The sequence below is a fragment of the Heptranchias perlo genome, chromosome 20 (genome assembly GCF_035084215.1).
Source record: "Heptranchias perlo isolate sHepPer1 chromosome 20, sHepPer1.hap1, whole genome shotgun sequence".
Lineage (NCBI taxonomy): Eukaryota > Metazoa > Chordata > Chondrichthyes > Hexanchiformes > Hexanchidae > Heptranchias > Heptranchias perlo.
In genome coordinates, this window is record NC_090344.1 from 43,672,135 (window position 1) to 43,900,228 (window position 228,094).

At 43.7% G+C, this 228,094-nt stretch overlaps 5 protein-coding genes and 1 long non-coding RNA gene across 13 annotated transcripts; 2 read left to right on the top strand and 4 right to left on the bottom strand.

The window, feature by feature from the left end:
* Positions 1–4,675: 4,675 nt before the first annotated feature.
* On the bottom strand, positions 4,676–50,245 carry fahd2a (fumarylacetoacetate hydrolase domain containing 2A). 6 transcript variants are annotated; one of them, XR_010966491.1, is made up of 10 exons: positions 50,177–50,245; positions 29,938–30,237; positions 22,899–23,115; positions 21,680–21,739; positions 19,810–19,972; positions 15,355–15,463; positions 10,116–10,203; positions 6,043–6,138; positions 5,025–5,144; positions 4,676–4,790 (listed from the first exon to the last, which is right to left on the bottom strand). XR_010966491.1 is itself a non-coding variant. In XM_068001124.1 (9 exons), the coding sequence occupies exons 1-8, from the start codon at positions 50,191–50,193 to the stop codon at positions 6,076–6,078; spliced, it is 1,017 nt and encodes a 338-aa protein (XP_067857225.1). In that variant the 5' UTR covers positions 50,194–50,245; the 3' UTR covers positions 4,676–5,144; positions 6,043–6,075. The 6 variants fall into 6 exon arrangements, 5 of the variants coding, with proteins under 5 accessions (XP_067857225.1, XP_067857227.1, XP_067857230.1 ...); XM_068001124.1 differs by having other exon boundaries at positions 4,676–5,144; XM_068001126.1 differs by having other exon boundaries at positions 4,676–5,144; positions 29,938–30,180; positions 50,177–50,244.
* On the top strand, positions 48,881–86,109 carry zgc:152830 (uncharacterized protein LOC767682 homolog). Of its 3 annotated transcripts, none has more exons than XM_068001121.1 (17): positions 48,881–48,982; positions 61,595–61,636; positions 64,930–65,026; positions 65,759–65,824; positions 66,582–66,664; positions 67,128–67,236; positions 67,797–67,921; positions 68,437–68,536; positions 69,333–69,408; positions 71,377–71,462; positions 72,478–72,582; positions 73,446–73,521; positions 73,979–74,097; positions 75,821–75,913; positions 76,810–76,867; positions 78,091–78,272; positions 78,883–86,109. In XM_068001121.1, the coding sequence occupies exons 1-17, from the start codon at positions 48,906–48,908 to the stop codon at positions 79,015–79,017; spliced, it is 1,629 nt and encodes a 542-aa protein (XP_067857222.1). In that variant the 5' UTR covers positions 48,881–48,905; the 3' UTR covers positions 79,018–86,109. The 3 variants fall into 3 exon arrangements, with proteins under 3 accessions (XP_067857222.1, XP_067857224.1, XP_067857223.1); XM_068001123.1 differs by lacking the exon at positions 48,881–48,982 and adding an exon at positions 50,339–50,404; XM_068001122.1 differs by lacking the exon at positions 48,881–48,982 and adding an exon at positions 60,910–60,945.
* Positions 86,110–107,816: 21,707 nt separating this feature from the next.
* Positions 107,817–198,024, top strand: LOC137335774 (uncharacterized). The gene is made up of 4 exons (XR_010966492.1): positions 107,817–107,874; positions 142,390–142,493; positions 174,810–174,862; positions 197,252–198,024. It is a non-coding gene; the product is annotated as an uncharacterized lncRNA (long non-coding RNA).
* adra2b (adrenoceptor alpha 2B) lies at positions 187,577–189,362 on the bottom strand. Its single transcript, XM_068001130.1, has one exon. It carries the CDS (start codon positions 188,971–188,973, stop codon positions 187,687–187,689), a length of 1,287 nt encoding a protein of 428 aa, XP_067857231.1. The 5' UTR covers positions 188,974–189,362; the 3' UTR covers positions 187,577–187,686.
* Positions 197,201–209,024, bottom strand: LOC137335773 (lysoplasmalogenase TMEM86A-like). Its single transcript, XM_068001131.1, has 3 exons — positions 208,833–209,024; positions 204,643–204,904; positions 197,201–197,857 (listed from the first exon to the last, which is right to left on the bottom strand). The coding sequence occupies exons 1-3, from the start codon at positions 208,890–208,892 to the stop codon at positions 197,433–197,435; spliced, it is 747 nt and encodes a 248-aa protein (XP_067857232.1). The 5' UTR covers positions 208,893–209,024; the 3' UTR covers positions 197,201–197,432.
* A 6,666-nt stretch (positions 209,025–215,690) lies between these two features.
* Positions 215,691–227,873, bottom strand: LOC137336136 (lysoplasmalogenase TMEM86A-like). The gene is made up of 3 exons (XM_068001621.1): positions 227,340–227,873; positions 219,403–219,667; positions 215,691–218,343 (listed from the first exon to the last, which is right to left on the bottom strand). The coding sequence occupies exons 1-3, from the start codon at positions 227,358–227,360 to the stop codon at positions 217,931–217,933; spliced, it is 699 nt and encodes a 232-aa protein (XP_067857722.1). The 5' UTR covers positions 227,361–227,873; the 3' UTR covers positions 215,691–217,930.
* Between the last annotated feature and the right edge of the window lie 221 nt (positions 227,874–228,094).

Here is a 228,094-nt window from a genome sequence, read left to right on the forward strand (position 1 = left end):
TAATTCCGGGCTTTCACCTCCACGACTGTTGCTGGATATCGTTCCATGTGTTGTGTGAAGAGCTTCTTGATATCAGTCCTAAATTTGTCTTTTACTAATTTCAACATTTGGCCCCTTGTCCTACTCTGCAAATTAATCTTTTAAATTTACCTTTTCCATACCATTCATTCAATCTTGTACACCTCAAAAAGATCACCTCTCAAGATATCTTATTTAAAGGTTGAAAAGCCTAAATCTCTCCAGTCTTTTCTCATAACTCAGACCTTTGACACCAGGGGTCAGTCTTGTGACTCACTGCATTGCCTCCAGTGTTTGAATGTGTCTCAGTGATCAGAACTGGACATAATACTCAAGGTGTGGTCTGATTTGAATACTGTACACGTTGATCACGAGCCGACTGTTTTGATTATGCTGCAGTTCAATGTTCTATTGACTTTGTTCATTGCTGCTCGACATTAGTTGGATATGCTGAGCGTTGTCTACGAGGACTCGTGGGTCTATTTAAATTCCATTCACAGGTGTGTATGTGTTGCCTTTTGTTCTTTTCGATGTGTAGCACTTTACTCTTGCCTGCAATAAATTTTATCTCCATTTGTTTTGTCTATTTACGTATTTTGTCCAGCTCATTCTATAATTGAGCTGCCTCGTCTGATTCCACTGCCTCCGAGTTTGGTATCATCTGTAAATTTGGCCAATTTGCATTGGATTTTTGAATTCAAATAATCAGTAAACACCAGTTTCTGGGGCACATCACCCATTACTCCCCCCCCCCCCCCCCCCTGCCCCCAACCTTGCTGTAACTCCTCCTAACAAGTGCATGCAATTTGTATCCTTAAGCCAATTTCTAAAACCCAAGATTTACCCTGAATTCCCACAGTTTTGAGCTTAATTAATAGCCCTTTGTGTGGAACTTTTGACAAATGCTTTCTGGAAGTCTTGGCATGACATGTTGTAAGGCTTTCAAGAGTCCACTTGGGCTGCCACTTCCTCAAAGAAGTCAAGGAGTTAGAGACATTTGTGAAGAAAAGCAAGTTCCAGAGGCCCCTCAGGTTTTTTCATACTGTAGCTGACATCTCGACATAGGGTGGCTGATAAAAGGATGAGCTCTCACATAAGTCGCAGAGATGAGATTTGATAAAACCCCAATTGAAGGTTCAACAACTAGCAGAAGTGCTTAATATTTCTCAAACTTCCTACCCAGTTTTTAACCCAGCACAAGAAATGGGAAGATGTGACTGCTCTAATCTATTTCCAGCCAATGCCCATCTTACATTTTTCAAATGCTGCCGCTCAAACTCACAGGTATCGTCACATCTACAGCGTGGTGGGGTTTGTTGTCTTCCCCCCAACACTGCCCCGAGCTGGAGTGCTATTCAACCAAATGAGAAAATTGTTTCCTCGGACTGACTGGTCGAGGGATGTTGTCTCCCTGTTGGCACATACTCATTTTAACCTGGTACTACATAAACTAATGTACTTTGTGTAGCTGTGGTCACGGGTGTACTTAAGGGCTATGCTAGAATGTTGCACTACCTTTGGTGCTGGTCCTGATCTTAGTTTGAATACTGAACACCCTGGTGATAAAAGCACCTTATCTAGCATGAGCTGTGCTTTACCATACCCATGTTCCTAAGTAAAAGGTGTTGAAATTCTATTTAACTTGAAATCACAGTGGTGAGATACTTGGTTCTAAATAAATCTGAGAGCAGATTCCATCAGCTGATATCCAAGGACTGTACTGATACTATTAGTTGTATTGTGAGGCACCATACTGCAGGTTCAACTGTGCCCTGGACATTCTGATGTCCAAAACAGCCTGACTTTATGGACATTGTTCTGTTGGAAATCAGTTCAGGGAAAAACCTGAGATGGTTTCAAGCATTGGGGCTCTAAATTATGAAAAGAGAATCAGAACTAAACATTTTCATTGAGAAGATTAAGAGTGGAGACAACACCGAATGTCCAGGGCACGGTTTAAAATGACTTCAGAGGACATAAATACAAAAGGAGCAGGTCTGAAGTGGGACCAGAATCACTCTATCGGAGAGTGTTTTGTTTCCTCGAAAGATAGTGTTGAAAGACACCCAGCTGAAAAAGGTGATACGGTTAATTTTTTACTCTAGAACATGCATTTCCTCCTATCAGTACCATAGATCATCCTGGCATCTTGAAATGCTTCCCCCTTAAAACTGTCAAATGGAAAAGGTTTGTTCATTTCATAGCATAACTGTGACTGAAACCCATTGGATAGTGATGTTCTTGCTCTCCTGTTGCACTTTAGGCATTTCTTACCATGCTGTGTCTCCAGCTCTCTGATTACCACTGCAACCTCTCAACTGCCTTGGCAGGAAATCCTCATGATGTGGACCAGATTCTCGTTGGGTGCCTGGAATGACTCATTCACCAGTTAACATACCCTTGGGTTCCTGTGATCATAAATTCCTTATGTTCCAAAGTCCTACGCTGCCAGCAGTAGTTTCAGCTCACGGGCTCACCGAAACTCAGGTTCTAGTGGTTGATTGAAGTCTGGTACATGGACAAAGCAGCTTTAAAACCACAATCTTTGTTCCAGCCTAAACTCAATGTCAGCTTATCGCAGTAATTTTTTTCCCATCACCTTGCGTTTTTTCCACTGAATTACTGTAGTGCGGACAGGCAGAGTTCCACATCCTACATCAATCAGTTACATGGGTAAGATGGGTATAGAGGGATATGGGCCAAGTGCAGGCAATTGGGACTAGCTTAGTGGTATAAACTGGGCGACATGGACATGTTGGGCCGAAGGGCCTGTTTCCATGTTGTAACTTCTATGATTCTATGATTCTATAATGCCACCGAGGACTTTATTTTCTTATGGGAACAAAGCCTGAGCTAAACCATCACACCCAGCAAACTAGATTGTAAAATGCATCCCCTCCAGTGGTCAGGAATCACCAAGAAATCTGGAATCTATTTGGGAAGTGGAGTTGAGGTCGAAGATCAGCCATGATTTTATTGAACGGCGGAGCAGGCTCGAGGGGCTGTATCTCCTACTCCTATTTCTTATTTTCTTCTATACCTTATCCTATGTTTAGCAAGCCGTTACCTAGAGCAGTGTACAAACTGTCTCTGAGGATTACTGACCTGGCAGATCAAAAGAAAAGCAGATGTAGTCCCAGAGCACATGTTCCAAGGTCCCATTTATTTTTTGGGGGGGTGAATATTGGTTGAACCGGTTCTTATTATTACCAACTATTTGTTAATCCTGATTTATTGAATGTCTTGAGATTCTAGTATAGATCCAATAGCGGTAAAGTAGGAATAGTTTTAAGTATTTAATATTAAGCTTGACAGACTTGTATCTAAGACATTCCAGATGCTAGGTTCCTTAAATTCTCGATTCCTTAAAATGGATGTTATTTATTTACTAATGGATTGTCCATCACATTATTGGCAGGAAGTCAGAGACAGTTCCAGAGAAAGGAGTGAGTAAAGAGGAAACAAAAGGTAGGAAACTAACTTAAGAGCCTAAAAAAGGGAGAGAAAATTTAACTTTTTTTAAAAAATGAATAAAATAAAAAGTTAAAAGGTAAAACTTTTTTTTTAACAATGTTAATTGGCACTTGGAAAAATACGGGTTAAAAAAACGAAAGCCAGCACGGATTTATTAAAGGCAAATCGTGTTTGACTAACTTGATTGATTTCTTTGAATGGAGAGGGTTGATGCTGTGTATATGGACTTTCAAAAGGTGTAGGATAAAGTACCACATAATAAACTAGTTGGCAAAATTGAAGCCCATGGGATTAAAGGAGCAGTGACTGCGTGGATATGAAATTGGCCGAGGGACAGAAAGCAGAGAGCAGTGGTGAAGGGTTGTTTTGCAGACTGGAGGCAAATATACAGTGGTGTCCCCCAATAGCTACTCTGCAAACCCTGTACCCTACCTTTAGGCTATGTTGGTTTTCACAAGCAAGTGGTTTTGGAACTTATACTTATCTTTCAGCTGGCACAATGTGGTCAGCTCAATGATAAATGGATTGGAGAAACATCCAAACTTTGCACTGGGAGCTGGTGTAGAGGTAAATTCCTAGTCTCATAATCTTTTGGTCTGGGGTTCAAATCCCAGGGTAGTTTTAATTTTAGTTTGTAACAATTTAATTTACATAATAAACAATTGTTTCAATTGGATGATTACTTAAATAATGGTAACAATTAATTATCTATTTGATTTGATGGAGGTCAATGTACTTTTCATCTCAAAAACCCAGAGTCTGGAGGGGCCCCAGTCAAGAGCCACCATCTTGGTTGAGTGAATCTCGATTGTTGGCTGCTTCTTAAGTTGCACTGAGATTCTGTTACCTCATTCACTAACAGCTCAGGGCAATACTGGAACTCTGCTTGAGCAACACTCAGTGATCGCTCTTCAACCTGACTGACTCCAGTGAGCACCATTTTATAATCTCCACCTGCACTTTGAGTGATGGAGACTGTGAAACAGCTCTCCCTCAACTGGGCAAATACATCAGGGATCTAATGGTGCATCAGCTGAAGGGTCACGACCAGAATGTTGGAGACTGCAGTCCAAGACCTTCCAAATCTAATGCTCAATAATTAATGTTTGGAAGAAAGACCTTGTATTTCTGGAGCACCTTTCACCACCTCAAGCTGTCCCAATGAACATCACATCCAACAAAGTATTTTTGAAATGTAATGACTGTTGTTACAAGTTACAATTTATGAAAATAAAGGAAAACATTGTGCAACTGAAATTTGTACACGAACATCTGGCAAAATCTCAAGTCCAACATAGCTGGAAACATATGTTAAGGGGGTCAAACCATCAGGTGCAGGGCACGTGAGACAATACACTTTCAATCAACTGGAATTAGGAACTTACATTTATAAAAGTTCTATGTACGCTTCAGCACATTAATAACAGATTTATTTTAACAAGTCACCATTTACCATTCATCACTAATCTGTAAATCACAAGATTTTGTATGTTCCATTTCTCATTAAAGTGCATGTTTTCGGGTCAGGATACAATCAAACAGTCAGCTGCTTCTCCACACAGCAGCTCCATCTCAGGTAATCCACCTCTACTTCCTCCTACGTTCTGGCCACTCTCCACAGAAAGATGCTCCATCTCACCAGATTAATCAGCCTGCAAGACAAACATGTTTCTCCAGTTTAAATCAGTGTTGCAATTTTTAGTGCAACATGGTTTCTGCTTGTGTGCTTTGAAGAGTTTGTCTCTGAGCAGAGATCTTCACCTCCATTTTTACAGTGGATTTCTGTCCCCTCCTTTAAGGTGCCCCCCATGCCATTTAAAATGTTATGGAAAAAATTAATTAAATCACTAACAATTATTCTTGGATGATGTGATAGGGCTGAATGTACTTTTCAGTTATGAAACCCAGTGCATTGCAGAGCCCCATTCAACAGCCACCATCTTGGTTAATCTAATCCAGTTTGTCAGCTGCTTCTGAAATTGAATTAAAGCAGATGCAATGGCACTTCCATATCATGCGACAGAGCATCCCAGTTTAGCACTCTGAAGCATGTTACGTGCAGTAGAATATTGATTGTTAGTTTGAAGCACCACTGCTGCACTTTGCTGTGTTCAGGCTGTTTCCTAACATTTGTCTGACTTTTTCTGCAACTTTTTCTTGAAACAAGGAACGGCAATGAACATCAACGTGGGATTGTTGTGGCAATTCCTCCTGTGTGCTAACAAAAGGGGCAATAAAGCCAGGCCCAATGTGCAGCAATTTTAAGTAAACCTGGAATGAGAAAAGGCCACTCAGCTCATCAAGGCCATTCCTCTCCCAGTCCGTGCACAATCTATCTCCTTGGTGGGACTCTGCTCCACCCGTTAATCGGAGGGAAAATTCTTCATCAATAATCCCCAAACCTCGAAGGTAATCAGACAAAAATCTAGAATCTTCTTTCATTCACATATCCCCATTATTTAACCCTGCCCCACTGTCATCCAGATATTGCCCCCTACCCCCAGTACTCATGTATTATTCAAACATTTCTCATTAAAAATAATTTGATACCTTCTGTGAACGCAATCTGAAAACAGTGAGGACCTAAGCAACCACGTTCCTTAAGGTTCCGATTTCATCTATTTCACATTCCACAGTGTCTCCACGCTGCAAGAAATTCAAACAAAATTAGCAGCACATTTTATCTGTAGAAGGTAGTGAGACTTTACAGAGCTGGTGAATATTACAAAAGTAAACAAACTGACTTAGATTACGAACAGGGTTTGTAAAGGTGACAGGTTCACTCATTGTCATTATTCTGTGGAATCCAGATCATTTTGAACTTAATGGGTCAGTCACCCCGCTGATCTTTCAGGCAGCAATTCCAGGCTCCACTATCTCTCGACAGATGGCACCATGATCCTTTCAATCAGCAAATGAGGGAGGATTCATTCTGAACCTGCATGTTCGGAGGCATTTCAGATCGGCCACTGCTTGATGAAGCAACTTGCCCTGCCCCAGTACCTGGCTTCTGGAAAGCCTTCCCTGAATAAACTCCAAAATAAACTGAAATCTCACTCTATCAGAGTGCATCTTGCAATTACTCTGGGTTTTCGTAGTTTTTTTTTCAGAAAGGCTGTAACATCATCCTAACATTATATTTATGATATGGGCATGGAACCCTGCCCAACACATTTCCCCTTTGCTCGCCTCTTCAGACCTCTGTGTTCCTGTGAATGAAGATTAAAATGGTAAGTCCTGGTGATACTCATTTCTGCAATAAACCGTTTACTCGTCTCTGCAATAAACCATTTACTCATCTGGCACAACAACTTGGCTGGATTTAGACGCCCCATGTTCCTACCTAGGGGAATTTCTTTTGCTACAGAAGTCAGTATTCTCACTTCCATCCATCTCCTGGAGCTCGAATGTGGGTTGCTGATTTATATATTCTAAGAGTCTCTTGCCCTGTATATGGACAACCAGCCAGCCCTCTCTAAGACTGTGCACCTTATATTCCATGTGGACATGTAGTCTGGGGTCTGCTATTTTTAAACAGAGACTTTGCTGCAGGTGTTCCTCAGGGAAGCATCCTTGACCCAACCATCAGCTGCTTCATCAATGACCCTCTCTCCATCATAAGGTCTGGAGAGGGACTGTTTGCTGATGATTCTACAATGTTCAACTCCATTCACAATTCCTCTGATAATGAATTAAGCCCATGGCAGCCTACATCAGGACTTGGATAACTTCCAGGTTTAGACTGTTAGGAGGCAGGTAATATTCACAACACAAAGTACCAGACAATGACTATCTCCAACAAGCAATGGCCCAAAAAAACTCCCTCTGACCTTCAATGACACCACCATGGCCGAGTCCCCCACTAACTACAAGTGGCGGGGGGCGGGGGATCTCGATCAACCAGGGACTTAACTGGACCAGCCATATCAACAATGTGGCTACAAGAGCAGCTCAGAAGCTGTGATGAGTGACTTACCTCCTGACCCCTCAAAACTTCTCCACCATCTACTAGGCTGATGTCAGCAGTGTGATGGAATACTCACCACTTACCTGGATGGATTCAGCTGCAATAACACATGAGAAGCTCAACAACAGTCAAGTCAGTACAGTCCGCTTGATTGGCGCCCTTGCAACTAGTCTCAAAATCCACCCCCTCCACCACCAGCACACTGTGTAGTCTGTGCTATCTAGAGGATGTACTGCAGCAACTCACCAAGCTTACTTCAACAGCACTTCCAGCTCCGTGAACTGTGCCACCGAGAAGGACAGGAGCATCAAAATCATGGGATCACCATCTTCTCCAAGTTCCCCTCCAAGTCACACACTATCCTGACTTGGACATATACTGCCCATTCCTTCATCATGGCTGGGTCAAAATCCTCATATTCCCTGCCTAACAACTTCATGGGGACACCATCATCACAAGGGCTGCAGCAGTTCAAGGAGAAAGCTTGTCTGGGCAATAAAAATGTGGCTCTGCCAGTGTCGGCCACATTCCAAGAACACATTTTAAAATAAATCTCGGCCAGGGTGGCAAAAGGGCGTTATAATTGCCTTCAGTAGTCCTTGGCAAGAGGGAAATATTAGCCTGGCTGCTCATCACCATCCAGGGACTCCTGCTGGAAAGTCCAGACATGGACATCAGGTGAGGACAGGATCGGATTCTGCTGTGTTGCTCCCTTTTGTCAAATAGACTACTGATGTTCACTGTCACAGCTCACACATGATTAATGGTGATTTGGATGAGACAGCAGAGTGCTGTTGGTGCCTATGGAAAATTACCCACATATTACGGCATACGGAGCGGCACGGTTTTATTGGTGTTGAAATGGATAGCGGCTTGAATTTGCATTTATATTGTGCTTCACTGCATCTCTCAGAAATGTTTCAAAACACCTTACAGACAATGAATGATTTACAAGTAAAGTCACTGTCGTTATTTAGGTGAAGGCAAACATAAGAAATAGGAGCAGGAGTAGGCCAATCGGCCCCTTGAGCCTGCTCCGCCATTCAATAAGATCATGGCTGATCTGATCCTAACCTCAAATCTAAATTCATGTCCAATTTCCTGCCCGCTCCCCGTAACCCCTAATTCCCTTTACTTCTTGGAAACTGTCTATTTCTGTTTTAAATTTATTTAATGATGTAGCTTCCACAGCTTCCTGGGGCAGCAAATTCCACAGACCTACTACCCTCTGTGTGAAGGAGTTTCTCCTCATCTCAGTTTTGAAAGAGCAGCCCCTTATTCTAAGATTATGCCCCCTAGTTCTAGTTTCACCCATCCTTGGGAACATCCTTACCGCATCCACCCGATCAAGCCCCTTCACAATCTTAAATGTTTCAATAAGATCGCCTCTCATTCTTCTGAACTCCAATGAGTTGAGTCCCAATCTACTCAACCTCTCCTCATATGTCCACCTCCTCATCCCCAGGATTAACCGAGTGAACCTTCTTTGTACTGCCTCGAGAGCAAGTATGTCTTTTCTTAAGTGTGGACACCAAAACTGTATGCAGTATTCCAGGTGCGGTCTCACCAATACCTTATATAACTGCAGCAATACCTCCCTGTTTTTATATTCTATCCCCCTAGCAATAAAAGCCAACATTCCGTTGGCCTTCTTGATCACCTGCTGCACCTGCATACTAACTTTTTGATTTTCTTGCACTAGGACTCCAGATCCCTTTGTACTGCAGTACTTTCCAGTTTCTCGCCATTAAGATAATAACTTGCTCTCCGATTTTTCCTGCCAAAGTGCATAACCTCACATTTTCCAATATTGTATTGCATCTGCCAAATCTCCGCCCACTCACCCAGCCTGTTTATATCCCCTTGTAGGTTTTTTATGTCCTCCTCACTCTCTACTTTCCCTCCCATCTTTGTATCATCTGCAAACTTTGATATCTTACACTCGGTCCCCTCCTCCAAATCGTTAATATGGATTGTAAAGAATTGGGGACCCAGCACCGACCCCTGCGGAACACCACTGGCTACTGGTTGCCAGTCCGAGAATGAACCATTTATCCCAACTCTCTGCTTCCTGTTAGATAACCAATCCTTCACCCATGCCAGAATATTACCCCCAATCCAGTGATTCTTTATCTTGAGCAATAATCTTTTATGTGGCACCTTGTCGAATGCCTTCTGGAAGTCTAAATACACTACGTCCACTGGTTCCCCTTTATCCACCCTGTACGTTATGTCCTCAAAGAACTCAAGCAAATTTGTCAGACATGACTTCCCCTTCGTAAAGCCATGCTGACTTTGTCCTATTGAATTATGTTTATCCAAATGTTCCGCTACTGTCTCCTTAATAATAGACTCCAAAATTTTACCCACCACAGATGTTAGGCTAACTGGTCTGTAATTTCCAGCCTTCTGCCGACTACCCTTTTTAAATAAGGGTGTTACATTAGCAGTTTTCCAATTTGCCGGGACCTTTGCTGAGTCCAGAGAATTTTGGAAAATTATTACCAAAGCATCCACAATCCCTACTGCCACTTCCGTCAAGACCCTAGGATGTAAGCCATCAGGTCCAGGGGATTTATCCGCCTTGAGTCCCATTAATTTACTGAGTACCAATTCCTTAGTGAAGAATCCTTCGGCATGAATCAACACCACTTACTTTGAGGAACACAGGCGGTTTCCTGAATACTCCGACTCCAGATGGTGTTCCAGTTAAGAAAACATCTCCTGGATGCAGGGTCGCAAACCTGAATTGGCAACAAGGCACTGTGAAAATGGTGTTCTGGTAACAGAATGAAAATCTGGTGCAAATGGCTTTTTAGCAAGCACTGCTAATAGAGATCAGGTAGACATATGGATCAAATCCCATTCGCCCAAACCCACTCATATTTAGCATTCTTTTTCCCTGTTTTATTGATCAGTTTGTGCTGGGAAGGAGGAATTCCTAAAAGTTAAATTTAAATGTTCGGGATTACCTATTCTCAGCGCTGCTCACTTGCACTTGAAACAACTGAGCAGCATTGAGAGGAGGCAATCCTCAGCAGCTGAATGTAAATTTTAGGCATTCTTCCTTATTCGTTAACTGTTAACTCTCTTTCCCTGGACTTTAATGAAATGAAGTTGGTCTTTTTCACAGGGAAGCATTGCGGATGGTGTACCGACAGTTTGAACAGTTCAACAGCCGTTTGTCAATTAGCAGTTTAAATCCCTAATGTGCTGTTCAAACTGCTCAGCTGCCACCTCTGAATGTAGAAATCAGAACTTGCCCAAATCAATTGTAATAGAAAGAAAGAAGTAACAAAGAGTCGTTCACATCCTCAGGTTGTCCCAAGGCAATTCACGACCAATGAATTACTTTTTGAAGTGTAGTCACTGTTGCTATGTTGGTAAACACAGCAGCCAATTTATGCACAGACATGACTTAAAGGACCAGTTAATCTGTGTTTCGGCAGTGTTCATTGAGGGATAAATGATGCTGGGGATCTTTTACCAAACACCCGAACAGACCTTACTTGAACATCTCATTTTAAAGACAGCATTTCTAACAATGCAGCACTCACTCAGTATGGCACTGAAATATAACCAAATATCCATGAGTCTGAGGTAGATATCTAGAATTAACTGTGGTGTTGATTGTCATCAGAAAATGCTGACAGCACTCAGCTGGTCAGGCAGCGTCTGTGGAGAGAGAAACAGAGTTAACGTTTCAGGTCGATGGCCTTTCATCGGAACGCGAAGAAGTTAGAGATTTAACAGTTTATAAGCAAGTACTGCGCTGGGGGAAAGAACAAAGGGGAAGATTTTTGATAGAGTGGAGGGCAGGAGTGTTTAAATGACAAAAGGGACCAGTAAAGAAACAAAAGATGGGTCCAGCCTGATCAAACACAAGAAGGGAAACAGAAAGTAATGAAGGTGAACAAGGTAAAAGAGACAAACGGAAATCCCGTGGGAGATAAAAGCAGAACTTCTCCAAGGTGGGGCATTCCTGGAAGAGAAGTAGCAGTGAATTAAACACTAAAACAAAAGCAAAATACTTTATTTCTAGCTTCTTCCAGTTCTGACGAAAGGTCATCGATCTGAAACGTCAATTCTTTCTCTCCACAGATGCAGCCCGACGGGCTGAGTGTTTGCCAGCATTTTCTGTTTTTATTTCAGATTTCCAGCATCTGCAGTATTCTGCTTTTGATTGTCATCTTTTGCACCTCCTGGTTTCAGACCAAATGGTGCCCTGTGCACTTTCAATTGGAAATGAATGGGGGAGGACACAGGTTGCTGTAATAACATTAGCATTCCACAAGGTGGCACCATAGTCTGTACACATTGGAACATGGTTGAACTTCAAGATGAATGAAAATTCCGACACAACCAACCTACTGTTTTTGTTGGACTGGGGTTACTGTCAGTTTACTGAACTTCTTTTATATTTCATTTTTTTCAATATATTCTTCAGTCTTTAGATAAAGTGTGAATTGTTTGGTGTCTAATTATCATACACCATGGGACACAACGGCTCAGAACTTCAGAGCGACTTGCACCATTGAAATGGCACATCTGTGATAGGGTGGAGGGCAGGAGTGATTAAATCCACGTTGTAGATTTACGATTGAAGTCTCAGGAAATTATGTCCTCAGTGATTTAAGCCACACCTTAATTTCCTGGGACTTTCTCCCTTGCAAAAACAGTGAACAGTTAACAGCTTCCTTCTCCTTTGACTCCACTCACTTCCTCCAAATAAAAGGTGTCGCTATGGAAACCCGTATGGGTCCGAGCCATGTCTGCCTTTTTGTGGGATACGTGGAACGTTCTTTGTTTCAGTCCTACTGAGGTCCCCTCCCTCGCCTCTTTTTCCAGTACACTGATGTCTGTAGCAATGCCATTTCCTGCTCTCGCCCTGAACTGCAAAATTTCATCAACTTTGCTTCCAACTTTCATCCTTCCCTCGACTTCACATGGTCCATCTCCAACTCTTCCCTTCCCATTCCCACCCTCCTTGCCTTGCACCATCATCCCTTTTGTCATTTAATCACTCCTGCCCTCCTATCACAGACCTTCCCTTTTGTTATTTCCTCCCCCCGACCTTTGCCTGCCTCTGTACTTGCTTAAAAACTGTTAGATCTTTAACTTCTTTCAGTACTGACGAAAGCTCATCGACCTGAAACGTTAACTCTGTTTCTTTCTCCACAGATGCTGCCTGACCTGCTGAGTATTTCCAGCATTTTCTGTTTTAGAACAGTTAATTATCATAGATTCACCCCCACTAAAATCAATGGCGATGGCGAACTTGCTGAATGAACGCTACTTTGATCATCCGTTACTTCTTGGACTGTTACAGAATGGTGCTGGTGAGCTCGGTATGTTTGGTATAATCACAGGAATCTTAGTTTACTGCTTAAATATGTTTTCAATTTGACACTCAAACAAATTTATAATTACTGTAAATTTCACTTTATTACCATGTATATTTCTGATCAGGCAATTTTGTAACTTACATGTTTTACATAAGCTGTTACATGTTTGGCTTCAATTGAATATTTTTAGTAGTTCACCATCAATCACATTTACAGCTGTGCATCTATTAGGCCGAATAATACGATATCTTTATGAAGCAAAATACATCTATTTAACTGTTGTCTGATGACATGTCACAACACCACAGAATAAAAAGAAACAGACAATAAAGTGTTTGACTGCAAAGGAACTGCTGGGAATTTGGGTTAGAACTTGGAACCAAATAGCTCAGCATTACTTGCATGATAAAATTCCCTTCAAACATGTCTCCCTCTAGATCTTGTTTTTGGCCAAGCACACTGTGTTTCACATCATTATCCTACTGTATTCTCTTTTCTCCATCCCTTGGTGTTCACTCTCATTTCTACTTGAGAAGCCTCGCTCTCCAGAATTGAATTTTGGATCCTGTAATTATTGGTTTCGATCAATGTTATATGTCCGTAACTAAACTATAATTATCCTTTCAAACACAGGACTGCATTTAAAAGAGGTGACATCACTTCTGGGTATCGTAATACAGCTGCTTTTGAGATTCTACAAATTCTTTCTTTATATATTTATATCAAAGCAGAGGCCACATTTTTGAAGACTTAATGTAATGGAAATGTGAAAGTTATTTATACTAAATTATTTCTTGTACTGCTCGATACCGTAATCCAAAAACTAGGGCAGTCCTTGGAACCCTGTGAAATTGCCTCTTGGAGTGACACTTTCCTGCATTGCTTCTGAAATTCCTTTCTGATGTCAATCAGGAGTCAAGTACAGCACTGTTTAAAATCCACAGCTCCCAGCCATAGCCTCGTAATAGTGAGAGAGTTGCAGAAGGACACTTATTTTCCTAATAATCTTTCTTCTTATGCCAATATTTATTCCTGTTTATATCTTTTAGTAATTTGCTGCAGGATATAAATAGATAAACAAATACATTAGTTTGGAAATCATGCTAAACTTTTATAAATAACTAGTTATGGCCCCAGCTGGAGTATGGTGTTCAATTCTGGGCACCACATATTAGGAAGGATGTCAAGGCCTTGGAGTGGGTGCAAAGGAAATTTACTAGAATGGTACCAGTGATGAGGGACTTCAGTTATATGGAGAGTAGAGAAGCTGGGATTGTTCTCCTTAGAGCAGAGAAGGTTAAGGGATGATTTAATAGAGGCGTTCAAAATTATTAAAGGATTTGATAGAGTAAATAACAACAACTTGCATAAAGATATAGCATCCTGAACATAGTAAAACATCCCAAGACGCTTCACAGGAACGGTATCGAACAAAATTTGACACCGAGCCATATAGGAGAGGTCGGTTTTGAGGAGTATCTTAAAAGAGGAGAGAGAGGTAGAGAGCTGGAGAGGTTTAGGGAGGGAATTCCAGGGAATTAGGGCCTAGGTAGCTGAAGGCACGGCTGCCAATGGTGGAGCGAAGAAAATCGGGGATGTGCAAGAGGCCAGAATTGGAGGAGTGCAGAGATCACGGAGGGTTGAAGGGCTGGAGGAGGTTACAGAGATAGGGAGGGGCGAGGCCATGGAGGGATTTGAAAACAAGGATGAGAATTTTAAAATTGAGGGTTTGACGGACTGATAGCCAATGTAGATCAGTGAACATTATTGCAACTGCTGACTCCATGTTCCTCCCAGTCTACCTCCCTGAAAAGCTTATTGTTTTCCTTTTCTTTCTCTCAGGACAGGGAAGGAGTCGATGATTCCACTTTCTGAAACTTGTCTGTACATTACCACAAGGGACAGTCAAGTTTCACCAAGCAGGTGGTGCTGGGGTCAGCATTTCTCTTACAGTAAGAAGGAGGAAAAGTGAACCACGATCTTTTCAGGCAGCAGACTGAGAGGAAGAGAAAGCACAGCATCAAATATGTCACCACGTAAGTAGCTGTTTAAAGGTTAACACGATATTTGTGTTTTATTGGCATGATTGAATTTCCCTCGTGTAGCACAGACATGCTCCTATGCAGTTCTGTATAACACTGGAGATGAACAGCCAGTTATAAAATACTGTTGTTGGGTCCATGGTCTACTCCTTCCGTTCCACACTAGTTTACTGCTCACTCCCCATTCCTGCCATTCCCCTACTCGTGTTTCTCCCTCATTAACTCCTGTCCTCTGGAACTCTCTCCCAAAATCTCCATACCACGTCCCCTACCTCTGTCCCTTCAAGAGCCAACTAAAAACTCATCACTCCAACTGAGACTTTGGTCTCTCCTCTAAATTTTATTTTCTGCTTGGTGTCTACCTTGTTCCACTTTGTAAAGTGCTCCGAAATGTTTGCAGTAGAAATGTAAGTTGTTTTAATCATTTGACACTGACACCCAACGACATCAAGTCAATTCCAATACCTTTTATAATAGTAAATAGGGACATTATGAAAATAAGACTCACTGTGACACCCAGGCGACAAGTGCCTCTGTTTTAAAGACCAGCTGATTGGTGTTGCTATCTTGCATCACTTTTTCATTAACCCGGCACCGAATCCTCAGGTTGTGGGGGTCTGTAACACAGGAGTGTTTGGCTGAACTACAAAATTAAATTGGACATGAAAGAACACATCTCTCTTCCAACTATCTGAGAATGAGGAAATGTTGGAGAGAACAACACACAGAACTTCTTGTAACTGCACAAGGATATCTGCAATTAGCCAACTTCTCACAGACCAGGTACAACTTGCCCTGTCATGGCCTCTACCGAAACATGTAATAAAATTAATTCAGCTTCCTGGAAATTTAAGCCTGAATTTTCTGATTCAAGTTTGGTGACAGCTTGCATTCAGTGGAATGATTTAATACATTACCTCAGTGACACAGCAGAACTCTAGACCTATTCTCCTGTTGTGAATTTCTTAACTTTCTTTCCTTTTCCTTTGTTTGTGATTAGCCTTTTTATTTGCTCAGATTTCTATTAATCCAGAATTGATTTTTTAAAAATTCCAATTTATTCAGGGTAAAGCATGACACAAGGATAAGAGGGCATCAGTTACAACTGATGAAGGGTCAATTCAGGACAAATGTCAGATTAACATGTGGGCTGGCCTTCTGGGTGGTGGAGGTGAAAATCTCAGACTCACTCAAGAGACAGTTTGATAGGGACACTGTAAATTATTTCTCGATGGATGAGCTGGAATGGTCAAACGGCCACGTCATCTGCATTTATCTTATGATCACATAATGCACTCCCTCTGCTCAGCTCCATCCAATGGATGAAGCAGGTACGACACCAGCAACTTTTCACAACACAGGATAATGAAAGCTGGAAAGATTTGCTTTCACGTAACATTACAGCCTCGATATTAACCCCACGATAGGCGGGAGAGGGTTAAAAATGAAAAAACGGGGAACGGCGTCCCAAACGCGCTGCGTAGCACCCGCTGCGCTTCACATTGCAATTAAGTATTTTGAAGTCTGGCCACAGTCATGTTTGCCAACACAACAGCAATCATCCCACAAACAGCAATGAGAAGAATGGTACAAATAAAAAGAAAAACAGCAAACAATGGAAATGCACAGTGGGTTAGTCAGCTTCTGTGAAGAGAAAAGACAGGTTCAGACATCTTATCAGAAAAGAGATGAATTATTTGGTGAGAGCGAGAATTGGGTGCAGAGGGGGAAGGAGGTGCTAAGTAATTTAAACCGAGGTACAACAGCAAAAGAGTAATAACAAACTATTATCTACATGCTAATTTTAATTATATAGTTGCTTATAGTTGATTAAGGGATGATTAACTTAAAATAACATTCGAGGTAAGGATAAAAAGAAACCATTAACTTTAAATAAGTAAATAGACCGGATAGATTAATTTACTAAGCTGCAGTAGAAAAAGCTAAATTAACAATTTAGTGGACTCAGTTAGCACGGGAGATAAATAAATAACTGCTATATAAACATTCAATAAGTAATTAAATATAGAATAGAAAATGGCAGCACTGGCAGTGTGTTGGGACTGCAGAATGTGGGAATCTGTGGGCAGCTAGACTGTCCCAGATGACCATAACTGTAGGAAATGTCTCTGCCTTGAGTCACTCCGACTCAGAGTAATTGAGCTGGAGTGTGAGTTAGAGACACTCCAACTCATAAGGGAGCTGGAGGAATATCTGGATAGTTTATTCCAGAACTCAGTCACACCACGCAGAGAGGTACAGGTTCAGGAAGAGGAGTGTGTGACTGACAATCAACATGGCATGGAGAATCTTGGTGAGGAGCAAGGAAAAAGGAACTGCAGAATCTGGTCCTGTCCAACAGGTATGATGTACTTGTACCTGTGATGATAAGGAGAAAGGCTGTGGGAAAACAGCTGCAATGCTGATCAAGGCACCATGAAGCAGGAGGCAGTTCAAGGAGGGGGTTGGAGCAGAACAGAAAGGTTATAGTTATAAGGGATTCGATAATTGGGGGGATAGGTAGCATCCTCTGCAGTCACGATCGAGAGCCCCAAAGGGTGTGTTGCCCACCTGGTGCTAGGGTAAGGGATATCTCAAAGTGGCAAGAAAGGAACGTAGAAAGGGAGGGTGAAGAACCAGTTGTCATGGTCTATGTCGGGATCAACAACATTGGAAAAAACAGGGAGGAGTTCCTGCTAAGGGAGTATCAGGAGCTAGGAGCTAAATTAAAAAGCAGGACTGCAAGAGTGGTAATTGCGGGATTACTACCCGAGCCACGTGCTAATTGGAATAGGGACAGACAGATCAGGAAGGTGAATGCATGGCTGAAAGAGTGGTGTGGGAAGGAGGGGTTCACTGGCACCAGCACTGGGACGGGAATGGTACCTGAACCGGAATGGATGCAAGGTCCGAGCAGAAAGGATAAATAAGGCTGTAGATAAGACTTTAAATGAGTAAGACGGAGGGAGGGATCCGGTAGAAATAACAGTAGCCTGAAGATAAAATAAATAAGAGATAACAGTAATGGTCAGACCAAGGAAAGGAATAAGGGCAACATCAATGGACAGGGATCAGTTAAAGTTATAGAACATAAGTATAAAATAGCTGTTAAAAATAAAAGTGAGAGAACCAATTAATAAAATCAAATGATATTGTCTGTGCAGCAATGTAAACAGCATATGAAACAAAACAGGGGAACTAGAGCCAATAATTTGTCGAGAGGAACCAGATGTAGTAGGGATAACTGAAACATGGCTATATAAAGAACAGGACTGGCAGTTAAACATTGCAGGATATAACGTATTTAGAAAGGATAGGGAAGGAAGAAGGGGTGGTGGGGTAGCTGTGCTAATTAGAGACATCATAATGGCAGTGGAAAAAAGGGACATAAATAACATTAAGATAGCAACAGAATCCATATGGATTGAGTCAAAGGATAAGAAGGGATCGATCATGCTAATAGGAGTATAATACAGACCACCTAATAGTGCAAGGGACGTGGAGAGCGAAATATGCAGGCAGATCTATGAAATGAGTAAAAGACATCATGGGAGATTTCAACTACCCCCAAATTAACAGGCTCGAGGTAGTGAAAGGGGAAACGGGAGTGGAGTTTTTACAGTGTGTACAGGACTCCTTTCTTAACTAGTACGTAAGAAGACGAACAAGAAAGGAATCATTGCTGGATCTCGTAATGGGAAATGAACCAGAGCAGCTAAGAGAAGTAAGCGTCGGGGAGCGTCTAGCAGTCACAGCATAATAAGGTTTAAGATAATGCTTGAGAGAGACATAAGTAAGACAAAGGCCAAAGTAATAGATTGGAAAAAAAGCAAATTATAAGGGGATGAGGATGGAACTAAAAAACTGGAAAAAATATTGTCAAACAAAGAGATAGAACAGCAGTGGGAAACATTTTTTTAAATGATCAATAGAGTTCAGGAGAAATATATTCTGCTAAAAGACAAGGAAAAACGAGCCAATAGATGAATAAAGAGATAAGGATAAAATTGAATCTAAAGATCCAAAAATCCACTGTACATGGACAACAAAGGAGAGGATGACAAAAGGAAATACGAAGAGCTTAAGAAAAAAGTTAAGAAAAACAATTTGGAAGGTAAAGAGGAATTACCAAATGAAATTATCGAAGAATATAAAGAAGAACTAATAAAGTATTCTATAGACATATAAATAACAAAAGGAAGATTAAGATAGGGATTGGGCCACTAAGGGATAAAGATAAACTCACAGGTATTGACAGTGAAATGCCGAAATATTGAATAGTTACTTTGCCTTAGTCTCCCTGATAAAAACTAACAACAACTTGCATTTATATAGCACCTTTAACGTAGTAAAATATCCCAAGGAGCTTCACAGGAGTGTACTCAAACAAAATTTGTTACCAAGCCACATAAAGAGATACTAGGACAGGTGAACAAAAGTTTGGTCAAAGAGATAGGTTTTAAAGAGCGTCTTAAAGGAGGAGAGAGAGGTAGCGAGGCGGAGATGTTTAGGGAGGGAATTCCAGAACTTAGCTGAAGGCATGGCCGCCATTCGTGGGGCGAAGGAAATCGCGGATGCGCAAGAGGCCAGAATTGGAGGAGCGCAGAGATCTCGGAGGGTTGTAGGGTTGGAGGAGGTCATGGATGGATTTGAACACAAGGTGAACATTAGAAGAAGAGATCAAAAAGGATATCAAGACATTTAACATAGAAGAGGGAGATAATTGATAAATTAGCCAAACGTAGAGGGGATAAAATCACAGGTCCGGATGGATTGCATTCACACACACTCAAAGAAACTAGGGAAGAGATATCACAGGAACCAGTATTTATATGTAAAAAAAAATCAATAGAAAAGGGAATACTGCCAGAGGACTGGTGGACAGCTAATGTTATTCCTATATTCAAAAAGGGAGATAGAACAAGTCCAGGATTTGTACAAATCCAGGGTACAAATTCAGTACCTGAGAGAGCATCTCTGGTGACTATGGCTGGTCCCAATGGACAGAATGTGTCAAACGTTTTACCCAGCAGCCACTGCTTGCCATTTCGCTTCATCTGCCAGTCCCGTGCACTGACATCATGCGCGACCGTGAACCCAGCAACAAAGTCCATTGCTTCTTCTTTCTGTGAAGAAGGTACGACATATTTATTGCCAGCTCCACATTCAATTCACATTCCTCATTGTCTGAATCTCCACAGTCACCAACTAGTCACCTAAGACCACACAGCAGAGTTTCAAAATATTGAACTTTGAGGGGACTGGTGATAAATGTTGAGGTATTGAGATTTCTGCTCCCGGCCTGGTCTTTCATGTACTCACCAGCTCCACACTCCCACTCACTGAGGCTACGTGCATTTATTACATAAACTTCTGTTGCGTTCCTAAACCTGGCCTGAGTTCGCCTGGTTCACTGTTAATTATACAGCAGCTGGCTCCCCACAGTACTCTTCAGAGCCAGTCTGCTGTTCTCCTGCTATCCCCTCTCTGACTCAGAGTGAGCATGCAGAATAGTATGCCCAAATTTGGAGTTGAAATAGTCAGTGGTATTCCTTTGGTACTTGATTCATGTTTGAATCTGGCAGGATTTAGGACTAATGAGGGATCAGAACTGAAAACAGATATTATGCTGTTGGATTCACAAATTCACACAGATGAATTCTGCAGGATAGGAGTACATTGCTGGCTGTTCTGTGTGCTGACTAGGAATTGGAGAGAAAGAAGCAGGAGACCAGCAGACCAGTGCTGGAGGCTTCAAAACTCTTCAACTCCTTGGTCTCTCCTTCATACAGCCTTCAGGTTTTTAAAACCCAGACTTGGTGTCGCCTAATCGCGACTCCCTGAGTTAACTCATATTCTCTCCACCCTTGCTGGTGTCCTGCACTGTAGTCTTGTCCATTGACCTTGGTTGCTCAATAATTTAAATGGTTCAGTAACAGGCCGGGAATTGCATTTACCCACTAAGCCATCAAAGAGGCTCCATTATCTCCCATTCTTAGGTCCTGTGCACCCTACAACTCAGCCCTGGCCTACTGCCTCATTCAGTGGGAGTTCCTGGTCACTGTGCATGATGTGTAGCAGCCCCGATAGTGCTCTTGCCTCGTAGTCAGAAGCTCATGGATCTAAGCCCCATTGAGCACATAACCTAGGCTGACACTCCAGTGCAGTATTGAGGAAGTGCTGACTGCCATTAAATGAGACGTTAATCCGAAGCCCCATCTGCCTGTTCAGGGGACATTAAGATCCCATGGCACCATACCCGGATCAGCAGGAAGCTTCTAGTGTCCTGGCTAACATTCCTTTCTCACCCAAAAACAGATAATTTGGTCATTCATCTATTTTACTATTTATGGAATCTTGCTGTATGCAAATTGACTGTCACATTTGCCTGCATAACAACAGTATTGTAATTTAATAATAATTCTTAATTTGGGACTTTTTGGACATTGAGACTTGGAAAGGCATATATTTGCAAGTCTTTCTTTTTCCCCAGACCCCTGTTAGATGTACAAAGCAACTGTCAAGTTGCTGCATTTCAATTAGAAAGTCCTGCTTCTCCAATCGGCTGTATCCTTACCAGCCCTGCATTGGATCTTTACCTCCATCTGTTAACTCTGCAAACGGAGGGCAGCTTAATATGGCGTCAGATTCAATTGTGAACTTTTCCAGATCCCAGTGGCCTCTCCTTACACTAAATGTGGTATCGGAGAAGGCAAGAGTTTGTGATAGAGATTAGTTGGGATACTATTTGTCACAGACATTCTGTAAGCTCTGGCTCCCTGGCCGGTTTATACCTTGGGGCAGATAATGAACACACATCAACATGGGCAGACCTTAATGTGCTTCCCCTTCTTCCCAATGACAAATGCCAGCTCCACCTCCCAGTCCACTTCCTGCAAGAGGGACAAAGACATAATTGAGCAACATTGTTGATGAATACTGTAATATTAGAGACTATCACAGGCTCAGAACCACTGCCATTTAACCAATGTCCGTAGTCAGCTTCACTCAAATGAAGAGAATCATAGAAAGGTTACAGCATGGAAGGAGGCCATTCGGCCCATCGAGTCCGCGCTGGCACTAGGCATGAACAATCCAGCTAGTCCCACTTCCCCGCCCTATCCCCAAAGCCCTGCACATTTTTTCGTTTCAAGTACTTATCCAGTTCCCTTTTGAAGGCCATGATTGAATCTGCCTCCACCACTCCCTCGGGCAGTGCATTCCAGATCTTAACCACTTGCTGTGTAAAAAAGTTTTTCCTTTGGTTCTTTTGCCAGTCACCTTAAATCTATGCCCTCTGATTCTTCACCCTTCCGCCAATGGGAAGAGTTTCTCCCTATCTACTCTGACTACACCCTTAATGATTTTGAATACCTCTATCAAATCTCCTCGCAACCTTCTCTGTTCCAAGAAGAACGATCCCAACTTCTCCAGTCTATCCATGTAACTAAAGTCCCTCATCCCTGGAATCATTCTAGTAAATCTCCTCTGCCCCCTTCACATCCTTCCTAAAGTGTGGTGCCCAGAACTAGACACAACACTCCAGTTGTGGCCGAACCACTGTTTCATAAAAGTTCATCATGACTTCTTTGCTTTTGTACTCTATGCCTCTAGTTATAAAGCCCAGGACCCCGTATGCTTTTTTAACCGCTCTCTCAACCCGAAACTGAAAATCCCGAACCATTTTCTATCCACATGCACTATACTCAAGTATGAAAACAGAACATGCTGCAAATGCACAGCAGGTTGATTAGCAACTGAAAGAGAAAGACAGCTTAACACTTCAGGTGAGTGCTTCACCAGAAATGTGAAGCTATCTTTGTCAGTTGAACACACCTCAGACTCAACGCATTCATGTTCTGTACAAGGTGCAATCTAAGTGGACCAAGTTTAAAGTAAGAATACTTTCCACTCTCTAAACTGTTGATGGGTGATACTTTGACTCCTTCAGTCACCTACCCAATAGGCCCTTGACCCCTTCCTCCTGTGCAACTCCCTCTCGTCATGTCAGATCCACCCTCTCCCCCAACTGTAGAAGAAAAACACACTTACATTGCTTTCCGCTGGGTGAATGATGTCACTGTAGGGCCCCACTATGGAACTACCAAACTTGCTGAATATAACTGGCTCCTTTGGGATTGGCACATTCTGCTCCAGACAGTGATCCACATAGTTCATCCCAATACACACCACTTTGTCTGGGTTAGTTACAGGTGACAGAAGCGTTATCTCAGAATGACGCAGAGCATGCTTTCCACAATCCAGGGCTCTGCAGACACAATGAAAACAAATTCTAGAGGATCACTGTCAAATTATAAGAGTAATAGTTATTCACACTGAACAACAGCAGACTCACAATAATCTTTGTAAATATGTCAACATCTGTTAACACCATACCAATACTTACACAAACAAAAAAATTCTAGACACTATTAACACGATGATAGTATACTCCTCACACACACTATAAACACTCCAGTCTGTTTCACCCATGGGGGGAGGGGGATCACTAACTTCATGCTGAGACCAGGAACGAGATGAAATAAGTTGAAACTCACTGTCAGTCCAATGAGAATGTATGTACCAGGCACAGTTGTAACTGGAATGAGAAGCACTGTCAATGGAAATAGCCAGGTCACTGAAAACTTTCTTTTGTGAATTTTGGTTCTTATCAAGTTGAGAGAGTCAGTGATGGGGCACTGAATACTGGGGCATGCATCAAACACTCCCAGGTCAGTTGCAGCATGGGTTAGATACAGAGTACAGCTTCCTCTACACCAGGGGTGTCAAACTCATTTTATATGGTGGGCCTGATCCGACATCCTGGCACTAAGCAAGGGCCACATTCAGAGTATGTTATTAAAATAGAAATAGATAAAGATAAACCATATTAGGGCATAGACAATAATCCTTAATTAGATAATTTTTTCACTGTAAGTAATAAACTTTTACTGTTTGAGTCCTTAATCAAAAGGTCGCAAGTTGATTTGTTCCAAAGTATAATGGCTTTATTAAGAAGTTATAATAAGTAGCAAAGATGTTAAAATACAAGAGTACAATTAAACATGCTAGTAAGATAAATAGAACCTGACACAAAGTTGATCACTGTCCAAGCCTTCAAAGTGCACTTTAGAAGGTCTTGATTAGTTGAGCAGTCCAGCCTTGCCCCAAGAATATTCTACTCAGTACCGAAAAGCACCCAACTTTAGAGACAATGAGCTCTATATTCTCTCTGCAGCTGGGATCGTTATCAGTCCTCCTCCCTTGGCAGTACCAACTCCCTCATACAGCCAGTCAACTCTCCTCTCTAACTGATAAACAAGGTCATGCAGATAGCACTAGGTGCTCAGAGGCCTTCTCTTTCATAAGATCATAAAAAGCCTGTTTTGGATATACAGCAAGCCCTTTTTATCACAGCTAAACTAACATATATTTTACTTTAACGAGGCATACAATAATGTAGAAAGCTTGTACAGTACTTTTTTTTAACATTCACCCACTCTTTTATTTTACAGATGTAACCCTTTTGAACATTTTAAATACATTTTTTCAGTGTTCTTCCCCTTTCTTCCCCTGTTGGATTTGTACAGGAAAGTTTCATCCTTACTTCTATTTTAATTATCTGTTCTTCCATTTTGAAGACAGCTTGTATCCCTTACATTTATTTCTCTTCAATATAAGTGCACTCCCCCTCTTGCATTTCCAGTCGCAGTCACACCATTTTTTACATCTCTTACATATACTTCAGATTCTGGCAAAATATTATTAAAGCTTCTAGAATTCAGCTAAAGGCAGTGAATTATGTTTGCTACATTTTACCTTTTTTTAAACCTTATTTAAGTGTTGTACCTTATCAAGTGTTGTACCTTCTCTTCCAATTCATCACTTTCGTATTTCTGCTTTTCCAGTTATTGTCTGATTCCCATTTCCTTTGATATCTAGTTTTTTAAGAAAGCTTTAACTTCATCCTGTATTATTAATTAATATTTTTTGGAGGGGGATATCTTAAATTAGCCAACTATTTAAATAATAAATAATTATGAAGCAGCTGGTAGAATTTATTAACTAATTTAATGAATTGCTGACTGGATTTATTAAGTGATTAATATGCCAATTTTGCAATGATGCCCAAATACAGCATTTATTCATTTTAAAATAAATTGCTGAATTTAAGGAATGCTTTTTTGAAAGTACGTGACAATGTCAATGGGCTGTGGGCAGCAGTTAGTCAAGAATGGAATAATTGGCTGGTTTTATTAATTAGCTGTGTTCATACCAATCGATGCATTTATTGCTTTCTGTTCTCAGCATTCTGATCCCCATCCATGAGTTCAACCTACTGCTGCTATTCCAGATTAACTACCACTTGCTTCTCTCCGATAACTGCTGCTTAACACAGTTAGTCGAAGTTCACACTGCCATTAACACAGACACACTAAATTCACACGCCATTTACACATGGTCTAAACTCACACTGCCATTAACACACAAGGGGTTAAATTGGATAACCCACGAAAACCCATGATTAACCCGCACCCATTCAGAGCAATGCAGGCCACGTGTTACATTTGTGTTGCCTGCTGTTTTAAATGATTGCTGCGTGCAGCCAGCGCTATCTGCGTTGTTGAATGGCTGCATGCACCAGCAAGGGGCATCGATATTGCGAGTGGCTCGTGCTTCTTAAAGGCAGTCTGTCCTTCTTAAAGGGGAGGTGCATTGTAGCTGCAAGAAATGGTGGAAGTCGTTTCAAAACTGAATCTGTGCTGTGATAATTGGAGGAGTGGCTGGCCTGGGAGAGAGCGTGCATTAAGGCTCTCTGATGATGCACTGGTGGCCATGATGCAAAAGGTGGAGAGAAGAGGGGCATCTTCCATCTGTGGGGGGGGGGGGCAGTGTTGGGAGGCAGGGGCCCTCCAGATATAAGCTCAGGAGGCAGTGGAAGGAAGGAGCGGAGGAGGTAAATGCCAAGAGCATAGCTCCAAGAACATGAATGCAGTGCAGGAAGAAGTTCAATAATTCAGGACTTCAGTTACGTGGATAGACTGGAGAAGCTGATATTGTTCTCTTTAGAGCAGAGAAGGTTGAGAGGAGATTTGATAGCAGTGTTCAAAATCATGTGAGGTCCACACGGGTAGATAGAGAGAAACTGTTCCCATTGGCGGAAGGGTCAAGAACCAGAGGACACAGATTTAAGGTGACTGACAAAAGAACCAAAGGCGACATGAGGAAAAACTTCTTTACACAGCAAGTGGTGATGATCTGAAATGCACTGCCTGAGGGGGTGGTGATTTGAAGGGAAAAAATTTGCAGGGCGACAGGGAAAGGACGGGGGAGTGGGACGAGCTGGATTGCTTTTGCAGAGAGCATGGTCTCGAAGGGCTGAACAGCCTCCTTCTGTGCGGTAGGTAACCATTCTATGATTCTACGATTTAAAACAAGCGGTCAAGGTGAATGAGTTCAAGCTTCATGTGGCATATCGTACCAACTGCACCACTAGCTTCATCCACTACTCAATGCACTACATGCCCATCACCCACCGACCAACAATCTCTTTCAGTCAGTACTCAACCCATCAAATCATATGCTTTATCTCACCCTCACACACTTAGCACTGTTGCAAGCCTCACACCCACAACTCACAGTTCACACACACTGGTAGCTATTCAGCCACGATAGCCACATCTCCCAAACATCTTGTAGGACACTCGCTGACACACTTCCCTCTTTCTCGCAGGAGAAGGTGGCGCATAACTGAAGGCAGCAAGTGGCAGTGGCTCCATGGAACACAATTCTGCTGTCCTCCCTCAGGATAACAGTGTTTCTGCTCCTACCCCTGCCACCATGTCAGTGCCCTTCTGTTGCCTGTCAGCCAGCCAGCCCACTCCCTATAGAGTATTGAAACTTCATCCAAGAATAGGAAACCTCCAAAAACCCTAGCAGCCAGAAGAAATAGTTCAGCAATGAACCTGTCACTCCTGCATGATCCCTTTAAATACAGCGCGGGGGTGGGGGGGGGGGTTGTTCATGCCCTTTAAGTCATGTTCAGTTGTGCGAGGTTAATACAAACTCACACTACCATTAATACAGATGGTCTAAACTCTCACTGCCATTAATACAGATAGCTGAAACTCACACTACCATTAATACAGATAGTCCAAACTCACACTACCATTAATACAGATAGTCTAAACTCACACTACCATTAATACAGATAGCTGAAAATCACACTACCATTAATACAGATAGTCTAAACTCACACTACCATTAATACAGATAGTCCAAACTCACACTACCATTAATACAGATAGTCTAAACTCACACTACCATTAATACAGATGGTCTAAACTCACACTACCATTAATACAGATAGTCTAAACTCACTACCATTAATACAGATAGTCTAAACTCACACTACCATTAATACAGATAGTTGAAACTCACACTACCATTAATACAGATAGTCTAAACTCACACTACCATTAATACAGATAGTCCAAACTCACACTACCATTAATACAGATGGTCTAAACTCACACTACCATTAATACAGATAGTTGAAAATCACACTACCATTAATACAGATAGTCTAAACTCACTACCATTAATACAGATAGTCTAAACTCACACTACCATTAATACAGATAGTTGAAACTCACACTACCATTAATACAGATGGTCTAAACTCACACTGCCATTAATACAGATGATCTAAATTCACACTGCCATTAATACAAATGATCAAAATTCACACTGCCATTAATACAGATGATCAAAATTCACACTGCCATTAATACAGATGATCTAAATTCATACTGCCATGAATACAGATGGTCGAAACTCACACTGCCATTAATACAGATGGTCGAAACTCACTGCCATCAATACAGAGGATCTAAATTCACACTGCCATCAATACAGAGGATCTAAACTCACACTGCCATTAATACAGATGGTCGAAACTCACACTGCCATTAATACAGAGGATCTAAATTCACACTGCCATCAATACAGATGATCTAAACTCACACTGCCATCAATACAGAAGGCAGCTCACCACTACCTTCTCAAGGGCAATTAGGGATGGGCAATAAATGCCGGCCTCGCCAGCAACGCCCACATCCCATGAACGAATATATAAAAAAAATACAGATGGTCTAAACTTGCTGCCATTAATAGATGATCTAAACTCACACTGCCATTAATACAGATGATCTAAATTCACACTGCCATTAATACAGATGGTCGAAACTCACACTGCCATTAATACAGATGGTCGAAACTCACTGCCATTATTAAAGATGGCCTAAACTTACACTGCCATTAATATAGATGACCTAAATTTACACTGCCATTAATATAGATGACCTAAATTTACACTGCCATTAATATAGATGACCTAAATTTACACTGCCATTAATATAGATGGTTGAAACTCACACTGCCATTAACACAGGCGTTCAAACCTCACAGCCATTAACCGACTAATACTTATTACAATGTAGGAGATGTGCCTCAGGGATCGGTGCTGGGTCCGCTGTTGTTTGTTATTTATATTAATGATTTGGATGAGAATTTAAGAGGCATGGTTAGTAAGTTTGCAGATGACACCAAGATTGGTGGCATTGTGGACAGTGAAGAAGGTTATCTAGGATTGCAACGGGATCTTGATAAATTGGGCCAGTGGGCCGATGAATGGCAGATGGAGTTTAATTTAGATAAATGTGAGGTGATGCATTTTGGTAGATCGAATCGGGCCAGGACCTACTCCGTTAATGGTAGGGCATTGGGGAGAGTTATAGAACAAAGAGATCTAGGAGTACAGGTTCATAGCTCCTTGAAAGTGGAGTCACAGGTGGATAGGGTGGTGAAGAAGGCATTCGGCATGCTTGGTTTCATTGGTCAGAACATTGAATACAGGAGTTGGAATGTTTTGTTGAAGTTGTACAGGACATTAGTAAGGCCACACTTGGAATACTGTGTACAGTTCTGGTCACCCTATTATAGAAAGGATATTATTAAACTAGAAAGAGTGCAGAAAAGATTTACTAGGATGCTACTGGGACTTGATGGTTTGACTTATAGGGAGAGGTTGGATAGACTGAGACTTTTTTCCCTGGAGAGTAGGAGGTTTCGGGGTGATCTTATAGAAGTCTATAAAATAATGAGGGGCATAGATAAGGTAGATAGTCAAAATCTTTTCCCAAAGGTAGGGGAGTCTATAACGAGGAGACATAGATTTAAGGTGAGAGGGGAGAGATACAAAAAGGTCCAGAGGGGCAATTTTTTCACTCAAAGGGTGGTGAGTGTCTGGAACGAGCTGCGAGAGGCAGTAGTAGAGGCGGGTACAATTTTGTCTTTTAAAACGCATTTGGATAGTTACATGGGTAAGATGGGTATAGAGGGATATGGGCCAAGTGCAGGCAATTGGGACTAGCTTAGTGGTATAAACTGGGCGACATGGACATGTTGGGCCGAAGGGCCTGTTTCCATGTTGTAAACTTCTATGACTCTATGAGACATAAGAGGAGCAGGCTGTACAAAGCTTTACAATGGACTGCAATCCCCCACTTGTGATCATAAAATTAACCATCAACATGAGCTTATGAATTTTTCCAATGTAAACATTCCACCTCCGACTAATTTTGTGAATGAGATCACAGTGACATGAGAAAGTATATTGTAGATCGATAGCATTTCAGACTCAGGCCATTTATGTAACTCAAGGGACAATTGTTTCCTGAAAACTGAAGTCAATATTTGTTTTTGTTCTCCTTTTCAACTTTAAATATAATTTGGAAATCAGAACCTTGTTCCCCACCATTTTGTACCAGATACATAAAATGCTTTTGTGACATCTGCAAACACAGGATACTCAGTTCCCGCTGACATCACTACCGAGACTGAACTTACTGCCTGCTGTCACGAAACAGAGATAACAAGTGATGGTTATTTAGCCAATCATACTTCACATCTCAATCAAAAAAGAGGCATTCACTTTTCTGGCTCCCATGCTTTTCATCCGATTACTGAACATAATACGTAGAGAAACAATTTTAACAATTAAACGATAATGGACAAAATGGTCAATTACCTTCTTGCAGTTTCCATAGCAGTCTCTCCCTTTTCCAGAAACTCTTTCATGGTTCTGGGTAGGGAGCTATCAAATAAATTCAGATCAATGACATTCCCTCCATCCTTCTCCTCTATTCCCACTCTCACTCCATTCTGATCGCCATCAGTCAGGAACTGGACGAGCCTCATCCTCCAACCCTTGGACACTGACAGACGCCTCACTTGGAAACAACAGCTGTGCTTCGTCCAAATGCTCCCAGGTCTGGCTCGGACCAAACGTAGAATTGCAGTAGTATTAGCGAGAGCCTGCATGACAATTCTGAATATGGTAATTTAATCAACTTTGTAAGAACTTCTTGACAGAACATAAGAAATAGGAGCAGGAGTAGGCCATATGGCCCCTCGAGCCTGCTCCGCCATTCAATCAGATCATGGCTGATCTTCGACCTCAATTCCACTTACCCGCCCGATCCCCATATCCCTTGATTCCCCGAGAGTCCGAAAATCGATCTATCTCAGCCTTGAATATATTCAATGACTCAGCATCCACAGCCCTCTGAGGTAGAGAACTCCAAAGATTCACAACCCTCTGAGTGAAGAAATTCCTCCTCATCTCAGTTTTAAATGGCCAATCCTTTATCCTGCGCCTATGCCCCCTAGTTCTAGACTCTCCAGCCAGGGGAAACAACCTCTCGGCATCCACCCTGTCAAGCCCCCTCAGAATCTTATATGTTTCAATGAGATCACCTCTCATTCCTCTAAACTCCAGAGAGTATAGGCCCATTCCACTCAAAAATAACTCTTTACTAAAATTTCACAATCATTTTCAAGACACCGATTAAGTTAGAGGTGTGTGAACAGTTCCAGATATCTCATAATAGGAAAGATATTACAGCTATGGATGGGATATAGTAAAGATTCGCTTCCGAATAAGAGGTTTTTATTAATTGGAGTTTACTTTCATTAGAACAGAATCTAATAGGGGTTTTCACGCTGAGCAAGACTGGTTGCAACTTGTCTTCCCATTTCACCCCAAGCTGAGCTTCCAACACCCTGGCCTCGATATTACCAGGGAGGCGGGATGGCAGCGGGGGGCGGGGGGGACTGGGCGCGTGGGTAACCCTCCCAGTGAAATCGGTCCGTTCCCCACGCGATCGCGGGTAAATTGAAGGCACTTAGCATGGCTTCCGGGTTTCCCGTTGTCAACCTGCGCAGCGGGCGGACTGCGCACCCACTTCACAGGCTGTCAGCTGGAGGAGACCTATTTAAAGGGGCAGTCCTCCATTGCTGCTCCTGCAGCAACCAACCAAAAGTACAGCATGGAGCAGACCAGGGGAAAGGCTGCTCCAAGATTTAACGATGCCTCACTCCAGGTCCTACTGCATGGGGTGAGGAGGAGGAGGAGGGAGATTTTGTACCCGGTGGACGGAGGAAGTGGCCTGTCTCTGCCACTAAGAAGGCCTGGCTCGAGGTGGCAGAGGAGGTCACCAGCATCAGCAACGTCTCCCGCACCTGGATCCAGTGCGGGAAGCGCTTCAGTGACCTAATTTGTCAGCCAAAGTGAGTACACTTACTCATTCTCCCACACTCTGTCTTCCACATCACCGCCCCCACCCCACAACTCCTTCTGCACTGCCAATACCAATCTATCACATCACTACTCACACCCACTCAAAGTTCATCCTCAACTTACCTGCACTTAATCACCTCCCCAGTACTCATCCCACCGCTACCACTTAACCCAATCCTCATACAATGTCATGGCTCTGTCTCATACTCACCCTCTGATGCATCTCTCTCACGGTCAGCTTCACCCAAACCAATGCATTCAGCGGTTGGCCACGTCACCATCCCTCACTCACGCCTCTCTACTTTCTCCCCTTACAGGAGAAGAAAGCCCAGAATGCAAGGGAGAGGACGAAGACCGGAGGGGGGCCGCAACATCAGGTCGTCCTCACGGACGCGAAGCAAGAGGCTCTTGAAGTGAGCCGCACCCTCGAGTGCCTATCCGTCGGGGATGCCAAGACTGCCACCTGACAAACGGCTGGTGACAGAACTTTAACATTCAGCACTCACAATAGCAAATGATGTTAACATGCCTTGCCATCTTCAGCACCTCAACATTTGTCATCATGCTTAATATTGCCTTCTGTTCTCTTACAGGACCTTCAGCGACTGCTGTGACGAAGGAGGGCGATTCCTCAGAGGACCTGCCGGCCTCTGAGGGGGCACCGTCACATCTGAGCGAGCCATCCACCAGCGCAGATACACACTCCTCGGTGGGTCTCCATCCTCAGTTAGTTGGGGTCGCACATGGTGAGTCACCAAACACACGTGAGCACAAGCAGACACTGGTGGCAGGGGCAGCTATGGAGAGTCCACATCAGTGGGAGCATTCTTCTCCAGGCTCTGCTCAGCTGGACACAGATGCTGAACCCTGGGGGCCATCCTTTAAAAGGAAAATGATCGAGGGACAGCAGCACATTTGCGAGATGCTGGAACAGGTGCCACGCGCACTCTCCACAATCGTGCAGAGGATGGAGGAGTCTGACTCCTGCATGAGTGGAATGGTGGCACAGGTACAGGAGGGAATCTCTGAGTTACTGTCACAGGGACATGAGGGCATCTCTGAGATAGTGTCGCAGGTCAGCGCGCGAATATCTGCGATGGAGGGAAGGCTAGCCTCCATCGAGCTTCAAGCACGGCTCACCAATGAGTCCATTGAGGCCCTGACAACGGCCCTTCGGACTCGGGGTGAGCAAATTTGTGCCGCCTTAAACAGGCAGGCAGATACACTAGCACTGGCCGTACAAGGCTTCACACATGTCCTCCAAACTGTCGTCCAGCAGGGTGGTAGGAATGATGTGGGCCTGGCCCAGGAGAGGGATGATGGCGAAAGGGGACATGGAAGTGGGGACGCCACTCAAAGTGCTCTCACGTCTCATCCATTGCCCCTTCTCAACCAGTACCCGCAATGCTGCCTCCTCTCCAGGTGGTCGAGTCTGCCCCTGCACAGGTGCAGGTGGAGCAGTCTTTGGAGGGCCCCTCAGGCACTGAAACCCAGAGGGCGTAGGCCCAAAGCATCGAAATCAGTCAGGGCATGAACAAGAGCAACTTGTAACTACCTCTGTGCAGCCACAGGGGAAGCACCACGTCGGAGTAGTCGTAAGCGTACGGCAAAGGTTTTGTGAGCACAAAGGGGATGCACAAGGGTGTTTGACGGTTTGTCATGTTTTGTATTTATATTGATTTTTGTTAGTGGCACATTAAATATTATTATTGTCACCACTACTGCCATGTCTTGGCCATTCTTGACTGGCTTGTGTAATAAGTCCCTTTCATGACATTCACCATGAACACCCACACTTGATGCCACCCATTGGGTCACCCCACAGTGGGCGTATGTGTAGTTGCACGACGATTTTGTGCAGGTGCCTGTGGCGCAGCACTGTGTTGTGGAGCTCCACATGGCGGAGGTGGATGGCGTGCCTTGCTCATCCTCGGATAAAGTGATGAATGCAGCTATGGGTGAGTTTGAGAGGGTCCGCAAAGTAGGTAAATGTGTTTGCACAGCAGAGTTTAAGATATAAATTAATAATTTTGAGTGGAAAGACAAAGGTGTTGCAGCCAAAACTTTGTCTGAAGTGACAGAGTGCCCTGCTGCAATAAATGAGGTATTCCCCCCAACTGTCAAATAATCCTTTGCATCTCCCACTGGCTGCTGGCTAAAACACATCTGCTCCAACAGGGAGTGTTTTCCACAGCACGGGAAACACGCTGAGGATCCTTCAAAATTGCACTCCTGCCAAAATCTCCAGTCAATGAGGTCTGTCAAGTACTTCAACTACCTAAATAACAATGTAAATTATCATCCTGCCGGCTTTAATTGCTGGTGGGAGTCCCGCATGCGGGAGATGCGCGCGAACCCGAATACATCATTGGGGAACCCGGAAGTCAGCGGGTTGGAGCCGGGCTCTGAACCTGCTCCGGGATTCCGCCATTTTAGGAGCCCCCCCGCACCCAATGCACCCGCTCGTCCATCTGAAAATCGCCCCTCATTTCTTATCCATCATAAAGATCGCCTACTTCCACCTCTAACATCACCTGCTTTTAGCCCTACATCAGCCCATCTGCTGCTAAACCCTGATCCATGCCTTTGTGACTTCTAGTCTTGACGATTCCAATGCTTTTTTGGTTGGTCTCCCAACCTCCACAATCTGTAAACTTCAGCTCATCCAAAACTCTGCTGCCCATGTCAAATTCCGCACAAAGTTCCACTCGCCCATAACACCTGTCCTCGCTGACATACGTCGGTTCCTCGTCGCCAACGCGTCAAATTTAAAATTCTCATCCGCGTGTTTAAAATCCTCGATGGTTTCACCCCTCCCTATCTCTGTAACCTTCTCCAGCTTTAGAACTGCACCCAAACTTTCCATTCCTCTGACTTGCATATTCTTCTACCCTTTGCCCCATATTGGCACGCTCTGGAGTTCCCTTCTTAAATCCCTTCACCTCTCCACATCCCTCTCATTCTTGAAGACCATCCTTAAAACCCACCTCTTTGACCGAGCTTTTGGTCATTCCTCCTAATATCCCCATCTGTGGCTTAGTGCCCATGTTTTTCCTTACATCTCCATGAGGCATCTTGGATTTTTCTACCATAAAAGGTGCTATATAAATACATGTTGTTGTTCCAAAGGGTTGTTTTTATTGGTTAGTGAATCGGTTAGAAGGGCGCGTAGACTCTGGACTATCACCAGAAGAACAAAGAGGGTATTTTGGAGAAATTTCTGAATGAACTCCGTGCTGTACATTCATTCACTAAAATAGGGTGGAATGTTTTTTTCTTGAATATTATTTTTAACAAAATTGGACTGGAGTGACAGGGCTGTAGGGGAAACTTAAAAAAGGGCAAATATGAGGGCATGAAGTCAGAACTGGCTAAAGTGAACTGGGAAATTAGGTTAAGGGGGATGAGAGTAGAGATGCAGTGGCAGACATTTAATGAGATATTTCATAACACTCCAGTGAGAAAGAAAGGGGAAGGACATACTATCCGTGGCTCACGAAGGAAGTTAAAGATAGTATCAAATTGAGAGAAAAAGCATACAATTCCGCAAAGATTAGTGGCAGGTCAGAAGATTGGACAGAATATAAAAAACAGCAAAGAATGACAAAAAGAATAATAAGGAGGGAGAAATTAGAGTACAAGAGAAAACTAGCTAGAAATATAAAAGCAGATAGTAAGAGTATTTAAAAAGGAAAAGAGAAAGTAAAGTTAGCGTTGGTCCTGTAGAGAGTGAGTCTGGGGAATTAATAATGGAGAATAAGGAAATGGCGGATGAATTGAACAGATATTTTGCATCCGACTTCACTGTAGAGGATACAAATAATATGCCAGAAATAATTGTGAATCAAGAGGTGAAAGAGAGGGAGGAACTTAAAACATTTACAATCACCAGGGAAAAGGTTCTGAAAAAAATATTGGAAGTAAAAGCTGACAAGTCCCCAGTCCTGACAGACTTCATCATAGGGTCTCAAAAGAAGTAATTGCAGAGAAAGGAGATGCATTGGTATTAATTTTCTAAAATTCCCTAGATTCTGGAAGGGTCCCATCAGATTGGAAAATAGCAAATGTAACTCATCTATTCAAGAAAGGAGGGAGACAGAACGCAGGAAACTACAGGTCAGTTAGCTTAACATCTGTCATAGGGAAAATGCTAGAATCTATTATTAAGGAGGTTATAGCAGGGCACTTTGATAATCTCAATGCAATCAGGCAGAGTCAACATGGCTTTGTGAAAGGGAAATCGTGTTTAACTAATTTATTAGAGTTCTTTGAGGAAGTAACAAGCAACGTGGAGAAAGGGGATCCTGTGGATGTGGTATACTTGGATTTCCAGAAGGCTTCTGACAAGATGTCACATCAAAGGCTACGACAAAATAAGAGCTCATGGTGTAGGGGGTAACATATTAGCATGGATAAAGGATTGGTTAGCTAGCAGGAAACAGAGAGTAGGCATAAATGGGTCATTTTCAGGTTGGCATGATGTAACGATTGGAGTGCCACAGGGATCAGTGCTTGGGCCTCAACTATTTACAATCTATATCAATGACTTGGATGAAGGGACCGAATGTATGGTTGCGAAATTAGCTGATGACACAAAGGTAGGGAGGAAAGTAAGTTGTGAAGAGGACATAAAAAGTCTGCAAAGGGATATCGACAGGTTAAGTGAGTGGGCAAAAATTTGGCAGATGGAGTATAATGTGGGAAAATGTGAACTTGTCCACTTTGGCAGGAGGAATAGAAAAGCAGTATATTATTTAAATGGAGAGAGATTGTAGAACTCTGAGGTACAGAGGGATCTGGGTGTCCTTGGCATGAATCACAAAAAGTTAGTATGCAGGGTTTAGCAAGTGATTAGGAAGGCAAATGGAATGTTTTTTTTATTATTCGTTCATGGGATGTGGGCGTCGCTGGCGAGGCCAACATTTATTGTCCATCCCGAATTGCCCTTGAGAAGGTGATGGTGAGCCGCCTTCTTGAACCACTGCAGTCCGTGTGTTGAAGGTTCTTCCACAGTGCTGTTAGGAAGGGAGTTCCAGGATTTTGACCCAGCGACAATGAAGGAACGGCGATATATTTCCAAGTCGGGATGGTGTGTGACTTGGAGGGGAACGTGCAGGTGGTGTTGTTCCCATGTGCCTGCTGCTTTTGTCCTTCTAGGTGGTAGAGGTTGTGGGTTTGGGAGGTGTTGTCGAAGAAGCCTTGGCGAGTTGCTGCAGTGCATCCTGTGGATGGTACACACTGCAGCCACTGTGTGCTGGTGGTGGAGGGAGTGAATGTTTAGGGTGGTGGATGGAGTGCCAATCAAGCGGGCTGCTTTGTCCTGGATTGTGTCGAGCTTCTTGAGTGTTGTTGGAGCTGCACTCATCCAGGCAAGTGGAGAGCATTCCATCACACTCCTGACTTGTGCCTTGTTGATGGTGGAAAGGCTTTGGGGAATCAGGAGGTGAGTCACTTGCCACAGAATACCCAGCCTCTGACCTGCTCTCATAGCCACAGTATTTATATGGCTGGTCCAGTTAAGCTTCTGGTCAATGGTGACCCCCAGGATGTTGATGGTGGGGGATTCGGCGATGATAATGCCGTTGAATGTCAAGGGGAGGTGGTCAGACTCTCTCTTGTTGGAGATGGTCATTGCCTGGCACTTGTCTGGCGCGAATGTGACTTGTCACTTATCAGCCCAAGCCTGGATGTTATCCAGGTCTTGGTGCATGCGGGCTCGGACTGCTTCATTATTTGAGGGGTTGCGAATGGTACTGAACACTGTGCAATCATCAGCGAACATCCCCATTTCTGACCTTATGATGGAGGGAAGGTCATTGATGTAACAGCTGAAGATGGTTGGGCCTGGGACACTGCCCTGAGGAACTCGTGCAGCAATATCCTGGGGCTGAGATGATTGGCCTCCATCAACCACTACCATCTTCCTTTGTGCTGGGTATGACTCCAGCCACTCAAGAGTTTTCCCCCTGATTCCCATTGATTTTAATTTTGCTCGGGCTCCTTGGTGCCACACTCGGTCAAATGCTGCCTTGATTTTAAGGGCAGTCACTCTCACCTCACCTCTGGAATTCAGCTCTTTTGTCCATGTTTGGACCAAGGCTGTAATGAGGTCTGGAGCCGAGTGGTCCTGGCGGAACCCAAACTGAGCATCGGTGAGCAGGTTATTGGTGAGTAAGTGCCGCTTGATAGCACTGTCGATGACACCTTCCGTCACTTTGCTGATGATTGAGAGTAGACTGATGGGGTGGTAATTGGCCGGATTGGATTTGTCCTGCTTTTTGTGGACAGGACATACCTGGGCAATTTTCCACATTGTCGGGTAGATGCCAGTGTTGTAGCTGTACTGGAACAGCTTGGCTAGAGGCGCAGCTAGTTCTGGAGCACAAGTCTTCAGCACTACAGCCGGGATGTTGTCGGGGCCCATAGCCTTTGCTGTATCCAGTGCACTCAGCCGTTTCTTGATATCACGTGGAGTGAATCAAATTGGCTGAAGACTGGCTTCTGTGATGGTGGGGATATCGGGAGGAGGCAGAGATGGATCATCCACTCGGCACTTCTGGCTGAAGATGTTTGCAAATGCTTCAGCTTTGTCTTTTGCGCTCACATGCTGGACTCCACCATCATTGAGGATGGGGATGTTTGCAGAGCCTCCTCCTCCCGTTAGTTGTTTAATTGTCCACCACCATTCATGACTGGATGTGGCGGACTGCAGAGCTTTGATCTGATCCGTTGGTTGTGGCATCGCTTAGCTCTGTCTATAGCATGTTGCTTCCGCTGTTTAGCATGCATGTAGTCCTGAGTTGCAGCTTCACCAGGTTGGCACCTCATTTTTAGGTACGCCTGGTGCTGCTCTTGGCATGCTCTTCTACACTCCTCATTGAACCAGGGTTGATCCCCTGGCTTGTTGGTAATGGTAGAGTGAGGAATATGCCGGGCCATGAGGTTACAGATGGTGCTGGAATACAGTTCTGCTGCTGCTGATGGCCCACAGCATCTCATGGATGCCCAGTTGGTTGAGCTGCTAGATCTGTTCTGAATCTATCCCATTTAGCACGGTGGAAGTGCCACACAACACGTTGGATGGTGTCCTCAGTGCGAAGACGGGACTTCGTCTCCACGAGGACTGTGCGGTGGTCACTCCTACCAATACTGTGATGGACAGATGCATTTGTGACAGGTAGATTGGTGAGGACGAGGTCAAGTAAGTTTTGCCCTCGTGTTGGTTCGCTCACCACCTGCCGCAGGCCCAGTCTGGCAGCTATGTCCTTCAGGACTCGGCCAGCTCGGTCAGTAGTGGTGTTACCGAGCCACTCTTGGTGATGGACGTTGAAGTGCCCTTGCTACCCTCAGTGCTTCCTCCAAGTGGTGTTCAACATGGAGGAGGACTGATACATCAGCTGAGGGAGGGCGGTAGGTGGTAATCAGCAGGAGGTTTCCTTGCCCATGTTTGATCTGATGCCATGAGATTTCATGGGGTCCAGAGTCAATGTTGAGGACTCCCAGGGCCACTCCCTCCTGACTGTATATCACTGTACCACCACCTCTGGTTGGTCTGTCCTGCTGGTGGGACAGGACATATCCAGGGATGGTGATGGAAGAGTCTGGGACATTGGCTGAAAGGTATGATTCTGTGAGTATGGCTATGTCAGGCTGTTGCTTGACTAATTTGTGGGACAGCTCTCCCAATTTTGGCACGAGTCCCCAGATGTTGGTGAGGAGGATTTTGCAGGGTTGACTGGGCTTGGTTTGCCTTTGTCGTGTCCGATGCCTAGTGGCCTGATGCTGGGTGGTCCGTCTGGCTTTATTCTTGTTGTGACTTTTTTTTAGCGAGATTTCACAACTGAATGGCTTGCTGGGCCATTTCAGAGGGCAATTAAGAATCAACCACATTGCTGTGGGTCTGGAGTCACATATAGGCCAGGCCAGACCAGGCAAGGACGGCAGGTTTCCTTCCCTGAAGGGCATTAGTGAACCAGATGGGTTTTTACAACAATCCGGTAGTTTCATGGCCACCATTACCGATACTAGTGTTTTAATTCCAGATTTTATTTAATTAATTGAATTTAATTAATTGAATTTAAATTCCACAGCTGCCGTGGCGGGATTTGTACTCATGACTCCAGATTGTTAGTCCGGGCCTCTGGATTACTCGTTCAGTAACATAACCACTATGCTACCATACCCCCATTTACTGCCATTTATTGCAAGGGGAATGGAATATAAAAGTAGAGATGTTTTGCTACAGTTGTGCAGGGCATTGGTGAGACCATATCTGGAACACTGTGTGCAATTTTTGTCTCCTTATTTAAGAAAGGACATAATTGCTTTGGAGGCAGTTCTGAGAAGGTTCACTTGACTGATTCCTGGGATGAGGGGGTTATCTTATGAGGAAAGGTTGGACAAGTTGGGCCTGTACACACTGGAGTTTAGAAGAATGAGAGGTGATCTTATTGAAACATATAAGATCCTGAGGGGACGAGAAGGGGTAGATGCCGAGACGATGTTTCCCATTGTGGGAGAGGCTAGAACTCGGGGCCACAGTTTAAGACGGAGATGAGGAGAATTTTTTTCTCTCAGGAGGGTCTTGAGTCTGTGGAACTCCCTACCCCAGAGAGCGGTGGAGGCAGGGTCATTGAATATTTTTAAGGCTGAGTTAGGTAGATTCCTGATTAACAAGGTTATAGTAGGTAGACGGGAAAGTAAGGTTGAGGTCGCAATCAGATCAGCCATGATCTTATCAAATGGCAGAGTAGGCTTGAGGGGCTGAATGGCCCACTCCTGCTCTCAATTCGTATGTTCGTATTAATATTGGAAATGTTAGAAGTGACCTTTTTGATCAGCAAGAATGAAACAAGGTGGCTGCCAACCAAAATAAAAATGTATGAAGTTGTGTTTATTTTTAAAAGCAATATCCAGCCAAACATGTCACATTTTAAAACATATTAAGTCAATGCCACTCCTAACAAGTGACAATTCACAGGTTGGTATTAACAGTAACAATAATCAAACAATATGCATTGAGATAGCAGTCATCATGTCAGAAAGATGTTCTGCACCACTTTATAGATCAATGGACACTGATCAGGAGAGAAAATCTGAGGTGGAATGGAATTAAGGAATGGGGTTAGGGTCTTCAGGGTTTTTAAAAGCAGGAGGGAGCTTCACAAGGCAAAGGCATGGTGGCTGAAAGAGTGGACACCAAAGGCGGAGCAAAGAGGACAGGGAGTGAGGAGTAGACCAGTGTCAGAGGAAAGAAGGGTTCATGCAGAGGCATCGGGCTAAAGAAGATCAGTGAGTTTGAGTGGGGCCAGGCTGTGGAGGCCATTTTAAAAAATTTAAATCAATAGTGGTGACACTGAGTTTGCCCGTGTCACCAAAGACTTAAGATCATTATAACAAGTGCCCGAGGGCACCACTAACACAACAAAATAAACAAAAAGTCCAATTAAAATAACATGCTTAACAACATGCAACAGAAAAAAACTAGAAATTATTAAACAATTAAATGATATTATTATTGGCGTCTAAGACACTCTATACCCTGCGGTGCCCACTGGTCATGGGAGGCCTCAATCGTACCGGTGGATACCGCACTCTGCCTCTCCGAGGCCACCCGGGCACGGACAATTCCGCGGAAGAGAGGCAGGTTATTTTATGAGGATCAGAATCCTCAAATTTGAATTATACGGACACAGGGAACCCTTAGAGCCTGATGAGGACCAGGGTAACGGCAATGTGAGGTTTTGAGCAGATAAGGATTTGGGCAATGTCATTCTGAATAAAGTGGGAATTTAGGAAAGATTTCTTTACACAAAGAATTGTTAGAAGGTAGATTTCTCTACCACAGTGGTGACGGAAGCAGAGACTATGGCCCCGATATTACCAGGGAGGCGAGTTGGCAGCGGGGGGGTGGGGTGGGGGCGGGGACTGGGCGCGTGGATAACCCGCCCAGTGAAATCCGTCTGTTCTCAACGTGATCGCAGGTAAATTGATGCCACTTACCGTGGCTTCCGGGAAACCTGCGCAGCAGACAGACTGCGCACCCACATCACAGGCTGTCAGCTGGAGGAGCCTTATTTAAAGGGGCACTCCTCCAAATGACTGATCCTGCAGCAAACAACGACACAGGACCATGGAGCAGCCCAGGGGAAAGGCTGCCCTAAGGTTTAACGATGTCTCACTCCAGGTCTTACTGGATGGGGTGAGGAGGAGGAGGGGGGAGATTTTCTACCCGGCGGACGGGAGGAAGTGGCTTTCCTCTGCCACCAAGAAGGCGTGGCTCGAGGTGGCAGAGGAGGTCAGCAGCAGCAGCAATGTCTCCCGCACCTGGATCCAGTGCAGGAAGCGCTTCAATGACCGAACTATGTCAGCCAAAGTGAGTACACTTACTCATTCTCCTGCACTCTGCCTTCCACATCACCGCCCCCACCCCACAACTCCTTTTGCACTGCCAACACTACTCTACCACATCACTTCTCACACCCACGTAAATCTGATCCCCAACTTACCTGCACTTACTCACCTCCTCAGTACTCATTCCACCACTACCACTCAACCCAATCCTCATAAAATGTCATGGCTCTGTCTCATACTCACCCTCTGATGCATCTCTTTCATGGTCAGCCTCACCCAAACCAATGCATTCAACGGTTGGCCACGTCACCATCCCTCACTCACGCCTCTCTACTTTCTCCCCTGAAAGAAGAGAACCCAGAATGCACGGGAGAGGGCGAAGACCGGAGGCAGGGGCCACAACATCAGGTCGTCCTCACGGACGCGGAGCAGGAGGCTCTTGAATTGAGCTGCATCCTCTTGTGCCTGTCCGTCGGGGATGCCGAGACTGCCACCCGACAAACGGCTGGTGACAGAACTTTAACATTCAGCACTCACAATAGCACATGCCTTGCCATCTTCAGCACCTCAACATTTGTCACCATGCTTAATATTGCCTTCTGTTCTCTTACAGGGCCTTCAGCGACCGCTGTGACGGCAGAGGGCAATTCCTCTTAGGACCTGCCGGCTTCTGAGGGGGCACCGTCACATCTGAACGAGCCATCCACCAGCGCGGATACACACCTCGGTGGGTTTCTGTCCTCAATTAGTTGGGGTTGCAATGGTGAGTCACCACACACGTGAGCAGGAGCAGACACTGGTGGCAGGGGCAGCTGTGGAGAGTCCACCCCAGTGGGAGCATTCTTCTCCAGGCTTTGCTCAGCTGGACACAGATGCTGAATCCTGGGGACCATCCTTTAAAAGGAGAATGATTGAGGGGCAGCAGCGCATTTGCGAGGTGCTGGAACAGGTGCCACGTGCACTCTCCACAATCGCGCAGAGGTTGGAGAAGTCCAACTCCTGCATGAGTGGAATGGTGGCACAGGTACAGGAGGGGATCTCCGAGATACTGTCACAGGAACGTGAGGGCATCTTTGAGATAGTGTCGCGGGTAAATGCGGGAATGTCAAAGAGGACAATCTAGAGAACTTTGAAAGATTATAGTTAGAGCATCTGCAATGTGCTCACATACTTCCTTTAAAACCCTGGGATGGAAACCATCTGGTCTTGGCCATTCTTGACTGGCTTGTGTAATAAGTCCCTTTCATGAGGTTCACCATGAACACCCACACTTGATGCCACCCATGGGTCACCCTACAGTGGGTGTATATGTTGTTGCACGACTATTTTGTGCAGGTGCCTATGGCGCAGCATTATGTTGTGGAGCTCCACGTGGCGGAGGTGGTCGGCATGCCTGGCAAGGCTGGTGATGCTGCTCGTGCTCGGATGAAGTGATGAATGCAGCCATGGTGCCCCCCATCCTGACAATGTGAGTTTGAGGGGGTCTGCAAAGTTGGTAAATGTGTTTGCACAGCAGAGTTTAGGGTATAAATTAATAATTTTGAGTGGAAAGACAAAGGTGTTGCAGCCAAAACTTTGTCTGAAGTGACAGAGTGCCCTGCTGCAATAAATGAGGTATTCTTCCCAACTGTCAAAAAATCCTTTGCATCTCCCACTGGCTGCTGGCTGAAACACGTCTGCTCCAATAGGGAGTGTTTCCCACAGCACAGGAAACACGCTGAGGATCCTTCAAAATTGCACCGCTGCCAAAATCTCTTGTCGATGAGGTCTGTCAAGTACCTCAAATAGCGATATGAGTATCTAAATTATCATCCCGCTGGCTTTAATTGCTGGCAGCAGTCCTGCATGCGGGAGCTGCGCGTGCACCCGAACACGTCATTGGGGAACCCGGAAGTCAGCGGATTGGAGCCGGGCTCCGAACCCGCTCCGGGATTCCGCCATTTTAGGAGCCCCCCGACCCCCCCCCCCCCCCCGTCCCCTACGCACCCGCTCGGCCATCCAAAAATTGGCCACTATAACATCATTTGAAAGGGATTAGGTAAGTGTTTGAAGAGGAAGAATAGGGAGAATTGTTTGGGGATTGGGATTAAAGTAGACTAATCCGCTGAAGACCGATCCCTGGCACAGGTGCACTGGGATGAATGAACTCCTTCTGTGCTGTACATTCTTTGATCCACTAGGTATGGGATGTAGGGTGGTATGTTTTTTCTTGTTATTTTTAACAAAATTGGATTGGAGTGACAGGGTTGTAAATACTGGAAATGTTAGAAGTGACCTTTATTATCAGGAAGTATGAAACAAGGTGGCTGTCAACCAAAAAATGTATGGAGCTGTGTTTATTTTTAAAAGCAATGCTCAGCCAAACATATCACATTTTAAAACATGATCCAGCAGAGGAGACAGAGGGGCATTCTGGGAGAAGTCGGCTCAGTCACCTCCACTGAACAGTGGGTAGCAGAAGAAGCCCTTCAGTGACTACCAGGAGGAAAAGCATCCAGCAGAGGAGACAGAGGGGTATTCTGGGAGAAGTCGGCTCAGTCACCTCCACTGAACAGTGGGTAGCAGAAGAACTGGTGTCGAGGAGCGGGAAGTGTGTCCAGCTGCAGCTACTGTTTGACCGCTTGACGGCTCTGGAGCTGCGGATGGACTCACTTTGGGGCATCCGCAATGCTGAGGAAGTCGTGGATAGCACGTTCAGTGAGTTGGTCACACCACAGATAAAAATTACTGAGGGAGATTGTGAATGGGTGACCAACAGACAGAGGAAGAGGGGGTCCCCTGCGGTCATCTCCCTCCAAAATAGGTATACCGTTTTGGATACTGTTGGGGGAGATGGCTCACCAGGGGAAGGTGACAGCGGCCAGGTTCATTGCACCGTGGATAGCTCTGCGGCACAGGAGGGCAGGAAAAAGAGTGGCAGAGCTATAGTGATAGGGGACTCGATTGTAAGGGGAATAGACAGGCGTTTCTGCGGACGCAACCGAGACTCCAGGATGGTATGTTGCCTCCCTGGTGCAAGGGTCAGGGATGTCTCGGAGCGGCTGCAGGACATTCTGGAGGGGGAGAGTGAACAGCCAGTTGTCGTGGTGCATATAGGTACCAACGAGATTGGTAAAAACCGGATGAGGTCCTACAAGCTAAATTTAGGGAGTTAGGAGTTAAACTAAAAAGTCGGACCTCAAAGGTAGTAATCTCAGGATTGCTACCAGTGCCACGGGCTTGTCAGAGTAGGAATGACAGGATAGCTAGGATGAATACGTGGCTTGAGAGATGGTGCAAGAGGGAGGGATTCAAATTCCTGGGCCATTGGAACCGGTTCTGGGGGAGGTGGGACCAGTACAAATTGGACGGTCTGCATCTGGGCAGGACTGGAACCAATGTCCTAGGGGGAGTGTTTGCTCGTGCTGTTGGGGAGGGTTTAAACTAATGTGGCAGGGGGATGGGAACCGATGCAGGAAGTCAGTGGGAAGTAAAGTGGTGACAGAAACAAAAGTAAGGGAGAGTGTACAAAACGTGACCGGACAGATGGTTTTAGACAGCAGGGCAAAGACCAAGGGAAGTATGGATTAAACTGCATTTATTTCAATGCAAGAAGTCTGATGGGCAAGGCAGATGAACTCAGGGCTTGGATGGGTACATGGGACTGGGATGTTATAGCTATTACTGAAACATGGCTAAGGGAGGGGCAGGACTGGCAGCTCAATGTTCCAGGGTACAGATGCTATAGGAAAGATAGAGCAGGAGGTAAGAGAGGAGGGGGAGTTGCGTTCTTGATTAGGGAGAACATCACGGCAGTCGTGAGAGGGGATATATCCGAGGGTTCGCCCACTGAGTCTATATGGGTAGAACTGAAAAATAAGAAGGGAGAGATCACTTTGATAGGATTGTACTACAGACCCCCAAATAGTCAATGGGAAATTGAGGAGCAAATATGTAAGGAGATTACAGACAGCTGCAAGAAAAATAGGGTGGTAATAGCAGGGGACTTTAACTTTCCCAACATTGACTGGGACAGCCATAGCATTAGGGGCTTGGATGGAGAGAAATTTGTTGAGTGTATTCAGGAGGAATTTCTCATTCAGTATGTGGATGGCCCGACTAGAGAGGGGGCAAAACTTGACCTCCTCTTGGGAAATAAGGAAGGGCAGGTGACAGAAGTGTTAGTGAGGGATCACTTTGGGACCAGTGATCATAATTCCATTAGTTTTAAGATAGCTATGGAGAATGATAGGTCTGGCCCAAAAGTTAAAATTCTAAATTGGGGAAAGGCCAATTTTGATGGTATTGGACAGGAACTTTCAGAAGTTGATTGGGTGAGTCTGTTGGCAGGCAAAGGGACGTCTGGTAAGTGGGAGGCTTTCAAAAGTGTGTTAACCAAGGTTCAGGGTAAGCACATTCCTTATAAAGTGAAGGGCAAGGCTGGTAGAAGTAGGGAACCTTGGATGACTCGGGAGATTGAGGCCCTAGTCAAAAAGAAGAAGGAGGCATATGACATGCATAGACAGCTGGGATCAAGTGGTTCCCTTGAAGAGTATAGAGATTGCCGGAGTAGAGTTAAGAGAGAAATCAGGAGGGCAAAAAGGGGACATGAGATTGCTTTGGCAGATAAGACAAAGGAGAATCCAAAGAGCTTCTACAAATACATAAAGGGCAAAAGAGTAACTAGGGAGAGAGTAGGGCCTCTTAAGGATCAACAAGGTCATCTATGTGCGGAACCACAAGAGATGGGTGAGATCCTAAATGAATATTGCACATCGGTATTTACGGTTGAGAAAGGCATGGATGTTAGGGAACTTGGGGAAATAAATAGTGATGTCTTGAGGAGTGTACATATTACAGAGAGGGAGGTGCTGGAAGTCTTAACGCGCATCAAGGTAGATAAATCTCCGGGACCTGATGAAATGTATCCCAGGACGTTATGGGAGGTTAGGGAGGAAATTGCGGGTCCCCTAGCAGAGATATTTGAATCATCGACAGCTACAGGTGAGGTGCCTGAAGATTGGAGGGTAGCAAATGTTGTGCCTTTGTTTAAGAAGGGCGGCAGGGAAAAGCCTGGGAACTATAGACCGGTGAGCCTGACATTTGTAGTGGGTAAGTTGTTCGAGGGTATTCTGAGAGACAGGATCGACAGGCATTTGGAGAGGCAGGGACTGATTAGGAACAGTCAGCATGGTTTTGTGAGTGGAAAATCATGTCTCACGAATTTGATTGAGTTTTTTGAAGGGGTAACCAAGAAGATAGATGAGGGCTGTGCAGTAGACGTGGTCTACATGGACTTTAGCAAAGCCTTTGACAAGGTACCGCATGGTAGGTTGTTACATAAGGTTAAATCTCACGGGATCCAAGGTGAGGTAGCCAATTGGATACAAAATTGGCTTGACGACAGAAGACAGAGGGTGGTTGTAGAGGGTTGTTTTTCAAACTGGAGGCCTGTGACCAGCGATGTGCCTCAGGGATCGGTGCTGGGTCCGCTGTTATTTGTTATTTATATTAATGATTTGGATGAGAATTTAGGAGGCATGGTTAGTAAGTTTGCAGATGACACCAAGATTGGTGGCATTGTGGACAGTGAAGAAGGTTATCTAGGATTGCAACGGGATCTTGATAAATTGGGCCAGTGGGCCGATGAATGGCAGATGGAGTTTAATTTAGATAAATGTGAGGTGATGCATTTTGGTAGATCGAATCGGGCCAAGACCTACTCCGTTAATGGTAGGGCGTTGGGGAGAGTTATAGAACAAAGAGATCTAGGAGTACAGGTTCATAGCTCCTTGAAAGTGGAGTCACAGGTGGATAGGGTGGTGAAGAAGGCATTCAGCATGCTTGGTTTCATTGGTCAGAACATTGAATACAGGAGTTGGGATGTCTTGTTGAAGTTGTACAAGACATTAGTAAGGCCACACTTGGAATACTGTGTACAGTTCTGGTCACCCTATTATAGAAAGGATATTATTAAACTAGAAAGAGTGCAGAAAAGATTTACTAGGATGCTACTGGGACTTGATGGTTTGACTTATAGGGAGAGGTTGGATAGACTGAGACTTTTTTCCCTGGCGAGTAGGAGGTTTCGGGGTGATCTTATAGAAGTCTATAAAATAATGAGGGGCATAGATAAGGTAGATAGTCAAAATCTTTTCCCAAAGGTAGGGGAGTCTATAACGAGGGGGCATAGATTTAAGGTGAGAGGGGAGAGATACAAAAGGGTCCAGAGGGGCAATTTTTTCACTCAAAGGGTGGTGAGTGTCTGGAACGAGCTGCCAGAGGCAGTAGTAGAGGCGGGTACAATTTTGTCTTTTAAAAAGCATTTGGACAGTTACATGGGTAAGATGGGTATAGAGGGATATGGGCCAAGTGCAGGCAATTGGGACTAGCTTAGTGGTATAAACTGGGCGACATGGACATGTTGGGCCGAAGGGCCTGTTTCCATGTTGTAAACTTCTATGATTCTATGAGTCATTGCCACTCCTAATAAGTGACAATTCACAGGTTGGTATTAACTCTAACAATAATAAAACAAGGTGCATTTAAATAGCACTCATCATGTCAGAAAGATGCTTTGCAGCACTTTATAGATCAATGGACATTGATCAGGAGAGAAAATCTAAGGTGGAATGGAATTAAGGAGTGGGGTTGAAAAATCTTCAGTTGGCTTTTGAAAGCAGAAGCAAGCTCCTGAAGGCAAAGGAATAGAATCATCGGCAGACACACGGCAGATGCAATTTAATGCAGATTAGTGTGTAGTGACGCACTTTAGGAGGAACAACATGGAGAGGCAGTATCATCTAAATGGTAATATTTTGAGGGGGGGTGCAAGAGCAGAGGGACCTGGGGGTACATATTCACAAATCTTTGAGGATGGCAGGGCAAGTTGATTCGGCGGTTAAGAAAGCATATGGGATACTTGGTTTTGTAAATAGGAGCATTGAATACAAAAACAAGGAAGTTCTGCTCAACCTTGACAAATCACTGATTAGGCCTCAGCTGGAGTATTGTGTACAATTCTGGGCACCACACTTTGGAAGGACGTCAAGGTCTTGGAGAGGGTGCAGAGGAGGTTTACCAGGATGAATCCAGGGACGAGGGACTTCAGTTATGTGGAGAGATTGGAGAAGCTGGGATTGTTCTCCTTCGAGCAGAGAAGGTTAGGGTAAGAACAAATAGAGGTATTCAAAATTATGAGGGGTTTTGATAGAGTAAGTAGGGAGAACCTGTTTCCTCTGGCAAGTGGGTGGGTAATCAGAGGTCATAGATTTAAAATAATTGGCAAAAGAACTAGTGGGGAAATGAGGAGACATTTTTTCAAACAGAGGGTTGTTAAGATCTGGAACACACTACCTGAAAGGCAGTGGGAGCAGATTTGGTAGAAACTTTCAAAAGACAACTGGTCATGTACTTGAAGAGAACTAATTTGCAGGGTTAGGGGGAAAAAGCTGGGGTGTGGGACGAAATTGGACAGCTCTTTCAAAGAGCCAGCACAGGCACAATTGACCTCCTTCTGTATTGTAAGATTCTATGATTCTGTAAATGATATTTTTATTGGTGTCTAACTCTATTCCCTGCGGTGTCCACTGGTCACGGGAGGGCCTCAATCGTACCAGTGGATACTGCATGGTCCCTCTCCAGGGTACGGACACAGGGGTAACGGCAATGTGAGGTTTTGAGCAGATAAGGATTTGGGCAATGTCATTCTGAATGAGTTGCATTTTTTGCAAGTTTGAAGCTGATTAGGAGAGCATTCGCAAAGTTGGAGCCTAGAGATGATAAAATTATGGATTAAGAGTCTCAAAAGCAGGAAGGGCCTGAGGTGTGAAGGTAATGGATGTGAGTAAAAAAACTCAGATCGCTATCAAGCAACACACTAAGGTTTTGCACTAACTGTCTTGGTTTGAGATGGTAGTCAAAGACATTGATTGGGGTTAAGTCCAGAAACACGTCGGATCTGATGGGAGCCAAAAATGGATGCCTTTACATTTGCTTACACTAGACAGAAGGCAATTTTGACTCCTCGCTTTAAAGTAGCCAAAGTTCAACAGCGCACCTTCCCTTGGCACACTGGTCGGAAGGATGACAAGCAACTATTTAGGCTGAGCCTTATATGAAGTGGTTCCTGTTTTATGCAATTGCTGATGTTTTTTTCTGAGGCCTTCTCCAAAGCCCTCTGCCTTGGCGCTTGTTCAATAAGATCAAAAAGTGAACCAGCTTTACATTCTCTGCAATACAAACCCTGTGGAGCGAATTAAACCGTGACTGGCAACGCTGGTAGACGAGAACTAGCTTAGAACCTTAACCTCTTGTCATTTCAATCCCAACACCGAGCAGTTCAAACACAGTTTACCTGCAGTGTGAGAACATCCAGATTTCACCACCAGCTTGTCAGCGCCAACAACACGAAGCCTGTGATTGACAGCAAGGGAATGGAACACCAGCCAATCACCACGGAGCACGGGCGGGCCTGGCGGAAGAGATCATAAATCCAAGCGGTGTGGAGGCGGGCTTTATATAGGCGGGGTTTCAATCGTCTTTTGTAGCGTGAGAGGATGGCGGGCGCGAGCGGTGAGCTGAGGTGAGCGCACGCAGAGCGGAGCCGTGATACTAAAGTGGCCGGTGATAATAATAATGTTGTTGTTGAGTGTGTTTGGGTTGCTGTTCTTTGAGTATCTGTTTCTGTCGTTGTGAAGTATTAATCTGGGGTCGGCTCACACAAAGTGTGTGTGTGAGAGAAAAAAAAAGAGATGGCGAGAATGTTCTGGAGGTGGAGGTTGTTTCGACCTGAGTCATTAAGCGGAATGGTGGTGCTGACTGCGGGCTGACACTATTGGCGGTTGAGTGTCAATAAAAGTTGTTTAAACTTATTGTCGACTCACTATCGATGAAATACAATAGCTCGGGCCATTGTACTCGATAGATAGTTTTACTGACCTCCTTAAGCATAAATGCTACTACCAACTACAAGCAATGCTTAACACACAATACTAACAATTACAAGCAATAACAAGACGCTACTTCTAAATTACAAGCAATAATCGAAACAGATATAGGTTTTTAGCAGTATAAGCTCAATAGCTGTGCCCTGGCTTCCTGTCAGCACTGATGTCGCATTGTCTTGAATTCTGACTAAACTCTGGTCTTCCATTGTTTTTACATATAACAATACATGAGAAATAGGAGAAGGCCATATGGCCCCTTGAGACTGCTTTGCCATTCAATCAGATCATGGCTGATCTTTGACCTCAACTCCACTTTCTTGTCTGATCCCCCATATCCCTTGATCCCCTGAGAGCCTAAAAATCTTTTGATCTCACCCTTGAATATACTCAATGACTCAGCATCCACAGCCCTCTGGGCTAGAGAATTCCAAAGATTCACTACCCTCTGAGTGAAGAAATTCCTCCTCATCTGTCTTAAATGGCTGATGCCTTACCCTGAGACTATGCCCCCTAGTTCTAGATTCTCCAGCCAGGGAAAACAATCTCTTGGCCTCTATCCTGTCAAGCCCCTTCACAATCTTGTATTTTTCAATGAGATCACCTCTTGTTTTTCTAAACTCGAGTGTATAGGCCCATTCCACTCAATTTCTCCTTGTAAGACAATGCTCTCATCCTGGGAATCAATCTAGTGAACCTTTGTTGCACTCCCAATAAGACAAGTCTATCCTTCCTTACATAAAGAGACCAAAACTGTACACAGTACTCCAGGTGTGGCCTCACCAAAGCTCTCTACAATTATAGCAAGACTTCTTTACTCTTGTACTCCAACCCCCTTGCAATGAAGGGCAACATACCATATGCCTTCCTAACTGCTTGCTGTACCTGAATGCTAACTATTTTGTGTATGAGGACACCCAAATCTCTCTGAACACATTTAATAGTTTCTCACTTTTTAAAAAAAAATTCTGTTTTTCTATTCTTCCTACCAAAGTGAATAACTGTGCATTTCCCCACATTATACTCCAGCTTCCACCTTCTTGCCACTCACTTAACCTGTCTATATCCCTTGGCAGACTCTGTGTCCTCCTCACAGCTTACTTTCCCACTGAGCTTTGTATTGTCAGCAAACTTGGATAGGTTACACTCTATCCCTTCATCTGATTCATTAATATAGATTGTAAATAGCTGAGGTCTAAGCACTGATCCTTGTGGCACCTCACTAGGTAAATCCTGCCAACCTAAAAATGATCAGTTTATCTCCACTCTCTACTGTTTTAGGTCTGTTAACCAGTCCTCCATCCATGCTAATATATTACGCCAAACCCCATCAGCCCTTATCTTGTCTAACAACCTTTTTATGTGGCACCAATATATTTGTGTGTGTGTGTGAATGTCTTGCACAGTTTCCACCCCCCCCCCCCCCCCCCCGCTTCGTCCTCTTCAGTGTGCCTGTGAGACACTGTCATTCTTCGTATAAAGATGTTCTTAATTCTTGGACATTTGATGTACTGGGTTTGATATATCATGATCTCACCCACCAGACAAAGGATGCTTCACATCTCAGAGGGCTGTCTTATGGCAGACCTTGAAGCTAATAACATGAAACTTCCCTTGGAAATTGCAAGTCTGCAGTTTTTTAAAAGCTGGACTTGCAGCTTTAAGTTATAAATGCCCCCATGATTCCTTGTTGCCCTGTTAGCCTAGTTTCCCAAAGCATGCTGGATAAAGATACTGGGTTCCTCTCTCTCAGCGGCTCCTAACTTTTCTTCTGTTACCATATAGTGTAGGTGTGTGTACTTGTAAAGAGATATTTGTCACATCAGGCTGTAGTACAATGTTTTGAAGATTAAACTGCTGGAAAGATGCATGAATCTCTGAAAGCAGTTTACCATGTAGTTTGTGGTTTAATATGCTCAACCTGTTGGGAGATTGGGGTGGTCTTCAAGTTGTGGCTCTGTCTTAACACAAACTAACAACAGCATAAGATTCCAAATGTATCCAATGGGTATTTTGTGAAGTCTTTTGAAGGGGAGAAGGAGAAATAATCCAAAGTTCTGATGAAAAATTAATTTGTCGGTTCTCTCCACAGATGCTATGTTTCCCACATTTTTTGTTGTGCTTTTTTGTAATTTTTGCTTTTCTTTATCCAAAGTACCTTGTTGATTCCAAATTATTTAGAATTTTGGAGAGCTTTCATCTGTAAACTGCCAGTTGATAGTTAAATTGTTTCATGGTGTCTTTGTAATCCTCTAGTCTTGAGGGGAGGTGAGTGTGGAAGAGAATCTTTCAAGTCTGACTTTATTTTGCAACCGCAGTAGAGGGGAGTTGAGGCCAAAAATTTGCAGAATTGAAACTAACCTTGCAGGCAGCAACTATTATGGTTTTGTTTTTGTGGCCTTGTCCTTTTGGACTTGTGATGAAATGCAAGATTGCTCCATGTAATACAATTTTTTTACTTTGATATTCCGTGTAATGTAGGGTCAGAACTTAATTGCGGGGGGGAGGAGGGGATTGTAATGCTTATGTATCTTGCTCAGAGGTTATCATTAGTGATTTTGGGGGGGAGAAATGTATAGTTTTAACTTTGGGTAACTGGCCCTTTCCTGTGCCTGTTCCCTACTCCTCTAGTGCCTTCTCGTTGGTCTTGCATGTTGAAAGAGAAAATGTGGACTGAATGGTGAAGTAGTTGGAGGATAGGTTTGTTGGTCTGAAATTGATGATCTACACTGACAACTTCCAACCCCTGCAAAGTGGCAATTAACAGAGTAAACATAATGCTGAGCTATACTTATGAATCCTTTGCCATTCCTTCCCAAGATGTGCTTGGCAAACATAACCATGCCATTCTTGAGATTATTTATGTCAGCAATGTTGCCTTCACCTATTCAATGCATGAAATCCTTTTCATGCTCTGAATAATTGGGATCTATATTACATAGAAACATAGAAAATAGGAGCAAGAGTAGGCCTTTCAGTCCTGCTCTGCCATTCAAAATGATCATGGCTGATCGTTGAACTCAGGACTCTGTCCTGCTTTTTCCCCATATCCCTTGACCATTAAGAAATATATCTATCTATCTCCTTTTTGAATACATCTAATGACTTGGCCTCCACTGCCTTCTGTGGTAGAGAATTCCACAGGTTCACCACCCTCAGTGAAGAAATTTCTCCATCTCCGTTCTAAATGGCATACCTCATATCCTGAGACACTGACCTGGTTCTGGACTCCCCAGCCATCGGGAACATCCTCCCTGCATCTAGTCTGTCTAGTCCTGTTAGAATTTTGACATCACCTCTCATTCTTCTAAACTCTAGTGAATATCGGCCTAGTCGACCCAATCTCTCCTCATACGTCAGTCCTGCCATCCCAGGAGTCAGTCTGGTAAACCTTCGTTGCACTCCCTCCATAGCAAGGACATCCTTCCTCCAGAAAGGAGACCAAAACTGCACACAATACTCCAGATGTGGTCTCACCAAGGCCCTGTATAACTGCAGTAAGACATCCCTGTTCCTGTACTCAAATCCTCTTGCAATGAAGGCCAACATACCATTCGCCTTCCTGACTGCTTGCTGCACCAGAATGCTCTCTTTCAGCGACTGGTGTACAAGGACACCCAGGTTTTGTTGCACCTCCCCTTTTCCCAATCTATCACCATCAGATAATCTGCCTTTCTGTTTTTGCAATCAAAGTGGATAACCTCACATTTATCCATGTTATACTGCATCTGCCATGTTCTTGCCCACTCACCCAACTTGTCTAAATCATATTGGGAGCCTCTTTGCATCCTCCTCACAGCTCACATTCCACCCCAGCTTTGTGTCATCTGCAAACTTGGAAATGTTACATTTAGTTCCCTCATCCAAATCATTGATATATATTGTGAATAGCTAGGGCCCAAGCACTAGTCACTGCCTGCCACCCGGAAAAAGACCCGTTTATTCCTACTCTCTCTTTCCTGTCTGTCAACCAATTCTCAATCCATGCCAGTATATTCCACGCCCCCCCCCCCACCCCCCAAATCCCAAGTGCTTTAATTTTGCACACTAACCTCTTGTGTGGGACCTTATCAAAAGCCTTCTGAAAATCCAAATACACCACATCCATTGGTTCTCCCCTATCTATTCTACTGGTTAACTCCTCAAAAAAACTCCAGTAGATTTGTTCAGCATGATTTCCCTTTCATAAACCCATGCTGACTTTGTCCAATCCCATTGATGCCCTCCATGTTCTGTAATCACATCTTTTATAATAGACTCCAGCATTTTCCCAATGACTGATGTTGGGCGAACTGGTCTGTAATTCCCTGTTTTTTCTCTCCCTTTTTTAAATGGTGGGGTTACGTTTGCTACCCTCCAATCTGTAGGAACTGTTGCAGAGTCTATAGAATTTTGGAAGATGACAACCAATGCATCCACGATTTCCAGGGCCACTTCCTTTAGTACTCTGGGATGTATATTATCAGGCCCTGGGGATTTGTCAGCCTTTAGCCCCATTAATTTCCCTACCACTTTTTTTACTGATACTGGTTTCCTTCAGTTCCTGCCTCTCTAGACCCTTGGTTCTCTAACATTTCCGGGAGGTTATTTGGGTCCTCCTTTGTGAAGACAGAACCGAAGTATGTGTTTAATTGTTCTGCTATTTTTGTTCCCCATTATAATTTTCCCCATTTCTGACTGTAAGGGACCGACATTTGTCTTCACTCATCTTTTTCTTGACCTATTTATGGAAGCTTTTGCAGTCAGTTTTTATGTTCCCTGCTAGTTTACACTCATACTCCTATTTTTCCCCTCTTGATCAATCTTTGTCCTCCTTTGCTGAATTCTGAACTGCTCCCAATCCTCAGGCTTGCTGCTTTTTCTGGCAATTTTATATGTCTCCTCTTTGGATATAATACTATCCCTAATTTCTTTTGTAAGCCATGGTTGAGCCACCTTTCCTGTTTTATTTTTGTAATTCCTGCACACCTTCTTTAAATATTAGCCATTGCCTATCCACCGGCATCCCTTTTAGTAAAGTTCCCCAATCTATCATAGCCAACTCGCATCTCATACTTTCATAATTTCCTTTATTTAGATTCAGGACCCTGGTTTCAGATTCAACTACTTCTCTCTCCATCTTAATGAGGAATTCTATCATGTCGTGGTCGCTGTTCCCTCAGGAAACCCGCACAACAAGATTGTTCATTAATCCTTTCTCATTGCACGATACCCAGTCGAGCATCGCGTGTTCTCTAGTTGGTTCCTCAACGTATTGGTCTAGAAAACCATCACGTACACGCTCCAGGAATTCCTCCCCCACAGTATTATTGCTAATTTGCTTTGACCAATCCATGTGTAGATTAAAGTCATCCATGATTATAGTTTTACCTTTCTTGCATGCATCTCTAATTTCCTGTTTAATGCCCTCCCCTACATCTCCACTGCTGTTTGGGGGCCTATAGACAACCCCCACCAACGTTTTCTGCCCTTGGTGTTTCTTGGCTCCACCCATACAGATTGCACATTGTGATTTTCCGAGCCAATATCCTTCCTCACTACTGCATTGATTTCCTCCTTTACTAACAACGCTGCCCCACCTCCTTTCCCTTTTTGCCTGTCCTTCCTAAATATTGAATACCCCTGGATGTTCTGTTCCCATCCTTGGTCACCCTGCAGCTATGTCTCTGTAATCGCAACTGTATCATAACTGTTCATATCTATCTGCGCTGTTAATTCATCTACCTTATTGCGAATGCTCCGCGCATTAAGGCACAATGCCTTGAGACTTTTTTTAAGATTGCTAGTCATCTTAGTTTTATTTTGCACTATGACCCTATTTGTTTTTCCACCCTAGTTTTCTCTGCCTTCCACTATTGCTTCTTCCCTTTCTGTCTTTTGTTTCTATCCTTGTTTTCTCCCCGCTCAGGTTCCCATCCCCCTGTTATTCTAGTTTAAACCTTCCCCAACAGCACTAGCAAACACGTTTGCGGCCTCAAACGCCTATCTGTTCCCCTTACAATTGAATCCTGTATCAATATAGCCCTGCCACTCTTGTTGCTCCCCTACTGTGCAGCAGAGCCACCCGTGGCGCCACAAACTCTGCTCTTGCTGCTTTCCCCTGATACACTGCTTTGGATACTGTTGGCTTATCACTTTGAGAGGGAGATGGCCCCAGGGGACTCCTGCTCTTCCTGTCTAGTCCTTTTACTCTGCCTGACGGTCACCCATTTCCTTTCTGCCTGCATAATCTTTACCTGTGACCACCTCACTGAACGTGCTATCCACGATAATCTCAGCATCGCAGATGCTCCACAGTGAATCCACCCACAACTCCAGCTCCGAAATGCAGTTAGCCAGTAGCTGCAGCTGGACGCACTTCCTGCACAGATGGTTGCCAGAGACACCTGTAGTATCCATGACTTCCCACATATTGCATCCTGATTTGGTGTCATCAAAATACTCCTCATAGTCAGTCGATTGAAGAATTGATATTTTGTCATGGGGGAGGAAGGATGGGAAAGGCAGACACAACAGGCTTCAAATGAACATTCCTTTCCCGAAGTTCAGTTTTGTTACAACATGTAGATGCTATATATGTAGGTTTGTAGAAGACTTAACTGAATCGAACTAAACAGAATTTATTCTTGTCCTAATTGGCATCTATTCATTACTTCATTGACACTTCTCACAGATCATTATCTCAGCTCAACAACAACAGCTTGCATTTATATAGTGCCGTTAATGTAGTAGAACATCCCATGGCACTTCACAGGCGCGTTATCAGACAAAATTTGACACTGAGCCACATTAGGATAGGTGACCAAAATCTTGAAGAGGTAGGTTTTAAGAAGCGTCTTAAAAGGAGGAGAGAGGTGGAGAGTTTCAGGAGGGAATTCCAGAACTTGGTGCCCAAGTAGCTGAAGGCATGTCCACCAGTGGTGGGGTGATGGAAATTGGGGATGCATGAGATGCCAGAATTAGAGAAATGCAGAGATCAGAGTTGCAGGGCTGTAGAAGATTAGAGGTAGGAAGAATGAGGCCACAAACTCCTGGGAAAATAGATAAATGGGGTAGAGGAGCAGACGGATCTTGGGGTAGAGATACACAAATCACTAAGTAGTGACGCAGTTTAATAAGGCCATAAGGAAAACCAAGCACTGGGGTTCATTTCCAGAGGGATAGAATTGAAAAGCAGAGAAGTTGTTAAACCTGCATAGAAACTTGGTTAGATCACACTTGGAGTACTGTGAGCAGTTCTGGTCGACATATTATAGAAAGGATATTGAGGCATTGGCAAAGGTGCAAAACCTTTTTTACTAGGATGATACCAGAGCTGAGAGGATAGACCTAATTAGGAAAGATTGAAAAGGCTGGGGCTCTCTTTTGAAAAGGGAAGACTGAGGGGTGACATGATAAAGGCCTTGAAGATTATAAAAAGGTTTGATCGGGTAGATGTAGAGATGATGTTTCCACTTGGAGAGACTGGAACTGGGGGCCATAAATATAAGGTAGTCACTAAAATTCAAGAGGGCATTGAATCACAATGTGCAATCTGTATGGGTGGAGCCAAGAAACACCAAGGGCAGAAAATGTTGGTGGGCGTTGTCGATAGGCCCCCAAACAGCAGTGGAGATGTCGGGGAGGGCATTAAACAGGAAATTAGAGATGCATGCAAGAAAGGTAAAACTATAATCATGGATGACTTTATCCAGAGTGGTTAGAATGTAGGGTAGTTGAGGTGCCTAACATAGATGCATTGAAGGGGAAGCTCGATAAGCACATGAGAGAGAAAGGAATAGAAGGATATGCTAATAGGGTTAGATTAAGAGTGGGAGGGAGGAGACTTGTGTGGAGCATAAACACTAGCATGGACCCGTTGGGCCAAATGGCCGGTTTCTGTGCTGTACGTTCTATGTAATTCTTTGGCACTCTGGTCCTCTAGTCTGAACATGAAGATTTGAAGTTAAATATATCTACCATTTTCATTCTTTAAAAGGATAGTGGGAGCGGTGGTCCTGTTGGAGTGCTGGGGGAGATAGTTTGCTGTTGAGTGTGGAGACCTTTCATCAGAATATAGTTCTGGTGGGGGAGGGGACTGCACACTTTGCATTGGCCTGTTTTTGTTTTTCTTTCCTGTGGCACCAATGCATTCATTGTTTTCCTAACCCAATATTCCAGTGTTCATTACCTTGTACTAAGCTCTGTTCTGACCTAAAATAAATGTATGCATGCTTTGTTTCCATATCCCTTTATATCCTCTTTCCTTCAACTGCTTGTCTAACCTCTTAAAAGTTGACTGTCTCTGATTCAATTACTGACTCCAATAATGCATCCCACAGCCGTATAACTTTTTTCTTAAAACAAACATTTCTCCTGCTTTGTCTTACTTCTCTTCCATTTAATCTTATGTTCCCATAAAAAGAAATGGCCTGGCACAGGACTTTAAAGCAGTGTGGTTGTGTGTAGTGCAGTTTATTGTGCTTATTTGAGGTAGAAACAATTCAGTTGTCAGTAAGGTGGATAGACAATACAAATGGCTATAGTTGAAGACTGCTTAAGTCCAGAAAGCAAGCAAGATTTACAAGTGAAAACTGTTGCATCTCTTCATAATTTTACACTTCAATCACTCTGCAATCTCCATTTTTTTTAACAGAAACAGGAAGGACTCTGATGGTATTTTAAACTTTAGGAAAAGTTGAAGCAAGCTCAGTTGGCTTTTAAAGAATACTTCAAAGGCTAATGGTATTTTGCTGAAACTCTAATGTTCCACATTACTCTTTATGCTGGAAACTGCTTATTATAAAGCCTAGTATAGTGGTGGGTGTGTGACAGGGTTTCATATTGAGGGTTGTTTTAAAAAATTATTGTTCGGGCATTGCTGGCAAGGCTGGTGTTTATTGCCCATCCATAGTTGCCTAGAGAAGGTGCTGATGGGTTGTCTGCTTGAACCTCTGCTCTCAATTGATTTGATGCAACTGAGGTGCTTGCTCGGCTACTTCAAAGGGCAATTAAGAGTCACCACATTTGTGTGGGACTGGAATTGAATATAGGCCAGACAAAGGGTGGCAGGCTTCCTTCCCAAGGACATTAGTGGACCGTTTGAGGTTTTAAAACAAAATGACAATTTATGGTCACTTTTTATTTCTTGTCTGCCATCGTGTGATTTGAACTAACATTCTCTGGATCACTAGTCCAATAACAAACACTACACTACCAGTTTCTTGTTTGGTTTTCTTGTCCTAAATTGATGGCAAATTCACAGATCCAAGGAGTACATCTGTCTTAATTGCAGCCTTCTGCCACCTTCTCGCAGCTCTGTGTGCAAGAAAGAGGCCCTGAGAAATCATCTACATTTAACCTTTAAATGGCATCAGCTGGCCATACAAATCCTGGCCTTCCATTTCACATTAACATAATGAACACCAGTAAAAGTGACTTCCAGCCCTCCTCTTAGGACCTTTGTTAATGGTGTCTTGCTAAGAAATCTAGCGAGTCTTGTCTTGCACTACCTACAGTGACAGTGTGACAGTATTTGACACTTAATGTAGATTATGAAAGTTTCTTAGTTGGGAATCAATTCAGTTACTAATCTGTTTCACAACTGACTTTTTAACTAAACTCTGATAATGCAATTTATTGCAGTTGTAAATCTTGCATGCTTTCTGAACTTCAGTCTTGAAATGCAGCCATTTACATTGTCTATCTACATTACTGATCAACTTCTTTCTCGTCTAGATTGACCACCACGTAAATTGCACTATATACATATGGACACACTACTTTGAAGTCCTGTGCAAGGCAGGATAAATGGATGCAATGTCCAAAAGCAATAACAAAATTATCATTAGATTTTTGTTCACTTGCTGTGGATTAGAGGCCACTGTCTTAAGAGTGCATTTGAAGTTTGGGCCAAGGACTATGGGCACAGTCTCTGATTGTTTATATTGGTAGAGTAGGAATGGTGCAATCTCTGCAATGGAGAGATTACATCTGTTGTCACTTAGGCCTGATGTTTTAAGAAATAACTCCTTGTTAGCTTGGCTGAATTGGTATTCTTGCCTGAGTCAGAAAGGTGAGAGTTCACCAGGACTTAAGTACATAATCTAGGCTAACATTCCAGTGTTGTACTGAGGGAGTTTTATGTTGTTGGCAGTGTCTTCGAGATGAACCATAAAAGCAGGAACCAGTTTCTGTTCAGGTATGGTAAGTTTGAAGGAGAGCATGCTATCCCAGCCAATGTTTTTCCTTCAGCTAACTCCACCAAAAATAGATCAACTTGTTTCTTTTCACTTGCTGTGTAAGGCCTTTTTGTGTGCAAATTGGTTGCTGCATTTATTCACTTTAATAGGGATTGTGCTTCAAAAAGCAATGCAGTTGTGAAGTGCTTTGATATCCTGAGGCATTATATAAATGCCATCTCTTGTGTCCATATGCTTCAACTTTGATTTTGTTCATTCAATCTCAAATTGCTCCCACAAGTAATGACAAATCTGTAACCACAAGCATTTCACCCCAGTATTGAAAAGCTCAAAATGCTCTCTGCAGACACAGCCACATTGGAAGGGGAAACAAATCTATAATTTCAGCCCTGAGTCTCTTTAAGTTCAAATGGACAAATGAAAACCTAATGCAGCCCCCACCATCATACTTAACTGAAATCTTATTGACAGCACTGCTTCTATGTTGGTCTGCTATGCTTGTCCGTTGAAATATAATAACGTTTCAGGTAACCACTTCCCTGAATTCAGGAAGCTGAGACTTTGGTCATTTGTTTTCATTGGCCAACTGGCATAATATAATTCCAGATGCCAATTCTGATTTTTTTGAAAATTTCTTGTATCTTGCAGAGTTCCGGAAATTGTCTTCACAACTCGATTGCAAGCCAAACTGTGAGTATAATATTGATATTCAAGGTTGATATTGCCTCTTATGCTAATTGTACTGTGCACCTTTTTAACTTGTTCAAACCATCTGTTGCTCTCTTGCTTGTGGTAAAAGAACCAAATTCAAAATTAATGACATTCACGACCTGTTCCTCACCAGACATAGTTCATTATAAGAAGTCTGTTTAGTTGCTTCAACTTCATCTGTAAGCAGGTTAAGTCTCGATGTAACTGGATTGCTAAAAAGAAATAGGATGGGACATATTAACCATTCAAAGTTTACTGGATTCAGGGATAACACTAGAGGATTGGAAGGCAACTTATGTTGAATTGTTCTTTTAACCTTCAACTACAAGACAAATTGGGCTTTGGTAATCTCAGAAGGAGGGGACAATCTGTTTTGGTATTGATTGTGGATGAATGTTGGCCAGGATACCCAGAGAATGCCCTGCTCTTCATACCGTGCCATCGGATTTTTAATCCCTCAACTGGACAGATGGACTTTAGTTTTGTGTCTTGTGAAAGATGAATTAAGTTTGGAGGTGATGTATGGCTTAAGTGTTTCAGCAGCAGTAAGGGTGAAGTGGAGTTTGATGTGATGTGCAAAGCTCAGCCCAGTCAAATGTGTTGCACATTATTGGAGTCAGCCTGAATGAGCTACCAGGGAGAAGTAGATTAGAGTGGGGGAGCTAAGGTGTGACATTTTGAGGTGCAGGGTGACTGGTTTTGCCAGTGTTGGGTTGAAGAAACTTGCTTATCCAGGACTAGATGTCAGTTCAAGTCAGGCAGTGGCGAGATGGCCCATGAGTCAAGGTGATGGGCAGCAGTCGGTCTGGGTGTGATTGGCATAAATGGAAGTTGGCCCCATGTCTATCAATCATGTCTCAAGGTGCACAGTATGCAGAAAGATAATGCATTAAAATGTACCAAGTTACGGATTGTTTTTTTATATTCGTTCATGGGATGTGGGTGTCGCTGGAAAGGCCAGCATTTATTGCCCTTGAGAAGGTGGTGGTGAGCTGCCTTCTGGAACCGCTGCAGTCTGTGGTGAAGGTTCTCCCACAGTGCTGTTAGGTAGGGAGTTCCAGGATCTTGACCCAGCGACGTTGAAGGAACGGCGATATATTTCCAAGTCGGGATGGTGTGTGACTTGGAGGGGAACGTGCAGGTGGTGGTGTTCCCATGTACCTACAGCCCTTGTCCTTCATGGTGGTAGAGGTCACAGGTTTGGGAGGTGCTGTTGAAGAAGCCGTGGCGAGTTGCTGTAGTGCATCCTGTGGATGGTACACACTGCAGCCACAGCACGCCAGTGGTGAAGGGAGTGAATGTTTAGGGTGGTGGATGGGGTGCTAATCAAGCGGGCTGCTTTGTCCTGGATGGTGTCGAGCTTCTTGAGTGTTGTTGGAGCTGCACTCATCCAGGCAAGCGGAGAGTATTCCATCACACTCCTGACTTGTGCCTTGTCGATGGCGGAAAGGGTTTGGGGAGTCAGGGGGTGAGTCACTTGCTGCAGAATACCCAGCCTCTGACCTGCTGTTGTAGCCACAGTATTTGTGGCTGGTCCAGTTAAGTTTCTGGTCGATGGTGACCCCCAGGATGTTTGTGTGGGATTTGGTGATGGTAATGCTGTTGAATGTAAGGGGAGGTGTTCATTGCATTGTGCAAATGTTACTTGCCACTTATCAGCCCAAGCCTGGATGCTGTCCAGATCTTGCTGCATGCGGACACGGACTGCTTCATTATCTGAGGGCTTGCGAATGGAACTGAACACTGTGCAATCATCAGCAAATATCCCCATTTCTGACCTTATGATGGAGGGAAGGTCATTGATGAACCAGCTGAAGATGGTTGGGTCAAGGACACTGCCCTGAGGAACTCGTGCAGCAATGTCCTGGGGCTGAGATGATTGGCCTCCAACAAGCACTACCACCTTCCTTTGTGCTAGGTATGACTCCAGCCACTGGAGAGCTTTCCCCCTGACTTCAATTTTACTGGGGCTCCTTGGTGCCACAGTCGGTCAAATGCTGCCTTGATATCAAGGGCAGTCACTCACCTCCCCTCTGGAATTCAGCTCTTTTGTCCATGTTTGGACCAAGGCTGTAATGAGGTCTGGAGCCGAGTGGTCCTGGCAGAACCCAAACTGAGCATCGGTGAGCAGGTTATTGGTGAGTAAGTGCCGCTTGATAGCACTGTCGATGACAACTTCCATCGCTTTGCTGATGATTGAGAGTAGACTGATGGGGCGGTAATTGGCCGGATTGGATTTGTCCTGCTTTTTGTGGACCTGCGATGGTGGGGATATCAGGAGGAGGCCGAGATGGATCATCCACTCGGCACTTCTGGCTGAAGATGGATGGAAACGCTTCAGCCTTGTCTTTTGCACTCGTCCTGGGCTCTGCCATCATTGTGGATGGGTATGTTTACAGAGCCTCCTCCTGTTAGTTGTTTAATTGTCCACCACCATTCACGACTGGATATGGCAGGACTGCAGAGTTTTGATCTGATCCGTTGGTTGTGGAATCACTTAGCTCTGTCTGTAGCATGTTGCTTCTGCTGTTTAGCATGCATGTCGTCCTGAGTTGCTTCACCAGGTTGGCACCTCATTTTTAGGTACTCCTGGTGCTGCTCCTGGCATGCTCTTCTACACTCCTTATTGAACCAGGGTTGATCCCCTGGCTTGTTGGTAATGATAGATTGAGGAATATACCAGCATGAGGTTACAGATTGTGCTGGAATACAATTCTGCTGCTGATGGCCCACAGCCCCTCATGGGCGCCCAGTTTTGAGCTGCTAGATCTGTTCTAAATCTATCCCATTTAGCACGGTGGAAGTGCCACACAACACGTTGGATGGTGTCCTCAGTGCCCTGGATCTTGCCTCTGAAGAGAAATATTTATTGATTGGCTCCTGCAATAAATACAGTTTTCCTTTCTTATAAATACTGGATTTGGTGTGCCCAGCTTCAGTATGCCCTTTCACAAGCTAGAGCTGTAAATAAATATATGGCTGCTTCAATTTATTTTTAGTTTCAACCAGAAAAATTTGGGAACTTTTGCAGCTTTTGGAGAGAAGATGGGATTTGCAAACGGCTAATCCAGTCAGTCATAAATGCAACATGAGACTGTTTTCCTTTCTAACTTGTGGGTGTTGTTTACTTGAGTGACTTGCAGTAAGCTGATGTTGTTTCAGCCTCACACTATTATCCAGCTCATTAAATGTTGAGCCAATTCTACAGTTGAAATTTCTATTTGTGCTAAGTGTAAGTAAGCATAATTTTAATTTGACTTTTTTGTGTATAGGCCAGCATTTGATGGTGTCGTCTTAGTAACAAATACTATTGACAAGCTTTCTGGAGATCTACAATGTTTGAAGATTCCACTCAGCCACTACAAATCTGTAAGTACAGGAATATTTTTACGCTCTAAAAATGACTCCAGACATGCGCTCTGTACTTTGGCATTCATAACAATGTTCCGTTGGACTGAGGTGGGAGTGTGACTCACTCTGATTACTGATAAAAACCACTTTACACTCCTTTTGAGTGCTGGCATTAAAATGCCTTAACAGTACCAAATTATCTGCATTGGACTTTCCATTTAGGAGAGGGGAAAAGAAAAGTTATCTTCATGTGAAGATTGTCTTGATTAAAAATGCTTGTGAAGTTATTGCAGAAATACAGATTGGGGGCGAAAGATCAATAAGATGAGGAAGGCACATCCTAGGAAATTCCTCACTGCTCATGTGGTTAAACGACTCAACTTTGACCTGAAGGGCGACGACTGTACATTCAAATCTGACAATATTACCCAAGCCCAATTAATTGATTTGTAGATGAAGGTTAAAAAAGCACTTGTTGGACTTAAAAGTCCTGCATTTCATGAAGTAGAGGCATTCATATTGCACATAACTGTTACTAGCATTCTTGTGCATCTTTCGAACTACTTTCCCTTCAGGTTTCTGGCAGTAGCAGGCTGCATCTGATCTGTTAACTAGCAACTGAACAGCTATCATTTCTGGAAGCAGGCCTGATGTCCCCACTGGGGCTGCTTCTGCTTTCCTTCTTGGAAGGGCTTGTTTAATGTAAGTGATCTGTTCTCGGTGAATGACTATAAAATTGCTGTCTTCCAGATCGATGCTTCAGTCGAAGAGGAAGTGGTCTTGGTCCATGCTCCTGATCTTCCAGGAGCTAGATTGGTGAGTGTGTGTTTATGGTGGTATCAGTTCTTCTTGCCTTGCAAAAATTTGCACAGCACATGCAGGGGTCCCAGATGCCAGTGTTGTATGCTGGTACTCTATTCTGTTTTTGTTTTATTTTAATATGAACAAGCTGACCATAACAGACTGGAAAATTGTGGACAGATAAGAGAAAGGAAATCGTCCCTTCCCATTCCTGAAAATTCACCAAACTGTGGACTTGTAACCAAGTGCTCCTATCACCTCACAAATGCATGGATAAACCTCACCCACTTTTGCTGTTGAGGTTTGCTTGTTTTCCCTTTTTTTTTCATCTTGGGGTTCAGACAACTAACATTTTCCTCTTCATGGAACATCTAACAATACAGGATGAAGTAAAATAGTACAACTAAACATAAGATCACAAGATAACTATGGATGAAGAAAATCATTTGGACCATCATTCATCTTTGGCCCATACCCTATAAAAAATCTTTCGTTGCAACCGTTTGTATTTAAGGATCTTTCAGTCTCCATTGACTTTTTAAAAAGTCAATATTCATTGGTGATGTGGGGCTGTACAAAAGTGTCACCACACTAGATAATCACTGGACAAATTAGAATGGAGCTTCAATATTTAGTTATTGGTAATGTAGAACTTTATTGGAATCACTATGCTGGGAAACAGGGAAGGAATATTACAGTATAAAATTTTGGACATGACTTCCTCCAACTGATTTGAGATAATTGTGAATCTCTCAAACTTCTTTTCATGCAGATCTTTGCACCAACGGGACCCCTGAACCGAGATTATGATGATGTGCGGAGATTCAGTGATGCAGCTGTCAGTGGCATCAAGCGGTATGTGATCCAGTGGCATGAACAGTCAATCTTAGTCTATGTGTTGTATTTTTCCATTTGCTGTAAGAAATTGGTCTTTTTATTTGCTGTGATAGTTCTGAAATTGTGGAAATCTGGTGGTCTCAACAGTTTACTGAAAGCAATTAAAAGCATTGTCTTGGGAGTTTTACAGTACTTGTGTTCCTTCATGGAGGAAACTGGTCTGTACAAAGGATACTGGTATTGGTGAGGCTACATTCCAGCTTTCTTCTACCCATATTATAATCAGACCTCACCAGCTGAAAGGCTTTGATGGTCAAGGTACAGAAGGAATGTTTCCCAGCATCGAGCACATACCATACTTGCACATCCCAAAGTGAGAAGATTTCCATTCCCTATTGATATTCTGTGCCTTGATAAATCATGAGGTTAGGACCAATTCTGAAATGTTGCAGTAAAGCTGATGCACCTTTCTGTTACCCAGTGCTCTGAAGGCTGGCATGGTGAAGCCCATCTTGATTTGTCCTCCTGAAGAGTTGTTCAAAGAAGCTTCCTTGGTGACTGTGCTCGGAGCTCTGCATGCTTTGTATGTGGTGAGTAGGATGTTGCATTAAATGATCTAAGCCATTTACAGTTAAATTGGAAATGGGCAGCTTCAGTTTGAGGTTCTTCTGGCAGCAAGAGATTACCCCTTGCTAACTGCTTACCATAAAACAACTTGCAGCAGCATGGGGAAGGCATTGAGCCCAAATTGTTGAATAGACCATTCAGTTATGTGACTTCTGCGTAAGGAGAAAGCATTAGCTTCATCCACCATCTGGTCTGCTTTGTGTGGTATTTGCTGAGGCGTGAGTAGTTAGACCACAGTTGATATGTCGATGAAAAATTATGGGGGGGGGGGGGGGGGGGGGGGGGGAGGGAGAGGGGAGGGGAGAGAGGGGAGGGGAGGGGGGAAGGAGGAAGGAGGAGTAGTTTGATAATTCTGCAGAACACCCCTCCCTGGTGCTAATTTAATGCATTTTTAAATCTTTATGTAGTGCACTGACTGCACTGATGAAATGCTGTCTTTTCAGTGATAACCCTAATTCAAATTACTTGGAGAAAGTCTTGCTGACATATTAAGTAAACCTAATCCAATGTTAATATTTTGCAGCCATTGGAGATTCGTGAGGCATACCCAGAAAAGGCCACTAAAGTAGATTATCTGGGTGTATGGGCATCGAGTGAGGAGGAAGGGAAGAAACTGGTGCTGCTGTCATTGGCACTGGAGAGAGGCAGGTAAGGACCAGTGAAGGGTCATAGAGGTTTAAGAAGTCAAGTAAAATTACACAACAGTCAGACAGCAATCATGAATTATGCTTATATTGGATAACTGAGTTGTTATATACCCAAATAGGGTGACGCCATGCATGCTTCCTTAATTTGAACAGTGCCCTGACAGGTACCCGTTAATAGAATTTAGAAGCCACAAGCTTTATTTTCTGTCTTCCCTCTGTAACATTACTTGTCCTCATCTGTCCTGGGCTGTGAACCTCTCAGTCATGCACTCTGTAATTCAAGTAAGTGGAATTGATCCTCAATAGTTTTATTTCTGCTGTCCAAAGTGAAATCCCTTGCATTTTTCACGCTACTGGAAGCAGTGTTGCAAGAACACAGTAAAATTGGAAGCAGTGAGGTTATACAACTGGCAGTGCAGAGATTCACTTAACTCTTACTGTGTTTATTTAATCACTTGACTGCACTACTTAATTTAAGTTTACTTCGGCTAAGAGCATCCCCTTTTTTCTTCCCAGAACTGTGTGCAGAGATATTGGTGGATCTGACCCAGAGCGAATGGCTGCCCCAAATGTGGCTGACTATGTTCAGAGTATTTTTAGTAATTCTGTTGTTGCTGTAAGTACAAGTGTTCATGGAAGTAGAGTATATCTTTGTTCTGTGGAACTGTTCAAAACACCACCCTTTTTCTTCCATGTAATGTGCACACATCTTGAAATTTTGAATTGGCATGAAATGCATTGTGATAGTTTAAGGGATGGGATTTGGGGGTTTTGATATTTCCAATTTTTGTTTTAACAGAAATGGGTAAACTTGCTTTCTTTGACTAATGTTAAGTAGCTTATGATGCATCCTGGCTCTGATGTTGCAGGCTTAATATAAACAACTGTTGCATTTGCCGCACATATTGTTTTGTTGTGCTCATATTGACAGCCTTAAATACATAGCACTAGCTGAACATATAAAACTGGGGGGGAAAAAAAACCTGCTCTGGTGTGCTGTGTAATTCTATCTTCTGGCACAATGGAATCCAATTATCACTTTTTTGTGCTTGTATGAGATTCATATGTCATTTTTAATATTGTAAATTGAATGAATTCACCTGGTGGAATTCCCAATAGATAATAGGACTATAGCAGCTTGTGCAACACACTTATTGAGCTGCTTTTATATTGCTCTGAATTCTGATTTTGGTAGCTGACTCCTGTCACTTGGGCAGTTAAATGAAATCCAGGTAAAATAGGGTTAATTAATTTTAATAGCATAAATGCTGGGAGCCAGTTTATAGAAGGCAAAAAGACTAATATACAAGGCCTTTTTAAATTTTACAAAGGTGCATGTGTTAATATTTGGACACTTTTTAATCCATTATTGCCAAAAGCCAGTTCAAATTGTTGGTCTTTTCTGTTGCCAGGTTTCAGTGACCAGTGATTTAGCAACTCTGGAGGAGAAGTACCCTTGCTTGGCAGCAGTCAATCGCTGTGCCAAAGGTAAGTTGGTGCATACACTCGCAACGAAGTATTTAACTTTGTGAATAAAAATGAGCTATGTTGCTATTCACTTGTTCCATACACTAGAATCCACTTTAAAGAAGTGCATTCTTTAATGAGTTCCATCTAGGAAATGTTCATCCAGTTTCTCTGGCTTACAGAATATTGAACTCACTACAACCCCACAAAATTCAAAGTTTTTTCCCCTAAAAATTCCCAATCAAATTGCCATTTAAAAAAAATCTTGACATCGAATTTACAGTGCCCAACCAGTCCATGCCAGTGTTTATGCTCCACACGACCTCCTCCCACTATTTAATTGATCTCATCCTATCAACATATCTTTCTATTTCTTTCTCCCTCATGTAGCTTTCTAGTTTCCCCTTAAATGCATCTGCTACTTGCCTCAACCATTCCATGTGGTAGCAAGTTCCACATTCTAACCAATTTTGAGTAAAGAAGTTTCTCCTGAGTTCCTTATTGGATTTATTTGTGACTCTTGTGTTTATGGCCCCTAGTATTGAAAATTCCCACATCTGTTACAGGTATGTAACATAAAGCTAGAGCTGTGAGTGACTGTTTAAAATAAGCTCTATGCAGTCCCATTGCTGACTGTCGTGTTGCAATAAGTGGGTAATTACTGACAATTTTTGCTTGATCCCAATCTCTAATCTAGTTCTCTATATTATGCTTGTGAAAACAGCAGTTACCTCTGCCATTATTTCCAGTTTGAAGTGGACTTGGTGTATGACTCATCTGAATGGATCTGATTCATCAGCAGATAACCACATTAAGCAAACATTGTTGACCCTTGTTTTTGATCAATTGCAGTCCCATATATTTAAAAAAGCTCATTAATTACTTTCAAGTGGTTGCAAGTACACAAATGTATATGCCAGACTGAATTTGGTTAGGAGCTTTCGTTATAATTATCCTTTCAGGGTGTCTCATTGTAATTATCCTTCCAAAGTTATTTTTTTCGATGCAGTAACATTATTTAACCTGACATATACTGTATGACATTTAAGACTGTTCTAACCTTGGAATGGGAGGTGATGCTATTTTACATGTATCATTCCACAAAGAATGGGGTCCCATCCAAATGGGAAAATAACTTTATCTATGTGACTCATGGTTGTGAGCTATGGCTTACTTGCATCAATAGCTTTGACCGATACATGCAAAACTCTTCCTGTAATTATACTGCTGTCTTTCACTTTACCCAGAAAATCTAGGTTTTGGTAGAGCTGTATAGTGCTTCACTCCCAGGGTATTATAGTGGTAGCAATACTGAAGTGAATGATGAATAAAGAAAAGTGCTATATTTATACCCTCCTTTGTCTGAACTAAAGCATTTGTACAATCCAAAATGATCTACAGCCATGGATTACAAAAACAGAGGAAACTGGTGATACTCAGCAGGTCAGGCAGTATGTGGAGAAACTGAAGTCAGGTCAGTGTTTTGGTTGAAGGACTGCTCTGATGTGAGGAAGGATCTTTAGACCCGTGATGTTTGCTTCTGTTTCTCCAGAGATTCCCTGACCTGTGTATTTCCAGTCTTCTCCGTTTTTGTTTTCAGATTTCTAGCATCAGTATTTTTTTCCTTTCGGTTTATCCCTGGATTCTTTGTTAATTTGTTGGAATAACTGCCATGGGGTTATCTGCACTGTTTTGAGAGGTTTGAGTAATGAGGAAAAAGCAGCTGCAAACCCACATGTGTAGAGCATATATTCACTGTCTTTCTGCAATATTTTTTATTAAGTACTTGACTATTGGTGCAAGTTCGAGAGCAATATAAATGTAATTCAAATACTATAGTCACATAATTTAGATAAGCAGTCTGTCCAAAACTGCTTCCCAATTCTGCAACCCCACCCTGCATTAGATGGTGAAATGTAGACTATACAATAGACTAAATGCTGATTTATTTTTTTAAAATTATATTTTTCCCCCTCTTAATCCCTACAGATGTAGAGCGTCATCAGGCACGGGTAATTGAACTGCAATATACAGGAGAGGGTACCAATGACAAAACACTTCTGCTTGTTGGCAAGGTAAGAGTATAAGGGTATAAAAGCTTGAGCTGTTGAATGGCTTGTGCTTAATGTGTTGCTGTTTTTAAATTACATTTGCCATGTTCCAGATACCATGTTTTTGATAATTGTCACTGATCTTTAAGTACTTGCTCTCTGCATTTTGCAGAGGTTACATGCAAATAAAGATCTTTTATTAACCTAGAATGAGATTAAGAAGCTTTTGAGTCTTGGACCAACATTTCATTGTCGTGCAGCTATCAACAAAACCAATGGAATGTACACCTACATTAACATTACAGTAGAAGTCACAATCAAATCATGATGTGGAGATGCCGGTGATGGACTGGGGTTGACAATTGTAAACAATTTTACAACACCAAGTTATAGTCCCAACAATGTTTTTTCCACAACATTCACCTGAGGAAGGAGGAAGCCTCCGAAAGCTTGTGAATTTCAAATAAAATTGTTGGACGATAACTTGGTGTTGTAAAATTGTTTACAACAATCAAATCAGTGCTTTGGTCAGACCACACCTTGAGGCAATGCAGAGTAACCTGATCCCTCGTGCCAGGTCAGAGTTATGAGGGACTTGTGCTTGTCGGCCTTGAAAGGAGATTTCTAAGAGGTGATTGTATAGAGGTATACTAGATAGGTAATGGCATGGGAAACATGTTAAAAGTTACAGATGAACAAAATCTGAAAAATTTACTTTCCAAGTAGGGCGAGGACACTGGCTCAAACTGGTGAAAAGCACATTTAGGACTATTGGGTTTCTTCTTTTGCGATTAATATCTAGAATGGGCTTTCAGATTGTTGTCACCTGCACTACACAATCATTTTATGAACTACTGGGATGTTTGAGTGTTTCTGGATGGATGATGTAAGATGGGATGATGTGATACAATGATATGATCAGGCAAGTTTTATTAAATCATAATTTTTCTTGCAGAATAGTTCAAGTGACTTGTAGCATTTGTTTTGGCCAGTGTCGATAGCAGTCAGATCGTTGTAACTAACTTTTTTTTGTCTTCAGGGGATAACTTATGATACTGGTGGTGCAGACATAAAAGCTGGTGGTATAATGGCAGGAATGCACAGAGACAAATGTGGAGCTGCTGCTGTTGCAGGGTTCTTCCAGGTATGATGCATCGTCTCCATTGACTTTTTTTTCCCCTATTCAGTGCAGGTCTGCTTATTTGTATTTGAGCTGAACGATGTAACTTGACTAAATCTTGCTGATGTCCCCAGCTGATGAGTGTGCAGCAGCAGGGTGCTTACTGTATCTCCCTTCCAGAGAAACTAACCAGTTCGGTTCCTGCACAAAGGGCATTGTCGGCCATTCACAAATAGCACTGACTGCCATTGTAAAGTCTACTGCCCAGATAAGCCCACCTTTGGTGAGGGAGGAAATGTTGAAGTGCTGAAGTCAGAACTTGAAGGTATTCATCCCTGAAAAGTACCCTTTTAGTTTTGGCTGTGCTATTGTGTTCAACTACATCTGACAGCATCTGAATCTAATGAATGATTCAGTTGTTAAAAACATGCTAATATGATTAGCTGCGGGTCCTCATGTCGTCTTTTTGTTTTTTAATCTTGGCTTTTTATATCTAATATTTCCCACCTCAAGCTGTGTTGTCTGTTTGAATTCAGTTGACAATCGTAACTAATCTTGTTTGAAATTTTGACTTTTTAAAAAACTTGGTGTTGGTTAATGTGCAGCATTACAATTGCAGGGAAGATGTAACTTTTGTTACTGCACATGCATGCTGTGACAGCCATTCATGTTGTAAGGTGTTGATCAGCTGTGTTTCTGGGATTTTCCCTCTGGTTTGTTTAGTTGAACAAACCCTCTTTGACCATGCTTTAGGTCATCTTTTAATTTTATTGCTGAGTGTCAATTCTTCCTGGAGCAACTTGGGATGTTTTATACTAAGGGTGTTGTATAAATGCATGTTGAGTTCAAATATGCAGTTTTGCTGATTGAATTGTCTTCTGATGCAGGTGCTCTCCATCTTGAAACCCAAAGGAATCAAAGTAATTGGTGCAATGGCAATGGTCAGGAACAGTGTTGGTTCAGGTAATGTGAATCTGAAAAGCATGGTGTGCACAAGCATGCCAACAATTGTGCCATCCTTGCAATCCTGTTAAATAAAGCAGCAAGACATGTTGGGTTCAAGGGTGGGAGTGTTAATTCCTTGCCACCCTAATTAGCTGTTGTGCTGTTTATATTGAGTTGTCATTGAAGTACAAATAGCAGTTATTATTGTGGAAGCAGTTCTGCAACTGCTAAGATGGTACTCTGATTGCCCTGTATAAATCGGGTGAAATTCAGATCGAGTAGCAGCTGAACCACAGCCGGAACAAAATGGTAGCTGACAATGGTAGTGATTTTCTATTTGGCATCTGCCTCAAGAACCCACTGAACCTTTTTAAGTCTGGTTTCAGTGCTGTCGGAGGTAACTGTCACTGTTAAATCTCTTGTGAACAGGATGTTGTATTTTGCTGTCTGATCCTTGTGGGGGTTTTTTGTCTAGATTGCTACGTGGCCGATGAACTTATCACCTCTCGTGCTAAGAGAAGAATTCGGGTTGGAAATACAGATGCAGAGGGGCGGATGGCAATGGTGGACTTGCTGTGTTACATGAAGGAAAAGGTGTGTATTGTCCAATGTGGATAGTTGTTAAGAGAATCATGGTTTGTTCCTCTAAGTTCCAGAGCAGGTGAGGAGAACTTTCCACATGGTTCTTCCTAGGTCTTGGTTTTCTGGAAGAATGTACTCCAGTTATAACCATATACTGAAAGGTGGGGTGGGGGGCGGTGAAAAGAGGAGAGAAGAAATATACTGAGCTCGTTTTATTATGATGGAAGTATCGTCTGTTGCAGCTTGGGCTTTCTCAACATTTTTACTTGTGTAAATGTTTTCTACAAGCTGGCTACCTTTTGGGGTGGTTAGAGCTCAGTTTGACAACAAATGCTGATTCACAACCTGTTCACCTGAAGAATATATGTAGCATACCCGCAACATTCTGTCACTTCATGACCAAAAAATGCCAGGCCACTAGATCATTGTATACATGTTAAAATTGATATTTTATCTATATAAGCAGTTACACCTGTAAAATGTACACAAAATGTATGCTTAATTACGTGCAAACTTAGTTGACTTAAACAACTCCCTGGTTCTTGCAACATCTCAGCAAGCTGAGTGTTTGGTTTCTTAGCTACGGGGCTCCATCTATCATGGTTCCTGTTCTAAACATGAAGAATAGAAAGCTGGAGGTTGGCAAGGAGGCTCATAATTATACACTACATCCCTTTAATGTAGAAATAGTCTCTTTGCAGATTGTTCAAACATGCTCCAAGCACACTAACCCAGTATAATCACCCAGGAATTATGTCACTACCTGGTTTTAATACCTAACAAATGTTGGAAATTACTGATGGGAGCAGGAGTAGACCATTCAGCCCCTTGAATCAGCACCCCAATTCAATTAAATCATGGCTGATCTGTACCTTTGCTCCATATCATTGATACCCTTGCCTAACAAAAATCTATCCATCTTAATCTTGAAAGCTCCAATTGTCCCAGCATTCACAGCCTTTTGGGGGCAAATATTGCAGATTTCTACTACCCTTTGTGAAAATGTGCTTCCTGATTTTCCTCCTAGCTCTAATTTCAAGATTTTATGTCCCCTCATTCTTAAACTATTTCCTCTGGTGGGAGAAAATTATCTACCCTATCGAATCCCTTTAACATTTTAAATGCCTCGATCAGATCACCCCTCAATCTTCCATATTCCAGGGAATAAAAGCCAAGTTTATGCAACCTGTCCTCATAATTTAATCCTGTAAGCCCCAGTATCATTCTGGTTGACATACTCTTTCAAATGGCAATCACCAAAATTACTTTGCATAATAGCTTTGTGGAACATCTGGTGGGGGTGGGGGATGTGGACTTTATTCAGCACTGAGAAATATTCAGCTGCCAAGAATTATGGGTCTTGGGCAGACAGCTGCATGAAGTCTGGGCCTAATTGCATTTCAGACAGCAATGTATATTGGCCTGCCACAGACCAACTCTTGCAATGGCACAAAGGAAACATTTTTACTCATGTCCCAGACTTAGTAGGCTAAAGCTATTTTAATATGGATTTATTCTTAACAAAACAAGGTACTGGTTTTGTCAATTTAAGATAGCATATGTGGATATCTATCCATTTACAGATCCTGATCTGTAAGAGGCTAATGAAGTAGTCTGTATATTTTTATTACTTTGAGCTGTCAGTGAGATGCGGCTAACATTGTACATTACCAGTTTATCGGTTCATGTCTAAGCATTTACATTTCAAATATAATTTATTAATTCTATTCTATAGGCTATTGAACAGTATCATCCTAACCGCTGTGAATTGTTCACTATTGCCACACTGACTGGCCATGCTATTCGAGCTGTCGGTTTCAACTACTCCGTAAGTTCAACCTATTGTATGATGTGCAAGCACCTCGTAAATGGCTTGGTACTGTGACAAATAAGCTCTCCTAGCTCAGTCCTTTTCCTGTTACAGGAGGAGATGCTTCATGCTAGGGTGGTGTCTTAATTAGGTGTACAATGTGGCAATAAGCTGTCTTGCTCTGTAGTTAGCAATTCATTTGAGCTTTTAAACATGTCCAGTCAGAGATATTGCTGCTGTCAACTAATTTGCTTTGGATTGTGTGGAGCTTGAAACAGTATTTGTTTTTTCTTGTTTTTGGTGGGTGCAGAAAAAGGAATACTGACACGTGCCAGTCCTGATTTTTAAATATATAATCGAAGCTGACACTTCAGTACTGAGTGATGCACTCAGATATGCTGTCGTCTTGCCTGGTAAATGTAAAAAGACCCATGGCATTATTCTAAGAGGAGCAAGGGAGCTGTTCAAGTGTCCTGGCCAACATTTATTCCTTAGCAATGCCACAAAAAAAATTATCTGTTCATTAATCATATTTGTGTGTGGGACCTTGCTGTGTACAAATTGGCTGAGATTCCTGACATTCCCTACATTACAACAGTGATTGCACTTTGGGGTGTCATGAAAGGTGCTATATAAATACAAGCTCTTTCCCTCAAACTTTTGTGATTTGCTTCAAAAACTAAACCTGAACATCACTGCAGTTTCTCTCTTTTTCCCTTTGTACCTTAAATTAGCTTCAAATGGACTTGCTCCTAGGTTTGAAAAGGAACAGTCCGCTCCATGCTCTCCAGCTAATCTGAAAGGTTCTATCGTTCAGTTGCTTTAAACACATGGACCACATCGTGGTCATGAGCTGTAATCTTAAATTACTTCTTCTCTTTCATATATTCAACTTTTTTCCTTTTCTGGTACAGATCATTATGAATAATGGTCCTGCCCACTGGGCCAAGACTGCTCAAGAACTTCAAGCAGGTAAGAGCAATTTGTCCCATACCTCCTAAGTGTTGGTACTTGGGGTGATCTGAATTTGATTTTCAGCAAGTTAGGCCATGGATGTCTGAAATATTTCAAAATCTATTCTTTGGGTAAGACTTGGCTGCTATGTAATTCCTGGTTGGGATGGTTTGAAGCAGTTTTGTGTGCTCTGGTTGTGGGCTGGCTTTGTACATAAATGCTGTACTTGTCTATAGGTAATCTGATGAATGTATAAAAGGCATCAGTTCATGTGACACACTTGCTTCAGATTTTTGAGATTTTATCCAAGTCTTTGGTACATTATAGGTTTGTCCAGTGAGGAGCTTCTCTTCACCACATTTTGTAGCATTAGTAAATGACTGAATTGCATTTACATTCCTCCTTCAGTATAATCCCAAAGTCCATGAAGGGAGATGGGTGGGGGGATGTGACTGAAGGAATGATTAAAGTTAGATTTTTGAAGAAGGGGCAGTGGTACCAAAGGCAGAATGTGGGTCAAGATGCCCAAAAGTCGGAGGGGTGGTGGGATGATAGAGGGAGGGAGGGTGGTTGTAGTAGAGCTCATTCAAAGCACAAGGTGAATGAAGGCATGTAGGACTGGAAAAGTTGAGATGTTGGGAAGGGTGAGGCTAGAATGGGACTAGAAAGTCTGAACCAGGATGTTTGGTTCAGTGCAATGGGCCTGAGGTCATGGTGATGGGGGAATGGGACTTGGTATAGAATAATGTTTGATGCAAGGTGGGATTCTGGAGCCTAGCAAGGAGAGCATTGAGTGCCTGGAGTTTCCTGGTGTGAATGGCGGTGAAGTTGGGCAGAGGTCTGCAACTTAGCAGAACTGTTTTGTGGATGGCTTTGTATATCACTGATCCCATTCAGGAAAAGGTTGCTCAAAATCTAGGTCTTGTCTTCAACATTATATGTATATTGCAGTTCAGGATCTGCTAGGAATGAAGAGATGCCACTAATTTAAAAAGAATGATGCCACAACTTTGTGGATGTTCCCTCTTCCTCTACTTCTTTCCTTCCCTCCCTCCCTGGGTTAAGCTTGGTTTACATCTGTATTTAGGTCATGAAGGGTTACCAAGGCAGTTTTTTCCCAGGAAGGTTTACTAATTGATAATGAATCAACATGTTTGTCACAATACAGTATTGTTTTAATTCAAATATCATTGAACAAATTATAAACTCCTGTGCATTTAATGCTGTGTTTTTCTTGATAGCTGGTGATGAAGTGGGTGATCCTTTTGAAATCTCCACCATTCGGCGTGATGATTATGATTTTCACAAAGGGAAATCAGAGTATGAGGAAATTCTACAGTGTAACAACCAGCCATCCAGTGCAACACCCCGTGGACATCAGTCACCTGCAGCTTTCCTCATCATGGGTTCCGGCCTAGATAAGGTAGCATTCCTTGCTACGTAACTGCTATAATTGTGTTGGATAGCTTTCAAAATGCATGTTGTACAAAAGTGACAAATTAAATTCCATTTTATTTATTTAAATTGAATTTATATTTTCTCCTCCTTTCTCCCCCCCCCCCCCCCCCGACTCCTGACTTCTACTATAAATTTAAGAGTCAGCCATTGGGAGTAGGCTTTATTAAGTTAGTCACGTGTTACTTTACGTTTGTGCAGTTTAATCAGCAATAACACCCAGCCAAAACTGCCTATCCTCAATCCAACACTCTACTACTACCTGACTGTAACGAAAATTTGTAAAGCATGCAGAATTGCTGTGATAAAATCATATTAGATGAAGCCTGCAGCAGCATCAATTTTAGCCACTGAATTCTGAAGCCTTGATGGTCCTGGTTCTGTAGGAGGCTGTGTCAGTGTTATGTTGTGCTCCGTTCCAATGCTCCCCCTACTCCTACACAGTTAAATTGCAGAGCAGACTTGGCAAAATTAGTTGATACAATGGCTCCTTTCTTAAGTATGATATAGTTTTGTGGTGTGGCGTTCCCTTCTTATCATACCTACTCTGTACTAAATCAATTCTTTTTTTTTTCCAGCACGGAATAGATTCTGAGAAACCTCTTCGCTACTCTCACATTGACATAGCCGGATCCTCTGGCCCATTTCCTGGGATACCGACTGGAGCACCAGTGGTTGCCCTGGCAGCAAAATATGTCTTAAATCGAATTTGAGCAGCTGATTTTTAAGTGGCCTTTTTAAAGAATATAGTCCGATCCAGCACTTTTGAAAAGGTTTCTGTAATCAACACTCTTAAACCATATACACAAAGCAACATCACAGGATGTCTAATGCAGTGGGCTATCTGTCTTCACCTTGATTCCGAAGGAAACGTGAAGTTAATTAGATATGGTGTAGGTCAGTCAGTGCAGCCTTCCTAGAACTGGCTACAGGCGGGTTAATCAGTACTTCAAACTTTCTCAGGTAGGCTAATGAATGGGTTATTGTCTTTCAATACAAGATTCTTGCAGTGTTTAATTTGTTTTGCTTGTGCAAGTGAAATTTGTACACTAACATCTGGCAAAATCTCAAGTCCAACTTAGCTGGAAACATAATGTTAAGGGGGTCAAGCCATCAGGTGCAGGGCATGGGAGAGAATACATTTTCAATAGACTGGAGTTGTAACTATATTTCAAAAGTAAATAAATGAGAGGTGCTTGTGTGTTTGGGAGGATCTTGTTTCAAAGGCTGTTGCAATAAGTATACATTAAACCATGGTTCACTTGTCATCTAAGGTTGACCTTTGATTGCAAAAGGTGGTTCCAATTGCATTCATTTGCCGTCCAGTTATCATTTTAATGCATGTTTGAGGCAAACATAAATGCCAGCAAGTGATATTTTCCACAATGCTCTTTGGGTGCTAATGGATTGGTCGTCACTGCACTGTCATGGGACTGAAAGATTAGCTTTAAGGGCTAAGTGCAGTGATGTTCTACCATTCACATGAAATCCTATAATTCTGTATAATTATTTTCTACAGTGTAGCACTTGTTATAGAAGTATCACTTTTGTTTGGTCCATTTAATTTGAGAGCAACGATTGAATGGTGTAAGTGCAACAGCACCTGCAAAATGTGATCTTTCTGGGCGATGGTAACGTTTTAGATTTTCATTGTAGTGTAATTAAATGCTGCTCTTTCAGTAAATTCTGCTAACAAAATCCTTCATGAAAAAATAAACCAGAAGAGCTTGGTGCACCTTTTTTGAGCTGATTTGGCATGGTTTCAGAGTGCACACTGCTTTCAATGTCCACAGCAGTAATGATTCCTATCACTTGGGTGAGAAATGAATCTGAATCGTCCCTTAGAAGTTGACAACTATGTTCCGCATTATAAACAGAACCACTGCTGCTACCTGCACACTAAGAACATTCTAATCTAAAGTTTTCCTTGTCACTCAATGTTGGCAAGCTGCTGGGGCTCCATGCAGACTGTACTCTAATGCTAGAAACTCTAACTTGTAAATGTTTCATGCTGCTGTATGTACAATATGATGGCTAATTTTGCTTCTGAAGTAGTCCTATGTAAATCAACTCCATTAAAAGGATCAAAGCACAGCTTGGCCACCACAATAACCAAGGACAGCCCTGAAAGAAAAATTGCAATTAGGTGGTGTCATTCACTCCCTTGGGATATCCTAAGTGCTTTACAGCCAGTGAATTGCTTTGCAAGTGATGCTATTATGTGGGCAATTGTGGTGGCCATTCTGCTCACTAAGGAGCAACCTGGCAATTGACTAGTTAATCTGCTTGGTGTTGGTTGAAAGGAATGTTAGCCAGTACATTAGGAGAATTGCATGTGCTTGTCTTGAATAGTGCCACAGGTTTTTTTTCTGTCTACTTCAAATGGCAGATGGTCCCTTTTTAATGGCTCAGCCAGGATGCAGCACATCTTAGTTTGAGACAACTGTCAGCTGATACTGTACTGAAACTAGAGCCTGCTGACTGAGTCTAGAGTGCTATCAACTGAGTCAAACTGACAGTTTAATTAGGATCGAACAGGTCATTATTCTCTATGATTTAGGTGGATAACACCCAGCTATAGTTTAATGTGGTATCAGAATTGCAGTAACTTCAACATTGCAAAACTACCCACAACGACAGGCTTATCTGAATTCATCATCAGTTTTGAGGATTTCTGTGCTTTGACAAATGACCTGTTTTGGGTGTAAGCACCTTTTTGTATGTTCTGTATTAACACTATATAATTGTATGTATTTCTTTTTTAAATCTACAAACCAAAGAAATTAGACAAGCCCAATTGCTATCTGTTGCATATGGCCAGGTTACCCTACAGAAAGTTTTAAAAAGTTGTTGGCACCCTTTTCACTGTACTTGACCTGGGCTTATCTTCAAATTATCTAGTTCTCATTTCTGGGCCAGTAGCTGCTTTCTGCTGCTTGCAGGTGTTCACTTTTGCACTAAATTGAAAATGTGTACTTTACTAATTGTGTTAATGACTGATCATTAAAATCCCCTATAAAAGTAACAACAATCAGGCTACCAATTTCCTCCCCTAAAATAATTGAGGTCATGGACATCATAAGTGAGGAGTTCTGCATGACAAGAGTATGCTTCACCGATCAGGGGCGTTGTGCTGTGTATTACAACGAGAGTCATTAACAGTGATAGTTTAGACTCTGTCCATTAAAACTGCCACTTGCTCCAGTTAAGGAGCCATGGGTGATCTGTGTATCAGCATGGGTGGTATCAAGGCATACGTTCAGCAGGTTACAGATTTTTAGGAGCGCTTGCTCGATTCTCCAGTCTGAAAGTATAACAGGTAGAATGCATTATTACAAGCTCCTATAATAAACCCTCAATTTCTGACTAGGGAGTTGTGTGTGACCAGCTGCAAAGAATTCAGTCAATGCCACATCGGCTGGCAGTTGTCATGATCGTTTTGTCTTCCCAAGCTCTTCAAAGAAAGATGGTGGATAACAGTAATCCATCCTACTGTAGATAACCCTGAGAATTTCAATAACAGCAGAGGTGCACCACATCGAATCAGGGGTCTAAAATGGGTCCTTTCACTGCTTTGATAGATCTGAAGGGCTCTGCATGTATCCTGAATAGGTATAGCTTGCGATGTGCTGTGTAACTTTGCTATCTGAAAAGGATTGGCCATGGTGATTAATAAGGTGGCCCTACATTAGCCAGGAGCGCATTAAATGAAGTAGCAGGAACCATGCTGCTCGGAGGACTCCAGTCCCCTCCTGCAAGGCCAGCTATGACTGATATGCTGTATAGAGCTCGCATACGTGCAGAGTCAGTAACATTTTTACTCAACTTGTCGGTGAAGTGTTCTCATCCGTTTCATAAGAACATAAGAAATAGGAGCAGCAGCAGGCCATATGGCCCCTCGCACCTGCTCCAGCATTCAATAAGATCATGGTTGACCTTTGTCATTCTACTTTCCAGTGTCAGTATCCTTTTGTAACTTCTCCCTTTACTCTATGTCCCCTGCCTTAAAATAATATCCATGCTAGAACCTCACAGCACAACAAACCTTTTTGGCCCTACTTGAATAATAGAGCACAAATTATGAGCATCTTCATTAAAAGTACTTCAGATAAGCCATGCATACCAATTCATAAGTTTCTCCTAGGTGGAAACTGAGGCTACATTTGTGAGAGGTGGTTAGCTGCTCTTATGGTACAAAAGATTCTGGGGGTGTGGTTCCCTCCCCACTGGTAGCACGCAATGTCCGAACACCCTGCCACACTTACCTGGGATGCCCGGGGCCAGACACTGCAATTGCATCTTTGCAGACTCGGGCCAACACCAAAGGTTCGCGGTCTCTTCATCTCGGCGTGCCCCTGCAATGTTGGCACAGGCTGACCCTCCACAGATGGAGGCTTGTGTTTTGGAAACCAGATAATCAAGCTTACAACAATTTAGTTTAATAATTTTATTGAACTGCAATGAAGTGTTGTCACTGTTGTAATGTAGGAAATGGTTTTAATTTAGTTTACAATCAAAACCTATTTCTATTTGCATATGAAAAATGCAGCATCTGTGAACAGTTTCCTTACAAAAGGGCACAGTAACCAGTGATTTGGGTACTGAACGAGCAACTTCAAATCCCACCATAGCAAATTGTGAAATTGAATTTAATAGATTTAGTAATTTGTCAGTGAACCAGAAAAATGACCATGAAAGCGCCCCTGTTTTTGTGAAATGCTAACTGGTTCTCTGCTGACCTTCTGGGAAGGAAACATGCCACTCCTACCCAATCTGGCTTAAATATGATTCCAGTCCCACACTGTGGTTGACTCTTAATGCCCTGAGAGCAACGAGGGATGGGCTGCCATACCAGGGTCACCCACACCCCAAGAACAAATACAATGAATGATGGCAATTTACTATAGAACCAAGATAGAGGCCCATCTTTTCAGCTGACTCTGCTGGTTCCCCATGCCGATCAAATGAAACCTCTGCTTAGTACGCCTCTTCCACCCTTGCCCTGATTCCCCATTTTGCTCCCATCTCCCTCCATCTATTTCCAACTTCATCTTGTCCATGACAGTTACATTCATTAACCCCATTCCCACTAAGTTGCTCACCACTTAATTTCTTCTCCTACTCCCATGCGAAATCGTTCCCTCTTGTCCCCATACCTTTTAAAACTGCTGTTGTCAACTCCCCCCTCAAATAAAAAATCCTTGTCATCCTTGTCCTTGCAAACTTTTGCCTTTTCTCGAACCTCCCAAAGTTCTGAACCCTGTTGTCACCTCCCAGATCTATGCCCACCTCTCCTATGGCTGTCAATTTGACTCCAGTCAGGTTTCTGCCCCTCCTCCAGCACTAAAACAGCTCTAACCAAAGTCATGAACGACATGACATTGATGCATTAGCCCGTTTCATCTTCCTCCTTCACTTCTCCAGCCTTTGGCACAGTTGATCACACCGTCCTTCACCATCTTTATTGTCCAGGATGGTTGGATTGCCCTGATTTGGATCCCCTCTTACTTATCCAATGGTAGCCAGAGTATGTTGAGAAATGGCTTCTCTTCCCACTTCCACACTGCCATCTTGTGATTTGCCTGAGGATCTATCGTTGTCGTCCCCCCCCCCCTCCTTTCTCATGTACATGCTGCTCCTTGGTAACAACATCCATACACATGGGGTCAGCTTTCAATTTATATTGACAACACCCAGGTCTAACTCTACCACCACTTTTGACCCCTTCCCTACCTCTATGCTGTTAGACTGCTGGTCTAATATCCAGTATTGGATGAGCTGTAATTTCTTCCACCTAAACTTTGGGAAGACCAAAGCCACCATCTCTGGGCCGAGCAACAACTCTGTACTGTTGCCACTATCTTTGTCCCTCTCCGTGACACTATCTCGAGCTGGACCAGACTGTAACCTCTCCATCACAAAGACCGCCTACTTCCACCATTGCAAATTCACCCACATCTGCTTCGACCTCAGACCACCTTCAGCTGTAAATCTTATCCAGGCCTTTGTCATCTTCAGGTTCAGCTATTCCATGACCGTTACATTCATTGTCCTAGCCAGCCTCCCATCCTCCACTCTCTTAAAAACTATAAATTGATCCAAAGATCTGTCTGCATCCTATCCCACACCATATCCTGTTCACCCATCACCGCTGTCATTGCTGACTTTCGTTAGTTCCTGATTTCCCAATGCAACAGATTTAAAATTCTCATCCATTTCTTTAAATCCTTCATGGTCTTACCGCGACCTATCTCTGTAACCTTCTCAAGCCCTACAACCCCACTCCCGACCTCTCTGTTCCTCTGGCTCTGACCCCTTTTGCATTCCTCCTCGTTTTGCCCCACCATTGGCGGCCATGCCTTCAGCTGCTGAGGCCCCACGTATTGGAATTCTTTCTCTTCACCTCCCCGTTTCCTTCTTCTTTAAGACCTTTCTTAACCCCACCTCATCGACCAAGCTTTAGGTCACCCCATCTAATATCTTCTTTGGCTTGGTATGCATTTTTTCCCCTTATGCTCCTATGAAGCACATTGGGGATGTTCTTCTACATTTAAGGGACTAGGGAAATGCAATTTGTTGTTGGTGACAATTTTGAATTGATGACCTTATCACTGACTCCTGAACAAAGGAAATAGTCTTTCCCTATTCACCCTGTTAAAACCCAACCCACACAATTTTTTAATATCGCTATTAAATCTCATTTTAGCCTCTGCTTTGGTGGAAATGTTCCCAGTATCTCAACTCCTCATAACGATAGCTTCCTATTCCTGACATCATCTTGGAACTATCCATTGAGGACCTTTATCCTAGCACTCACTGCATTACAGTACCTCATTCATTGGGATTTCAGGCAGCTTCATTGCCACTAAATCCTGCTGCAATTTGTGTAAAGATGGTGAATATACTTGATTTGCAGACCTGACTCTGTGGAACTTTAGAGTTTTAATCAAACTCAAAAGCTGAATGAGGGGGTGCAGAAAAAAAATCTTGTGGTTTTGAATGGCGACAGAAAAGGATCGTCAGCACTTTGAATCAAATATATTCTGTGCACCAGAACTTCTTCAATATCACATCCACAGTAAGCCTCTGCTTCTGCAGCTCAAATTTAGATCCCTCCTGTTTGGCACTAATTTGTCACCCTCTGGTGATTGTAAACTGGTTTCGTCATAACACTACGCATGTAAATGTGCAAATCTGAAAAGGTTAAATATTAATTCTCAAAATCCATTGATGTCTGTCTGTCCAGGGTGCAGTGGAGAGCATATGGAGTGCAGCCACTTATTTTTGGAGCGTAAGGTAATGATGTAGATTGACCCATGTGTTGTACTTGGTCCTCACCAACATATCTTACAAATGTTTATTAATTATTCATACTTTCTCCCCATTGTCACTGTACAGTATGTATAATCCACAATCAAACACATTTCTCATTACCATTATGCTTAATCCTCATTCATATATATTCCATATTTTTAAGACTTTTTTTTCTGTTCATGAACTTAAGCATTATTCATGTGGACTAAAAAATTCTCATCCCACTGTTAAATGGATAGTTAAGAATGGATTGTGACCCATAAATTGATTTATGCCCATCTATTGCTGAAACCTAGCATCTGATTAATGGTTTGGGGACATTTATACTTAACCCATATCAGTTCTCCTTGGGAGGGCAAGGCTTTGATTTAAGATTTTGTTTAGATGTAACTATATTGCATTGGTCAGTGAGCCCATTGATCCACTTTTAATTTTGATCAAACCTCTATTTTGGAGATTTATATTTTAATAAAGGCATAGATTATTTCTGATATGACTGGATGTTTTTGTTTTAAGAGAAATGACAAAAGAACAATACTTCTCATCTCAACCATGGCCACCTCTTCCTTTATATGCTCAGATCATGGCTGCAAAATCACAAAATGACATGACACAAGGTCAAGCTGATGAGGGCTCTGGCAATAATGAAGAGTTATTTTGTACAATACTGTTATATCATCAGCGATTCATTTTGAGAAAACAAAGCTTCGACGGTTCGGGATTGGTTTGCTAATACTATTCAGATGATACTCCCTTGCCAACGATTTTATTGGAGATCTTAATCTGTTTGAAGTAAATGGATCAGCTTCTTAGTTAAAATAGAGTATCATTTGAACAAGTTAGGCATTCATCCACTAATATTAACAGCAATATCTGGGCTATAATGTTTACAGTCCATAACAAGAATTGAAAAGAGAGTCAAGAAAATTTATTTTACTAATAACCACAATATACAAGATTTACCGTTATAATTTGCCTTTAGGTTAGTGGATTATACTCTTGTAAATATTTTCTTGATATGTATGCTATTTATATGTTTATTAAAATTCTGCTCCAAAATGGTGGAATATGCAACAAATGAAGTGTGAAAGATCAAACTTTTCTGGGGGAGCATGCTGGCCACCCTCTTCCCAAAAATAAATTCCAACATGGTGTGTTATATACCTCGTTCTAAAATTGCCACTGCCTCCCAATATTAATAAACCTAATAACCTGGTTAACCTTGAGAGCCAATGTCTGAAATACTGAAAACCAGAAACTTGAATGACTATTTCACCCCTCTTGCATCCACTGACACAAACTCCCTATCCTTTTATAAAATCAACAAACTGGGAATATCTTTCTATTCGTGAGTGCCAGGGCACGATACTGGAGAGCATTGTTAAGTTTGTGCAATTACTTTGATGATAATTGTACTGATACTGTGTTGGCTGGAAATGCTGACCATGTGCTTGACGGTGATTAGGTGAAAATTGCTGTTTCACTTCCCGGATACTTCATGCTCTGGTGTCGATAGACTGAAAACTCTGATTCCTTTTATTTAAGGAAATGCTGATTGCTTTTATTGAGTGATTTGTTGAAATGGTTCTTCAGTACTTCCAGAGTTAATGGTTTTCTACAAACTTTAAAGTAAGAATGGCTAGTGGCCTATAAATTGATTTATCCCTATTTATTGCTGAAACCTAGCATCTGATTAATGGTTTGGGGACATTTATACTTAACTATATTATCTCTCCTTGGAAGAGCGAGGCTTTGATTTAAGGTTTTTTCACTTCTCATCACAACCATGGCCACCTCTTCATTGATATGCTCAGATCATGGCTGCAAAATCACAAAATGACAAATGACACAAGGTCAAGCCTTTGTGGCAGTGACTATAATTACGTTATTTTGTACTATACTATTTCATCAGCAATTCATTTTGAGAAAGCAAAGCTTCGACTGTTAGGGATTGGTCTGCTAATATCATTTGTATAATATACTCCCTTGTCCACTATTTTAATGGAGATCTTGTGGTGGAAATGGTTCTTCAGTACTTCCAGAGTTAATGGTTTTATATAAACTTTAAAGTGCTCCCTTTGTTTTCACTCAATCTCTGCAACTGATCTTCAATCCTAAAATACAATCTCTTCTTTAAAAGTGAAAAATGCAAATGTACTTTTGTGAGAAAATTGCCAGAAGGTTAATTGGTTTATGGGCCTTAAAGAGGATTAATATTCTTTTTACATCAGAGGTGAACGGATTTGAAGTCTTGAGGTCTCTAGCTAGCTTTCAGCTAACTGAAAAACATGTTTTTAACCTAAGCCACCTATTATTTCATACTTAGTTTGGTTTGGTCTGTCCTGACCACAGTGTTTTGAAACAAGTGTTTCATTTACATTTCATTTGACCATCTGGAGGTGTGTATCTGACTGGTGTTTCTGTGGCTCACGTAAGGCTGGCCCCACTAACTACGCCATGGGGGTGTTCACTGACAGGACGTCCTGAGGGAGTGTACCTATCCAACCATTCAGAAAGCCTTGATGTTAACTCTCTTCTGAATCTTCCCAGTACTGTCCTTTTTGCTTTCCTTTATTAAGTGGTGGTAATTAAGGCACCACCCCGACTTGGAAATATATCACGGTTCCTTCATCGTCGTTGGATCAAAATCCTGGAACTCCCTACCTACCAGCACTGTGGGAGAACCTTCACCACGCAGACTGCAGTGGTTCAAGAAGGCGGCTCACCACCACCTTCTCAAGGGCAATTGGGGATGGACAATAAATGCTGACCTTGCCAGCGACGCCCACATCCCATGGACGAATAATAAAGAAATAGTTCAAAAGAATTTCTTTTAAGGGTATTTTCTATCAATATTTTTCTCCTTCCTTCGTTCTCCCTGAACCATGCAGCATTTTATGTTATGAGGATGAGTGGGCAACTTGTTTCCAGGTCTCTGTCAATGTTTCTCAGAACTGGCTTCCAGGAGGCAGGTGAGAGCAGTTTGAGGCACTGGCCAGAATGCATACTTCCCTCTCTGTCGAGCAAGCATTACTTTTGATGTTGTAGATCCTTGTTTTTTTAGCCAAGAACCCCAGCTGTTTACTAGTCTAACCTCCTTGGCAAATAAAGCCTTCGGAAAACTATTATTCTGCGATGTACATTAGTCATAGATTTTAATTCTTTGGTGGTTTTCAACTAGCTAGAGAATAATACAAAGTAAAGGCTCATTCTGCATGGGCTATCATCACTTTGTGTGTCAATATGCAAATTGTTTCACTGGATTCTAACTGCAAGGTGGCTATATGGAATAATCTGCATGTATTTACTGTCTTAGTCTGACAGCTCAAGGTGACCACTGATTTATTGCTTCTGTGTTTTGGGCTGGCCTCATTAAGTCAAAGAACTCCCCACCTCTCTCTTTTGTTGTACTTTAGTACAATTCATTTGTATGTGAAGGCTGAGTGAAGGAAGAAGAATATTAATCACCTACCATAGGCATGACTGGACTTATTATTTGCCTCTCTTCCACACACCCCTCTCAATGTGCTCACTGATGCGATTGCTTATGTGTGTGTGTGTGTACATGGACGAGTCTTTGAATTCCATTTACTTGTTGCTGTCTTTCCAAGGGACTGAAGTTGCAACATCAAACGTGTGCTCACGTGGTTGTTGCACAATTGCAAGCTCAAAAATGTGAAGTGTTCAAAGATTTTTTTCCCCTTTGCTGGATGACCATTATTCATTTGTATGTGCAGGTTGAATGAACAAGAAAGAATTCATAGAATGTTACAGCATGGAAACAGGCCATTTGGCCCATCCAGTCTATGCCAGTGTTTTTCCTCACGTGAGCCACCTCATCTAATTCCCCTTCTCTTCAGGGCACTTTTATACCATTGACACATTGTAAAGGAAGCTAGCCTCAAATCAGAGAAAACTTTTGTTACGAGTATACTTAACTAGAGCCTGGTGTGACGGAAGCAGAACTCTGTCTTGCTTTAAACTGTAAAATCTCCATTGTTTCTTGTTCATGTGTAAGGTCAATATATTCTGAATTCATAAAGTCTTCATTTGGTGAATTCTGAAAATTTCTTTGGCTTTGTGAGGAGAAAAACACCTTGCCCGGTGTTGTCCAATAGAAATTGCTAACTAGCCACAGCTGTGGCTTCGGCGACACCATTTTATCCATATGCACTAATTTTAGTTGGAAAGGCCTTGATGCACTCATGCAATACACATAAATGTACATCACGTGCATATTTACTTAACAAACATCTACCACTATTCAGTAACCAAGGAAATAAAGCACTCAAGCGGTTCAAGAAGAAGGCCCATCTCCACCTTCTTAAGGGCAACTAGGGGTGGGCAATAAATGCTGGCCTTGCCAGCAGTGTCCACATCCCGATAGAGAATATTTTAAAAATTGCAATGATCAAAAAAACACTCGCGCACACTCTGCTTTTTGTCTTAACCTTTTTAGGCACTTCTTTGTAAAATGGTAACGTATACATGCATACATTGAGCGCATATGAGTATTGAGATCACATGCCCAAGGACGGTATCTATTACTTATTTTTTATTTACTAATCATAAATGCAATTAGCCAAATTTGGATTCTCAATTAGCCACAGGTGGCATAGCTAATATATTGGACAGCACTTTGCCCCAGCGCAGCTGGATTCCCACAAATATGTAATTTGCCAAAAGCTACTGATCAATTACATCAGAAATTCCCTCGTCTTTGAAATGTTAAATGCATGCAAAATTTGCAAACACCTATCACGCAGTGTCGGGTCGATCTCTGTGCTCGAGCTAATCAAATTATCGATCCTTTGAAAGGCAATGAATGTTTTATTTGTAGATTCCAATCAAATCGAATTAGTTTTGATTGCTAGCAGAAGGCAAATAATATGGGCTTATAGACTGATGCAACATTTCTAATTTGACCCCTCGGGGCAATCTCAGAGGGAAGACAGTTAATGTCTCAAGTCGAACACCTGTCACATGAAAAAGCACCTTTTGCCCAAAGGCATTGAATCTTTAGTTCAGTGTTCAAATTCAGAATCCAGCTTTCACCTCTCTTTCAATTTCTGTAATTAACAGTTCGGCCTGGATTTTCCTTATAAAAATAATACCTGTTTGCTGGCAATAAGTTAAGGAAAATGGGGCAGTAAGGCATTCTGCCATAAAAAAAGGCCACTTTTAAATTTCTCCCGGGTACCTGTCATCAATTCAGCTGCTCTCCCGAAACTCGCCTGCCACATATAAGTGGCAAGGGGGTGGGCATGATCTTTCAGCCTTTTTGCTCTGTTTGCACCTCTACACCTCCCCCAAGAAACAATGGCACTACATAAATGTCATGTGGGTGAACAGAAGTTACACCCAATCATGTTACCGGCAGTTTCAGGGAAATTCAACCCGAGACTCCATAGGATAGGTAAGAGTATCGTCCCACCCATGTAAAATGATCACACCAAGGAATCTATGAAAGATTGTGTTTTCAAAGTCTTGCAGGTTATGACAAAATGTAAGAAATATACTTTGCAAAAAGATACTTAAACTTGGGGATTGATTAAATCTTTGTTTTCTAAGTGTTTGTGCTGCTAGTTTTATTTTGCTGTATTCTTCCACTTTTATGAAAGAACAGTCCTCGTAAATAAATGTAATCATAAGTTTTGGCCTGATTGATACATGATGTGACAGCATGGTGTTTTCCACCTTTCAGAATGGACAGGAGTGCAATCTCCATTGTGAAATATCACAGTAAAAGCGTAATTGTTATTCCTGCGACACACATAAAAGGATACATTTCAGATTAGAAACATGGGTCTGGTCCTGGAATCTGCCTTTACAACAATAACTTGCATTTATATAGCCCCTTTAACGTCGTAAAACGTCCCAAGGTGTTTCACAGGAACGTTATCAGATAAAATTTGACACCAAACCACAAAAGGAAATATTAGGAACAGTTGACCAAAAGCTTGGTCAAAGAGATAGGTTTTAAGGAGATTTGGGGCCTGGACAGCTGAAGGCATGGCTGCCAATGGTGGGACTTGTGAACGCAAATAAATAAATTGGCAGGAAGTCTGAACTGATTCTTTGGGAGTGAAAGGTCATCACTCTAGAGCTTTGTTCTGACGCCCTTGGTCAAGCAGTCCCTCATTGTTTCTCTGTAAGCATGCATCTGAAATATTATTGAATTTGATTTGATTGCGAAATGATACATTTTGGCAGGAAGAATGAGGAGAGGCAATATAAACTAAATGGTACAATTCTAAAGGGGGCGCAAGAACACAGAGACCTGGAAGTATATGTGCACAAATCTTTGAAGGTGGCGGGACAAGTTGAGAAAGCGGTTAAAAAAACATATGGGATCCTGAGCTTTATAAATAGAGGCATAGAGTACAAAAGCAAGGAAGTTCTGTTGACCCTTTATAATACACTAGTTCGGCCACAGCTGGAGTATTGTGTCCAATTCTGGGCACCGCACTTTAGGAAGGATGTGAAGGCCTTAGAGAGGGTGCAGAAAAGATTTACTAGAATGGTTCCAGGGATGAGGGACTTCAGTTACGGGGATAGACTGGAGAAGCTGGAGTTGTTCGCCTTAGAGCAGAGAAGGTTAAGAGAAGATTTGATAGAAGTGTTTAAAATCATGAAGGGTTTAGATAAAGTAAATAAAGAGAAACTGTTCCCATTGGTGGAAGAGTTGAGAACCAGAGGACACAGATTTAAGGTATTGGCAAAAGAACCAAAGGCGACATGAGCAATAGCTTTGTTACGTAGCGAGTAGTTATGATCTAGAATGCGCTTCCTGAAAGGGTGGTGGAAGCAGATTCAATCGTGGCATTCAATAATGAAGTGGGTAAATGCTTGAAGGGAAAAAATTTGCCGGGCTACTGGGAAAGTGTAGGGAAATGGGACTAACTGGATTGCTCTTACAAAGAGCCGGCATGGGCTCAATGGGCCGAATAGCCTCCTTCTGTGCTGTCACCATTCTGTGATTCTATAATGATATGTTATTCAGTACTATTATTGCACAATTTAGATTTGTGCATGGACAAGCAGATTTCTCACTCCTACCTTATTTTTGTTTTTGTTGATTCTGTGATGGAAGCAGCTCCAGGCCAGCAGATTATTACAATACATTTTATTCAAACAATCTTGAAAATGCATTATTTGCTAAAGTGAGCTCAAAGAGCCACTGAACAATATATATGAAAAACCTCATCAGAAATTAACATAACAATTTATGAATACTTCTGGCTGCCTTCAGCAAAAAAAAAATAGCAATTTGTTGAAGAATTAATTAAATTGCAGCAGGAGCAGGAATAGATGTGGCAACAGGAAAAGTACTGAATTTTCTAGCTGATCTGAGTGAATTTGAAAATTAAATATCTATATGATATTAAAAAATGAGGGTATAAGGAAAAAAATTATGTCTGCTCGCACTTCCTGTTTGCACCATTTGTCTTCCAGTTGCCATGTTTTTGTCACTTTTTTTGTGTCAGCTTTTTTCATTATAGATTCCTGGGATGGAAATTATTTTAGGTTCATTTTCGGGCCTGAAATGGGTGCCACACATAGAGTATGTACCCCAACCGGAATGCCCAAGGCTGGCCCAAAATTGGGCCTTGGGCCTCATTAATATTACTTGGTAAAGCTCCCAGCACCTCCATAGTCTGCGCTCCCATTTTAAAAAGATAAATGTCGGGTTGCTTGCTTCGCTGGCAGTGGCCCGAAGGTACGTCCCAGAAGTGGGGGTGGAATGGTAACAGTGAGCGGGGTGGGGGGGTTATCATGAGTACTGTGGAGTTCGGGGGAGAACTCCTGCTCTTGTTGTCTCCACAGGAAGAATTTTTGAATTTAAAAATAAATTACTTTTTGTTGGTGGCTGCTGTGTAAGCTGCAGCAGCCACTAAAGAACCCTGAGCGGAGCAGGCCCGGCTCTTGCTCTGCTCATTGCACTCCAATTTCAACAGGGAGCCTAAAATAGGTGTTCGGCCCCTGTTTGCAAATGTAAGGGGCCTAACGCCCGTTTTAGGCAGCCACCAGTGATTCCTGAAAAATGGCCCAACCCAATATCAAGACGTTGATCCCCAAAATTGGCATTCTTTGCACCTGTTTTACATCCGTAAAATGGGCACAACAAGGGCCAATTTCTACCCCCGCCCCCCCCCACCATGTCCACAATTATAATGGAAAACACCAATGTAAACTCATCACTCTGTGTAATCTGGCTACTGGGTTTCCACAATTCTCCAAAATGCTTTCTGAAATTTTCTTTATCTGCCAATTTTTTCCTCACTAACTAGAATTTGTAATATCCAAAATAAGGGTTTAACCAAAAGAAAATAATTTTAAAATGACATATTTCGTAGAACATAATTAAATTATCCATTGAATTGTCCTTTGTGTCTTTTACTGCCTTTAAAGTTTTTACTTAAAGGCCTCAGCCCCTTCCAAAATATTGAACTTGGATTTGATGTTGTGAGCTGAATTTGAATTGTGCAGTGTTGGTAATTTCCCAGGATCCATCGAACCGTTCAGTCAGCTATGCTGAGGAATATTTTTTGTTTAGTTTTAAGCACAATTATTTGAAGAAAAGCTAGACGAAACATTTCAAAAGTTTTACGAAGATAAAATTCATATTCTTTAAAACAATAACAACAACTTTTATTTACATAGCTCCCTTAACGAAGGAAAATGCCCTATGGCATTACACATAACTGTAATCAGACAAAAATTGACACCGAGCTAAAGAAGGAGCTGTTAGGCCAGTCGACTAAAAGCTTGATTGAAGAGGTAGATTTTAAGGAGGGTCTTAAAGGAGGAGAGAGAATTGGAGAGGCGGAGAGGGAATTCTAGAGCTTGTGGCCTAGATGGCTGACGACATAGCCGCCAATGATGAGGCGAAGAGATTAGGGAAAGCACAAGAGGCCAGAATTGGAGGAATGCAGAGTTCTCTAAGGATCGTACAGCTGGAAGAGGTTACAGAGATAGGGAGGGGCAAGGCCATTGAGAGATTTGAACACAAGATTGAGAATTTTAAATTTGAGGCATTGGTGGACCGAAAGCCAGTGTCGGTCAGTGACCACGGGGGAATGATGGGTGACGGTTAGGATACGGGCAGCAGAGTTTTGGATTAGCTCAGGTTTATGGTGGCTGGAGGATGTGAGGCCGGCCAGGAGAGCATTGGAAGAGTCGAGTATGGAGGTGACAGAAGCATGGATGAGGGTTTCAGCAGCAGAAGGACTGAGGCAGGGGCGGAGTCAGGTGATGATGTTACAGAGCTAAACATCGAGGCAATGTGTGTGTGGGAGTAGTTGGAGGGTTAAGGGTGAGATACGGCAGAGCATGAACGAAGGAAGGATAAAGGGGAAGGGATAGAGATAGTGGTAGGATGGGGAATGGGTAGTGAGAAGGTGAAGGGGTAGGGAACACAATGGGAGCAAGGTGTGTGGGGAAGCATGAGCGATGGAGGGAGGGGATAGGAAGGGAACTGCTGAGGACTACAATTTCCCCACAAACTTCACTCCAAATGCAGCCTGCAACCATTGGTGGTTGCATTCCCCATCACATCATGTCATGGAAGGCCACACCCAAAAGGAAAGATGATTAATAAAAAGGACAGTGAGAGTAGCCAAAAGAAGAATTATGGGGAGAGAAGTAGAAAAGATGAGAAACTGAGAGAGAGAGAATCAGCAAACAAAGATAGCAGTAACAGTGAGAAAAGTCAAAAGAAAAGAAGTTTTGTGCTACTGGTGTAGACCAATTTCACCTCCATATTGTCTGAATTATCGTGAGCAATGCCACAGGAAATTGACTAGTCTATATTATATACACATACTGCTGCTTCAGGAGGAAAACGGGGACATTCAATTTCAAGTTATTCCATAAAATTGATAGCAGTAGCATAGTAAGATCATTACCTGATGGACCTTGACAATTAATAGTAATCCTGTGATAACTGGTATACCACTTCCTGGCACCACACTCGTTTTTATCAATAAATAGTAACATGTTAGACTGTGATTACCAGTATGGACTTCAGTGTCAATGAAATGGTTTGGTGAGGTGTATCATTGTATGATGTGGTAACTCTCTGTAGTGCATAGTTTACAGAATGGACTTTGTTATATTGCAAATAAAATAGTAGATGGAATCAGAAATGGTGTTAACAGCATAGGTAGTTTCTATCGAACACAATAATTTCTTACCCAGCATGCTACTAGTTTGCACTTGGTTCCAATTTACAATTGACTACATGTGTAATGCAGACTGGCTGCGGCACAGAATGCACAAATTCTCACAGAATTGCAGTCAGGAATCTACAGAATTTGATCTGGGACAAAACTAGTGTTCATCATTCAGTGGGAAAAGCAACCAACAGGTTATGAGAGTCTGGTGAGGAGCAGTATATGGATGGAGAGATGCTATAAAAGCTGAAAAATAACAGACTTGCATTTAGATAGCACCTGAACATGCCTCACAGGACACCCCAAAATCTTTACATGTAGTGAATGACTGACATGTTGGCAAACATGGCAGGTATTTTGCACACAGCAAGGTCGCACAAACAGCAATGAGATGAATGACCCGATAATCTGTTTTTGATGATGTTGGTTGAGGGATAAATGTTCACCAGGACACTGGATAATTCCCTGATCTTCAGTAATGCCTTGGGATCTCTAACGCCTACTGGAATAGTCAGCAGAGCCTTGGTTAATCGTCCTGTCCAAAAGATGACACCTCAGGTAATGCAGCATGTCCTCAGTACTGCATTAAGGCAGCAACCTCGATTTTGTGCTCAAATGCTGTATTTGCAGGAGAGTTCAGAGGGATTGCTTTTTGTTTGAACATTTCTCCAGATGACCGTGTGAAAGAAATTTTGTAATTTAAAAGAAAATATCCAAATTTTAATTCTGAAGTGCAACCAGCGATTTCTCAAGTTGCTCCAGTGACATTGCTGAATAGGACCAGAGGTGATGAGTCCTGAAATTGCTCCATTTACTTTAACGGGCGCTGTACCTTCTGACTGCTTTTGGAACTGTCCGAATCTGGGGAAACACAACACTGGACTGCAGTAGCCGAGCAGGTTCTGCCCACTTTTATTCTATAATTAACTTTACGTTTTCTATATGTCATGCTAAAGTAAATTGTATTTTGATTTATCATATTCGGTGTTGTCACACAGTCCTGGGGGCCCTATTAACAAATGTGCTTGAACAACTCAAGTGCACATTTATGAAACTGATCATTTACCATACTATGATCACCTCCTGGATATATTCAGTTTTCTCTGACTGAACTACCTCATTGACTTACAGATTTGAATTGAATACTTCAGCATTCAGTGATACAGATTATGTTTGAAAGAAAGTGATGCCAGAATTCATTTAGTGTGAAGTGAATTCAGATTGATCCTGAGTTTAGTGATGATGCTGCTGACTGGCTGTAACCCTCATCCATGCCTTTGTCACCTCCAGTCTCAACTATTCTGGTGATCTCCCGGCCGGCCTCCCATTCTCCAACCTCCGTAAACATCAGCTCATAAAACTTAGCTGCTCGTGTCCTAGCCCTCTCACCCATCACCTCTGACCTCACTGACCTTCATTGGCTCCTGGTCCCGCCATGCCTCAAATTTAAAATTCTCACCCTTGGCCATAACTCCCTTTATGGTCTCGATCAACAAATGTGAGGAGCTCAAGGATTTCTTTGTCACTAAGATTGAGACCATCTACTGCCTCCCTCTCTTCCCCCTGCCCACCAAGCCAAGATTTCCCCCTGCTCTAGCCCTGAACTCGCATCTTTCTCTAGTTTCTCTCCTATCTCCACTCATGCCCTCTCAGAGCTCATTTTTCGACGAGACCTACATCCTGCTCTCTAAACCCTATTCTCACTAAACTGCTGACCACCTAACTTTCCTTCCTCACCCGCACGATAGCTGATATTGTAAACGATTCTCGATCCTCAGCTACTGTCACCCTCCCTTTCAAATCTGACGTCATCACTAAAATAAACTGGATAGCCTGGTGGTGAAAGACAGAATACTAGATCCTGGTCTTCAGTTGCTTCCAAGCCTTTATTCACACCCCCGCACAGTGACCTCTGGAATGCCCCAAGGATCTATCCTTGGCCCTCTCCAGTTCTCATCTACATAGTGCCCCTCGGCAACATCATCAAAAGATATGATGTCAAGTTTCACATGTACGTTGACGACACCCAGCTCTACCTCACTACCATCTCATTCGACCCCTCCGCTGCCTTTGTGTTGTGAGACTGCATGTTCGACATCTGGTCCTGGATGAGTCGCAATTTCCTTCAATTAAACACTGGGAAGACGGAAGCTATTGTCTTCGACCCCACCACAAACGCCGTTCCCTGGCCACTGTCACAGGCTGAACCAGACTGTTTGCAACCTCAGTGTCCTATTCGACCCTGAGCTGAGCTTCTGACCCCACATCCTCTCCATCTGAAAGACTGCCTATTTCCATCTCCAGATTATCTGCTGCTGAAACCCTCATCCATGCTTATGTTACATCCAGACTTGAGTAATCCAGTGTTCTCCTGGCCAGCCTCCCGCCTGAAATCCTCCAACAACACCAGCACCAATGGAAGTTGTTGTTGTTCTTCCTCCCTATCTATGTAAACTCCTCCAGCCGTTTAAAAAAAAAAGGCCCCCCAAACACTTTGTTCCTCTGATTCTGTTCTGTTGTGCATCCCATCTCTCTTCATCCAACCATTGGCAATGTCTTCAGCCACCTAGGTTCCATGCTCTGGAATTCCATCCGTAAACTCCTCTGACTCTCCTTTTTTAACACCATGCTTAAAACCCAGCTTTTTAGCAAAACATTTGGTAACCCCATCTAATATTTCTTTCTTTGGCTCAGCCTTGGGATGTTTTTCGACATTAAAGGTGCGATATATAGATATGCAAATTGTTGCTGTTGGCTGACAGTTCTTCTGTGCCAAAACGACAGATGCAAAATAACTGAAAAAGAACCTTGTGGGTCCTTATTTTAATATTACAATATTTCGCATAGGATCTACTCCTTTCTTTATTATGGCTAGATTTATTTTGATTGAAATCAAGAAGGCAGTAGTGCCATCAGACAATTTATACTTTGGTTGCATTAGAATTGTATCCCGTATCCAGGAGTGTGCACCCCATAGGAGATCCCACTTCGCACTGATGTTCACAAATAGGGTGAAATGGAGGATGAAGCAATGTTCCCAAAGCGGATTGAATCTGAGCGCCCTCTACATCCAGGGCTCAGGATTGTTATTTTCTTCAATCTGGTGATGCTGGGGAGAGCCCGACCCTTCCTAAATCTGTTTTTTGGAGAATTGTCATTGATTGTCACCATATGAATGTGAAGGCTGAAAACCTTCAATTATCTTGAATCAATAGATGTAATGATGTAAAGTATGTTATACGTGTTTCCCTTTCAAACTGTTTTCTGCCATGTGGAGGGGACTGTGGAGTTGTACTGTAAACTTTAGGACACAACAAGGATTTGAAGGTATTGTAGATAGGTTTCTTTGTACATGCATACATATATAATTATATATTAAAAGTAATATTACAAGCACAGCGAGCAAAGAGAAACAGAGTTCTTTTCATCATCTGAATTTGAGTTCATTCTTAAATAAATAAATATTGAAGCAAACAGCCTCTAATTATCACTGGATTTTTACAGTTAGAAAATATTAACATTCTAGTTAGTGACATCTTATGACACCTGTGAGGCTTGGAGAGAGGGGGATTCAGAGGGAGACAGAGACAGAGGGCTGGATTCACCTCTGTAATCCTGTCCGAAATAGAGAGGCACAAACTAGTGCTGGCAGACATGGGATCACCCCACCCACTGCTGTCAGGCTTATGCCATGCCCCTTCCCTCACTACTGATAAACTACAGGAACCCAACCCAACCTCCAATTTGACTTGCACAGTTCGGCCAGACTCCAGGTTCCCCCTCAACAGTAATTCCAGATCAAAGAATATCTTAATTCTTCCAGATTTCAGCAACCCCATTGCAGTATTATCAAACTGCAGGGCACCTACCTCAGTTCTGCTAAACCCCAGAAACATTCATCATTGCTATCATAGTGCAGGAGTCTCATTACATTGAGCTAAATCCCATTCTCTCTCCCCAATACTGTTAAACACCAGATATCTACCTCCAGTTGATGCACCTTGCAAATCATCTTGCGGAATATTCTCAGCTTTAAAGATGGTAAGGGATAAAAAATTAAATACGTAGATAAAGGAATAAATGGACAGAGTTGTAGAATTCAATCTTTAAAGCGCAAGGAAAAATCCGAGAACAAAAATGAAATTTAATTTATTCAGTCATTCTGTGAGTTTGACGTCCATTGCGGGTAAAGTTATGGAAACCCTTATTGAAGATAAGACCATGGAGCATCTGGATAGAAAGATAAAGATAGCCAATATGAATTCATGAAGGGGAGGCCTTGCCAATGTAACGTACTAATTTTCTTTGAGGGCGTGACAAAATAGTTTGATTGGGGTACGACAATAGATGTGGTGTACTTGGATTTCAGTGAGGCCTTTGATACAGTTCCTCTGGAAAGACTGGTACTGAAAATAAAGAAAGCAGGAATCAGTGGAAATGGATACGTAATTGGTCGACTGATAGAACCCAGAAGCTAGGGGTACAGGGATTGTCATTAGCCTGGGAGAATGTTACCAATGGAATCCCACAGGGGTCTGTTTTGGGACCTCTTTTGTTTAATATCTTTATAAGTGATCTGGAATTAGGAGTCACAAGCACTGTGGCTAAATTTGCAAATGAACAGGATAAGCTACAGGGGAATGTGAATATACTTGGGAATTAGGCATTCAGGTGGTAGATGAAATTCAATGTAGATGCAAAGTGCTTCACATGGGGACAAAAATTCTAGGACGAGACTATAAAGTGCATGGAAAATGAAAGAAATCTGGGGGTCCTGATTGACAGTAAGTTGAAGCTATCGCAACAATGCTTGAAAACAGTGAGTAAAGCAAATCAGAACTTGGGATGTGTTAAAAGGTCAATATTGAGCCAAAATAGTGAGGTAATCCAGCCACTTTAGAAATCATTGGTGCGGCTGCACTTAGAATTCCGTGTACAGTTCTGGCCGCCGCAGTACAAACAGGATATTGCAACTATTCAAAGGATACAAAAGAATGATTGAGTTGGATGGAGAGACTGGATTATGAGCAGCAATTATGTAAATTGGGCATGTTCTCACTGGAAAAGAGAAAGTTGAGAGGTGATATGATTGCTGTTCTTAGGATTCTGAAGGTTCCCAATGCTCTCCACCACAGTTCTCCTTGTGTCATGTCTGTTGTAGACTAATTGATAAAGGTTGGTTGATATTAATTAACATCTATTATTGCTGTATCATGCGACCACCAGGATGGTAGACGGTGAACTAAAAAGATCGAAAGAAATTGTATTTTTATAGCGCCTTTCACAACCTCAGGACATCCCAAAGTGCTTAACAGCAAATTAAGTTCTTTTGAAGTATAGTCACTGTTGTAATATAGGAAACGTGGCAGTCAATTTACGCACAGCAAGGTCCCACAAACAGCCATGTAATAATGACCAGATAATCTGTTTTAGTGATGTTGGTTGAGGGATAAATATTGGCCAGGACACCGAGCAGAACTTCCCTGTTCTTCGAAATAGTGCCATATGATCGTTTACATGTTTAACGTCTCATCCAAAAAATAGCACCTCTGACAGTGCAGCAATCCATCAGTACCACACTGGAGTATCAGCCTAGATTTTGTGCTGTGGGATTTAAACCCACAATCTTCTGACTCAGAGGCAAGAGTGCGACCACTGAGCAATGGCTGACTCCTTAATGTAAACTCGATGGACCTTGGTCTTTTTCTGTTTAACAATTCCTATGTTCCGATAAATCAGTCGCCCTGATGTTATTGCTACATGGTATAATTAGCCCTATTGTTTTAAGAAAGCAAATTCTCAGATTTTGCTGCTCACAGTGAGTCAACTAGTGCAATAAAATAATCAATTGAGGCACAATGGGATACTATAATAATTCACAAAGAAATGTTAGCATGCTGTTACAGGTGAATGGGTTAGGGACTTCCTAACATCAAAGGTTGAATTATATCTCTGTCTAAAATATCTCACTATGTATAATTTAAATCATCTCCAGGAGTACAGCGCCGCTTGTTCTGCTTTGCTGTAGTATGTATTGATTGATGTGTGTTTTGGACATGAAAGAATTCATCCTGGACCAAACACAAAAAAGCCAACATTGATCTAAAACATTGATGTTCTCAGTTCTTGCTCATGTTCTTTAAACAGTTTGCCCATCTTCCATTTGACAAGCATGTAGCCACAAGTTCCCTGAATGATTAATTTGCCTTTGGCTGTATTGATAAATTCTATTGGCACATTCATACTCTCCAGTTTTTTAATAAAAGGATAAACTGCAGTTGGGAGCTGATTTTAAAATTAAGTTTGTCCCTCTGACACAAATTTGTAAAACTACAGAAGTCAAGAGATATAAACTGGCAGGAGACATAAAGCAAAACACACTATACACTAATGCAAATACTGCCTCTGCAATCAAAAACTCATGTATTATTCTCAGTGGGCTTGAATATATAAAGCACAAAACTATCATTCAATAACCAGCAGCCACTAAACAATCAGCAATGAAAGCCTTTAAACAAGAACTATATTTAAATATTTTACAAGCTTCAGCATTTAAACATAGATTTTTCTTTTGAAATATTCTGTTCAAATGTTAAAACATCAGTTCTTTTGAACCTAGCCAGTTCAGACCATCTACCCGAACAGGTCAATCATTTTGTACGCAAACTAGTGCGCCTTAATCTCTCTCTCTCTCTCATTTTCTAGCACACAATGTTTTTGTAAAATTATTGTAATGATTCAGTTAGTAGATGTAGCACATGGTTTCATATTGAGCTGTGTGGTCCAGATAGCTTCAGTATTTGCTATTCAGTGAGCCATGCTGGAAAGTACTTGTATGTGGATGTCAGATTAAAGACAAAATTGTCTGTGATGCCCTTCCCACTCTGCCTCCCCTGTAAAGTTTCTGTGCACTGTCAGTCTGGTTTTAAAACGTGCTCGGGACCTTCAGGGAATTTTATAAACTGAAGCAGAGCTTTTGCTAAATGCATCGAGAAAGTGGATTCTCCCACCTGTGCTCTTGAAACATTTAAAATTTATTAGCCTGAATTTCTACACATCAGTAGGTTTCTACACATACATATTGGTGTTTATGTGCAGTGATATTTCATGGCAGCAGAATTCAGATTTGCAGCCCACGGTGTAAATGTGCTGTGGGCTGCAAACATCTCACTGCAGCTAATGGTTTGAAAGCACTAACCCAATCTACTGGTAGCCTTAGTGTTCCACCAGAACATCATTGCACAGAGTAGGAATGTAGGAATATAGGAACAGGAGTAGGCCATTCAGCCCCTCGATCCTGCTCCGCCATTTGATAAGATCATGGTTGATCTGTGATCCAACTCCATATACCTGCCTTTGGCCCATATCCCTTAATACTTTTGGTTGCCAAAAAGCTATCTATCTCAGATTTAAATTTAGCAATTGAGCAAGCATCAATTGCCGTTTGCGGAAGAGAGTTGCAAACTTCTACCACCCTTTGTGTGTAGAAATGTTTTCTAATCTCATTCCTGAAAGGTCTGGCTCTAATTTTTAGACTGTGCCCCCTAATCCTAATCCCCAACCAGCGGAAATAGTTTCTCTCTATCCACCCTTTCTGTTCCCCTTAATATCTTATAAACTTCGATCAGATCACCCCTTAACCTTCTAAACTCCAGAGAATACAACCCCAATTTGTGTAATCTCTCCTTGTAACTTAACCCTTGAAGTCCGGGTATCATTCCAGTAAACCTATGCTGCACTCCCTCCAAGGCCAATATGTTCTTCCGAAGGTGCGGTTCCCAGAATTGCTCACAGTATTCTAGGTGCGGTCTAACCAGGGTTTTGTATAGCTGCAGCAAAATTAAGCAGCAAATGTGAAATGCCAGAGTTTGGAAAACCAATCATTAATTCTATCAAGAATCTCTTTCAGAATCTGTATCTTGAGACACCATTTTTATTGTTTGACAGCTCAGCTAATCTATAGTTCAGAGAAAGCATAAAGGCAATGTAAGAGACTGGAGTTGGCACAGCAGGGAGGAGAAAGTGATTACAGTATAATCCTGTTATATGCAGTAAGTTGAGGCGCAGACAAAAGCTGCTTAAACGCCAACTCGATAATACAACAGAAATACATTTTACCACTGTCATGATTTGCTTAAGTTAAATCACAACTTTTGACAGTGATTTTCTTTGTTGCCAGTATCATGTAGCAAATGAATTTATTTAACTGTCATTTTCTTGAGCTGCATTTTCATTGCAGAAGATGTAACACAGGAGATATTGTTTGATTGCATTTACTGGTGGTTCTTTACCTGCCTTCAGCAGTAAGACTCAAATGCATCTGTCCAATTTCTAATGCGATTCATGCAGTTGTGGGTGTTGCAGGGAGCTGCTTTGTTGACAGGCAGTTAAAGACGTGGTGACTTTTTGTGGGTTTGGAATTAAGATTAAAAGAATTAAGCCTACGACCTTCTGAATCACTGTTTCTGCACCCTACCAGTTGTATTGGAGCTGTATTTATGGATAGCTGCTCTCTGTTTAATCCAGCCACAGGATATAGTCACTGTCGTGTTTATTATCATATTCCCTGAAGGCCCAGTGCTTTTCAGTAATTCTCTCTTTTTCTTCAATGTCTCATCTGCCAAGAGAGAGCCATAATAAGTATATATCCAAATGGAGGAATGACCTGATAGATAAATGCACCATCTAGTTTCATACTGAGCCATAGACCAGCTTCGATTCTTGTTATATGCGATGTTGACTGGTCTCAGGGGCGTGATAGTTCAAGCGGTCTTGGGATAGGATCGGGAAAATCAGCTAGGGTTCCTCCTCCTGAGCACTATCCAGTGGCCCCTGCTGCAAAGTAGAAGCCTGGGAGGACAGGATTATGGTTCCACAGTTGAATAGTCAGGCCTACATTTGCTGCTCAAGTTACAGCAGACCCTTGATGTATTTTGAGTGGACTGAGACGGAAACATCTTTGGGAGTCTCTTCACCTGTTCCTGATTCACCCCTGCCACTTCCAGGAACTGAAAGTGAGAGGGGAACATACAATTTTAGTAGGCGTATTGTAATGCTATAGTAACATAACTCTGCTGGGTGCAAGGAGCAAAATATTTTCAATTTTTTTAATGTTAAGACCTGAAGGCTAAAAATTCTTTAAAAAAAAACTAAACATTTGCTCCCTTTTATGGCAGCGCAGAGACTGCTCACCACACTACATTGCAGTAGGCCTCTAAAGGTCTCTGCAGCCAACCTCTGCAACCCCTCCAGGCATACTCTCTGGCTAAAGCCGGGGAGCCCACCAAAAGCATGTGGGAAATCAGTCAGGAGCACAGACAAGGTGGATAGAACTTCCTCCAAGATTCCGCCAAAGCAGAAAATGCTGGACTCACAGTCAAAGCTCACATATGAAGAATGAGCACTTGAAGAGGGCCCTGTGGAATCATCTCCAAGCAGGAGTCAGAGTATTCAGGAGTAGAGAGGGGAGTTCAGGGGAGAAAATTGGAACAAAATTACTTTTTTTAGGTAGAAAAAAGATCTGTCCTGATAATTCTTTTAGTTGATGAGCTCGCCATCCTGTATTGTGTACATTAGTGAAATGCTTACATGGACTTTGAGGAATAGTGGTGATTACAGGGAGTCGAGCTTTACTGCCAGTGGTAGCGGACTGCAGTTTGTGATGAATGTGCAACAGCATTATCTGAGTCAAGGCAATCTAACAGAAGGACACTTAGTGGGCAAAATGTGTCTGTTGGAAATAGCCCCATGAATAAATCGACTTGAATGCATGTTATCAAATAGTTCTTGGCTCGACAGGAAAAAGTTACCCAAAGAGGAAAACACGCTCACAAGTGTTTTACAAAATAAATTAAAGAATAATAAATGTGTGGGAGCAAATTACAAATTGTAATGTCAGTGAAGGGGTCAGATGGTTTGTATATAGAACAACAGATATGTGGGAGTGAGTTAGAGGCTGGATTCTAATTGGGCGGGGAGGGGGGGAGGTTCATATGGTCCACCTGATGTGTTCTGTCCTTGGGCAGGTTCGAACTCAAGTCTCACACACAAGATTCGAGCCTTTTATGAGGGAAGTGTTGCTGAGGTAGTTTCCTCATCGTTTTGATCTTCGGAGTACCTTCTCCTAGGTGGGCTACAACCAAGCTAAAAACCTTTACGATGAGGGGGGCCATCGGACACAAGTACCCCTGCTGGACGTCAATCCGTATTCAAAGCCGGCGCACCGGTCTCCGCTCACCGAGGCTGTCTGGAATGGGGCTCGAACTGAACCTTTCTGACTCAGAGTTAGGAATACAATACTGAGCCAGTGGTCACTCTGTCTGGAAACAAGTACCTCGCTGGATGTCAACTCAGTATTTAGAAACCATATTCTAGTCTCCACTCACCAGGACTGTCTGGAGCGGGGCTCGAACCCTTCACCTTATGATTCAGGCGGGAATGTTACTATTAAGCCAAAGGCTCACTCTGTTCAGATGGTTTATATCTATATATTGTTAAAAACCTTGCATACAGTGTCTGTTTCCTGTCCACAAACATTACTTAGAACATTTTTTGTCAACATTCACAATGGAATTATGTCTGAGGTGGTACATTTTGGTTAAAAAAAGTAAAATTAGACTTTGAATGAGGGAAAGCTGGGTGATGTGGAAGAGCAGAGGAACACAGTGGTTCAGGTTCACAAGTTATTACAAGTAGCACCTCAAGTAGATACAGTAATGAATAAAGTGAATAAAATACTGGGTATTATGGCAAGAGGCATCGAATATAAAAGTCAAGGTGTAACGCTGAATCTCTAAAACCTTAGTAAGACCACAGTTGGAGTATTGTGTGCAATTTTCGACTTGACACTATAGGAAGACTGTTGAGGCAATCAAGAGGGAACAGTGCAGATTCACTGGGATGTTCCCTGTGCGAAAAAACACAAATACAAAAAAAGACTTGATTAATTGGGGCTGTTTTCTTTAGAACAGAGGAGATCACAGGGTAATTTGACAGAGGTGCTTAAAATTATGAAGGGATGGGGCATTTTAGATAGAAACAGACTGTTTCCAGTGGTTGAAGGGTCTCAAACAGAAAGGCCATAGATACAAGATTAAATGTTAGATATTTAGGACAGAAAGCAGGAGAAACTTTCATTACACAAATAGCTGTGAGGCTGTGGGATGCACTACAGAAATTAGTGATTGAAGTAGAGACCATGTCAACATTTAAAAAGTGGTTAGATAGGTGGTTGAAGGAAAAGGGGATAAAAGATAGGGAACATGGTGGATGCATGGAATTAGGACTACTACTTGTGTGGAGGATAAATACTAACACAGATTGCTTGGACTGAACTGCCTGTTTCTGTGTTCTAATTCTAATGTCATATATATGCAACATTTATGTAAACATTTATAATGGGAAAAATGTATGTATAGATATTACCATCATTTTTTTGTTGAACCAATTAAATAATTAAAAGTGCTTTTTGAAAAAAAATTGCTGTAATTTGTCTTCTAAGTAACTGAAATTTCTAATATCCAAAATGAGACATCAAACAAAATTTTAAAATTAGTATTTCACAGTACCATGATTAAATTTATCTATTGATTTATTTTTGTGTCTTTTAATATATTCATCGAAGTTTTTATTTAAAGGCCAGCCTTTCCAAAAGGCCTGGGCTTGGACTTGATATTTTTGCATAAAGCAATGACTTTGTTAGCTGAAGGCAGATGCCGCAGTCTGAGCAAGTGTAATGTGCACAGTTTCCCAGGGTGCATCAGTAAAATTTAAGATAGACAAAAGATAGATTGCTCTTTCTCACTCTCTAACAAAATCTATTTGGTTGTTTTTCAGAATTATTTGAACAATAGGTGGAGGACAAATTTGAAAAGATTTATTTAGGTAAAATTTATATTGATTTTTTTTTTAAACAGAGGCTGTGTGTCTGTGTGTGTGTGAGAGAGAGAAAAACAAAAAAAAGTGCACTGATTACACTGCTGTTGTATCTTTAGTTTGCGTTTGCATTATAAATACTCTTTTAATTTCAGAAAGAGTAAGCTGAGGTACATAGATTCACAAAGTGTCTTTTCTCATCCCACTGTGAGTATTTTTTGAGTTGAATTTTGAAAGCAAACAGTATCTAATTATCTCTTCATTATTCCCTGGATTTTGTTGATAGTTGGAAAATGTATATATTCTAATTGCTGAAACCTGAGAGTCAGAGACTGACCGACAGACAGAGATACACTTACAGGAACCAATTACAAGATACCAAAATTAATGTTGACAAATATCTCTTGCCATGTTACAATCCATTGCTGCTAGACCTGCCCCCCGAGCTCTCACGACCATGCCCTCCTCCTCTCCCCACTACTGACAAACACCAGAAATACACCAGTAAGCCACATTCCACATTCCACCCTTCAGTTGTGCCAAACCTAAGGTTCCCAGTGATGCAGAAAACCCTCGCCCCATGTTTAACATCCCAGCAGCCCCACCACAGTGCTGCTAAACATTAGCACTCCCTATCCCAGTTCAGCCACAGCCCAGGATCATCCCTTAGGCAAAGGACATATCCAGAAAAAAAATCCCAGAACACCATTTAATAAAAATGGAATTTGACTTGTTTAGTTACTGTAAATCAGCGGCCCTGATATTATCACTACATGGTGTAAACACCCTAATGTTATCAAGCAGTGGAATCTCTGTCTAATCATGAGCAACACCATAGGCCATCTTTTAGTATGGAATAAAAAAGAATGAAATTGCATTTATATTGTGCCCTATCATGTCCTCAGGATGTCCCAAAATGCTTTAAAACCAATTAATTACTTTTTGAAGTGCAGTCACTGTTATTGTGTTGGCAAATGTGGCAGTCAATTTGGACATTGCCAGGTTCCACAAAAGGAATTTGAATGAATGACTAGATAATGTATTTTTAGGTGGTGTTGCTTAAAAGGAATGTTGGTCAGGTCATCGTCTTTGGATAGTGCCATGGGATCTTTTGCATCCATTGAACAGGCAGACAGCGCCTCGATTTAACACCAAAAACTAAAGACAAAACTTCTGACAATGCAGTATTCCTTCAGTGTTGCACTAAATTGACAGTTTTGATAAAGTGTTCAAGTGTATAGCAGGCCTTGAACCCACAATCTTCTAATTTAGAGATTAGAGCAACAGATATGTGGGAGTAAATTACAGGATGAATTGTAATTGAAGGGTTCAAATGGCTTATATTTAGAATAACAGAGATGTGGGAGTGAGTTACAGGCTGGATTCTAATTGAGGGGTACTGATGATAATATAAACTGTGAGAACATAGCTGTCATCTGAAATCCAACGTGACATTCTACAGTCATGAAGTCATTGCAGGAACATATTATTTTTAATTGTGTGCGCTGTGAATTGCACAGAGTGCTTTTGTTCAGCTTATGCTGGCTCTCAGTGGGGATGCTGATGGGCAGTGTGCTGAATGTTGTCAATGCCTGATGACATCAACACTAAAGAATTAATAACTGCGATAGAACTGCAAAAGGGATTTTTTGAGAAATAATTTACTTTTTGATTTCTGGAAAATAATGTAGCCAGTTTGGACATATAGAGAATGAGATCAGGGGACAAAATGTGTGTTTAATTTTTAAAGTTAAAATTGGTAACTAGAGGACTTATTTTAGTAGCTTAAGATTAATATAACAATAATTTAGTTGGTCCTGACATTACTGTTTGTTTCAGCAGCACAATGCATGACCTGAAAACACTGGCTCGCCCTGGGAGACAGCAGTTTCCCAGGACCTGCTAGGAGTCAAAGGGTTAAGTTCAATTCCAGCTATTAAGTATTTATTTTTGCTTGAAGTCCACATTAATTGCTAAAATATGCAAGAGTTCATTAACCTAAGTTCCTTTCCAGGGAACAGAAGGCTTGTTTATTTCTTTCTGAGTCTTCAAGTAGCATTTCAGATATTTAACATGAAAATTAGGTTTCCTAATTACTGTAGCTGTAATGAAGGTTTCTAATTCATACAGAGGAATGAAAACTCAATCTGGGCATTTTATGTTTAGATTTTATTATCGCTAAACAAACAATCTTGAAATTTCCCAAGTGCAGATGGAAACCCAAGTTCTCAATTGTACAAAATCAATTTTTAGCACTCTGTTAAATTTTCATATTTACTTATCTTGGCATTCTTTTGGAAGTTTTGTACTTTTAATAATTAATTAAGGCATGGGAGGACTGCTTCCTGCAATGCCTGGCTATGTGTATCCATTGAACAGTGGGCGGCCTTTATGGAGGAGATGTGCAGTCGAGGTACATTCCTACGTGGGAGAAAGGTAGGGTAATTCAATCCAGAGCTCCCTGGATGACAAAGGAGATAGAGAGTAAGATGGAGCAGAAAAAAGAGGCATATGACAGATGTCAGGTTGATAACACAAGTGAGAACCAGGCTGAATATAGAAAGTTCAGAGGGGAAGTGAAAAAGGAAATAAGAGGGGCAAAGAGAGAGTTTGAGAATAGACTGGAGGTAAACATAAAAAAGGGAATCCAAAAATCTTCTTTCGGCATGTAAACAGTAAACGGGTAGTAAGAGGAGGGGTGGGGCCGATCAGGGATCAAAAAGGAGACCGACTCATGGAGGCAGAAGGCATGGCCAAGGTACTAAATGAGTACTTTGCATCTGTCTTTACCAAGGAAGAACGTGCTGCCAGAGTCTCAGTAAAGGAAGATGTAGTTGAGATACTGAACGGGCTAATAATTGATAAAGAGGAGGTACTAGAAAGGCCGGTCTGAATGGGATATAAGGGTGGGAATTGCAGTGGTACTCCATAATCTTCCAAACATCCTTGGATGCAAGGGAGGTGCCAGAGGACGGGAGAATTGCAAATGTTACACCCTTGTTCAAAAAAGTGTGTAAGGATAAACCCAGCAACTACAGTTTAACCTCGGTGGTGGGGAAACTTTTAGAAATGATAATCTGGGACAGAATTAGCAGTCACTTGGACTAGTGTGCATTGATTAGGGAAAGCTAGCATGGATTTTTTAAAGGTAAATCGTGTTTAAATAACTTGATTGAGTTTTTTGATGAGGTAACAGAAAGGATCAGTGAGGGCAATGCGATTGATGTGGTGTATATGGATTTTCAAAAGGCATTTAATAAAGTGCCGCATAATAGGCTTGTCATCAAGATTGAAGCCCAGGGAATAAAGGGGGCAGTAGCAGCGTGGATACAAAATTGGCTAAGTAACAGGAAGCAGAGAGTAGTGGTGAACGGTTGTTTTTCGGATTGGAGGGAGATGTACAATGATGTTCCCTGGGGGTTGGTACTAGGACCACTGCTTTTCTTGATATATACTAATGACTTGTACTTGGGTGTACAGGGCACAATTTTCAAATTTGCAGATGACACAAAACTTGGAAATGTAGTGAACAGTGAGGAGGATAGTGATAGACTTCAAGGGGATATAGACAGGCTGGTGAAATGGACAGACACATGGCAGATGAAATTTAATGCAGAAAAATGCAAAGTGATACATTTCGGTAGGAAAAATGAGGAGAGGCAATATAAACTAGAGGACACAAAACTAAAAGGGGTACAGGAACAGAGAGATCTGGAGGTATATGTGGACAAATTGTTGAAAGTGGCAGGGCAGGTTGAGAAAGTGGTTAAAAAAACATACAGGATCCTGGGCTTTATAAATTGAGTCATAGAGTACAAAAGCAAGGCAGTCACAATGAGCCTTTATAAAACACTGGTTCGACCACAACTGGAGTATTGTGTCCGCACTTTAGGAAAGATGTGAAGGCCTTAGAGAGTGTGCAGAAAAGATTTACGAGAATGATTCCAGGGATGAGGGACTTTACTTATGTGGATAGACTGGACAAGCTGGGGTTGTTCTCCTTGGAACAGAGAAGGGTGAGAGGAGATTTGATAGTGGTATTTAAAATCATGACGTGTCTAGACAGAATAGGTAGAGAGAAACTGTTCCCATTGGTGGAAGGGTCAAGAACCAGAGGACATAGATTTAAGGTGATTGGCAAAAGAACCAAAGGTGACATGAAAATCTTTTTCACACAAATATTTTGTCTCCGTATTCACAAAAGATAGGGATGATCCAGACATAGTAGTTATTAAAGAGGAGAGGTGTGAAATATTGGATAAGGTAAACATAATGAGAGAGGAAGTACGAGAGGGACTGGAATCCTTGAAAGTTGATAAATCACCGGGACCGGATGGATTGTTTCCTCGGCTATTGAAGGAAGCCAGGGAGGAAATAGCGGATGCTCTGAGGATCATTTTTCAATCCTCACTAGATACAGGGGAGGTACCGGAGGACTGGAAGACTGCAAACGTAGCACCATTGTTTAAAAAGGGTACGAGGGAAAGGCCGAACAATTATAGGCCGGTCAGTATTACCTCGGTGGTGGGCAAACTATTAGAATCAATACTGAGAGATAGGATAAACTGTCACTTGGAAAGGCATGGTTTAATCAGGGATAGTCAGCATGGATTTGTTCAGGGAAGGTCATGCCTTACAAATCTGATTGAATTCTTTGAGGAAGTGACAAGGAGGATTGATGAGGGTAGTGCAGTGCATGTTGTTTACATGGATTTTAGAAAGGCATTTGACAAGGTCCCACATGGCAGAATGGTCAGAAAGGTAAAAGCCCACGGGATACAGGGAAATTTGGTGAATTGGATCCAAAATTGGCTCAGTAACAGGAAACAAAGGGTAAAAGTTGATGGATGTCTTTGCGAATGGAAATCCGTTTCCATTGGTGTGCCACAGGGCTCAGTGTTGGGTCCCTTGCTGTCAGTGGTATATATTAATGATTTGGACTTGAACATAAGGGGCATGATTGGCAAATTTGCAGACGACACAAAAATTAGCCGTGTAGTTGATAGTGAAGAGGATAGCTGTAGACTCCAAGAAGATATCAATGGGTTGGTGGAGTGGGCGGAAAAGTGGCAAATGGAGTTCAACCCGGAGAAGTGTGAGGTAATACACTTAGAGAGGGCAAACAGTAAAAGGGAATACGCAGTAAACGGGAATATATTGAGAAGGGTAGAGGAAGTGAGAGACCTTGGAGTGCATGTGCACAGGTCCCTGATGGTAGCAGTACAGGTAGATAAGGTTGAGAAGAAGGCATACGGAATGCTCTCCATTATTAGCCGAGGTATAGAATACAAAAGCAGGTATGTAATGATGGAACTGTATAAAATGCTGGTAAGGCCATAGCTGGAGTATTGTGCACAGTTCTGGTCACCACATTACAGGAAGGACGTAATTGCTCTGGAGAGAGTGCAGAGAAGATTTACAAGAATGTTGCCAAGGCTTGAAAATTGCAGCTACGAGGAGAGATTGGATAGGCTGGGGTTGTTTTCCTTGGAGCAGAGGAGGCTGAGTGGAGACTTGATTGAGTTGTACAAAATTATGAGGGGCCGAGATAGAGTAGACAGGAAGTACCTGTTTCCCGGAGCGGAGAGTTCAAGAACTAGAGGACAGAGATTTAAGCTGATTGGCGGAAGGATTAGAGGGGACATGAGGAAAAACTTTTTTATCCAGAGGGTGGTGGGTGTCTGGAATTCGCTGCCCGAATTGGTGGTAGAGATAAAGACCTCAACTCTTTTTTAAAAAGTACCTGGACCTGCACCTAAAGGGCTACGGACTGGGTGCTGGAAGTTGGGATCAGAATGGGCACCTGGTTGTTCTTCGAGCCGGTGCTGTATCTTTTCTATGGTTCTACAGTGAGTGGTTAGGATCTGGAATGCACTGCCAGGCGGGGTGGTGGAGGCAGATTCAATCATGGCCTTCAAAAGGGAACTAGATAAGTACTTGAAAGGAAAAAATTTGCAGGGCTATGGGGATAGGGCGGGGGAGTGGGACAAGCTGGATGGCTCTTGCATTGAGCCAGCACGGACTCGATGGCCAAATGACTTCCTTCTGTGCTGTAACCTTTCTATGATTCTATACCGCTTTGCACATTTGTGAAAGAGCAAGTGTGTCAGTACGTGTGAAAGGATGACTGTGTAACATTGCTGAACTATGTTATCTCGCCAACATAACTTTAATGCACATAGACCAGGTCTCTTCCATGTATTTACAATGGATATTGACACATACATTTCTGAAAACTGCAGCCCTTTCCTTCATACTTCAAAGTAGTGACAGATGCAAACCTGCAACTTCTACTACCCAGAAGGACAAGGGCCGCAGGTGTATGAGAACACCATCACCTCCAAGTTCCCCTCCAAGTCACACACCATTCTGACTTGGATATATATCGCCGTTCCTTCGTCGTCGCTGGTTCAAAATCCTGGAGCTTCTGACCTAACAACACTGTGGGAGTACCTTCACCATACAGACTGCAGCAGTTCAAGAAGGCGGCTCATCACCGTCTCAAGGGTAACTAGAGATGGGCAATAAATGATGGCCTTGCTAGCGACGCTCACATTCCATGAATGAATAATGAAAAGAAAAGATAACATTGTGCGGTTGGGGTGTCTATCTGCAGAATAGTGACAGGCTGAAATTAAGAGCAGTCTACCCCATTTTCATCATTTCAGGGATCAGCCAGTATGTTTGTTACTATGGCCCATTTTATCAAGAAGCAGGGTGGAACCCATTACCAGACCCTGTGTACCAATATCCTTTTGGTTAGTCTCTGTTGCCAGAATCAGTAACTGTTTTATTACTGTCCATTACTTGGTGAAGGGTAGATAAGAAAAACAGTTTGGTCATCAAAGTTGGATCTGTTGACCGGAAGTCACCGGTTAACGGTTTTGGCTTAGTACACAGAGGAAGAGTCAATTCTCTCTTAATTCTCAATTCGCTTTATTAACGTTATTAGATCATGTACATACCGCTTATACGTCTGGTTAGATATAGGCATGTAGTTTACAGCAGGTTATACAGGTTTATACTCAAACTAGGATTTAAACGCACACCCACTAAGTTTCTCCAAGTAATACTCCCCGAGTATTAGGCTTTAAACGCACACCCACTAGGTTTTCCTGACAACACTCCCAGAGTGGTCCCAGAATAGAAAGGATATTATATTACCCGGAAAGGAGAGACGCTGCTGGCCAGGCAATTCTCCCTCTTACTCCCGACGTCGTCTCCACGTCCCCGACGCAGTCTTTACGTCCCTGACGTAAGGTATTCACTTCCACGAGGGTTAGTCTCCAGAGTCTCCCGGAGTCTCCTTCACAAACAAAGACACACGAACAAAAACACACACACACACTCTCTCTCTTGCTCACAAACAAACAAAGACACACACTCACCAAACCAGCAATTCCTCAGTTTTTATTCCCCAAGTCTGTCTTTTCGAACGATGCTGTCTTCTCCGGTTGGCTCAAAGTTGCTGGAGTGACCGATGTCACCCCCTGATTGGCTCTGTTCCAAGGGGTCAGGTAGCATCACCGTCCCTTTGTCTCTCTAAGAAGCGGAACAAATTCAAACCGGTTCTGGCCAGTTCAGACCAATGACTGAACTCCAGGTCACCTCAGTTCAAAAGGTCAGTGTCTTTGTTAGCACTTCGAATTCAGCTCAGCAGTCTTCTGCAGCCTCTGGCCAACAGATCTTTGTGCATCCTTACAAGCTAACCCTACACTCTGGGACCCCATATGGAGCTGGATCTATTTATAATATTCATACCCGGTGTAACAGATTTAGACGTGACACCAAATAGTGAGGTGAGAGTGACTGCCTTTGACATCAAGGCAGCATTTGACCGAGTGTGGCACCAAGGAGCCCCAGTAAAATTGAAGTCAACGGGAATCAGGGGGAAAACTCTCCAGTGGCTGGAGTCATACCTAGTACAAAGGAAGATGGTAGCGGTTGTTGGAAGCCAATCATCTCAGCCCCAGGACATTGCGGCAGGAGTTCCTCATGGCAGTGTCCTCGGCCCAACCATCTTCAGCTGCTTCATCAATGGCCTTTCCTCCATCATACGGTCAGAAATGGGGATGTTCGCTGATGATTGCACACTGTTCAGTTCCATTCGCAACCCCTCAAATAATGAAGCAGTCGGAGCCCGCATGCAGCAAGACCTGGACAACATCCAGGCTTGGGCTCATAAGTGGCAAGTAACATTCGCGCCAGACAAGTGCCGGGCAATGAACATCTCCAACAAGAGAGAGTCTAACCACCTCCCCTTGACATTCAACGGCATTACCATCGCCGAATCCCCACCATCAACATCCTGGGGGTCACCATTGACCAGAAACTTAACTGGACCAGCCATATAAATACTGTGGCTACAACAGCAGGTCAGAGGCTGGGTATTCTGTGGCGAGTGACTCACCTCCTGACTCCCCAAAGCCTTTCCACCATCTACAAGGCACAAGTCAGGAGTGTGATGGAATACTCTCCACTTGCCTGGATGAGTGCAGCTCCAACAACACTCAAGAAGCTCGACACCATCCAGGACAAAGCAGCCCGCTTGATTGGCACCCCATCCACCAGCCTAAACATTCACCACCGGCACACTGTGGCTGCAGTGTGTACCATCTACAGGATGCACTGCAGCAACTTGCCAAGGCTTCTTCGACAGCACCTCCCAAGGGCAAGAGCAGCAGGCACATGGGAACAACACCACCTGCACGTTCCCCTCCAAGTCACACACTATCCCGACTTGGAAATATATTGCCGTTCCTTCATCGTCGCTGGGTCAAAATCCTGGAACTCCCTTCCTAACAGCACTGTGGGAGAACCTTCATCACACGGACTGCAGCGGTTCAAGAAGGCGGCTCACCACCACCTTCTCAAGGGCAATTAGGGATGGGCAATAAATGCTGGCCTCGCCAGCGACGCCCACATCCCATGAACGAATAAAAAAAAGTCTCATTTATTAATAGTCAAATCAAACATGTAAAGGTATCAAATATTAGACAACAAAGATCAAAACAATATTACCCCATTTGATCTCTGGGCAGAGTTTGTAATTAAGTTGGTGATGTGGTTGTTTCAAGTTTTCTAATAGTGAGGTAGTCCTCTGATAGTCAGGTGTTCTTCTGACAGCGGTGTCCTTTTCAGACACCTAGGTGTACTTCTGATAGCTGGGTGGGCTTTGCTGATTCCTCGGCCCTGAGCTCAAAGGACATTTTTATGTCTCTCCTGGCAGGAACCTCACACCATATATGGAACAATATTCATAAGACCCTTATAGATTTACAACGTTGTTTTTCAAAGAATTCAAGATGATTAGTTTGGATTAACATTACTCATCCAACCACAAGTCCCTTTGCAAGGTTGTTTTTCAAGTTGGCCTGTTTGTTTGACCGCACTCATCCAGCTATCTCATCATTGTCTTGTTCTTATTGTTATCTTTGTATCATTGTTCTGCTTTTTGGGTCATTGTTCCTCTTTTACTACATAGGGGTTACGGGGAGTGGGCAGGAAATTGGACATGATTTTAGATTTGAGATTAGGACCAGATCAGCCATAATCTTATTGAATGGCGGAGCAGGCTCGAGGGGCCGATTGGCCTACTCCTGCTCCTATTTCTTATGTTCTTATGCCTTGTTTCACAATGAGGGAAACAAAGGTTAGTCACTAATCAAAGGTTAACAGTTTCCACTTCAGCAAAATAAGCCACACACTCAGCAAAATATGCAGCATAGCCTGCAGAGCATGATGGTTAGTGGCATTAAGAAAAAGATGTCAATTTTTCCCTATTTCCAATATACTTATACAGGGATCAAAGGGTTAAATTATAAGGACACGTTGCATGAACTTGGGTTGCATTTCCTTTAGTTTAGAAAGTTGACAGGTGGTCTAATTGAGGTGTTCAAAATTATAAAAGGATTCATTAGGGTGGATACAGCGATACGATTTCCTCTGGTGGGGGAATCCAGAACAAGGGGGCACAATGTTCAAATTCGAGCTTGGCCATTGAGAGCTGAAATCGGGCACACTTTTTCCACACAAAGGGTCGTGGAAATCTGGAAATCTCTTCCCCAAAAAGCGGTGGATGCTGGGACAATTAGAGCTTACAAGAATGAGATTGACAAATTTTTATTTGGTAAGGGTGTCAAGAGATATGGATCAAAGGTGGGTGGATGGAGTTAAGATACAGATCTAATTGATATGATCTAATTGAATGGCGGAACAGGCTCAAATGACTAAACGGCCTACTCATGTTCCTATGCTCATACACAAGAGGTTCTCTCAGGTCTGGTCCAAAAACAGGGCCTAATCCTGGATGATGCACATCTCGCAAAGAGCAACAGTTTTCTTTTTCGCTTTTCTTCTCTTTTGGCCATTTTTGGTGAGCTTGGTTATCAGGTGAGGGATATCAGTGCTGTGGAATGGAACTTTCTCATTTCAGGCACCCATGAGTAGCACCATGCAAACCTGGATCAGTGAAAGCCCAGCCATTTGCATAGTGAAACTCCTTCTGCTCTTGCCAACATTGTCATTTTCCCATTCCCCAAACCAGCAATTACTGTGGCCTTGTTCAGTGAAATTCACAATGCCAACTGTCGGTAGTTTTGTGCTATGGGCCCATAACTGCTAAAGGCTACCCAAACCTTTTTTTACAGAGACTAATAGCTGGCAGAGAGAAGAAATCTCATCAGATTGGGCTTGATTCAAACCCAAGTGCCAGAGGTGAAAGGACAGAGTCCTGACCCTCTGCACCACTCAGCTCCCCTTTATTCACTAACAGGTGCAAGTGAAAACAACTGTCATAAGGACAAGCGCAGATACATACACAAACACAAAATGTATACAAATGCAGATGCATTACCTGCACCCCTTGATGCATGTACATACACACAGACACCAGATACTGGAATACAGACTGAGACTCCTACATTGTAGCTGAGTCACTCCCCAACCTTTAATTTTGCAATGAGTAGCCGGTCTTCCTGTAAACTGACTGCAGTGTGGGGCTCAACATTCCATGCATGCACAGGCTGATAATTGCATCTTGACCAGTGTGCATGGGTGGTGTATTGACAGATGAACGTTAACAATTCCATGGCACTATGTTCTCAGAACTAAGATCTCTTAAGACTGGGGATCAATCACTTGGCTCTTCCTTGCACTGCCTCCAACGCCTGAATGTCTCCCTTGTGTCTTGGTGAGCAGAATTAGGACACAAGATGCAGTCTGACAGGACCACGATATAGCTTGGTCATTCCTGCCTCTGGTATTTTACATGACAAATGGCTGCTTACTCAAGGTATCGGAGAACTACTGGTGCCTGTGGAACTGGACCCCAGCAAAAGTGAGGATACGTTCAAGAGTGCAGGAGAGGAAAAGGAAAAAATGAAGTTCTCCAAACTTCTAAAAATTGTAATAGCTGCTTCTGTAATATTTGGTTATCACAGTTCCCTTGTTGTGGCTACAGCAACACCCTCCACCTCAGTAATGACGCTGAGATATCCAAATATTTGCCCACAGCATCTGGTTAATAGCATCAGTCAATGTAATATGCTAATTAATAACATCAGGCTGCACAAGTGCTGGGAAAATGATTAATGACTGACAACATGCAGTGCAAACATAAGAAAAGTGGTACAAATGTATCATTTATAAGAAAGAATCATTTCAGGTGTGAGGCATGGGTCAGATCAGATTGGCACTGAACGGTACACTGAATAACAGATGAACTCTTTATTCATCTGGATTGATTGGCTAGAGTTATTGCACTGAGTTTCGCCAATGAAGTTAGTAGATTGGATATGGAACATAACAGAGCATTTACTCCAAAAGAGGGGGAAGAAAGATACTTCTTGTAGGAAATTCAGCCATAAAAATCAATGGAGCGATTGCTAAACCTCCTTGGTGTCAGATAACAGAGTGAATATCAAACCCTCGATCAGATTTACATTTCAAATACAGGCAATATAAACCCAAGATCTTTGTCAATAAAACTCTATTGATTTTAAATCATATTGTAAATCCGCTGCTGTAGGTTACTAAGCTTTTAACCATTTCAAACTATCCAATAAATCGATTCACAGAAGCTTGTAGACGGAAATTGATCTGTCATTTGGTTCCCACACTCAGCATGTTTTTATTGCCAAACCCACAGGAAGGGCAAACGCCCATAATCCAGGACACCATCAAGGCTGAAAAAAGCAGAACAGATGAGGCAAATCACGAAACAATGATTATGTGATGACTGTTATATTTTTGGATCTTTTTATTCTAGATATATTTTCAGCTTCTGTAGCTCTGACAAGTGAGCCCTCGCTCTTTGCACACTTGAGAATGTTCACACTTAGAATCATAGAAAGGTTTCAGCCCATCGAGTCCATGCTGGCGCTGTGCAAGAGAAATCCAGCTGGTCCCACTCCCCCGCCCTATCCCCGTAGCCCTGCAAATTTTTTCCTTTCAAGTACTTATCTCGTTCCCGTTTGAAAGCCACGATTGAATCTGCCTCCACCACCCTCCCTGGCAGTGCATTTCAGATTATAACCACTCACTGTGTAAAAAAGCTTTTCCTCATGTCACCTTTGGTTCTTTTTCCAATCTCCTTAAATCTACGACCTTTGGTTCTTGACCCTTCCACCAATGGGAACAGTTTCTCTCCATCTATTCTGTCTGGACCCTTCATGGTTTTAAATGCCTCTATCAAATCTCCTCTCAACCTTCTCTGTTCCAAGGAGAACAACCCCAGCTTCTCCAGCCTATCCACATAACTAAAGTCCCTCATCCTTGGAATCATTCTCATAAATCTTTTCTGCACCCTCTCTTAGGCCTTCACATCGTTCCTAAAGTGCAGTGCCCAGAACTGGACACAATACCCCAGTTGTGGTTGAACCAATGTTTTATAAAGATTCATCATGACTTCCTCGCTTTTGTACTCTATGGGGGTGATTTTATACCCCAAGAACGGGTGGGTTGGAGGCGGGTGGGAGTTGAAAATAGTTGTTTTTTTGGATCAAAACCGCAAAATTTTCGGGACTTTGCATTCCCAATGCAAAGCCTGTACTTTTCCGTGCCTACGTTAAACCCGGAAATGGAGCCAGGTTGCGGTCGCGACCCAAAAAACAATTATTCTCAACTCCCACCCGCCCCCAACCCACCCGTTCTTGGGGTTTAAAATCACCCCCTGTGCCTCCATTTATAAAGCCCAGGATCCCATATGCTTTTTTAACCGCTTTCTCAACCAGCCCAGCCACTTTCAACGACTTGTCCACATAAACCCCCGGATCTCTCTGTTCTTGTACCCCTTTTAGAATTGTGCCCTTTAGTTTATATTGCCTCCCTTTGTTCTTCCTACCGAAATGTATCACTTTGCATTTTTCTGCATTAAATTTCATCTGCCACGTGTCCGCCCATTTCACCAGCCTGTCTATATCCACATGAAGTCTTTCACTATCCTCCTCACTGTTCACTACACTTCCAAGTTTTGTGTCATCTGCAAATTTAGAAATTGTGCCCTGCACACCCAAGTCCAAGTCATTAATATATATTAAGAAAAGCAGTGGTCCCAGCACTGACCCCTGGGGAACACCACTGTACACCTCCCTCCAATCCGAAAAACAACCTGTTCACCTCTACTCTCTGCTTCCTGTTACTTAGCCAATTTTGTATCCATGCTGCCACTGCCCTCTTTATTCCATGGGCTTCAATCTTGATGACAAGCCTATTAGGCGACACTTTATCAAATGCCTTTTGAAAGTCCATATACACCACATGAACCGCATTACCCTCATCTACCTTCTCTGTTACCTCATCAAAAAACTCTTATCACCAGGGATAATGACCAGAAAACCCTTCTTGAGATTTGCTTTAGCTACAGGATTCTCCTGTGTTTTTGAGAAGCAATTGAATGGGACAGCACTGGGCTGTGGCATTTTAGGCATCAAATGTCAACCAAATTCATTGAGCAGGAACTGAACAAGTGATTGAATAACAATAATCTGTATTAAAAATCTCGAATAGGGCACATACTTCCTGTCCATAAACCTTACTTCCTGTTGTCATGACTTTTGCTCATGTTTTTATGTCAACATTTTAATTCAATTTTTCAATGTCACCTGTCACATTGTATCTTTGGATTGAGTTTTTGAAGTCTTTCTTCTAACTCCGTTGCTATTTTTTACATAAACAACATATTCATCAGCTGACTGTGGGCAACACCACAGGCAATTTACAGTGGATGTTAGACTTAGATAACTCCTCATATATGAATAAAAATAAATGGTTTGCAAATTCTCGACTGAACAATACTTTATAATCAGGTGGGATGTTATCAGCAATCCTCCTCGCTCGAATTTTCACCCTGTGATCGAATTTTCACTCAGGTGATCCAGACAAAAAAGTCTACCCCAGTGTATTGAATCCTGATTTTAACAGAGTAAAGATGTAGGGAGGTGGAAGAACATGTAGAACAACTTATTTGCAGTTTAGGAGGAACAAGAGAGGAAGTTTAAGAGGAGTACGCTTAGATCTTCACACGAATGAGTGCCAAAGGTGGAAATTAGTTCCTATGGACTTTTCACCTGTTACAGACATGAGAGACCGTGCTCACCCAATTTTCCAACCTCCTTGCACCCATTCTACATTTGCACCTGATCTGCACATGTGCAACTGGACCAGCTGCTTGGAAAATCTACGCTGCTATCACTTTAGTGCATTTAAGCAATGGACACAGGCAATATAGCCAGTTTATAGATTCCATGGCCCTTTCTTAACTGAGGTAGGGGGCGGGTGGAAGGAAGCCAACTGTTAAGAAGATTAATATTGAAGGTATACATGAAAAGAGCTCTATGACAATTAAGTCTGTCCAAGCTTGCAGTTTATACAGCTGGAAAAGACCCACTGAGGCAATTATGCTTAGTAAAATATGAAGACTTGCTTTTGCTCCTTTTATTAGCAGATTTTACTTGCAAATTACCCAATTTATCTCAATGGTCAAAAATTGAAGCCTGCATCTATCCAGAAGCATTATAGGAAACTAATCCTCAAATGTGGATTTTTTTTTGGGTGGACTGCATTGAATTAAATCATCTATAGATATCAAAAAAAAACAACTGGTTTGCAAACTCCTAGAATTCACCATGTGTCAGTCATTTCCATCAGAAGAACAGGCAACACAGATTACAAAGTTGGACAGCAGTTTAATAATAACCTGATTTGTAATAGGATCCATGTATATGCAGCCTGATTTCAATCAGACCTCTGCACTTCACAGCATGGGTATCACTGGTAATTTAATGTAGGGATTTACGGCTTACTAGTCGAATTCCAGAATATTTTTCATACTTAAAAATAAGTCCCCTGGAATAACCACAACAGTGAGCAACTGAATGACAGATTTGGTGATGTTCTTTCAGTTGTGACATCAACTGTTGTTGTATATTTCATTGGTGCAAGGGCTAAAGAGTACATTACTTAAATGCACACAAGATCAGCTGCCCTGACAAAATGCTAACAGTGCACCAGCACCATGTGTCTTTATAAGAAAGTCGAACCATCAATTTTTATTGTTTAATTGAATTAATATTTTTTCCTTCAATAGTTTGAAGTTTTCTCAGCCACAAGGGCTTCTTACATAATTTCTCCGACTCCAGTGTAGCTCTTTCACCAAAATACTTACAACAACAACAACTTGCACTTATATAGTACCTTTTAACGTAGTAAAACAGCCGAAGGTGCTTCACAGTCGCGTTATCAAACAAAAATTGACACCAAGCCAAAGAAAGAGACAAAAGGACAGGTGACAAATGCTTGGTCAAAGAGATCAGTTAAGGACTGTCTTAAAGGAGGAGAGAGGGGTGGGACCATTTGCTATTCAGGAAAGTCCATGGTCATGCTGTTTGAAATGCTCCAGCTCAGAAAATTAGACAGTAACTCCAGACATTGATTCAGTCAGTGGTATAGTTGAGTTCCTGTGCAAAGATGCATTGTGAAAAAGCAATGTACAATGAAACCTGTAAATTGGGACACCTGAGGGACTGGCATCAGCTATCCTTTTTTTGCAGATGTCCTTATTTTCAAAATGATCATAAAAATTTTTCCAACAATCTTGAAGAACCGCTAAGATTATGATCAGCACCTAATCAGCTGCAACAATTCTAAGAATCCCCCTCCCACACACCAGCATTCATCTCTGTTCACTTAACAGATTTGTAGTCTAAATTTCCGTTTCATTTCAGACCACTCTCACCTGGAGCAGAGGGTAACTTCAGTAATGAACTGTCTTTCTCAATTCTACTTACGGCATTGGGGCAAAAGGGGGAAATGCGATGACAGGTTGGGATGGTATATTAAAGTTTCCGAAGGCAAGTCTTAGGATGGATTGAGAACGTTTCAGAGGGAAAACACAAGAGGTCGCATTATGTGTCGGAGTCAAACTGCGGTTTTCTGGTTGAGCAGTGACTGATGCTGGGGTGCATGTTGTAAGTAAGCCTGTGCCTCCACAGGCAGAGAAAAGTAAAGATGGATGGATGGATGTTGTATTCCTCATGAAGATTTATTAAACAGCAGCAAAATTGTCAATGACAGTATGAGTCGACAATACAATGGTTCTTTGTCATGCAGCTTGCAGTTCATAATCTATCACACAGCTTCGGTGAGCATTCGAAATTCACGTTCAGGTTTATGTTTGGAGGTTGCCCAAAGCCTACTTTAGTTTTGTCAATTGGTCCAGCCATTCAAACCAAAGGGGTAGAAATTGCACTTCGTTGCAACAAGGGCCAATTTCGGGGGCCAACGCCCTGCGCCAAACGGATACCTGAATGATGTCCCTGGGGGCCACCTAAAACAGGGGTTAGGCCCTTTACATATGTTAAATTCGATATGCTAGAGTGGAGCAGGAGCCAGGCCTGCTCCATTCGCGAGCCTTAAGCATTGCTTACAATATTTTAAGAATATCGTTGCTGAGGAGCTAGGAGGAGCAGGAGTGCTCCCCCAACTCCACAGCATCCTGATTCCCTCCGACCCCTAACCTCCCACCCCAGGACTTACCTTCAGGAACGTGAGGTGGAGGAGGTGTGACAGGAATTAATTATTATTAACGAGACCCGAGGCCTAATTTCGGACTGGTCTCTGGCCTCCTCATTTGGGCGTGCATTGTGGCCATATCGCTGCCCATGTGCCCGAAACCGGGCACGAACAAAATTATACCATGTATTCATCATCTGAGAGGCTTCAAGTATGACACTCAAGGCAAACATAATACAAATTGGACTTAATTAATTTAACCTAATACCTTATAAGCTATAGATGCTAAACAGCACCAGAGTTTTAATTGCAGAAAACATAGTTCTGTAGAACTAGAAAGGCCATCAGTTTGTCACCCGGTCCTAATTCAGGTGTCAGAGAGAAACTCCTCAGAATTTTCTCTTCTGAGACATTTTACAAGTCTTTACTCACCTCACTTGGGAGATTAAATAAATTGGGGTCAGTTCATGACCGTTGTACAAGGTCTCTTGGGAGAAGAAGGCTCAGTGGATATTGCTTTTGTTCCATACTTTCTCCTGTTCATATTTTCTCCCCAATGACGATCAAGGGTCCAAAGTAAAATGAGCTAAGAACATCCTAACTCATCAACTAGTGCATTTGAGCTCACAACACAAATTGGGAAATTCTTCAGAGAATCCATGCTGGTGGAAGTTGTGGGAGAGGAAGAGAAGCCATGCATGGGAAGAAGGGCTTGGCTCATTGGCAGTAGTCTCACCTCTAAGTTAGAAAGTTGTGGGTTCAAGCCTCAGTCCAGAGATTTGAGTAGATAATCGAGGCGAAGATATTAAATTGAGGCCCCGTCTGCTCAGGAACTATTTGAAGAAGAGCAGAGGAGTTCTTTTAGTGTTCCAGCTCACATTTATCCCTCAATAAGCACCACTAAAACACATCATCTATCTCATTGCTGTTTGTGGGACTTTTCTGTGGCACATTTGCCTACATTAAACAGTAACAATACCTCAACGGTAATTAATTGGCTGTAAAGTGCTTTGGGGTGTCCTGAGGATGTGAAAGGTGCTATTTAAATGCAAGTTCTTTCTTTCTCATATAGCACCTTATCATATCTCAGGAATGTCTCAAAGCACTCCACATATAGTGAATTATTCTGAAGTGCAGTGACTTGTTATATAGACAGCTCCAGCAACCATTTTGTGCATAGCAAGATCTCACAAACCACAATGAGATGAAGGACCAAACAGTCAGTTTTGGGGTGGTGCTGGTTAAGGGAGGGATATTGGCCAGGGTACCAGGAGAATTTGCTGAAGCCATAACCTTCTGTTCGTTTTAAAGGCCCTGTTGTATTTTTTAATCATTGATGGCATTGCCTTCAGTCTCAATTAATATTTTGTGCCTGTATTTTTTTTAATTAATTGTTTATGTTGGCAAGTTAATGAGGCATACAGTAATATTGCAGCAGGCTTGGGGAAAAGTAGAGTGATCTTAGTGTCAGTGTCTGCTGATTTAGTGATCGAATAATCACCTTTCTGACCATAAACATCTATTAATTAAGTGATTGTAAATATGCCAGTTGGTTAAAACGACTCTCTTGGAGCTGGAGAGCTGCGTTTATGCAAATCAGGAGGCTCAGCACGATTGTTCTACTATACTGGAATTGCATCCTGGAAATATTCACAGTTCTAAGCACATCCTGTGAGTGCAGGATAATCACATTCTCGCAGTCTGCTCTACTCCACCACTAAAAATGTCTTGTTCATAGAGAGGTAAACTTCTCGGCCCCAAAACTCTGTGAGGAGTGAGGGTGGATCCCAGCGTAAGTGCTGAGATGTGCCCACCCAGGACCTCCAACTCAGACCCCACCAGGGTCAGGGGGAGGTCCTTTGTTTTACATGACAATGGCGGCCGCTCATGTAGCTAGATTGGGGGTACGAGTTCCCCCTGAAAAGGAGAGACAAGCGCCTCTACAACTCCATTTCGAAGTGGGCTGCTTTTAAATATATTTTTTTAAATTTCCATGCCTTTTCTTTGGGGGTCCAGGCCACAATCCTGGCCCCCACCTCCAGGTGGGCCCCACTTCTACCATTCGCGGTGTCGGTACGCCTGGAGGTGTATCTCCACCAACCCGACGCCAGGTCCCTCAGAGGGGGCGGGAATGCATCAACTCCTCTTTTTATATCGATGACCTTGTTTGAGGCAGGGGGAGGCTCTGCCCCCAGTAGGCCATTGTGGAATCCCAGACTTGTTGAAGTTACAGTGGGAGTTCATCAGAAGGGCTGCGGATTTTCAGCCTTAATATCCTCAGGACAGAAGAGAACCTTTTACCATCACATTCCTCGTAAAAGTTATTTGCTTTTACTTCCTATCTTTGTCTGATTAAAATTCCCTCCCTGTTCATGGGTCTTGATGACAGAGAGCTGTAAGAACATAAGAACTAGGAGCAGGAGTAGGCCATACGGCCCCTCGAGCCTGCTCTGCCATTCAATCAGATCATGGCTGTACAGACTTCTGTTGGAGCTGCTGTCACTTCCAAACGTTCTCCAGTTCTCCGATCTGTTTCCTCCCTCTTCATATTCACTGTGCATCTACACGTTTCACCATTAGCCTTTTACCAGGCCATTCATCGCTCTGCCTAGCCTTGCAGTTCATTGGCAGATGTCAGATACAAAATCAATGCCCCCAGCTTCTTTAGGACAGCAGTACACTAACAATCTGTAAACAAGGCACACACTAGACTAGATTAGAGTCAATAGCCCCGATTTCAGAATGAAGTAGCGGGGGCGGGGGGGACTCCGAAAATCGGGGAAATTCCGAGCGGGTTCAGAAGCCGGCTCCAACCCGGTGACTTCCGGGTTCCCCATTGACGTGTCTGGGTGCGCGCATGCCTCACGATTGCGGAAGCCCCACCAGCAATTAAAGCCAGCGGGATGATAATTAAGAGTTATTTAGATACTTGAAGTACTTAATTTTGTGCACATTGAGGCAGGGTTCCAATTTTCAAACGTCTTCATGGAGTGCACGTTCTACCAGACGTGTTTCAACCAGCAGCCAGTTGGACATTCAAATGCTTATTTGACAGTTGGGGATAAAAGGCGAGTTATTGCACACAAACTTTTGGCTGGGAGATCTTTGTGTTTTCACTGAAAATTCTTAGTTTGCACTCAGAATTCTTCTGTTCACACATATTTACCAACTTTTCAGACCTCCTCAAACTGACACCATCAGGATGGGGGAGGGGGGAGCCCTTTGCTGCATTCACCACTATATCCGAGGACGAGCAACTTCACCAGCCTCGCCATGCACGACGTGCACTTCCACCACTTGCAGGTCCACAACACAGTGCTGCGCCACAGGCATCTGCACAAGAGCAGAAGGCAACAACAGAGAGAGCGATGTCGCAGGAGGCACTACGCTCGCCAGAGGGTCTACAGACCAAGGCTCAGCTTCCTGGACCTCTCTGAGGACCAGAGCATACGGAGGCTCAGAGTGAGTCGCCAGGTGGTCACAAACATCTGCAGCCTCCTTCATGCCGAGCTGCTCCCAGCTGGGCCGAGCGGCAACTCATTACCCATCGCAATTAAAGTCACCACTGCCCTCAAATCATTCCAGGGTGCCGCCAGGGTCTCTCAGTCATCTGCACACAAGTGCATAAGGCAGGTCATTGACGGCTTGTTTCGCAGAGCCTCGCAGTATGTCAACTTCCCCATGGGCGACCTCAGCCAGACGGAGAGGGCAGTGGGATTCCACTCTGTGGCTGGCTTCCTATGGGTGCAGGGTGCAATCGATTGCACCCATACAACAATACGAGCACCGCCACACGAGCCAGGACTGTTCATCGACAGAAAGGGGTATCGCTCCATCAACGCTCAGCTCGTTTGTGACCACTGCAAAAGATTCCTTCACGTGTGCGCCAGATTCCCTGGTAGCTGCCATGATTCCTTCATTCTGAGGGAATCCAACATCCCGCCCCTCTTCCACGCACCGAACACCCTTCAGGGCTGGTTCCTCGGGGACAAAGGATACCCCCTGCACACATGGCTCATGACACCTCCGAGGAACCGCGTCGATATAACGACAGCCAAATTTGCCACCAGATCTACAATTGAGCATGCTGTAGAGCTGCTCAAGATGCGATTTAGGTGCCTTAATCATTCTGGGGGAGCGCTTCAATACACACCAGACAGAGTGTGTTGTGTACTGCACAACAGAGAGGGGTGCCACTTGAGGAGGCCCCATCCACATCTGCCATCCACATTGAGGAGGAGGAGGAGGAGGAACCCATGGGCAGAGCAGCGGCTCGCCTGGCTGCTCGTGAGACCAGGGAGTCACTGATATGTGAACAGTTCTCATAACATCAGAAAGTGTGAAGAGTCCAGTCCTCAGACTACCTGGAAAGAGCAGCTCCAACACCAGCCCCCCACCCCTGCCTGCACGAAAAAGTCCTGCAACTACACATACACCCATTGTAAAGTGACCCAATGGGTGGCATCAAGTGTCGCCGTTCATGGTGAAGGTCATGAAAGGGCCGTATCACAAAAGCCAGTCAAGAATGGGCAAGACGTTGGAGTAGTGGTGAGAATGAAAACATTTAATGTGACTTTAACAAAAACCAAATATAAATGAAAAACATGACCATCTGTCAGACAACCTTGTGCATACCCTTCGTGCTCACAAATCCTTAGGCTTCCTTATCCTTTCGCTTCTCCGTGGTGCATCCCCTGTGGCTGCAGCAAAGGTAGTGGCAGGTTGCTCATGTTCATGCCCTGACTGCTTAGATGCTTTGGGCCTACACCCTCTGGGTTTTGGAGCCCATGAGGCCCCCTCCAAAGACTGCTTCACCTGCACCTGTGCAGGGGCAGACTCGGCCACCCGGAGAGGAGACAGCATTGCGGGTACTGGTTGAGAGGGGGGCAATGGGTGAGTCGTGGGAGTGCTTTGAGTGGCGTCCCCACTTCCATGTCCCCTTTCGCCATCATCCCTCTCCTGGACCAGACCCACATCACTTCTACCACCCTGCTAGACAACAGTTTGGAGGACATGTATGAGACCTTGGAAGCTCAGTTGTAACTTATCTGCCTGGCTGTTTAAGGCGGCAGAATGTTGTTCACCCTGTGTCCGAACGACTGTTGTTAGGGCCTGAATGGACTCATTTGTGAGCCGTGCTTGAAGCTCAATGGAGGCTAGCCTTCTCTCCATCCCAGACATTCCCGCATTTACCTGCGACACTATCTCAGACACTTGCTCACGTCCCTGTGACAGTATCTCAGAGAATCCCTCCCATACCTGTGCCACCATTCCACTCATGCAGGAGTTGGACTCCTCCATCCTCTGCGCTATTGTGGAGAGTGAACGTGGCACCTGTTCCAGCACCTCGCAAATGTGCTGCAGTCCCTCAATCATTGTCCTTTTAAAGGATGGCCCCCAGGGTTCAGCATCTGCGCCAACTGAGCAGAGGCTGGAGAGGAGTGCTCCCACCGACGCAGACTCTCCACAGCTGCCCCTGCCACCAGTGTTTGCTCGTGCTCACTTGTGTGTGGTGACTCACCAGGTGCCAACCCAACTAACTCACTACTAGGAACCACCGAAGTGTGAGTATCTGCGCTGGTGGATGGCTTGCTCAGATGTGACAGTGCACCCTCAGATGCTGGCAGGTCCTCTGAGGAATCGCCCTCTGCCATCACTGCAGTCGTTGGAGGGCCTGTAAGAGAACAGAAGACAATATTAAGCATCATCACAGATGTGTCATGTTGCGATGAGCATACTGAGGTGTTGAACATGGCAAGCATTGTTAACATCAATTCATATTGTGTGTGATGAATGTTAAAGTTGTGTCACCAGATGTTTTTGGGGTGCCAGTCTCGCCATCCCCGACGGACAGGCACCCGAGGGTGTGGCTGATCTCCAGCGCCTCCTGCTCCGCGTCTGTGAGCACCACTACTTGTTGTGGGCCCCCTCCAGTCCTCGCCCTCTCACGTGCATTTTGCGCTCTCTTCTCCTGGAAGGGGAGAAAGAACAGACGTGTGAGTGAGTGATGGCGAAGTGGCCAGCCGATAAATGCATTGCTTTGGGTGAGGCTGATGGTGAAAGAGGTGCATCAGAGGGTGAATACGAGACAGAGACATCACATTGGATGAGGATTGGGGAGAGTGGTAGTGGTGGGGTGACTAATGGGGAGGTGAGGAATTGCAGGTAAGTTGAGGATGAGCCTAAGTGGGTGTGAGGAGTGATGTGATAGAGTAGTCTTGGCAGTGCAGAATGAGTTGGTGCAGGGGGGGTGGGGGCAGTGATGTGGAACACGGAATGTAGGAGAATCAATAAGTGTACTCACTTTGGCTGACCTAGTTAGGTCGTTGAAACGCCCCCTGCACTGGATCCAGGTGCGGGAGATGTTGCTGCTGGTAACCTCATCTGCCACCTCGAGCCAGGCATTCTTGGTGGCAGAGGCAGGGCACTTCTTCCCATCCGCGGGATAAAAGACTTCCCTCCTTCTCCTCTCCCGGTCCAGTAGCTGCTGCAGAGAGGCATTGCTGAACCTAGGAGCAGCCTTGCCCCTGTACTGCTCCATTGTGATTTCTGGGTCTTTGCTCCAGCAAAAGCCTTTGGAGCAATGGCCTTTTAAATCGAGCTCCTCCAGCTGACAGCCTGTGAAGCGGGTGCACCAGGGATGGCAAACCCAGAAGCCACGTTAAGTGACACCAATTCACTTACGATAGTGTGCGAAACAGACATGTTTTATTAGTCGGGTTACCCACGCGCCCATTCACCCCCCTGCTTCCATCCAGCCTCCATTCTAAAATCAGGGCCAATGAGTCGCTGAGGTGACTTTTCTGCTAGTCCTGCCATTACAATTCATCGGGGTCATGGGGGGTAGGGTCGGGAGTCATCGGTAGTTGGGGTTGGGATTCATCGGGAGGAGGGGGTGGGGTTGGGAGTCATCAGAGGGTTGGAATTCATCAGGGGTTGGGGTCGGGAAGATCGGGGTCATCGAGTTCGGGGTTTGGAGGGTTGGGGTCATTGGTGGGGTCAGGGTCGGGAGTCGTCGGGGGTTGGGAGTCATCGAGGGTCAGGGTGGGGAGTTGCGGAGGGGTCGGGAGTCATCGGGGAACGGGAGTCGTCCGGGTCAGGAGTCATTGGGAGGTTGTGAAACATCAGGGGGTCGGGTCATTGGGGGTCGGGAGTCATGGGGGGTCCGGAGTTGTCGGGGTTGTGAGTTATCGGGGGGTTCGGGAATCGTCAGGGTTGGGTGTCATTGCAGGGGAGTCCAGTAATTGGGGGTCAGGAGTCATCGGGGGTCCGGAGTCATCGGGGGCCCGTAGTCAACGGGGATGGGAGGTTGTGGGGGGGGGGGGAACGGGTCAGAGATTGTGATGGGGGGTTCGGAGATCATGGGAGGGCATTGAAGATCGTTGGGAGGGGGTCATTGCAGGTAAGCTTGTTGGGTCTGGGGGAAGCACTCCTGCTTCTACGGGCCAACAAGCAGTGTGATAAAGGCACTTATCTGCTGTTTCAGGCCTTCTCGCCTCCTCTCATGTAGCGTGAAGAAGAAGGGCCGGGAATCCCTGCCCCCAGGGGTTAAAAATAAAAAAGCTGCAAATATGGAGGCCCACAGCCTCCTTGAAAGCTTTCAGTGACCGACCCGTCTCCTGAGAATGGGTTGGTTGCCCGCCCCTCGTCCTGCCTCCGTTAAAACCAGAACTAGGTGGGTTGAGGTTGGGTTTTAGATTTTTTTAATTTTTACTGCGCCCCCCCACCCCCCCACCCCAACCCACCCGGTCTTCCGGGTTAAAATTTAGGCCTTTGTAACGAGTTGTTTAGAGCTACCGCAGGGATGGGTCACAGTCCAAAATTTGCTCTCCCTTCATTTGCTGCCACTCCTGGTATTCCTGGTGAAATGGAGAATTCACGGTGTCCATCCCATTTTATATTGCTTTTCACGACCACCCAAAGCGCTTTACAGCCAATGAGATATTTTTGAAATGTTGTCACTGTCATAATGTGGCAGTGAATTTGCACACAGCAAGGTCCCACAAGGTCCCACAAACAGCGGTCACTCCCCTGCAATGACACCCAACCCCGACGATTCCCGAACCCCCCGATAACTCACAACCCCGACAACTCCGGACCCCCCCATGACTCCCGACCCCCAATGACCCGACCCCCTGATGTTTCACAACCTCCCAATGACTCCTGACCCGGACGACTCCCGTTCCCCGATGACTCCCGACCCCTCCGCAACTCCCCACCCTGACCCTCGATGACTCCCAACCCCCGACGACTCCCGACCCTGACCCCACCAATGACCCCAACCCTCCAAACCCCGAACTCGATGACCCCGATCTTCCCGACCCCAACCCCTGATGAATTCCAACCCTTTGATGACTCCCAACCCCACCCCCTCCTCCCGATGAATCCCAACCCCAACTACCGATGACTCCCGACCCTACCCCCCCATGACCCCGATGAATTGTAATGGCAGGACTAGCAGAAAAGTCACCTCAGCGACTCATTGGCCCTGAGATTATCTGGTCACTATGACAATGACCAGATAATCTGTTTTAGTGATATTGGTTGAGGGATAGATATTGGTCAGGACACTGGGGAGAACTCCCCTGCTCTTCTTCGAAATTTATATCCACCTGAGAGAGTGGATGGGGCCTCAGTACTGCACTGGAGTGTCAGCCTAGATTTCTAGATTTTGTGCTTATGTCTCTGGAGTGGGACTTGAACAACCTTCTGAGTTAGAGACGAGAGTGCTCCCAACTGAGCCACAGCTGACACCTCCAAAGGGCAACTCCACCTCGCCAGCTTCTCACCATATCCCTCAATCCCTTCAGTATTCCTTACAGCCTTTATCACCTGGTTTAGATGTAACCGAGGCTGGCAGAAAATATTGGGCAATGCTTCAGCCCTGCACAGTAATAAGAAGTTTGTGGTTTTCTGCTGGAACTAATTTTGGGTGAGTGCATGGAAATAAGGCAATAATGATGGAGTGACATTGTGCATTCTATTTTCAGTCAGCAACAGCTACATTTTACTGACGTCCAGTAAAATGCAGTTGGGTCCAGAAGAGGTCCTTTAAAAATTAAGTGGCCCATCTCCATGAGTGCAATTGATCAACAATGGCACCTTCTCCATTGGTTCTCTACTGTTGTCCAGCTTTGTGGGACTGTTTTTGCCTGGTCCACTTCGAGTTGACCCAACACAGTCAGTGCATTTCTAGCCATAGTTTCTCTTCTCACTCCGCACAGCTGGGCCTACGACTCTGCAAGTTTATCACAGGGATTTGAAAAAAATGCCTTTAAGAACAGGAGCACTGCTACAGCTTCCAGAGTTGCAATATCAGCATCATAGAGCTAATAAAGAATATATATTATATTGGTACTTCCTGTAGTACCAAGTTATTGTTGCTCCCACCCTTTCTACAGCAGTGCAAATTCTATGCTAGTGCTGGTAAGAGAAGGAAATACACCACACGGGCCAAACTGAGATATTAAGTGACCCACAGACCTTTGGAATTTCGAGACAACAAGTGTTGTCTTTGATGTAGTTTATGTCTGTAGCAGACCACCCTATTTACATCATGAACCATTTCATTGCTGTATGATCAGCGAGCAAGTCCTCATCTACCGGAACTGAAATCAATTCTCCCTGACAGATATACAGCATTTTATAAAAACAAATTTCAGATGGTTGAGTGACAGGGTTGAGTATTTTGTATCACTATCTAAAATAAAAGTCCACCATATTATTACAGAGGAAAATATTCTAGTTTAAAATGACTGATCTTATTGAATGTTATCACCTTCTGATCCTGCAATTTTCTCATTAAAAACTGTTCGTGCTGAGAATGTTTTCAGTGGTTGTATATCAGTAAACAGTAGAATGCAGCAATCACTGTAGCCATAGACTTTTAGGATTTAGAGTTAACAAGTGTTGTCTTTGATGTAGCTTACCTCTATACACTGAACAGTGGTGGTACACATTTCACAATACTCACTTAAACACGAACTGCCAATTAGCATTCAATGCAAAATCATAGCACAATTTAAAGAGCTGGGGAAATAACTATTCATTTAGGATTTCAGTGTAAGATCTCTCGCCGCCTCCTTTCATAGATGTTTAGTGCAGCAAAATGACTGTTTTGCATCAGGCTGTGTAAAGATCTGAAGTTGCTCATCTACCGGAACTGAAATCAATTATCCCTGACAGATATACAACATTTTAGAAAAACAAATTTCAGATGGTCGAGTGACAGCGTTGAGTGTTTTGTATCACTATCTAAAATAAAAGCCCACCAAATTATTACAGAGCAAGATGACTGATCTTAATGAATGTTATCACCTGCTGATCCTGCAATTTTCTTATTAAAAACTGCTTGTGCTGAAAATGTGCAAGTCTTCTGCAAGTTTTCACAACAGTAGTTGAATGCACTGGAGTCTTGTCCTTGTACTTACGTTGAACAAATCATAAACGCACTTGTACAGAATAGTTTTACAATTTTGCTATACCCAGCACACAGAAGATCTCTTCCCCGATCATCCTGTAATACAAGGGGCGATTCTGTGATCTAGCACTCCCAGCGGGAAGCAACATTCACAGGGAGCTTATCTTGTGAGAGCACGGATGCATATTAATTTTCTGTTAATTAATTCCCTGTGGAATCACCCCTGTGGATATATCACACAGAATCATGTTGTCCTCTGATGGCATACCTGACACTTCCACTGTCCTGTGATACTGAAGTGTGAAAACTGGGACCAGAATCCATATACTTACTCAATTTTATAGTACACAGCATTATTTTTCATGGTGTTGCACATAATTATGTGAAGAAGTTGAGCATTATGGCTTGCTTCAGTTTTTTTAATTTAGTACTAACCACTGTTTGCATCTTTCTCTAGTTTCTGTCCTATCTCCGCTCATGCCCTCTCCAAGCTCATCTTCTCCTTGAGTCCCACTTCCTGCTCTCTCAACCCTATTCACATTATGTGGAGATGCCGGTGATGGACTGGGGTTGACAATTGTAAACAATTTTACAACACCAAGTTATAGTCCAGCAATTTTATTTTAAATTCACAAGCTTTCGGAGATTTTCTCCTTCCTCAGGCAAATGTTTCAAGATCTCCTTGAAGCCTACGCATTTATACATATTGAACAATAATACATGGTGTTTACAGACTGCCCCTGCAACTGCCCGTTTCCAAGGCAATCACCGTGTTCAGACAGAGAGGTGTTACCTGCAGAACCTCCGAATACACATTCAACAAAAAAACAAACAGGGAAAAAAAACAGAGAAAAAAAACACAGAGAGAGGCAGAAACATCCGGAAGGCACTCTGCCTTCCGGATGTTTCTGCCTCTCTCTGTGTTTTTTTTCTCTGTTTTTTTTCCCTGTTTGTTTTTTTGTTGAATGTGTATTCGGAGGTTCTGCAGGTAACACCTCTCTGTCTGAACACGGTGATTGCCTTGGCAACGGGCAGTTGCAGGGGCAGTCTGTAAACACCATGTATTATTGTTCAATATGTATAAATGCGTAGGCTTCAAGGAGATCTTGAAACATTTGCCTGAGGAAGGAGAAAATCTCCGAAAGCTTGTGAATTTAAAATAAAATTGTTGGACTATAACTTGGTGTTGTAAAATTGTTTACAACTATTCACATTAAACCACTGACCACTCAACTTCCTTTCCTGGCCCCCATACTAGCTGATATTACAAACGGTTCTGTCTCCTCTGGTTCTGTCCCCCTCCCCTTCAAATCTGCCATCATCACCCCCTCCTCAAAAACCCCACCCTTGACCCCTCTGTCCTTGCAAACTAACATCCAATCCCAATCCCCCTTTCCTCTCCAAAGTCCTTGAACGTGATGTTGTCTCCCAAATCCGTGGCCATCTTTCCCGCATCTCCATGTTTGAACCTCTCCAATCAGGTTTTCGCCCTTGTAACAGCGCTGAAACGGCCCTAATCAAAGTCGCAAATTATACCCCACGTGACTGTGACAGTGGTGCACTATCCCTCCTCATCCTTCTCGACCTGTCTGCAGCCTTTGACACGGTTGTACACACCATCCTCCTCCAACATATCTCCTGCATTGTCCAGATGGGTGGGACTGACCTCGCCTGGTTCCCTTCTTACCTATCTGGTCATAGCCAGGGAATCTCCTGAAATGGCTTCTCTTCCCACTCCCCCCACAATTATCTCTGGAGTCCCCCAAGGTTCTATCCTTGGCCCCCTCCTATTTCTCATCTACAGCTGCCCCTTGGCGACATCCAAAGATATGACAGCAAGTTTCACATGTACACTGACGACACCCAGCTCTACCTTACCACATCACTTTCGACCTCTCCATTGCCTCTTTGTTGTCAGACTGCTTGTCCGACATCCAGTTCTGAATGAACTGCCATTTCCTCCAATTAAACATTGGGAAGACCAAAGACATTATCTTCGACCCCTGCCACAAACTCCATTCCTTGGCAACTGCCTCAGGCTGAATCAGCCTGTTCGCAACCTCAGTGTCCTATTTGACCCTGAGCTGAGCTTCTGACCCATATCCTCTCCATCTCTAAGACCGCCAACTTCCACCTCTGAAATATTGCCCATCTCCATCCCTGCCTCAGCCCATCTTCTATTGAAACCATCATCCATGCTTTTGTTACCTCCAGACGAGACTATTCCAATGCTCTCCTGGCTGGCTCCCATGCAGCGCCATGCATAAACTTGAGCTCATCCAAACTCTGCTATCTGCATCCTAACTCGCACCAATGCCCGTTCACCCAACACCCCTGTGCTCATTGACCTAGTTGGCTCCCGGTCCACCGAAGCCTCGAATTTAAAATTCTCATCCTTATGTTCAAATCGCTCCATGACTTCACCTCTCCCTATCGATGTTACCTTCTCCTGCCCTAGAACCCTCTAAGGACTCTGCGTTCCTCCAATTCTAGCCTCTTGTGCATCCCCAACTTCCTTCACCATTGGCGACCATGCCGACATACGAACATACATACGAGCATACGAATTAAGAACAGGAATAGGCCATTCGGCCCCTCGAGCCTGCTCTGCCATTTGATAAGATCATGGCTGATCAGATAGTGACCTCAACCCTACTTTCCCATCTACCTACCAAAACCTTTGACTCCCTTGTTAATTAGGAATCTATCTAACTCAGCCTTAAAAATATTCAATGACCCTGCCTCCACCGCTTTCTGGGGAAGGGAATTCCACAGACTCACGACCCTCTGAGAAAAAAAAATTCTTCTCAACTCCGTCTTAAATGGGAGACCCCTTATTTTTAAACTGTATCCCCTAGTTCTAGTCTCTCCCACAAGGGAAAACATCCTCTCAGCATCTACCCCTTCTAGTCCCTTCAGGATCATATATGTTTCAATAAGATCACCTCTCATTCTTCTAAACTCCAGTGTATACAGGCCCAACTTGTCCAACCTTTCCTCATAAGATAACCCCCTTATCCCAGGAATCAGTCGAGTGAACCTTCTCTGAACCGTCTCCAAAGCAATTGTGTCCTTTCTTAAATAAGAAGACCAAAACTGCACACAGTATTCTATTTGTGGTCTCACCAATGCCCTGTACAACTGCAGCAAAACATCTCTACTTTTATATTCCATTCCCCTTGCAACAAATGACAACATTCCATTTGCCTTCCTAATCACTTGCTGTACCTGCATACTAACTTTTTTGCGATTCATGTACGAGGACACCCAGATCCCTCTGTATCTCAGAGTTCTGCAATCTAACTCCATTTAAATAATATACTGCTTTTCTATTCCTCCTGCCAAAGTGGACAAGTTCACATTTTCCCACATTATGCTCCATCTACCAAATTTTTGCCCATTCACTTAACCTATATATATCCCTTTGATATCCTTATGTCCTCTTCACAACTTACTTTCCTACCTATCTTTGTGTCATCAGCAAATTTAGCAACCGTACATTCAGTCTCTTCATCCAAGTCATTGACATAGATTGTAAATAGTTGAGGCCCAAGCACTGATCCCTGTGGTACTCCACTCGTTACATCTTGCCAACCTAAAAATGACCCATTTATGCCTACTCTCTGTTTCCTGCTAGCGAACCAATCCTTTATCCATACCAATCCCATTTCCATGCTAATATGTTACCCCTTACACCATGAGCTCTTGTTTTGTGTAGTAGCCTTTGATGTGACACCTTGTCAAAAGCCTTCTGGAAATCCAAGTACACCACATCCACAGGATCCCCTTTATCCACGTTGCTTGTTACTTCCTCAATGAACTCAAATAAATTAGTCAAACACGATTTCCCTTTCACAAAGCCGTGTTGACTCTGCCTGATTGCAATGAGATTTTCTAAGTGCCCTGCTATAACCTCCTTAATAATAGATTCTAGCATTTTCCCTATGACAGATGTTAAGCTAACTGGCCTGTAGTTTCCTGCTTTCTGTCTCCCTCCTTTCTTGAATAGAGGAGGCCTTCAGCTGTGTCGTCCCTAAGCTCTCGAATTCCCTCCCTAAACCTCAGTGTGTCCCCACCTCTCTTTCCCCCTTTAAGACGTTCCTTAAAACCTACCTCTTTCACCTGTCCTAATGTCTCCCTCTTTGGCATGTTGTCAATTTTTTTGTCTGATTATGTTCCTGTGAACATTTTCCTACTTTACAGGCATTATATGAATGCAAGTTGTTGATGTTTCTGAGTGACTACAGATTGTTCCTCTTTAATTGGATTCTGCTAGTACAGGGGTTGCTGCATTCCACTGCTTCCTGATAGACAACCACTGAAAACATTCTCAGCTTAATATTTTTAATTAGAAAATTACTGGTTCAGCAGGTGATAACGTTCATTAAGATCAGTTATTTTAAACTGGAATAATTACCCCTGTTATAATTTAGAGAGCTTTAATTTTAAATAGTGATGCATCACACTCAACCCTGCCACTCCACCATCTGAAATTTGTTTTTATAAAATCTTGTATATCTGTCAGGGATAATTGATTTCAGTTGCGACGGATGAGGACTTGCTCACTGATCATACGACAATGAAATGGTTCCTAATGTAAATGGGGTGGTCTAATATTGTCCCTGCACTGTTTGTGTTGATTAGGGGCGATTCCACAATCCAGTGCTGTCTGCAGAGAGCGGCACTCACATGGAGTGCATCTCGGAGAATCGTGGATGCACAGCCCCTGATTTTACATCCATTAAAGTTGGAAAGACAGGAGCTGCACGCCTGTGATTTCCCAAATGTGCTCCCTGGCAGCACCACTCTCTGCTGTGAGCACCGGATCACAGAATCATGCCTGTTACAAAACAAAGAAAAGTCAAAAAGATTGGGCCACTTAGCATATCCAAGCTCATCACACCAGTACCCTAACTCTCCCCTTGTTTTTCTCTTTTCTTGTGTTCTTTTTTTCTGATTTCTCAACGCGAACAGTTCGGAGATAATATCAAATCACCTTGCTTATATCAGAAACTTTTTCTTTGCTGAATGGTCAGTGAGTGAGCATTCAACTATCTAATGTTTTTTTCTCTCACTGCCCACTCTGGAAGATTATTCCAAATATTTCTCGCTGTTTGAGTAAAGAAGTGGGGGCTGGAAATCCTAAATATCTCCATATGTGGCTCAGTGTCAAATTTTGTTTGATAACACTGCTGTGAAGCGTCTTGGGATGTTTTTACTATGTTAAAGGTGCTATATAAATGCAAGTTGTTGTTGTAATGTGTTGTTAGCACTACCTCCTAAAATTTTATTCAGGCTCTGCATACAGTTTGAAAAGTACCTGCTCTACTTACCCAGAATAATACAATCAGCTCTATTGATTGCTGAGACCTGGAAATTGAAAGAGCGAGCTTGGCAGTCTCACTGAGAGGACGCTGGTTAATACATCAACTTGCATTAATATAGTCCCTCACATGTAGAGAAACATCTCAGAGCACTCGGCACCCACCCTTTCAGAACTACCACCATCACCCCTCTCTTAAAAAAGCCCATCCTCCCCTATCTGTTCTTTCCAAATACAGCTCCATCTCTAATCTCCCTTTCCTCTCCAAAATTCTACTATGTGCCATTGCATCCCAGATCAAAGAGGCATAATCTTAAAATTGAAGCCAGGCCATTCAGGAGTGAAATCAGGAAGCACTGCTTCACACAAATGGTAGTGGAAATTTGGAACGCTCTCCCCTAAAAGGCTGTGGGTGCTGGGGCAATTGAAAATTTCGAGACTGAGATCGATAGAGTTTTGTTAGGTAAGGTTATCAAGGGATATGGAGCTGAGGCAGGCAAATGGGATTGAGGTACAGATCAGCCAACGGGTCATTCTCTCTCTTTCTCTTCCTTTCGGATGTTTCTCTCTCTCTCTGTCTTTTGTGCTGGCCGTTTGGATATTCGGTGGTCCTGTATGTAATGTCCCTCTGTCTGAACACTTTGATTGCCTTGACAACGGGCAGTTGGAAAGATTATCTGTAATCACCAGGCATTGTTCTCTGACTATAAATGCGGTAACCTTCAAGGAATCCCACACTTCACCTGACGAAGGAGAAAGCCTCCGAAAGCTTGTGATTTTCAAATAAAACTGTTGGACTATAACCTGGTGTTGTAAGATTCCTTACAAAATTCTACAAGCATTCTCTGCTGTCAGACTACCTGTCTGAAATTAAGAAAGAATTTGCACTTATGTAGTTCCTTATCATATCCTCAGGATTTCTTAAAGCCATTTGATTATTTTTGAAGTACAGTCACTGTTGTTAATGTAGGCAAACGTGGCAGCCAATTTATGCACAGTAAGATCCCACAAACAGCAAATGAATGAATGAACAAATAATTTGTTTTTGGAGGTGTTTGAGGGAGGGTTATTGGCGAGGACAGTAGGGAGAACTCCCTGCTCTTTCCTTGAATTATGCCATGGAACTTTTTACATCCACCTGATCAGGCAGACAGGACCTTTATTTAACATCACATCCAAAAGATTGTACTGCCAACGATACAGCACTGAAGTGTTAGCCTAGAAAGTCATTTGATTTGGAAGTGTGAGTGCTAAAAATGACTTTCACTATTTAAAAACCAAGTTCTACAAATACTGTGACAGTCCTTTTAGCAATACCAGATTTGTATTAGAAAAATGCTGGAAGTTCACCAGGTCAGTTCGTGTCTTAAAAAGGATAAGTTAATGTTTTGGCTGAAACTGATTGTAAACCAATCTTTCTCATTCTGATGCTAGCTGAACTGTTGTTTCTTTCCAACATTTTCTGTTTTTATTTCAGTGTTCTGACATTTACAGTTTCTTTTTATCTCTGTATTTGCCATTGCTGGTATTTAGGTCAGTCCACTTATTATTTACATGTGTGGCCTAAATTTGTTAAATTACTCAAATCTATTAAGATACAACAATCTATGATTGAATTAGCAGTGCATGTGTTTGGGTTTAACAAACCAATCTCACACTAAGTTAATAATTAATCTGTTTGGATGCACTTCTGCCCTTTTTATGTAAGTGATTATTTGCACCAAATTGGAGATTAGATGGCTTGGGGTTTTGTAGTACGGAGAAGATGCTTGAGGCAGGAATTAATCACTAACCCTGGGAGGATAGCTATTCCGTATGCATTCAAATGATGTCCTTATCTTCAATTAGATAACCTCTGCAAAGTAATCCTCTGTAAATTTCTAATCCTGAATATCTTCAAGTAGAATTACAGAAGTGATCACTGTGGAAATGACATTGATAATAACTTTCAGCACTTACTTTGTTACAGCACTTTCATGGAATGCTGCATTGCTAAAGGTGTTGTCCTTCTATTGAGATCTTCAAATGAAACCCAGTCTGCCAGTCCCAAAGGTTCAGGGGGACATTAAAGAGGTATGGATTTATTTGAAAATTAGCAGGCAGTCCTCCTGGTATCGTGGAGAACATTCCTCCCTCAGTCAATCGCACAAAAAAAAATTAACTTGTCATTCCTCTCATGGCTGTTTGTGAGACATTGCTGATGCTGAACAGCTACTGTCTTTGCCGACACAGCAACTTTCACTACACATCAAAGTAATTTATTGCGCAAGATGCTGTGAGATAATTGCAACGTGTTAGGTGCTATATAAATGCAAATAGTATTATATGGATGAAGATAATTTACTATTGCCAAGAATAATCCATGGGTTCAACAGAGGACATTAAAATCTATATAATGACTGTTAAAAATACATGTACACATATAACGTTTTGTCCTAATCCCGGTGGAGAATGACGCCTCATGACTCTGGTTGATCCTCAACGTGCTAATGATAATTAGGGTTGAAATGCCATGGGGTCTCCACTGGTCTCCCACCATAACCCTGGCATGAGACCAGCGGAACCCCCAGTGAAACAACTGCTCGAACTGTTTCCCTGGGGAGTCCATTCTTCTCCTGCTGGAGTTATAGTGGCAGACCAGTGAAAGCTTTAGGTAATTTCAGCCTCTAACAGTCCTGTTATTGGGAATGAACCCTGAGGATAATGACACTCCCAGTTCCTTATTGAAACACAGACCCTGGGTTTAATGATCGCCCCAGTTCCTTATTGAGTCACAGACCCTGAGGATAATGATACCCCCAGTTCCTTATTGAGTCACAGACCCTGGGTTTAATGATAGCCCCAGTTCCTTTTGAGTCACAGATCCTGGGGTTAATGATAGCTCCAGTTCCTTATTGAGCCACAGACCCTGAGGATAATGATAGCTCCAGTTCCTTATTAAGTCACAGACCCTGAGGATAATGACACCACCAGTTCCTTATTGAGTCACAGACCCTGAGGATAATGATACCCCCAGTTCCTTATTGAGTCACAGACCCTGGGTTTAATGATAGCCCCAGTTCCTTTTGAGTCACAGATCCTGGGGTTAATGATAGCTCCAGTTCCTTATTGAGCCACAGACCCTGAGGATAATGACACCACCAGTTCCTTATTAAGTCACAGACCCTGAGGATAATGACACCACCAGTTCCTTATTGAGTCACAGACCCTGAGGATAATGACACCACCAGTTCCTTATTGAGTCACAGACCCTGAGGATAATGATACCCCCAGTTCCTTATTAAGTTACAGACCCTGAGGATAATAACACCCCAGTTCCTTATTGAGTCACAGACCCTGAGGATAATGATAGCCCCAGTTCCTTATTGAGTCACAGACCCTGAGGATAATGATAGCTCCAGTTCCTTATTAAGTCACAGACCCTGAGGATAATGACACCACCAGTTCCTTATTGAGTCACAGACCCTGAGGATAATGATACCCCCAGTTCCTTATTGAGTCACAGACCCTGGGTTTAATGATAGCCCCAGTTCCTTTTGAGTCACAGATCCTGGGGTTAATGATAGCTCCAGTTCCTTATTGAGCCACAGACCCTGAGGATAATGACACCACCACTTCCTTATTAAGTCACAGACCCTGAGGATAATGACACCACCAGTTCCTTATTGAGTCACAGACCCTGAGGATAATGATACCCCCAGTTCCTTATTAAGTTACAGACCCTGAGGATAATAACACCCCAGTTCCTTATTGAGTCACAGACCCTGAGGATAATGATAGCCCCAGTTCCTTATTGAGTCACAGACCCTGAGGATAATGACACCCCCAGTTCCTTATTGAGCCACAGACCCTGAGGATAATGGCACCCCCAGTTCCTTATTGAGCCACAGACCCTGAGGATAATGACACCCCCAGTTCCTTATCGAGCCACAGACCTTGAGGATAATGATACCCCCAGTTCCTTATTGAGTCACAGACCCTGGGATAATGATACCCCCAGTTCCTTATTAAGTCACAGTCCCTGGGTTTAATGATAGCCCCAGTTCCTTATTGAGTCACAGACCCTGAAGATAATGATACCCCAGTTCCTTATTGAGCCACAGACCCTGAGGATAATGACACCCCCAATTCCTTATTGAGTCACAGACCCTGAGGATAATGACACCCCCAATTCCTTATTGAGTCACAGACCCTGAGGATAATGACACTCCAAGTTCCTTATTGAGTCACAGACCCTGAGGATAATGACACCCCCAGTTCCTTATTGAGTCACAGACCCTGAGGATAATGATACCCCCAGTTCCTTATTGAGTCACAGACCCTGAGGATAATGACACCCCCAGTTCCTTATTGAACATCCCAGCTGTAGTGCTGAAGACTTGTGCTCCAGAACTAGCTGCGCCTCTAGCCAAGCTGTTCCAGTACAGCTACAACACTGGCATCTACCCGACAATGTGGAAAATTGCCCAGGTATGTCCTGTCCACAAAAAGCAGGACAAATCCAATCCGGCCAATTACCGCCACATCAGCCTACTCTCAATCATCAGCAAAGTGATGGAAGGTGTCGTCGACAGTGCTATCAAGCGGCACTTACTCACCAATAACCTGCTCACCGATGCTCAGTTTGGGTTCCGTCAGGACCACTCGGCTCCAGACTTCATTACAGCCTTGGTCCAAACATGGACAAAAGAGCTGAATTCCAGAGGTCAGGTGAGGTGAGAGTGACTGCCCTTGACATCAAGGCAGCATTTGACCGAGTGTGGCACGAAGGAGCCCCAGTAAAATTGAAGTCAATGGGAATCAGGGGGAAAGCTCTCCAGTGGCTGGAGTCATACCTAGCGCAAAGGAAGATGGTAGTGGTTGTTGGAGGCCAATCATCTCAGCCTCAGGACATTGCTACAGGAGTTCCTCAAGGCAGTATCCTAGGCCCAACCATCTTCAGCTGCTTCATCAATGACCTTCCCTCCATCATAAGGTCAGAAATGGGGATGTTCGCTGATGATTTCACAGTGTTCAGTTCCATTTGCAACCCCTCAAATAATGAAGCAGTCCGAGCCCGCATGCAGCAAGACCTGGACAACATCCAGGCTTGGGCTCATAAGTGGCAAGTAACATTCGCGCCAGACAAGTGCCAGGCAATGACCATCTCCAACAAGAGAGAGTCTAACCACCTCCCCTTGACATTCAACGGCATTACCATTGCCGAATCCCCCACCATCAACATCCTGGGGGTCACCATTGACCAGAAACTGAACTGGACCAGCCATATAAATACTGTGGCTACGAGAGCAGGTCAGAGGCTGGGTATTCTGTGGCGAGTGACTCACCTCCTGACTCCCCAAAGCCTTTCCACCATCTACAAGGCACAAGTCAGGAGTGTGATGGAATACTCTCCACTTGCTTGGATGAGTGCAGCTCCAACAACACTCAAGAAGCTTGACACCATCCAAGATAAAGCAGCCCGCTTGATTGGCACCCCATCCACCACCCTAAACATTCACTCCCTTCACCACCGGCGCACTGTGGCTGCAGTGTGTACCATCCACAGGATGCACTGCAGCAACTCGCCAAGGCTTCTTCGACAGCACCTCCCAAACCCGTGACCTCGACCACCGAGAAGGACAAGAGCAGCAGGCACATGGGAACAACACCATCTGCACGTTCCCCTCCAAGTCACACACCATCCCGACTTGGAAATATATCGCCGTTCCTTCATCGTCGCTGGGTCAAAATCCTGGAACTCCCTTCCTAACAGCACTGTGGGAGAACCATCACCACACGGACTGCAGTGGTTCAAGAAGGCGGCTCAGTACCACCTTCTCGAGGGCAATTAGGGATGGGCAATAAATGCTGGCCTCACCAGCGACGCCCACATCCCATGAACGAATAAAAAAAAAAGAATCACAGACTCTGAAGATAATGATACCCCCATTTCGTGGTTGAATCACAGACCCTGGGGTTAATGATAGCCCCAGTTCCTTATTGAGTCACAGACCCTGAGGATAATGACACTCCAAGTTCCTTATTGAGTCACAGACCCTGAGGATAATGACACTCCAAGTTCCTTATTGAGCCACAGACCCTGAAGATAATGACACTCCCAGTTCCCTATTGAGTCACAGACCCTGAGGATAATGACACTCCAAGTTCCTTATTGAGCCACAGACCCTGAGGATAATGACACTCCAAGTTCCTTATTGAGTCACAGACCCTGAGGATAATGACACTCCAAGTTCCTTATTGAGCCACAGACCCTGAGGATAATGATACCCCCAGTTCCCTATTGAGTCACAGACCCTGAGGATAATGATACTCCAAGTTCCTTATTGAGTCACAGACCCTGAGGATAATGACACTCCAAGTTCCTTATTGAGCCACAGACCCTGAAGATAATGACACTCCCAGTTCCCTATTGAGTCACAGACCCTGAGGATAATGACACTCCAAGTTCCTTATTGAGCCACAGACCCTGAAGATAATGATACCCCCAGTTCCCTATTGAGTCACAGACCCTGAGGATAATGACACTCCAAGTTCCTTATTGAGCCACAGACCCTGAAGATAATGATACCCCCAGTTCCCTATTGAGTCACAGACCCTGAGGATAATGACACTCCAAGTTCCTTATTGAGCCACAGACCCTGAAGATAATGATACCCCCAGTTCCCTATTGAGTCACAGACCCTGAGGATAATGACACTCCAAGTTCCTTATTGAGCCACAGACCCTGAAGATAATTATACCCCCAGTTCCCTATTGAGTCACAGACCCTGAGGATAATGACACTCCAAGTTCCTTATTGAGCCACAGACCCTGAAGATAATGATACCCCCAGTTCCCTATTGAGTCACAGACCCTGAGGATAATGATACCCCGAATTCCTTCTTGAGTCACACACCCTGAGGATAATGACACTCCAAGTTCCTTATTGCGTCACAGACTCTGGGGTTAATGATACCCCCAGTTCCTTATTGAGTCACAGACCCTGGGTTTAATGATACCCCCAGTTCCTTATTGAGTCACAGACCCTAAGGATAATGACACTCCCAGTCCCTTATTGAGTTACAGACCCTGAGGATAATGACACTCCCAGTTCCTTCTTGAGTCACAGACCCTGAGGATAATGACACCCCGAGTTCCTTATTGAGTTACAGACCCTGAGGTTAATGACACCCCGAGTTCCTTATTGAGTTACAGACCCTGAGGTTAATGATACCCCCAGTTCCTTATTGAGTCACAGACCCTGAGGATAATGACACTCCCAGTTCCTTCTTGAGTCACAGACCCTGAGGATAATGACACCCCGAGTTCCTTATTGAGTTACAGACCCTGAGGTTAATGACACCCCGAGTTCCTTATTGAGTTACAGACCCTGAGGTTAATGATACCCCCAGTTCCTTATTGAGTCACAGACCCTGAGGTTAATGATACCCCCAGTTCCTTATTGAGTCACAGACCCTGGGGATAATGACACCCCCAGTTCCTTATTGAGTCACAGACCCTGAGGTTAATGATACCCCCAGTTCCTTATTGAGTCACAGACCCTGGGGATAATGACACTCCAAGTTCCTTGATGAGTCACAGACCCTGGGGTTAATGATACCCCCAGTTCCTTATTGAGTCACAGACCCTGGGGAGAATGACAATTTCCAGTTCTGTATTGAGGCTCAAGCCCTGGGGAGAATGACACTCCCAACAACACCAACAATTTCTATTTATATCGGGCCTTTAACATAAAAACATCCCAAGATGCTTCACAAAACAAATGCATTAAAATGGATGCCAAATGAGGAAAGAAGAGATTAAGATAGTGACCAAAAGCTTGGTTGAAGAGATAGGTTTTGAGGAGATATTTAAAAGTGGAGAGGGGGATTGGCAGAGAATGGAAGGGAAAGAGGTTTAGACTTGGGATTGCAAAAGGTAAGACCCAGAGGTTTGAAGCCCTTTATAGCAGTTTTGCAAAGTCCCAACAATCACAATCGGGGTAACTTCGACGGAAGATCTGCAGAAACCCCAGGGAAAGATGGAAACGGTGTAAATGGTGTTTACGTCATATTTTGGGGTTTTCATGGATCTCGTTAAAGTTACAGCGGACAATTGGGAGAGTCCCTATGGAAATTCAACCTTATTGTTTATATTTGCTGACTTTTTGAACCAATTGTATGGCTATTTCTGTTTGAAAAGACTGTGGAGTTGTCTCTGCTCATTATAATGCTGAATATTTGGCAAATGTTTCTCAATCTGCTGCCAGTGCAATGTAAGGCTGCATCTGCAATCACTGGAACATTGCTAGGAGGGGGAATCAGTGAGAATAAGGCTGGAGGTAAGAAGTAACCCGGAGAAGACTTTTCTTCAGGCTGGTATTTCGTCTGGAGATTTTCATCCTGTCCCAACCCACAGCCAGTGCAAGTTAGTAGAGATGACTCTCACTGTTCATTGACAATACAGGACTAGCCATCTCGTAATGAGATATGCACTAGTATGCAGAAGTTATTACCCATTCTGCATTTAGCAACACTTCATTCACAGAAAAAGACTACAGTACTTACAGTAATTCCTCTGAAATAACAAATTATACACAGAACCACGCCATGGGGGCGGAAAGGCGGGGGCGAGTTGTGGGGGGTGGGGGGGCGGTATAATTGCTTCTGGAAACTGAAATGCATTGTTACAGCCAATTAGAAATAATTGCCCAAGTGATTGCAAGCAATTTCATACTAGGCCTATTTTCATTACAGAGATGTAAAAGTAAATTACTCTTAATTTGATTTATTGACTGTCTAATTCTCTGTCCCTCTGCTGTGCACAATACACATGGAATCATTTATTTATGTTTCCAACGTATTCTTGTTTTTTCCTTACTTGCCTGATTTTTTTTTCCTTTATTTGCTCTTATTTTCCCATCTTTAGCCTCTTCCCTTCTCCCAACATGAACCTTTCATCATGCTTTGGAATGGTCCAGCCCAAAGAGCTATCTATTGACACAGGCCCTGCCTTAGTCTCTAGCTGACCAACCAGCTGAGAGATGTGACTGAGTGGTTGCTGAAAAATGGTCTTTCCTTTGTCTCCCACAGAGTTTTCACTCTGTTACCCTGGTGACTTCATAGTGCCATCTCCAACCTCCCTTTCCTCTTCAGGGTCCTTGAACGTGTTGTCACCCCCCAGATCCGTGCCCATCTTTCTTGCCACTTCCTTTTTGAATCCCTCCAATCAGGTCTGCTCCTCCCACAGCACCAAAATGGCCTTAACCAAAATAATGAATGACATTCCCTGTGACTTACTAGCCCTCTGCAGCCTTCTACACAGTCAATCACACAGTCCTTCTTCAATATTGTACCATTCCATGGGACTGCTCTTACTTGGTTCCACTCTTACCTATCCAGTCATATGTAGAGCATCTCTTGCAATGCTCTCTCCTCTCATCTCTGCAGCATCATCTCCGGAGGCCCCCAAGGTTCCACCCTTGGCCCTCTCTTCTTCCTGATTTTCATGCTGCCCCTTGGCGACATCAGCCAAAGCCATGGGGCAAGCTTCCACATGTCTGCCGATGACACCCAAATCTGGCTGTACCTCTTTCTTTCCCCCCTCCACTGCCTCCGTGTTGTCAGACTATGTGTTCGATATCCAGTCTTGGATGAACTTTAGCTTCCTCCATCTAAACATTGAGAAGATCTAACCCTTGCCTTAAACTCTCTACCTTTGCCACCAATTTCACCTCACTCCCTGTTCAAAATGTTGGCATCTTGTTCAACCCTGAGATGAGCTTGATGATTTATCTGCATGATGCACCGCCTGTGGTTGCAAACCAGCTGCACGTTGAGGGAGTGGAATCCCTTTCTGTTGATGAAAATTGCAGAGTTGACATGAGGAGCACGCAAGGCAATGTGTGTGCAGTCAATGGCACCCTGCACCTTGGGAGACCTGCAATGCGTGCAAAACCTCATGCTCTCTCATCTTGCTTGTTTCTGGCAATTGGGAATGAGATGTAGGTGTTTCACATGGTACAGTGACCTCCGTTATTGCAAACTGTGAGATGTTACTTATATCTTCTGTTGCAGCCTGAAAAGAGCCAATGGCATAAAAATTTAGAACAATGGTGATCTTGACAGCCACAGGCAGTGTTGTCCATGCCCTTCTTTGAGGCTGCAGTTGCACTTTACAGCAGCTGATGTATTTCAGTGACTACCTCCTTGGTGAAGCGAAGGCGCCTCAGGCACTGCTCGTCACTAAAGTTGAGATAACTCCTGCTGAGTGCCCTGGTCCTCCTCTTCCTCCTCCTTCTTCTGGCACCTCATCCTGCTCTGCGCTGTCTATCTTCATTCTCCCAGTCATGTTCTATCCTGGGAGTTGGCCCTATCAGGACCCCCCATGTCTGGAGCCAACTTCCTTGTGCAGTATATAAGAGCCACAGGATTGCAAGAGCAGCCAGACCACTCCCTGTAGAATAATAGAAGTTTGATCAACTCTAGAAGTCCTCCAAAAACACTTGCAAATCGACCAGCAGCCAGAAGAAATAGTCCAGCAACTGACCTGTAACTACTGCATGATCCCTTCAAGGAATGCTGTCAGTGGGCCCTTCATGCCATTTGGTGTCATGTTCTGCTGCGCGAGGTAAGGACAGGGTGTTGGTTTGACAGTTGACTTCCAAAATGGCAGCAGAGGCTTCAAATTAGCCTAGCACACTGACCGATATCATGATCTGCCTGCTGAGTGCCCTGCTGCCGGCAGACGGTAGGCGAGCGCGCAAACTACAGTGCCAAGATGGCGTCCTGCGTGCTTCCCGTTGGAAGTGTGCGCGCACGTATCTCGGACCCCATATTTGAGTCTTGTTGACCGCATAGCACCTAAAAAACGGGCGCCACTCGGTCCAATTTAGTCCCTCAGAAGTCTGAGTTTTGAAATTTATGCCCTTTTTCTCCCCTTGATTTCTGTGTCTGGTGATGTGGCCTGTGGTTATTGTTAGTTATATTTAGATGTTCAAAGAATTTTGATCATCAACAGAGCAAACATGAGGGGCGCTAAATTGGGCCGTGTAGCGCCCGTTGTTTCGGCGCTACACAGCCTTTTCGACATCCAAGATGGCGTCTTGGATGCACAAGCACGTTTCCAGCGTGACGTGCGCCAGGCACCATCTTGATATAGGAGTTAGCGCAGGCGCAGATAACGAATGCTGGAATCATGTAAAGTAGGGAGAAAATGGCTTCAATCAGTATACAACGCTGATTTAAAGTAATAGACCCCATTTTGGGACTTAGCGCTCAACTCAACGCACAGTCTTAACCCCGACCATCTGAACGTGTCTTAGAGTGCCAGGAGGACCCTCCACCGGCGCTATTTAAAGGGACCATGCAGGATTTACAGGTTAGGGGCTGGATTACTGCTTCTGGCTGCCCAGACATTTGTAACTGTTTTTGGAGATCTGCTACACTTAAATACTAGGACGCGGGACATTGCCTGACATTTCGAGCCAGGACGTGCAGAAGTGAAGTTAGGAAATACTTCTACGTGCAAAGGGCAGGAGAAGTTTGGAATGCTCTTCTGCAAACGGCAGTTGATGCTGGCTCAATTGAGAATTCTAAATCTGATCTGTGAACCAAGGGTATTAAGGGATATGGGGCTAAGGTGGATATATGGAGTTAGGTCACAGGTCCACCCTGATCTGATCGAATGTTGGAACAGGCTCGAGGGGCAAAATGCCACCGCCACTTGCTGCCTCCTGATATTTGCCAGCTTCTCCTGCAAGAAAGCGGGACGTGTGTCTGGGTGATGTGCCTAACCTGGTTGAATAGCTGCCAGTGTGCGTGGCCTGTGAGTTGTGGATGGGCGGCTTGCAACGGTGGTAATGTGTAAGGGTGAGAGGATTGAGTACTGATGGAAAGAGTTTGTTGGTATGTGGGTGTTGGGGGTGTAGTGCGTGGAGCAATGGATGCGGCTAGTGGTGTAGTTGGCAGGAGATGCCACTTGACAGTTGATGTCACTCACCTTAACCACTCATGTCAAAGCATTGAACTTCTTCCTGTACTGCATCCATGTTCATGATGCTGTGCGCCTGGCATTGACTTCATCACCGACTGCCTCCCACTACCTTTTGGGCCTTGTGCTCCACTGACCGCCCCCCCCCCCCCACCACTGTGGATACAGGATGTCCCTCCTTCTGTCCACCTCTTGCACCAAGGTCTCTGGTGCATCAGCAGAGAACCTTGGTGCACGGTCTCTCAGATCGGCAGATTGGTGAGGTCTGGCATGCAGATTGGAGGATGTGGCATTTAGTGGTGTGCAACCTTTATTCAATGATTTAACATAACTTATCAGTATGTAAAAATAGGGATGGGACCTGCATCTGTGCTTTACGTGTGCGACATCTGATCTCCGTTCACGCTTTGTGCAGACAGCAGGCTATTATATTCAGCAAATAACAGGTACCAGCTACCTTTAAGAGATTTCAAACAGACAGCCTGCCTTTAAGAGATTGGAGCTTCCCCCTGCTGGTGGAAAGTGCAAATTGCATGGAATCCTTGTTCAACGCTGATTTCCAACGCAGTTTGCAGGTAAGTCCTCAGGCCTGATAAAAATCCCGTCCTGCCTGCACAGGGACCATTGGGCGCGGGGTAATAGCGGATCGTGCTACTCCCGCCCAAAAACAGGCCCTATCCAATTTTTCCCCCGAGATTTCAAACGACAATCCCACCCATTTTTAGTTTTGGACTTTGGAAAGGAATCGGTGATCCTATTTATTATGGGTGACATAAGAAGAGGATACAGTAAGAAGGAACTATAACAGGGACAGATGTATTTGGAATTTAGGAGAAACACGAGAGGAACATTCAGATGAACAATAACCATCGTCTTGATAGATTATAGAAAGACAAAGCAATGGAGCAAAAGGTTGGAGCCTGGTACTACCAAATACAATACTAATTATTGATACAAGGCTTCCAAATGTGATTACATCCCTTTAACTGTATAAAGAAACTGCTGGTGTCACACAGCCTGTTTTTATTTGATGATAAGCAGGCACTGAATTTGTTATCCATGAAAATTATTTTAAAAATGGAACAACAGCTGCCAGTGAAAATTAGCATCTAAATTAAAAAGTGGGGATCAAAGAAAAATGGGATGTAACGCATAGATATGAAAATATGGTTATTAAAACAATGGGAACTGAGGTGGGAATACAACTTGTCCAGTATTGGGTACGTGGAAAGATGAGATCTCAGCAAAAATTACCAAAGCATTTAAGACATTTACTGTCAGTGGGTTTTGTGAATTAAACAAGAAAAAATGAATATTTACTGAGGAGTACTCATCGACAGCTTCTCCCCAGACCAAACTCAATAGAACCCTAGCTTCAGATTCCTTACAGTCTTTTCTTGCTCACTTTACACTAAAAGGTTGCCTGTGGCAGCACTCTGGCTAAGTGTAAAGGGCCCATCACCAGTATTATCAGAGGCATCGAAAACTTCCTGTCCAGTCAGTGACTCATTCTGAAAGTGCTGCTGGGAACACTTTAGTCAAGTCTGCCATTTGGGTCTGGCTGCAAGTAGGCTGGCCTTTCAGCCCACCCGTACATGCCAGTCATTGTGTCTTCGCTTCTCCCCAACTGTACCACCTCCCCAACTGTACCACCTTTGCGCCAGTATCATTTCCACCCCCCCCCACCCATACCACCTTTCCAACTACATCACCTTCATTCTGGCCAAACCTACACCAGAATGGGATCAGTCTCTGACTTTCTTAAATCACTAACTTGGCCCGTACCATCTCGCTCTTGTGAAGCCCCACCAGATTACCTTTCTATGAAAGGGTTAGAGTCTGAACTTTATTCGGTGAAACAATGTGATCCTGGATTAAACAATTGTGACGAAGATTTTAATGACCCACATGTCTAAATTGTAGGTGTCTGTCATATTTAGAGAATGCATGGGAGCTAAATTTGCTGATGACACAAAGGTAGGTAGGAAAGTAAGTTGTGAAGAGGACATAAGGAGCTTGCAATGGGATATAGATAGGTTAAGTGAGTGGGCAAAAATTTGGCAGATAGAGTGTGATGTGGGAAAATGTGAACTTGTCCACTTTGGCAGGAGGAATAGAAAATTTAAATGGAGAGAGATTGTAGAACTCTGAGGTACAGAGGGATCTGGGTGTCCTAGTACATGAATTACAAAAAGTTAGTATGCAGGTACAGCAAGTGATTAGGAAGGCAAATGGAATGTTGTCATTTATTGCAAGGGGAATGGAATATAAAAGTTGAGATGTTTTGCTACACTTGTACAGGGCATTGGTGAGACCACAAATAGAATACTGTGTGCAGTTTTGGTCTCCTTATTTAAGAAAGGACATAATTGCTTTGGAGGCAGTTCAGAGAAGGTTCACGCGACTGATTCCTGGGATGAGGGGGTTATCTTATAAGGAAAGGTTGGACAAGTTGGGCCTGTATACACTGGAGTTTAGAAGAATGAGAGGTGATCTTATTGAAACATATAAGATCCCGAGAGGACTGGAAGGGGTAGATGCTGAGAGGATGTTTTCCCTCGTGGGAGAGACTAGAACTAGGGGCCACAGTTTAAAAATAAGGGGTTTCCCATTTAAGACGGAGATGAGGAGAAATTTTTTTTCTCAGAGGGTCATGAGTCTGTGGAACTCCCTTCCCCAGAGAGCAGTGGAGGCAGGGTCATTGAATATTTTTAAGGCTGAGTTAGATAGATTCCTGATTAACAAGGGAGTCAAAGGTTATAGTGGGTAGACGGGAAAGTAGGGTTGAGGTCACAATCAGATCAGCCATGATCTTATCAAATGGCAGAGCAGGCTCGAGGGGCCGAATGGGCAACTCCTGCTCTTAATTCGTATGTTCGTAATAAAAATAATCCCAGTATTACTCTCTGCACTAAGCAGCTAGGGGAGGGAATGCACACATGGGGAACAGTAAAGTCCTGCTGTCCAAATACAGTGCAGTGTATGTGGATTGTAGAATACAATGAGAATTCAGTGCAGACACCGAAGTTATAATGACAGGGTTACTACTGTGTGCTGGATGATCTCACAAATCTTTGTGTATGTATTAACAGACCCAGCATTTGGAAATTTGCCTCTTAAAACAGTCCCCATCCGGTCACATGACCAGCCAACATCCCAAGAAAAGCATTAGGCAATAGAATGTTTCTGTTCATGTGTGGGGAAGCACGTGCACATTTTTTGAGTAATAGTAAGATCGTGTGAATAATATCTCGAATCTTTGCGATTTAACTCCTTTAGAACTACAACAGCAGTTCTGGTACATTTCCACAAGCACTGGCAGGTCCTAATACTTCACCCAAAGGGCCATTCTTCATGCGGAGGGCCCGCTCTTGACCTCACTTGACTTCCATGCACGCACACTTACCAATAATATTTTCCCTCAACCCGTTCACTTCTCCACCTCCCTCTCCCCCATTAACACCCTCCTTAAAACCTATCTCTTTCATCAAGCTTTTGGTCCCCCTCCTAATATCTCCCTCTCTGGCTCAGTGTCCATTTTTGTCTGATTATGCCTCATTTAAACCTTTTGGGCGTTTTTCTACGTTAAACATGCTACATAAATGCAAGCTGCTGTTGAGTCTTTGTTAGGGAAAAGCCAGCAATCTGGATTCTCGTTTGCTGGACATATTTGTCCCAGTATGATATGTGACAGAAAATAGACATGTTTTAGGACTCCCAGTTGTTTTCTGCCATTCTGGTGCTTTGGAATCCATCCCATGGTATAAGCTGAGCAGATTCCACAGCACTGGGACTCTCAGGCAATATTGCAGAATCACTTCTTGAAGTAGCAACAGAAATGCAGCACAGAGGAAAGACAGAGAGAGGGAGAGAGCGAGCAAGGCAGACAAAAGGAAAGATAAACACAGGCAGACAAAGGCACCTGGAGAGACAGGTGGACAAAAAGAAACAAAGAAAGGAAGTCAAGAGAACTAAAGGAGCAGCATCAAATTGATGAAACGTGGGCATAAATGTTAAACTGCTGGATCTCTCTGTTTTTTTTCATTCATGGGATGTGGGCATCGCTGGCGAGGCTAGCATTTATTGCCCATCTCTAATTGCCCTTGAGAAGGTGGTGGTGAGCCGCCTTCTTCAGCCGCTGCAGTCTGTGTGGTGAAAGTTCTCCCACAGTGCTGTTAGGAAGGGAGTTCCAGGATTTTGACCCAGTGACGATGAAGGAACGGCGATATATTTCCAAGTCGGGACGGTGTGTGACTTGGAGGGGAATGTGCAGGTGGTGTTGTTCCCATGTGCCTGCTGCCCCTGTCCTTTTAGGTGGAAGAGATCGCGGGTTTGGGAGGTGCTGTCGAAGAAGCCTTGGCGAGTTGCTGCAGTGCATCCTGTGGATGGTACACACTGCAGCCACAGTGCGCCAGTGGTGAAGGGAGTGAATGTTTAGGGTGGTGGATGGGGTGCCAATCAAGCGGGCTGCTTTGTCCTGTCAAGAGGAGGTGATTAGGCTCTTTCTTGTTGGAGATGGTCATTGCCTGGCACTTGCCTGTTGCGAATGTTACATGCCACTTATCAGCCCAAGCTTGGATGTTGTCCAGGTCTTGCTGCATGTGGGCACTGCTTCATTATCTGAGGGGTTACGAATGGAATTGAACACTGTGCAATCATCAGCGAACATCCCCATTTCTGACCTTATGTTGGAGGGAAGGCCATTGATGAAGCAGCTGAAGGTGGTTGGACCTAGGACACTGCCCTGAGGAACTCCTGCAGCAATGTCCTGGGGCTGAGATGATTGGCCTCCAACAACCACGACCATCTTCTTTTGTGCTAGGTATGACTCCAGCCACTGGAGAGTTTTCCCCCTGATTCCCATTGACTTCAATTTTACAAGGGCTCCTTGGTGCCACATTCGGTCAAATGCTGCCTTGATGTCAAGGGCAGTCACTCTCACCTGGAATTCGGCTCTTTTGTCCATGTTTGGACCAAGGCTGTAATGAGGTCTGGAGCCGAGTGGTCCTGGCGGAACCCAAACTGAGCATCGGTGAGCAGGTTATTAGTGAGTAAGTGCCGCTGGATAGCACTGTCGACGACACCTTCCATCACTTTGCTGATGATTGAGAGTAGACTGATGGGGCGGTAATTGGCCGGATTGGATTTGTCCTGCTTTTTGTGGACAGGACATATCTGGGCAATTTTCCATATTGTCGGGTAGATGCCAGTGTTGTAGCTGTACTGGAACAGTTTGGCTAGAGGCGCGGCTAGTCCTGGAGCACATGTCTTCAGCACTACAGCCGGGATGTTGTCGGGGCCCATAGCCTTTGCTGTATCCAGTACACTCAGCCGAGTGAATCGAATTGGCTGAAGACTGGCTTCTGTGATGGTGGGGATAGCGGGAGGAGGCCAAGATGGATCATCCACTCGGCACTTCTGGCTGAAGATGGTTGCAAACGCTTCAACCTTGTCTTTTGAACACACGTGCTGGACTCCGCCATCATTGAGGATGGGGATATTTACAGAGCCTCCTCCTCCCGTTAGTTGTTTAATTGTCCACCATCATTCACGACTGGATGTGGCAGGACTGCAGAGCTTTGATCTGATCCGTTGGTTGTGGAATCACTTAGCTCTGTCTATAGCATGTTGTTTCCACTGTTTAGCATGCATGTAGTCCTGGGTTGTAGCTTCACCAGGTTGGCACCTCATTTTGAGGTACGCCTGGTGCTGCTCCTGGCATGCTCTTTTACACTCCTCATTGAACCAGGGTTGATTCCCTGGTTTGTTGGTAATGCTAGAGTGAGGAATATGCCGGGCCATGAGGTTACAGATTGTGCTGAAATACAATTCTGCTGCTGCTGATGGCCCACAGCGCCTCATGGATGCCCAGTTTTGAGCTGCTAGGTCTGTTCTGAATCTACCCCATTTAGCACAGTGATAGTGCCACACAACACGTTGGATGGTGTCCTCAGTGCGAAGACGGGCCTTCGTCTCCACGAGGACTGTGCGGTGGTCACTCCTACCAATACTGTCATGGACAGATGCATCTGCGACAGGTAGATTGGTGAGGGCGAGGTCAAGTAGGTTTTTCCCTCGTGTTGGTTCGCTCACCATCTGCCGCAGGCCCAGTCTGGCAGCTATGTCCTTCAGGACTCGGCCAGTAGTGGTGCTACCGAGCCACTCTTGGTGATGGACATTGAAGTCCCCCACCCAGAGTACATTCTGTGCCCTTGCTACCTCCAAGTGGTGCTCAACATGGTGGAGGACTGATTCATCAGTTGAGGGAGGGCGGTCGGTGGTAATCAGCAGGAGGTTTCCTTGCCCATGTTTGACCTGATGCCATGAGATTTCATGGGGTCCGGAGTCAATGTTGAGGACTCCCAGGGCCACTCCCTCCTGACTATATCACTATACCGCCACCTCTGGTCGGCCTGTCCTGCCGGTGGGACAGGACATACCCAGGGATGGTGATGGAAGAGGCTGAAAGGTATGATTCTGTGAGTATGGCTATGTCAGGTTGTTGCTTGACTAGTCTGTGGGACAGCTTTCCCAATTTTGGCACAAATCCCCAGATGTGAGTGAGGAGGACTTTGCAGGGTCGACTGGGCTTGGTTTGCCTTGTCCAGTGTCTAGAGGTCCGATGCCGGGTGGTCCATCCGGGTTTATTCTAATTATGATTTTTTTCAGCGAGATTGTACAACTGAGTGGCTTGCTAGGCCATTTCAGAGGGCAATTAAGAATCAACCACATTGCTTTCGGTCTGGAGTCACATATCGGCCAGACCAGGTAAGGACAGCAGGTTTCCTTCCCGAAAGGACACTAGTGAACCAGATGGGTTTTTACGCCAATCCAGTAGTTTCAGGCCACCATTACTGATACTAGTTTTTTAATTCCAAATTTTATTTAATTAATTGAATTTAAATTCCCCAGCTGCCATAGCATTACTAGTCCAGTAACATAACCACTATGCTACCGTACCCGGTTTAATGGATATTTTGAGAAGCAGGGAAAGTTCATTGGAAAGTCAGTAATCAGCATAGTGTACATGGCTGGATGATCTGGACAATGTTCTGATATTTCTGACATTCAGTTGAAGTGTTTATAAGTGGCAGGTCATTTGCAAGCTTTCCAGTTTATGTACACTGGAGGATATGGACCTATTCACAAAGCCAGCTGCAGGATTTCTGCTGGGAAGCAGATAGGATGTACCAGAAAGGACCACACTGGCTGTGTCCTGATTCAACAGACTTTTATCTACAAATGCATATTTTTATTTAGCTACAGCCTCTCTTACAGGTGAATTGACATTCAATGTAATGTACGTTAATAGTTGACCTCCCAGGAATAGCCCCTCTGTTAGGAAAATACAAGTACATTCAAACCTTTTGACATGGAGTGTAGTTAAAGGGAGAATGTCTGCAATAGCTTCTTCAAACTGAAGTTAAAGTTAATCAGTTAACACCCACAACTCTGCAGCACCAACACCAGCTCAGTCTGGTGAGATTAAAAACTGTCTGACAAAATATACTGGCTCCTCTACCTGGCACTAAATGCTGTCTCCATTGTATCTGACATTAAACACTGGTCCCTCTGTACCTGACATAAACACTGGTCCCTCTGTACCAGACATTAAACAATTGTCCCTCTGTACCTGACATGAAACGCTGGTCCCTCTGTACCTGACATTAAATGCTGGTCCTTCTGCACCTGACATTAAACGCTGATCCATCTGTACCTGACATTAAATGCTGATCCATCTGTACCTGACATTAAACGTTGGTCCCTCTGTACCTGATATTAAACGTTGGTCCCTCTGTACCAGACATTAAACGTTGGTCCCTCTGTACCTGACATTAAACACTGGTCCCTCTGTACCAGACATTAAACGTTGGTCCCTCTGTCCCTGACATTAAACGTTGGTCCCTCTGTACCAGATGTTAAACGTTGGTCCCTCTGTACCTGACATTAAACGTTGGTCCCTCTGTACCAGATGTTAAACGTTGGTCCCTCTGTACCTGACATTGAACGTTGGTCCCTCTGTACCAGACATTAAACGTTGGTCCCTCTGTACCTGACATTAAACACTGGTCCCTCTGTACCAGACATTAAACGTTGGTCCCTCTGTACCTGACATTAAACGTTGGTCCCTCTGTACCAGATGTTAAACGTTGGTCCCTCTGTACCTGACATTAAACGTTGGTCCCTCTGTACCAGACATTAAACGTTGGTCCCTCTGTACCTGACATTAAACGTTGGTCCTTCTGCACCTTATGTTGAACACTGGCCCATTGGTACCTGACATTAAATGCTTGCCCCTCTGTACCTGATATTAAACGTTGGTCCCTCTGTAACTGACATTAAACGTTGGCCCCTCTGTACTTACATTAAACGCTGGCCCCTCTGCACCTGACATTAAACGTTGGTCCCTCTGTAACTGACATTAAACGTTGGTCCCTCTGTACCTGACATTAACCGTTGGTCCCTCTGTACCTGACATTAAACATTGGTCCCTCTGTACCTGATATTAAACGTTGGTCCCTCTGTAACTTACATTGAACACTGGCCCCTCGGTACCTGACATTAAACACTGGTCCCTCTATACCTGATATCAAACATTGGCTCCAGATCCCCAGCTTTTCTAGGGCAGCTGAATGACACAGGGGCAATTGAGAGAAAAATATGAAAAAGAGAAAGAATGATCCCGTGTGAAGTAAAGTTACAGTGTATGCCGAGCATATGTTGCCATTGGCTGTAATGGAACACTTACAGTAATTGTTATGAGATTACATTGCCCACATTTATTTTAACCCAGCTGTAATAGATCAGTGCACATTCATGAACGCACTGATTAAATCAGTTATTAGAGGATGGTTCTGGTCAATAAGCCAGAATGGTATTTTCCCCATTTAGAAACCTCCTTTGTGGTATCACTGATGAAATAACCACTGCCAGATACTCAATCACTGCCACTACGTTACGATATTTGTCCGTTCAGAAATGGCTTGTGTGAGTAGAGTGCTTACATTGGCCAATGATGCCTCACAACAGCAGAGACAAAGCAGAGGATTGTGGAGGAGAACAAATTAACTTTTGCAAAGCATTTACAGGCCAAAAGGTTACCTACCTGGCCTTGACAGAGCCACAGGTATCGACAGCTGGGTGACCGCCTGGTTTCTTCCCTGGTACAAATTCTGTTACCTGCAGCTGTCAGCAGATCGTAGCAGAGAGGCAATCGACTGGACAAATTGAGTACTGATCTGTGGAATCAAATTAGCAGAGTACAAGTTAGAGGATGTCATAAAGAAAGAAGAAAGAAAGATTTGCATTTATACAGCGCCTTTCACAACCTCAGGACGTCCCAAAGCGCTTTACAGCCAATGAAGTACTTTTGAAATGTAGTTAATGTTGTAATGTAGGAAACGCGGCAGCCAATTTGCACATAGCAAGGTCCCACAAGCAGCACTGAAATAAATGACCAGATCATCATCTGTTTTAGGTGTTGAGTAAAGGATAATTGTTGGCCAGGACACTGAGAGAACACCCCTGCTGTTATTCGAATAGTGCCATGGGATCTTTTACGTCCACCTGACAGGGCAGACAGGGCCTTGGTTTAATGTCTCATCCAAAAGACGGCACCTCCGACAGTGCAGCACTCCCTCAGAACCGCACTGATCTCAACCTGGCTCAGGAGTGGATTTGAACCCACAACCTCTGATTCAGAGGCGAGAGTGCTACCACTGAGCCACGGCATGGTAAAACTGTACAACATTCTGCTCTAACTGTAACTTGAATCCTGTGTACAAATTTGATAACCAAGACACAAGCTCCGGGGATGGTGCAGAGCCACAAGACAGATCCCTAATACCAGGATTAATTTATGAGGATAGATTGGAGAAAGCTGAACCTTTCAGCCTTGAAAGGAAGTGACAAGAGTGCAAATGATAAAAGCATACATGATAGTGTGTTCCCGTTCCTACGGCTCCCCCACTGCGGCCTCCTGCACCAGATTCCCACTCCCACCGACGGCCAGGTAGTCATTCTGGCTGGGTGTCAGGCGAGATCTGCAGAGTTTTATTTGAATGAGTTTCTGCCCTTATGATTGATGTGGAGATGCTGGTGATGGACTGGGGTTGACAATTGTAAACAATTTTACAACACCAAGTTATAGTCCAACAAATTTATTTTAAATTTCACAAGCTTTCGGAGGCTTCCTCCTTCCACACCATTCACCTGAGGAAGGAGGAAGCCTCCGAAAGCTTGTGAAATTTAAAATAAATTTGTTGGACTATAACTTGGTGTTGTAAAATTGTTTACAATTGCCCTTATGATTGGCAGAGCCTCCTCGTCCCCACCCTTGCCGGGTTCATTGCCCGCTACCAGGCTCCCCCACACCCTTCCCGCCTCGAGGCCATTGATTGTAACCATGTCGAGGTTTGGGTACCGAGCCACAATGCCATGGCCAACATCAATCAGAAAAGATATCATTCAATAAATAGGCAGGAGATAGATGTCCCTGAGTCAAAACCTATCTCTTTCATTTTGAATCAATCTGTGGTGCCTTTCTTGCATGAAAGAAACACCTGACTCTGTGGCGGGACGAGAAGCGATTGCAGTTGATGATCTGACAATGATCGGCTTGGTCAGAGTGAAATCAAGCAAGGGAAGTCCCACTGCGTTGGACAACGGAGGAGAGGTGTTGGAAGCGGGAGGTGTGATTGATCATGTCAAAAGGTGCAGGGAGTTCGAGGAGGACAAGGAGATATGATTCACCAGAGTCAATGTTGCATTAATTCATTAATCCCATAGCATTTGAAACCTACAGTGATTCATTTTGCTAACGGTAGGTAATTATATTTTCACTGGGGCAGATCCAGAACCAGCTTCATGTGGAGTTTAGGAAAACAAGTGAAGGATTTAGATTTTGACAGATTGGAAATTCATTCTACATTGATAGACTGTTTAAAGAAATGGAATTATCTGTGCAGAGGCATTGGTGGTACATCACGAGTGTACTATGTCCTGTTGCATTGGAAGAATGAATTACAGATTAGCCAACATGTCAACTGTCTCAGTCCCCATGCTGGATTTCCCTAAAATAGTCTTGGACAAAATTATGAGATCTTTTTATGGTTGGACTCTGTGCCAAACAAAATTGTATTCAGTCCCAGTTTACCCCTGCTGTTGTCCCAATACCACTTAGCAGTTTTTCCAGATGGCTGACTCAAGTATTTATTCTTAACTCTCTGACCTACGCACTCAGTGTGGCCTGTTTTGTGGGAGAGCTTGAATGCACGTTTCACTGCAGCCCCCTCTAAAAGTGGAAATTATTGTCATCATGAGGTTTCCCTCATAAGATACTTGTAGATGTATAGAGAGTGGAAAAAATATCAGACAGCACCAGGAAATGAAGCAGGTGTGGTACATCCTGCGGTGTCTGGCACAACTGTTCGATAGGGAGGTTTCAGAGAATACTATTTCACCAACAAATCATCTTTGAAAATTCCTAACATAGTGACATATTTTCCTCCCAATTTTCTCCTGTTTTCATCTCTCCCATCCTCAACACTTAGTTTCCTTGTTGCATTTCCATGAGCATCACTGCCTTCTGGTTCATGTTCAGACATTGAGTATCTGCAAGTTATTCAACCTTGGAGGGCATCACCGCCAATAATGTTCCCACCTGACGTCCACATCCAAGCACCAGCAAGTGTATCACTGGATAGTGATCAGGAGCAGGAACCCTGGCTGATTTTTGTTTCCCTGCCCCACCCAGGTGAACAAAGCAATCGGAGAGCTGACATTGCCTCTTCAATTTTCAGACAATTTCCATTGAATGCACAGCATGTTCTATTCCTGGCACTAATTCATTTCAATTACGTAAAAAACAATTTTAAATTGAATCTTTTCATTTGCTGAGAGGAGCTTTTAGCATGTACTCATGCTATCCTTCTCGATCAAGAAGACAGAATGGTTCAGCCCACCGACAACTCCTTAGATAATATGTAAAAAGGTTATGCTTGAGCAATCGGAGAAGAAACTCATCCCCCATATATTTTCATGCCTGCTTCCAAAAGCCTATCCCATGTCACCCACCATGTCCTGATCCCAGGCATCTGCCAATGCCGCTCGAGCTAACCAAAAGCTGAGATTAAGAACTCACCATTATACAATGGCACAGAAAGGGTTACTGTGGTTTGTCAGTTACTTTACTGAGAGCCCTATTGCACTGTGATTAACCAGCTGTTTATAACTGCTATTGAAAAGAGGCAGGGTTTTGCACAGGAGGATTGACAACTCCCCAACTGTACTGTAATCAAGCAAATCAGCAATGAGACTTCACATATCACAGAAATTTCAAGTTCTCCAGGCACACTCCACTACAATAAAGAGAAAACTTTCATTAATCACTATTGTATGGAATCACCATAGAAATCATTTGAGTTCCTGTATTTGGCAGAGCTCTTTACTAAAACCCTCCAATGAAGGCAGAACAGACTCGAGAGGCTGAATGGCTGACTCCTGTTCCTAAGACTTGTATTCAGTTAGTAACGAGTAAGCTTGTTACACTCTTGATTTGGATGTTGAGACATCAAGGTGGCTGGCACATTACAAGCTGCTATCACACTGACGGCAGCTGATGTGGGAACTCTGAGTCTTGGGATGAAGACTGTTGAAAGGCATTATCTAGATGCTGCATGTGAGAATATGAATTTGTTTATCCAGGCTCAGTGCTCTCATGACTGAGTTGCAAGGAGGCAAGCAGATGCTGCTGAAGCTTTGCATCTTCAACTAGTAGACCACTATTCAATGGGATATGATGTGTGTCCATGCTATGATCAGGAGGATGGTGGCAACTCACACATTCTGTGGTGAGTTGTGCTGCTCACTATGACACTCATGAGGAGTTCCCAGTGCCTGCTATCCATCTAGCAAGGGCTCAAATGCATGCTTGTCAGTTGCTTAATCATGTGATAATACTTCTTGGGCAGAAGGTAAGCGGGATCTCTATGGGACTGAGGTGGCTCCAAGATGGCATGCCTAGAGATGGAAGTTTGGAAGTGAGTCAGTCTTCTGTGGTACTTGAACCAGGCAGGTCTGCAGTACTCCAGGGCACTGTTGACCAGCCAGCTTGGCTCACTAATACATGAAGCATTAGATCTGTCAATGGGGGCAGTGGTTCTTCCCATTCTGCTCCAAATGAATTGGCAAGCCAGTGCCTGATAAGTGAAGTAGTTCCTGATGGACAAGCAGTAGGAAACTTACCAGTGGTCTGTGCTGGTAACCGGTGTGGTTTTAACTGGTTAAGCTCCACCAGTATCTGGACCCCTACACCTCAGCCTTGCCAATCTGTGTCTACACTCACTAGACTTGGATAAGTGGGGTATGTCCTTACAGGGAGGAATTGTGCACTCCATGTCAGGCAGAGACTCTATCTATTTGGATTTCTCAGTATCTTGGCTTGGATACTCAAACATGCTCATGGCTTTCCCTTTGCATCAAACACCTTGTTAACCAAAAAAAAAGCACCTACATTGGGTGAAAAATCATTTTGCGTGAGTACATACTGTGCCTTTCTCAAACAAATGTGTTTCACCATAACTTTTGCAGCAACCTCCATATGCATTGTGATTGTTTTTGAAACAAAGGAGCTGATTTTAACCAAATTCCACTGGAAGGAAACTGACAGGATCAGGTGGAATGTCGATTTTACTCTCCACTGACTTCAATAATGTAAAATCAGGCCGGGTGTAAAACCAGTGTTCGACCCGATCCTATCACTTTCCTGCTGGGTGTTCTAGGCTAAAATTACTTCCAAAGAGTAAATATTGCAGAAGAACAACAATAAACAGCCACAGCAACAGATACACTTTGATTTTGATTTTGATAACTGGTAGTGTAATTGGAAGGAGGACATCCATTTCAGATGATTTAGTGACATATGTGTCCAGTCTAGGCACTCCCTTTCTTATTATCATAGAGACAAACCACGCATCTGACCCCAGATGGCCTATTGGTGGTTATGTTCCATACAGTCCAGGTGCTCCAAATCAATACATGTCCTATCCACAGTGATCCAGTCCTTGACAGTATAGTGATGGTTATCTTTGGCAATCGAAGTGGTTTGTGAGTAGTAATAAGTGCATATACAATCTCTAATGGATTGGGGGAAGGTGTATACCCACAAGTTGCTCATTGTGCTATGCCGTGCACCTACTCTGTGCATCTGTTGTGTAACTACTTAGGGCTCCTGGTTGTTCAGCATTTTCTTTGCTGACTAGCACTTTGTGTGTATTCAGCATGAGAAGGGTGAACAAGCATCAATTCAGAATAAATATTTTAAAATTTCCATTTTAAAGGAATTTACTCTGAGTTGGGTTTATTCTTCTCGTGATGGTATCATGGGCTGTGCCCACTCACACAATCCTGAAGGCACTGGTGTCTGCATGTTGACGCCACACTTCTAAGCAGAGGAAAAGTGCCATCACCCACACAGAAATGCTTCAATGATCTGACACAGCACAGAGTTAAACAAGAGGAATGAGATGCCAGGTGGTAGAAGTGACACTGTGCTTTTTTTTATATTCCTTCATGGGATGTGGGCGTCGCTGGCAAGGCCAGCATTTATTGCCCATCCCTAATTGCCCTTGAGAAGGTGGTAGTGAGCCGCCTTCTTGAACCGCTGCAGTCCGTGTGGTGAAGGCTCTCCCATTGTGCTGTTAGGAAGGGAGTTCCAGGATTTTGACCCAGCGACGATGAAGGAACGGCGATATATTTCCAAATCGAGATGGTGTGTGACTTGGAGGGGAACGTGCAGGTGGTGTTGTTCCCATGTACCTGCTGCCTTTGTCCTTCTAGGTGGTAGAGGTCGCGGGTTTGGGAGGTGCTGTCGAAGAAGCCTTGGCGAGTTGCTGCAGTGCATCCTGTGGATGGTGCACACTGCAGCCACAGTGCGCCGGTGGTGAAGGGAGTGAATGTTTAGGGTGGTGGATGGGGTGCCAATCAAGCGGGCTGTTTCGTCCTGGATTGTGTCGAGCTTCTTGAGTGTTGTTGGAGCTGCACTCATCCAGGCAAGTGGAGAGTATTCCATCATACGCCTGACTTGTGCCTTGTAGATGGTGGAAAGACTTTGGGGAGTTAGGAGGTGAGTCATTCGCCGCAGAATACCCAGCCTCTGACCTGCTCTTGAAGCCACAGTATTTATATGGCTGGTCCAGTTAAGTTTCTGGTCAATGGTGACTCCCAGGATGTTGATGTTGGGGGTTTCGGCGATGGTAATGCCATTTAATGTCAAGGGGAGGTGGTTAGACTCTCTCTTGGTGGAGATGGTCATTGCCTGGCACTTGTCTGGCGCGAATGTTACTTGCCACTTATCAGCCCGAGCCTGGATGTTGTCCAGGTCTTGCTGCATGCGGGCACAGACTGCTTCATTATCCGAGGGGTTGCGAATGGAACTGAACACTGTGAAATCATCAGTGAACATCCCCACTTCTGACCTTATTAGGGGAATTAGGGGTTACGGGGAGCAGGCAGGAAATTGGACATGAATTTAGATTTGAGGTTAGGATCAGATCAGCCATGATCTTATTGAATGGCGGAGCAGGCTCGAGGGGCCGATTGGCCTACTCCTGCTCCTATTTCTTATGTTCTTATGATGGAGGGAAGGTCATTGATGAAGTAGCTGAAAATGGTTGGGCCTAGGACAATGCCCTGAGGAACTCCTACAGTACTGTCCTAGGGCTGAGATGATTGGCCTCCAACAACCACTACCATCTTCCTTTGTGCTAGGTATGACTCCAGCCACTGGAGAGTTTTCCCCTTGAATCCCATTGACTTCAATTTTACTGGGGCTCCTTGGTGCCACACTCGGTCAAATGCTGCCTTGATGACAAGGGCAGTCACTCTCACCTCACCTCTGGAATTCAGCTCTTTTGTCCATGTTTGGACCAAGGCTGTAATGAGGTCTGGAGCCGAGTGGTCCTGGTGGAACCCAAACTGAGCATCGGTGAGCAGGTTATTGGTGAGTAAGTGCCGCTTGATAGCACTGTCGACGACACCTTCCATCACTTTGCTGATGATTGAGAGTAGACTGATGGGGCGGTAATTGGCCGGATTGGATTTGTCCTGCTTTTTGTGGACAGGACATATCTGGGCAATTTTCCACATTGTCAGGTAGATGCCAGTGTTGTAGCTGTACTGGAACAGTACAGTTACTTTGTAACTGAGAGTATACATGACAGCCACCTCTGCAGTAAACAATGACTTTATTAAAGCTCCCACAAACTGCTCGTACAACTCATGAACTGAGCTGACCCTTCAGAGTGTTTGTTTCCTGTGAGAGCGATTGAATGTGGGGTTGGATTGATAGCCCCACAAACTCTGCTTGCCACTTCATTATCAAAGGTTGTCATTAAATAAAGCCAAGGGAGCCCCTCCCATTCCTTCACTGTTCTGCCGAGTGTATGAGAATCTTTCTAATTTTGGAATGCAGTTCTGGCACACACATGTGCGATAGACGAAATCCTTCACTTTTATCTTTCCAAATACTAATCTCTTTGTTGCTCTCTCAGGGTAGTTATACTGCACATTTGGAGATTTGGCATTGGTTGTGAGACCATTATGAGGAGGTAATCTGACATCACTTCAGTTTTGCACTGGTTGGATTAATGCTACAGCTAGGACAAAGACAACTTTTAATTTCAGCCGCTAACACTGGAGAAAAAGCCAACTTCCCCGTCCACTTTTCTACTGTGATAATTGTGACCAGTGGATGAACAGAGTTCTAGACGGGCATTTAAAGGGAGGTGAAACACAGAGGAGTACTTTTTGTGCCAAGTGCACCAACATTTTATGTTCACAAAAATATATATTTTTGAAATGTAAACCTTCTGAACTTCAAGGAGGCTGGTTACATCAGTTCTCCCTCCCTGATGTGCTGCTCCATGATATCACCAAGGGGCAGCCACCCTGTGTGTTCTGAAATAACTGAATTAGAAAGAATGGATCTTTTGACTGGACTGAGACCTGATTTGGAGGCAGCTGACTTGGGAGAACACAGTACCATCTCGGGGTGACAGTTGATAGCATGCTTTCCTGTGTTTGGCCAGCTCTGGTTTGGCTCCCAGGTTGATCCAAAGTGATGACTGGGACATCACGGAGTGGCTACCCAATCGGTAAAGTCACGAAGCGGGGAGGCTGTGCAGCTCAGAAAATTGAAGTTTTTTAAATATATAAAACAACATTTTTGCGAGTGCACCTTATTTCAATATAAAATGAGAAATTGCTTTGAATATAAAGTACTACCCTGGATATTACTTCCTCCTGAAGGAATCATGCACAGAGTGGTGCTGTCCCCTGATGAGACATCCGTACTAGCAGGGCAATATAACTTTTCACTGGCCCATTTTAAAAGCAGATAATTGTGCCAGAGCATTATTTGTGCCAGTTCGACAGTTCACTCACCATTGGCATACAGTTCTTTCTAAATAGCATATTGCACATCATAGAATCAGAGAAAGTTATGGCATAGAAGGAGGCCATTCAGCCCATCGTGTCTGTGCCGGCCGAAAAAGAGCTATCCAGCTTGATCCTTCCCTTAATCTTGTTAAGGTGTCTTAATTGCAAATAACGCAGCAGTGTTTTCAATTTCTGAGCTGTCTGACTAATTTGTGCTGATTTTTGGTTAATTAGGACAACAAATATATTCAGTTGAATCTGTAACTGAGTCAACAAATGATGGCCGCGAGCATGTTAACAAGGCTGGAATTTGGTCCTGGAGTTTAAATGACATGATTTACGATAAAAACAAAAATCACTGGGCCATTGGAAATCTGAGTGTAATACACCTCGTAACACAGTCCCAGACACAATTTATGTTTTGGAATATATCCAACTTGCTTCCACAATAACTCAGTGAGTGAGTGCACCTCATGAGATACTGAGCCATATTGAACAGGAGGCGCCAAACTGACCCCCCCACCCTGGCCATTGCTTAGTTAGAGCTTATCTAGGGTGAAGCCAGAGAGGAGGGCATTGGAAAAGCGGAATCTGGAGGTAACAAAGATATGAATGAGATTTCAGCAGCAGTGGGGTAAGGTAGGGACGGTGATGGTGATATTTCAGAGGTCAAACTTGGTGGTCTTGGTGCTCAGCTTGATTAAGGGTCGGAAGCTCAGTGCAGGATCAAACAGCGCACCAAGCTTACGCATCATCAGGTTGAGTTTGAGGGGGTATTGGGTAGGAGTCTGGGATTAGGGGCTAAAGCGCAGGACAAAACAGAGTGGCTTCAGTCTTACTAGTTGAACTGCAAGAAGTTCTGGCTTGTCAATGACTTGATGTCGGACAGGCATAGAATCATAGAATCATAGAAGTTACAACATGGAAACAGGCCCTTCGGCCCAACATGTCCATGTCGCTCAGTTTATACCACTAAGCTAGTCCCAATTGCCTGCACTTGGCCCATATCCCTCGATACCCATCTTCCCCATGTAACTGTCCAAATGCTTTTTAAAAGACAAAATTGTACCCGCCTCTACTACTGCCTCTGGCAGCTCGTTCCAGACACTCACCACCCTTTGAGTGAAAAAATTGCCCCTCTGGATCCTTTTGTATCTCTCCCCTCTCACCTTAAATCTGTGCCCCCTCGTTATAGACTCCCCTACCTTTGGGAAAAGATTTTGACTATCGACCTTATCTATGCCCCTCATTATTTTATAGACTTCTATAAGATCACCCCTTAACCTCCTACTCTCCAGGGAATAAAGTCCCAGTCTGTCTAACCTCTCCCTGTAAGTCAAACCATCAAGTCCCGGTAGCATCCTAGTAAATCTTTTCTGCACTCTTTCTAGTTTAATAATATCCTTTCTATAATAGGGTGACCAGAACTGTACACAGTACTCCAAGTGTGGCCTCACCAATGCCCTGTACAACTTCAACAAGACATCCCAACTCCTGCATTCAATGTTCTGACCAATGAAACCAAGCATGCTGAATGCCTTCTTCACCACCCTATCCACCTGTGACTCCACTTTCAAGGAGCTATGAATCTGTACTCCTAGATCTCTTTGTTCTATAACTCTCCCCAACGCCCTACCATTAACGGAGTAGGTCCTGGCCCGATTCGATCTACCAAAATGCATCACCTCACATTTATCTAAATTAAACTCCATCTGCCATTCATCGGCCCACTGGCCCAATTTATCAAGATCCCGTTGCAATCCTAGATAACCTTCTTCACTGTCCACAATGCCACCAATCTTGGTGTCATCTGCAAACTTACTAACCATGCCTCCTAAATTCTCATCCAAATCATTAATATAAATAACAAATAACAGCGGACCCAGCACCGATCCCTGAGGCACACCGCTGGACACAGGCATCCAGTTTGAAAAACAACCCTCGACAACCACCCTCTGTCTTCTGTCGTCAAGCCAATTTTGTATCCAATTGGCTACCTCACCTTGGATCCCATGAGATTTAACCTTATGTAACAACCTACCATGCGGTACCTTGTCAAATGCTTTGCTGAAGTCCATGTAGACCACGTCTACTGCACAGCCCTCATCTATCTTCTTGGTTACCCCTTCAAAAAACTCAATCAAATTCGTGAGACATGATTTTCCTCTCACAAAACCATGCTGACTGTTCCTAATTAGTCCCTGCCTCTCCAAATGCCTGTAGATTCTGTCCCTCAGAATACCCTCTAACAACTTACCTACTACAGATGTCAGGCTCACTGGTCTGTAGTTCCCAGGCTTTTCCCTGCCGCCCTTCTTAAACAAAGACAGTCATGGAATGAAGGGTGGTAGGAAGATAAAGCTCGGTATCATCGGCATTCATATGAAAGCTGACCTCATGCTTACAGATAATGTCACTGTAAGGTAACAAATGGATGAACAATAGGATGGAGTCAAGGATAGGATTTAAGGCACACCTGCGATGACTGTGTGGACGTGGGAGGAGAAGCCATTGCAGAACATGTTTCGGTTGCATTGGGAAAGTAAGAATTAAACCATGGCAGGAGAGGTAGTGGAGGAGAATGATATGGTTGAAATGGTCGTGTAAGTACCAGCCTGACTTACTGAATGACCACTGGCTTGAAGCCTGTTGTTTCTTTAAAATCTTCTTCCAGCTGTGACTTCCTCTCCTCTGCAGTCTATCTGTGATATTTCTGCATGATCAGAAATGGCAGCAAAACATAAATACAGGAATACATTGGTAAAGAAATGTTCTACTAAAGGGGTGCCCAATCTTTTGGAGCTGGGGACTGGATTCACGGGACCCAACCATTGAGTGGGCCGTTGGAAGTAATCAGCAAGTCAAGCAGCATCTGTAAAGAAAGGAAAATGTTGACGTTTCAGGCTTAGCCCTTCAACAGAACTACATTCTTTACAGATGCTGCCTGACTTGCTGAGTCCACATAAAATAAAAATCCAAGCCTCGCTCATCTTTTTCCCCATCCTAGCCTGATCCACCACGGTTTGCTCCTTGTTGCTCTTTGTATTGTCCCACAGTTCACAAGGTGGAAGCTCTTTCAGCCTCTTTAAATTTCCTAGGCCTGGTAGCTGTTTCCTGACTGCTGCAAAAACACTGCTCCTTCATTGTCTCAATGCACAAATCAGGAAGCAAAATGTCTAATCCCCAAGGCCTGGGGAGTTTGCAGGCTGGAGGAAGGAGCTCGCAGGGTGGGGTCAGCCCATGGGCCAGGTCTTGGACATCGTCATTCTATCACAATTCAGATTCATGTCCATGATTCGGAGTAATTCTGTCTACTGTTCATACCTTGGCAAGGTTGAGAATGCTGCTTAACAGGAGGACCTGATTACAACTCCTTCATCTACAAACCTTTTCCTTCAATCTGGAACGAGCTGCCAGAGGCAGTAGTAGAGGCGGGTACAATTTTGCCTTTTAAAAAGCATTTGGACAGTTACATGGGTAAGATGGGTATAGAGGGATATGGGCCAAGTGCAGGCAATTGGGACTAGCTTAGTGGTATAAACTGGGCGACATGGACATGTTGGGCCGAAGGGCCTGTTTCCATGTTGTAACTTCTATGATTCTATGATATTCTCCCCTCCCCTTCTAAAGGTGCTGCCTCTTGCTGGGTATGACTCCATAGTAGCAATTAGCCCTCTAGTGCTTTAGCCAAACGGCCCTTCTTCTAGTGCAGATCCAGACAGTGTTAGTGGGCATTTTAACTGTGGAAGGCATCACAACTGTGTCCAATCCAATTTTTAGCCAACATCAACACATGGTCTTTCCAGGAAGGATCACCTGGGGAATCAGGAGCTGATCTTCTCCTCTCTAGTGCAGGGGCATTGAGGCCAGTTGGGGCGCCCCAACTGACAGTCGGGTTGAGATCAACCAACTCAGCACAGACCAGCAATCGAACCTGAGACCTTACTGCCTGTACGGCTTGAAAAAGTTTTCAAAGTGAGAAGTTTATTCTCTTGTATGTTTTTCAAATTCACCTTTATACAACAAATGAATTTGAGAAAGATACAATTTCATTGTCATCATTGTATTGTCTCCACTGCACACTTGGTGTGTTTGACGACACCACACATCAGGCTACAATGCCAGATTGTGTTCAATGCACCAAATTGCATGTCTCAATAATCACGAGTAAGTAGTTGAAGTGAATTAATTTGCAGCAGGGAGGGTTCTGTTCTCCTTTAAGATATCAATAATGTGCCAACTTTCAGATGCAAACTGTTAAAACATGCAAAGACCACATTCATATATGTCCAGTTAAATGAAGCTGTTTCAAAGGCATCAGACATTTCAAATGAGTCTGCTGGCTAATTTGGAAAAGTGTCATCCAACATAGAACATTGATGCAATATTTGTACCTGCTTACTGCTGTTGTGAAAGCAAAGCTGAATGCTGATAAACACATGAATATTTTGTTAATATATTTTATGCATGGCTGAGGATTTCTGTAGACTTTATGTAAAATAATGACAAATGTAGTATATGGATTGCAAGCAGCTCACTTAAGCATTAATTCTGTACAGGAATCAATTATTCATAAAAGTAGCAACAAAATGCCATTATGTATTAATGTAACTCTGGTTAAACTAACCATTTACAGTAACATGAGTCATTTGACTATAGACAGATAATATTCAGAGTACCACAAATATCAGTGAGAGCAAAAAATAATATGTGTCACTTAGTATTCTGTAAATGTCATGGATTGGGAGTTGTGTCGAATGGGAAGTGGTTAAGGATACTGAAATTCTATACTTGGATCCATAGTCCATGATTTTACAGCTTTGATAGAGATGTAGACAAAGCAATTTGTCGGCTTTTGTTAACATGTTTCTTCCTCCTCCAATAATCCTTAATTTCTTACCAATGTGCCGCTGATCTTTTGCAAGCTGCCCTCCCCCATACCTCCCACTGACACCAAAATTGTGTTTTATTCTTTTTCAGAATCCAGCTTTACTGATTGGAGTGCAGTCTTGGCAAGTGGGAAGTCAGTTTTGGTGAGTGGTACCAAACACAAGTCAGGTAATGAGTAAATCTGCAGTCCTTGCAGCACTGATGTTCATGTAACGTTTAGATCTAATGCAACAGAATTTTTACACAGCACTTGGTCATCTCAAGTCAACTGCACAAAGCTATTAATATGCCACCTTAGACCAGCTTTATTGTGAGAACAATCAGATTAAGGAGATACAGTCCTCCATTTGTCCAAGCTCTTCCAATGAAAAATACAAGAGTGCAAAACCAACAAGAAGACGGAGTGCATGTCATTTAAAATCTATAAAGTGCCTTGCTGTGTTTTACATCTAGTCTCACAGAACCAATAACCTGCATTTTAAGCATTAGGTATTTTTCTGAAGAAATCCATATTCATTTATGGAAATCTTTCTCTTTTTTTACATTCCAAGAGAATGCTATTGTATTCTGGCTTTTATTGAAAAAACTTTTGTAAGTGAATCTAAAATAAAAATCTGGCTGTTTTGCCATTGTCGCTGTTTCAGAACTACATCGCAGCATGAATTGCCCGCACTGCAGCAACTTCAGAAATGATGTAATCACTGTTTCTTCCTTTGCGTGGATGCAAAAACATCATTCACTGAAAAAATTTATATTGCATCAGTGCTAAACAGAAATGATATGTGATCCTATCAGTTTGAATTTAATACAAACCATAACAGACACTGTAGAGTGAAATTCACTGGGACAGGCTCGCAGTGGGAGATGAACTGATGTGAGAGTTTATTAATCTCAGTCCCATTGTACCAAATGGATAAGAATTAAATTAAAGTTTTAAAGTTGGCTCTTCCAGTGGCTCAGTTGGTAACATTGTGTGTAAGTTAAACCATTTATACTAGAGGAGCCCAGTTTCAAGACCTCGTCTGTCCTGAATTCACTGATTTCAACTGGAGTTGAGTAAGGGTGTTACAGTTGGCTTCAATACCCCTAGGGTTAGGGAGGGGGAAAATAATCAACCCGGGTTGATCAGCTGGAAAATGTGTGGGTGTGATATCGGGGAACCATAGGATTTGGCTTGGGCTGTGATACTCCCCACAGTGCAATAGCCTTATGTTATTCACTGGAAACTAGATACTGAAGGGCAACCAACAAGTGTGAACTGGCCCCAGGAACAGTCAGTGCATTCAGGAGAGGAATGGGGAGAAAATGTGCAAAAGTAAAAATTTCAACATTTATAATGTCATCCAATATGACCCTATCAGGTTCATGAAATAGTGAAAAGTGTCAAATAAAAGAATAATGTTGATGACAGAAAATATTTAACGAGATGTGTTGAGAGACAACAGCTCAGCATGTGTAAAAATAAATTGTGAATGCTCAATATAGAAATGCTGAAAGTATATAACAGGTCTGATCGAATTTGTAAAAGGAAATGACCAGTTAAGATTTCAGTTACGAACTTTCATTACTTTCACCTGTGGTCCGTTAAATGTAACATTTTCACAACATGGGATTCCCTAAAATTATCGATATTTGTGTGAGAGTCATTGGTTGGCATGTTACAGAGGAGTTTACTTTCGTAACAGGATTGAGGATTGTGCATGATCTGTTTTCAGTATTATTTTTGGCAGCTGTGATTTCTTTGGGAGATTTATATCACAGTCATGTGCACTTACTGTTATTAATAACCGGACAGTTTCAAGAGGCTACGAGGCAGCAGTGAGTTCACAGGCTGGACTCCACTGTATCCTGCACGAACGATAAGGTGGACCAAACGCATTTGAGCTTGTAAAGCTGATAACGAGGTACACGTGATGTCTTTTGCAGTGATGCTCCTTCTCTATTTCCCATGATATAAAATCTGAAAAGTGACTCCTGTGAATATTTAAAAGTTGACTTATTACATAGAATTACATAGTCTACAGCACAGAAACAGGCCATTCGGCCCAACTAGTCTATGCTGGCATTTATGCTGTACACGAGCCTGCTCCCACCCCTCTTCATCTAACCCTATCAGCATATCCTTCTATTCCTTTCCCCGTCAAGAGCTTAAATGTATCTATGCTATTCGCCTCAGTTACTCCTTGTGGTTGTGAGTTCCACATTCTAACCATCTCTGGGTCAAGAAGATATGCCCCAGTAACACTGCATGTTTCGTTTGGCACCCCACCAACGCTAAATGTGCAGTGTTATTATCCTGTACATTTTGCAGAAATCAGAAATCAGGGGAAAAACTCTCCAATGGCTGGAGTCGTACCTAGCACAAAGGAACATGGCAGTGGTTGTTGGATGCCAATCATCTCAGCCCTAGGACATTGCTGCAGGAGTTCCTCAGAGCAGTGTCCTAGACCCAACCATCTTCAGCTGCTTCATCAATGACCTTCCCTCCATCATAAGGTCAGAAATGGGGATGTTCGCTGATGATTGCACAGTGTTCAGTTCCATTTGCAACCCCTCAGATAATGAAGCAGTCCATGCCCACATGCAGCAAGACCTGGACAACATCCAGGCTTGGGCTGATAAGTGGCAAGTAACATTCGCACCAGACAAGTGCCAGGCAATGACCATCTCCAACAAGAGAGAGTCTAACCACCTCCCCTTGACATTCAATGGCATTACCATCACCGAATCCCCCACCGTCAACATCCTGGGGGTCACCAGTGACCAGAAACTTAACTGGACCAGCCACATAAATACTGTGGCTACAAGAGCAGATCAGAGGCTGGGTATTCTGCGGCGAGTGACTCACCTCCTGACTCCCCAAAGCCTTTCCACCATCTACAAGGCACAAGTCAGGAGTGTGATGGAATACTCTCCACTTGCCTGGATGAGTGCAGCTCCAACAACACTCAAGAAGCTCGACACCATCTAGGACAAAGCAGCCCGCTTGATTGGTACCTCATCCACCACCCTGAACATTCACTCCCTTCACCACTGGCGCGCTGTGGCTGCAGTGTGTACCATCCACAGGATGCACTGCAGCAACTCGCCAAGGCTTCTTCGACAGCACCTTCCAAACCCGCGACCTCTACCACCTAAAAAGACAAGGACAGCAGGCACATGGGAACAACACCACCTGCACGTTCCCCTCCAAGTCACACACCATCCCGACTTGGAAATATATCGCCGTTCCTTCATTGTCGCTGGGTCAAAATCCTGGAACTCCCTACCTAACAGCACTGTGGGAGAACCTTCACCACATGGACTGCAGCGGTTCAAGAAGGCGGCTCACCATCACCTTCTCAAGGGCAATTAGGGATGGGCAATAAATGCTGGGATTGCAGGACTGACGTATGAGGAGAGATTGGGTCGACTAGGCCTATATTCACTAGAGTTTAGAAGAATGAGAGGTGATCTCATCGAAACATATAAAATTCTAACAGGACTAGACAGACTAGATGCAGGGAGGATGTTGCCAATGGCTGGGGAGTCCAAAACCCCAGGGAGTCACAGTCTCAGGATATGGGGTATGCCATTTAGAACCGAGATGAGGAGAAATTTCTTTACTCAGAGGGTGGTGAACCTGTGGAATTCTCTACCACAGAAGGCAGTGGAGGCCAAGTCATTAGATGTATTCAAGAAGGAGAGAGATATATTTCTTAATGCTGAAGGGATCAAGGGATATGGGGAAAAAGTGGGAACAGGGTAGTGAGTTAGACGACCAGCCATGATCATTTTGAATGGCGGAGCAGGCCCGAAGGGCCGAGTGGCCTACTCTTGCTCCTATTTTCTATGTTTCTGGCTTTGCCAGTGACGCCCACATCCCGTGAACGAATAAAAAAAAATATGGGGGATGAAATTCAACTCACGGCAGTCCGTTTTGCAGCTGAAAAAGGGCGGCCAGGAATTGAAAACTTTGAGGGGATTGTGGGGGGGTACCTCACTCGTCCCTTTGACACCTCAAGACCTGCCTGACGCCATATTCAGGTGGGCCTGAAACAGGCGTAAGGCCGCTTTAATGTGAAAATCAGGGTCTACGCGGTTGTAGGGCCCCGATGCAAAATTCAGCTACAAATGGGCAAAGCTTATGCTGAGTAAGTTTCACCCAGTCGTGCCAGGTCTTAAGAGGCCTGACCAGCGGTCCTCAAAGGGACCGCTGGAAGCCGCTCAAAAAACGGCCGCAAAGCTTTTTCAAAGTTATACTTTTGTGGAGCCAGAAGGAGCAGGAGTGCTCCACAAAAATACTGCGGGTCGCTGCTGTAGTCCAGGATTCTTCGTGGCGTTGCCCTGCTAGTGCTTGGATTCCGCAACCAGTGTACAGCCAGCAAAGTTTCTAAAAGCTCAGGAAATACGAGCCAGGGTTTCTGCTCCTGATTGATAAACCGTGACTACTGTTGGCATGTTGGTGGGGACAAGATCATTTGCAGCTATGGTGCTCCCCAAAGTCGAATAGCCTGCTAAAACTCACTGTCCGTCCCAAAGGTGAAGAATGACCAAGCGAATGAGTTGCCCGGGCCAGCTGGCAAGTGCAGAACCGTAGCCCACAAGGCTCAGCGGTTTCAGGAGAGGAGAGAAAATTGGAGTGGGGGAAAGTGTGCACAGAACGGGGAGAGGGGCCTGCTGACCTGCATGTAGAAAGTGTGACCCAGTGTTCTGTTCAGAGTGCGTCTGCAGTATGCAGAACTGTTTATTTGTGGCTGCTGAAAAAAGAACAGCATATTTACTGCAGCAAGCTGTGAGGAGCCGTGGGAAAACATCTGCCCGATAAAAGACTGGAGTGAATGCCCTCTCTCCTACTGTACAGAACACACTCACACGCAAAGGCTGACACAGGGTTTATCAGCCATGAATTTTACGTGTCAATGCCTGATAATCCAGCTAATCTACAGTCCAACTAATTGAACAATTTGCCAGTTTCAGCGCTGGCTCGACGCAACTTGTGTACCAGAGAGCAGTTGGCAAACAAAAAGGGGAACGCAGATAAGTAAATGTAAATGCTATGTCGTTTAGTTTCTGTTCCCTGATTAGTGTGCATCACGACTTAACTTGGCTGAGTTTCAAATTAAAAGCGAAGTCTCTGCATTCTCTGAATGGCTCAGCAAGATTATCAGCAAAAGTGTAGCTGAGCCACACACACCTGAAGGTCCCAGATATGACCTGCTACTTTGTTCAGGGTTGGCTGATCTCACTCAGGATGGCAGTTCGGCCCCCAGAATTAGGGTTAGGGACAGGAATACCAGCTGGGGATCCCCCTCCTGATTGTCATGCGGTGGCCCCTGCTGGATGTCAAGTGAGGACAGGATTGTAGCTTGGCTGTGGTGCCCTCCACAGTTGAATAGCCTGCTGAGATGCACATGAGAAATGGTTACTTGGGTGAGGTATCGGAGAATGGTCAGTGCGCATGAAATCATATCCCAGCAAAGAGTGAAAGCTTTCAGGAAAGGGGACAGGAAAAGGAGAAAACTGAGAAACAAAGAAGGAAAAAACACAACTTCATGAAAATACACTGCTGGTATCCTGTTCTGCTTGGGGCATAAAGCCAGCTGTTTATTGTTTCATTATATCTGCCCAGGCTTTTAACGTGTAAAATCAAGCACAGTCAGTGATTTTCAACCTGTTCCAATTTAACATCAACCACTCACACATACCACAAAGTATTTTCAATAGTGTGCCTGCCACATGCGACATAGCTCTATGTGGCAGAGGCCAAGTAAACCCAGTGCAAAATATAACAGCAACATTACTGGCATCCCCTCCTGATGATTTTATACTTTATGAATGTAGCAGACTTCAGGCACATGATTGTACACCATAGCGTAATTAAGCCTACCTCCCTTCTCCCAGCGAGATAGTAACCCCATGAAAATGTGGGTCTGATTCTGCTGTTGGGATAAGGGAGCTGATTTAAGTTATGCAAATATGGGGGTCTAGTCCTGTTTGTTTGTTCCCTGTGGAGTGGCTATATAAAAGCAGAACCCAGTACATCCATAGTGATCGCCTCTGCAGTGCAGAGCGTAACAGTGGGAGAGCAGCACTTGGAGATCGCTGTCCTGAAACTGGGTGCAGTGTCTAGAGTCATAGAGTCATACGGCACGGATAGAGGCCCTTTGACCCATCGTGTCCGCGCCGGCCATCAAGCCCTGTCTACTCTAATCCCATATTCCAGCATTTGGTCCGTAGCCTTGTATGCTATGGCATTTCAAGTGCTCATCCAAATGCTTCTTGAATGTTGTGAGGGTTCCTGCCTCCACAACCCTTTCAGGCAGTGAGTTCCAGACTCCAACCACCCTCTGGGTGAAAAAGTTCTTTCTCAAATCCCCTCTAAACCTCCCGCCTTTTACCTTGAATCTATGTCCCCTTGTTATAGAACCCTCAACGAAGGGAAAAAGCTCCTTAGTATCCATCCTATCTGTGCCCCTCATAATTTTGTACACCTCAGTCATGTCCCCCCTCAGCCTCCTCTGCTCCAAGGAAAACAAACCCAATCTTCCCAGTCTCTCTTCATAGCTGAAGCGCTCCAGCCCTGGTAACATCCTGGTGAATCTCCTCTGCACCCTCTCCAAAGCGATCACATCCTTCCTGTAGTGTGGCGACCAGAACTGCACACAGTACTCCAGCTGTGGCCTAACCAGTGTTTTATACAGCTCCATCATAACCTCCTTGCTCTTATATTCTATGCCTCGGCTAATAAAGGCAAGTATCCCATATGCCTTCTTTACCACCTTATCTACCTGTTCCGCCGCCTTCAGGGATCTGTGAACTTGCACACCAAGATCCCTCTGACCCTCTGTCTTGCCTAGGGTCCTCCCATTCATTGTGTATTCCCTTGCCTTGTTAATCCCTCCAAAGTGCATCACCTCGCACTTTTCCGGGTTAAATTCCATTTGCCACTGTTCCGCCCATCTGACCAACCCATCTATATCGTCCTGCAGACTGAGGCTATCCTCCTCGCTATTTACCACCCTACCAATTTTTGTATCATCAGCGAACTTACTGATCATACCTTTTACATTCATATCCAAGTCGTTAATGTAGACCACAAACAGCAAGGGACCCAGCACCGATCCCTGTGGTACCCCACTGGCCACAGGCTTCCAGTCACAAAAACAACCTTCGACCATCACCCTCTGCCTTCTGCCACTAATTGTAAACAATTTTACAACACCAAGTTATAGTCCAGCAATTTTATTTTAAATTCACAAGCTTTCGGAGGCTTCCCCCTTCGTCAGGTGAACGATGTGAAATGAAATCCTCGAAATGAAATCGCATTTATAATTCACAGAACAATGCTTGGTGAGTACAGACAGTTTTTTCAACTGCCCGTTGCCAAGGCAATCAGTGTGCAGACAGACAGGTGTTACCTGCCAGGTCTCACAGAATATACAAATCACCAAAAAAAAAACAACAAACAAAAAAAAACAGAGATAGAGAGGTAGAAACATAGAAAAGACAGCAACTGACCCGTTATATTAAAAACAGATAACATTTGTTCGCTGGTGGGGTAACGTGTAGCGTGACATGAACCCAAGATCCCGGTTGAGGCTGTCCTCATGGGTGCGGAACTTGGCTATCAATTTCTGCTCGACGATTTTGCATTGTCGTGTGTCTCGAAGGCCGCCTTGGAGAACGCTTACCCGAAGGTCGGTGGATGAATGTCCATGACTGCTGAAGTGTTCCTGCCACTAAGCCAGTTTTGTATCCAAAGTGCCACGGCACCCTGGATTCCATGGGCTCGTACCTTCTTGACCAGTCTCCTGTGGGGGACTTTATCGAAGGCCTTACTGAAATCCATGTATACCACATCCACTGCGTTACCCTCATCCACACGCCTAGTCACCCCCTCAAAAAATTCAATCAAATTAGTCAGACATGATCTTCCCTTGACAAAGCCATGTTGACTATCCCTGATTAATCCTTGCTTCTCCAAGTGGAGACTAATTTTGTCCTTCAGAATTTTTCCACATCATTCTGCCACTAAGCCAGTTTTGTATCCAAAGTGCCACGGCACCCTGGATTCCATGGGCTCATACCTTCTTGACCAGTCTCCTGTGGGGGACTTTATCGAAGGCCTTACTGAAATCCATGTATACCACATCCACTGCGTTACCCTCATCCACACGCCTCGTCACCCCCTCAAAAAATTCAATCAAATTAGTCAGACATGATCTTCCCTTGACAAAGCCATGTTGACTATCCCTGATTAATCCTTGCTTCTCCAACTGGAGACTAATTTTGTCCTTCAGAATTTTTTCCAATAATTTTCCTACCACTGATGTTAGGCTCACTGGCCTGTAGTTCCCCGGTTTTTCCCTACTCCCCTTCTTGAATAATGGTACTACATTAGCGGTTCTCCAGTCCTCTGGCACATCCCCTGTGGCCAGAGAGGTCTAGTGCAAATATATAAGTGCCTTTAATCAGTGTTCGCACTCTCCTTTCATCTATTGCAGCCCAGAATGAAATATTTTCTGTCTGATGGGGACGGGATGGTGCAATGGTTTAGGCACTGTCCTTTCACCTCTGGGATCGGAGTTGAAACCTAACCTAAAATGAGAGGATGGAGCTCTGATCTGTATTATTGTTACACATCCTAAGCAAAATGAATTGTGAATTCACAGTGTAAAAGGCTGCCAGATGTGTTCAGCCCAGGGGGTTTGAAATTCCTCTGTGTGTTGTTTTAATGGGTTAATGATGATTAAAATAGCAGATGGGGATTTGATCCGAATACATTAACCATTGTACGAAAAAGAGAGGAATTTCAAAAACTCCCCCCATGTTCATACAGACTTTCATTTACTTCAGTTTGGTGCAGTCATTCACTCTGATCTGAGTAGGTTCACCTGTGTTGTAATCTAAAGATAGAATCATCGAATCTTATGGCACAGAAGGAGGCAGTTCAGCCCATCACGCCTGTGGTGGTTCTCTGAAAGAGTTATTTGCTTCGGCCCATTCCCCTGCCTTTTCCCCATAGCCTTTTAAATTTTTATTTTTCAAATATTTATTCACTTTCTTTTTTAAAGCTATTATGGATTCACAACAGGTAAATGGAGTTGAGGTGCAGATCAGCCATGATATTATAAAATGGTGGAACAGCCTAGAGGGTCTGAGTGACCTGCTCCTGTCCCTATGTTCTGGTAGGGCATTCCACCTCCTAACAACACTCTGCTTAAAAGTAATTCTCTGAACCTCTCTCTGTTCTTTTTGTGATGATCTTAAATTTATAACTTCTAGTTACTGACGCACCAACCAGTGGAAAAAGTTTTTCAAGGTGGAGAGGTTTAAGGAGGAAATTCCAGAGCTTAGGGCCGAGGCAGCTGAAGGCACGGCCGCCAATAGTGGGCAAAGGAAGTGGGGGAGGCACAAAAGGCAAGTGTTGAAGGCAAGATTTCTCGTAAGGTTGAAGGGGTGGAGGAGGTTACAGAGATAGGGAGAGGCGAGGCCGTGGAGGGATTTGAACACCAGAATGAGAATTTTAAAATCGAGGCGTTGCTGGACTGGAAGCCATTGTCGGTCAGCAAGCACAGGAATGATGGATGAATGAAATTTGGTGTGAGTTAGGATACAGCCAGCAAAGTTTTGGATGAGAGGGAAGCAATCCGGGAGAGCTTTGGAATGGGTGAATCTGGAGATAACCAAAACATGGATGAGGGTTTCAGCAGCAGATGAGCTGAGGCAGGGGGGAGATGGGCGATATTACGGAGGTGGAAGTAGTTGGTCTTTGTAATGGGTTTGGAAGCTCAGCTCAGGGTCAAATAGGACATCAAGGTTGCAAAAAGTCTGCTTCAACCTCAGGCAGTGGCCAGGGAAGGGGATGCAATTGGTGGCTAGGGAACGGAGTTTGTGGCGGGGACTGAGACAATAGCTTCAGTCTTCCCAATGTTTAACTGGAGGAAATTTCAGCTCATCCAGGACTGGATGTCGGACAAGCAGTTTGACATCTGTGCCAATGTCCTAATGTCTCCTACTATGGCTCAGTATCAAATTTTGTCTGATAACGCTCCTGTGAAGTGCTTTGGGACATTTTACTGCATTAAAGGCGCTTTATAAATGCAAGTTGTTGTTGTTATTTTCCTGCTTCTCCTATCAAAACCACTTATAATTTTGGCACTTCTATCAGACCTCTTCTTAATCTTCTTTGTTCTGATGTAAAGAGCTCCAGTTTCTCTCTCCTCTCCTCAAAACAAAAGTCTCAGATCCCTGAACACAGAGCTGGTAATCAAAATTGCTGGTTTATGGAGACAAGTTCACATTTATATACTTGTATATAGCATTTTACAGTGTTTTAACAGGTGACAAACATAAAATCTTATACTCAAGTACCGGTGGTTTGGTGGAACAATTGTATGTTATGGTGATGTGTCTGCTCACATAAACACTCTGTAAGATAACTTGTAAACAGGGTTGCACCCGTCGGCATCATATCACCTTGAACATATATGTAGATGATGGGTTCATATCAAATCAAGAATTTACAAAGGAATGCCAGAGAAATGTTCCAACTGCGTTCTTCTTGCTGTGAGATTTTTTTCCCAAGTACCTTTCCTGGCAGAGCTTTAGAGGAGGAGCCTCCTCTCTTTCAGGAATGAGTCTTCTCCGAGTGTGACGCCACCCATGTCCTGTAATGCTGCATTAATTCTGCCTCATTCACACTGCAGTGTTACACTTATCTGTAGCGATGACACTCCTGTAAAGCTCAATGCCACATAATGCAATATTCACATATGCAGCAATGCTGCAAGTTTCAGAGGGTGCCAGCCCAGTGTGAGTGCCCACTTTACCTGGCTGCAGAAACTGAAGCTCACTACCCTGAAGGCGCTGAATTTGCCAGAGGGTAGCGGCAGTTTCATTGTGCATGTTTGCATCAAGACTTGACAAGCATTGTTTTCTGGGCGCTCTGGCTCCAACCCTACTACAGCCTCAGATCATCTGTTGAGAGAAGTCTCACTGGAAGTGCTTTATATGCCATGATTCTGGATTCAGCAGTTAAATTACAGATTGAACACAGAATTTATATCCTTGCTGCCTTGAATTTGGCATTAAGTTCATGGTGTTACAATGCTGCAAGTAAACCTACAGGAGTTGTTGCTGACTGCAGCTTTAGAAAGATGTTGGTAGGAATTCAAACCAAAAATAAATAAATCATATTATAGGAGATGTATTAAAAACTGTTGAAAAGAACAGTATTATTACCTTATTGTAAAATAACAGCTGTTCATTTACAGTATCCCCTTTCTACTGCCTGTCTCTCATCAGCAGAACAATGTAGACATCAGCACTGCTGGCATGCAAAGAATTTATGCTTTGAATTGTCAGTCGGGACTCTTCCTTCCTGTTCTAAAAATTCTCAGCGATCCCTGGGGTACAATTCCACAAAAGTATTGACAGCCCTCCAGTGTGTCCCTCACATGAGCAAGTCTAGACAGTGAGTGTCAGCAGGCTATTCAGCTGTGTGGAGGGAGGTTGTGGAAAGGGTATCATATCAAAGCCTGTTTCCATGTGCATGTTCAAGAATACTAACCCTACCGCCTTCCCATTACAGCACCTAATTTTGCATTCACACCACCAGGTTATGGTCAGTATGAAGCTAGCTGTTTCTGTTTTGTAGGAATGCTAAACTTGTGGGAGTGTAAACTTGGTGTCAAGGCTGGATCCGAGTATGAAATGAAGCAGAGTGTGACTAACTTCTCCAGTGTCACTCCTCTTTACTCCAGCATCAGATAAGGCCACTACTCTGGATTTACACTACAACGAAGCAAACCCACTTCACACCCATGCTGCAGTCACAATGTGAATGCACCCAAAACGAGTCCAATGACCTGGTCTCAACCACTCACTGGTATCCGTTTCCATTGTTGACCAACCTCTTTGTAAAGAAATATTTCCTGGTAGTTGGTCTAACCTTGCCCTTATGCTCAGATACCCTGGTGTATCTGAAACTCCCTGCTCATCAACCATTTAGAAATCCTTTTGGGTTCCCTTCAATCCCAAAGTTAAAAGTTTCCACTAGCTCTACCATACAATAAGTTGGGACTGTGACATGCTCTGTTTTAAAGATATCTTCTGTTTATTAGATTTTCTCTACCATCAATGAAGGGTTCAGAGTACAAACAAATGTCATTGCATATTGAGTCTCAAAGTAGCTTCTGGTCCAGTAACCCCACTAATATCCAATCAAAATACCCTCAATTTAAAATCTTTTCCTTTTTCAAGTGGTTCGGTGTGCAAGACTATTTATCCCCTTATCCCCAGTGAGTTATGCAGTTTTCCTCATTCCTGCAGCAATATTCTTATTCCGCTCTTACACAATATTCTGCATTGATCGCTGATTTAAATCTGAATGGAATTGTTCACAATTAATTTTGGCATTATAAATGGTGTAAAGGGAGCTTGAACCAACATTGTAATTAGATATTCTTTGTGCTTTAACAGTTAAGGGGTCAGCAATTTTACAGGAGTACAGGCACTGGGGAGGGCGCGAATATTCTGTATGGAGGATCAATTTTCAGCATTCTTACAATGGCTGGGAGGCTGGGCGAAAGAGCATCCGTCCTACAGCCTGTGTAAAAAGGTGAGAATTGTGGTCGGAGCGTGAAGCAGTGCGAATTTTCAGCTTGTACCAGTATTCCAACGTTACAGGGGTTTCCGCACTGCAATCGAGAGCCGATAGAGTTTACTTCGCTCCCTTTCATCCATCTACGGATGACTTAGTACTTTTTTGTCATCAGCCAACCAACAGACATTTCACTTTTTTAGCGATTCCTTTCCTCAACAGCTCATTTATTTCGTTATTTGAAAAGAACATCACTTTACTAAGACATCGGTACAGTCGCATCCCATTTATTTGAAAAACTTTATTTGGTTTAAAATAAATCCCTCGCTCTTCGTGCAACCCCCTACCCCGTGTATCGGACAAGTCTCTGAAACCTGCCGACTAGACTCTGTAGAGAGATCTTTTCTGTTCTCGGCAAAGGATCTTTTTGAAAGCTCTCCTGAAGTCCTGGTTGAAGATGGTGTAGATGACGGGGTTAAGGGAACTATTGCAATACCCGATCCAGAAGAAGAATTTGAAGACGACAGGCGGGACAGAGCATGTCGCCGGGCAGATGGCAGTCAGGCTGTAGGAGAAGAAAAAGGGGAACCAGCATAGAACGAAAACGCCAATGACGACAGATAAAACAAAAGTGAAACGTTTTTCCCTGTTCTGGATAGCTTTCCTCCTGATAGCACTTAGTGTCAGAGGCTTCACCCGCCTCACAAAGTGCTCTTCCCCTTTCGAGTTCGAGTTAGTCTCACCCTGCTCGAGTTTGGGGGAGACGAACGGCTCAGTCTTTTTGTGTGACATCTCTTTGCTTGAATGCTCCTCCTGTCCCGTGGACAAAAAATCATCCGGTTCCTCCTTGTTCTTGTCCTTTGACTTGGTTGCCATCTCCTGCCGGTTAGGACCAGAGGATGTTGCTTGCCCCTCGACCAGTTGCTTCTTGGAGATGGTGGCGCTGCCCAGCTCTGGTTTTCTGTTGCCGGGTGGCTGCCTCGTCCTCTGCTTAGCCACCTGGTAAATCCTCATGTAAACCAGAATCATGATGACACACGGAGCAAAGAAAGACCCGATGCATGAAGATAAGATGTACCAGTTCTCGTCATTCAGTCGACACACGGGAATTTCGTTTTCGCCAACGTTTTTGTTCATGGAGATTAGAGGTGGGAAGGAAATGACCCCAGCAATGAACCAGACGGTCAGAATGACACACCGGATTCTTCTAGGTGTTCTCTTCGAGTTGTATTGGATGGCTTGGGTCACTGACCAGTATCTGTCCAGACTTATTGCACAGAGGTGGACAATAGAAGATGTACAAAACAGGACATCTAACGCCAGATAAATTTCACACCAAATCTTCTTAAAGTACCAATAACCCATCAGTTCATTGGCCAAAGAAAAGGGCATCACCAAAGTGGCCACCAAGATATCTGCGGCAGCCAGGGAGACTAGGAAGAGGTTCTGAGGGGCTTGCAGCGACCTGCTGGTCAGTACAGCGATGATGACCAGGACATTCCCAATGATTGTGAACACTATGATGAAGCTGATAGCAGTGGCGATACCTGCGGTGGTTCGAGGCGAGTAAGGGAGTGAGAAGAGGCGTTCCCCCAAAAAGTTCTGTTGGCTCATATTGCAGGGGAAGCTGCCGTTGTCGCGAAACGTTGAACAGTCCACCGCTGCCATCGCCTCTTCTTCCAGTGGTTGGTCAGTCAGCTTTCACCCTGAGCGCATGTAGTTCAAATGAATCCGATTGTCGTTCCTCTTGAAAACACGGCTAAAACTTGAATAAAACGACAAGCATCTCATCTCAAAGTATATTTCTTGCTTTTCTGTTCCATCGGCATATTTATTCGGATTAACTGCAGAAACGAACTCTGCAAAACTACTTTATTAAAGAGCATTTCAAGGAGACGCCAGTGTTGCTGTCAGCTACCGTTTCTATTTACAGCAGGCCTTGAATATTTTACGATTTGTCTTTATCAAGCGCAGGCCGTGTGCTTTGACTGGTGACAAACGTCCCACAAGCTTTTGTTGCATTTGCTTCTCTCTCACTCTGCTCCCCAACAGCCTCGACAAGCTGCATTTAAAAGGGAGCATCGCACCCAACACAGCCCTGAACGCAGACGTAAGAGATCACGTTGCTTCATCGCCCCCCACCCGCCTCTCTCATCATTCGGTACATCTTAAACCAACATTTATTTGTTCCACATCCTTAAACAACATCAATAGAAAGGCAATATGCGCCGTTATGAATTATTCTAATCTTTGCTCTTTTTGATTTAGCACTATTAACGCCTTGTAAAGATTATTCAAACCTGAGATAAAGTAACTAACATTAGATTTTTTTTAAAAGGTACTGGCCAGTTTGGCGTGATGTTACTTATTGCACTTCGGCTACGTGGGACCGGGTTTGGCAACAGGGGCGGTAGATAATACATGTCAATATTAAGTATTAACATAATGCCTACATTATATTGTAACATAAAGCATCCTGATCATACATAAGTAAGAAATGAACAGTCGGTATTATGGTGAACCTAACCCATCTTATTAATTACAATTCTGACATTTTAGGTGGTGTATGAATGCGCGATTATCCGCAATCTGAAAGGACAGTGGTTGCAGATAAAAGGAGAATTTGCTAACTTAATGAAGTAAATGTTCTGCACAAAATAACAATGATTTATAAGTAATAAAAGAAAGATTTACCAAACCTTTAAGTAATAAATGTGATTGGAACTTTCAATAAAGTCTTAACAAATATTCACGATTAAACACAGAGCAGGCATATTTTTCTAAACTTAATGTGTAGTTTCAGTCTCGAAGTTCTGAATGACAGAAACCTTACAGCCTGGAAATTCCTGATTATATACAAAATTAGTAAATAGTGGATGCCAGTGATTCTGCTCCCTGTGCTTATGGGTGAGATTCAGCATTTGTACATGTTACCTATTCTGTATTTAGTTGTATAAATCCTTAAAGAAATGATTGGAGTCACCCCTTTAAGGTGGCATATGATTGTTTGCCCATTGGGTGAGTTTCAACTTACATCATCAGTACCAGCCTATGCAAAATAGGACCCTCTTTGGAAATATTAATGGTGTTACCCCTTAAAGGGAGGCACTTGATTTGTGTTCTTGTGGGGCCAGGCTTGTCTGCATCTACATTTATCACAAAATAGGACATATTCTGTGCAAGTACCTGCCTACTCAACAAGCCACCTGAGGAAGTACCGGCACCAATTTCACAGCTGACAGGAATTTACTGGGCTACAGCAGTCAAGGATGCATTCTCAACTGCAACGCCACTGAAGGGGTTTTAAGTTAATTTTTGTGCTGTTTTTAACACCGCCATTTGTTTCAAATGAGTTCACAACTGCACTAAACTAGTGCACAAATGAATGTTACATAAATATGTAATGAAACCTCCTGGAGTAGTAATGCAGTCTAGAAGTTCATGGCCGACTTGGCTGTCAGAACCCTGGACAGGGACAGGGAAAGTTGGGAACAGAGCGACTCCTGTTGTCAGGTTCCAACTCAGCAAGCTTAGCAATGGCAAACTTAAAATGTATACTCATTTGAATGAGTGTTGCTTATTCCTGAATGTTGTATTGTTATTTTAAGTGACTAGATATGTTAAAGTAAGCGTTAACACTTTTTCATTTATCTTCCTAAAATGTTTTGTCTTCTTATGTACTATTTCCCCTATTATTCACAGAGCACTTTAAAAATATTTTCCTTCCCTTATTCTCTGTTTTTAATTAAATTCTGTTGCATGTAGGATGTAGCTGTTCCCCAGTACGGTGTGACTGGTTCACATGAATCTCTCCAGTGATCCCATCCTGGAAATTAATGCTTTCAAAACCAGTCAGTTTCCTCGTAATAGTTAAAATGACATACCAGAAAATTTCAATTTCAAAGGTTTTGAAGTTTTTAATATCATATCTTAGATATTTACATCCATAAACCAGAATGCAGACATTTTATTGCTGGACAGATAAGTTAACCCCTGCTGGTTGTATGTTCCATAGATCACAAGCTCCTTGTTTTGTTTAGTTTTGTTCTGCTCTCACGCAATACTTGAATCATCAAAATTACTGGGACACCAATAGGTGTCCTATACAAGGTCACCTATACAAACCTGAAGGCCCTAGGTTCAATCCCTGGTTTATGGTATAACTGATTTCAGATAAGGTGGTATAGGGACACCTCAGCACCTCTGGGCTTGGGAGTGGAAATATCAGCCAAAGTTCCCAGTCCTGTTCAGTAAGTGACTTTTGCTGGCAAGTGCACATGGGGATGTCAGGGGAGGGTAAGATTGGGTGTGACTTTGATTACCCTCTCCCCCATCAAATAATTTTCACTGAGGTAACATCTCAGATCACAAAACAAATAGACACAGTCCTCCATGTCTTCCCATGGGATTTGTTAAGTTCTACTTTAGAATTCCAATCAAAATGCACAAATAGAAATAAACAGTTGTATTAGTCCTTGCTATTGTTCAGGTCTTTGGGCCATTGAAGGTGAATGGTCAGGTTCCAACGATTTGTGTATGCGTTGCTTATGGTTAGTTAAACATCTCAAGAAACTCCAGCTTGGGACTCTTTCAACTGCTGAGCCTAGGGATTTGGACTTCACAGGATCTGCCTAATATGCAGTTTTGTACTTCAGCATAAGTAGCTCATAGAATTACATAGAATGTACAACACAGAAACAAGCTATTTGGCCCAACTGATCCATGCCGATGTTGATGTTCCATACGAGCAGTCATTGTGGAGTGTACCAAGTAGCCTGTACATTTTGGGAATATTCATGGAGGAGTCCGTAACTCATATTGCTGTCAGCTTGGTTCAGATGGTAGCATCCTCAGCTCTGAGTCAGAAGTTGTGGGTTCAAGCCCCACTATGAACTTGAATATATAATCTATCTTGACACTTCAGCACAGTGCTGTGGGAGTGCTGCATTGTTGGAGGTGCCTTCCTTTGGATGAGACGTTTAACCAAGCCCGTGTCGACCTGCTCAAAGATCCAATGGGATTGTTTGCGGAAGACTAGGGAGTTCTCCTAATGTCCTGGTAATACCTCCTCAGCTAACACCACCAAATACAGATTATCTGGTCATACATTCAATTGTTGTTTGTAGGATTTTTCTCTGTGCAAATTGGCTGCCGCATTTGCCTACATAACAACAGTAATTGCACTTCAAAAGTAATCAGTTGGCTGTAAACGCTTTGGGACATCCTGGTGATGTGATATGGTGCTCAACAAATGCAAGTTCTTTCTTTCCTGTTGTCCAACTCTCTGATAGAGCTCCAGTTCACCAAGGAGACTATATCTAGTGCTCAAACACTTGATCCAGTACAATGTGCAGCAGGTGCAGAACAGGGCGCCGGCTTCACACTCAATAATATGGGCCACCTGCAAATCATTGCTAGGACATTCAGCATTGTATTACCCAGTGTTAATTTAGAGTATATGTAAGATTGCTACTTGAAGTAATCCACATAGCTTCGCCAAACCATTGCTGCTTCCGCCATGGCTGAATCGATTTTGAGACGCATCCTAGGCTGACACTCCAGTGCAGTACTGAGGGAGTGCTGCATTTTTGGAGGTGCCATCTTTCAGATGAAAGGTTGAACCGAGTCTGTCCTCTCAGGTGGATGTAAAAGATCCCATGGCATTCTTCAAAGAAGAGCAGGGGAGTTCTCCCCGGTGTCCTGGCCAATATTTATCCCTCAACCAACATCACTAAAACAGATTATCTGTTCATTATCACATTGCTGTTTGTGGGACCTTACTGTGTGCAAATTGGTTGCCACGTTTCCTACATTACAACAGTGACTACACTTCAAAAGTACTTCATTGGCTGTAAAGTGATTTGGGATGTCCCAAGGTCATAAAAGGCACTATATAAATCCAAGTTCTTTCTTTTCTTTCTTTCCTTGACCACAACATTTCTGCTTCCCAAAGGGAATTCCCTTCTTACCTTCATTATGCCACTTGGCTTGCCTCTTAATCCACATGAATGTTAGGAATGAAACATAAAAGATGAACTACTTGTTGACATCTTCTTCATTCTTCGAATTGAAGCGTCCTTCGCACACTGGATTTGCCCCCTTTAATTCTCTCAGGCACTTGCAGAGAATAGATACATACAATGGATCGTTAACCTTTTCCTCTTTCAGTGATTTATTGAGTGAAAACACTTAGTATCAAATGTCAACAACCTGGCACAAGGTCCAGAGCGTTCACACCAAATATCCAGAGTGATAAACACTGGTACTGCAGAGTAAGCGGCTGTAATCATTCCTCAATACTCACAAACGCGACACCCTGTTTGTATGGTGCAGAGGCAGGGAAGGTAGCATTAGTGATATTTCCCATGTCAATTGTGAACTTTCCCTTGCCAAAACTCTCCTAAGATGTTTGATACAGCAGTAGAATGAAGACAATGCCGGCTTTTGTTGAGCATAAACGCCGGCATAGACCAGTTGGGCCAAATGGCCTGTTTCTATGCTGTAGACTCGATGCAGTTTATGTAATTCTAAGTAACAGAAAAAATAGACAACGGCAGTGCAGTGGATGTAATATACAAGGACATTCAAAAGGCCTTTCATAAAGTACCGTACAGTAGACTCATGACTAAGTTCAGAACATGTGGAGTTAGGGACAAGTAGCAGAATGGATAGCAAACTGGCTACAAGACAGAAAACAGAGAGCAGGGGTTAGATTGGCGGAAGGTGGGAAGTGGTGTTCCACAAGGATTGGTGCTAGGTTGTTTACCATTTACATAAATGATTTGGACTCGGGAATCGGAAGTACAACTTCAAAATTTGCTGTTGACGCCAAATTGGGAGGTATAATTAATACTGAGGACAAAATACAAGAAGATGTTAACAAACTTGCAGAATGGGCGTGTAAATGGCAAATGAATTTCAATATAGATATTTGTGAGGTGGTGCATTTTGGTAGGAGCAATAAGGAGGCCACATACTGCCTGGATAAAAAGAGTCTAAATGGGGTAGAGGTGCAAAGGGATTCAGGGGTACAGATACCCAAATCATTAAAAGCAGCAACGCAGGTTAACAAAGTCATAAAAAGTGCAAACAAAGCATTGGGGTTCATTTATAGAGGAATAGAATTCAAAAGCAGAGAAGTTATGTTAAACTTATATAGAATCTTGGTTGGACCACACAGAGTACTTTGCACAGTTCTGGTCTCCATATTACAAAAAGGATATAGAAGTACTGGAGAAAGTGCAAAAAAGATTTATAAGGATAATACTAGAACTGAGAGAGTATAACTATCAGGAAAGACTGAACAGGCTGGGGCACTTTTCTCCAGAAAAGAGAAGACTGAGAGGTGACCTGATAGAGCTCTCTAAAATTATAAAGGGTTTCGATAGGGTAGACGTAGAGAAGATGTTTCCACTTATGGGGAGTCCAAAACTAGGGGCCGTAAATATAAGATCGTCACCAATAAATCCAATAAGAAATTCAGGAGAATCTTCTTTACTCAGAATGGTGAGAATGTGGAATTCGCTATCACATGGAGTGAGTGAGGTGAATGGCAAAGGTGCATTTAAGGGGAAGCTAGATAAGCACACGAGGGAGAGAATGGTAAGAATGTGGAACTCGCTACTGTAACTTAACTTCATCTACCTGCCTTGGTTCCATATCCCTTAATACCCTCACCTAACAAATATCTGTCATTCTCAGTTTTGAAATTTTCAATTGACCCCCAGTCTCAGAAGCTTTTTGAGGGAGGGAGTTCCAGATTCCACTACCCTTTGTGTGAAGAAGTGCTTTCTGCCATCAACCCTGAACGGCCTAGCTCTAACTTTAAAGTTACGCCCCCTTGTTCTGGACTTTCCCATCAGAGGAAATAGTTACTCTCTATCAACCTTATCAACTCCTTCAATCATCTTAAACACCTCAATTAGATCATCCCTTAATCTTCTATATTCAAGGGAATACAAGCCTAGTCTATGCAACCTGTTGTCATAATTTAACCCTTTTAGCCCCGGTATCATTGTGGTGAATCTGTGCTGCAGCCCCTCAAAGGCCAATCTATCCTTCCTGAGGTGTGATTCCCAGAACTGAACGTAGTTCTCCAGATGAGGTCTAACCAGAGTTCTGTACAGCTGTAACATAACTTCCACCCCTTTATATTCTAGCCCTCTTGATATAAAGGCCAACATTTCATTAGCCTTTTAAATTATTTTTGTACCTGTCCATTAGCTTTTAGTGATTTCTATATTTGGACCCCTAAATCTCTCTGCTTATCCACAGTTCCGAGCTTTTTGCCATTTAGAAAATATTCTGATCTATTTTTCTTCGGTACACATCCCTGGGGGACACCACGAGTCACATCCTATCAATTTGAGTACAGACTCATTATCCCAACTCTCTGTCTTACCTCTTAACCACTTCCCTATCCAAGCCAATAGGTGGCCTCCAATTCCATGGTGTCCCTTCACACCTCCCACTGTTCATCTGCAGTTTTATCAGTTAGTAGTTCTGCTCAGTCTATTATGGTCAATTTCTGCCCCATCCCTCCAAAGTCAGCCTTAGCTAAATTTAAAACCTTGGTTTATGACTCACCTTCTTCTCAAACCTAATATCGAATTCTATCAAACTATGGACAGTTAGCTAGGTGTTCCCTTACCATTAGATTATTGACTAATTCAGGCTCATTACTCATTAAATCTAAGATGGCCTGTTCTGTTGTTGGTTCAAGAACATTGTTCCAGAAAACTGTCCCGAATACACTCAAGAAACTTGCTGCCTTTGGCTCTCGAGCTTTCTGCTTCTCCCAGTCAATTTGAAAATTAACATCTTCCATTATAACTACTCTGCTCTTGCAACAAGCTTCTCTGATCTCCACGTTTATGTATCCACTACTTTATCATTGCTGTCTGGAGGCCTATAAACAACTCCCACCAAAGTTTTGCATTCTTTTATATTCCTCAATTCTACCCACGGCATTTCGACTGCCTGCTCACCCTTATTGATATCCCCTCTTTCTAATGCTGCAATAGTGTCCCTTATCGATATTGCGACTCCACCTCCATTTCCAATTTCCCTATCCTTTCTAAAGACCTTATAACCTGGGATATTTATCTCCCAATCATGCCCAGCTTGTAGCCAGGTCTCAGTGATGGCCACTATGTCAAACCCTTTTAGCTAAATTTGCACTTCTAATTCAATTGTTTTATTTCTTATGCTACATAATTTTTAATTTGGCAATAGACCCTGTCCTGCCCTTATGCCCTAATGTTGTATTTAACATGTTTTAACTTATCACATTCCTTGTTTTTTTGTCACTTCTGTTGCATTTTGATCAGTTATTTTGTTGTTATTTCCTATTTTTTTTCTGAACCTGAAGTATTTATGTTACCTTCAACACTATTGATGATGGACTTGGCTCTCATCCTTTTTTCAGTCTTCAGGCTATTTTTCTTTTTGGTTTTGAGTGAGCCCTCTCCCCCCTTAATTGGTTTAAAATCCTTTCCACAGCCCTATTTATCCTTTCACCTGAACCAGGCTGGACCTTGAGTCCAGCCTGGTTCAGGTGAAACTTGTCCCAGCAATACAGCTCCTTCCTGTTCCAGTACTGGTGCCAGCGTCCCATGAAATGGAACCCCTCTTTCCCACACCAATCCTTTAGCCACGTGTTGACTTTCCTAACCTGTTTGTCCCTATGCCAATTTGCACATGGCTCGGGTTATATTCCCAGGTACTCCACCAGCAGAACTTTAGATGAAGTAAAGACCTGTTGGGCCAAATGGCCTTTCTCTGTGCTGTAAATTCTATGCAATTCTGAAGACTTTCTTGGTGCAAAATACTCCTGTGCACTGCAGGATTTCCAGTCATAGCTGAGGTGATTTGAATGTGGCACTCACAAGCAGACTTAAATTTTATAGGAAAATATTTTATTAATATTTTTCTTCTTGTTTGACAGGTTTGAGCCAAGAGACGGGGGAGTGAAAGTGAGGAAAAGAGATAAGGCTTACGTCTTTGCATCAATGAAAAGAATTGACCTTTTATTTCCAATGGGCCATTATCTCAATATCTTATCAGGTGCAGAATGATATGCACACAACCAGCCAATGCTTCACAGTTTAAGACAATGGCAAGTTGCTTTATTTTCTGTTTTTGACAACCGCATTCTGAGTGTTTACAGCTGAAAGTGTGATAAGCATCTGTGCTGTATAGTAGGTGGCTGCAATCATTCCGGAGTTATACACAGGAAAGCAAAATGTACTAACAGCATAGGTGAAATCAGATACGAGAAAAAGCATTCCTCCAATAGTGGCTATCAATTTTACCCAAGACCAGTGCTGATTAAAGATTGTGCCGGCGCTAGCACGCCAGGCCATCGTTCCGATTAAACTGATGTAGATGTAGGCTGCCCATTGGAAGGGCTTTTGATCCCAGAGGCATCTGTTGAGGAACAACAAGTATACGGCACCAACAACCACCAGGAAACAGCCTGCCAGCAGGTTTATCGGTTTTGCACCAAACATCCAGATGTAGAAAACATGTGCGAGCCCAAACATCGCGTCACCTGAAACGACAGCAGAATAAACAAGGACTTCCTATACACTTGATCATTTTCAGTTTCTTATGTTCTACTTAAGAAATGCCTTTGCACACCATCTTTCTCTGATACACTTGCTATTTATCTGTGGCTCCTGGACAAATACGGGTTTACATAAACCTCTTTGCAGTTTCCATTGGTTTTCAATTTTCTTGCCTCCTCTCCAGAAACCACAGGTTTATTCTGAAGCCCCAGGTGGTACATGGCCAGGTGGCCATTCTTCACATGAGCCTAGACAGTATCACAGCTGAGTCTGATCCCATCCTCATTCAACATCCACACATGGCATACTTTCCAGCTGGATTCATTGGATAGTGATCAGGATTATGATTTTCTCTCATTGAGCCAATGAACACTGAGGCCATTTGTTGCACCCCAACTGCTTTCTCAACTGAGAGCAGATAATTCAGCACAGACTGGCTGTCAAACCTCGAGCTTTATGGTTTGTAAAACTTAGTGCTAAGCCAGTTGATGTCGTTACTCATTGGCAAAACCTCGAAATTAGCTTTGCAACACGTGTTTGGCTCCCAAAAGCAGCCTAATACAGGGCATTCACTTCAAACTTTGTGCCAAACTTATAAGATTCCTGTTAGGAACATGAGTCTGCTCTGCTGTTTTGTTAGTCATGGCAACCATTTATCTTTTTAATTTCAAATTCCCACTGTTTCTCCAATCCCTGAATACCCTTATTTCCCAAGTAAGGACTAAGAAAGAGGGTCTGCTGAGGGAGTATCAGCAGCTAGGGACTAAATTAAAAAGCAGAACCAGAAAGGTGATAATTTCCAGATTATTACCTGAGCCACAAGCAAATTGGCACAGGGTAAATCAGATCAGAGAGATGAATGCGTGGCTCAAAGATTGGTGTGGGAGAAGTGGGTTTCGATTCATGGGGCACTGGCACCAGTACTGGGGAAAGAGGGAGCTGTTCCATTGGGACCATGAACCATGCTGGGACCAGTATTCTGGCAAACCGAATAACTAGGGCGGTAGAGAAGGTTTAAAACTAAATAGGGGGGGGGTGGGGGGAGGGAGGGCTCAGGTGGGGCGAAGTTTAGATTGATAAAGAGAAAAGACAAGGAAGTAGTACAGGAAAGTGATGGGGGTAATGATCAACAGAGTGTGTCAGGAAGGGACAGAGCGTTCAAACATAAGAGTGCACTAGCAAATGGGGCCAGGGTAGGAAAGAATGGTAAAAAGACAAAATTAAAGGTTCTTTATCTGAATGCGCGCAGCATTCGTTAAAAGATAGATGAATTGACAGTACAAATAGAAGCAAATGGGTATGATCTCGTGGCCATTACAGAGCCATGGTTGCAAGGTGACCAAGGTTGGGAGCTAAATATTCAGGGTTATTTAACATTTCGGAAGGATAGGAAAAAAGGTAAAGGTGGTGGGGTAGCTCTGTTAATAAAGGATGAAATTGGTATAAAAGTGAGAAATGATCTTGGCTCAGAAGATCAAGATGTCGAATCAATTTGGGTGGAGGTAAGAAATAGCAAGGGAAAGAAATAACTGGTGGGAGTAGTATATAGGCCCCCTAACAGTACCTACACTGTTGGGCAAAATATTAATCAGGAAATAAGGGGAGGCTTGTAAAAAAGGTAATGCAATAATCATGGGCGATTTTAACTTTCACATAGATTGGACAAATCAAATTGGCAAAAATAGCCCTAAGGAGGAGTTCATAGAGTGTATTAGGGACTGTTTCTTAGACCAATACGTCAGCGAACCAACCAGGGAACAGGCCATTTTGGATCTGGTAATGGATAACGAAACAGGATTAATTAATGATCTCAAAGTAAAGGATCCCTTGGGAAGCAGTGATCATAACATGATAGAATTTCACATCCAGTTTGAGAGCGAGGATCTTGGGTCTGAAACTACTGTATTAAACTTAAATAAGGGCAATTATTAAGGAATGAGGGCGGAATTGGCTAAAGTGGACTGGGTAAACAGTTTAGATGGTATGATGGTGGATAAGCAGTGGCAAACATTTAAAAAGATATTTTATGACTCGCAACAAAAAGGGTGAACCAACCATGGATAACCAAGGAAGTTAAGGATGAGATCAGGTTAAAAGAAAAAGCATACAACATGGCAAAGAGTACTGGTAAGCCCGAAGATTGGGAAAACTTTAAAAACCAGCAAAGGATGACTAAAAGAATAATAAAGAGGGAGAAAATAAATTATGAGAGTAAACTAGCAAGAAACATAAAAACTGACAGTAAAAGCTTCTACAAGTATATAAAAAGGAAGAGGGTAGCTAAACATTGGTCCCCTGGAGGATGAGCCTGGGGAAAAAATAATGGAAAACAAGGAAATGGCAGAGGAATTGAACAGGTATTTTGTATCTTTCTTCACAGGAGAAGACACTAATAACATCCCAATAATAGTAGAAAATCAAGGGGCAAAGGGGAGGGAGGAACTTAAAACAATCACTATCACGAGATAAAAAGTACTAGGTAAACTAATGGGTCTAAAGGCTGACAAGTCCCCTGGACCTGATGGCTTGCATCTGAGGGTCTTAAAGGAAGTGGCTACAGAGATAGTGGATGCATTGGTTGTAATCTTCCAGAATTCACTGGATTCTGGAAAGGTCCCAGCGGATTGGAAAAACGCAAACGTAACATTCCTATTCAAGAAGGGAGTGAGACAGAAAGCAGATAACTATAGACCAGTCAGCCTAACATCTGTCATTGGGAAAATGCTAGAATCCATTATTAAGGAATTAGTAGCAGGACATTTGGAGATTCATAATACAATCAAGGAGAGTCAACATGGTTTTATGAAGGGGAAATCACGTCTGACAAATTTATTAGAGTTCTTTGAGGAAGTAACAGGCAGGATGGATAAAGGGGAACCAATGGATGCACATAAAAGATTACTGCACAAGATAAGAGCTCATGGTGTTGGGGGTAATATACTGGCATGGATAGAGAATTGGCTAACTAACAGAAAACAAAGAGTCGGGATAAAAGGGTCATTTTCAAAATGGCAATCTGTAACTAGTGGGGTGGCGCAGGGCTCAGTGCTGGGGCCTCAACTATTTACAATATATATCAGTGACTTGGATGAAGGAACAGAGTGTCTTGTGGCCAAATTTGCTGATGATACAAAGATAAGTGGAAAAGCAAGTTGCCATGAAGACACAAAGTGTCTGCAAAGGGATATTGACAGGTGAAGCGAATGGGCAAAAATTTGGCAGATGGAATATAATGTGGGAAAATGTGAAGTCGTCCACTTTGGGAGGAAAAATTAAAAAGCAAAATATTATTTGAATGGAGAAATACTATAAAATGCTGCGGTACAGGGGGCTCTGGGTGTCCTCGTACATGAAACACAAAAAGTCAACATACAGGTGCAGCAGGTAATCTGGAAGGCAAACGGAATATTGGCCTTTATTTCCAGGGGGATGGAGTATAAAAGCAGGGAAGTCATGCTACAACTGTACAGGGTGCTGGTGAGACCACACCTGGAGTACTGCGTACAGTTCTGGTGCCCTTATTTAAGGAAGGACATACTTGCATTGGAGGCAGTTCAGAGAAGGTTCACCAGGTTGATTCTGGGTATGGAAGGGTTGTCTTCTGAGGAAAGATTGAACAGGTTGGGTCTATACTCATTGGAGTTTAGAAGAATGAGAGGAGATCTTATTGAAACATACAAGATTCTGAGGGGACTCGACAGGGTCGATGCTGAGAGGATGTTACCCCTCATGGGGGAATCTTAAACTAGGGGGCATAGTCTCAGAATAAGGAGTCGCCCGTTTAAGACAGAAATTAGGAGGAATTTCTTCTCCCAGAGGGTCGTGAATTTTTGGAATTCTTTACCCCAAAAAGCTGTGGAGGCTGAGTCATTGAGTACATCCAAGACTGAGTTGGACAAATTTTTGATCAGCAAGGGAGTCAAAGGATATAGGGAAAGGGCAGGAAAGTGGAGTTGAGGTAAAAATCAGGTCAGCCATGATCTCATTAAATGGCGGAGCAGGCTCGAGGGGCCGAATGGCCTACTCCCGCTGCTATCTCTTATGGTCTTGTATACATGTGCGGCCTTCTGGACGAAGAAGAAGAAGAAGAACAAGAAGAACAACAACAACAACAAGCAATTATCTGGGGCCAGGACAGCTGAAGGCATGGCCGCCAATGGTGGAGCGATTGAAATTGGAGATGCGCAGAGGCCAGAATTGGAGGAGTGCAGAGATCTCAGAGAGTTGTCGGAGGTCACACAGATAGGGAGGGGCAAGGCCATGAAGGGATTTGAACATCAGGATGAGAATTTTAAAATCGAGGCGTTGCCGGTCCGGGAGCCAGTGCAGATCAGCAAGCACAGGGGTGATGGGAGAATGGAACTTGGTGCGAGTTAGGATACGGCAGCAGAGTTTTGGATGAGCTCAAGTTTAAGGAGGATGGAAGATGGGAGGCCAGCCAGGAGAGCATTGGAATGGCCAAGTCCAGAGGTAACAAAGTCACGGATGAGGGTTTCAGCAGCAGACGGGCTGAGGCAGGGGCGGAGGTGGGCGATGTTACGGAGGTGGAAGTAGGCGGTCTTGGTAATGAAGACGATATGGGGTCGAAAGCTCAGCTCAGGTTCAAATAGGATGGCGAAATTACGAATGGTCTGGTTCAGCCTCAGACATTGGCCAGGGATAGAGTCGGTGGCTAAGGCACGGAGTTTGTGGCGCACACCGAAGACAATGGCTTTGGTCTTCCCAATATTTAATTATTGTGCATTCCACATTCCACAACCCTTTGTGTAGAGAATTATTAGCTCGATCCGCTTTTTTCTGGCTTAGTTTCAGATTCTAAGATTATGGGGGGAAAAAAATTGGATAGGGCCTGTTTTTGGGCAGGGGTAGCACAATCCGCTATTACCCCGCGCCCAATGGCCCCTGCGCAGGCAGGACAAGACTTTTGTTACGCCTGAGGATTTACCTGCAATCTGCGTTGGAAATCAGCGTTGAACTTGGATTCCATGCAATTAGCACTTTCCACCACCAGGGGGAACTCCAATCTCAAAGGTAGCTGGTACCTGTTATTTGCTGAAAATAATAGTCTGCTGTCTGCACGGAGTCTGAATGGAGATCAGACATCGCACATGTAAAGCACAGATGCAGGTCCTGTCCCTATGTTTACACAATGATGAGTTATGTTAAAACATTGAATAAAGGTTGCGCACTACTAAATCCCACATCCTCCAATCTGCACACCAGACCTCACCAATCTGCCGATCCGAGTTTGTACCAGGCCTGCGAGAGTGCGTGCACCAAGGTTTTCTGCTGATGCACCAAGGCCGCTGGTGTAAGAGCTGGACAGAAAGAAGGACATCCTATATCTGCAATGGGGGGAGGGGAAAGGGGGTGCAAGAGGCCCTCCAGATATATACCCAAAAGGCAGTGGAAGGCAGTAGGAGACGAAGTCAATGCCAGGCGCACAGCTTCATGAACATGGATGCAGTGCAGGAAGAAGTTCAATGCTTTGATACGAGTGGCCAAGGTGAGTGAGGTCAACTGTCAAGTGGCGTCTCCTACCAACTGCACCTTGCACTACACCCCCCATACCAACAAACTTTCTCCAGCAGTACCCAACTCTGCCAACCAGATGCTTCCTCTCACCCTTACAAATTTCCACTGTTTCAAGCCGCCCACCCACAACTCACAGGCCACACACATTGGCAGCTGTTCAACCATGACAGGCACTTCACCCAGACACATGTCCTGCTTTCTTGCAGGAGAAGGTGGAGCATATCAAGAGGCAGCAAGTGGCAGTGGCATTTAGCCCCTCGAGTCTGTTCCGCCATTCAATGAGATCATAGTGGACCTGTGACCTAACTCCATATACCTGCCTTCGCCCCATATCCCTTAATATCCTGGGTTCACAGAAATCTGTCAATCTCAGATTTAACTTTCACAAGTGAGCTAGCATCAACTGCCGTATGCAGAAGAGCGTTCCAAACATCTCTCACCCTTTGCGTGTAGAAGCATTTTCTAATTTCACTCCTGCACGTCCTGGCTTTAAATGTTAGGCTACGTCCCCGTGTCCTAGTAGTCAAGTCTCAGAGACCTCCAAAAACAGTTACAAATGTCTCGGCAGCCAGAAGCAATTATCCAGCCACTAACCTGTAAATCCTGCATGGTCCCTTTAAATAGCGCCGGTGGGGGGTCCGCCAGGCACTCTAAAACACGTTCAAATGGTCGGGGTTAAGACTGCATTGAGTTGAGCGTTGGACCCCATTTTGGGACTTATCACTTTAAATCAGCGTTGCACACAGATTTAAGCCATTTTCTCCCTACTTTACATGATTCAAGCATGCGTTATCTGCGCTTGTGGTAACTCCTATACCAAGATGGCGTCTGGCGCATGTCACGCTGGAAACGTGCGTGCGCATCCAAGACGCCATCTTGGATGTTGGAGAGGCCATGTAGCGCTGAAACAATGGGCACTCCATGGCCCAATTTAGCGCCCGATGTCAGTTTGTTCAATTCCTTTCATTATTTTAAATACCTCAATCAAATCACTTTTAAGCTGCTCATCTCTAGGGACTAGAAATCATGTTTACCCTGTGTCTCATCATAGCTAAATTCTTTCATCCCAGTTATCATCCAGATCAATCAACAATGGACCGCCCTCCGAGGCCATTATATCCTTCCTAAAGTTCTGGCAAAACTACGATATGGCTCAATGAAATAAACCAGAGAATTTTTAAATGTGCAACAACACTATTTAAGTCCAAACCTTTAATCAGTTTTCCACACTTACCATGAAGGTGGTACAGCTGTGTAGATGTGGTGCGGAAGATATCTCCTGCTGCTGAAAATAGGAGGCCTGCAAGGAGCTTTGGAGCTTTGGAGTGTGTGCACATGTTTATTCCATGGGTCAAAATGTATGTACACAGGAACAAAATGGGCAAGCATTTGAGGAAGGCCTTCATCCATAAGGGACAGGAAGCTTGTGGTGCCAATACAAAATATAGACAGACGCTCAGCAAGAAGGGCACAAACCTGCACAGCTCCTTTAGCACCTACAGTGTGAAAAAAATAACAGCTTGTTAACAGATAGATATAGAGATAGAGAATAAAGGAGAGAGATATGATTCTTCAGGCGGATACTGACATCTTTCTACAAGCAAGCCCAATTGCATAACTGGTGAGTGACATTTCAGTTCTGGGGGTCACCAAAGGATAAGAATCACAGAGCACGTGTTTGCTTTTCATACCAGAAATATTAAGAATTACTATCCCTCCAGTTTTCTCCCCCTGTTCTGCAAGATGCAGACTCCTACTGGGGTACAGTTCCACATGTGCCCACCACACTCCGCCACCTTAACTAAGTGGTCATTTCTTGATATGTGAGCTCAGACAGCAAGTGTCGTCACGGTGATCCACTGTGGGATCATCACAGCCGAGCCTGATCCTGTGCACTCCACATATCCACACCATTTCATTTTCCAACAGGAGTGACTGAGACCAATTGTAGCATCCAAACTGACATTCACGCTAAGATCAGCTAATTGAGCACAGAGCCGAGATCGAACCTGGGCCTTCGCTGGTCTGTGTGTCTCACTACCACACTGGACTGGGTTTTTAATCCATCAAGCTGGAGTTTGTTGTTTTTAAAGCAAAAAACTGGTAGGTGTGGTTCAGTGACCCAGCATGTCTTCATTGTTAACGTGCTGTGCCAAACAGTGGTAAGACGCAGATTCACACCGAGATTCCTCATATAGCAGGACAAACTACAAAACGAGGCTTCAGGAAAAAGAAAGGTGCTTTCCTGAAGAACAGAAAGCTATATCAGTGGATGAATTAACCCATGTCATGCTCAGGAACCTCCGGAATGATGGTTACAAAATGGCTCCAATAGAACATATGACAGTGATGGACAGGAAAAGACACACTGGTCCATCCACCCCTGTCCCACACAACTACAATGCCTTTTGCATCACAATATATACGACACTCCCACCCCCCTGAAAATCAAATAATTGCCAGGAAGAGGGGGAAAAAAAGATAAAAACCCAGGCCAATTAGGGAAAAAAAACTGGAAAATTCCTCTCTGACCCTCTTCGGGATCGAAACTAGTCCAGGAGACCACTCTGGCCCTGATTAATGTGACACAGCACCTACCTCTTGTACGAGGTGATCTCCGCCCCAACCAGAAACAGGCCCAGCTCTCCCTTGAAGAAATTCAGTGAATTTGTTTTCACCGCACGAGCCGGCAGCCTGTTCCACAGGTCCACTATTCTCTGGGAAAAGAGCCACCTCCTTAACATCTAACCTAGTTTTGGCATTATATAACTTGAGATTGTGACCCCTGTTCCTCTCTGACCTATTTAGTTTAAAAGAGAAGCTTGTGAGCAGGTCAGCTGCCCACTCCAGAATGCAAAGTGGTCACATATTGAGTCATGCAAACCAGAAGGTCCCAGTTTGAATTCCCATTCTATACACAGTTAGCTGATCTCAGCCTGGGCAGCAGAACTGGATTCAATGCCTCTGGGTTAGGTGTGGGGAAAAAAATCAGCCAGGATTCTTGCTCCTGATCACGATCCAGTGACCCTGCTACAAAGTGCGGGTGCACTTGCATGTCGGGTGAGAGTAGGATTGCACTTGGGTGTGAGGCCCCATGTGTTCTCTGGCATTCACGGCTTAGGCTCACTTGACACAGTAAAAGTTTATTGTAAAAAGAGAGGAAAAAACTGGCAAAAAAATATATAAAATGAATAGCACAGCTGGGAGTCATTTGAACAGAAAGCAGAACCCCTCCCATTGTCCTGACAGTGACATTACGTGGGTGGTACCGACATTTCCAGACATGTCACACAGATGCTTTAAATAAATTTCCTTACTTGAAACCAACTCGATTCCACTTAAAGGCCATTGTTGTTTGATCGTCTCAAAACCAAATCAGTCATTCACAGCATGGAAAAGGATATAGCAACACCACCTGTTGACGCCTGTCAGTTGCACTGCGCCACCTTCAACAATGTTTGATACAAGTTCGAGCAAGGAGCACAGAATGAGAGTCTCCCACATCTAAGTTAACAGTGGAATTGACTTCAGTGCCAACCTGATTGCTCCTGGCTGCAGACAAGTTTCTGCTTGTACAACAACCCTGCTTTAGTGGGAGCACACTACAAAAATGAAGAAGGGATTGGTTCCTTCTAAGTTGGCCGCGTCCACAAGGCTGGATATGTTATGGCAACTTGGGTGGCCTGCAAATATTAATACATATGTGAGAAATGCAAGACAGCAAAATGTAATGGGTTGCAAAGGGTTAAAAATTTAAAATTCTGACACCGTCACATTTATTTTTCCAAAGAAGGCTTCTACCAACAGTTTAGAAGATACTCGAGGCTCCTCATGTTTCCCTTGGTGACGAATGAATTGGTGTGGTGTGCTAGTGGGACATAAGAAGCAGGAAGATCCCGGGTTTGATCCTCAGTCTGTGCTGACTTAGCTGACCTTAGGCCAAGTGCCAGTGGGGCACTGTAATTAGCCTCAGTGCATCTGGGTTCGGGAGGGAAAAATCAGCCAAACTATGACCCAGTGTCTAGGCTGGGGTTCCATCACTGGACCACGTTCTGTATTAGTGTTGTTTATTTGTGCAGCTGTCCAAGGCTAGCATGGGACCAGAAGTTTTGTGTTCATCATTGTGGTGCAGTACACCAAGGGGAAGCATTAGTGTTTGTAAATAGCGTGCCGATGTTGGTGAGAGCTACTTGTATCTCCGTCCATCATTTAACAAGATTGAATACATTCTTCCTCTGCACATTAGGTGGCCCAATTGACCACAATATAACAGCATCACTTACCTGGCTTTCTGCTTTGGCTTGTGAGCAAGATCATTGTCCAACTCCCTTATATCTTTGTTGGTTGTGAGATTCAAGACTTGTGTTTGATTGTACAAAATCCTGTCCATAATTTGCTTCTAATCAAAAACTGAAAGCACCCGTGGGCTAGGAAGATGTAAAAATAGCCACGCTTCTTTCTCTTGGTCACTGTCCTGTGTGACCATCAGCTGAGAATACAATCAAGCTCTGTTGTGCTGTTCCTGTTATAGAGGGTTAGAGGCCAGTTTGTTCACTGTTGCAGGACGATATGATCTATTGGCACTATTTCAACTGGAGAAGGCTGTGTAACATGTTTACCACTATCTCCGGTAACAGATTGACACAGCCTTAATCAGTGTCGGTAAAAAGAAGAAACTGAGAGACAAATATAAATTGAGAAAAGCAGAGAGGAGAAAGTACATAGAAGCCAGAGAGAGTTTAGTATCTGAATCCACACACACTATAATTTTTTCAATCAACAAGAACTTGCATTTATATAGCGCCTTTAACGTAGTAAAACATCCCAAGGCCTAAAGTGCTAAAATCAAGATACTCATTTTGGAACGAGGAAAGCACTCCGATGTTTACTATGTATCTAATCCAGTCCCAAAGAGGAGAATCCTTACCGTATAGGTTTTGTGAATCTCATCCAACCCTTTGTTTGTCACAGGCTAATATTTCTGCAATGTGAGGCATTTAAAGGACAAAGTGTAGGTGAAAGCAAACAGACTTGTTGAGAATCTCATTTCTTTCCATCCAGCTTTCTTACTTTCTCTCCTGAGCTTGCTGATGTACATTGGGGGTACAGCTCCACAGGCATGAAGTACTTCACCTAAGTGGCCATTCTTCATGTGTGAGCCTGGACGGTAAATGCGGGCAGGCTGTTTAACCATGAAGGACATCACAGACAGGCCCAATCCTTTCCATGCTCTTTTGCCAGCACGTTTGTTCCTTTATGTTTAAAAATTGGGACCTATTTTGACTTGTGTCATTCTTAAAAACAACAGCTGCATGTGTTTCAGTGAGTTGGAATCTGTTGTTATTGCTGCTGATCGTAAATGTCCGTCTGAACATTTCCCCAATGCTAGCCAAAGTAAAACGTTTCAAGTTTAAAAGGACTTACCAGTAAAGCAGCTGAGTTCATCTCAGACACAGGTTTGGTGACAGTCTGCTTCTCTTGCATTTTTCTGTTTGTTCAACAGATTGTTTTGTACCTCTTCACTAAAAGTTATTAGCCAGGTTTAAACTGGTTTGACTGGGCCCTCCTCCAGAGTGGAATGTTCGTTCACCCAACAAGTGAACACCAATTCTCTCAGCAGGTGTGTGATATTTTCACTTGTCACATGACTGAGCTCAGCCTTTTTAGAAAGCCTCCCAGATTCAGAGCACAGACTGAGCAGATTGCTTTTGGATTACTGGTGGTGATGATGGTGTTTGTGCATCCAGCTTGAGAAACCTCTGACTAACTCAGGGATGGAGCTGCTGCAGAGGTTGACTGGATCCTGTGTGATTTTAAAGCATTAAAAGCCAGTGAAACAGAGTGTATTTTGTTCAGTATGACAGTCTCTTCCTATCAGCTGAGAACATTGCAATCTTGATTAAGCATCACAGTTTGTAAAAAAGGTAATGTTCTTGTCACATGATGCAGTGCTGGATAAGAAAAGCTCACAAGCACAGAGGTAGTAAAATGGAAACTGCCGAAAAGAAGGGTGGTATAAACTCCCAACACAATGGGAAAATGTTAGAAATGATTTTAGTCAGAAATGTCACATTGGTTGTACAAATGCATGAGGTCACAAGAAAAGGAAAGACAGACAGTTTTTCACCCAAAGGCAAATAGAGTTGTGGAATAAGGTACCAGGGAAGAACTTTGAAGCAGACAGTATAAATGGGTCAATGAGACAATTGGATCTGTGGCATCAAGGATTCATCTGCTAGGAAGTTAGGTGAGAAGGGTTTCTCTTGCAAAAAGGGACAGACTCATTGGGCCTATAGGGCTTTTCATATTCCTGTAAATTCTTCCATTCCAGTACTTGTGCTGACAATAATATCGAGCTCAGCTGTGAAGTCCTCCACAGTCAAGTCGTCATCCATCCAACCTCACATATCAACATGGCCACTTGAGCAAGGTGGCAGAGCACTGCCAGCAGCTGTAGAAATTTATTACACAAGGAGGTAGGTAACAAAAGGGGAGAAAATTGGAAGCCATTTCTCTCTGATTTTTCGTTCTAGCTGGACCGTTGGGAAGTAGTAGTAGTAAACGAACTGCCGATTTTATTAGACCGAAGCAGAGAGCTGTCTTATCAATTTGCACCTGCAAATGGAATGTTTTTGTGTCACATTTTCTCCCCTTTATTCCCTCCTCTCCTGAAGGTGTAGACTTATGCTGGGGTCCACTTTCACAGCTGCTGGCAGCCCTTGGCTACCTTGTGCAAGTAGTCATTCTTCATATGTGAGTGTCAGCAGGCTACTTGATTACAGAGGACATCACAGTTGAGCCTGGTCGGGTCCTCACCCAATGTCTAGCAGGTGTCATTGGAGAGTGATCGGGAGCAGGCACCCTGGTTGATTTCTCCCCTCTCTCACCCAAGGACGCCGAAACATAGCCAGTATCAAAACTCACAAGCTCTGCTCCTGCCCAGTTGTTCAGTGATAATTTTACATGTGCACACAATCATAAATTTGGTGATTTACAAATTTGTGTCTGTTTCGATATCCGTTCCCATTCTAAATTGTAATCTTTCTCCCATGCTTGTGGCTGAAGCCAGTGTGCTGTGTATCAGCATGTAAGATATTTATTTTCTCCAATTCTTTTCAGCTGGTAGCTGCTCAATGATGAACAGAAGGCAGAGGTTATGATACTGATTATAACTCAAATCCTTCATACTGCCCCTTCAAATGCAACTGTGAACCATTCGACTGCAATGTACCAAAAAGCCATGTGCTACTCCTGGTAGGTCTTACCATTATTATTTAATGTAAATTAATTCAAGATGAAGCATAACTAATACACAGGGGCAGTGAAATAGCTGCTTTAGTGGAAGGAATTTGCTGGAAAGAGATATATCCCTGAGTTGCTCTCACACTTCTCCTGACAGCTTGCTCACATCACCATTGGCATCACCTCCCCAGAATGGTATGGTACGATGTTCCAGCCCTTCTAGAGCTTAATTCCACCACAGTTCCTGATGTGCTGCTTCTCTCCCCTCCCACATTGACCTTGTGTTTCTTCCTTCCCGTCCGCTCCCCCCCCCCACCCCCACCCCCACCCCCACCCCCACCCCCACTTCCGAGTCCTGCACTGCTTTTCTTCCAACAAACCCTGGACTGTTCCACCTCCTGATTCTTGCACCCCTGTTCTCTCCTCCCCCTCGCCCCCAGCAAGTCTTGATTTCCTCCACCCCCCTCCTAAAGTTGCTCTCCCATCCCCATGTCCTGCTCTTTTCTCCTCCCGAGTCCTCGGCTACTCCCTCACCAAGACTGCTGTTGCCCCCCTCTTGAAATTCCTTCTTAATTCTCCCTGCAATAGATTCTGAGATTTCCTCAACCCACCCCCGCACTGCTGTCTCCCCTCTCTCTCTCCGAGTCATGGGTTGCTCTCTTATGCACCGAGACATATGCTTTTCCCCCTTCTACATGAACCCTGACAGTCCAGTATAACGGGGCCTCTGTTTGTATATCTACCAGACCACTTCCGCCTGCAGCTGGATCTTCAGATATGAAAATGGAGTTTTGTCCCTATTTCATCTTGCTGGCTCCGTGTCCCCTATGTGTTTGAAAAATCAATATGCATTATTGTAGGTAAAGTGATATTGATACCTGGGAGGGCTATAAATGGATTAGTAATAACTCTGCGTATTCTCCAGGGCACAGCCTAATAGATTGTTTCTTTTACTTATCCATTTTACGTGCTGCATAAATTCATGTTTTCTTTAATTGTCCCTGTCCTCCATCAGCGTGAAAAATCCAGAATATCTGTAGGTAAAGTGGAATTTATAATTTATATTCTACTGCTGGACTTCCAGTGTTGTTGTTCACGGATAAAAAATTTAAAAATGAATTAAGTAGACAGATAAAGAGATTTAGGCCCATGTGTACTGTAGTTGTATCAATAAAACTTTTAAGTACTTAATAAACAAAGGCGAGTTCCACATAGCTGCCCTCTTCCTGAGGGTGATGATCCCAATTTTTCTTGCCTGGGCTCTACCTCTGCCTCACTACAATCACACTGAAAATAGTGGATGTAATAGGTGCTTTTTAAAAAATCCATTCAATGTTGAATTGACTCACAGCTGTTTGACTACACCATCAGAGATTTCTAATATGAAAAGGTGACTTGCAGTGATCAAGTCAGACCTCCAGTTAGCTCTCCTTATTCAGACGAGCCAACCTCAAGTGCTGTGCCTTCACTCCCACCCCAGTTATGCCCAATCCCTGCTCCTCTCTACTTCACTGCCCTGGAGGGACAAACTCAAGTGCTTGACCTGAATCTGCCTGAGCAAGGAGTGGGAAAATATGAGATCAAGAGTCGCTGCTGGGAAAGAGGGATCAAGTGGTGGACTAGGCTGGGAGTGAGCTTGTTAATGACTGGGGGCAGACTGGAGGGCCAGGTGAGCTGAATTCCTGCCCCTTTGCGGCTTGGAGCGGACAAATGGGACTGAAGGCCAATGAGGTTGAGTTGGGGGCAAGGCTGTGAAAAGAGGAGGTGAAAGAGCATCCGGCATTATTGAAAGAAGAAATCCAGTGGATCCCTTCGTGGGGTTCCCACTGACCAATCTGATTGCTGGAGAAGTAAGTGTGATCACATGATTGTCTTGGACCAATCAGATTGTTAGAAGTTGACACAGTCTGAATGGGCCAACCAAATGGCTAGAAGAGGACACAAATTCTACATTTTCAGCAATATTGGTAGATAGGTACATTATTAGTTAACACAATTCAATCGTAAAGAAAGCTATTTACTACCTAATAACCGGGTCTCCATACATAGAATATATTTCAAACTATTTAATAACCAGAGTTTCAGGCCTTACTAAAAGGTCAGATTTTTTTTAAAATATTCGTTCATGGGATGTGGGCGTCGCTGGCGAGGCCAGCATTTATTGCCCATCCCTAATTGCCCTTGAGAAGGTGGTGGTGAGCCGCCTTCTTGAACCACTGCAGTCCGTGTGGTGAAGGTTCTCCCACAGTGCTGTTAGGAAGGGAGTTCCAGGATTTTGACCCAGCGACGATGAAGGAACGTCGATATATTTCCAAGTCGGGATGGTGTGTGACTTGGAGGGGAACGTGCAGGTGGTGTTGTTCCCATATGCCTGCTGCTCTTGTCCTTCTAGGTGGTAGAGGTCGCGGGCTTGGGAGGTGCTGTCAAAGAAGCCTTGGCGAGTTGCTGCAGCGCATCCTGTGGATGGTACACACTGCAGCCACAGTGCGCCGGTGGTGAAGGGAGTGAATGTTTAGGGTGGTGGATGGGGTGCCAATCATGCAGGATGCTTTGTCCTGGATGGTGTCGAGCTTCTTGAGTGTTGTTGGAGCTGCACTCATCCAGGCAAGTGGAGAGAATTCCATCACACTCCTGACTTGTGCCTTGCAGATGGTGGAAAGGCTTTGGGGAGTCAGGAAGTGAGTCACTCGCCGCAGAATACCCAGCCTCTGACCTGCTCTTGAAGCCACAGTATTTATATGGCTGGTCCAGTTCAGTTTCGGCGATTGTAATGCCATTGAATGTCAAGGGGAGGTGGTTAGACTCTCTCTTGTTGGAGATGGTCATTGCCTGGCACTTGTCTGGCGCGAATGTTATTTGCCACTTATCAGCCCAAACCTGGATGTTGTCCAAGTCTTGTTGCATGCGGGCTCGGACTGTTTCATTATCTGAGGGGTTGCGAATGGAACTGAACACTGTGCAATCATCAGTGAACATCCCCATTTCTGACCTTATGATGGAGGGAAGGTCATTGATGAAGCAGCTGAAGATGGTTGGGCCTAGGAGACTGCCCTGAGGAACTCCTGCAGCAATGTCCTGGGGCTGAGATGATTGGCCTTCAACAACCACTACCATCTTACTTTGCGCTAGGTATGACTCCAGCCACTGGAGAGTTTTCCCCCTGATTCCCATTGACTTCAATTTTACTCGGGCCCTTTGGTGCCACACTCGGTCAAATGCTGCCTTGATGTCAAGGGCAGTCATTCTCACCTCACCTCTGGAATTCAGCTCTTTTGTCCATGTTTGGACCAAGGCTGTAATGAGGTCTGGAGCCGAGTGGTCCTGGCGGAACCCAAATTGAGCATCGGTGAGCAGGTTATTGGTGAGTAAGTGCCGCTTGATAGCATTGTCGGCGACACCTTCCATCATTTTGCTGATGATTGAGAGTAGACTGATGGGGCGGTAATTGACCGGATTGGATTTGTCCTGCTTTTTGTTGTCCGGACATACCTGGGCAATTTTCCACATTGTCGGGTAGATGCCAGTGTTGTAGCTGTACTGGAACAGTTTGGCTAGAGGCACGGCTAGTTCTGGAGCACAAGTCTTCAGCACTGCAGCCGGGATGTTGTCGTGGCCCATAGCCTTTGCTGTATCCAGTGCACTCAGCCATTTCTTGATATCACATGGAGTGAATCGAATTGGCTGAAGACTGGCTTCTGTGATGGTGGGGATATCGGGAGGAGGCCGAGATGGATCATGCACTCGGCACCTTTGGCTGAAAATGGTTGCAAACGCTTCAGCTTTGTCTTTTGCACTCACGTGCTGGACTCCACCATCATTGAGCATGGGGATATTTACAGAGCCTCCTCCTCCCCTTAGTTGTTTAATTGTCCACCACCATTCACGACTGGATGTGGCAGGACTGCAGAGCTTTGATCTGATCCGTTGGTTGTGGAATCGTTTAGCTCTGTCCATAGCATGTTTAGCATGCATGTAGTCCTGAGTTGTAGCTTCACCAGGTTGGCACCTCATTTTGAGGTACACCTGGTGCTGCTCCTGGCAAGCTCTTCCACACTCCTCATTGAACCAGGGCTGATCCCCTGGCTTGTTGGTAATGGTAGAGTGAGGAATATGCCGGGCCATGAGGTTACAGATTGTGCTGGAATATAATTCTGATGCTGCTGATGGCCCACAGCGCCTCATGGATGCCCAGTTTTGAGCTGCTAAATCTGTTCTAAATCTATCTCATTTAGCACGGTGATAGTGTCACATAACACGTTAGATGGTGTCCTCAGTGTGAAGACGGGACTTCGTCTCCACGAGGACTGTGCGGTGGTCACTCCTACCAATACTGTCATGGACAGATGCATCTGCGACAGGTAGGTTGGTGAGGACGAGGTCAAGTGAACTTTCTTTTGTTTTTTAAAAAAGTATGTTGAAAGATTAACGCAGTGTTAACTGAGATTTGTAGGGAAAAAGCAAACAAACACAAATTATTTCCATGCCTCAGCACCGCTCGTGTCTGGTTTTGGATGAGGCAAGAGGCCGAAGCCCTGAGAATGTCTCTTAGAGCAGGGATGTCAAAGTTTTGTTGTCATGGACTGCGGGGCTTCAGGAGCCACATATAAAACTTAATTCATATTCTTCCATTAATTTATATGTATCTCAAGCTGCTGGTACTAACAGATCTTGGTGTTCTGATTTAGAGCAACAGTGAAAAAAGCGGCCTTTTCCAAATATCCAGGACCACAAAATTCAAACAGGACAAATTATAAAATAAGAAAGAGACAAGCACAAAAAGGACTGAGTTGCCTGGGCTTCAATGGCCAAATTGCCTTGGGGCTGCATGTTGCCATAGGATAGCTGTTGGACACCTCTGCTACAGAGCACCCCATAGAGTGAACAGTAAAGCAACGTGAGTAATCCCTCGATCGCCACTCCAGAGGAGACCAAGCTAACTGAGAAGAAAAAAATAAACTGCTTCCAATTCGGAGTCCAAAGTTGAAAGTTTTTACACTTAGGCTTTCCAATTTCTTAATCTCAGTGAAGTAAGCAAGGGAGTAACAGGAAGTTGCTTTAATGTCACTTCTGGTAAATTAACCAAGATGGGATATTGATTGTTGAACATTGTCTTGTGTACAAATCCATACTGTTTACACTGATAATACAAACCCTTGTACATCTCACTCTCCACAAAGTTCCATGAATGAATGGGGTGAACACAGAACAAAATAACTTATTAACTAAATACAAACAAAAATAGATGATGAGGCATCCACTGAACACAAGTTACCAACTGAAAAATTACATTGATATGATATGAGAGTAAACTAGCAGGGAACATAAAAACTGACTGTAAAAGCTTCTATAAATATGTCAAGAGAAAAAGATTAGTGAAGACAAATGTAGGTCCCTTACAGTTAGAAATGGGGGAAATTATAATGGGGAACAAAGAAATGGCAGAACAATTAAACACATACTTTGGTTCTGTCTTCGCAAAGGATGACACAAATAACCTCCTGGAAATGTTAGGGAACCAAGGGTCTAGTGAGAGGGAGGAACTGAAGGAAATCAGTATGAGTAAAAAAATAGTGCTGGGGAAATTAATGGGGCTAAAGGCTGACAAATCCCCAGGGCCTGATAATCTACATCCCAGAGTACTAAAGGAAGTGGCCCTGGAAATAGTGGATGCATTGGTGGTCATCTTCCAAAATTCTATAGACTCTGGAACAGTTCCTACAGATTGGAGGGTGGCAAATGTAACCCCACTATTTAAAAAAGGGAGAGAAAAAACAGGGAATTACAGACCAGTTCGCCTAACATCAGTAGTGGGGAAAATGCTCGAGTCTGTTACAAAGAATGTGATAACAGAACACTTGGAAGGCATTAACGGGATTGGACAAAGTCAGCATGGGTTTATGAAAGGGAAATCATATTTAACAAATCTACTGGAGTTTTTTGAGGATGTAACTAGTAGAATAGATAGGGGAGAACCAGTGGATGTGGTGTATTTGGATTTTCAGAAGGCTTTTGATAAGGTCCCACACAAGAGGTTAGTGTGCAAAATTAAAGCACGTGGGATTGTGGGGAATATACTGGCATGGATTGAGAATTGGTTGACAGACAGGAAACAGAGAGTAGGAATAAACAGGTCTTTTTCCGGGTGGCAGGCAGTGACTAGTGGGGTACCGCAGGGATCGGTGCTTGGGCCCCAGCTATTCACAATATATATCAATGATTTGGATGAGGGAACTAAATGTAACATTTCCAAGTTTGCAGACGACACAAAGCTGGGGTGGAATGTGAGCTGTGAGGAGGATGCAAAGAGGCTCCAATGTGATTTAGACAAGTTGGGTGAATGGGCAAGAACATGGCAGATGCAGTATAATGTGGATAAATATGAGGTTATCCACTTTGGTGTAAAAACAGAAAGACAGATTATTATCTGAATGGTGACAGATTGGGAAAAGGGGAGGTGCAACGAGAACTGGGTGTCCTTGTACACCAGTCGCTGAAAGCGAGCATTCAGGTGCAGCAAGCAGTTCGGAAGGCGAGTGGTATGTTGGCCTTCATTGCAAGAGGATTTGAGTACAGGAACAGGGATGTCTTACTGCAGTTATACAGGGCCTTGGTGAGACCACATCTGGAGTATTGTGTGCAGTTTTGGTCTCCTTATCTGAGGAAGGATGTCCTTGCCATGGAGGGAGTGCAACGAAGGTTTACCAGACTGATTCCTGGGATGGCAGGACTGACGTATGAGGAGAGATTGGGTCGACTAGGCCTTTTTTCACTAGAGTTTAGAAGAATGACAGGTGATCTCATCGAAACATATAAAATTCTAACAGGACTAGACGGACTAGATGCAGGGAGGATGTTCCCGATGGCTGGGGAGTCCAGAACCAGTGGTCACAGTCTCAGGATACGGGGTATGCCATTTAGAACCGAGATGAGGAGAAATTTCTTCACTCAGAGGGTGGTGAACCTGTGGAATTCTCTACCACAGAAGGCAGTGGAGGCCAAGTCATTAGATGTATTCAAGGAGATAGATATATTTCTTAATGCTAAAGGGATCAAGGGATATGGGGAAAAAGCGGGAACAGGGTACTGAGTTAGACGATCAGCCATGATCATTTTGAATGGTGGAGCAGGCCTGTAGGGCCGAATGGCCTACTCTTGCTCCTATTTTCTATGTTTCTATGTTTCTATATCCATATCCAATGTTGTTTATTGAAGAACATTGAAAGCTTCACTGTGGATTGCAACATAAAACAATCTCTATCACATAGTTAAATGAGAACAGCCTAGTCACTTATCTTTTTGTTACCTTTTACAATACCGAGGGTAATAAAGAGTTGGGCCATATAGTAGGTGGTCATGACAATTACCGACTCATATGGCACAGGAAAACATAACAGGTTTGTAGCCAAAGTGAAATCAGACACCATGAAAACTGCAGCTCCAATTCCACATATCACTTTTGTTGCTGGCCTTTGGTTATGGAACAGCACCTCAGCATTGGCTCTCCAGGACATGATCCCAATCAGGATGCAGTAACAGGCGAGCAGCAGCACCTCCCATGTCATCAAACACGTACTGAGAAAGGTCAAACCCAGCACGACTACAACGGCCATTAAACATCCTGCTCGGAGATTCAGAGGCTTGAACCCAAAGGCCCACGTGTAAAGACAATGGGCAAGGGCAAACATGGCCCCACCTGAAGTTAAAAAGAAACAAAGTTAGTAACTCAGACTCCCTTCTAGCTCATTAACACAGTGCAATGTAAGACTGACCTTGAAATGCCTTGGGACATTTTTCTATGCTGAAGGTGCTATACAAATGCAAGTTTTTGTTGTTGTTGAAGGAAAAGAAGCACCCAGACTCTCTCAATTACTTATTTGATTAAAGAAAAGCTGTTTAAACCAGGAGGATTGAAGCCAGGGCAGCCGCTGGACTGCTACAATTGGCCCCAGTGCCCTGGATAAGGGAAGGAGAATAGGCGAGGGTTCCAGCTCCTGATCCAGGGGCCCCTGCTGCTTGTTGGAGTGTGTCGTCCTCAAGAGAAGATAGGCTCAGGCTCATGGATGATGCCCTCCAACATTGAAATGGCCTGCTGAATCTCACTGTCTAGGCTCACACATGACTTGTGCGAGGTACTGGACTACACTGAACACCAATAAAATTCCACCCAAAAAAACTGAACACCTTCAGCCAAGTGGAGAAGATTTGAAAGAAAAGGGAGGAAAAAGCACGATTCCAGATTTGTCAGGATCTGCCACAAATTTTGGGTTGTGGTCCAACTCAATAGAGTTGCTTGATATGGGTGTATGCGCTCAACACTCTGGTTCCAAGGTGACTGATCTGAATAGGCCACTCTTTGATTATTTACAAGTTTTTCTCTACTTTTCACACTGATAATTGCTGCATCTCCCCGCATAATCCTGCAGCTGAAAGAGTGGAGCAGTTCCTGGACACTATTAGCACCACTCTCTGATCAGCAGGCAGGATTTACAGTTCTTGCTGGATGAGTAGGGATAGTGCTAATTTCTCTTCTCCAAGATGAAATAAGCTACTTTTATGTAGTGCTCCATCAAGAACCTGATCATGATCTGAAGATAGCCAAGTGAGTGTGAGACAGGCTGCCTTGAACTCCAATTCAACAGCTGCTGCTAGCTCGGAAGCAAGCACATAACTACTGGATGTACAAAACCACCTTATTGTGACTTAATACGTAATTCAATTCTGTCCCCAATCTGTGTCAGAATATTCTACTTACCTATAATGAAAATCTTGTTATCGTCCTTGAGAAGAAGCACATCACCCATTGCTGAAAGGATTAGACCTGCGAGCAGTTTCAGAACACTGTGATGACTGCATAAGAACTTTTTTCCGTTGGACAGAACGAAGACGCACAAACAGATGATTGGCAAGATTTTGGTTAGTCCTTTCAGCCAAACTGGTTTAGAGGATACAAGACTGACGATCATGTAGATGCAGACAGTTACGAAGAAAGGCACCAATCTTGCCAACTCATTGCTAACCTGCATACCGAGAAAACAGACAGCCAATGACCATCCACAATGTAACAAATCCCTCCCATATCCCCACATGATCCTTTGAACCGTTGACACTCATGTTCATGTCTACTTAGGTTCTTAATATTTCAGAGTCAAACTTTTTCCGACTTCCATAGCTTACTCCAGAGAATCCCCAAGTCTGCCATATTCTTAATTTTTTCCTCCCCAACCCTGCCACATGTATCCACTCTTTCTTTTTCCTACCCTGTTAAATGGCTGCTCACTTCTTTCCGTCTCCTGTTATATTCCTACACTTTCGTTCTCCTACTTGTTGTATGGCTACACTTTTGTTCCTCTACCCTGCACTCTTCCTCTTCATTTCTTTTACTGTAAGTCCAGCCAACAACCACCTCTGACCTTACAAAGCTCCACTCTTCGTCCTTTATCTATTGACACTCTTGGCCTTATTGACTTCCCAAATGGAGTTCCCAAACCTCCTCCATTGCTAAAGCTGCCTCCAAGAAGCTCAAGTTCCTCTTTGGTTCCAAACTCATCTTTTCCCTGAACAATTCCTAACTGTATGAATCTTAAGTACCTTCAAGACATGAGGTGCTGACCCCATGTTTCTGCAGCCTTTTTTCTAGCACTTCTGTCTTGGACAGAATACAAGAAAAAGCACATCACCTGACATAGGATCATTTTCTCACCCCTAGCTTCTAACTTCAGTCTCTCTAAGAGACCTCCTTGTCTTTCTCAATTTTAGCAATATTACTATGCTTAGTGCTTTTCTCAACTTTCCTCCTTCATTCCTCCTATGCTCCAAGTACGCTGTCCTACATACTTTTCCTTCTCCTTGCATTGTCAGTCTTTCCCAGAGCCTTTAATCATAAGAACATAAGAAATCGGAGAGGAGTAGGCTGCTCTGCCATTCAATCAGATCATGGGTGATCTTCGACCTCAACTCCACTTTACTGCCCGGTCCCCATATCCCTTGATTCCGCTCAAGTCCAAAAATCTATCTAATTCAGGCTTGAGTATACTCAACGACTCAGCATCCACCGCCCTCTGGGGTAGAGAATACCAAAGATTCACAACCCTCTGAGTGAAGAAATTCCTCCTCATCTCAGTCTTAAATGGCCGACTCCTTATCCTGCGACTATGCCCTCTAGTTCTGGACTTTCTAGCCGTGGAAACAACCTTTCACCTCTCAGCATCTACCCTGTCAAGCCCCCTCAGAATCTTATATGTTTCAATGAGATCACCTCTCATTCTTCTGAACTCCAGAGAGTATAGGCCCATTCTACTCAATCTCTCCTCATAGGACAACCCTCTCATCCCAGGAATTAATCTCGTGAACCTTCGTTGCACCGCCTCTAAGGCAAGTATATCCTTCCTTCGATAAGGAGACCAAAACTGTACACAGTACTCCAGGTGACTGGAGTATCACACACCACCACTCTGAAACCCTCTTTCCAGAGCTCTCTCCCCTAGCATATCTCTCCCCACTTTCAAAAATGTCCTCAAAACCTGCCCCGACAACTGTGCCTTAAGTCATCTCTTTCCAAACTCCACTTGGTGTCTGGTCCCTGTTTGTGAAAAACCTGGGGATATTGTATTAAGGGTACTATATTAGTGCAAAACACTGTTAACCTCAAAACTCAGCTGTCTCAATCTACCTTTCCTCTTGCAACTTTAAAAACTCAAGCTTTGTGTTACCCCAATCACTACTTCCTGATTTATCTTGTTTCCTTTTCGTCTCTTCACAATTTTAGTGGTGTTTTGCCCCATCTGGATTCCTCAGTAAAATAATTCATCATATGCCTGCACTTTCTTTTGTCTTCCATTTTGAACTTCTATTTTGTACAGAATGCAACTGTGTTTTTTTGCCAGTTTCTTCCTTCTTGTCCTGAAGGAGCTGACTCCTGCTTGGTTCAACAGATGCCAGCAGATGTCCGGTAGCTCACCCAAGTGGCCATTCTTCATGTGTAAACATAGGCAGTGAGTGTAGAAGAATACTGTGCCAAACCTTCAAACAGAAGCTGAAAGAAACATTGCACCTTCTCAACCCATTCTTTAAAATGTCCGTGTTGCATTCAGCTTTCTGTTGAACAAATAGCAGGCATGTCATGCAGAAAGCAATGAACACTGATGAGAAGTAACTCTCCAGCATATGGATATATTCACTGGTCAACAAATTAGGAATATTTGAGGCATGCTTTCTGTTTGCCATGCCTTCACTTCATAGTAGATAGCTCAATGGAAACTCCTGAAAATACAGTTTAAAAAAAAGATGTTGTCCAAGATTGTGAAGGCTATAATTAATTCTGGGATGTGCATGGGAGATAAAGTGGGATATGAAGTCATTGCTCAATCAACAGAAACAATATTTTCTGATCCTGCACAATCCCATGTTCCTGTGGACATAGGGGACATTTTTATAGAGGGCTTTTTTAAAAATATGTCCAGTGATGTTCGATTACATCAGGAAGTCAAGGAGCTATTTCCCAGAGTTTTTCCTGAAATTGGACATGGTTTTTCATCTCTACAATTTTTGCCTTCACCCACCAGAGATTTGCATTCTCTGTGGTTGGTGATGTTGGTGCACCAACACCCCACACCACTGGGGGGGCTTCATACACAGTGGGCAGTCAGTCAGTAAATTGCGAGCGCACTGCTCATGATTTTGTGTCCAAATTGAGCAGCTGGGGTTAAATTTTAACAGCGAGCCGTGAAGGGAGTGGTGGGAGATTTCCGGGTGCGAAAACCCGGAAGGTAAGTGGGCGCAAATCGCGACCTTAATGAGGCCAATCAATTGCAGTTCCGGGTTTCACACCCGGCAGCCAACCTCATTGACAGGTTGGCCGGTTGTTAAGCAGGAAGGTCTGCTGCAGCAGGCGGCAGCCGGGGATTGGAGGGAGGGAGGGCAGATCATGGGCTGGGGAGAAGATCAGGGGGCTGAAGAACAGATCGGGGGGCAGAGGAACAGGTCGGAGGGCGGCTGAAGAGTCAGAGGCAGGTGGGGGTCCACCATGGTGGGGGTGCTGATTGCAGGGGTCCTGTCAGCCAGGTGAGCTTGTTGGACCTGGATGAAGCACCCCTGCTCCTCTGGGCCCACCAGCATAAAGGCACTCAGCTGAAGGATCCGGCCCTTCCTGCCTGCTTTCACCCAACGTGAATCGGAAACCTGAACAGGTAAGGTTAAAATGGTTTTATTATTCCAATACACAAAATATTAAGTACCTCAAGTATCTCAATGAGCTACATTGCCCTTTTAAGTATCGGCTTTAAGTGGGGTCGGGAATTCCTGGTGTCTACTCTCATGCAGACAAACCTGCCTGGATTAAACCCAGAAGTAGGCATGTTGGAGCCGGGATGTGGTCCCACTCTGAAAACAGAGGGGGCGAAATTGGGCCACGTAGCGCCCATTCTGTAGGCACTACGCGGACACCTAAGTCCCAAAAATGGCATCCGAGATGCGCACGCACACTTCCGGTGTGACGTGCGCAGGACGCCATCTTGGTAAAGGTGGTTGCGCATGTGCACCTAACGAACTCCAGCAGCATTTAGAGTAGGGAGATTATGATGTTCATCAGTGTGCAAAGTTGATTTGAAGCAGCCGGTGGCATTGTTGAACTCCCTGCTCCAGCCAACGCATTGTCCTAACCTCGCACACCTGAATAGGAGATAAAGGGCATGAAGGACCCCCCCCCCCCCCAACCACCAGCGCTATTTAAAGGGAGCATATAGGAGTTACAGATTAGTTATTCTGGCTGCTGGTACAATTGTGGGTGTTTGTAGAAGTTTCCTGTACTTGGAGAAAGTTGCAATTTTATATACAGAGTGGTCTGGCTGGTCATGCAGTACTGTTAGTGGCATTTAAAAACAGTGTGCTTGACAAGGTTTCTGCCGACCATGGGAGGCCTGCTAGGGCTCCCGCTGGGAATTGAACATGATTGGGAGCATGCAGAGAGGCCACGCAGAGCAGGACATGCTGTGAGAAGAGGGAGGAAGAGGAGGAGGAGGTGCAGGGCACTCAGCAGGAGGCCATATCCATCGAGGGTCTTCAGGGACCAATTCTCTTACCTCAACTTCGGCGACAACCAGTGCATCCGACAGCTGCGGTTAACGAAAGAGGTTGTGACTGTGATTTGACAACAAGGGCAGGGGAAGGACAGCATTGCCTGTGGCTGTCAGGTAACCGTGGCACTTAATTTTTATGGCTCTGGCTCCTTTCAGGCTGCTGCTGGCGACATAAGCATCATCTCGCAGTTTGCAGTGCACTGAGGCTCTGTACGCACTCAGAAACAGATTCATCAAGTTCCCTCTTAACAGAGACAAGCAGCAGGAGCAAGCACGAGGGCTTTCTCACATTGCAGGCTTCCCCATGGTGCACGATGCCATTGACTGCACGCATATTGCCATGGGTGGTCCACATCTGAACTCGGCCATATTCATGAACAGAAAGGGATTCCACTCCCTCAATGTGCAGCTGGTGTGCATGCAGCGCATCATGCAGGTCAATGCCCGCTACCCTGGCAGCAGTCATGACACCTTCATTATGCGGCAGTCTAACGTGCCACCTCTATTTCAACCAGTATGGCAAGTCAAAGGCTGGCTACTGGGAGACAAGGGTTATCCTCTCAAGTGGCTTATGACGCCGATCCGGAACGCCCAGCAGGCGTACAACGAGAGCCACGTTGGCTCACGGAACATCATCGAGCACACTATCGGTGTCCTCAAGCAATCCTTCCACTGCCTGGGCAGCTCTGGAGGAGCCCTGCAGTACTCAGTTGAGCAGGTATCAGGATCTGACGTTGTATGCTGTATGTTGCACAACCACACCATTATGAGGGAACAGCCCTTGCCACCGCTTATCCGGCAAGAATCTGAGCCAGAGGCCGAGGAGGAAGTGCAGCCGGAAGTGGAGAATGAGGCAGGGAGGCAACAGAATAGACAGGCCCTGTCTGCCAGGGCTCTGCGTGCTCAGATTATTAATGAGTGGTAACAGTAATCTCAAAGACACCTCGACTTTCACCAATAGTCCCATACTCCTTACCTTTCCTCTCCTGCATGACCATCAAATCATCCCCCTTAGATGACACATTGCTTTCTCCCTCAGCTCAACACAGAAATAAAAACCACCACCAAATGCAAATTCATATCCAAATTTATAAATTAACACATGAAATGATTGAAACAACAAGAGACTTTTCACCCTTGTGCATTCCCTTACTGCCTATCATTCGTGTGCCTTTTTCTTTCCTCGTGCTCCTATAGGTGCATCCCCAGTGGCTGGAGCATAGGTGGTGGAAGGCTGCTGACCTTCAATTGAGGAGCATGCAGATGGCCTTGGAGGACGACCTCAAGCAGCTCTGGGCCAGGAGGGCCTGGCTTCAGACTGCATTATCTCGGCCTGGGCTGCAGCAGTCTGGCCTGGCTGGCTGACAGGCAACAGCAAGGGCACTGGCGGAGTGGCAGGAGTGGGAGCAAGAATGCTGCATTCCTGAGAGAGGACAGCACGGGGCAGCACCTCAGCAATCCTGGTGATCTGCCGGAGAACAGATCGCTGGACTGCTGTGACTTCCTGGAAGCCCCGTTCCACAGTGGAACCCAGAGCCATGATACCAGCAGTCTGAGCTTCCAAGGCAGCAGTCAGACCTTGGATGGCAGATGTTTGTGCTGCAATGGAAGCCATGAAATTGGTCATCAGACACTGCATCATGGTGGGTTCCACAGGTGTGTTGATGGAGGTGACTACCCGTTCCATGTGGGAAAGGTTGGGCTCCAAGCTCTGTGCAAAGCCCTGTGCCAAGTTGGAGCTGGACTCCTTCATGCCCCTTGACATTGTGCACAAGCTTTCTGGCAAGCTTTCCAGTGCACCAAGCATTTGGTTGTGTACACCCATCAGCCTTCTTCTGTAGCTTGGCTCATTAACGTCATCATCTACTCCTCTGCAGCAGAACTAGTGTGTGACCTTGCCTCCAGCAAGCTGGCACATGCGGTATCCGTTCCCCCTGCCCGGCTCCTGTGCATTTGTGCCCGGTGTCTTACCAGGTGCAGATCCCTCCCCTATCCTAGCCTCTAAAGTACGCGCAGTGTCAGTCTCTGAGCTGGTGGCTGCGAGTGTAAGATCGAGTGATGGTGTGTCTGCATCATCACTGTCATCTTCCTCTGCCTCCTTTGATGGTTAAAGTTCTTGGGTATCTGAAATGACAAAGGGACACGAGTTGAGTTGTGGTGCAGGGAGAGGGGAAAGTAAGACAAACATGCTGACACCATCTGCAGCACGTGAGTCAGAAAAGATTGCGGGATGATGGAGAAGTGGGAAGCGAGAAGGAGGATTAGGTATGCAGAGACCCTCATCGTCGATACCTCCAGCACAGCCAGTGGCCACGGCCACAGTGACAGCCCTTCCAATGATCAACAGCACTGTCTCCTCCATGGGGGTGAGGACATGTAGGAGTGCCTGTCCTCCAACCGTTCTTTCCTGCAGCCTGCTGTTATGTGCCACCTTCTTCTGCAAGAAAGAGGGAAGTGTGTCAGTGAGTATCCTGCAAGATGTTTGGGCGATGTGGCTGTCATGGTTGAATAGCTGCCAGTGTGTGTGACCTGTGAGTGTGGGTTTGCGGCTTGCAAGAGTGGTACTGTGTGAGGTTGAGATGCAGCTTCTGATTTGAAGAGTTGCATACTGATGGAAAGAGTTTGTTGGTAGGTAGGTGATGGGGGGCGTAGTGCACGGAGCAGTGAATGAGGCTAGTGGTGTAGGATATGCTACTTGACAGTTGAACTCACTCACCTTGACCACTCGTGTTAAATCATTGAACTTCTTCCCGCAACTGCATCATGTGCGTGGTGCATTTACTTCATGCGTGACTTCCTCCCACTGCCTCTTCAGCATGTGCCTGGAGGGCCACCTGCCCCCCTGCGGATAAAGGATCCGTGCATCCACCTCTTGCACGAAGGCCTCTAGTGCGTCGTCCGAGAACCTTGATGCACACTCTCTCACAGGCGCAGCCATTCCTCACTTTCCTGTCGCACAGTTAGTTGACAAACGAATTCCAGCTCTCCCTGCAGCCACAGTACATCTCCCCTTTAAGAGGTGCAGGCTGCCTTTAAGTAGTGCTAGCCACTTCTGATGTCGGGGCTCCCTGCTGGTGCACTCAACAGCGCAGGCTGCACATAGCAATCATGCAGATTATCAGGCAGAAGGAATGTTATGTGCTGCCTGCATCTCAACCAACAGGCACCATGATCTCAGCACCTGTTTTCGGAGGTTAACCCCCGGAGTATTTTTACTCCCCAGCTGCCCCCAATCCACCTGTTCGGGGGTTAAAATTTACCCCCTAATCTCAGAAAATTCAATCCTAAATACACTTGCACAGATACGATACACACAGTTGCACACACATTTTCCACACACACATGCATATTAATGTTCATGTCTTAACACAAGTCCACTAACACTCACTTTATACTCAGATTCACATATTGATAAATTGTACTGTACACTAACCCTCATACAGAACAACTTATTCACTAACAAGAGAAAGAAAACAGAAGAACAAGGGCACTTGTTTTGGACCAGGATGCATTTGTGCAAATATGCACTGAAGTGGAAAATTCAAATACAACAGCATCCATAATACTGGTTAGGGGAAATGAAAGGAAATTCATTCATGTTTCTTTTTGTACCTACCACAGAGATTGGTGACACCATCTTGAGAGTAGGCTGTGCTGCTTCTTTCCGATTTCCAGTGTCTTTAGGAACTGAATTGTTTTGGTAGTACTTCCTTCAGATCAGCTACTTACTGAGGACGCCGTGAGGTCAGATTAGGTTTCACTGTAAGTGATTTTGACATCCTTATTCAAATTCATTAATCTAAAAACAATCTTTCACGATAATGAAACTGGTTCTACCAGCTAAAGTTCAAAGGCAAGGTGGGCGTTTGTCTCAAAAGAGTGAACAAATTATGTTTCAAACTGATCATGTGACCACATCATGTCAGCACTTATGTGGGTGAAAGCAATAACTGACGGTGGCCTACACAGTACATTCAACCTAACCCTTACACCTGGATGTGTTTCCTATATATTCAGCAGGGTAAAGGTTAGTAAGTTACATTTTCAAATACAACAAAAATTACTGATGCTTATCCTTTCGAAACAAGCTGTTTTTCCTGTTGCTGTTTAGACTGCAAAAAACTTCTCTTGATAGAGTGACCTGCCCAGGGTTGCCAGATCTTGTTGGAGCATTCCTGAAGATGTGATCACATGACATTCTGACCACATAACATCGCAAATGTTGTCATAATAAGGGAAACTGAGGGCGGGGGAGGGATTTACAGAGGGGAAAGAAGAGATGGGAGGAACTTTGATTCCACCAATAACAATTAGTAACTCACTGAAATTGCAGCGATAAATAATAGTAACACTAGTAACTCAGATTCCACT

Coding starts and splice junctions, on each gene's coding strand:
- zgc:152830 (XM_068001121.1), top strand. CDS start 48,906: ATGAATCCAGGGACGAGGGACTTCAGTTATGTGGAGAGATTGGAGAAG. Junction 75,914..76,809: donor CTGTCGGTTTCAACTACTCC/GTAAGTTCAACC, acceptor TTTCTGGTACAG/ATCATTATGAATAATGGTCC. Junction 76,868..78,090: donor TGCTCAAGAACTTCAAGCAG/GTAAGAGCAATT, acceptor TTTTCTTGATAG/CTGGTGATGAAGTGGGTGAT.
- fahd2a (XM_068001124.1), bottom strand. Junction 23,116..29,937: donor GCTATGGAAACTGCAAGAAG/GTAATTGACCAT, acceptor TTGTGTCTGCAG/AGCCCTGGATTGTGGAAAGC. Junction 15,464..19,809: donor CACCAGAGATGCTCTCTCAG/GTACTGAATTTG, acceptor CCTGTGTTACAG/ACCCCCACAACCTGAGGATT.
- adra2b (XM_068001130.1), bottom strand. CDS start 188,973: ATGGCAGCGGTGGACTGTTCAACGTTTCGCGACAACGGCAGCTTCCCC.
- LOC137335773 (XM_068001131.1), bottom strand. CDS start 208,892: ATGCAAGAGAAGCAGACTGTCACCAAACCTGTGTCTGAGATGAACTCA. Junction 204,905..208,832: donor TGAACTCAGCTGCTTTACTG/GTAAGTCCTTTT, acceptor TTCACACTGTAG/GTGCTAAAGGAGCTGTGCAG. Junction 197,858..204,642: donor ACAGCTGTACCACCTTCATG/GTAAGTGTGGAA, acceptor CTGTCGTTTCAG/GTGACGCGATGTTTGGGCTC.
- LOC137336136 (XM_068001621.1), bottom strand. CDS start 227,360: ATGGTGTCACCAATCTCTGTG. Junction 219,668..227,339: donor TGGTGTCACCAATCTCTGTG/GTAGGTACAAAA, acceptor CTCGGTATGCAG/GTTAGCAATGAGTTGGCAAG. Junction 218,344..219,402: donor TAACAAGATTTTCATTATAG/GTAAGTAGAATA, acceptor TTTTAACTTCAG/GTGGGGCCATGTTTGCCCTT.